The sequence below is a fragment of the Zootoca vivipara genome, chromosome 6, assembly GCF_963506605.1.
Source record: "Zootoca vivipara chromosome 6, rZooViv1.1, whole genome shotgun sequence".
Lineage (NCBI taxonomy): Eukaryota > Metazoa > Chordata > Lepidosauria > Squamata > Lacertidae > Zootoca > Zootoca vivipara.
Genome location: NC_083281.1, coordinates 45,878,713 through 46,167,070, shown reverse-complemented (window position 1 = coordinate 46,167,070; position 288,358 = coordinate 45,878,713). Strand labels below are relative to the sequence as shown.

The window sequence follows — 288,358 nt, the reverse complement described above, 5'->3', positions numbered from 1 at the left end:
GCTGGTGGTATTCTGAAATATCTGGAGGGCACCAGGTTGGTGGAGACTGATCCACAGAGAGGGCCTGGAAGCCTCAACATGTGCATAGGTGATCCACAAATGTGTTGCATCATTGAAACTGTGCTCAGAAGTCCTCTATGAGTTTCTGAGTACATCAAGTTCTCCTTTCTCCCCTTGATCTATAGCAACAGCTTTCATCTGAATAGGTGGACCCTTTTTTGTTTTTCTTAGAAATCCATTCCCGGCATGGTGAGCTGTTCTCCTGTTTCTCAGCGGGAGCTCTGCATTGCTTTAGCAAAAAGTACAAATGCATCTGAACTTCACACAGGGCAACTTTCAGGGCCGGCTCAAGATATTGTGATGCTTGAGGCAAAAGGCAAGATGGTGCCCCTTCCCATTCCACATACAGAAGCCAACTGAGCTATGGCAGTTGAATCTGACTGTAGGCACGGTGGGAGGACTGCAACCTACAGGACAAGCCATCTAAGCATACATAGCACTGCCCTCCTGCAGAGCCAATGTGCCTCTGAAGACCAGCTGCTGGTAATAATAGAAGCATAGACTTGGAAAGTCCAACCCCTTGCAATGCAGGAACTCCAGCTAAAGAATCCTTGTCAGATGGCCATCCAGCCTTTCTCATCCCCTCCCTTTTGGTGGAGGTCTCTCAAGACTTCTTCCTCTAAAGGGGGGGCATTTCTCCCATCCTAGGGACAGGAATGGCTCTGACCCAAGTGGTTACCTACATATAAAACATAAAAGTGTCTGCCAGCACAAGAATGGGGAGCCTGTGACCCTCCAGATGTTGCTGAACTACAATCCCCATCATATCTGAGACCATTGGGCATGATGACAGAGGTGGATGCAAGTTGGAATTTCATCAGCATCTGAACAGCCACAGGTGTCCCATGCCTATGCAAGGATTAGGAAACACTGAGAGACAAAATCATTAAAATGATTTATTTCCTCTGTAAGGGCCAGGAAGATGCTATTTGGTGGTGTCTTCCATACTCTAGTCTAGGGGCAGTTTTTTCTTCATGCATGATCAGAATAAAACTAACCATAACCTCTTTTTTTATGAATGGTGGAGACGTTCGTCTTATCTTGCGTCTTTATTCGCCTTTAGAAAAGAGTGAAGAGAAAAAAGGGGGTGGAACGCATGGTGCCTCCCTTCATCACCTTCACCCACCACATCAGCAACCCACCAATAGCAGGTAAGTGTGACTCTTTATTATAATTGGGGGAAAGACAAAAACCTGGTTGGTTCTTCATTAAATTAATAAATATTAAAATACCCGTCCATCTGACAGAACACTTAATAAAACATTAGGCACTCAGAAATGCACAGAAAAGGGAATGTGTCAAAACAAAATCTGAAACCCGAGAACGCAGTGCTGGAACAGAAAAGGCTTGGATTCCTCTGGATCTGATAACTAAGCTTGAAATATTGATAGGACGCAACCTCCTGCCCACTCCTGTTTAATGCAGGGAAAATGCTCAGACGGAAACTGAGGAGTGGAATGTAATCATTAGTCTCAAGGGCTTCTGTAGCATCCTGCATCTCCTTTTAAGCAGACAGAATTTCATTTAATTCCCTCCTGCTCTTCTGATCCCGCTCATGTTAAAAGTTGCCATTTGGAGCCTCATCCGTGTAAAGCTCCCACGAAGAAAGATATGAAGAAGGGGGAGGGGAACCCTGCAAGGACTTCATCCATCAAGACCAAAAATTAAGAACATGTATCCCAGTTTTTGAAGAGTTAGGCCCAAATGAGAGGTGCTCATTTGTGGTAGCCACCTTTAAGCAGGCAACAAAGTTCTGTAACAAATGACCATGGCTCTGGGGTCAGAAGTGACTGGTTCAGCTGCACTAGACACTGCAGGGGGAGCCACAACAATGCTGTAGAACAGAGCGCAAGAGGTAGGGGCACGCTGAATTTTAGTGTCACATAGGACACCACTGAAATTGGAAAGCCCAAAGTTCACCACCGCTGGGGTCCATGTTGGAACGGCTGTGGCCAAGCAGCTGAGAAAAGCAGTGGTCCATGGGAAGGGGTCACAGGTCCATCTAGCTCAGCATCAACATCTACGCCAGCCTCCACTGACCTGCTACTCTCCAGATGTTCTGGACTCCCATCACCCATCAAGCCCAGTCAGTGCAAGAGTCCCAGGTGGCCTTTTCTGGTGCAGCCACACAGTGCTGACTTCGCTGTCACCTAGTCCACAAGAAGAGCTCTGCTGGATCAGGCCAACAGCCTGTGTAGTCCAACATTGTGTTCTCACAGTGGCCAACCAGATGCTCCAAAAGGAGGCCCACAAGCTATAGCAGAAGGAGACAATAGTCTGAAGGGAGCTGAAGGTGTAGTAGATGGAATAATATTTTTGTCAATGGGGCATTGACCCATTCAGGCATTGACCCATAACCTTTGGATTCCCTTCCAACCCTACAATTATTTGATTCTAGGACTGCTGCCCTAAATTGCATTTTCCACTTTGAAAACATAAAATGCAATACATCTAACTTTGTTAGCAGCTAGCACATACAATCATACTTCTGACGAAGTTAGCAAGTAAACTTTTCAAACAATAATTTCCAACTATACCCAGCATTAGAGATGGAGCTGCAAGCTTTGCACCCTGAGGAACCTAAACATATTTTTTGCCAGTTGGCTGGTGGAGGGAAAAATAAAATAAAATCTGAAAATAGAAACGAAGGTAAACAAAGGGGAAGGTTAATGGGCTTAGAAACAATAGGTTCTTACAAAGCCAGAAAGAGATTAAACTCCACATGCCTGGAGGTGGGCGGGGGGAGCTTGGAAGTGAACAGACTTTGTCCACCTGAAGTCCTGTGCCCATTTCTGGACACCACATCATAGGAAGGATATTAACTGGAATGTTCCCAAAGGAGTGCAACAAAGATGGGGATAACACATCCTATTGATGAAAGATTGTTAGCGCTAAATGTGCTCAGCCTGGAAAAAAGACAAGAGGTGATATGACAGCCATCTTCAAACACTTGAAGGATGGCCACACAGATGATGGGCCAAGCTTATTTTTTGTTTCTCTGGAGGACATGGATTTTTTTGCATCTCTCTTAAAATACAAGGCACATCCCTGTGCATGGACTAACTTTCTCAGGAGGAACTGGGGCAAATCCTAGTGATGAGAGATGAAGTTCTAGGGCTTAGGAAAAAAAACAATAACCAACAAATTGGCAGGGTTCAAGTGTCATCCACCTGAGAGTTCTTAAAGATCTCAAATGTGAAATTTCTGGTCTAGTATCAAAAAGACGTAACTTTCCCCTAAGATCAGCCTAGGTTCTTAAGGACTGTAAAGTGGACAACGTAACACCAGTTATTAAAAGAAGGATCCAGGGGGGCACTTGGGAACTACATCAATTAGTTTAATGTCTGGATAGCTTTAAAAGTGGATTAGACAATTTCACAGAAGATAAAGCTCTCCCACTAGCCAGAGCTGGCCCACCCATGATCATTGGCGAGGCAACACAGGAATATCATATCCCAGTGTTAATTTTTACCCCCCCCCCTCTTCTTGCTGATGTTGATCTTTACTTACCCCTTTTTCCTGGTGAGGATGGAGGTGCTATTTTGTTGTTCACCTCAGGTGCCAAACTGCCTTGAGCTGGCCCTCCTACTCTCCTTGATGGCTATGTTTCACCTCCACTATTCAAACAAGTATGCCGATCAATGAAAATCACAAGTGTGGAGGGTACTACTGAGCTCCGGTCCTTCTTTCAGGCTTGCTATAGACATTAGGATGGTGGACTACATAGATGGGCCAATGGCCTGATTCAGCCACTTCTGCTTATGTTCTCTAATGCTATAGTTCTATTACAAGTGGGAAAATATATATTTCACAACACACTCACACATACACATACACACACCCGATGACACATGTAGAAAGAAATGAATCATGTTGGCGCTGCTATTCATCTTTCCTGGATTGTCACACTGTTTCACTCAGCCACAAAAATAAATGCCAGTTTGGTTTGCTGATTCCCCTGAGTCTGACTAAAAGAAGGCAGGAAAGAAAGATGTTGTCTCTCTGTGCTGCAGGAGTTCAGATTATGAATTCCCATAGTTTGGAAAGCTGATAGTTTGGAATTCCCATAGTTTGGAAATCCTGGTTTAAAGGGTGCTGCAGTTGCAGATCCTGCATGGAACACAAGGCCGGAAGAGTTGACTTCTATGGTCCTTCCCACATCTGTGATTCTGCAGTGATGGAGGAGCAGATTGTCTGGTCCTATGGCAATCCATGTCACTTCGTGTTCATCTCCAGGAACCCTTTATAATATGTGAAAGAAGTCTGATGACACAAATAGCCTCTGTTACAGGCATCTGCTATGTCACTTCCACCTTCCTCTTTCCTTGGAATATTCAGGTTACAAGGACGGTTGGAAGGTGAAGGAGCCTGGTGTTTTTTCTCCCCCACATCTCTACATTATTGCATCAGCAGTTCTGTGTCACTCATAATAATCTGACAGGAAGAAATGTAATGAAATGCGAAGGGTGTGCAAGGTAAAAATAAAAAAGTGCCTTTCAGCAGCATCTCAGGCACAGGCCGTTAATGGCCAGTTGTAGCAGAAACCTTACCAATAAGGGGAGAAGAGCTGTTGTTTTGGCCTGAACCGACCGTTTTTCTGTCCTAAGCACTAGAGCAACTTTCCCTAACATGGTGCCTGGTCTGCTCTTCTGGCACTTGGAGCTCACAGGGGAAGGGGAAGCAAGAAACAGGTCAAGCAGGTCAAGTCTGGTGAGACAAGAAGGCCGAGGCAAGTTTCTCTAAGCAGGTCAGGACCCTGGACAGCTCCCCATGGCCCTGTTGGCTGAGCTTTGAAAAGAGTTGTCTGAGCAAAGAGCTACGGCTGAGGTCACCAGTGTGGTGACCTTGGATGCAATGGCACCCTTGAGAATCCTGAAGCATCCAACACACACACACACACACACACACACACACACACACACACACACATTCCCCATCATCATGAGGTGGCAAGGGTACTTACCTCCCCGCCACCCCCACTTCAAAACAACAGAGCAAAAGGAGAAAGTTGGAAGAGTGACACTCTTTAGAATCAAAGAATTTTAGAGTTGGAAGGGACTATGAGGTTCATCTAGTCCAATGCCCTGCAATGCAGGAATCTTTCAACCAACATGGGGTTCAAACCCATGACTCTGGGATTAAGAGTCTCTTTCCCACTTCCTCTTTCATCTCTCCAGTCTTCCTCTGTTGGGATGCAATTCTCACCATGTCTACTCAAAAGTAAGTGCTATTGCATTCAGTGAGGTTTACTCCCAGGGATTAGGATTGCAGCTTTAGCCTCCTCTCCTTCATCCACCACTATGAACTAACAATTAGAGTTTCATTCTCTATTGAATAAGATCATTTTCTTTTTAAGGCCCCCTTAACTCTTGGAGAAGTCTGCACCCCCGTTGGAGAATATTGGGGGAAATAACAGAATGGCGGGAGGTTTCACAACCTGTGGTGGGGCTTAGCCCTATCTTCAAGTCTACTTATTAGGACGTGCTAGTTTGCATCACCTTCAACCAAGTGTATTTGTTGAGCAAGGTGCCTTGACAGGGGTATCTTTTAATCAGTAGTTCTTTGTATGATAGAGGGCTGCTATTTTCCATTCTGAGGATGAAAATGAGGAGAGTGGAAGCTTCTGCTTCTTGTTTGTTGCAAACTACACTTTGCATGTTCATCACAAATGCTGCAAATCATGGTTTGTAGAAACCATAGTTATGCAGTCAAACCAGGACCCTAAACCAGAACATTCAGACAACAAGGGCAGCTTTCTTTTGCTTCAAATTCGATTTGGAAGCTCGGAGCATAATATGAACCAGAGACTCACCACAAGAACATCCTCATAACAACAAACCACCATTCATTATTACATCTGAATTCAGTCACTGTTAGCAATTTTCTAAATTCATCAAATAATGTTGCTTTTGTTATTTCCCTCCATACTGCTCATGTACCTAGTAAAGTGTCTTTCCCCTCCAAAGGGCAGGTGTATTCAGTTCAGCCACCCTATCCTTATGTCAGCACCAACTTTCCTCAATGGCACACTTTGAAGAAGCACAGGAGCAGGAAGAACCAAAGGGTTGCTCTGTCCAGTTTCCTCTACCAAAGGTGAGCAAGACTCTTTGATCAACTGAGATACAGTGCTAGATAGATGCTTCTGGTTTTGGAACAGTGGCAATTGTCTTTTAGTATAACAAAACAAAACAAAACAGACAAACAAAAAAATCCTTATGGAACTGAACTGGATGTCTCACCCATTTTGCAGTTTAGTGTGCACACACTGAAAGAAAGGCTGGACTGAGACCTTCCCTGCTACCGAGGTTTCCTGAAAATATTCTCTCCCTCCCCCCCCTTTTTAAAGGGTCAGCTCTCTGATACTTTGGGAAGTGGGAGGGGATTTATCTGAAAGGTTCAGAAGAGGGTTACCACTTACTTTACCTGTGTCTGGAGAGAGCTTTGCACAGCTGTGGACAGCAGGGGGCCTTGTTTAAAAGTTAAAAAGCAAGAAGCAAATGGAAAACTCCAGGGTTCTCCAAAAAAAGGTAAAGTAAGCAAGCAACCCACTCCCAAAAGTTCAAGGGGGGATATTCCTCCCTCTTTGTGAACTGCCACTGCCACTCACCCAACCAATGGTTGAAAAGGAAGTGTTTGAAATGTTCGGCACAGCTGAAGATTGTCTTTCCAGTCTGAATAATTATTTCTACTGTGGAACTGTGTTGAATCCCCATGAACAAGATGCCGGGTCTTCCTTTCTTTTTCTCTAAACTAAAAAGTCCCTAATAATGTAACCTTTCCTCGTGTTGGCTGTCTTTTTGTGAACATTTTCCAACTCTACAATATTTTCTTTGAAGTTAAGCAATCGCCCAGACTCTGAGGTTGAGAGACCAGTGGTGCCAGTGAAGGAGGCACTGGGGCTGAGCACCACCATTGAACCAGAAACCCCCAAGCACAAGATGCCAGAGGCCTCCAAGGATGAGAAGCCAGACTTTGGTAATAGGGTGCCCTGAGCGAGGGCATAGTTTGGCACCCCCTTGCCATATTTCTTATTTTCACAATGATTCCTTTTGGTATAGTTTTTTATGGATCTTCTAATTAGGTACCCATCTAAATATAGGTTGTTGTTCTGTTGTTGTTGTTGTTGTTTTGCACTGGGATCCAGTGTGCATAAGAATGCCTATGTTAGTGAAAATGACATACACGATTGCACAATATTAGGGAATATTGCTTTGCAAAAATATGTATATTGGACAAAATTTCATACAGATGTGTATATTAGGATAAATTTGCACTAAAATCCTGATGAATCTGAATGGTACACTAGTAGACGAATAGACAGACAGACAGATATAGATATAGACAAACAGACCTGGAAATGTGGAGAACTGAAATGAAGGTGGGGGGAAATGGGAAACAGAGAAACAAAAAACTGACAGGTTCATCCAGAAAAGGAGTGGGTTGGGATCTCTCACCAGACTTCAGGATGCCTCTTTATGTCAGCCTGGATAGCTCAGTTGGTTAGAGCATGGTGCTGATAATCCCAAGGCTGCAAGTTTGATCCCTGTATGGCGTCAGCTGCATATTCCTGCATTGCAAGGAGTTGGACTAGATGATCCTCAGGGTCCCTTTCAACCCTACGATTCTATGAGTCTATGATTCTTGGCTTTGCTTCCCATGTGAGGCTCCAAAAACAGCATATGCTAAGCATTGGACAGGTCACAGTATAGGGCTGTGAGATGCATTCAGCTTGGTGCATCACAAATTGTGAGGGCCTGATCTGTAGCACCCACTGCTAGTGAACACGAAGTGACAAAAGGGTGGTCTGCCATGCTTGAGGTCACTGAACCTGAAGCTCTGGAACAAGCAGAGATGTGTTGCTGCCCATATCATCTCTCTCAATGCAGCCATCCACTCTCAGAGTGCAGGCCTTTTGCACAGATAACACCATTGCATCAAATATTGATAGGAACCGCATTTCAATAAGAACAGAAGTTTCTGATTCATAGAGGGAGAAATGCCTGCACAGTCACCTTTCACAGAATTGCCAGAACAAAATGAACTGATTTTTTTAAAAAATGTCATAGAAGTCTGTTCTCTCTGGGAAAACTATACTTCATTAGAGAATATCATTCCTCTGAATGGAAGTCAGCACACGAAGCAGAGGCAGGCAACAGATTGTAGGGATTGCAGGGGGGGGGATTATTTTAATTAATCTCACCCAAGCAAGTCAATGGGAGATGTTTTTCTCTCCCTCTCCACCCACCCCACACATCATATTCTTCAATGCTTCTTCACATTTCCCATGGTTCCCGTGCTTTGTGTGCACAAGTTGGCAAAGACTTGCACTCTCAGTTGCTCCATCCCCACCAGAAGCTTCCATATTTCCTTTCATAGGAACAGGAAAGATGCAAGAAGGAAAGTAACGTTAAAAAACACAAAAATCAATAAGTATTAGATATCTGGAAATGCCTTTCCCTGGAAATAATATTGCACAGAGGGAGTACAGTTTTAAAGATTCTCTTACATCTGTGGAAGCATTCCATTTCATCTCCGCATGCTGGTTTCACAAGTAGTAAGGAAATGTCAGGCTCTGGGCATAAAAACAAAATTCTTTGGCAAGGGGCAGAATACTGGCTGCCTTGTGAGAGGGTGGATCATACTTACTTTCTTACTTACTTACTTGTTTTCTATACCACTCTTCATCTGAGGATCACAGGGAAGTTTACAATACAACCCAACCACCATCACCAGTTTAAAAGGCCGTAGATAGTTTCATTAGCCAAAGGATCAACATGGAAAACAGGCTCTCACATCTGTCTACAGGACATTTGGGTCTTCAACTAGTGATTTCATGTTGTGCTCACATGGCCTGCCTAGAAGAACAAGCTTGCTTCCAATCTGTTGCTGTCCATGGTACAGGATAGTTTCTCTGTTGCTGAAACATAGGCACATGCACAGAGCTTGACATACATTGCCTTCGGGTAATCCTTCCAAAAAGCCTGTGGTGTAAGTAGGTTAGCATCATAATTGCCCTACTAGAGGTGAGAGGCAGAGGGAGTGGTTGTCTCTGGCTACCTAGTGAATACATAGCGTAGACTAGGCATCCCCAAACTTCGGCCCTCCAGATTTTTGGACTACAATTCCCATCATCCCTGACCACTGGTCCTGTTAGCTAGGGATCATGGGAGTTGTAGGCCAAAACATCTGGAGGGCCGCAGTTTGGGGATGCCTGACTCTTTTGAACAAGTGACTGCAGTCTTTTAGTCTCTTTGCTAACTGTGGCTACTGTGGTGCCTTCCAGATGTTGCTGGACTTGCAACTTCTACCCATCCCAGCCAGCATGGCTAGTGGTCAGGGATAAGGTGAGCTCCTTGGAGAATGGATGAGATGTTTTTAATTTCAAAAGCCTTGTGATGAATAAATTGAGTCTTCCTGACTTTGCCTGATTAGCAGCTGGACCACCTGTCAGTTTGGTGCTAGCTTGATATGTGAAGGATCCTGAAAATTAACACCACCCCAAAGTGTCACAAATGAAAAGACCCTTAACCTTCCCATTTTTATTCATTTCTTTGATGCCAGGACTCCAAAGACCCATTATTTTTAAATGTAACAATTACTACTACTACTACTTATTATTATTATTTCTACTCCACACTTTTCTTCACTGAGCATTCAGAGCTACTTAGGAGGGAGAAAAACAAAAACAAAAATTAGAATGGAACACACAATATCACAAATAGATTAAAGCCATCAAAAACAAACAGCGGAATAGTAAATTAGCATATGCAAATTTGATGCAAATTCGTGCCCCCCTTTTGGGAGGATGGTGCATTCCCCCTTTTTTATCAGTGTGTGATCTCTGCTGCCATAGGTTTATAATGGTTTTTTTTTAAAAAAAAAACTTTTTTCATTGCAATAGTTCTTTAACTTAATAAATGTTTCTCTGTCGTCTTTTGCTGCTGCTGTGGATGTGTTGCTGGTATGTCTAATTTAAACACATACTGCATTGTCTTGTTGACTGCTGGTGGGGGGGGGGTCCACAAACAAACAAGCACATCTGCACTTCCTGCTCCTGAGGTCCAGAGTTCAGCTTCCTTGAGAAGATGCCAGAGAAGGGAGAGGGAGAGCCAGGTGGATCTCCCCTCCCCACGTGATCTTCAGCAACTTATATTTCTTACACCCTTAAAAAAAAAATCACAGTGAAATATAAATCTGGCCACATGAGGTCACCTTCCAGGAAAAGAAGAACTACAACAGGAGCAGGATGGGTACATCACGCCACACAATCTTGCAAAATGTTATTCTAGAGACTAGATTTGCTCTTTTGCTGCACCCCACCCCTCTTACACCCTTACTTCCTTCTCCTGCTATCTGTTTAGAGACAGAGCCTAGATGCAAGGACAGATTAGTATTTTTTAAAAAAGTATTTCTTTTTATTTATTTAATGAAGACCATATACTTCATTGACATATAAGACAAAAGATACAATTGAATGAGAATTAAACACACATACAAATTAGGATCGTTTCATTCACCACCCCTAGGAAGAAGAAGAAGAAGAAGAAGAAGAAGAAGAAGAAGAAGAAGAAGAAGAAGAAGAAGAAGAAGAAGAAGAATTGTTTTATTTATAAGTATCAGGGTATTGTTCTCAAGGTCTTATGATATTGTTGCACACCACTGCAATCTCCCAGCAGTGCAAGATTCCAGGGGTTCAATGCATTTACCCAGGGTCCATGTTTCCTTTTGGAAATGAGGCATATTGGAGACTGTGGTGTCTTCATGATATATGGTTTACAGTGGTACCTTGGGTTACAAACACCTCAGGTTACAAACACTTCGGGTTACAGACTCCACTAACCCAGAAGTAGTACCTCAGGTTAATAACTTTACCTCAGGGTGAGAACAGAAATCGCATGGCAGTGGCACAGCGGCAGTGGGAGGCCCCCATTAGCTAAAGTGGTACCTCGGGTTAAGAACGGTTTCAGGTTAAGAACGGACCTCTGGAACGAAATAAGTTTGTAACCAGAGGTACCACTGTATTTACACATATATAGAACCTGAGCCTACGATGGAGGTGCTCACAGCATTAACACCCCAAGAGAGTTTTGTTTCTTCCATAGTTTTGGATTCAAACAGAAATCAACCAATATGCTATGACTCTCTCTCCAGCTTGCTGCTTTTACTAGCCTGCAACCTTTTCCCCTCTAGGTCACATCACAGCCCCCCCAAACTCTACTTCAAACTCTGGCTTTGTCTTCTAACTAACTCTGCGTTGAGGGTGGCCCCACCCAACTGCTATCTGACACATAACCCATTCTCCCTGGTTTTCTTAATGGCCCATCACCTTTCCTTTGTTTTCTTAATGGCTCATCTCCCAGGGAATCTCCTGAACATGAGAAGCTCAGCCCAGAGGTTAGGAGTCTGGCATCCTGGTTAACTCTTGATTAACTTCTAACATCTACTGAACCCAAGAATTTAGGGGAGGCTGGCACCCAAGAACTCATAATATTAATCTCACACAGACTTGAAAAGTTACTAAGAATTCCCAATAATAGCATATTTTACTGGAAGCATTTAAACATTTTTATTACCATTAACGTATAAAATTATGTTTTGCCCCTTAGTTGAAAACAAATCTTCTTTTTTGTCCTCTAACATACCTCATTGCTAACTTAATTTTTCGGTGATAGCTATGGACCAGATTTGACTACACCACAAATCCTTCCTGAATCTCTTTAAATATTTCCATGTTCTTGGTAGCTAATAATAAATATAGAATCAATTCTTTATCTAAACCAAGGGCAGATTAGATTAGATTATTATAATGAATTGTCAATCGGGTTTATTTATTCATTTCTTGTCTTCCATATTGCTAGCATCCAATATAAATTCCACTGAAAGGTTTTTGGGCTTCATCAGTCAGAGTTGAGCCAAAAGGCTGACAGCTGGGGGTTGTATCATTTTGGGACTGCAAGAGAATTCCTCATCATCCTCTGGGGATGTTAAATAAATACATAATCTACTTTGCATTTCCCAAAACAATATGTGAACTGAAATGCAGCTGTGTTTTAAAGCCCATACTTCTCTGAATTTTTCAGTGGAGTTCTCCAGTTAACAAATGTGAACAAAAATGTGTGTATATTAGTGAAAATATCAAGGGAAATAGCACACATTATTTTAGGGGCAATTTACACACAAATAATGTGCATATTTGGGGAGAAACTGCATATAAAAATGTATTAATATGCACTAAAGTTTTCTGGAGACCTTTTTTACTTTTTAAATACAAATTGATGGAGAAATGTGGTGAACAGATTTGAAAAATGAGAAATTGTGACTAACATTTGCAGGTGCACCCATCCCTAGTTGACGCATGGCTGAGATAATGGACTAGATCCAAAGTAAGAGGCAACCAACAGGGCAATCCTAAGCATGTCTACTCAGAAGCAGGCATCACTGAGCCCAATGGGACTTACCCCCCAGAAAAGTGTCCGTAGGATTGTAGACTAAGGCTGCAGAACTTTGGAGATGAGGGTGAGGGAAGTGGAACTTGTGTGTCTCAAACAGCTTTTCCTATGTGTGTTCCCAAATGTAGTGCCCAAATGTAGGAATGGCACACTATGGGCTTTGTCACGGACTGTCCCAGATAAAGAAGACACTGATAGGGCCTTCTTGGTAGTGGCGCCCACCCATATCAAGGAGATAAACAATTAGGCATCTGAAAGCAGCCCTGTATATAAGGATGTTTTTAATGTTCAATGTTTTATTATTCTGCTATTATATTTGTTGGAAGCAGTTGAGAGCGGCTGCAGCAGCCCAGTCAGATGGGTGGGATACAAATAATTAAATTACCAGCATTGTTATTGTTATTAGCAAGAGAAACACTTGTACACAGACATGCTTCTAGCCTCTAGACAGCTGTCCACAGATCTGGGCCCTATGAAGCAGTTGCAGTAAGTGGGGGTGGGGCTCCCCTCCTCCAACTTATATGCCCTCCTCTGTCAGGTTGCGTGCCCACAACCTGAGACTTCTCCTGCACTGAAATCATTGCTGCTTTCCCCCTTTCAAGCCCTTCCTGGTTCTAGGTACAGTGGGACAGGAGAAGGTGCGGGATCTACTGACCCGTCCCTCGCTGGTGGGACTGTCCCTCCTTCCATGGCCACATCCTGTGTGCCTTCCTCAGCCTCGGACTGCCCTGACTCTCCCTGCTCTCCTTGCAGGTGGCGTGACAGCCCACAAATCAATGGCCCCCTCTCCTGGGTCTCTCCTCTGGTCCCCTGCCTCTGCCACACACTCTTTGGAGCCCTGCCAGTCCCTAACAGCCTTGCTCCTCCACCACAGAAAGCTCCTCAGAGGAGGCCTAAAGTAGCCTTTTGGATCCTGTCCAGCACCTTCTATATTTAGAGGGCTGTGTTTTCTGGCTCCCTCCTGTATCCCAAGGTTCTTAGCAGCCTGGATGGAGCTCTGCTATGTGTTAATTGATGCCTCCCACACTGGGTGACACTTCACTTTTAAATATTAATTACAATTTATTACATGCTATCTCTTCATTACTCTTATTAGCCCCTCTGAAACTGAAGCTTTTGGAGAAGCCCGGAGCCTGAATAAACTGGTCTTCTAGAGGGGGAACACACACACACTCTCTCTCTCTCTCCTCTTGAATGAGTAATAAGCATCCAAATCAGGTGACCATGCATATGGAGCTAAGCATGGAGGGGTTTGTACCCTATGGTGTTGCCAGGGCAGGACTTTGAGGCAAGAGTCCAGGTCTCCACTCAGCAACATGAGAAGGAGGGCCCCCAAATGCAGCAGGGTTGGAGGAGCACATTTTGAAGCATCATCATAGAGCTGGAAGATGCCTCAGGGGTTATCTAGCCCAACCCCTTTCTAAGGCATTGTGGGTAATACACATGAACATCTGTGGAGATTGCAGCCGTACCTTGGTTGATGAACGCCTTGTGAGTCGAACTTTTTGGCTCCCGAATGCCGCAAACCTGGAAGTGAGTGTTCTGGATTGCGAACGTTCTTTAGAACCCGGACGTCCGATGCAGCTTCCACAACTTCTGATTGGCTGCAGGAGCTTCCTGCAGCCAATCAGAAGCTGTGCCTTGGTTTCTGAACGTTTTGGAAGTCGAACGGATTCCTTTTGACTTCCGAGGTACGATTGTACTCAGTCTCAGAGTGGTTTTACACTCAATCCCTTTTCACAGGCAACTCTGGGAATCACAGGTCTTCTAACAACTCTCAGCACCTTTAGCAAACTACAGCTCCCATAATTCTTTGGGGGAAGCCATAAGTGCTATTATAGCACTGGTGTGGATATGACCACAGAGTCAGAGGCTGCAGCGAAGGACCTGGGCTACATTCATGGTGGTTCTGAGAGTGCTGCTGGAGATGGGGAGACCACAGAGTCTGGAGCTGATAGTCCACAGAACAGCCTCCCTTAGGACCTGGGCCTGTGGAACCATAAGAAGACCCTCCTGGGCATCTTCTCATGAGCCAGAGAAACCGCGTGCCTCCCACAGCAGCTCATTGGCTCAGAAGCACTGCTTGACTGGCCCAGCAAACTCTCACCCTGTCGGAGTAGTCATGGCTTGCCCTAAGAGGCTTGGGAGGCCAGCGATCCTGAGGCATCCCGTTCCAGCTGCTCTGCCTAGCATTTTGGGGTGTGTGTTTTTTACTTCATTTTACAGCAAAAACAGGAAGACAGTATATCTGGAGACATGAAGCATGGCAAACTCAATCTCCTGGTTGTGTTACCTGCCTGCCCGTGTCTCGCTTTGCAACTTAACTGCTCAGACTCTTCGGGAATGCAAGCTGAGCAATTGAAGGCTGGCTTGCCATGATCAAGCCAACTTCAAAGAGCCATTTGGGAGACAGATGAGAATGAGGTCTCAGCACCAGAACTCTAAAATGTGTTGGGCTCAATTATCTCCCCCCCCCCCACAAAAAGGTGACTATTGTCTGATTCCTGGGCACGGAGACAAAGACTCAGATAAAATGATTTCACCCATTGCAGGATTTCTGTCTCTCTTGCTCCACATTTCATTTGCTTGCCATTGTCTTCTTTCAGATGTGGCTCAGCCCTGATTTATTTATGTATTTAATGTTCGAATGCCTTTAAAGGCTGCTCTTAACATTCAAGCCTTTGTCCTCTTTCCTGGCAGCTGATTAGAAGCCAATAGATTCATGGCTGCTCAGCTGAGCTTCCATCCAGCTGGTGTCTCTGAACATCTTTCTAATCCACCACCCTGATATTTGAGTAGACTCTTTTGAAGGTCTTCTTTATTCTGTTCACTTTTTAATCTCATACCAATGAAGAATAGGTAACTGGATGTGCCAGGAGCCCTTGTTAGGAACTGGATTATCTCTAATGAATGTGTTTCAGAGAGATGGGGCAGTGGTGGCAGACAGCTCATTAGAAAGTCTGTAGAGGGCAAAAATGCTAGTTGGATGCTTGTTTCAAGAAGATCACAGGAGTCCGGAGCAGATCCCTGACCAGCAGCGATAAAAAGTGCTCTCAAAAAGTCTCCTTTTGGAAACTTTCATGCCATGTTTTCTCCGGGTTAGTCTTTTTAAACATGGGCACATTTTCCAGCTGTAGTTGATTTCAGGATGTAACCATTTATCAGCATGTGGCAGGGCGCAAGCTGCTTTGGCTGAATCAGGCCCTGTTTCCTAAGCATCGCCTACAACCAGCCTTCCCCAAATTGGTGCTTTTCAGGTGTTTTGGACTACAAACCTCCATCCGCTCCAACCAGGATGGCCATTGTATTCATTTACTTCATTTTTAAAATAAATAAATAAATATAAACCTCTTTAGACTTTTTGAAAAATATCTAAACAGTGTATAACGTAAAAAACAAGCAACGTGATTAAAACAAAAATATAGGTTGAAACTAACAAAGAAGTGGTATAAAAGCATATGAAAATAAATAAAGCAGGAATCCAGGGAATTCAAGCACACACAAAAACAGAGCATGAGTTTTATGGGGTAGTAGCAGCCTTCTGGGATTTCTTCACACAGCACAAAGTTAAGCTATGGAACTCACTCCCACAGGAGGCAGTGATGACCACGAACATGGGTGGCTTTAAAAGATGATGAGACAAATTCATGGAGGAGGAGAGGGCTATTGATGGCTATTAACCACAATGTCTATGCTGCGCTTCCATGGCTGGAGGCAGCAATGTATCAGAATACCAGTTTCTGGAAACCACAGGATAGGGAAGGGTTCTTGTGCTCAAATCCTGCTCGCGGGATTCCCATTGAGGCATCAGGTTGGCCACTGGGAGAACAGGGAACTGGACTAAATGAGCTCCCTTGGGCATGATCCAGCAGGCTCTGCTTATGTTTGCATTGAAACTTGGATCTTTGGAATGCACAGCCTCTCCCTATCGCCAACTATTTGTGGGTCCGTTGTCCATCTTTCTCATGCATGATATGATCACATCAATTCCTTTTCATGAATGCTGCCTTTCAGCTGGCCAGCCCTTCCTCCATGGCTCTGAACCAGTGGAGTCTAACCATTGGCCTGGGGCCACACCCAAAATGACCATTGGATGCCATTATATGAGCCACACATCATGAGCCACATATATGAGCACCACCCATTAGCCATTAGCCACCCTCATACCTACGGGACCGCCTCTCCCAGTATGCCCCGCGGAGGACCTTAACGTCCATAAATAGCAACACCTTAGAGATCCCAGGCCCTAAGGAAGTCAGATTAGCCTCAACCAGAGCCAGGGCCTTTTCAACATTGGCTCCGGCCAGGTGGAACACTCTGCCTCATGAAACCAGGGCCCTGTGGGATTTGATTTCTTTCTGCAGGGCATGTAAGACAGAATTGTTCCGCCTGGCCTTTGGCCTGGAATCAACTTGATCCCCTCCCCCTTTTTCCTTTTTCTGATGAGGCTGCATTTTAATTTTAATGTTGTATTTAATCTTGTTTTTAAGCTGTATTTCAATTAATTGTTTTATACTTGATGTTAGCCACCCTGAGCCCGGTCTTGGCTGGGGAGGGCGGGGTATAAAGAAAAATTATCATTATTATTATGCAGTAAGCTGTTGCGATGAGCAAAAAAAGAAAAATTCTCTGCAGAAAATGCAGCATGCCGAAACTTTGCCTTTTGTCAAGCTGCCAAATGTGCTTACAAACTTGTGAGCATTTCTCTGCTTATTGGAAAGTTCTGTGCGCATATATTCTCCGCTCTATCTCTTGCCATACATTCTTCTTCTCCTTGTGGTTGGTATTGTTAGCAAAATGTCCAGCATCACAAAATGTGTTGTGTACGTGTGTTTTATTGCAAACTTTTATTTCCTATTTCCCCTTGAGAATCAATGCAGCTAACAGTCTGTTCTGGCCATTAATACCAGCATAGGGGTTCATCTTGACTTTGGCTCCATCTGCATGATATGTTTAAAGCAGCATTATATTTGTTTAGACAGGCCTTTACAATATAACCTTTTCTTTCGTCAGTATTTCTTGATATTTCTTAATTTTGGGAGGTATCTGAAGAAGTGTGCATGCACACGAAAGCTCATACCAATGACAAACTTAGTTGGTCTCTAAGGTGCTGCTGGAAGGAATTTTTATTTTAAATTATTATTCTGTGTGCATATTTTGTTGATTTTCTCTTGTGTACTCTGCCTTGCTGTATGTTAATGGAAGTGCAGATTATAAATTCATAAACAAACAAACAACACATTAAACGTCATGGCTTCCACCATAGAATCCTGGGAGCTGTAGTTTGCTAAGGGTACTGAGAGGTGTTAGGAGACCCAAATTCCTCTCACAGTTAGCAGGGTAGTTTAATAGCCAATCCCTCTTCCCATGGAACTCTGGAAATGGTAGCTCTAGGGGGGAATAGGATGTCTCCTAACAACTCTCAGCACTCTTAACAAACTACAGTTCCCAGCATTCCTTGGGGGAAATGATGACTGTTTAAAGTGCTTTAAATGTATAGTGCAGATAGGGCCTTTGTTGCTGCTGCAATTATTGTTTTTATTCTATTTTTTCCCGTTTTATTGTAAACTGCCTTGAGATACTTTTTTATGAAAGATGGTATAAAATTATTAAAATTAAAGAAATATAAAAACTTAATAGGACACAAGATCAAAAGGCAGGTAATCAGAACCTGGTGCCATCCAGATGTTGCCGGATGCTTCCAGCTCCTATCAGCCTCTAGTAAGCATGGTCGCCGATGTTAGTATTTCATGCATCCGATGCTGCAGATGTGATTGGTGTGATTTACATGCCTGTCTGGGAGACCGTGGGAACAGAAGACAGCCTTCTCTCTCTTCCATTCTGGGCAGTGGCAGAGCTTCATGCTCCAGCACCGGGGGGGGGGGGGGGGAGAGAGAGCTGGTGCATGTCCCGGGGTATGATGCCCAGCATGGGCAGGGAGGCAGCCGCAATGGCACCCCACCGGGACCGTGCTGCCGGGGCCGGTGTGCTCCCCCCGCACTCCTCCGCCGCCTCCAGTCATTGTGGGTACTGTTGGACTGTACTTTTGCTTTTACTTCTGTTGTGTTCTCTCCCGGAGCTGATGAGAGAGGACGCCATAATTCTTTGTCTGTACATAGTGTGTAAATAAATACATAGATTAGCTCTACGATGTCTCACGCTTCTTGCTGTGTAATGCTAGAAGATTAGTGTGCATATACCATCTGGTATATGTTGCTGAGCACACTGGAGAAGAAGGGAAATGCCTTTTCCAGAGCTGCGCATACCGGAGGATGCTCGGACAGCAGGGGCTGCAGGAGCACCAAAGGCGGTTTTTCCAGCAGCCAATAGCCCTAGATTATGGGTTTTGTAGTCCAGAAACACCTGGAGGGCCAAAGGTTTCCACCCCTGATTTAAAGTTCAAAGCCACAGAAAAAGATGTACAGACCAATAAGGAAAACACAAATGAACAAAATTAAAAAGCAATACACAAGTGACAACAGATATAAATATTCATTAAAACAAATCCTTGGTAGACAACAAGCAGGGAAAACCTATAATCCCAATCACTGTCCACTGCAGTGAGACGCTGACTTTAAAAAGATTATTTATAGCATTTATATCCCACCTCTTCTTCAAGAAGCTCAAGGTGGCGTACATGGTTTCTCTCCTCCTCATTTAATCCCCACAACAACCCTGTGAGTTAGGTTAGGATGAGAAACAGTGACTGGCCCCTAAAGTCACCCAGTGAGCTTCATGGCTGAATGGGGCTTTGAACCCTGGTCTCCCAGGTCCTTGTATCTCAAACCATGGGCATAGCTGCCAAGTACCCCGTTTTCCCCGGGAAACCCCCGAATTTTCTTACCGTTTCCCGCAGGTGTCCCGAATGGCAAAATACCCCGTAATCCCCCGGATTACGGAGCTCCTGCCGGCGGCCATGTTCTTCTGGTGCCGCGCCGGCACCGGAAGTCACTTCTATGCACTTCCGGTCATGCGTAGAAGCCTTTTCCGATGCCGCTGTGCCCATTTCCAAAATGTCCGCAGCGCCAGAAGTCGCTTCTATGCATGTCCGGAAGTGCGTAGAAGCGACTTCCGGTGCCGCGGCGCTGATGATCCCAGATTTTTCAATCCAGAACTTGGCACCTATGAACACGGGTTCCTAGAGACTGGGACTGCTTTGACTCGAGCCGGCTCCCTGAGTGACGTGGAAACTCAGCCCGAGGACCCCCACAAATACTGGGGTTTCCCTGCTGTAAACAGCTGCCTTCCAATTTGTGGAGATGGATGGGATGGAGTTAGCATACTCAGCCCGCCCACCCACCCATCCCCCACTCCCATGTGCTGTTTCCTGATTGCTCTAATACCCGAATGGAGCTAATTCGTCTTTATGTATGTGCTCCGTTGCAGGTTCTTCAACCCATGGCCTGATCTGCCCTCGCTGAAAATGATTTCATGCACGACCCTTTCCAAAATGATTATTTTTAACATGGGGGGGGTGTTGCTATGGTTCCTCCCCCCTCCCCAAACTCTGCATATTAGAACCCTCTGCTGCTTATTGCAGCAGTTGACAGGAGACCCACAGCAGATTCCACTTTTATTGAATCTGGAAAGGTCAGCTGTGTTGTGCGTCTCCATGGAGAAAATAATAAATTAAACATACATAGGATCTGCTTTGGGGATAGTTGGCCAGTAAGTGGAGAAGAACAGAAAGGAAGATGGGGGGGGATGGGGAGGTGGGATTCTCAAACCAAGTCCCGTACTTGTAAAAATTCAAAGTTGTTTGCTTATTTATTTCAAATATTTTATTTCACTTTGCCCAAACGCAAGGGTGTGCATAAATATGTGATGAAAAAATAAAACTGTAAAGCAGTAAGTGACAATAAACATCAAAAATAAAAAATACCAAAATACAAACCCCCAGAATGCAACAAATTCAGCAGCTCCTCCTAATTGTCAATTTCCAAACTCCATCCCAGATATAAATGGTCTTGCAGCCAATTTCATTCTGTAAATCATATTTTTTTTCATATTTTGAATTATGAATGCTGTTGAAAGGGTGGGATGTTTAGAAAAAGAGCAAGGTCTGCATTTGATAAATTGCTATGCAACATAGTAGATTTAAATATTCACTATCTGGATCTGAGATGAGGAGCAATTGAGAGAGTTGCGTATGTTTAGCTTGGAGAAGAGAAGACTGAGAGGTTATATGATAGCCACCTTCAAATATCACATGATAAATGGAGCAGGCTTGTTTTCTGCTGCTCCAGAGAGGAGGACCCAAACCAGTGGATTCAGATGACAGGAAAGGAGATTCCAGCTAAACAGCAGGAAGAAATTTCTGACTAGAAGAGCTGTTGGACAGTGGAACAGACTCCATCAGAAGGTGGCAGAGTCTCCTTCATTGGATGTTTTTCAACGGAGGTTGGACGGCCATCTGCCAGAATTTCTTGAGCTGTGATTCCTGTATTACAGGAAGGTTGGACTAGATGATTCTTGGAATCCCTTCCAACTCTACAATTGTAGGATTCTATGAAACATGCAGCACAATCCTATGTAAGCCCCATGAGTTCAACATGAGTTCAACGTTGAGTTCAATGTTGAGTTCAACATGCTCCCAGGTAAGTATAGGTAAAAGGAAAAAGCACTGGCAGAGGAAGAGGTGTGCGGGGAGAGAGCACCGCCCCCAGCAGCCAGGCAGCTTGCCATGCCCCCAGGATGTGCGCCACTCCCCTATGGGTGACACACCACGCCCCCGGGATGCGTGCCAGCCACGCCCTCACCTGCTCTCTGCCCCCCCCAGTGCTGGAGCATGAAGTTCCACCACTGGGTAAAAGGTAAAGGACCCCTGGACGGTTAAGTCCAGTCAAAGGCAACTATGGGGTTGCAGGACTCATCTTGTTTTCAGGCCGAGGGAGCCGGCGTTTGTCCACAGACAAGTTTCCTGGTCATGTGGCCAGCATGACTAAACTGCTTCTGGCGCAACAGAACACTGTGACGAAAAACAGAGCGCATGGAAACACTGTTTACCTTCCCTCCGCAGCAATACCTATTTATCTGCTTGCACTGGCGTCCCTTTTGAACTGCTAGGTTGGCAGGAACTGGGACAGAGCGATCGGAGCTCACCCTATCGCAGGGATTTGAACCACCGACCTTCTGACTGGCAATCCCAAGAGGCTCAGGGGTTTAGATCACAGCGCCACCCACATCCCTAGGTAAGTATATGTGATTGCAGCCAAGCCAAAGCAATCCTATAGCCAGGAGCCTGCTGGCCCTGAGCTCCACCACTGGTGTGACTGTGACAGCTCCACCCAATTCAAGTCTTGTTTTGCACTGAGCATGGAGTTCGCAGTGCGGGAGGAAGTGCCCTGCCTAGTTCTTGCTCTCCTCTTGTGTTCAGCAGATGGGAAATAACTTGTGCTTGCCCCAATCCTGGTGTAATTGTGCACCTGCAGTGTGGGGCTGGCAGTGGGTTTAAGATCTGGCATGGGTGGACACATCCATTTGCTGTAGCTCAGTGATAGGGCATCTGCTTTGCATAGGGAAGGTCCCTGATCAAGTCCTCAACATTTCCTGGTTGAACTGGGAGAGATTCCGTCTGAAAGCTCTGGAGAGCTGCAGCCAACCAATGTTGACTGAGCCAGATGAACTCCTGGTCTGACTCAGCAGAACACAGTTTCCTGTGGCACACCCTTTTGGGGGGCTACTCCACAAAACATGTCTCAAAATAATAAAGCCACAGCAGACCTAAATTGCATAGTCTGATGGTCTGACTCATGCAATCGCACCTGACATTGCTGTGGGTAGCAGATTGCAAGATTTGGGTAGGATAAAGTTTTATTATTATGTTGACTCACTTTGCTATATCTTTGTATGTTGTTTTATTTTAATCCTGCCCACTGTCAAGGAGCTGTCAACAAGCCAGGTCAACCACAGGGCAGGCACGCACATGGAAGGCAGGGAATGCAATTAGCTCTTTCTTAACAGAAAATAACAACACAGCAGAGTCCTCTTGTTTGCCTTAATCCAGCTGAGATGTTGCTGAAACGGACCACTAGCTCCGGCATTCCCCCTCTAGCCTTCCATTCTAGATTCCTCCCAAGCAGACAAAGGCTGCAACAAGGGGGCAAGCTCCTCCTCTGGGCATGTCTGCTCAGCAACTTGCACGACTCTCCTCAAGCGGGGTGTCAGAGCAGGAGGCGAGCCAGCAGGACTGAGACTGCCCTGCTGCTGTGTAGCAGGGCCAACCTCTGACTTCTCTCGGTCTGAATCTGTGCTCACACTGTGACTCTCAGCCTCTAACCCTGTCCTGGAAGGTCCTCCTTCTCCTGACCCACTTGATCACTCAACCCCTTTGCTTCTAGCACCTCCCAGCTCGACCCTTCTGCAGACTGCTCCTCAGTGTCCCACCACCAGGATCCGGTATCTAAGTCGTCGTCATCTGTGCCATCTGTGGGGGGCTCTTGGGCGGGCAGCTCCCACCGCTCTTCCTCATCCAGCCAGTCCCTGACACCCGCCCCGAGATTGGTTGCTATGTGGGGAAGGATATACGTTTTAATAAATACAGAAATTTCAATTCGCAAAGCAGAAATTAATCATTTTCACACTTCAGAAAGCCAGTTCTGAAGGCTGCCATTTTGCCACACTCTGGCACCAATGAAGGATGGGAACATGTGGACAAAGAGTCAGGCTCCCATGAACATGTGCCCATCTGGATGGGGAAACATGCATGCAGAGTGGTGCTGCCACATGCTGTTCCCCAGCTTGATCTGGCACTGAAGGTTTTGTAGACACAGCACTTTGTATTGGGTGGCTCAAAATAGAGGTAAAGCATAATTTGACTAAATATGAAAATGGACTTCCTGAAAATTAGAGCTGCGGCAGCAGGACAGACTTCCTTATGAACAGGAAAGCAGAGAGACTTCCCCAAATTCACTGCAGCCTGTTTACATTTCAATTTCTTACTTCGTAATATATTTTGCAATGTTACTATTGGGAAATGATCCATCCTACACACAAGAACACTCTCTCCGCCTGTTGGTTTCCAGCATAGTACCTTCAATTCTACCTCCAATTAATAGGCATTTGGATCCAGTTCAGCAAACAGATTGTAGACATCATGACTTGTGTGTAGCCTTATCCTCCATGAGTAGGCTTAGGGGAGTCTTTGGAAGAAAATATTGGTGGTCCATGATCTAGCTTTTGCAATTATCACTCAACTGGTATAAATGAAACACAATATAAAGTTCTCAGTAGGTGCCACTTTGCCTCACATGCCTTCTTCATCTTTTCCCAAGCTAATAGTCAGTTTTATTGGAAAGGGTGTGGTTGAATTTGTTTGTACTTTCATATTTGCTAACAACCAGCAGTGGAGAAGCGTTGGAACCTGGTTGCTGATTTTTACAGCCAGGTATTTCTGCACATTAGACTACAGCTAATTTCTACACCTTTTTCATAATTTTGAACCTAATGGCCCAGGATCCCTAAATAAAGACCTTCTTAAGCATAGTGTATAAAGGGACAAAGCTGTGTAAAGCTTGTAACGGGAAGTCTCCATGGCAGCCATCTAAACAAGTAAACAACATCCCATGCAAACAGCTCACAGCAGCTATCTATGATTATGTGCAAACCAGGGCCCATCCATGCCTTGGTTTAATGTGGATTTTCTGCCGCTTGTGTACCCATTGATTCAACTGTGTCTGAGAGCTCTTCACCAAGTTCTGCTGCTGTGGGGAATTTCTCCTTGTGAAAATCTGAAATTGCCTGGTTGACAGAAAATCCAAAGACAGATTTGCTCCATTTCATGCATCAGTTTTCAAACTGTTTATGGACAGGTTTCTCGAGATTTTCCATGGATCTGTGGGATCTCCTCCTGCATCTTCCTTGTCTTTCCCTGCCCCCCTGCTAAAAGCCACTAGAGATTCTAGTGGTGGAACAAGCCATTTCTGGCTGGCTGCGGGAATTCCCAACATTTTCAAAAAATACCCTATTTTAGAAATACGTTCTGAAAACCATGACTTTCAAGATAACACAACACCATTATGATATTGCATTGTTATACCACCATTGGATATTTTACTTCTGGCAGGGGTTTTTCCATTGATTTCCCATCCCTCTTTTTGCTTTGAACTCATTCAGCTGTTCTGTTGATGTTGAACTGTGGCCCATGAGGCCATTTCCCCCAAATTCTACTACACATTTGACATTGCATGTGACATCAGGTAGAGTCGTGGCTGTCAATGCACAAGTGGGAACCAGTGTGTCCCTGTTTGTGCATTGGGCAGAGAAAGCAGGCTTTGACTCTACTGCAGATGGGCTACAGAGCCAAAGTCTGCTGAATCCTGAGCTTTTTTAACTTGCTCATCTCTAGAGTTAGGTGTGAGCAATGAGGTGGCCAAGTTTGCTGATGATACCAACAGACCCTCCAAGTGTCCCTATTTTCCAGGGACGTCCCTGATTTAGAGAAACCATCCCAGTTTCTGATTTGATCCCGGAATGTCCTGTTTTTCGGGGGGGGGGCTATTGGGTTGTTGTTTTTATTTTTATTAGGTATTTTGTGGTTTTATACCTTGATTTTATTTTGTGGACCGCCCTGAGACACCCGGGTATAGGGCGATATAATAATAATAATAATAATAATAATAATAATAATAATAATAATAATATTTTCATTGGAGAAATGTTGGTGGGTATGGAGTTATCCAACCCCCAAGCCATCCTGTATAGGGAAGTTTTTTTTAATGTTTTATTATGTTTTTAAATATATGTTTGAAGCTGCCCAGAGTGGCTGGGGCAACCCAGTCAGATGGGTGGGGTATGAATATTAAAATTATCATTATGGAATGGGACGTCCCTATTTTCATCAGAGAAATGTTGGAGGATACGTACTAAAATGTTCCGGGTTGTTAAAACAAAATGAGGTTGCAGAGAGCTTCAAAGGGATCTCTGAAAATGGTAAATGCAATTCAGTGCAAACAAATATAAAGTGATGCATGTCGGGGAGGAGGATCTAAATTCCACATCTATGCTCATTGGGTCTGAAATAGCAGTGTCTGACCAGGAACGAGACCTTACCGTCACAGCAGCTAACTCAATGGAGATGTCGACCCAGTGTGCAGCGATTGTGAAAAAGGCAAATTGCATGCTAGGGATCATTAGGGAAGGAATTAAAAATAAAACTGCAGATATCATAATGCCATTATACAAATCAATGATGCGACCGCATTGGAATGCTGTGTGCAGTTTTGGTTCCCCTCCCCTCCAAAAGGATATTGTAGAGTTGGAAAAGGTACCAATAAGGGCAAGCAAAGTGATCAGGGGGTGCAGGGCACAGACAGACAAATGTTATTTCCCCGCTCATAACACTGTGGAACTCCCTCTCACAGGAGGCAGTGATGGCCTCCAGCTTGAATGACTTTAAAAGAATATTAGACGAATTCATGGCGGATTAGGCTGTCAATGGCTATGTGCCACAATGGCTATGTGCTGCTTCCAGGGTTTCAAGAAGAGGTCTCCCCCAAGCTCTACATGGAGATGTTGGGGAATATACCAGGACCTTCTGCATGCAAAGCAGCTGTTCTGCCACTGAGTTATGGCTCTTCCCTAACAGGTCACACAATCAGCTGCTCACTGCCCCATGCTGAGCAATTGAGTCAAACTGATAAATTTAGTGGTGCCCGCCAGGTGTTTGGGAACTGCCCAAAACACGTGGAGGGAGGGTGCTAGCTTTGGTGAAGGCTGTCACACATAATGATAAGTAAGGAGGGAAAGCCTGCCATGTTTCATGGCTGGAGTGGGCACTGCAAACTCCCACATTTGATTACACTGAACTGCCTTTAAAAAACAAAACCCCAAAACAAAACAGCTTTTGCATTGATAAGATTGACATTTGCAAATGAATCAAGAAACCACGTGAACAATTGGTTGCTATGTCTGCCTCATCATAATCTCCAAGGACGTTCAGTCTTCTTGTCACAGTCTTGATCTGTAAGGTTTGGCTTCCTATAAAAATTCATGGCCATCTGTGAACTAACAAGAAAGAATGGGGACCCAAAGGAAAGGGGTAGAGGCAACCTCAGACCTTAAACCTTTCTCTGCACAAATCCCAGCTATTTGCTCCCTTGCCCCCACTTGGTGCATGTTCATTAGTTGAACATGAAGTTGTGTGTGTGCGCGCGCACACGCAATGTCACTACTGGCTCAAAATGGGGTGGAGCAAGAAGCAACACTAGATTCTCCAAATTGCAGTGGCAGAATCAGGCCACCTTTTCCTCACTGGTAGGAGGCAGGGGTCACATTAACACCTGACATTTAAAACCCTGCAAGAGTTGTTAGGAGATTCTTATCTCCCTCAAAGAACTAGTTACAGGTAGGTAGCCGTGTTGGTCTGACGTAGTCGAAACAAAAAATAAAAAAATTCCTTCCAGTAGCACCTTAGAGACCAACTAAGTTTGTCATTGGTATGAGCTTTTGTTCCTTCAAAGAGTTACATTTCCCAGAGGTCCCTGTGAACAGTGAATAATTGCTAAACCACACTTGGAATTGAGTTCTCTGAAGGGAATAGGGGTGTCTCCTAACAACTCTCAGAGCCCCCTTAACAAACCACAACTCCCAGAATTCTTTGGGGGGGAGCTATGACAAGTTTAAAGTGATATGATACTGTTTTTAATGTATGGTGAGTATGTGGTCTGCATGTGTATGGGAGTGGGCTTCTATGTGTGTGGACCCCTGTGGAACGAGGAAGTGTGTGTGTGTATGTGTGTGTATGTTGGGCTGAAAATCTCCACCCAGCAACCAAGAGTGCATGCGCTCATCCTCAGTTGGTGTAATAAATTGCATTTGCCCCCACACCCAGAATGAAGACTCAGAGATAACTGATTAAAGCCGCCCACGCACCATCCATTTAAAGCACCATGATACCACTTTAAACAGTCGCAGTGGTACTATAGTGCTTTAAATGTATGGCATGGATATGGTTTTGATGTCCCACTGTTTGGTGGTGTGTGCCTTTGCATCCCTTAACTATGCCCCCCTCCCCTCTTGCCATCTTCATGGCGGGTGAAGGAGATTCCAGCCATTTTGCTCTAGTTGATGCTTTTGAAGTTTCACTTATTCAGAGCTCAGCAGATTACAACAACCTTACAGAGCAAATATAAGGCACAGATTCGTGTAACAATTAAGCAGTCACCGAGTCCTACCAGATGAAGTGCTCATAATACCCCCGTTTCTGAAAATCGCAGCTTCAATTCTTTTAGGGCAGCCCATCTTTGCCCTTCTAATACCACCTTTGGTGTAACGCAAACCGTTATGGTTCCATCTTCAAATTATTATTTGCTCACCACCTTGAGAAACAAAGACAAGTCTCCAAGGTGAGTGTGGTTAATAAAGCTATTTTAAAGTAGCTCATCGTAGATCTGCTTGCACAGGGTCACTGTGTTCTGTTGATATTTAAACAGCAGACTCCAATTTCCTGGTCTCTCCTGATATTGTTTTTCTTTCCCAGTTTCTGCAAATGTTTAGTAGCAAGTCGCTTCCAAGGCTGCAATCCCATGCGGTTACTAAGAAGCAGGGCTGGTAGGATCTGTCAGTTTAGGTTCCCCGCAGTTTCTCATTTTTTTTAGTTGCAAATGCAGTTCCCTAAATCTCCACAATAATGTGCAAGTTCTCTCTCTCTTTTGAAATCCTCATGCAAATTACTGCATTCATTATCATGGAAATGTAGAGTTGGAAGGGACTACAAGGGTCATCTAGGCCAACCCCCTGCAATGCAGAAATCTTTGTGTCCAGTGTGGGGGTCACACCCTCGACCCTAAGGTTAACAGTCTCATGCTCTATCAGCTGAACTATCCCAAGCATTTTAGTCCAAATTTCTCACAATAAACACATGTTTGCATGTAATGTTGACTAGGTAAAGGTAAAGGGGCCCCTGACCATCAGGTACAGTCATGTCCGACTCTGGGGTTGCGGCCTCATCTCGCTCTATAGGCCGAGGGTGCCGGTGTTTGTCCGCAGACAGCTTCCGGGTCATGTGGCCAGCATGACAAAGCTGCTTCTGGCGAACCAGAGCTGCGCACGGAAACGCTGTTTACCTTCCCGCCGGAGCGGTCCCTATTTATCTACTTGCACTTTGATGTGCTTTCGAGCTGCCAGGTGGGTAGGAGCTGGGACTGAGCAACGGGAGCTCACCCCGTTGCAGGGATTCGAACCGCCGACCTTCTGATCAGCAAGTCCTAGACTCTGTGGTTTAACCCACAGCGCCACCTGGGTTTTTGCACTTTCCACTAATACAGTGGATTATTGTATGCTATTTTTCACTGTGTGAATTTATGCACTCTTTCCACTAATATATGCTTTTCTGTAAACATCATTGGGCTGAACAACAGCATTGCAAAATTCAGATAAGTGTGAATTTCAAAGGATGGCTATGTTTTGGTTCTCATACTGTTTCAGAAAGTGAAAGTTCAATACATATGAACTGAAATGAATTTCTCCCCCTATCCCTAGTCAGAACCCAGGCTGGTCACAGTGGGAGCCACTGGTTGGAAACTCACCCAAAATAACAGCTATCTCAGTTGCTTGCTGAAACCTTATGAAAAATGACTAGATGCTCCTCAGGGGCCCCTCCAACTCTACAGTTCTATGATTCTGTAGCAGATCTGGACCTCCTGTTAACCCCACCCCCTCGGAGGGGCCACCTGCTTCTTAGAGGCCCGTGGCCTGATTCTGCAGCTGCTGGCTCCTATAGGGTCGATGTGGTGAGAACTGCATGGGAATCAAGTAACGGCCTGAAGAGAGTGCTGGGTTGTAGGGGGGTGATCAGGTCCCCTCAGGAGATGTCTCCTCCCCTCCAGACACTTTCTCTGAGCCAGACTGAGAACATGACCAGCAGCATGCCTCCAGACCTCTACAGGACACACCAGTCCTTGTTGACATATTCAGAAATTTGCAAAAGTGTGTGTGTGGGGGGGGGGTGTAATCAGAAGACATTATGCAAATCAAGTCAATGCATTTGTGTTTGGAGCATAGACATCTGATTTTTGGCACAAAGCACAGCCAGCCTTGCCAACATGCATTTCCCTTTGAAACTAAACGAAAACACTCTTTTATAAAAAGAAAGGGCATTAATATGCATATGATAGAGCATGATGAGAATGTATCTGGGTCGTCAAGTGAGAGGCTCGGCAGATCAGCTTCTTCCTCTTTTCCCAGCTTGTACACTGTTGTTGGAGGTGTTAATTTCTTTAACAAGTGTCTTCCGCACGCGCGCGCACACACACACACACAGTTTTGTTTCCCAAAGGGATATTTGCATATTCATAGCTAAGGGAGTATTCCCCTCCCCCAAAACAACAACAACAACAGCGGGTTTCCAAAAAGTTATTGCAAAACTTTTAGTGGAAGAGGAAACAGTGATCTGTTACATAAGAACTTACATAATTATGATGGATTCAAAATTAATCTCTTGAGCAATGTAAGCTGGCACCTTACAGTAGTAAGGCAGTGACTCCAGAGGCAGGCATGTGCACCACTCCCAATATTTCCCTTGTATCTGTAAATATGGATTTTTTTATATAAAAAAAAACCCAATCCATGCTGTTTCTGATTCACTCTGTGTTCTCTCTGCTTTGACCTCTGCTTCGGGTTCAGAAGAACTTGCGGAACCACGCCAGCTCTTGTGCTCTTCTGACAGTGGCCAACCAGCATACCCTCCAAGTGTCCCGATCTTCTAAGGATAGTCCCAGAATTACCAAAGCTATCCCAGCTTCTGATTTGATCCCAGAATGCCCCTATTTCTCCTGCCAATGCTGCCACTGCCAAGCTCAGGGAGGGGGAGGAGGTGGTGCCTGTCCTGAGCAATGTTGGCAGCAAGGGAGCATCCCGTTGCTTCTCCATGGCCTCTCCATGGCCACTGTTGTTGGCCTCCTCCCCTGGGAAGCTTGTAGTAGCTGTTGGAGAATGGGCAAGGAGGACAAGAGGCTGCCGCTGCAGAGGCCCACCCATGTGTGACGCATTGGCTCTGAGAGGCAGGCAGAGGGCAGGGCTGCCCTGGGAGGGGAAAAGGGGGGAGTAGAGAAGTGTGCAAGAAGTCTTGAGATGATGGATGGATAGATAGATAGATAGATAGATAGATAGATAGATAGATAGATGATAGATAGATAGATAGATAGATAGATAGATAGATAGATAGATAGATGATAGATAGATGATAGATAGATGATAGATAGATGATAGATAGATAGATAGATGATAGACACTTTGTGCATCCACGTCTAATCTTGACCTTTTCTATGGCAGGATTTTAACCACACTTGTAATGTAATGGAAAGTATGGACAATTTAGAAGGATAAAAATCTGGAAAAGTATTGATATGCAGTTGTAAATGTTACCAGGAGAGCTGGGGGGAAGTCAGGAGATTCAGAGTAATCTTGATATTTGGACTCTGATTTGTTTTTGTTGTATGTTTATATTTTTGAAAATCAAATTTAAAAAATTAAAATAATAATAATAATCTTGACGTTTTCTAAAATTTATTGGCGTGTGTTTTTGTTTTTGTAAACCTATCAAAGAATAAAATAAAATAAAATAAAATAAAATAGGGATTAAGTGGTTTTCTCAGGACAGTGGAGGACATGTGTGCCAGGTCCCATGGGTGAAGTGGTGGGGTGGCGGCACTTCCCTTCTTCTGACAGGAAATGTTATGCAGGGGGAGGGGTGCAGACGCAAAAATGGAGTTTCTGCCCTCCAGTATCATGCTTCTGCCCCCTGTGGTGAAATCATCCTTGGCAGCAGCTTCACTGTACCTAATGACAGGGCCGGTCCTGCTGGGATGAGAGTCAGCCAGGCTGGTTCCTGGCAGAGAGGCCTTTTCAAATGCTCACAGTTTGGCTGATTCTAAAGTTTGATTGGGGAGTAATGAAATTCTATTGCCGGGCAATGAGAGACTTCTCGGAGATCAGTTAAGCCTTGCCTAAAGCGTTCTGTGCATATTCAATGTGATGGTCTCTGAGATTGTGTGATTGCTACTCTTCCAGCCCCCTCCCACACTCAACAGGGCCAGAAATTATGGGCTGGCGGATGCATTAACTCTTTCATAGGACCAAGAGCTAAAACCAATTCTCTCCCAAAGGCTCTGCCTAAATACCTGCCTTTAGGAAACATTTGGACCTATCTGCCAAGATCATCCCTGCCACATCTGTCATGCCACCTCCATGCAGAGGACTCTGGAGCACATTTAGGGGTGCACACTCTGGTCACCCAGGGCTCTGTGGCACCTCACTGTTACCTGCTGTGAATGAAGGGTGCTCCCTCAAATGCAGTCCAAGCACTCTCCTGCAAGATGCACATTGTGGAGGGGAAAATTAGCAGTAGAGGTGGAGCTGCCTTTTAGAGAGATTTGTCCACCATAGCTCATCTTGCCATTAAAGAAACATCTAAAGAGCCATGAAACAATGTCTATGGGGCAATTTGTATAATCTCTTCCCCTCTTCTTGCTCTGGCATCCTAGGAGGACCCTAAGGTAAGCGAAATTTGATGAGTGGACAATTTGCTACAGCTGTATCATTGCAGCTTCATCAGCTCTAAAACACCCAGTAGGAACCAATAGGTACCATCATGGTCCAACTTAGAGAATGGCTGTACTCTTCTGGGGGAGACATCTCATTGGGGTACTGAGTTACTGCTCTGCCAGCTTCCAACCTGCGTGCGCCCAACGTTTGAGGGCAGTTACTAGCATTCTGCTTCTGTAACTTGGCTGAGAGGAGCAAGGTATTGACACGAGAGTGACATAAAATTGATTGCAATCTACCCAGATCAGAACACTCCAACTTAATTAGCCAATAAGTCAGATTTAGTTAAAATACTGCACAAAACCTAAAACTTGGCCAAATAAACATATAAAATGCTGGTTTACTAATTTCTAACCCTATCCCTAGCAGTTAAAAGTGGGTTGTATCTTACATAGCTCTATAAGACCCATAGTGTCAGACAGTAGGTTAGAAATAAATCATTCTTTCTTCCTGCCTCCCTTGTAGAAGATGCACTGAAACTCCCCTATGAAGAATATTTACGGTGTTTGGGTCTTTTTAGTTTAGAGAAAAGTTCCAAAACTATTTTTTACGACCAACCAAGACTTCACAAAATAGCGAGCAAGCTGTTGCATCCCCTAGAACTCTTAATCAGGCTAGACTGATGATGTTGAGAAGTCTCTCGCTTGGTATTGAGTCTATAATGTATTTCCTGGTCAAAAATTCATTTTTGTTGTAGAGTCTTAGAAGGGGCGTGGCTATGGGAGTCCTCTTGAAGAGCACTCACATTTCCAAATTCATACATTTCCTAGCACCACTGCCTTTGCAAGGCTTACTTCTTGAAATATGCAGCATGCCACACTGAGTGCCTCCTTGTCCTACATTTATCGCTGCAGCTGGGATAGGGTGGGAAACTATCGTGCTTTTATAATGTCATGCATTTGTCACTAGAGGTCAAAGTGTCATCTGCAGCTAGGGGTGCCTTTTACCAGCTTTGTCTGGTTTGCCAACTATGGCTGTTCCTGGTTAGGGATAGCCTGGCCACTGTAGTCCATGCATTTCTAACCTCGATTACTGAAATGTGCTCTGTGTGCAGCTGCCCTTAGGTCTGGTTTAGAAACTCGAGCTGATGCAAAATGTGGTAACTGCATGGTTGATGGCCTGGGGAGAAATGTTACAGGCAGAGCTGCACTCCAAGTCTACTGCTTCAAGTCTAGCCACTAACTCACACCCCTGCCCTCTGAGTTCTTACTCTCTTGGTGTTTAATGTTTTCCTATTCCTGCACTATAGGCACTTTAGTGTTAGCTACCGACATGATCGCCTACATCTTTCAAAGATTTACACTTTGCTGCTAATATGTGTCAGACACTGGCATCCCCTATCTCAATCTTCCTGACTCCCATTTACTGTAGCTAATCCATGTAATCTATATATATAAAGTCCAAGTTGTCCCTGCGTCCAAGTTGTCCCGTGTGTCCCTGGGGTACTGCGCATGTGCGCCAGGGACACAGGGATTGGACGGAGAGACAAGCAGGGACACAGGGATTGGACGCGCGCGCTCTCCCCCCCCAACCCCTCTGCCTATCTCTGCCTATGGTCAGACAACAGCCAACCGCCGCTCCACCAACCCCCGCTCCGAAGCCCAGTCTCATGCTGGAGGTGCGCGGTGAGGCGGCGGGGGAGAGAAGCGCTCCCCCCCGGCAGCCTTGCCGCACACCGCCGGCATGGGACGGCGCTTCCCGAAGCGGCAGCGGGCGCCGAGGGAAGCCGGCTTTGGCTTGGCGGCGGCGGGAAGAAGGGGAGGAATTCCTCCCCTTTTTCCCGCCGCCGCCAAGCCAGTCCCCGAGTCGAAGTGCGGCGCGGCGGGTGCTTTTCGCCGTTTGCCTCCCCCTGGGGGGAAGGCAAACGGCAAAAAGCCCCTGCTGCGGACTGGCTTGGCGGTGGCGGGAAGACCCGCCACCGCCAAGCCAGTCCTCGAGCCGAATTGCGGCGCGGCGGGGTTTTTCGCCGTTTGCCTCCCCCTCGGGGGAAGGCAAACGGCGAAAAGCCCCCGCTGCGGACTGGCTTGGCGGTGGCGGAAAGTCTTCCCCCCACCGCCAAGCCAGTCCCCGAGCCGAAGTGCGGCGAGGCGGGGTTTTTCGCTGTTTGCCTCCCCCTGGGGGGAAGCCAAACGGCGAAAAGCCCCCCCCCCGCGCCGCAATTCGGCTCAGTCCCCCACGCGCTTTGGTTTGGGGAAGCAGGCAGGGAGACGGCAACAGCCCGGGAAGCTGCCTGCTTCCCCGAGCCGTAGCGCATCGGGGGACAGAGCCGAAGATCGGCGGGCGCTGTTTGCCGGGGTTGACAAGCCCCGGCAAGCAGTGGCCGCCGATCTTCGTGTGACAGGCGGTGGGGAATGCAGGCAGGCAAGAGAGCAAGCGCCTGTCTGCCTGCCTGCCTTCCCCGCCACCAGTCCCCCGGTGCTTCGTGCAGCGCTGCTGGGTGCCGACCCGGCAGGCCGCTTCTTCTAGCGCCCGTTTTTAAACGGGCTGAATTCCACTAGTAGTTGGAATAATTTCCCTTTCCATGTCACTTTCCATTGTGTCTTGACACCTGCCTACCTAGACAGCTACACACATTATTCTGCCGTGCAGCATTCCAATGCAACTTCTGCTTCATTGCAGTTGGAATCATAGAATCATAGAGTTGGAAGAGACCACAAGGGCCATCCAGTCCAACCCCCTGCCGAGCAGGAAACACCATCAAAGCATTCTTGACATATGCCTGTCAAGCCTCTGCTTAAAGACCTCCAAAGAAGGAGACTCCACCACACTCCTTGGTAGCAAATTCCACTGCCAAATAGCTCTTACTGTCAGGAAGTTCTTCCTAATGTTTAGGTGGAATCTTCTTTCTTGTAGTTTGAATCCATTGCTCCGTGTCCGCTTCTCTGGAGCAGCAGAAAACAACTTTTCTCCCTCCTCTATATGACATCCTTTTATATATTTGAACATGGCTATCATATCACCCCTTAACCGTCTCTTCTCTTTTGCACTATTGACTGTGCAAAGTGTCGGCAAAGTGGGCAATGTTGTTCTAGGGCACACCCACCCAGGTCTCAGTGATACAGACCAGATTGACCTCCTCATCCACACGCAGATCATGGCCGAGGGAGGTCTTATTCAGAGCTGACCTAGCATCACCCAGAGACCCAAGGGTTGGCTGATAGAACAACCAGGTAAGATCAGTGTTGAGACCCCCCTGGGGATGCCCCCAATTGATATGGCTCACACGGTAGTGACTTGAAGCTAGGCTTTGTTGTGACAGTGCACCAACTGTGGAATGCCCTCTCCAAGGAAGTGAGTTCACTCCCTGCATTGATGACATTTAGATGCAAACTGGAGGTGCTATTGTAAGGAAATGCATTTGTGATGCTGTATTAAAGCCTACAGGAGGAAGGGCAGGGAAGAAATAATGAATGGTAATAATAATAATTCAAAATGTGAAGTGTGAGTGCTTTAGTCTCGTTGGCATCCCTTGATTGTCCCTGATACCTGCCAAAATTGAAACAAGACCCCATAAGCTGTCAGCTACCAAACGCTAATTGCAGTATAGTCATCAAATGCTGACAGGAGGAAACGCCACTGGCTTTCAATGTGTTTCCTGAGGAATCAGCATGTCATGGAATGTAAGGATTGCAACATGCAAAATTTGAGATAATTTATAAGCCTGTAGTTGAGATTCTTCATTTTGTGTAGGGTCCTGCCATGTTGAAACCAGGGCTTGACCTTGGTTTTAAAGCGGTTCATGTCACTGTATCTATTTCACCAGCCAAGTCATATGACTAGTAGCCATTGATGACCTTCTCCTTCATGAATTTGTCTGATCCTCTTTTAAAGCCATCCAAGTGGATGGCCATCGCTGCCTCCTGTGGGAATGACTTCTGTTGTTTAACTACCTTTCTTTTATCTGCCTTAAATTTTCCAGAGTTCAGCTTCACTGAATGTCCACAAGTTCTAGTGTTATGAGGGAGAAAAACATTTATCAGCTTTCTACATGCCATGCCATAATTATTATACTTCTATCATGTCTTGAACTACTTGACTTTTCTCTAAAGTCCCAAATACGGTGACCTTTCCCTATATATTTTTTCCTCCATCCCCTTCCTTTCTGCAAATTGTGTTAGAATAACTGGACACGAGAAGGGATTAATTTCCTTCATGAGCATAAATCACAGGTACAAAGTCAACCAAGCCAATTGCTATAGTAATGGCCCAGTGCCCCTACTATATCTGTGATTAAGGCATGTCAGTTCTGTGTGTCAGTCTGTGAGTCTGCTGTTTGTCTGTTGGTTACTTTGTTAGCAAGTCAGTGTTATTTATTCAGTGTTACGTCTTGAATTGGTGGACTTTTTTTAAAAGCAACAGAGATACTTTGTACTTGTATGCATCTGTATATATCTGTAACTGCAAAAGCCTACAAGCTGTATATATCTATGTCTAGAACTGTTTTACTGAGAGTTATCTTTTGCTACTGTAAATGATCTGAACCTTTCTCGGCTTCTGTGTGATGAGTGGAACTGGGAGCAACTTCCACTGTGTGGATATCTCACCTGCAATTCCCAACAGATGCAACATATACACCAAACTCTAACAGGTAAAACACACACTTGGCATGTGTCAGGAGCCCAGGTTCCCAGCTTGATAACACAGTAAGCGTAAGTAATTAAAAAGGAGGATTTACTGCAAAAACAAACAGATAGCTCGGGACGGCTCTGACAAAGCCTCTCGCATCATTACTCAAGATAACCCTTATGAAGACTGCTTCCGATGTCGACAGAAGATATTTAACTTTCACCCCTTACGTCTCTTGTTTCACTTCCTATCGAGCAACCCTCCCATTCGTCAACTCCTCGGACTGATTGGATTAGCCCCCGCCTCTTCTTGCTCTGACGAACTGTCTCCTTTCCTATTCGCACCTGTCTGAACTTCCTGAAAGCTTTGGCTGGGTTCCAGCCCACTCTCAGTCATTTCCTCTGCAACTGGCATTCCAAGGACGGGGGAGTTGCACTGTGCTCTGAGCGCTGTTCAGATCTAACTCTCTCTGTTCTGCAGCAGGCTGTCAAGTGACACTAGGAGCTGACTCATTCCTGAAAGCATGCAGAAGCTCCTGGTTTCAATCCCCACTGACATCTCCAGATAGGGCTGGGAGAGCCCCCTGCCTGAAACCTAGGGAGATGCTGCCATTCATTGCAGATGATATTGAGTGAGATGGACCGGTGGTCTGACTTGGCTATAAGGCAGCTTCCTATGCTGCCCTGTAGTGTGTGGAGGGCAATGGGGAAGGGTAGAGAAGGTGCAGATATTGCACTCTTACACACACACACACACACACACACACACACACACACACACACACACACACCATGTGAGGGACATAGAACCTGAAGGCTACAGTCACTAATCAAGCAAGAACAGTGGAGTCTCATTAAGGTGACTCATGGAAAACTTGCACGCTTTATAGGAAAACTTCCTAAGGTGGTGCAGAGGTCCAGAATAATTTCACAAAGACATGCAGACCACAGTTTTCTCCCACTGGCTTCCTCCACCAACTCACTTGGGCTCATTCTGATGTGCAGCATGCAAAAAGAAAATTTTTGATCACTTACATTTTCAGCCTGGATGCCATAAATTGTTTAGCTATGTTTGCATTAAAATGTCTCCATTTTATCTACTGTTTTGCCAGCCTTCAACGAGACACATGTCATTTGTATTGCATTCTATTCCCAAAAGTGTCTGGTTTAATTTATGCCCTTGGCAGATCTTTCAAAAGCAGACAGTTTGCTTAAAATATATAAAACCCACATTCTCTCTCTCTCTCTCTCTCTCTCTCTCTCTCTCTCTCTCTCTCTCTCTCTCACACACACACACACACACACACACACCTTTCTCTGCACTGCAATTTGTTGTAACTGGCTTCTTCTAGCTGTGCCTATTTTTCCCTCATTCTTTTGTTTTTTGCTTAATTCTTAGCGGAGAACTGTAAAAGCTTGTCCTGATGAACCGATGGTTCATTATTAAGGAAAATGGCTTTTCAGAATTCATTTGTATGTTTTGCTGTTGCGTTTCAGGCAGTTCTAGAGAATGCTTGTCTTCCTCTCTAATTTGAAGCCAGACTGTGACTCTTACTTGTCCTGGCTGAATGCAGCGATGGCAACTGACAGCCTCGCCTCACTTTCCCTTCCATTTCAACATTCATGCTGAATACATATGATCAATCATCACAATGGGCAGATCTGGGGGGGGGGGGGTGCATATTGAATGGACCTCCACACCACATGGAGACATCCTCCATCCTCCTGTAAGATCCTTGCCACTGTGGGCCATGCCAAGTTGATTCCAGTGATACACTGGCAGCCAAATTTTGCATGAAACCTCCCTACCTCACATTACTGATTAATGTGAACACCATCATGGCTGAGCTGCAAACTCACAGGAGTCCCTCTTCTATGAGGCAACAAAATCCCCACAAACTGATCTTCCATCCTTTGAGTAACTTTGGTTTGCATTCTGCTGGAATGCTGGAATGGGCTTCACCCCCTCCAGTTTTTACTGCTTTGTCCCGAAATATCTGGATTTCAGACTCTCCTTTTAATCAATGCATTCTGAGCTATGCTCATTCCATAATTTGGCATTATGGATGTGCCAAAACCATTTGGAAGGGGTATTTCTAGCCACCTGTTTCTAGAGAGAGATTTGCAAACATCTCCAGCCCTTTCCTCGAATGTTTACTTGCTATGTGAGAGATGGGGGCGAGGTCTGTGTCTGCCGGCCCCTATCGCCCAGTGCCAAAGCACTCAGCCCCTTGACCTCTGCCTATTTGGAAGAAGGTCTTAACAGGACCCAGGTGGTGCTGCGGGTTAAACCACAGAGTCTAGGGCTTGCTGATCAGAAGGTCGGCAGTTTGAATCCCTGCAACGGGGTGAGCTCCCGTTGCTTGGTCCCAGCTCCTGCCCACCTAGCAGTTCGAAAGCACATCAAGTGCAAGTAGATAAATAGGGACCGCTCCGGCGGAAAGGTAAACGGGGTTTCCGTGTGCTGCTCTGGTTCGCCAGAAGCAGGTTTGTCATGCTGGCCACATGACCCGGAAGCTGTCTGCGGATAAACGCCAGCTCCCTCGACCTATAGAGCGAGATGAGCGCCGCAACCCCAGAGTCGGACATGACTGGACCTGATGGTCAGGGGCCCCTTTACCTTTACCTTAACAGTGAGCTTAGTCACTCATTTTATTTTGTATGCTGCTTTTACACACACACACACACACACACACACACACACACACACACACTGCTCTGAGCAGCTACTGCAAAGAAACAGGGACAAACTTCAAACAAACACTACAAAAGCAATTTCACAATAACAGAACCTGACAGAACCTGACAGAACCATCTTGCCTCTCCTCCCCCACCCCCTGATCTTCTGGGGGTTCTCTCAGTCCTCCAGAGCAGTTTTGGGAGAGGTGCAGGGGAATATGTCAGGGGAAAGACAGGGAAGAACCCTTTGCACTAGTGGGAGTCATTGTGCTGACTTCCACTAGTGGAATGAATGGAGGAAAAGGTTGGTGAAGTCCAGCAGGGCAGCTGGATATCCTGCAAACAAGTTTGCCCTGGTTGCTACACAGAATCTGGAAGAGAAAGACAGGCAGATAGAGTGAGGAATGCTGTGGCAGTGATGAAGAAACCATTCTTCTCCACTAATTTTTCATCTCAAAGTATAACACAGTGAAGTTATTCTGGGCAGTAGATGGCTGAGTCATCCCAGGAACACTGGTTAATTTCCTGCCTATTTTGCAGAGATGTTTGACTTCCTTCAAAGGTTCTGCTACAAAGGTTTTGCTACAAATCCTGAGACATGGAAAACTCCATCTTTTTGTGTGACACTCACATCGAAACAAGGGATCCATCTAGACCAGGCATCCCCAAACTTCATCCCTCCAGATGTTTTGAACTACAATTCCCATCTTCCCCGACCACTGGTCCTGTTAGCTAGGGATCATGGGAGTTGCAGGCCAAAACATTTGGAGGGTGGGGATGCCTGATCTAGACTATCAAGAGTGAACCAGGGGGAAATGGATCCTTCTGCTGGCCGAGATTCATAAGGACAGATGGAGGAAAACCTCTGATCTGTGGTGGTTTGAACCCTGGTTAAAGAAGACACACCACAGATATATCTGCCAAGTGCCTCAGAAAAAAGAGACATCCAATTTTTCTCCACAAGATCACGACAACCACGTTGGCTGCCATGGTCTTGCGTTACCTTGAATTCTTAGTCATGCCTTTGGCAATGTGTGCTATAAATGGATCTGAATCATTGTAAGCCTCAAATAAAGCTGTTTTTCTTACACATAAGAACCTCTGTTGTGTTTTGGGATGGCAGCCAGGACAGTCTCTCTCTGTCTCAGAACTGCATCCAGAGAAGCTGGGGGCAGAGCATGTGAATTTAGCTTTTCATGATTCCCCCCCAACACCACCATGTCCCCCAGGCCCAGTGTTGGGGTACAACATTGGAGTTGTATGACATAACTCTGCTGTGTGTGGGTGCTGGAAGCCTGCTGTGTGTGGGTGCTGGAAGCCACATCACATGCCATCTTCCTGCTGCTAGACAACAATTGCACAGGTAGGATTGGATTGCTAGGTCTATAGCTCTATGGGCTTCCACAACAACTCACACTTTTCCTCTTTCCTTGCTATGAGGACCAGGCACCTTCTTCGTCTCGTTGGATGAGTCTTGTGAGCTGCAATGATTTATTTATAGGACAAATGGAAAGTCACTTTAGCAGATGGGACTGACTATGCAGAGTGATATGGCAAGGTTATCCTTTGTGCTGAAGACCCAGATGCTTTGTCATCCAGCATTTGAAATATCTTTCCATTGTGTGGATATTCTATGCTGCTACTCTCCCCATGCACGCTTACATAAAGAATAACTCCATCCAAATCTCTGTGTAGTTTGTTGTCATGGGCACTTAAACGTATTCAAGAGCACAATTATGGAGGAGCAAACACTTAAAAATCTGAGATATGCATATGGGCAAAGCCCACTCAAGGGCTGTGTTCTACAGCATGAATGAGTAACTGTCCTATTCTACCATCACCTGAACCAGATTTGTCTCCTTTGATTGAGAGCAGCTTCCCAGAATCTCTTGCAACTCTGGTATCTGAGATCTTTGATCGGAGACTGAATCTTCATCCTTCCGCATGAAAAGCAATGCTATTTTTCTAGAAAAAGAGGTGACGGAACTCACCATGAATGTCTCCCTTGTTCTTTTATAATGGCAATGGCACCTACCTGAGAGGTGCAGGAACTGAGTTCTGGCAAGTTCCAGCTGAATAAAAGCCCCATTTACTGCTCAAATAAGGGCAGAATGAATGACACATTAGGAGGCAAACATAAGATCCCCAAGCTAACATGAAGGTGGGAATGTGGCGGAAACAAGTGGGGCATTTTCCTCTGTTCCACAGATTCCTAACTTCTTTTTAAAATAGGGACTAAGGGCTCATCAATACTTTCGTTTGTCCTGTGCCTAGAAAGCACAGGTCCAAGCACTCTTCTCCTTTCCCAGGGAAAACCCACACGCTTTAAGTCAAAACAAATGGTAATCTGTCGGAAACCCAGTTGCCATTTGCTCCGATTGAACGCTAAAGAGCAGTTTCCCCAGGGGGAAAGCAACAGGTCAAGAGGAAACACTGGTAAGTCCTAGGTTTCTAGCATTTGCAGAACTTGAGACATGAGGCAAAATGCACAGGCACTTTTCTTCACATTTTTATAGGACCTGACTATCTCAGTAACCACCTCCCCTACAGGAACCCACTTGGGCATGTTGCTCCATTTCAGAGGCCCTGCTGTCAGAGGTGTGGTAGCTGAGCACTAGCAACGGGGCCTTGATAGCTGTGGCACCCACAACGTCCCCAAAGGGATTTGGCCAGCCCCATTGCTGCTCATTTCCCCGCAAATAGCAAAGTCAATGCCATGGATTTTGCTTGCAACAAGGGATTGTTTGCTGCTGCTTTTACAACTTCCACTGAAGTGCTTCCTTAGGTATCCAGCTATGATTTTACGGTTGTTTTAATGAGTGCACACCACAATGATTATTTTTAGAGAAAGGTGTGATATACGTGCAGGAAATGAATGTTCACATTGCCTCAGCCAATGCAGACCTGGGGACACATGCATATCAAGAGAGAACTTACTTTCTTGCTAAATAAATGCTGCTAATGTGGGCATATGTTCTCTTCCCCGTTTGCAGGAACCCAAAGGGAGATTAGGAGCACCAGAACTGCCTGTGTATAAAACAAATTGTGGGATATTTTCTGTCACATCGCCAGTCCTTGCAGTGTGTGGAGAGGGATTCCATGCTGTTCGCAATGCAAAGCAATCTAAGGGTCAGGATGAAGCCAAATTCCCAAACTCTGGAAACAAGCTCTCATAAAAGTTGATCAATCACGACCTTCTCTTTCAATAAACTTTCATCTTTAAGTGGCTCATGTTGGCCCCAGCCATCCCCAGCCTTCTCTGTTGCCAAGCCTGCTGCTCTCATTCCCAAGCTAAAATTTCAAAGATGGAGGAATGAATGTTGACTTACAAGCCCCTAGTGTGATGCAATGGTTAGAGCATTGGACTAGGACCTGAGAGACCAGGATTCGAATCCCCACTTGGCCATGAAGCTGATTGGATGATCTTGGGCCAGTCACCATCTCTCATCCTAACCTACCTCACAGGGTTGCTGTGAGGATGAAACGGTGAGGAGGAGAACCATGAATACCACTTTAAGCTCCTTGGAGTTAAAGGTGGTGTATATAAATAAACAACTTGGGACCTGGTTACTTGAGGGAGTGCCTTCCGTATCCAAGATCTACAAATCAGATGTACCAAGTCATCCCATCGCCTCCGCTCCTATCATTCTATATTCATGAAGAGTGGTAAAGAAATATTTTAAAATAAATAATAAGATTTTTCCCCTGTTTCGGATGCAAAAGTAGGCTCTAGGTACACTCAACCTTGACTTGACATAGCAAGCAGGCAGGATGGGGAAAGGGGTAGCGTTATTTGCTTTTCTGCCTCTGGCAGCAAAAGGCATTGGGCTGGTCTTGCTGGGATCTCACAAAGAATGCAATCTGTGTGTGCAGAGCCTGGTATTCTGCTGGTTGACAATATATGCAAGCAATGAATGAGGCCAGCCAGTTTCTTCTGGTGATATTGAAAGTCTTCCCCATCCATTTGATTGGCTTAGTAATTACCTCATCACAGCACCTTTCGAAAGACACTGCAGAGATGGCAATACGAATTGGACCAGGCACAGAGCAAGGATACAGAGGGTGCTTTCCCATTTACATTAGTCTGGATAAGACAATGTATGAGTCAATTATGTTCAGCGTGCATATTCCCTGCCTTACTTACCTTCTGCTCTTTGCAAAAATATGAAGTCAATCTTCTGAGATTGCAGCTTGTATTCTGTTGTACAAATGGTATCTCTGAACTTCTTATTAAAGCAATGAAATAATCTTGATATTTTCATAGAAAAGGGAAGTGGCAAAAAAAAGAAAACAGAGGCAAGAAAAATATAACAGATCAAATGACACAGACAAACCAATAAGATGCTGAAGTACATACCTGCCCACAAATAAAAATGTGGCAGCTAACCACCCACATATCTCCACAACCATTCCACCTACAAAAAGAACCCACCTGTTCCCAAATTATATCATCATCACCTCCAAGACCTCCACTCTCCACAGCACCTTTGCAAAACACAGTCTTGCCATCCCTTGCCAGCCCACAGTAGCAAACCTTTTGGGGTCTGGGGGAACATTTAGAATTCTGAGAAAGCACCGAGGGCACCAGTCGCAAAACTACTGCCAGGGGTGTGGCCTACCACAAAATGGCTGCCGCCTCCAGAAGAAGAGAAAAAGAAAAGAGATGGGAACATAACATGGTACAAATATGTAAAATTGATTATTATTAGTAGTAGTTGTTAACAAACAGCAGCTTGTTTAACAGTTGAGAACTTGAAAACAAAATTCTGGCAGCAATGCAACTATATTTATTTTTAATGTTCATTTGTTTGCTGTGTAAGCCCAGAAGCAGCGCATATGCACCAGAGTGCTCTCCCCATTTGTGATTCCCAGCAGAAGCATACCACCTTGGGTACCAGAGATGACATACTGTACAGTCATCCACACTAATAACCATTGAATGGCCTCAACCTCCATGAATTTGTCTAATCACCTTTTGAAACCCTCCAAACTGGTGGCCATCACTGCAAAGGTTTGCAACCTTTAAAACATTCCCCCCTCCCTCCTGTAAATGTGGTTTCTGGTTCCTGCGCGCTCTCTCTCTCTCTCTCTCTCTCTCTCTCTCATGCAGGTAATCGCTGATTCAGATTCCATTTGTGTGTGTTATTTCTTGCTCGGTCAGCTCTTCAGCAAAAACATTTTCACTTTTGTGAGGGAGCAGAGACAAGTCTCAATTAAGGAGGAAATATTTTGATTGCTGCTGTGTTACTGCTTTCAGCTAACATGCACAGCATAATCACCGCTAAAGATAGGAACAGTCTTGGAGAAACCAGGACTTGTGGAAGAGTTCATGGTTTAATGAGAATAACCTTTTTTTGTAAAAGTCATTTGGGTTGTAGTGTCACATTGCCGCTCCAGCATGCATTTCGATTTACTGGAGGAAAAGGGCAATGTCTACAGTACTAAGGTTGTGAGGTGGCCTTGTGTGTACCCCAAATAATGAAGCAGATTGTGCCTGCAATTTGCAACCGGTTCTGGCGGAAAATATAAAAGTCAGAGTGGAGTGTGTTTTTTAATTAAAATAAATAAATGTTAAAAGGTTCCCTGTATGAATCTGCCTGAAATTTGACATGTTCAATCCACTCTGGTGGGGCTCCTTTGCACGTTTCAAGACTTGCCTGAAGGGAGGCATTCCAGAATACTTTCACTCTGTATGTCTTTCAACTCAAAGGGGCTTCTTTATTTCTATATTTACTGTGTTTATATCCCACCTGTCCTCCAAGGAGGTGTATATGTTTCTTGCCCTCTCCAGATTATGCTCCAGATTATAATCCTGTGAGGGAGGTTAGACTGAGAGACTGTGACTGGCCCCAGGTCCTTTAATGAACATCATGGAGAGTTGAGATTTGAAGCCTGGCTTCCCAAATCCAACACTCTAACCACTACACAACACTGTCTTTCTTAAGTTCATTGAGACTTAAGAAAGTAGGTTTTCACCAGATTTTCTGCCATTTTCTTTAATGGGATGGGATTTTTATTTATTTATGAAACCTTTCTGCCTTGCTCAGACTTGCTCCAGCATTAGAGAAAATTATGCCCCCTGCACATGCCGGAGATACATGCACACCCTCAAATTCACTCCAGCCTTCTTCCACTAACACTCACCTTGGGAATATTTTCCTGCAACACACACAACTCTTTAGAGTGTCCGTGACACCCAGCCAGCGGCCTTCAGCAAAATTGCCAGTGTGTTTATCTTTATTTACCATACCCTTTAGCAATCTGATCTTGTTTGAATTTTTCATTTCTGAATGCATGCTAGCGAACCGGCACGATATCCCCATTGTGATTCTCATTCATCTTCCCCGGGAAGAATTGCTGCCACAGCTTTTCATATAATAGCTATTCCTTCTGTTGCTTCCCAGCTCTGAGACTTTAAAGTCTTCATTTATCTGCAATTGCCAACTATTAGTCCCAGAGCATAATAATCAATCTAACACCTCCAGACTGTAAGAGATGGGGGTTGATTTGCTGTAATTTGATCTCATCTGCAAATTTTGAAATGTGGCTTTCAAAGTTGGTATCATTTGTATCTGTTTCATATATACATGTGGCAACCAAGAAATGCAGTTCAAAAGTTCACACATCTAGTTCATAAACACCTGGCAGGTCCCAGAAGCCGTACTTTTCGGCTCTTTGTTTTAAAATATATGGAAGCTTTAGTTCAGGTGCAGCAGATCATGCCTACGTTGCTGTTGCCGGGGTCTGCTCTTAAATATTGGCTTACAAGGGCAACTGGATACCGCCCCCAAATTCCATTCTTTGCTGGTTGTCCTTTGTTTTCTTAAGTAACTTAAGTCCATTCATTTCAGCAGGTCTACTTTGAGTATGATTTGGCTGGCTAATGAAAACAAATCCAATGATAAAATGCTAAAACAGACTTAATCGACAGCTAGCAATAAAGAGAAATACCATCAAAAACTTGATAAGCTTTTTAAAAAGTGTATTTAATCTGTTGCCTAATCATTGGTCTTCAACTGGTAGGTCAGGCTAAGAGTGTCACAAGCCCAAACCACGTGGGTATCAGTAAAGCTGTTTCCAGCATATTGGAGTCCAGCCTAGGCTAACCAGACCTACAGAGCATGGCATGCATGTCTGGACTAAGACACATTCTTCTGATGAAACGTTCACTTAATCAGTTTCCATAAAATCATAGAATTGTGAAGCTGGAAGGGTCCGAAGGATGACCTGGTCCAGTCCTCTGTAATGCAGGACTCACAGCTGAAGAACCCCTGACAGATGGCCTGCCAACCTCTTTTTAAAAACTTCCAGCGAAGGAGAGTCCACCTTCCGAGGTTGTTGATTTCACCGTTGAAGAGCTCTTACCATCAGAAAGTTCTTCATAATGTTTAGTTGGAATCTCTTTTCTTGTCATTTGTCTCATGTCTTACCATCTGGAGCAGCAAAAAAGGAGCTTGCTCCACCTTCCATGTGATGGACATGGAAGGTGGCTACAATATCACCACTTAGTCGTCTCTTCTCCGGGCTAAATATCTCCTACTCGCTCAATTGTTCCTCATAAGGTTTGGTTGCCCTCTCCTGCCCACATTCCAGCTTGTTAATATCCTTCTTCAGCTGTGGTACCCAGAACTGGACATAGGACTTCAGGTGGGGTCTGACCCAGGCAGAATAGAGCAGGGCTATTACTTCCCTTGTTGTCTTTGTCCATGGAGTTTTCTTGGCAGGGATACTGGAGTGGGTTGCCAGTTCCTGCTCCAGGTGGATGACATTTAGTCAAAACTCTCCACTATGGAATAACTGATTGGTTCAAAATTGGGAAAGGAGTACGACAAGGTTGTATATTGTCTCTCTGCCTATTTAACTTATATGCAGAATTGATCATGCGAAAGGCTGGATGAATCCCAAGCCGGAATTAAGATTGCTGGAAGAAATATCAACAACCTCAGATATGCTGATGACACAACCTTGATGGCAGAAAGTGAGGAGGAATTAAAGAAACTTTTAATGAGGGTGAAAGAGGAGAGCGCAAAATATGGCCAGAAGCTCAACATCAAAAAAACCAAGATCATGGCCACTGGTCCCATCAACTCCTGGCAAATAGAAAGGGAAGAAATTGAGACAGTGAGAGATTTTACTTTCTTGGGTTCCATGATCACTGCAGATGGTGACAGCAGCCACGAAATTAAAAGATGCCTGCTTCTTGGGAGAAAAGCAATGGCAAACCTAGACAGCATCTTAAAAAGCAGAGACACTACCTTGCCGACAAAGATCCGTATAGTTAAAGCTATGGTTTTCCCAGTAGTGATGTATGGAAGTGAGAGCTGGACCATAAAGAAGGCTGATTGCCGAAGAATTGATGCTTTTGAATTATGGTGCTGGAGGAGACTCTTGAGAGTCCCATGGACTGCAAGAAGATCAAACCTATCCATTCTGAAGGAAATCAGCCCTGTGTGCTCACTGGAAGGACAGATCGTGAAGCTGAGGCTCCAATACTATGGCCACCTCATGAGAAGAGAAGAATCCTTGGAAAAGACCCTGATGTTGGGAAAGATGGAGGGCACAAGGAGAAGGGGATGACAAAGGACAAGATGCTTGGACAGTGTTCTCAAAGCTACGAACATGAGTCTGACCAAACTGTGTATAATAAGATACATAATTCTGGCCAAACACATGCTCATGCCTCTCTGTTGCCATATTGTAGCACTGGTCTTCATTTAGTAGCAATGCTGAGATAACACTACAGTGGAACCTCGGTTTATGAACACCTCGGTTTATGAATTTTCGGTTTATGAACGCCGCGGACCCATCTGGAACGGATTAATTCATTTTCCATTACTTTCAATGGGAAAGTTTGCTTCAGTTTACGAATGCTTCAGTTTATGAACAGACTTCCAGAACCAATTACACCCATGCTTCAGTTTATGAACGCTTCAGTTTAAGTACTCCGCGGACCCGTCTGGAACGGATTAATCCACTTTCCATTACTTTCAATGGGAAAGTTTGCTTCAGTTTATGAACGCTTACTCCGCGAACCGTCTGGAACGGATTAATTCACTTTCCATTACTTTAAATGGGAAATTTCGCTTCAGTTTATGAACGCTTCAGTTTATGAACAGACTTCCGGAACCAATTGTGTTCATAAACCGAGGTACCACTGTATACATATTGCTCGGTGAATTGCCATTTTAGGATTAAGGCTTTGCACTGTTAGCCCTATTATAAATCAAAAGTGAAAACATGAAAGTGAGCCCCATGTTGCAGCTTGGGAGTAAGAGGTGGCTCTCAGGTCTGGACCAGTTGAATACAACTGATCTAAATACATTGGACATGCCTGCAGCAATTAAGGGTAGGGGCTTCCAGATTACACAAGGTGAGGGAAACATGGACAATGAAAACTTTTTCTCCCTCTAATATCACTAGAACTCAGGGGTATCCAATGAAGTTGAATGCTGGAAGATTAGAGGAGCTCAGGGAATTGCAGCTGGATATTGCTTGAGAGAGTCCTAGTAGGATGGTGGGGGTGTGAATTAGATACCCCAATACATGCCTGAGGAGGAGGCCAATGACAGGGTAGGCAACCTAAGGCCCGTGAGCCAGATGCGGCCCATTCGCCTTCTCAATCCAGCCCACGGATGGTCTGGGAATCAGCTTGTTTTTACGTGAGTAGAACATGTCCTTTTATTTTAAATGCATCTCTGGGTTATTTATGGGGCCTGCCTGGTGTTTTTACATTAGTAGAATGTGTGCTTTTGTTTAAAATGCATCTCTGGGTTATTTGCGGGGCATAGGAAATCATTCATTATTATTTTTCAAAATATAGTTCGGCCCACCACAAGGTCTGAGGGACGGTGGACCGGCCCACGGCTGAAAAAGATTGCTGACTCCTGGGTTAGGGAGTGGAGGCATGGATCCAGGTGAGGGACTAAACCAGTTCATAGCTGCCAAGTTTTCCCTTTTCTCGTGAGGAAGCCTATTCAGCATAAGGGAATTTCCCTTAAAAAAAGGGAGAACTTGGCAGCTATGAACCAGTTGGATGAGAAGAGTTCCACCCCTGTGATCAGACACCCCTGATCAGATACCTTCTGCCTAGGCTATATATGGAAGCATATATATGGCAGTGATGCCCATCAACCTAGAACAGGCATAGGCAACCTCGGCCCTCCAGATGTTTTGAGACTACAATTCCCATAATCCCTGACCACTGGCCCTGTTAGCTAGGGGTCATGGGAGTTGTAGGCCAAAAACATCTGGAGGGCCATGTTTGCCTATGGCTGACCTAGAAGGCTTTTAAAGAGGATTAGACAAATTTGTGGAGGAGAAGACTATCAGTGGCTTCTAGCCATGATGACCATAGCTGCCAAGTTATCCCTTTTTTAAAGGGATTTTCCCTTATGCTGAATAGGCTTCCTCGCGAGAAAAGGGAAAACTTGGCAGCTATGATGATGACTACGTATGCTGTGCCTCTACTGTCAGAGACTTTATGCCTCTGAATACCAGGTGCTGGAAAGGAGGGAAGAATGGTCTTGCGTTTGGGTCCTGCTTGTGGGTTTCCCATATCAGTCATCTGGTTGCCCATAGTAAGAACAGGGTGCTGCACTAGATGAGTCCCCTTTGGTTTGATCCAGCAGACTCTTCTTATGTTCTTATGTTCATGAAATTACTGGTGTGATATTGCCTGTGCAATCCGTGGTGATTCTGCTGGGCCAAGCATGCAAGATGACAAGGGTTCAGGGCAGGCCAGTTTTGTCACTGCCAGTATTTATAGTCAGGGGCTGGCAGTGTTGGTGGGCTTTCTTTGCCTTATCCATACCCACCTGCTGAGTCCTTATGGAACTTGCATGTTCCAAATCTCCTGCCTGTTCTAATTGCCTGCTGGACCACACTGGCTCCTTTGGGTCCCTTGTTGTTGGTTGGTTGGTTGGCATCCACTTCAAATAGACAGCTTTTATCGAGGAAAGCCAGGCCACAGAAGTAAGCATGTCTTCTGCAAATAAACAAATTCACTCTTTTGGGCAAGGGGGGAACGGCATGGAATGGCGCCAGAGAGCAATTCAAGGGATGCTCCTGCTCACACAAAAGTAAACAAACTGCACTTGTTTTGACAAGTGAGGAAATGGCACCCTGGCAGGCATTGCCATATTTGAAAGGCTAGGGGACAGATGGACAACCTTCTTTGAATTATTTTAAATCAACGTGTGCGACAGATGTCACATGAAATGGAAGGTGCTTTGGAATGGCACACACAGAGCGAAAAAGTGAGATTTGAAATGGCAAATGTTGTCTCAGGTTCCCTTCCAAATCTTTCCCCACCCTAATCGAATTAATCCCCCCGATAGGCCTCCACCATGCTGCTCGCCTAGCATCCAAAGCTGGCACAGAACTGATGGCAGGTTATGGCCGGGGTGGGGGGTGGGAGTAGGAGGAAGGTGGTGAAGCTGGGATCAGATGCCTCTCCCAACTTGGATGCCAGGATTTTGAAGCAGTGGGAGAAGCCGTTTCCAAAGTGGAGACTTCCCACATTTTACAATGTGTTGATGCAGACAAGGAAATTTAGCCAGTTAATTAACAACAAACAAACAAACAGCAGCACAACACAGTCACCAAGCAGGCTCCCATACTTCTGTGTTTTAAAGAAATCCAGAGGCATTTCAGAGGAAATACAGGAAATGTGTGCTCAGCCTCTCCAACTTGGGTTGTTGTTGTTTGCCTGTGGTGGGTTGAACATTTGATCAGAGCAAGAGGCGGGTTGATTAACCCTTTCCGCACGGACTGATTTCTCAGTCAAAATGGTTCCCTCCAGAGGCTTTTCCAATTGCAGAGAAAAATAGATTAGGTCCTCATATGTTTTCCCTTGTAGGCATGAAATAGTTAGGGAGTAGCCCTTTCCATCAGGAAGCCAGCTGGTGGGGAAAATGGCTCCGCCTTCCACAGTTCTGAGAGTGGTTCATCACCATTTTGTGATCAGTGGTCACAGCAATTTACAACTGTCCCAAGTGGGCCCTGGGGGTAGTAAGCTTGGGGACCTCTGATTCAGACATTGAAGATGGCCTGAAAATGATTCTGGTGCTTACCTATGAAGCCCTATGAATCTTGGGGCTCCGAGTACCTAAAGGAACACCTGCCCCAATATTGGTCATTTGGTGAAGGTCTCCTTCTGGTGTATCCGCCAGTATAGGTGAGAAGGTTGGCAACCAGAGCAAGGGCATTTATGACACTTGATCCCAGGGTGTGGTTTGAAGGCACACAAAGCCACCACCTGGACTCAACAGGTATCTTGAGTCCTTTGGCACTGATTGGGGATCACCAGAGGAGGAGGATCTCAAAGCTGGAGTGGGGACATCTCAAGCAGTGAAGAGGGTGCTGAAGGGTGTCACAGTAAGGGAGAGGGAGCCTCCAGGCTCCCAACCTGTCTCCAGTGAGAGAAGCTCCAGCAGAAGTCAAGGAGGTAGCTGGAAAACTGAAGAAGAGGTGGGAGGAGAGTCAGAGGCCTGGATTCAGGTCTCTTCATCAAGGACGTGCCACCATGTGCAGTGCCACAAACCGAACAGGTCCCCCCGTGCTTGTCAGCAGTCTTCTTAGCTGGGAGGAGAACTGTGCAAGTGACAGGTCCTGCCCCACTCTTTAAAAGTAGAGCAGGAAGGGCGTGTCAAACATTGGGACAATGTCCTTGTCAATGCCTAGCCATACATCCTAGGACTCAGCTTGTAGACTTCTGAACATGTCTTGTATCATGTATCTTGAGTGGATGCTGAGACCATGTGCTGATTTCTTAGATAAGGCTTTCAGGTTTCCTTGAGTCGAGAGTCCAGGTACTGCATCCAAGGGATGGAGCCAGGGCAGGAGGCCTGGGCCTCAATGGGTTACACCCTGGGATTCCACCCTGGGTTTCATGATGGAAGAAATATGGTGTGTGAATGTAACAAAATAAAGCAAACTCCTGCCCCAAGAGAGTGCATCTAATTTGCTATTGTTCAGGTACTAGGAAAACACTCTTAAAAACAATCCTCAAGTGTTTTTAGGTATGTTTAATGACATATATTTTATTACATTTTGTTGAGTTTCCACACTCTGCTGTTTTAGCGTTTAAGTTTATAGCTTCATGGTGTTGTTCCTGTGGTTCTGGATGTGCCACACATTGCTTTTCTGTTGCTTGAATTATTTTAAACAGTGCTGTGATCAATTGAGGAAAAGCAGTAAAAAAAGGGGGGGGGAAATACACAATAAATAAATAAAAATAAAAGAGTGACTTGATCAGAACCAACATGTGGCCATTGCACAAACCCCATCCCAGGACCTTTTCACTCCCCACTTTGCAACAGAGACCCGCTCAGCTTTTCCTCCCCCACAGTGCAATTTCCATGGTTTAGCTTGGGGAACAGTAAGTTATCTAAGGAAATTTGCTAAGGGGGAAAACAATTGAATTTTCTGATCCAGAAGGATTTTTGTTAGTCACAGCGCCTCGTACCAGATGTTGTACACCGTCCTCTCTGATGCCTTGCAGTCTGCCTCCTCGCATTACCGTTTGTCTCAAGGGACGATTGCAGAGAGATACAGGGAGGCATAATTGCTTTGGACCAAGGTGGAATGGCTGCTCCGGTCAGGAAAATATAAAATATGATTAGACCGTCTTATGGGCAGTTGCTTGCCACTTTGTTTCTAAATTGAAGTTGGGAGGCAGCTGGGTTAAAAAATTTTCCATCAGATGAAAAGGGGATTAGGTGCTCAAGTTACATTAATGAGAAGTTGTGTTCTAATATGTGGCAGTCAGGAGCTGAGAAATGTGCCCCTTGTATTCATCAAGGACCAGGAGCATCCATGGCTTATGGCGAGGCTCAGATGCATGAGAGGGGCTCACATATTGTAGCAATCAAGGATCCATGGCAACCAGGCTCTCACTTCATTGTCGTGCACTGGGGTGGGGAGGGGAGGAACAATGGGAGATAAGGAGAGCAGAAGGCTTGCTTCAGTCACCGGGCTGCTGTTTGTACTTGGTCCCATAATTATACTGTCTTCATTTGGCAGGCTGCCATGAGGACCGGCTTGGTTTTGGAATGGTGCCCTAGAAATCTGTTAAAAACCCCTCCTGCCTGGTTGGCTGGCCACATTGATCTTCTCTTCCTGAAGATTATGGAAGCATCAGACGTCTTCCTCCTCACCTGCCTCTGTGCTGAGGGCCAAGACAAATATGACAAGGGCAATGGGTAGACATTCCACACATGCCCTGCTGGCATGTTGCAGGCACCCCAATCTCTCAGCGGCAAGAGACATGAGGGGTGCCTACCTTTCCCCAGAATTCAAGGTCAACAGAGACTGTGTTGTCTTCAGGATATATGGCATTCTTTACACATATATACAACCTGAGCACAGGATGAGCATTAACACCCCACAGGTCTTGCTTCCCCATTTGGGTTCTAGGGAAGCTCCAAGCCATAGCTCTCACTTGCCTGGACAGAGGACAGGAAAGGGTGTGTGTTAGTGCATGTAGAAACTAGCCCACTGTGCAAAGGTAAGACTTGTGTTTGTTGCTCTCCCTACTTTTCTCTCTGGGCCTGCTGATCCCTGCCTGTGACCCCTGGAAGTTCGCCCAGAATACTATATACCAGGCATCCCCAAACTGCGGCCCTCCAGATGTTTTGGCCTACAACTCCCATGATCCCTAGCTAACAGGACCAGTGGCCAGGGATGATGGGAATTGTAGTCCAAAACATCTGGAGGGCCGAAGTTTGGGGATGCTTGCTATATACAAAGCTTTGGAGATCACTGATGGCAACTGACCATCAAAATCAAGCTGAATCAGTACAGCCAGCTTATGTGGAGGCAGCAGACTTTTGAAGCTTTGAACTCTCACCCATAGAAAAAGCCAGTTCAGCTTCTGAAGAAATTATGGGAAATCGTTGAAGGGTCCCTTTCTACTTCAAGGATATAGTGTATTATAATTTATATACGATTGATTTCCTAAAGCTACCCAGTGGTGCCAGGGAAACATCAGTATAGTCTCCGCAATAGATAATACTCTTTGTACAAAAATCCCAAGCAACTTTGGGAAATAATTTACGAAGCACTCTCCTCTGGAGAGGATCCCTCCTCCTGTGCAGTAAAATATAAATAGAGAGAGTTTCAATAAGAAGAGAAATAAGCATTCATAACAAACAATCAATGCGGTGAGGAGCTGTCTTGGGTGCTCAAATCTTGGATGGAGTGGGCATTTCGATTTTTGAAACTGAAACCAAACTCATCCGGGTGAGTAATAAGACAATGGTTACACTGCTTTATATCCCTTGTCATTTATAATAATTTAGACTTTGGGAGAAGCGTGGTCATATTTCACAATCCCAACAATCAATGCAGCAGAATACATTTAGTGTAAAATTGCTTCATGATTAAGAGGCCAAAGGCAACCGCTTTTGTTCAATCAGTTTGGATGAAAAAGCTTTTTCCTCCCCCATTTTAAATTAAAAGGCTTGACTTGTGGCCACTTGACCAGCTAGATGTAGGACATGTCTCGGTCCTTCAGCAATCATTTATTTCTTTTTTTGATAGCATATTAATATGTGTGCCTTTGCAAAAGTGCCCAAGATTGGAATGTACGACTTTGCTAAACGTGGGTCAAGTTGAAGATTGAGAAGCGATTTGAAAATCCAAGTGTGCTCTTCCAGGTCCACAACAGGCCAGCTTGTGCTTGCTAATCATAGGTGGCTGGTTTCCAGTCTTTCATGTCCCATAATTACAACTTTGAGCTAGAGATGGACCAAAGCAATGATCTATGCAGAGACACATGCACCACTATGTGCCTTTGCCTTTGATCTGAATTAAATCCAGGGCAGTCTCGAGCAGGTCGGCCGCCCTGGCGCTGAGGGACGGAGATCGCTCCGGCGCCCCCGCCCTCGCAGGGCGCAGCATGGTTTCCCTACCGGCCCGGCGCCCTGGCGCACCGTGCCACCGGGGGTCTACCTAGAGCCGGCCCTGATTAAATCTTATCTGATTCAGAGGCAATGCAGGATTCCCTGCTCTCAGTGGAAGCTGACTGGAAGGGGGCAAGGTCAAACCAGTGACTCATGCAGAGAGGCTGTAGGCAGCCTCCTCCTCCTCCTCCTCTGAGGGTGGGTAATAAATTGGCCCTACAGGAGCACACTATCCATCCCCTTGCAGCAAACCTATGTTCTCTTGCACAAGCTTGAGAACTACAGTTAAAAGGATGACAGGTAAGGAAGGGTTTCACTGACTTAGAAAAAGTGGTATATAAATACCGTATATTAAGTCGCTTTATCGTCCCTTGTATTTTCTCGTTGCTCTGATTTATACAGTCCTTCTAGGACTTTTAAAAATTAATTTCCCCCCTCTTGATTGCCAAGCAGCCTCAGAGCTGACAGGACATGAATAACAGTTTAATCTTTGTATGACATCCTCTGGACCTCTTTGCTCCTTAATTGTACAGATGCTGTTCCTCATCACCTGCGGCCTATTCAGAGGAAGCATCTGCCTTGATCTAAGAACTTTGTTGTCAATTACTGGGGGACTCTTGCCAAAGAGAGATTCCTGCCAAATGGTTTCTGAGCCTTGAGATGAACAATTGCAAACACTTGCTGGATCCAGCCTTGCATGATGCACACATGCCTAGAATTGCTTTATCTGGAGCATTCAACGTGCAAACAAGGGATCTCATCCTTAACTGCTTACCAAAATCAATGGCATTTATATGTGCATAACTCTGGGCAGGTTTTACCCGTTGCTGGAAATCGCAGGAGGGGAGAGTGCTCTTGTTCTCAGGTCCTGCTTGTGTGTTTCCCATTGGGCTTTTGGTTGTTGGCCTCTGAGAACAGGATGGATGGATGAGCCACTGGCCTGGATTCAGCAGGGTTCTTCTCCTGTGCTTGTGTTCTCTGAACAGATGGGCATCTCCGGCTAACTTTGCACCTTTGGTAACTGGAGGTGGCATTTACTAGGAGAACCACACTCTGGGCACTAGCATGACTATTAATTCATGGCAGTATTTGGAGAGTTGCTTCTTATGCTATTTATTTTATTTTTACAAAAAAAAAAGATATATACTGTATATATATATTTATACGCCACCAACTCACATAAAATATCAAGGCAGAGTACAATAATATATACAAGGGCAATGAAACATAACATATCATAAAAACAACACAGAATAATCGTAAAACTGAATGGCTCCTATTAGAAAGGCTGACTAGGCTTGTTGGCATAAAAAGGTCTACGAGAGATGTTGGAAAATCAGCAAGCGGCAATGCCTTCCAAATCTCTGGTGAGCAGTATTCTACAGCATGGGATCGGGGACAAATGGTGCTCATATACACTGTCCTTTAATGTGGATAGGGAGCTTTCTGCACCTCCATTAATTCTCCATTGCTCATTTGATGTTCTCCTCTAAATCCCTTTTATACACAAAGCATCAAATGTGGTGACAATAATAATAGTACAACAAAACAAAGCAACATCACCACAAACTGACTAGTCAATATAAAGCCAAATTTACTGGAATAATAGCTAGAATAGAGGTGGTCTAGTAACCATTCAAACAACAAACATATTCAGGTGCCTTGTGCAAGTCAAGACCTGGAAATACTGTGAACATGGAATGGATAAGAGCACAACTGTATCTAAACAAATGCACAGTAAACGTTATATAGACTGGATTAATGAACCGTTCAACAAGTGGCGTGAGTCCAAACACGGAACGGCAACCCTGTGCCGCCACAACTGAGGGGTAGCTCAAAGGAGAATATGAAAAATGTTCAAAGCCGCTTATCAAAGATGAGCTGGATGGAATGTTCTTCAATGGATCTTGAGTTGGAAACACAAAGCCGTGTGCATGGATCAATTGTTGATCAATTAACCCAGTCTATATAACGTTTACGGTGCATTAGTTTAGATACAGTTGTGCTCTTATCCATTCCATGTTCACAGTATTTCCAGGTCTTGACTTGCACACGGCACCTGAATATGTTTGTTGTTTGAATGGTTACTAGCCCATCTCTATTCTAGCTACAGTGGTACCTCGGTTTACAAACACAATTGGTTCCGGAAGTCCGTACTTAACCTGAAGCGTACTTAACCTGAAGCGAACTTTCCCATTGAAAGTAATGGAAAGTGGATTAATCCGTTCCAGGCAGGTCCGCGGAGTACTTAAACTGAAAATACTCAAATCGAGGCGTACTTAAACCGAGGTATGACTGTATTATTCCAGTAAATTTGGTTTTGTATTGACTAGCCAGTTTGTGGTGTTGTTGTTTTGTTTTGTTGCTCCTCTAAATCCCTGCCTTCCCACACTTTCCCCTCCCTCAGTCTGGATTTTTTCACGCCCTCTCCTTTTCAGAACATCCTTAGTATGAGACAATCCGGACCAAGGGAAGGGAAAAGTGTGGGATGCAAGTGATTTGGAGAATACCTGATGCATAATGAAGAACGAATAGGGGTACAGGAAGCACTGGCGAAGCTGCATGCTCTGGCACTGGGTGCGGAGAGCAGGTGTGTGTGTGGCTGGCATGCATCCTGGGGGCGTGGCACCCAGCACGGTGGTGTGTGTGTGCGTGGCACGTGTCCAGGGGGCGGCAGCGATGGTACCCCCGCCCTGATGGTGCCGTCCCCCCCGTTCCTCCACCAGTGACAGGAAGCTCACTGTACACATTGTCAGCCTGGATAGCTCAGTATGTTAGACTGTGATGCTGATAATGGCAATGTTGCAGGGCTGCATATTCCTTGCATTGCAGGCGGTTGGACTAGAACTCTACAATTCTATGATTAAGCAACTATGATTAAGTATGGATGAGCCCCAAAAGCCCAACTTCTAGTTGAAGCCAGTGGGGACTCGGTAACAATTATCAGCACTCCTCTGGATTATCTCAGTGACTGAGCTGGGAAATAAGGGCTCAGGTGGTCCGTAAAGTATTATGGATCGAGGTTGTTTGGGGCTTTGTATATTAAAACAAGAGCCTTGAAGTTGGCCCAGTAGCATATGGGCAGCAAGTGCAGATGTTTTAGCAGAGGTATCACATACTCTCACCCATTTGCCCCCATCAACAGTCTAGCCTCTGCATTCTGCACCAGCTGGAGCAGCCCCCGCCCTCAGTGCATTGCCACAGTCTAGTGTTGAGAATTACGTACCCAAGACCAGACCCTTGTAACTGCATTAATTAATGAGCAACAAATATTTACTTATTCATTCATTCACTTATCTCCCTCCGCACCGTTTTTAATTAAATCCACTCTTCACTCATACATATGAATTGTTGAAAGGTACAATACGAAAAGAATCCTGCAATCAACCTGATTGTTAAAATATGACCACAGCAATGAAATGTGTGCCTATAATGAGCAATCAGGCACAGTATCAGCCTGTGTTATACACTGCGCTGGCTGAGGCTGATGTGAGTTGCAGACCAAAACATCTGGAAGACACCAGGTTGGCAAAAGGCTCTTATAGACTCATTTATGTACAATAAAATTTAACACTTATGCCATGTGAGAAAATGCCCAGGCCAGGTGCCACAAGCCACCAAAAGAAGAGAAGCAGCAAAGAAACACAACATTTGGATTTAAAGTGGGTGTGCTGGGAACAGCAAGTGCTTTGTTTCTGGCTGATGCTGGTGAATCGGAAAATAGATTAACTTTTGCTTAACCAGCAGGACATAAAAGGGAAACGCAGTTCTGTAAATTTGGCAGAGATTAAACCACTTCCTTGTACAAGCTCAGCAAACCACAGCTACTGTTGTTGCTGTCTCTTGGGCAGATAATAGATGGACTTTTAAATAAAAAAAACCCTCCACATTTTCTTTAGAAGGCTACTTTTAAATGGGCATCTCTTCCTTTATGTTGCTGACACAATATTTTCTGAAGTACTGTTTGTTTATTTATTTGATGGTGCAGGAGCTCTAGTACCTTTCTTCGGCCAGGGAGAGCCCAAGACGCTTTGCCATACCCTCCAACTCCTGGATTGAAAAATCCGGGATCAGCAGCGGCGCGGCACCGCTAGTCGCTTCTACGCATGTCCAGACATGGCCGTCGGCAGGAGCTGCATTCCAAATCCGGGGGATTTACGGGATATAAATCCATTTGGGATAACAGCGGGAAACGGTAATAATAATAATAATAATAATAATAATAATAATAATAATAATAATAATAAATTATTATTTATACCCCGCCCATCTGGCTGGGTTTTCCCAGCCACACTGGGCGGCTTCCAACAGAAAAATAAAATAAAATAATCGATTAAACATTAAAAGCCTCCCTAAACAGGGCTGCCTTCAGATGTCCTCTAAAAGTCTGGTAGTTATTTTTCTTTTTGACATCTGGTGGGAGGGTGTTCCACAGGGCGGGTGCCACTACCAAGAAGGCCCTCTGCCTGGTTCCCTGTATCTTGGCTTGTTATGGTCGATGGTGTCAAAAGCAGCTGAGAGATCCAGCAGGACCAGGAAACAGCTCTCACCTTTGTCCCTAGCCCGCCGGAGATCATCAGCCAGTGTGACCAAGGCAGTTTCAGTCCCATGATGAGGCCTGAATCCCGACTGGAAGGGATCCAAATGGTCCACTTCTTCCAGGCATAACAAAATATGGGGGTTTCCCGTGAAAAATGGGAGACTTGGCAACTATGTGCTTTGCTCCCCCAAGTGGCATGCTCCTTGGGGGCCCAGATCTGCTGCCCCACCCCCAAGCTGTCTCCAGCCTGACGCCTGAGGTGACTGCCTCACTGAGTCTCATGGGCTGGTTGGCCCTGCCTGGGACTGCTGGTTAAATCCAGACACCCCCCCCCCAGTTCCCCTATTTTCCAGGGACAGTCCCATATTTACAGAAGCAGTCTTGGTTTCTGATTTGATCCCAGAATATCCCGCTTTTCCTTAGGACATCCCTATTTTCGTTGGAGAGTATGGAATTATGCGACCCCCGAGCCAAGCAGATAAGTAACATACAACCTTTAGAAGACATCTGAACGGAGCCCTGTATAGGGAAGGTTTATTAATGTTTAATGTTTTACTATGTTTTTATATATTTTGGAAGCCGTCCAGATCTGGAATGGGATACAGTGTGCGTGCAGGTAGTAATACTCCCCACCAACAAGCTGTTTTCTTCTGAACTCCCCTCGCCTACACAAGCTGCAATTTGTCCTAATTGGAAAAACATGCAGGTCTCTCCAGATAATAACTGCTACTGAGTGTGTTTGAGTTGCAGCTATTCTTAGACAAATAACCAGATGTTGCAAGGGTGTAAACATTCAATTGAATTATTTTTACTTCTCTTTTGATCTAAAAAGCAGGAACTGTGCGGGATCAATTTGCTCCTCATACCAGCACATGCTCAAACTTGATCTCCATCAAGTTGCCTTGGTGTGTCGGACCACAGGGCCTGGGACTCTTGGGTCGGACATCTGATGTGAGGCGTCAGGCAGGGTGGGCACGGCACACCCGGGCATTGTGTCCCACTTTTCTGCATTGTCGGCATTCTGTGTTGCGGAAAGGCAAGTCCTCCGCTCGTGGCTCTCCCCGCAGCTTGCACAGTTCCCCTCTTCCGGACAAGGCTGTTGTGCTGGGCGTGTGGCTTGTCTGCGCTGCTGCACTCGGTGCATGTCCTCCCGGTCAGATTCTGAGTCGTCGGTGAGGTCCTCGTGCTGGACCCTCGGTTGGGATGACACGTTTGACTGGAATCCTTGTGTTGACCTCTCGGCGGCTTCAGTTGCTAGAGCTTCCTCTAGGGCGACCTGGAACGTCAGCTCCTTCTTGGGGAAGAGGCACCACTGCAGCTTCTCGTCCCTCAGGCTGCCCACGAGGCGGTCGCAGAGCATGTTCTCCAGCTCTATGAAGTTGCAGAGCCGGGCAGCCTGGTGGAGGGAGGTCACATACCCGGTTATGGTTTCTCCGGGGGCCTACCACATTGCGTAGAAGGCGTTGCGACACACTACCACCGAGGGCCGAGGCAAGAAGTCCCCCTTCAGCCATTCCATTATCGTGTCGTAGGGAACGGTCACAATATTTGCTGGAGCGAGGAGGGCTCGGGCGATCTCAAATGTTTCTTCTCTACAGACGCTGAAGAAGGTCACCCTCTTCTTGGCTGCGTCGGTGACATCCTTTGCCTCCAGGAGGAACTGGAAGCAGGTGGCGTATCCTTCCCAGTCTCCTGAGGCTGGGCTGAACGGCATGAAGCTGTTGTCTGTCACCATTCTGAGTCCTTGGGTCCTGGAGCTGTAGCCTGGATGCATGGTGCGATGCTGTGTTGCCTGTGGTGGCTGTGTGCGGCGCGTGGTGGACAGCTCAGCAGGATCCCACCTTCATTGCCAGTGAAATATACTCGGAGTCCTGTAGTGACTCCATGCTCTTTTTTGCAGCTTGTAAAGCAGTGAATGAAATGCCCCCCCGAACCTCAGGCTTTTATATACATTATTTACACAATGAGTCCCGTCTGATTGGCTGATTCTGCTTCCCTCCTGGGGCCTGATTGGTCTTCTCCTGCAAGCCAATCAGTTGTTGAATTCTAGGATCCTACTTGCCTATTGTTCTGGGGTCCAAGCTTAGGACATAACACTGACAATAGCCCTCCAAAATTTTAGGCAGCATTTCCCACAAGCCTTACCTGGAGATGCTGGGGATTGAACCTGGGCCTTTCCCCCCCTGCAAAACAAATGTGGCATTTTGTTTGTGTTGTGCAACTGTATATATTTACGGATTGAGGAAAATGCAGCATGTACATCTTGACAAAGTGACCTCCAGCCCAGAAAACCATTTTTGGTGTTATTTTTAAAAAACAACAACAACATATGTTTTTTATTTTATTTTTTAAGTTCAGCTGTAAAAAGTCAACAGGATGTACAGATAAACAAAAGAAAACTGCAACCATGACTGTGACTGAGTGAAGTACAGACGTTGTTTACATTATCTTCTTCATCTTCAATATTAAGAAAGAAATATGGTGCAATGGAAGGCGACAATTTATATCAGAAAGAAATCAGATCAAAAGCCATGAAAAAAACCAATTCTTGTGCAGGGCGATCCTCTGCATGTCTGCTTGGAAACATATTCTGCTGCAGGGTTTATTCACTCATTCTCAAAGCGGCCGACAACACAGAAAGCAGGAATGCATCTCAAAATCAAACAGCACAAGAACAATTTTATAATAACATAACAAAACAGCAACATAATACCGAATGTAACAACATATAAAAACCACACAATTTCAGCACTATAAATATAACATCACGCCTCCTGGCCATAGCAAAAATGACAACGAAGGGTAACAGTTCCCCCTTGGTTGAGCAGGAGACTCTTAATCTCAGGGTTGCGGGTTTGAGCCCCACGTTGGGCAAAAGATTCTTGCATTGCAGGGGGTTGGACTAGATGACCCTCGTGTTCCCTCTTAGCTCTACAGTTCTATGATCTAGAAAGACCCCACCCATCATCGTATTTGGTACTGAGAACAAGTTGTGGGCAGGCTAAAAGCCCTGGCAAGGTGTGGCACCAGGGCCGTTTCTCTCCTCCCCAGAGAAGAGACAGCCAACTTGCTCCAGAGGGGCTAGAAACATAAAGAGGACGCAGCGCGCCCTCCCCGCTGGCCAAAGAGTTCCCCGTCGCCAGGAGCAACCAAACCCCACCCTTTGCCCCGCCCCTTCCTGGTTTCCCTTTTTTTAGTGGCTGACAAGGGCGCCGGCGGTCACATGACAGACCGAGTCCGACGAAGCAACATGGCTGCGTCCGAGGGGTAAGAAAGAGGCGCTGCTCCTGCTTGGCAGGCTGCGGAGCAAAGCTGGCTGGAGGCAGAGGGTGGCTGGCTTGAAAGATTCCTTGCAGGAGCTGGAGGGAGGAATAAGCAGCACTCTCTTTGCCTCTTGCGGGAGATTCCCTCTTTGGAATGATGCTGCGGAGCGTGAACACGTTTTCTAGATTCCCTCCGGTTTACGCCCCTCTGCGACCTCTCCTACGAATTAGTGGGAATGGGGTGCCTCCTGACGTGCACGTCGCCCGTGGCTGCGGGTGCACGGGCACCCAGTGCCACGGCTCCCCTGGCTTTCTCTGTACTCCCCGCCCCATCTCTCTATCCATATAGGTAGCAAGCGTGGCTGAGTGAGTTTTAGGCTGTGTATATGCCATACGTTTAAAGCACACCCCCAGAACCTTGAGAAATGTAGCTTATCCCTTGGAGAGTTGGATTTTATGCCACCCTTAGCTACAGTTCCCGGGACTCCTGGGTTGTGGGTGAATGTGCTTAAAATGTGTGCTTGCAGCTGGACAAATGGACACAATAGACAAAGCCATTCTGAAGTTTTCAGTATTATATGCAATGCTCTTGTTCTGTTCCCTTTTTCATCTCTGTTTTTAACCTTCCTATGGGCAGGTTTGTACTGACCTTTCATTGCTTTCACTTCAGAAGTTAGTATGAATAATGCACAGGAATGTCAAAAGGGGTGGAGGGGGAGCCAAAGGTCAGTACTGCTTTGTGTGCAAAAGGTCCCACCTTCAATGCCCTGCATTTCCAGGTATGGTTGGGAAAGACCCCTGCCTGAAGTCTTGGAGAGCTGTTGCTGGTTCCTTATGAGGATATGTGGGTGTCCTTATTTTGATGTTAACTGTTTGAACTGGACTTTAGTACTTCCTTTCAGATTCAATGCTTGTATCAAGGGGCATAACCTGCAGTTGTCTTTATTTCTTGGGGAGACGTTGGGTGTGGTTTTTCCAAGTATTTTTGTGTGAAAGAGAGTTCTTTTTTGTGTTTTAACCACCACTCCCAGGCCTAAAAATATGTGTGACCTGCCTGCCCCCAAATGGTAAATGTTGCTAAATGTGTTTGAGTTCCAGCTATTCTGTAACAGCAACAAGATCTCTAGGTTAAATTCAGTGGTAGAAATTTGCCTGCAGAAAATACCATATTCATTCCCTAGCATCTCCAGGTAGGGCTGAGAGAGACCTTGTCTGAAATCCTGGAGCTCCATAGCCAGCCAGTGTAGACAGTACTGAGCTAAATGAACTAATGGTCTGAACTCTGAATAAAGGACCTTCCTATGCTCTTGTTCTAGGGCAGTTTTTTTTAAGGGACTCTCTGGCAGGAGTTGATTAGGGTGATTAAACAAACAGTAGGAAGAGAAGATTGTAACAAAGAGAAACTCTCATCCATGGGATGAGAACTGGTCTCCACATGTGAGGTGCAGTGTGTTCCATATAGCCGTGGAATAGGGATGTATTTTAAAATTAAGGGATCTGCCTGGCCATGGTTTCTGCCAGGCTTGTCTTTGGCCAAGTTTGGCACACCCATTGCCCTTTCTGTTGTACTTTCCCTGAATCCTGCTGACCTGGCGTACATCTGCAAGATTCCTCCTGACCCATCGACTAAAGCAGGGGTGGACTCACAACTCCAGTCAGCCGCAGAGTCCAAGAACATCTGTAGGGCCACAGGTTATCCATCCCTGCCTTGAAGGAAGATATTGGTGACCCAATGCAGCACCTCTTGATTCTAGGATTGGCTCTCTTGTGTTTGCTTGATGCACACACATCCCAGTGTATCAGCACAACTAATACTGTAATGTCCTTCTAGGCTCAGGTGGAACAGCTTCCCCCAATGTGGTGCCCTCCATGTTTCAGATTGCAACTCCCATCAGCCCCAGCCAGCTTGTCTGTGCTAGTTGGGCCTGATAGGAATTATAGTCCAAAATATCTTGAGGGCATCAGGTTGGAGAAGGCTGAGGGAGAGTAAGGCATATGCAGGCATATCTCTTGGGCTGTGAGTGATTTTTGAATTGCAGCAACACAGTGTTTCTGTGTAAACAATTGCCTTCTGCTTCCCTTTCATTTCCCCCATTTGATAAAAAAATTGGTTGCTTTCCTACCACAAACATTTTTTCAAAGCAACTGTTGGACGCTCAAAATCCTATTAAAAATCAGTTGTGCTTTCTTTGTGCTTCATCACGGGTGCCACAGATCTATTCATTACTGCTGTAATGTTAAACCTCATACTGTAAAAAATGACCTCGTCAGTCTGAAGGCTTTTGATTAAGGGAATCTGAGTTTTGTCCATACAAAACTTGGATTCTTGATGAAGACGATCAAAGTCCTGACCTTGTTATTTTTCAGTAGGTTTGCAAAGCAAGTCACTAGAGGAGCACATTAAGTTCACATTGTGGGATTTGTGAAGTGTTTTGCAAAGAGACTTGAGATTGCTGAATAGATCTCTGGCAGAAGAGCTTGCTGCCTCCTGCTGTGCCCCACAGATCTTGGGATGTGAAGCTTGGAGGGAACTGTAACTGTGTTTAATATGCTCATCCATTCATTGTGTAGTTTGAATGAGTGTGTTAAATATTTCCTTTTCTCCATTGCAATTGCAGTGGCATGAAAAGAGGGACTTTTGGTGTGATCAGGACTTGGTTAAAGTTTAAGCATTCCTCTTGGCATTAATACAGCGCCTCCTGAATTGATCAAAGTACTGCACATAATGATCTTAACCCATAAGAGAGGTCAGAATCTTCCTGTTGAGGATGTGGGAGGGGAAAAGGTCAAGGAGAGTGAGACTGCACACAGCTTTGTGTGTGTTTGTTTATTTCATAATATTTATGCACTGCTTGATTGTAAAAACAACTGCAAAGTGGTTTACAAAAAAATGTACAAACTACCTAGTTCCTGTTTCTCATGTACCATGAAATATGTGTTTTTTACCCAAGGATGGAGCACCCCTCTCCTGCAAAAAAGAGAGGAAAAGGGATTTTTCTCTAGGTGTTAGAAACATAATTTATTGAAGGCCCAACATATTTAAGAAAATTCTCATATTTTACATGTTTATTGCAAGTGTTTTGGGTAAATGTGGCTTAGGTCTTACTTACATTATTATTGCTGTAATGGTCAAGAATTGAAAGAAGGAGAGGCAAGATGAGGGTGAAACCCAACAAGTCTATGATGAGTGCAATAAAAACAATGGTGATCACACGAGTAGAGCCCTCTTCAGTTCCCAGTGACTCCTTGAGAGGCCTCCTGCTTTCTTGGCTTTCCCCCAGTGACATTGTCTCAGCGATCCCACTCACATCCCCTTCCATGGTCTGCTGTGGTCTCACACTTGTAGCAGCCGCTGCTCTGAAGTACTCATATCATCTGGTGGTACTGCTTAATGGTTTGGTTTTCTGCCCGGAGAAGCACGGGGACCGGACCCATATTTAAGAAAATTCTCAATTCAGTGATACATTTTAAAGAATCCCAGCCCCAAAGCAAATGAAAGTAACCATGTGGATGGTCAATGCCAAGCAAATAGAGCTGGCAACATAGGGTTTGGGCACCAGCGACTCTCCCTCCAAGTCCACTGCTGCTCAAATGGGAGTGAGATCACTATTAATCTTATTCTGGTTTTCTTTCTGGAAGTTTGTATCAGAAGGTTTGCTTTCCCATAATGCACACTGTGCCCCAGGACACGTCTCCCCTTATACCTTGAAGGGAGTAGAGATCAAAGAACAGGATTATATGCTGGTTGTGTTCACATGTAACACTAACCCATGGTTGGTTTCAACCATGGTTTATTCAACAAATCACAAACCATGTTACAGAGGAGCAAATAAGTTATGACTTGCTTCTCGAAAACTTGTTTTATTTCCCACTTTCTCTTACCTGGTGTCTCTGTAGCATGAGAAGTGTCTAGGGTGGCTCAACAAGGCTGTTGAGTTCAGACATAATGCAGACCTTAGTTAAACCAAGCCATGGTTTGTAAGCCAACAATAAACCATGGTTGCACATAATGGTTACTCTGCTGGGCTGGGATTGGACATTCAGATTAACCACAGTTTAGTGTCGTGCAACTCCAGGATGTTGTAAGAATATGGTTGGTGTGTGAGGTTTCAGGAGCTGCATTGCTTCACGGATGCATTGCACAACCTGCATGTCTTTCTGGCTTACTTCTAGTGCTTTGCCTGTTCTCCTGGTTTACAGTCATAACTGTGAAAGGAGACGTAATTTCCATACAAAGAGAGATCCCCGCTCCACTGTTTAGATCTACTTGGCAGACTCATGAGGCACTTTCAGCCCAATTTTTCACTTCCCGCCCTTTGAAACAGGCTTGCCAACTTTTCCTAATGCCAAGGACTTTCTCAGCGGACCAACACACAGAAAATAAGGAGAGGAATATTTTCTTGCCTCCCTATTTATCATAGGCTTAACCTACACAAAGCTTAAGATCATGCTGGTCTTAAAGGTGAAAGGTCAGGGTTTTTTTTGTGTGTGAAGTTTCTTATTTGCTTCAGGCAGTTGCTGTATCTTTCCGCTGCTGTTTGTTCCCAAGGAGGGTCGGTTGAAATCCTCTTCAGAGTGGAGCCCTCTTCTTCCATCCCTTTACATTTTTATCTTGTGTTTCCTCTGAAATGTTCATGGCTGCAGTTGTAACTGGGGTGAGGGTAGGGGGACGTGAGCCCCTTTTGATGTTGATGGACTCCTGCTCCCAGCACACCAGGCAGTCAGCATGCCCAGTGGTCCAGGGGGTTGATGGGAGCTGTAGTTCATCATTGCTCTCTGTCTCCAACTTGCGCTGCCTTTGATGGATAATGGAGTTCACTTTCCAAGGACTAGGTCAGGTGTTGTTTCTCTTGCACTGCTAATGCAAAGGCCAGACATCATCATCATCATCATCATCATCATCATCATCATCATCATCATTATTTAAAACCCTTCTTTTTATAAGCTGGCTCACCCGTTTGGGGATGAGGGAGAATTGCACATTCAGACTCTTACATTCAACACAAGATTTGAGAGAAATGAAATGAGAGGCCAGCCCCAATGGATTTGCTTGGTTGTCTTTCTGCTGTTGTGTAGCGAAGCCTTGTTCTTGGGGAAGCTTGAATAAAATTGGCCTTCTCTTTTGGTGATTTGAAATCTGTTACTTCAATGAACTTTCCCATGTTGCAATTCATGTATTTCCTGAACAAGAATGCATGCTAACCAGTTGTTCTAAACATTAAAAAAATGTAATTACCGTATGCTGAATTTCTAAAGAAGTTAGGAACACCATCTGAAGCCTGTGGTCATGCAGCCTGCTCCAGAATTATATCTGACTGGAGACCAGAGGCAGATATATTTATGGTCCTTTCTCGATACTGGCCAAGGTACTAAATAGAATAACTTCCTTGGAGAATCACTGATGGAAGAGCTGCCACTTCCAAAGCCCTTCTGGGCTCACACTGGCCAGGGCAAATGGTGGGGAAGTGGCTTTTTACATTCTCTGCCAACCCCTTTTTTTCTCTGGTTCGACTACCTTATTATTAGGAGGGAGGCATATCCAACTCCATGGTTGGCCTAACCCACCTTTACAGCAAAGATTGCTTGCTTAAACACAATTCCTGTACATGCTTCTTTCTGCATTGCAAGCTGTTGGATTAGATGACCCTTTGAGTCCCTTCCAACGCTACAATTCTCTGATTTGAAAGTAATCCCCAGCAAAGGTACTGGAGGACTTCATTGTAAAACATGCACAGAAGGCTGAGCCCTTTCTAGGAGCAAGGCGCTCATGATTACAGGACAATTTATTTAAAATGCATTTTTAAAAGGTATTTACCTTGGGGTGGCAAGCACCCGAGAGGTAAAAAGTCCATGCCTTTTTAGATGGCAGTGAGAGCTATTTTTTGCTTTCAAATTGAACACACTGCAGAGTTCTGGGTGTGGGAAGGGTGTGAGAAAATAAAAGATTGCTCAGTTGAGCTCAGTGAGTTTCTGTGGTGAACCACAGGGTGCCAATTCCTAGACAGACTTGCTAATCCTTGAACAAATATACGTTGATTCCATTTGATATGTTCTTGGGCTTCTTAGGGCAACAAAACTCTGGTATCTTTGCTGCAGTGGTTTGACAGGTCTACCCATGATCCTTGGTCTAGTAGCATGCAACAATCAGCATATACATGACTTGCTGTATTTTTCTGTGTATAACACGCCCCTGTGTTGAATCCTGACAAGACAGAAGTACTGTTTGTGGGGGACAGGAGACGGGCGGGTGTGGAGGATTCCCTGGTCCTGAATGGGGTAACTGTGCCCCTGAAGGACCAGGTGCGCAGTCTGGGAGTCATTTTGGACTCACAGCTGTCCATAGAGGCACAGGTCAATTCTGTGTCCAAGGCAGCTGTTTATCAGCTCCATCTGGTACGCAGGCTGAGACCCTACCTGCCTGCAGACTGTCTCGCCAGAGTGGTGCATGCTCTGGTTATCTCCCACTTGGACTACTGCAATGCGCTCTACGTGGGGCTACCTTTGAAGGTGACCCGGAAACTGCAATTAATCCAGAATGTGGCAGCTAGACTAGTGACTGGGAGTGGCCGCCGGGACCACATAACAACCGGTCCTGAGAGATCTACACTGGCTCCCAGTACGTTTCCGAGCACAATTCAAAGTGTTGGTACTGACCTTTAAAGCCCTAAATGGCCTCGGTCCTGTATACCTGAAGGAGCGTCTCCACCCCCATCATTCAGCCCGGACACTGAGATCCAGTACCGAGGGCCTTCTGGTGGTTCCCTCATTGCGAGAGGTGAGGTTGCAGGGAACCAGACAGAGGGCCTTCTCGGTAGTGGCACTCGCCCTGTGGAACGCCCTCCCAGCAGATGTCGAGACAATAAGCAATTATTTTACTTTTAGAAGACAACTGAAGGCGGCCCTGTTTAGGGAAGTTTTTAATGTTTGATGCTGTACTGTTTTTAATATATATATAAATAATAAATTATTATTATTATTATTATAACACAACCCCTATTTTTGGGGACACAAAACTGAGGAAATGGGAAATTGACAAGTGTTGTTCAGCTTTTGGGCTTGGGGCGGGGGAGCAATTGTCCAGAGTTGTTCAGCTTTTTGTGTGTGCGGGGGGGGGGATTGCCCAGACTTGTTGAATTTTTTTGGGGGGGGGGTATCCACGAAGCCACCAATCATCAGCCCACTCGCCACCAGCAGCCGACAATCACACGCCTGGAGCCAATCGCCTGGAGACATTGTCGCAGCCACCAATCACCCGCCCAAATGCCGATGATAATTTCCTGCGCGTGGCAGCCACCAATTGCCTGTCCCATCTCAGTACTATCTGTGTATAGGTAAAGGTAAAGGGACCCCTGACCATTAGGTCCAGTCGTGACCGACTCTGGGGTTGCGCGCTCATCTCGCATTATTGGCCGAGGGAGCCGGCGTATAGCTTCCAGGTCATGTGGCCAGCATGACAAAGCCGCTTCTGGCAAACCAGAGCAGCGCATGGAAACGCCGTTTACCTTCCCGCTGTAGCGGTTCCTATTTATCTACTTGCATTTTGACGTGCTTTCGAGCTGCTAGGTTGGCAGGAGCTGGACGACACCAAATTTTTAGCACTTTCTTTTAATTAAAAAACCTTGTCTTGTGTATGGGAAAATATGGTAACTGTGGCATTTATCATATTTTATCATGATTAACTTCAAAAGCCAGAGATTTCCCCCATTGCTGCTCCCTTAAATAAAAATGTAGCCTTTAACTCCATGGCCCAGATCAGAGGGAACACTCTGTCTCCAAAACCCCATGTCCTGTTCAAGTGGGATAAGAACTGATAAGAGAATTGTGGTTTAGGAGTTCCATGCAAAGTTGGATCAGCAATCCTGGCTAGAGAAAGCCTTTAACCCACAGTTTCCTGGGTTGGGTGTCATGGGAAAACTTGGTTTAACAAATCAGGATGTCTCTTTTCAAACTGAGGGTGAGGAAAATAAGTTAGCAACGTTTGAGCTCTTCCTTTTTCCTACTCCAACAAGCCACAGTTTATTGGAGCAGCAGCAGTGTTATGTCTGATTTGGGTCAAATGTGTGTGTTATGGCCTTGTGACTTCTTAAAAATTCTGTAAGACACAAGTGGTCCCCCCCCAACATACTTTAACTCTGACTAGGTTGATTTTTTATTAGAAAGAGACGTGATAGAATTGTAGAGTTGGTATGGAATCCCTCAAGGGTCATTTGTCCAACCCAGGCACCCCCAAACTGCGGCCCTCCAGATGTTTTGGCCTACAACTCCCATGATCCCTAGCTAACAGGACCAGTGGTTGGGGAAGATGGGAATTGTATTCCAAAACATCTGGAGGGACGAAGTTTGGGGATGCCTGGTCCAACCCCTCTGCAATGTAGGAATTGCAGCTAAAGAATTTCCAACAAATTCTTAAGCTGCTACTCTTGCATTATAGGGGTTGAACTAGATGATCCTCTGTGTCCCTCCCAACTCTACAGATGTACTATATATAAATAGTAGAGTTTGTCTATGCTGCTACTTAGTGGTTCATATGCAACTAGTCCTGGCAAGACGTTCACTGTCTGGCTCTCCCAGGGATTCTACAGGGGCGATTCTTGCCAGATGACATTTCATTGCTCAACCATGCTTACCTTAACAAGTCATAAATAGATGTGGTTGCTACCTAATCATGGGAAGGGCAGGATCTTTGCTTTCTTAGATTAATTCTTGAGAATTTGCCTTAGGTTTGGGGTGGGCAGCTGGAGCGGAATCTGTCTACCCCTCCTCTCCCTCCACGGCCCCCTGATCCTGATAACCTCCTCTGCAACCTTATGCACCACAGTCACTTCTATGTTCACATGAGCAAAAAACCCTTCCCAGTGTGGATGGCGAGAGGTGTTGGCAGTGCGCTTCCCTGGTTATGTAATGCAGCCATTCACTCCGCAGAAGCTGAGGCAGGGCGGGAAGGTGGCAATGTGTGGAACTTGCTTGCTTGCTTGGAGGAGAGGCTTTGCAAGGGCTTTTGTTGCTGTCCACACCAGGGAGGAAAGAGATGCCACAGAGTCCGTTTGGTTTGAATCTCAGGACAAGTAAGAACCAACGTTGCTGGCCTTTTAGCAAAAATAAGCTGCCAACCAGGGCTTTAGAGCAGGGCAGGGGCTAACCTTCTTACAGTCTGAGGGCCAAATTAGGAGTCAGCCACTCTTCCGAGGGCCACACACTAACAGTGGGTGTGGTGAACACACTTACGTGCGTGTTCGTATACAGGTGTTTATATTCACCACAGTCGCTCAACACATGCAGACACACAGCGCTGTGTGTGTGTGTGTGTCTCAGTGTCTCACTCACACAAACGCAGTCACTCCCTCACACCATTTTTGCGCATTGAAGAAGTTTGACCTTTGGCTTTGCCGAATTGTCTCCAGGTGTTACAGATTAAAAGTTCCTTTATGCTGCGTTGGCTGCAGGAATTGTGCATTTTGGACTTTTGATGCTGAAACCGCGCTGAAGTTTGCTCTTTGCCGGCTACGAGCAAAGGTTACCTTCTTTTGCACATTTTCCGTTTTCTGAGAAAGCCATATAATAATTAATACATGAGGGAACATTTCACTGAGCACGCTCAGGTTAATGCAGGTTGATAGAAAATATATATCTACATCTTAGCAACAGCTGAGCATAGTAACAGCTTGTGGCTGAAGGCATAACCACTATGTTTGTTCCTTATTTTCTACTCTTGAGTTGCTGGAGGGGCCAATTCCATGTAGCTCATCTAAAATAAGTTGAACCTGAGAATGTGGATTATTTGTTGGCTGGTGAAAGTTGATCATTACTGCTCCGTCAGTGGGAGTAGGACCGTGTGGGCAATTGGGAGTTTGCTTTCATGGATCCACCCTTTACTCCTCCACCAAGTGGGCGTAAGGCTTATTCTCCATAGGCCTGCTCTAGGCGTGCACACAGCCAACAGCTAGCAAAAGAAGAATACATTATGCAGAAACGAAAGTGCAAATTCGATTTTTGCCTCTGGGAAGACAGTGGAACAAAAGCACAGAAATAAGGTTCCAGATGTCGAGGGCAGCATCTGTGGAGCACAATCCACCCGTCAATAAGTGAAGAGGCGATGAGATAGAATGGAACTGGAAGTGCAGCTCAAGTCAGATGTAGTACGTAGAATCATAGAGTTGTGGAGTTGGAAGAGACCCAAGGAGTCCTCTAGTCCAGTCCCCTGCCATGCATCAACCACCTGATGTGAGTCCCTTTGAGATGCTTACGGGCCACTTAATTAATCTAACATATTGTTTTAAATAGAGCCACTGGTGGCAATTCAATGCCAGGATGAGATTTTGCCATCTGGGTATAAGGCCAACTTGGGAATTGAAATGACTGTGGTGGGAACTGGGCAGGGCACATGCATTCCTGTTGACTTTCTCGGTGGCTTCCAGTGCCATGGTATCTTTCTGGAGTGACTGACCAGTGTGGGGCTTGGACACCCTGTTTAGCCATGGACTGCTCTATCTGGTTGGACGATCGCAGAAGGTGGTGCAAGATGGGTGGCGAGCCTATTGGGTCCTGTTAAGGTTTCATCTCATTCGCTGTGCTGCTTAGCGTCTGCTGGGGGAGGTCATCAAGGGTTTTGGGATTGGGTGCCATCAGAGTGCTGATGACTCCCGATGGGATTTGTAGTCCAAAACATCTGGAAGGCCCCAGGTTAGGGGAGGGCTGCTCTTTTTGCAGAAGCTAATGTTTCCTTCCTCTTTCCAGGCCGTCTTTTTGGCTGGGGAATGAAACCTTGAAGGTTCCAGCAGCGCTCTTTGCCCTGAACAGAACTCGCTTGTGCGAGCGGCTGAGATCAAACAAGGATGTGCCAAAGAAATCTATTGTCCTCCTGCAAGGCGGGGAGCAGACCAACAGATACTGCACCGACACAGGCCTTCTGTTTCGGCAGGTAAGATTTAGCATGAACAAACAACAGACTTATCTTTTTTAAGGAGGTAGTGGAAGACAGGAGTGCCTTGCATGCTCTGGTCCATGGGGTCACGAAGAGTCGGACACGACTAAACGACTAAACAACAGCAGCCCCTTTTATTAGTTGCTGGCTACTTTCCACCAGTGGAAAAGTACACACATTGGATACCTATAACAGGTGGTTGTATTTATTTATATCTCACCTTTCCCCCAGTCTGGGACTCAAGCTGGCTTACCCAAATAAAATAGAAAAAGCTAAAAACCTAGGAAGGGCAATCATGAAAATGTAATTAAATCTCAAGTAAAAACACAGACAATTATAATAAAAACATCATAGCACCAGCCCTTTCTTCAAAAACAGTCAATTCCCAAAGGCCCTGACTCAGGTTCCCCATAGGGGCATTTGGTTGGCCACCGTAACTGAGAACAGGATGCTGAACTATATGGTCCATTGGCCTGATCCAGCAGGCTCTTCTTATGTTCTTACATTCTTGATAGTTATCTTTCCTGAAACACTGGTATGCTTGCAGTCAGCTAGTGGGCTTCTGATTTCCTTTCTCCTTCCACCCTTTTGAACCGTGCACTGGTTAATACAGCAAATGCTTGATCATTCCAGGCCTCCTTCTGCAGTGTTTACCAAGAATTATTTCACATGGCTCTTGCTGTCCTGGATCAATTAATTCAGTGCATAATTCAGTGCTGCAGAAACACTGTCCCGTCTGGGCTGTCTCATGGTGGGCTCTTTCCCCTCTGCCTCCACCTATTCCCTTTCCAGGAGCTGTTGACACCCAGCTTGGGTAGATCCATGTCTCTGGGAGTCCTTGAGATATCACCACCCTCCGCCTAGGGACTTGCTCCATAGCTGCTTCCTGTCATTGTCTTACCCTACAAGAAAAGACCAGAAAGCTTGCCCCAGCATGCTTGTTCTTGTTAACCCATTTCCTCTGGTCTCTTCTAACACAGTGCAGATGAGATTTCTCAGCCTCTTAGAGGTGGGGATAAGGTTGCAGTTCAGTTTTGCTCCCAGTTTAATCTCTGCTGATGTGTTCCAAGGTGGTTATCTGTTTTACAGTCATGTAGGCAGGGTTGATTGAGGCACAAAATGGGCAAAGGTTGTGCCTCTTAAAGGTTGTTAAACTTAAGTAACTTGTGCAGTTCATGTTTCCTTCTCAGTGGGGTGCAGTCAGGCACGTATTCAAGGTAGCTGACGGAAAGCCCAGATATTATCAACTTGCTCAGAGGCTTAGTGTGGGCATTTGGTCAGATAGGATGCCCCTGTTGCAACTTCTCATTGGTCGTGGGGCTTGATTCTGTATGAGACTGTAATCCTCTTATCCAGTCATCAGCAACTGTCAATAGGTGTTGCCTGAGGAGTCAGGATTTAGGATATAGCAGCAATACCATTAAAGATCCACAATTTTAAACTTGTCCCTTAAGCTGCCAGTCAGCTCCCACTGTGATCAGTAGAAAGGGGACTCCTGCTTTATGTATTCTTGAAGACCCTCTTCAGTTGACGGGAGTCTTACGGTGGAGCAAGAAAGAGAATGGAGAGTTTGCCCTCCCCACCAACAAAAGCAATTTTGTTGGTGCTGGTAGAGTGCAGCGCTCACAGTTAGAAGGAAGGAAGATGTAGAATCCTCAGACTGTCAGTGTACAGCCAAAGGGTTCCTATCATGAAAGGACAAATGAGCCTTCCCCCAATATAGTACCCTCCAGGCGGCTTGGGCTCTACCTTCCGCCGTACCCAGCCAGCACAGCCAATCAACCGCTGGGGCTGATAGGAGTTGCAGGACATCTGGAGGGCATCCATCCTGGTGTGCAATTAAATGTATGGGCATGTTTAAGTGGGGTTGCTCCATTTTGGAGAGGCCAAGCTAGTGCAGACAGGAACTGAGCAGGATCACAGAGGTTTCTCCCTTATTTTGCTGCTAAGAAAATCTGTGTATTATGAACACCCGTATTTTGTTATATCTTTCTTATAATTGTATTTATACAACTGTTTTGATCTTTATATGTATTCTATTACGTGCTGGCATTTGCGTGTGATGTTGTAAACCTCCCTGTGGTTTTCTGACAAAGGGCGCTATATAAATAATCATAACAGTGCTGATTTTGGGACAGTTATTTACTGAGACCTTCTGTGGACATCGAAGGACGTACTCATGGGCACTCGTTCCTGGGAGCGTCACATTAATGAACCTTTGTTATTGTTACTTCTCTGTCCTCTCCAATGGGATCAGAGTTCCATTGAAGCACTACACTTCTGAATAAATGTCTTGAAGTTTAGGGTGCTCAGCATTTTAATTTTTGTTAGCTCCCCCCACTTTTTTGGGGCAAGTACAGTATATCCATGTCATCAGATTGCCTTTTTAAAAGTGATGGTAGAGGTGATTTGGAAGGTGTTTTGTGTTAATGTTCGAAACCTTTCAATTCGGTGGGTCCCTTTGCCACAGGTAGTGCTAATCTGTATTGACCTTGACATGTTTCCCTTTAAAAAAAATTAGGCAAGAGCGGAGAACTGGCATAATGGAATGCTTTTAAATTCCTTGGTTCTAGGAATCCTACTTCCACTGGACTTTTGGAGTGACTGAGGCAGACTGCTATGGAGCAGTTGAAGTTGACAGTGGAAACTCCATCCTCTTCATCCCGAGACTCCCCGAAAGCTACGCAGTTTGGATGGGAAAGTAAGATCTCTCCCTTCTTCCTTCCTTCCTTCATTTGGGGAGAGACCAAAGGAAGGTTTGAACATAATATCTATGTGCGATCTGCACATAGGTCAGATCAAGTTGTTGTCCGGTGGATCCCACCAAGGCCAGTGGGCAAGGCCTCCATGCAGGGGCAGACCTTGCTTGCCTAGTGACTTGATTTCAAATTTTTAAAAGTGCATAAAGCTTCTTTAGAAATGAGTGGCAGAAGCAGCCTTTTCCTGAGGGGTCTGTGGTTGCTTGCTGCATTATTATTTCTGCGCAGGCAGCAACAGGTAGAATAAGGTTTTTTTCAGATGAAACATTAAACTGTGAGATGAACACTAATGGTTTTTATTAACTGTCTTTATTAGATTTATTATTTTGCAAAAATGTCTACGCAGCCAACATTAAAAATATATATAATTGTGGAGCAACATTAAAATCTGCAGTAATGTTACATACCATCAACATCATCGTCAATCATTAGTCTGCCAGTTTGAAAGGTATACTCACTTTTTTATTTGCAAAAACACACCAGGGTTTTTCCATTACGTATCTGTTAGTGTCAACTTTGGAGTTTCGTTTTATTTATATTTATTAAATTTGTATTCCGACCTTCATCCAAAGATCACAGGGCGGTTCACATTTCCCCTCTATTGCCAGCTTCGGTTGCCCTTCTAAGGCATGAGAGGGTAGGGCAAACTGTGATCCTAAATCACTGAGTGGTGAAGGTTGGTGGTTTCTGTTCATTATCTAGGATTGTTAAAACCTGTGCAGAATAAATGGGGTATTTATTAAGTCGGTAGTGCTGGGGTGTATGGGGTGCTAGGGGAGGGGTAAAACCTCTGGTGGGGGACATGGCATGTTCCTTCTGGGGCAGTTTGTCCACTTTTGTTCCCCACCCTGCACTCAGCTCTCACCTGTGGCTACTAGAAGTTGTCAGCATGTGACAGCGGCCACACCCCAGGAACAGCTTCTACAGGTGAGGATAGCCGGTGGGTCTTAAACCCTCAGTGAGTTGAGGACTTCCTCTGCGTGCAAAGGCAGGCTCTGGCAGATTGAGCGGACAAGACCAATAGTGACTCCAGTGGTCTAGAAGGCAGTTCCTGCACGTGCTGTAGAGGGAAGTGAGGGGCAGGCGGGACTCGTGAACCTGGGAAGGTAGCCCTCCTAGAAGAAGGAAAACTGATCCCAAACCTCCACTGCCTTGTGGCTATCCTCATTCATGAGAAAGGCTTGAGCAGACCCTGAGGAACAATCTATACCCTCTGCTTGTGGGACATCTTAGGGAGAAGAAAAGGCTAAGGAATAAAGCCAACACAAATCTGGAGTGCAGTCCCTAAGACGGTTGGATGGCTCATTGTACTCCTCCTTCCCGCAACTCCTGCAGCCAAACTGGTGCCAACAGGGGGAATCTTGTCGTCTGGGCAGCCCAGGACCTCCATACAGATTGCCTAGGCTTGCACCCCAGGGAAGTCACTTCAGAGCTGCTAACACAGCGGTTTGACTTCACCCCTTGCGATGCACTCCGTTGCCTCTCAGACAGAGAGACGCCTGCAAGTGCTAGCTACAGAGATACCCTGAGGCGTCTTTTCTTTCCGAAGTGTGGTCTGCAAGCTGGCCTCTCTTTCTCCTCTCCCTCACCTACACTTGTCAGCCTCCTTGTTCATGCCCACCCCCAAATTCTTGCCTTTCTCTTTGCTTCCTTAGTGAAACTATCAATAGCTCTTTGGGAGCTTGGACTCACATCAATAGTGATGCATTCTCTCTGCATCACAATTATATGCACACTGTGCCTAACAAGTCACATATTTTTTTGGCCTCTGCACTGTTTTTGGAATCTGGGATTGTTTCTAATTTAATACTTTCTCTACCTCTCTTGGCTTGGATAGCTTCTAATTGGAGCAATTACTCTTCTTTAAACACTAATTCCAGACCAAAGATACGCCTGCATGGCAAAGTATGTCGGAGTGACCATATGGCCAGGGAGGGTTTCTGTCTCTGCATGGGAAGCATGATTGTCTTGGCACTATCTTGGCTCCAAGATTGCTTTGTGGTTGCTTTTGTTGTAAGAAGGCCCACCTATGTTAGCAGAGAACCTACCACTCTTCTGACTCCCACTTCTGCCTTTTGTCTTCTCCAAGCGGGAGTGTTGGAGAAATCTCTGGCACGAAAGATTTCTAATAGGAATCTGAGCTGTACTTCTCCAGATGGTGCTTCATGCTAGGCGTGGATTGACTGGCCTCGGTCTGTTTTGGACTGGCACTCAATCACAGCATTTGTTTTGCTACTTATTTAATTTGTTTGATGTGGAATACCAACCCGTCTCTAGGTGCCTTACAACAAAATTGAAAGCAAAACCTTAAAACTGCAGGCAGAAACAATTAACAATTGTAATAAAACAAAAATTGCACCACCTACAAATTGGACAACTTTAGAGGCTAGCCTCTCGGGGCAAATGGGGCACTGCCCCACCACCCTCATTCTGCCCCCTTTCCTACAACCAGTTCAGGGACTGATCCTGCCTGTCTGCCGCCTCCTTAGTCTCAATGTTGCTCTTGTAGAGCTTAGCAGGGAAGAGGATGAGCACTAAACTAGAATGAGATGGCTCTGGCACCACCTACTGTTGATCCCCCTGACTTCTGCCTTACCAGTTTCAATGGGCACTAGCCACTACAGGAAAATAATTTCTATATTAGCAGCAACTTGGGGGCGGCGGGGGGGGGGGGAGAGAGATCCCCAACATGTAGACAATAGCACCCAGCTATCAACTGCCTGAGATAACAGGATGGTTTTAACCTGATGCCAAAAAGAGAGATCTCTTCCATCCAGTCCAAAAGAACACACAAAAATTCACAAAATGCAGCCGTGTGCCACTTCAAGGATATGGCATGTAGAGAACCCATCCAGCTGGACTTGGTCCAATTACATTCACTGTCAAGATGCTTCTGGGCTCCATTTATGCTTAGAAATTGGAGGCCTTGCCCCTAGGGCCAGTCCCAGATGCAAGGCTACAAGAGGAACCCCTGGAACCAGTACCCCTCCAGGCTTGAGGGTGTCACATTGCAACCCGTGACTTGGAGAACTCCACGGTAGAAGCCCTAATACTCCTGAATCTTTACACTGATTGCCTTGGTTGTTGAATGAAGTTCCCTTTGAGATCATGAAGGTTGGAAGAGCACTGTGGCTGGATCAGGTCAAAGGCCCAACTAGCCCAGCACCCTGTTCTCTCTCTGGCTGTGTAGATCCTATGGGAAAACCACAAGCAAGACCTCATTGCAATAGTAGTCTCCTACTCCTGTTTCCCAGCAGCTGATGTTCAGAGGCATTGTACCCCCAATCCTGGAAGTAATATATAGCTATCATGGCTAGGTTTGGTTGGTAACTCTCCTCCCCTATTGTCCTTTTGGAGAGGATGAGAAATAAATATATATTTTTTTAATGCCGCTATGTGGAAAGGCCAGTTAACAAGTGATTTTAATAAATAGTGGTGGGAAAGGGAAGGGCCTCTTGGGGAAGCTTTTTTTGCCATAATGGACCATCTCATTGAATGGCTGATGGTGACAAACGTCTGTGGAACCCTCCAGGGCACAGTGTGAAAAAGCCACTGATGTAGTGGATGCATTCCAGAGTGCTGGATCTCATCAATCTTCCACCCACACTTTAAATATTTCTTTCTCTCCCTCTCCCTCTCCCTCCCTCTCCCTCCCTCCCTCTCCCTCCCTCCCTCTCTCTCTCTCTCTCTCACACACACACACACACTGCTCTGGAGAAGCACACAACAGTAAAAACCCAAAATAGGCATAATATTTAAAGAAAGCCATAATGGAACTTTATGGAAGACCGAAATGATAGCCTACAGTTAAAAATCTGCAATAGAAAGGAAACATCAACCTTGCAGATGCCTTCATAAACATGATGGCTTTCTTTTCTTTTCTTTTGAGAAATTACCAATACAACTCTTGGGATCTTTATAACACGATGGCTTTCTGTTGGTTAAATAAAACATATGGAGTAATAATGATGCTATAACACTTAGAAATCTTCACAGCAACACCTTAAAATGTATTTATTCCCACTTTGTATTGAAAAGACAGCAGCAGAGAGGGGTTGATGCAGGAAGTGGACACCTCCTCTTGGCTGTGCACTCACGGCAACATTTCTCTGGCCTTCATTGCAATGAAACCTTAGAAATTTGTGCTTCAAATTTTGCAGTGCTATTCTTCAACCAAAAAAATATGAGTATTAGGGGGGGAAATGTATACAAAAATAAAAATGTGTGCACATTTTTGTGGGGGCTGTAAAAAAAATCCAAACTGGGGTGAACTTTAGATGGAAAAATTTAGAAACTGAAATGGACATTCTCTGAACAAATCTGTATCAGAGTGTAAGTGTATACATGGGAGTCATATTACTGGTTCCTTGTTCCCCCCAGGCTCACCCCTTGTATGGAAGACACACCCCAGCGGGGTGTGTACATGTAAAGCCCTTTCACACTGACCATGATGTGACCCCCCCCCCCCGGAGGTAATGTCTGCATTAACAAATCATGGTTTGCACCTAGCCACTGAAACCAAGTTTAGAAACCCTGCTGAACTGACAGGCCAAAGTTATGGCTCTCACTCTACCTCCGGAGTCTGCTACACTGCGGAGGTGGGAGCATGTGAAGGAATTGGTAAAAGCGGAAAGGATGAAAAATGAAAAGCAGTCAAGCAGCCCCAACCCAAACAGGGTTTGCCTGTTGTTCAAACCAGGATTTGGGTTCTAAACTAAAGCCTGCTTCGCACAGCATGGCAAGCCCAACTAGGACTTAGCAAGACCATCTTTAGAACTTGTGGACATCCAGTGAAGCTGATTGTTGGAAGATTCAGGGCAGAGAAAATAAAGGACTTCTTCATGCAGCACATAGTTCAAGTATGGAGCGAGCTCCTGCAGGAAGCATTGATGGTCACCAACTTGGATGGCTTTAAGAGAGGATTGGACAAATTCATGGAAGAGAGGGTTATTGATGGCTATGCTGTGCCCCCACCAATGGAGGCATCAATACTTTAGAATACTGCTTGCTGGAAATAACAGGAGGGGATTGTGCTCTTGTGCTCGGGTCCTGCTTGCAGGTTTCCCACAAGCATCTGGTTGATCACTGCAAGAACATAATGCCGGATTAAGTGGGCTTCCTTTGGCATGATCCAGCAGGCTCTTCTTGTTGAACACGTGGACTCCCAAATAGGAGCCCAATGCTTCATTGGTCCTTCTCGGTCCTTTTTGCTCCCACACAGTGCCAAGCTAAGATTTGGCTTAGTGTTCTGTCCCAGCCTGGGCTTGTGATTAAACTCGCTCCTCAAACATGCCTACATTTGGACGATATGCTAAGACAGACCTTGACTTGGCTTAGCTTAGCTTAGCGTGACCTAGGAGCAAAGAAGTCTGTGGCGGAGCAAGGTGGCTCTCAGTTTCTCCCCAGGAGTCAGGATGTCTGTGCAGTTCAGGTAAACCATGGTTTGGCTTACTGTGTAATACGAACCAGGCCTGTGGCTAGCACAAGCCATGGATTGTGACCTAATATCTGAGTTGAGCCATGGCCACTGTACCCTGCCATGGGGAGCATCATGACAGTGCCACAGGAGGTCTGGTCTCAGTGAAAGAGCTCCATAACAGAAGAATCCTCATGAATATTGACTCCTTGTTTATTTTGATAACAGTGTGTTTTTGAGATTTGAAAGCCTTCCTTCAAGGATGCCTTTATGTTCAACTCCTTAACAAATCAGATGCCATAAAAAACTCCCATCTTGCTGTAGACTTTTATGCAGATCGTTCTGGCTGTTCAAATGTTGCTTCATGGACAGCAGGGGTGTTAATCTTCTCTTTCTGTTGCTGCACTCTGTTGCTCTCAAAAAGCAGTGATCTGTATTAAAATAGAACTTGCTTACAGATGGACACAGTGTTAGATTACAGATTTGATTATGGATATTGTAATTATCTTCTCCTCGCCAGCTGCATTACATTTCCCCCACGAAGATAATTTTGTCCCTGTGCCAGTGGGCTTCTGGGAGGCTAATGCAATATAAAATAATTATTGAAATAATAATACCTGGGAAAGGGGCATATAATGTGAGTTGGGCTGAGAGAGGAAAGTGCAGTGTAGAAACTGAAGTGAAACACAAACCTCGCCCTGTAAAAGTGTGTGTGTTTCAGTTAATGCACCCTGCCACCTTGATTCAGAAATTGATGCTGATACTGAAATATGCAGGAAGCTTTCCCAGTAAATTATGTGGGGTGACCTGGCCTATGTACGCAAATGGGTACCTCCTTTCTTTGGGGACTTAACATCAGAATAATAGAATGATAGAATTGTAGAGTTGGAAGGGACCTCATGGGTCATATAGTCCAACCTCCTGCAATGCAAGAATCACAGCTAAAGCATCCATGACAGATGGCCATCCAACCTCTATTTAAAAGCCTCCCAGGAAGGAGAGTCCACAACCTCCCGAGGGACTCCATTCCAATGTCAAATGGCTCTTACTGTCAGAAAGTCCTTCTTCATGTGAAGTTGGAATCACCTTTCTTGACTTTTGAATCCACTGATTTGGGTCCTCCCCTCTGGAGCAGCTGGAAACAAGTTTGTTCCGTCTTCCATTTGATAGCCCATCATATATTTGAAGATGTATTCATACATTTCAGTCTTCTTCAGGCTGAACATACTCTCAGTTCCATTCTTCATAAGGCTTGGTTTCTAGACCTTTGATCATCTTGGTGGCCCTTCTCTGCACACCTTCCAGCTTACCAATAGCCCAGAACACCACATGTTTTGTGCATGAGTTTAAAACTTGGGTGCACAACCTCCCTTTTCTCCTTTGATTCAGCTACAAGGAAAGCTCAACAACTTTGGTCAATACAATGGGTAGATCACTGCCAGTTTTTTGTTTTTGTTTTAGTGGGAGTAGATTGCAGTCTCTTGGAAGTTGGACATGCCTGAAATATAGGAAGAAAAACTTCCAAGCTCCTTTTGCAGCTGTGTTGGAGGGAGGAAGCATGAGTTCAGGCCTGTTGACATAATGGTAAATCATAGTTTACTGTTGCTTCTGGACAATAGTGTGTCACTAGTGGAAATGAATAAGGCAACTGGAATGGTTTGCTAGATTGGAGCACCTGTCTTGTATTACTTGAGTTTGCTGTCACTAACACCAATCTCTTGGAAATTAGGTGGATTATAAATGTGAATCCCTGATGTTAAGGTTTAAGCCAGATCCCTACATCTGGTGCTTGTAGGCTTCCGTTTTGTTGATTAATGTTGCACCTGCCATTTACCTTGCCTTAATTATAACTGACAGAATGAGTTGGTGTATTGATTAAAGCTATTTTCTGAAGCAAAACGTACTGTATAGCAGCTGGTCTGTGTGCCACATATGGCAGAACAATGTAATTGCTTTACAGGGGGATCTCATTGGCCTGGAATGTCCTGGTGTGAATGAATATCGGCATCCAACCTTACATCTGCCTTGAAAGGGAAGGAAAAGAGAATAGAGAGGGAGGCCAGCTCTCAGCAGTGTTTCCCCCCCAAAAAATGTGCTTCTGAAATACTGTATTTTTGTGGCTCACATTTACTCTTGGGTGAAGCATTGAACAAGTGAACAGGAGATGTGGCAACAGCTCAGCACCAATCTCACTCTTGATAATGATGTTACGTCCATTTGTAGCCCACTTAATATCTGGAAGGCCTTGAAGCAGTTTGCAATACAGTGGTACCTCGGGTTAAGTACTGAATTGGTTCCAGAAGTCCGTACTTAAACTGAAGCGTACTTAAACTGAAGTGAACTTTCCCATTGAAAGTAATGGAAGGTGGATTAATCCGTTCCAGACGGGTCCACGGAGTACTCAACCTGAAGCGTACTTAACCCGAGGTATGACTGTACAATAAACGCTATGAGACTATGTCAAATGAGTCACATAGCAAAATACAAAATAAATAGGCGATACCCATGTCCGTAAACATAATGTCAAAATGAATAAAATCGGAGAGCCCTGCAAGGCAGTACAGTGGAACCTTGGTTCTCAAACGGCATAGTTGACAAACAAATTGGCTCCCAAAGGCTGAAAACCTGGAAGTAAGTGTTCTGGTTTTCGAATGTTTTTTTGGAAGCCGAACATCCGATGCGGTTGTCAGCTATTGTTTCCGGGGCGCCTGCGCCAATTGGAAGCCACACCTTGGTTTTCGAATGTTTTGGGAGTCGAATGGACTTCCGGAACGGATTACGTTTGAGAACCAAGGTTCCATTGTATAATGTAAAATTCCAATCAACACACATGCATGCTATCACTCTCTCAATCTCACACACCACTCCTTTCAAACAAACAACTACAACCATTTAGTGTACCACAGACATTACTGTCAACCACTCATAACGTAAAGCATTCACACGGTTACAACTCGCATACCAAGGGCCACTGCCAAGCATACCATTGTCAGATGCACTCCTAATCTTTGAAGCACTGATGAGTTCATCCCCACCCCCCCACCCTGAACTATGTGATACTTCTTTCTCATCTGTCACCTGAGAGGGGCCCAGATCTAGAGGAAACTCTCATCCTGGATGTTGGAACTCAGTATTGAGTTTGGACTGCCCAAGAGATGGATTCTTTCTTTTACCAAAGCATATCCCTTCTTGCTCCTTAGCGTCCAGGGGGGGTCATACTAGGTGGCCCTCGGGGGGGGGGGGGTCCTTCCAGTTCTATGATTCTGTGGAAAAGACACTGAGAAGAATAGTGAGGAAACAAGAAAAATTAAGGTGCCTTGGTAAGAATGGTAGAATGAGGGACCATGCGCTCTTGCTCTCTCTCTCTCTCTCCACCCCCCTTCCCCACAATGACTTTTAATATGTTCAGTTGTTTTAGCGCCACCGTTGGAGAGGAGAGACACACTGGATAATGGATATTTGGTTGCGATGGCAGGGGAGAAGAGTCGGCTGCCAAGACTCCCTCCTTTCGCTGTTCTTGGCTCATGCTTTCGTGACATTCTGCGATGCGGCACATTATACTCATAATCAGATTTCGGCTGCACCACTAAGCCTTGCATTCCTTTTTGGGGGAGCTGTGTGGGGCACAGGTGTGCCATCTGTGCTCACATATAAAGGCACTAAGCTCTCTCTCTCTCTCTGAAGCAACACATTTCATTTTGGTGGAACCCCAGCAGCCTCTCATCTTTGTGCAACAGCTTAAGCTACCCGTTTTTTGACTGTGACTAGATAGGGCGACCCAAATAAGCTTTTTATTGGGCTATTGCAGCCAAGAGCCGCCGCTTTTCGCTGAAGAGCCATTGGCTGCCTGTTTCTGCAAATTGAGGTGCATGTTCAACATGAGAACTGACTCGTGGAACAATACAATTTAGTGGGGGCGTCATTCTTCTGCACATCTTTTCTCTCCCCCCCCCACTCTGGGAATTTTTAAAAAAGTTGCCTTGCTCTGCATGACAGAGGTTGTTTTTAAATATTTGGCACTGTCAGAAACATCTGTTAGTACCTCCTAAAGTCTCCCGCGTTGCGCGTGCTGGATGGGTTTGACACCCTCTTGTTTAGTTAACACTTTGCCATCTGTGCATCTGATGTTAGTGTAACGAGGAGCGAGTGTGTTGGCGAGCATCTTGACAGCTTTTAAACGTCCCTTTCGTCTTGCTCCAATTTTTCATGCCTCGTTGATGGCTTCCAGCTTGGCGCGGCGAATTACCATAACCTTCCCTTACCTTTGCGTTGAAGCTTCTTCCTTGTACATTTTTACTCATGAAAAATTAAGATGTTGATGAGCTGTTTCTAGTGTCTGTGGATTGCTCCCCACCCTGTGTGTGTGTGTGTGTGTGTGCAAAAAATGTTTGCTGTGTGAGAAAATGTATCTAAAGAAAATTAGACAAGACTTATGAAGCTGTGGTGCAGAGTTGTTCACTCACATCAATCAATTTAAAAATGTTGACTGGAAAGAGGCCCCCAAATTTTAATGGGGTAGCAGATTTTTTTCATGTTTTAAAAAATTATTTTTAATACTCTTAATACAGTTTAAAGAAAAAAGAGGCTACTTTTTAAATTTACTGCATTAATATTCCACCTTTTCTCTAAGGAGTTCAAGGGAGTACTTCATCTTCTCCTCCACCTTTTCCTCCCAAAAGGCCTGTCAGTTCCAGTAGCCTGAGACACAGTGCTGGTGGCCAAGGGGGATTGCACTCTGATCTCCCAGGACATCCTCCAAAACTTGAGCCACCGCTCTGTGCAAGCAGGAAGCACCAAGATACATTCTCTCCTATATAAGAGAAGAAGATGCCACTCAGATGATCCCTCCTGTGGCCCATGCCCACGCTGGCTTAAACAGTTTGCACTTCTTCTTCTTCTTCTTCTTCTTCTTCTTCTTCTTCTTCTTCTTCTTCTTCTTCTTCTTCTTCTTCTTCTTCTTCTTCTTCTTCTTCTTCTTCTTTAAATAACTATTTTTCACATACACAGATCTAATCCATTTTGCCTTGAGATTTTAAAAATCAGATCATCTTGCTAGTTGTTATTATTTTTAACAGTGATGGGCTTAGGGCAGGCATAGGCAAACTTCGCCCTCCAGATGTTTTCGGGCTACAACTCCCATCATCCCAAGCTAACAGGACCAGTGGTCAGGGGTGATGGGAATTGTAGTCTCAAAACATCTGGGGGGCCGAGTTTGCCTATGCCTGGCTTAGGGCAACATCTGGAGGGCCACCAGTGACCCAGCCCTGTTCCAAAACATGCAACTTATAGCCCAGAATACAAGCTCCCACCATAATCGAGATCCATAGCTCTTTCCGGACATAGATGGACACCCGGGCTTCCAAACCAGCCTCTGTGAGAGGTGGGGGGAGCAGCAGGATAGACTTGCTCTGCCATGTAGCATTTTCCAAACGAGCCTGCAAAAGTTATACACCCACCTCCCATATGTACCCATGCTTAATAATTCGTGTCCAAGTAACCAACGCTTGTCAGATGCTTCTGCTAGTTTCCTTTGGTGCAAACAAATGGCTTCCTAGTGTTGCATAAATGTTGTTTCTGTAAGGTGCAGTGTGTGCATGTTCACACCAGTTAGATGTATGGAGCGGAGCAGTGGTGCAGGAGCTGTGCTCATGTGGTGCCACAGCGCATTTGCAGCAGCAGACTTGGAGCAGGAGTGGGGAACCACCTCCTCTCTCCCCACACCCCATGGGCCAAGTTTGATGAGTTCATTCACAAGCCCAAATGAATTAAATTTGCATATGAGAAAAGTAGTTGTATAGCAGGGGGGGGGAGGCATAATGTTTAGATGGCACAGGCCTTAGCTGCAGAATCAAGCCCTGTCAATCACCTGACGCCATAATGCTTGTATACAGTCATACATCGGTTTAAGTACGCCTCGGTTTGAGTACTTTCAGTTGTTTTTCCCTAACACAGTTTAAGTACTCTGCGGACCCGTCTGGAACGGATTAATCCACTTTCCATTACTTTCAATGGGAAAGTTCGCTTCAGGTTAAGTACGCTTCAGCTTGAGTACAGACCTCCAGAACCAATTGTGTACTTAAACCGAGGTACCACTGTAGTTTGAAATCCATCCATGTGGGCAAAAGTGCTGCTGTTTCCAAGCTCTGACCATCAGCTGGCCTGGCATCCAGAGCTTTGCAAGTCGCAGCAATCAGCTGATCTGTGCTTGCAAAGCATTATTGCAATCCTGCAGCCCATTTAATAGATGATGTTTGGGTGGGCATGGTTTGGCCCGAATGGGGCGGGGGGCTGAGATTCCCCACTGTTGGTATATGGTTTGTTCCATGGGTTGTTGTTTGTTGTTTAGTCGTTTCCGACTCTTCGTGACCCTATGGACCCAGAGCTCACCAGGCACTCCTGCCTTCCACTGCCTCCTGCAGTTTGGTCAGACTCATGTTCGTAGCTTCGAGAACACTGTCCAAGCATCTCGTCCTCTGTCGTCCCCTTCTCCTTGTGCCCTCCCTCTTTCCCAACATCAGGGTCTTTTCCAGGGAATCTTCTCTTCTCATGAGGTGGCCAAAGTATTGGAGCCTCAGCTTCACGATCTGTCCTTCCAGTGAGCACTCAGGGCTGATTTCCTTCAGAATGGATAGGTTTGATCTTCTTGCAGTCCATGGGACTCTCAAGAGTCTCCTCCAGCACCATAATTCAAAAGCATCAATTCTTTAGCGATCAGCCTTCTTTATGGTCCAGCTCTCACTTCCATACATCACCTACTGGGAAAACCATAGCTTTAACTATATGGACATATTGGATAGGAATTAGCCAGAGCACTACTTAAGAAATGTAATGTGGATGTTAAACACTGATATGATCTAGGTTTCCCCTTGAATAACATGCTAATCGACAGAGCGCCTCAACCGTGTAAATCAGCAAACTATCTTTACATGCTCTCTGTTCAAAGACGTCACAGAGCCTTTACTTTGGGGTGCTCGAATGTTCTCTCATCAGCAGTTCTGGAGGGGGTGGGGTTTCCAAAAGATCCCCTGTGGTCAACTTGTATATCCCTGTGAATCTGGAGAATTAGAATCAATAACTCACTTCCTTACGTATTGTTCTTTTTTATTATATATTGTATTATACCGAAGATTTTTATTGAACCAGTTCTACAGAAAGCCCCAGGATGATCAGATGCATTTTATGCTTTCCTACTCTTTTCAGATCAGAACACACAAAACATTGTTTCGCCGCCTGTAAAACTCTCCAGGGACTAATTTTAGAAAACTTGGAGTTTTGTTTTCTGTGCATGTTCTTCTATAGTAAGATGTAGTTATTAGTCTAATGTTGTTTTTATGGTTCTCTATTTTGCTTTGTCCAGTGTTGTTTTATATAGTTATTCAAAGTTTCTTTTGAATATAGGCCATTGGCCATAATAAAGAGATTGTTGTACCATTCGCCAAATGCCTAGAAATAGACCCTAGTGCAGGAGTAGAGAACTGCCAAGAGGTCCGTTTTTGCCTGCAAGGCCGTTTCCCCAAAACATCACCCAACTTGTCAATCGGCCAATGCCGCTGAGTGGTCAGCTGATGAGCGATCCATTTTGCTTTGGCCACATTACAGAGCATTCCACCAGCACACAGCCAGAGTGGCACGATTTAACCCTCGCTCATCAGCTGATGAGTAGGGGTTAAATCCTGCTCACATCCCATAAATCTCAAGAGTTCAGTCATCCTGGATCCTGGTTTGTCAGCACATTTACTGTGGGGAATGTGCTGGAGAAGCAGGTTGCTGCCCACACCCCTGCGGTGTCAGCTTTGACAGCCTATCAATCACTTGATGGCAAATGATTGGCAGGTGGTTTTCCCCTGATCACTTGAAACAGTTGGCCCATGGGGTGAGGTGGGATATAAAGATCTGGCCTTCCAGACCAGAAAAGTTTCTCACCCCTGCTCCAGTGTGCACCCCTAAACAACATAATCGTGCCCTTTATATTAAAAACCGACAACCTTCGCAGAACTTTCTTAAAGTGTCTGTTCAGCATCAACAGTTCTAAACAGGAGTCTTTATACTTTGTGGGGGGGGGGAGTTGTTGCAGAAACTTTCTCTTGCACATCCCACCAGTTCTTTTCCAGCAGCATTAAATTGTGTTTTAACAATGCTGTGGTTGCCCTGCCACCCCCGACCACCCACCCATTCTTGAAACGCTTGTATTACAGGGCTTTCGTATAGTAAGTAAATGGGACAAAGGATGCATCACCAGTTTTAATTGTCTGTAGCCGCTGAATGTCTTTAGTCCCACTCTATGACATTTTAATGCTACCTTTAGGACGGTTGCTGACATCAAAAGCCATCTCTGCTCATTGCATTTAAGATGTGCTAGGTGTATGACAACATATATTTTTCCCCAGCCAAAGGGATTCAAGATTATAAGTGACGGCTGTAATTTGGCCTTATTACATATTCATTAAAAACATGCAGGTGGTTGGACTCCTTGAAAGGCTTCTGTTTTCAGCCTGCGTGACGGGGCGTTAATTTCGCCTCTCTCTTTTCTGAGCAGTGCATTAGTGGACTCTTTGGTTTGCTGTAATGAAAATTTTATCTGCACCTCTCTTGCTACAGTCCTATATTCAGTTCAGTTTTTACATGGAGGGCCTTCATTGGGCTGTTCGTCACTCTTGCAAAACAGGGCTTCTCTAAAATGTTCAGTGTTCTAAGCAAAATGGCGGCAACCCTCCTTTTTCCTGTGCTGCTGTACAACACTTGTTGCATTTAAATTTACTTATTGATTATTTTTTAAAAAAAACAGCAGTAGTCAGCAACTAGATAGAAATATGCACAACTGCGCAGGATTGCAGATTGTGAAAGTGGGTTAAAATCAGTTTCTTTGAGAACTTGACTTCCTTTTTTCCAAAAAAAAAATAGCAAGTTTCTGGCCCTGGGCCTCTGGAGATGCACTTGAAAAATATACATGGAAATGCATGCTGGAATTTCAGGAGCCAGAGAGGTGGTCTGCGGCAAGAATGCTCTGCCCTTCATGGCTTCTTGCCCAGCTGCAAGGCTAGCAAAACTAGAATAAATTATGCAAAAAAAACCCAAAAACCTGCAGGATAAATTGTACAAAAATAGCACGTGTGCAAACTGTCCTGTTTGCATAATGTGTCTGTGCAGACTTCACTTGTTGCAGGGTATGGATTTCCTGGATGCTGGGCCTTAAACACAGAGATGTGCTTAGTCTCCCTCATATTGTTCTGCTGCCTGTTCTTCTTTCCTTTTAGAATCATGGAACTGGAAGGGACTATGGTAAGGTTACCAGACGCCCCCGTTTCCCGGGGTCAGTTGCCGGATTTACAAATCAGCCCCCTGACAAAATCCATCTATATAGTAGGAAGTTGAAAAGTATCCCGGATTCATTGGAAAAAATCTGGTAACCTTAGATTATGGAGGTCATCTATGCCAATCCCCTGTGCCCTGTGCAGACTCTGCAATGCAGGATGTAACTGTAGCATCCACCATCCCACCTCTGCTTAGATGCCACCAGTAAAGGAGAAAGGCAAGAACTCTGGCCACAAAAGTAAACTTGTGTTGGACTATTAGTTCGAATGTTTCAATTTTTCCACATAGACTCTTATGGATAGATTTATTTCTTGAAGTTTATATGCCAGGTGAAGTTAATGTGCCAGGACAAGGCCCTTCAGCAAATAGTCTTAAAGTCAACGTGTACTTTAAGACTATTTGCTGAAGAAGAATTTTCAAAACAGAGACTATTTGGAAAAATTGAATCATTCGAGCTATTAGTCCAACACAAGTTTACTTTTGTGGCCAGCGTTCTTGCCTTTCTACAATTTTCTATGTAAGCTTCAATCAAGAACTCCAACTTCTTTAGTTACCAGTAAAGGAGAGCCCACCACCTCCGAGTGCAGTCTACCTACTCCACTGTCAAACCCCACTGTTATCCTTAGGAGGTTTCTACTGCTGTTTACACTGCTACCCTGCAATTTCCACCCATTAGTTCTTTCATCATCATCATGACTGCCACCACTCAGCAGGCTCCAGGGCTGGTGACAACAATTTAAAAATCAGATTTAAAAACAGTTAAAACAAATTACAGTCACCGGAAGAAGGTGGGTCCTGAAAAAACACAACTCACAGGTCCAAGGCGAGAGTAAAAAGATGTGTCTCCAGCACTCAGCGCTGCACAGTGAAGGTGCAAAACACACCCCTGTGGGGAGCTCCACAACTCAGGGGCTGCCACAGAGAATGTCGTGAGGGCAGAGGAGAAACCAACAGGGCCCCCTCTGCCCATCTTAGCACACGAGAGGGTCTATAGGGAAGTGGGCAGCCTCTTGGATCTTCTCAGCCTCCCATATGGAGTAACAGGGAGCCTCTTTGGCGTATTTGGAGACACTGGTCATTTCTCCCATGAATTTAACCAGCTTAAACACAGAGAAGTGCTCTCAGTGATTCCCTGTCCCCCAAGTGAAGTGTCTAATCTCCTGGCTGATCTGCTCTGTGCATCCCAAAGAGCAAGTGTCTGTGCCAATACTGAAGGGTGGATTTGATTAAAGGCTATTGATGCCATAAAAGAAACAAGTGTGGATAATGACCTGCTTTCTCTTTTAATGTTTCTTGTAATCGTGCTTGCGTTAAGCAGCTTTTATAGCTGCCTTTTTAAAACAGGTGGCTCCCCTATCATATTTGGTTGACAAGATGACATTTAAATGACTTTTAAAAAATCATAATTGGCCTTTAAAAGAACCCATCCGCTCTTCAACTTTTTATGCTTTCCCCTTTTTTTAAAAGAAAACAACACAGCTCATCATGTCGGGATGGGGATGGGGAATTGAGTGTATTATTACAATTAGGTTGTGTTTGTCAGAATGAAGATACCTGGATGCGATTTTTCTCACTACACATTTCCTCAGCTTTGGGTAGCTATTCCTCTTCAGATATCTTTCCAGTCTGCAATGCTCGCACTTCTGCCACACGGCACGAGGCAGAAGCTGATCTGGAGGCCTTTGGCAAAGGCATTTGTGTATGTTTGAAATTCAGGAATATGTCAGACCTTTGGCCCATCTACTGCATTACTGTCGACACTGACTGGCAGTAACTCCCTGAGTCTCCCCCACTTTTTTTACCGTCTGCATACCGTGTGCTCTACCACTGAACTACAACAACTCCATCTTGTGACTAAAATGAGCCAGCCTTTTTCCTCTTCGCTCACCAGCCTTTTGAAACTGAAAGGTTTGCTCAGAACAAGCTTTTACTATATTGGTGTTGGACCCTTGCTATGTTGTCACATATTCTGAAATACGCCTCGCCACTATGCTGGACACCCTGTGGTGGCAAGGGCACCTTTCTTCATATATGATGAGGATGCAAAAAACTTTCACTTTGTTAGCAGTTTATATTCATGGACCTCTCTCCAGTAGCCCAACCAGCTGCTGATCTTGGACCCAGTATTAGCTTTCCTGGCCACTGCAAGCGACTCACATCCCTTAAATCCCACCCTTGTTCACAAAGAGTTGCTTGCAGTCAGACTCGAAATTGTCAAACATTGGGAGTCTGCATGGGGTCTCTCTAGGGGTGGATGGGAGGGCATGGGGCATTGCCTTGCCTGAGCATGTAACCCACCACAGGGTGGTTCTAAGAGGGGTTTCAAAATGAGAGCATTTTGATGTTGTATGGCTTCTGTTAATATGCTTTATCAAGAACAATAGAATTCTGCATCAACCCTCAGTGACACATACCTCTATGTGCCGAGGCTGCCTTTCTTCCAAATTGTGTAACTCCTGCTTCCAAAAGTTTGTTTTGCAGAATCTTATTATATGTCTGCAAAAGTCTACTGAACCTTCTGTTCATTTTATCCCAGCTGTAATAATGTACTGCACAGAGTTGTTATTTGTTTCCTTACTGTTTATTTTGTTTATATAGTGTTGTTTCTGAAAACTCAATACACACTTTTAAAAAAAAAGTTGGCTCTGCATTTTGAGACATTTTGGTTAGCCCTAATAAATACCATGCCTAACCATGGAATTTAGAAAAATATGGTAACTTAAGACTTCGCTCAAACGTGGATGCCTAGTGTTAATGATCCCTTAAAAAATGTCCTGTGTGTCTTACCCCTGTTTAGATACCATTTCTTAAAAATGGGGTTTAGGGTCCTAGGAACACCTGTACCATATGATAATATACCAAACTGCTGTTGTTGACTAGGCAAAAAAAAAAGTATATATTGTAACCCAAAACTGGTGGTGATGTGTGATTGCTCTTTGGGTTTTCATATCTGTAGCACTCATTGTCCTTCATTTTCTTCCTTTGTGCATTGAATCTGTCTTGTGAAAAGAAAAGGGGGTATAGTAACATAAAGCTGATAATAATACATCAAGCTGTTCTCTTACTGGCAAAATAACCAGTTGTCTCTTTGCATTCTGAAGGATCCAGCCTCCTGAATTCTTCAGGCAGAAGTATGCTGTCAATGAAGTTCGGTATACAGATGAGGTGAGTGTTTTGCCTTTGCCAAGATCTTGTGAAGCTTTTTTGGGGGGGGGGCAAAAATATTGGGTAGATAAGTATTAGCCTTTCCAGTTTGAAGAGAAGCTGTTGGAAAGTGGTATTTGTTGCAGTCACTGTCTGGGATCCCGCTAACTACTTGAGGCAAGTGTGTTAGAATTATTATTTTTTATCTCTCCCCCTTTGACCCTCAAACCCGCCTTGCTATTTCCCTACATGCTTTTGAAAGATTTCTCTTTTGTGGAAATTGTTTGCTTTGCTGGTGAGAGGTTTGCAGTTTGTGCAAAGAGATACCGTACCCAAAACTCTCTTGGTGCACAGGCCTAGTTGGGAAGGGCCAGTGTACCTCTGTGGCAGAGCATCTGTTTTTTATATACAGTGTCCCTAAGTTCAATCCTAAATGGCATCTCCAGGTTGGACTGGAAGAGACTCTGCCTGAAACCCTGGAGAGCTGCTGCCTATTAGTATAGACCAGGGTTTCTCAAACTTGGGTCTGTAGCTGTTTTTGAACTACAATTCCCATCATCCCTGACCAGTGGTTCTGCTAGCCAGGGATGATAGGAGTTGTAGTCCAAAAGCAAACTTGGAGACCCAGGTTTGGGAAACCCTGGTGTAGATAATGGTGGCTTGGGTGGACCAATGACCTGATTTGGTGTATGGCAGCTTCCTCTATTCCATAGGGCTCTGGTTTCTGAGAGTCTGTGTCTCCTCCTGGGTACCCTTATCACCACCACCTACTTTTTTTGGGTTGAGCACCAGTACCCATTGGATGTGGTGTTCACATGGGCTCAACAAACATGTCTTGACACCAGTGTTTTACTGATACTTTTCATACAGTTTCCCCCCTGAAGCTGCCTTAACAGAATCAAACCTCTTGGAGCATCTGAGCTCAGTACTGTCTGCACCAAGCTTTGCCAACCTCCAAGCATATTGGGCTTTTGTTGTTGTTTAGTCGTTTAGTCGTGTCCGACTCTTCGTGACCCCATGGACCATAGCACGCCAGGCACTCCTGTCTTGCACTGCCTCCCGCAGTTTGGTCAAACTCATGTTCGTAGCTTCGAGAACACTGTCCAACCATCTTGTCCTCTGTCGTCCCCTTCTCCTAGTGCCCTCAATCTTTCTCAACATCAGGGTCTTTTCCAAGGATTCTTCTCTTCTCATGAGGTGGCCAAAGTATTGGAGCCTCAGCTTCACGATCTGTCCTTCCAGGGAGCACTCAGGGCTGATTTCCTTAAGAATGGATAGGTTTGATCTTCTTGCAGTCCATGGGACTCTCAAGAGTCTCCTCCAGCACCATAATTCAAAAGCATCAATTCTTCGGCAATCAGCCTTCTTTATGGTCCAGCTCTCACTTCCATACATCACTATACATCACTACAACTCCCATTTACTCTAAACTCCGGCCCAGAATATCTGGAGCAAGGCTGACAGAGCCTGTTATTTATTAAATTGGTATACCGCCCTTTGCGACAGATCCCGTCTACCTAATGCTAAAAAGGTGTGACGGTTGCCCCCCTTACGCTATTATTAAAAGAACACCTAGGGAACCCGCCTTCTCTCTCACTTACTAAAGGAACTCCTAGGGAATCCTGAGGTAAAACCCACCTCCCTATTTCCCTACAGATCATTTATAAACACCTCTTCAATCTTGGGTTTACTAATAAGTGGAGTTTGCTTCCAACACACGTGGCCAGGTATCTTATGAAACTCGAGGCTGTTTGTGCGACTAACCCCTTTGTCCCCAGTGAAGAGATTCCCTCAGCTTGAAATCCCTCACTCTGAAAGCTTGCCTATCTGCTTAGGCAACTTAGTGATACGCTGGGTCATCCACCTTCAGCCTATACCGTGTTACTCAAGGACACAAATTTCTTGAGGGAAGTTTTGTCCTTTAAAGAGCCTCCACCTATACTGTTTTCGATACCGTGCTGGAAATAAGAAAGACGATTTCTCCTTGGCACATAAACGATGAAAGTTTATTAACTTAAATTCATAATGGTTGCTTTATAGATCCATGCGTGTACAAGCTTCGTTACTGTCATAAGTTATTGCTGTCAAACACGTAATATGGAACTTGCTTATTCCTCATCTAAACCCTACACTACCCTGACCCTGCAACCACCCACGCTCCCACTCCCTTGTGCTCTCCAATGGACAAAACGGCTCCTCCCTCCTTTTAAGCTCCAAGCAGACCCGCCTCCATTAGAATGTCCAGTCAATCAGGCTGGATGTGGGTTTAACCCTTGCAATGCCAGGCTCAATTTTTTTATTTTTTTAAACTATGTCAATTCGTTACACCCTTCATCTGTAGATCTCAGAGCGGTTCACAACAAAAGCTCTCATAGTGGCAGTTGGCTCTCCAGGTTTCTGGCAGAGGTCTTTTTCCCAGCCCTATGTGGATATGCCAAGGCTTGAACCTGTAACTTGTAACCTTCAGCATGCAAAGCACTGAGCCCCGCCCTGAGCTATGGTCCTAAATGGGGCACAGCCATAGGTCAGTGGTAGAACATCTATCTTGCAAGATGTTCAGTCCCTGGCATCTCCAGGTAGGGTTGAGAGAGACTGCTGCCTGAAACCCTGGGGAGCTGCTGCCGGTCAATGTAGACAATACTGAGCTAGATGGACCATTGGTCAGTATTGGGCAGCTTCCTATGTGTTCCTATGAAGCTGCTTTTGATGGCAATAGTGCAGGCTTGTTGTGGCAGAGAGTCTGTGAACCAGTAAGTTCAAGTGTTGCGTCTCGATGTGAACTTTCCTTGGGCAGCCTCTTTGGCCTGAAAAAGGAAGATTGTAAAAAAAAACCCTCCATGCACGTGACATGCTTTGAGCACTTTCCTAAAGCCCTGTAAAGATGCTCATTAATATTATGCAGCATACAGTAACTGCCCTTTCCTATCTAACCAGGCAATTGCTGTGTTCTCCTTATGCCCCCTTCGTGTGTTCTGGGTTCTTCCTACCTACTCATTCTGTGTAGGGCACAGAATGAGATTTCAAAACAAACAATTTCTCTTGCTCTTCAGGGCCCCTAACCCTGGTGTGTCCCATTCTACTTTAAAAAAAACATATTTCGGGGGCTGACATTTGAAACGCAGTTTGATTCTTGAGATGAGTATCCCTCTGAAATAGCATTGCGCTAATCTATTCATTCCCTCTGCTGCAGCTACTGAGGAGGTTTGCTGCTTGACATATCTGGATTGGAATCGTGGTTTCTTGTTATCAGGCTTCATGTGTCGAATACAGAAGTGCTAGTTAAGGGCTTCTTATCTGCTAGAGTGGATGACAAGTGATTCCCGGCCAGAAATTTGTGCGTTGTTGCTGAGTATCAGCTATATTGACAATTTGTCAGAGTGTCATCAGCAAACGCTATGCTTACCCTGATTCCGTGCTTAAACTGTTGTGTGGGACCAGGCTGGGGGCGGGTGGAATCAAAGAGATGTGGCTTTCCTTCATGCTTTGGAAATCCAGTGGCTGTTGCCAGAGCTGCAGAAATACTTTCTCGGTGATCTGCTGCCGTGAAGTCCTTTAAACATGTTTCCATTCTACAGATACTGGAATACAGCCTCTACATAGGAATATAGGAAACTGCTTTAAAGTGAGTCTGACCATTGGTCGATCTAACTCAGTATTGTCTACACTGACTGGCAGCTGCTCTCCCAAGATTTCAGGCAGAGAGTCTGTCCCAACACTACCTGGAGATGCTGCCGGGATTTGAACCCGAGGCCTTCTGCTAGCAAGACAGACACTCTTCTGCAGAGCTGTGGCCCTGCCTCTAGTCTTCAGGCTTGCCTTGCTGAGATCCTCCAGATTTATTGACTTTTAAAAATGGGCTCTGAAGACCTGCCAGTCTAGTTAGAAAGGCTTTTGATACTTAATGTGCATAATGGATTCCCCAGCCCCCTTTTTTTGTTGTTGAATTAGGAGTTTGTGTTACACTGCGTTAATGGTTAGTGAATGTTGAATGGTTTGTGTTTGCTTTGCTGGGATGCTGCTGCGTCTTGTGTACGTATAATTATGTGGAGGGAAATGTCATTTGTCTGTTTTAATAACAACTTTGCTGTGAGTGGCTTTGAGCTCAGCTTTGTTGGAAAAATAGCACACAAATAATTTCATTGGGCCTTTTCTTAACTGCAGCCGTTGGTTGGGCATGTGTATGTGTACGTACCTGCTGTTCCTGGTGTGCTGTTTCTTTTGCTGACTGTTTCTGTTTTTAGAATTGTATATAAGTGTGTGTGTGTTTTTCTTTTTATCCTATACACCACCTTGCGTATGCCTGTGTTATAAAAAAGGGCAGGATATAAACCACAAAATAAATATGCAGTGCCTTCCTATCCATGGACCTGTCTGTTGAGATGCTAAGAAATGTTTATGAACGGTCCATCTCCTTAGAAAGTGATCAAAAGGAAAACAGAAAATGGTCGTCTCAGGGATTTGATGGGATCGGTTGCTGAAAGAGTATAATCATGACAGCAGGTGACTAGATGGAATGTGGGAATGGTCTGCAGAAGTAGTATGAGTGTGAATAGGGCACAGAGCTGGTTGGGCATGGGCAGTAGAGCTCTTGCAAGTTGGCACTATTGTGAAGCTTCCTTGTGCTGGTGGGCAATCAACTGTCCATGATTCTTCTTCTTACTTTGCAGATTTCCAGTGTTCTGGCTTCAAAGAACCCTTCAGTTCTTCTTACTCTGGTAAGTGACATCTTGTGTTCTTAGAAAGAATTGACTTTGGAGAAACTTACTTGCAGACTAGAGCAGCCTTTCTCAACTTGGGGTCCCCACCTACTGTTGGACTCCCAAACTCCCATCAGACTCAGCAAGAATTGTTGTCCACTAACATCCGGGGACCTTACAAAATGTGATAATCTAGTCTTCTGTAATAGAAGGAGTGTTGTTGCTGGTTTCAAATAAAAGCGTGTTGATTTTATTATTACTGAAGCAATCTTAAGAGACACAATCTATAAAGAAAATGGGTTTGGGCAGGGAAGAGGACAACAGCCAAGGTCGGGTAGCAACCAACCTCACCTGTAGCCAGGTGGAAATGGCTCCTAATGGCCATTTCTGGCTTGTGTGTTTGGGAACATTATTCAGTGGTAGTTATTGCTCACCGTCAGGCTTGATTTTAGGAGAAGCTCAGGCTGTTGGGTAAGACTGGAGGAAGGGGAGTTTTCCAAGTTAACCCGGTTTGACTGGGAGCCAGTTTCAAATTCCATGTAGGGCAGTCTCACAACCTTCAAAGGGTGGTGATAGTGGCTGAGAATTGTATGCAATCCAGGAATGGAAAGCCCCTTTTACACGGTGCTTTTTGAACATATGAAAACCACTTGTTTCCTGGGTGTTCTGGAAGAGTGACCAAGATACAAGGCTGCTTAATTTACATGGCCTATTCCCACATCTTTGGTTTTCAACCATTCTTACATCTGGGGAATCAATATGGCCTGTACTTGGTTCCTAGTCACTGATTAAGACTTAGGCTTAGGCACCCTTCAGCACATGCCCTGTGTGACCAGAATAGCTTACAATAGCCTACCTATTGAAGGAGTATCTCTACCCCCATCGTTCTGCCCGGACACTGAGGTCCAGCACCAAGGGCCTTCTGGCGGTTCCCTCGCTGTGAGAAGCCAAGTTACAGAGATCTAGGCAGAGGGCCTTCTTGGTAGTGGCCCTCCCACCAGATGTCAGAGAGAAAAACAACTACCAGACTTTTAGAAGATATCTGAAGGCAGCCCTGTTTAGGGAAGCATTTAATGTTTAATAGACTATTGTATTTTAATATTCTGTTGGAAGCCGCCCTACAACCTGATGCCCTTCGGGTGGTTTGAGCTACAGGCAACATCCCACTTGCGCGGGATCAGCACATGCGCTCACTCTGACATGCACGCCGTTTTCAGTGCCGAAAGGGGATGGGCCAGGGGGATGGGAGTTGTAGTCAGAACATCTGACGGGTTTCTTGTTTGGGAAGGCTTCCTTGCAGAGTGGGATGCCTCTTTTGTAATTTCAAGACTGAAGCAGCTGTTCTTTTGTTGATAGCCATAGTTCAAACACTTTTGCCTTTCTTCTCCAGCGAGGAGTTAACACTGACAGTGGAAGTGTCACCAGGGAAGCTTCATTTGAAGGAATCAGCCAGTAAGTTACCTTGCGGGTTTGTGTGTCAAACAAAGTGTTAACCAGCTAATGATTTGAACACCATATAACCAGTCGGGGGAATGATCAAGTGTCCATTAGAAGATGGCCCGGTGTATAGACTGTAAGCCTGTCATGGTGTCTTGATTATATGAACAATGATGTGTGTTTTTTCTGGCTTTATATAATATGGGCGGTATTCAGCTAACATTTACTCAGAGTAGAGTAGCCCACTGAAATGAACACGTCTAAAGAGTCTACTCCGTGTAAAAGTAGTTGAATATTGTGTTTTATATACATAGTTTTTTTTAATTTGTGTTTTATATACATTGTATTTGCAATTGAAAAGTGCTTTGTTGTATATCTTTTAAGTTGTTGCATAGGCACCTAACCACAAGAAATACATGTTTGACCTGACAATATGTCCCAGGATAGTAGTTAGCCAGTTATGTGAAGCACTGACTAATTAGGCTTCAGCCTATGGCTGAATCCGCTCCCCCACTCCTGCTTTTTTATGACCCCCACCCAGGCTCCTCCCAGGCAGTAGTGTGGACTTTGGCCTCAACAAGATTAGGCCCCCCCCCTGCACGGCAACATTATCAAGTATTATGCTCACATCGCGCATAAGAGCATAAGAAGAGTCTTCTGCATCAGGCCAAGAGCCTATCTAGTCCAGCATCCTGTTCTCTGAGTGGCCAGCCAGATGCCTGTGGGGAAACCCCCAAACAAGGGGCATGAGATTGCTCTCCCCTCCTGTGGTTCCCAGCAGCTGGTATTCAGAAGCATTTACGGCCTCAGATTGTGAAGGCAGCACATACAAAACAACACCATCACGGACGGCAGGGCAGAAACTTGTTAATTTTAAAACTAAAGCTGGGGCAAACACCTGAACTATTCAAAAGCTTGTTCTCAAAAAGCTTACAAGTGTGTAACTTTTGCAATTCTGGGCATGAAGTGTGCATATGGGAGGAACTTCCTGGAGTTGTGGCAGCTTTGATGCACTCTTTTGACACACCCAGAACCCCATATTCTGTGGGTCATTCTAGAGATGATGGTGGTAGCTTCCATTTTCCATGTGCTACCTGAGATTCTTCCCTCCAGCCCAAGTGCCTCTTGGAAGAGTGTGACTTTGTCCTTTGATCTTTAGCTTATTGGAAAGAGACTTCCAGCTGTCCGCCGCCTTCCTCTCCATGGGTTTGCAGAGCAGAAAAAAACTGATCTTCTCACTGCTGTTTGACAGCTGTAGATCACTTGTGTCAGGAGCGGGATACCCACTGGTGTAGTACTGAGTGCCCTGCTGCTTTTTGCAGGACAGAATTGATGCCCTTAATCGCTTGTTAGAGTGCTTCTCCTCTCCTCTCGCCGTCCCACTTTATCTCTCCCAGTCTTGGCATTGGCCTCTCAACAGTCTGTCAGCTTTGTCATTTAAGGCATATAATTTCTTTGACTGCCTTGGAGAGAGTTGACACAGAGTACTTTGCAACTAATGAAGCTACAAGGGAGGAAGCTTGGAATCTGCTCTCAACTTTTGCTTCTGGGAGAAAACTTGTTGCTTTGTTTGCTGTGCAAAAGCACTGTGCTCCTGAACTGTCATTTTCTTCTGTAAAAAAGAAAATAGATGCACTGATCTGAATTTTTTTAAAAAAGAAGCAAGAGTTTTTTCTTTCTCCCTTGTTCCTCTTTTATTTAAAGTGCTTCCCAAGGCTTTTGTGAAATGTGAAGGGCAATGAATAATAGAATCATAGAATTGTAGAGTCAGAAGGCACCCAAGGGGGCATCCGGTCTGACCCCCTGCAATGCAGGAATCACAGATAAGGATGCCATCCTTGTTTGCTGAAGGCAGCCAAAAATACAAATTGGTGTAATTATTATTATTATTATTATTATTATTATTATTATTATTATTATTTACACCCTGCCCATCTGGCTGGGTTTCCCCAGCCATTCTGGGCGGCTTCCAACAAAATATTCAAATACAATAGTCTGTCAAACATTAAAAGCTTCCCTAAACATGTGGTGTTAGGGTGAATAACATCACTTTCCATTCTTCTACTCCCAACTTCATCCTCTTGTTAAAAATACTATTCAGCGTTTTGTTCGGTGGGCTACAATTCAACCTTCTGCAACCTGTGCAAATTTTGTACTGCAACTCCCATCAGCCCAAGACAGCACAGCTAAGTGAAGCTGGGGCTGATGGGAGTTGTAGTCCAAATCATCTGGAGGGCACTAAGTTAGCGAAGGCAGCTTTTGTGTTTTTCCTTCTTGGGCTCCCTCTCAGGTGAGGGATTTGTCTTGGATTATTTATTTGACTTTTTGCAAGGTGCTGAGGCTTTGGGCAATTTGGTTCCTGTGGCCACAGTGCCCGGTCCCACTAAAAAGAACAGGATGTGTTCTTCTCTGTTCTTTGTTCCTTCTTAAGGGAATTGAGGGAAGCGGTAGACAGTGCCCCTTCATAGTGCTGCAAAAGACCTATTTTGGCCTTTGCAAACGTTTTATTTCAGCATTGGTCTCAGCAGATCCTTTTGACTACAACTGTCATGGCCGTCCCCATTTTATTTTTTATCCCGCCCTGCGAAGCCTTGCCTTCTTCCATCCTTGCCACGTCTCAGAACGTCTCTCAAGAGCTGAACTTTGTTCTCTGCTTTTCAGGCTCTCGCTCTCTGTCTTCTGTTGAAAACTGTCTCTTCTTGTGCTGCTTGCTATCCTGCCGTTCCCTTTTTCAGCCTCTGGTTGAAGAGCTTCTGGATTGCTGGTGGTCTTTGACCTTTCATTGTTTTCCGCGTGAAGGGTAAGTTGCACACAGAGAGAGGCTCAGGCCAGGCACACACAGGCAGAGGGAAGGAAGAGAGACACAGGCACCTGCGTACATGCACATTCTCTCTCTCACTCACATCCGCACATGCTTCCTCTCTCACACGCAACACTTCTGAATGCCAGTTCCTGGAAACGGCAGGAGGAGAGAGTGCTCTTGTGCTTGAATCCTGCTTGCAGATTTCCCACAGTTATCTTGTCGGGCGCTGTGAGAACAGGATTCTGGACTAGACGGCCCACTGACCTGATCCAGCAGGTTCTTCATATGTTCTTATGGGGGAGAAGATGGCTATCTGAATCTGGCTAGTGTTGTCATAAGCAAGGAAGTTTCTTCTGTCTTGTGGTTTCGTAAATTCAGAACAGTGATCCCTGGTCACAGGAGAGGAGCCAGAGATAGCAGGTCTTTTCCCCTTGGAGTACTGTGAGAATTTTCCCCCAACATGCGCTGTCACCTGAACAATGCCGAGCTCTTCCCTTGAACAGGAGAGCCAGATAGCTGTGAGGTCACCACTGATTTCCCTTTTCCCAGCTCCCAGTTGGGATGCTCTCTCAATGATCTCTTAAATGTTCAATTCTCTGGTATTGATCTGGATGCCAGAATTATACCCTGCTATTCTGTGTGCAGCTCACTTTCCTGCATCTCCTGGTTTCCTTCGTCATTCATTAAGATCATGGTGGGACGCTCCAACTCAAAATGGAATCCAGGCTTTTGTTCACTGAACTTCATAGACCAAATGCACCGTTTTGTTCATCAATGGTTTTTGTATTCGGTTGCCTTTAAGCTTAACTAGCTTTTGCATCCTTCCCCCCCCTTTTTTTCTTCTTCTTCTTTTGTGCTGAACCATAGCAGGAATAATAGTCCCTAAACCCACCTACTGGAAAGGAAAGTGTTTCATTCGTGTTCAAAGCAGGCAAATCTCATTAGCCGAACTGCTTTTTTCCTCCTGGTGCCTGACTGAGTTCTGTAGAGGGCCTGAATTGTGTGGCTTGCTAGCTTCATTTTCTCATGCGGTGAGGTGTTGAGATGGAACACAGGCTAAAACAGAACACCTTTGCAGCAGAGGTGTTGAGCAGTGAGGCTGGAAAAATCCCGCTTGCATCCAGAAATTGGATGCTGGCTTCTAAGAATGTGAAATACCTCTTCAGAACTTTGTGGGGCTGGAATTCAAGCTTGCAATGGTATCTTAGAAATTGTAATATGTTTCTCTAGTCCATGTTGGTGGAGGGAGAGCCTTGGATTTTGAATGCCACCACAAAAAGTCCTGGGTTGCTACATCTCCTGGCAAAGTGGCTACTCTCTCTCTTGTGGGTGCTTATTCATCACCTTTATATCTCTTTCTCTCTCCCTCTTGCTTTGCTGTATGAAAATATATGAATACATCTTCATTTCAGCTGAAATCACGGCTGCCTGCTTTCGCTCCAACTTCCTTTCCCCCTTTATCTCAGAGGCCACCAATGTGATGCCAATATGCCCCACTGATGCTGTACTGTTTTTAATATTCGGTTGGAAGCCGCCCAGAGTGGCTGGGGAAACCCAGCTAGATGGGCAGGGTATAAATAAATTATTATTGTTATTATTATTATTATTATTATTATTACTGAGCCTAGGGCCTGCCGATCAGAAGGTCGGCGGTTCGAATCCCCGTGATGGAGTGAGCTCCCATTGCTTGGTCCCTGCTCCTGCCAACCTAGCAGTTCGAAAGCACATCAAAGTACAAGTAGATAAATAGGTACCACTCTGGCGAGAAGGTAAACAGTGTTTCTGTGCACTGCTCTGGTTCACCAGAAGCGGCTTAGTCATGCTGGTCACATGACCTGGAAGCTGTCTGCGGACAAACGCCAGCTCCCTCGGCCTATAGAGCGAGATGAGCACTGCAATCCCAGAGTTGTTCGTGACTAGACGTAACGGTCAGGGGTACCTTTACCTTTAGCTCCTATGGTGCCCATGAAAAGTCTCAATAAATATTACCTCAGAAATCCACAATGCACTAAAGACTGTTTGCTCCTTTTGCTCAGTTCCTGTTTGCACTGACTTGGACTCTCCTTCATTTAACAGCCTTCTTTAAGCATGCTCACATTTCATTGGATGCCAGAGTTGGACACCCACCCAGTGTCTAGAGTTTCTAGCTAATTTTTGTTATCTCTCTCGTTTTTAGATTTGAGGTTAACAACACAGTTCTTCATCCGGAAATTGCTGAATGGTATGTTGTCTTTTCACCCTCTTTCTCCAAAGCTTGCTCCAACATTCTGTGTGAGACCATGGCTGCAATCACAGAGCATTTTATCCCATTCCCCTGACATTTCCCTAACTGTTAATTTTTGCATTACGTTTGAGCTTCCACACGACGTAAAAGTCACATCTGGACATCTGTTGGAATGGAATGGAAGTTCTGCACTCGTTTCCAAGTTATTTGATTTCATGGGGTTGGGGGGAAATCAGTTTGCAACCACATCAGCCCGGAAAATCATGGGAGTAAAGTCACAAAAATTGGGGCAGTTATACTAGCATACACTTCTTCCCTTCTGTTTTCATGGGGGAACAGAAGGATGCATTTGTGGAAAGGTTGGGATGGAGGAGTGATGTTGTCTATGTTGGTTGTTGTCATGCCACACCACACCCACTGCTGTGAATGAAATTTAGTGTGTCGTGTCAGCATATCAGTGAAAAAGCCACAGTTCCATAACACGACAAGGGCTGTTGTGTGAAAGGGGTGCCAGAAAAAGGGGCAGAAGCGCTAGCTTGATAACCAGGAAGACTAACGCAGTAAATCCCATGTCTGGGATTTGGCTTAGTGTGTTGTCCAAACCTGGGCTTGGGGTTTGCCTCGCTCCAGAGAAGCTGTGAGCTGCAATCAAGGTTTGTCCTTCAGTTTACAGCTCGGGGTTTGTCTGGATTAAGACAAACCACAAGCCTGGGTTCAGATGAGACCGAGAACACCCTCTTCCTGGGTTGCTGCATGCCAACTTTCTGATGCCTGGGGCACTATCAAGGCACAGCCTATGGTGAAGGCCCTGTTACAGCCCCCAACTGGACTGCAGCCATGATGTAATACCAGAAGGAAGAAAAGGATCTAAATGCCACTGAAATAATTCTTGCAAAATTCTTTAGTGTTAGCGGTTGTGTAGGTTCAAATACAAATACATTAATTATGATACTATTGCAGAGACTACCCAAAGAAGAATTAATTGAATGTCTGGCAGAATGGGTAATGTTATATAAATGTCAGGCGATTATTGCCTCCTTTTGGGATTCATTTTAAAAGCATTAATTCTAATGCATTCCGCTGGCAAATTTATGGATGTTCTCTTTAATTACACTTGAATGTCAATGGTGCCTGACATTAGCAGGAGCGAAACTGAGAAGAACCCAAGTCCTAAAGTGTGTTGCGCCACAGTGATGTTTCTTGATTTTAAAACTCATTTTCAATAAGGTGGATGTTACGACTCTTCTCCGCTGTGTGGTTTTTTTTTGGGGGGGGGGTTATAAAAGCCCTCTTGTTGGAAATGGAGATGCCACAAGCCAATTTAGTGAGGCCTGGAGGAGGAATGAGATTGGCCTTTGTCAACCTGGGATCCTCCAGGTGTGTTTGAAAGCAGCTCCCATCATCTCCAGCCAGGACACACACACCCCTGTTCTCAGGTGTAACATATATTTCCATAAGATTAAATGAATCTGTGTGAGGGCTTAGATTGAAGGCGGGGAGTGTGTATGTCTATTCCACTCCTCAGCCATCTCATATTGCCCTGGCAGGTCTGAAGAGCGTTTGAATTACTGCAGTGCTCTCTGTGTGGGGCTCCCCTTGTGTTTGGTCCAGAGGCTGCAACTGGTGGAGAACCTGGCGGTACGGTTGCCAGACTCAATAGTGGACAGGACTTCTGTGCCTTTAATTGCCCTGCTCTCTTTTGAGCCTGGAGACCTTAAAGAGAAACCAGCAGACCCCTTGCTTGGAAATTAAACAAAGGGTCTGCTGGTTTCTCTTTAAGGTTTCCAGACTCAAAAGAGAGCAGGGCAATTAAAGGCACAGAAGTCCTGTCCTCTATTGAGTCTGGCAACCCTACCTGACGGCTAAGTTTATTGTGGGGGGGGGGGAACAACCCCCAGCGTATGCTTGTGGGACTTTCACTGCCGGTCAGTTTGCTACTAGCCCAAGGCTCCCAGTGATGAGGAGACTTGAAACCACATTCAGCTGAACACACTTACAAGCCCCCTTCAGGCCTTCCTGCTCAAAATGGGGTGGTTGGGAATGGAGCAAGCCGCTTCTGGCAGGTGCAGGGGACAGTGGGAGGGGGTCCTGCACATGCCTCCTCCCCAGTTATGCCCTTACACATCCATTTCAACCCATCTGTATGCTATTGTTACACTTTTTTTATATCTTGCCTTTTCCACTGTTCAGGACTCAATGCGGCTTGCACAGATAAAACAGAACAAGCTAAAAACATAGACAAGACAGACATTAAAATGTACTAAAACACTAATAGAATTAATATAATCTAAGAAGATCCATTAAAAACACAGACTGTAACAATGAAAGCAACACAGAACCAGCTGTTCCCTCAGAAACAGGAGTAGTAGTAGTATTTATTTCATTAAAAGTGTTTATAACCTGCCATTCCGTCGGAGGTTCCTGGGTTAAACCATGCACATTCCAAACCAAAAATTAAACAATCGTATTGAAGCAGCGTAAAGCGAAATGCAGCATTCAGTTGCAAGTCAAAGCAGCAGCGACAAAGGAAATTCAGGTGTCCAGCATGCCTTGCTGTTACTTGTAACCCTTCAAAATGATTTGTTTTGAGTCAACTGACCAGTAACACAGAGGAGAAAATAACAGCCTTGGTAAAACTGATTATGACTGTTGGCCTGGAAACGGTCTCATGACAGGATTGACTATACTTCCTATACTTCCTCTAACCCCCTGGTAATAACTATATTGATGAACACTTCCACCTCAATATATATGATTGCAGGGGCAACATCTGCCTGCAAAGGAAACTCTAGCGAATCTGCCAGCAAAAGCTTTGTAGTTAATATATGCCAATAAAATTTCTCTTCTGTATTTAGGTTTTTATAAAATATTTAAGGGAGGCATGGGATGATTAAAGGCAGGCCAAGCCAGAACCTGTGACCAAGGGGTATTCAGTGGCGAACATGATTTATTTATGGCCCACCAGGCACAAATGAAATAAAAAATGTTACAGGATATAAAATGTGTAAGATCATAATAGGAGAGGGATAAAAGAAGCAATCAGATTTAAGTGGGATTGCTACATTTAGGCATTTTGTTGTGAGCTTTGCAATTTGAAAAATTGGAGCCCTCCGTTAAAATGACCAATGGAGATTTTGAAGAGTAGCCAGCCAAATAATGTACAATGGGAGGCAGAGAGTTTCTTTACCTCCCCTGGTGGAAACCGCAATTTTAAAAAAGCATGTAAAGCTAGCATCTGTTATTTGCAGGGACGTATTATATCTGCCCCTTTAAAGATATGAGAATAAGGTGAGCCAAGGAGAAAGCTTTTAGAAAGAGACAGCCACTTCCAAATAAGGCATCCCATCCTTAAGGTTGGGACATGGGAAACCTGGCAAGCAGGGAGACTACAGGGCACATAGCCCAGAAAGTGGATCATGTAAGTTCTGCAAGTCTGCATCTCTGCATTCCCTGTTTCACTAGAAATGCAGCTTCTTCTAAATCCAAGGGTAGTAAATGGAAATGCATGCAGTTGTTATGGACATTTTTGCATCCTTCCATTCCCCTCCCCCCACCCCCAAGCAGGGATTGATAAGAAAGAGGGACGGAGAAATGTGCAGTGTTATTTATATATGTATGTATATATGTATGTGTTAGATTTATATCTTGCCCTTCCTCCCACAGGAGCTCAGGGCAGCAAACACATAAAAGATAAAGCATCTAAAAGCTGTTCCAATACAGATGGAGGCTGGGAAAGATATTTACTTAAAAGGGTTGTTGGAAACCTTTTAACGTTGCATCGAGTGTTTCCATTTTTGCACATTTTAGAGGAGAAGAGGGAGGATGTTATGAGTTCTTGTTTTTGTTTTTTTGGCCAGATCTCCCCCATGTATTCTTCGTGCAGGTACCAAGGGTAGTTAGTTCTTGATTTTGCAGGACAGCTACCCTGGCTCAGGTGGGGCTGAGACGCTACACTTACCCTGGTCTTTTGCGTGATGCTTTATTTGGACCAGATCCGCTGGTTGCTAAGTAAAGTTTGGGCTGATCTTTTCCTCTCACAGAATGTACTTATGGATCTGTTTGGTTCTGATTTTCTTGTGGCACTCTCCTGCTGATATCAACATGGCTGGGGCTTTGTTTGTCGTTCTTGTCTAATTGTCTAAATCGGGGAGTTCTTATGCTAGTTCTTTTGCATTGTTAGTGGATAACCTGTTTCAAAATGGTCTAGTAAACTGAAGCAATCAGAGCCAAGCTGGGATGTAATGGACATCTTTGGATGCATGAATGCTCTGATAGCACTGTGGTCACAGTTTTGAAGTGTGTGTGTGTGTGTGTGTGTGTGTGTGTGTGAGAGAGAGAGAGAGAGAGAGAGAGAGAGAGAGAGAGAGAGAGAGAGAGAGAGAGATGGGGGGGGCAGACAGTGCTAGAAAGTTCGACACAGAACTGTAATGATAGGTGGTGCCCACATTGGCTACCCTGTAGAAGAGCATCTGTAGAAGAGTGTTGGGCTCCACCTCCTGGTCAACATGGCCAATCACCCGTGGTGATGAGAGTCCAACAGCATGTGGAGAGCACAACATTTTGGAAGGCTGCAGTTCAGACTCTGTTAAAACATTCAACTCAGATTAGAGTACCATAAGAACTCTGGTATGTTCAAAATGGCAGAATCCATTTCCATATTAGGAAAGGTTTGCAGCATTTGGGGACCTTATAAAATTATACATGGCACGGAGGATGTGGATAGAGAAAAGACTTCCCGTCTTTTTCATGATGCTAGAACTCTTAAGATATTTCTCTTAATATACAGAAGGTTTCGTTATAGAATTTCTGCATTCTATTTTGACTAATATATGCATTTAAAACTGTGGAACTTGCTCCCACAGGAGGCAGTGATGACCACCAATTTGGATGGCTTTAATAGAGCATTGGGCAAATTTCTGGGGGATAAGGCTATTTTCTACCTCCACAGTTGGAGGCAGAAATGCTTCTGAATACCAGTTGCAGGAAAGCACAGGAAGGGAGAATTGCTGTTGTGCTCAGGTCCTGCTTGCAAGTTTCCTACGGGTCTCTGCTTGGCCACTGTGAGAACAGGATGCTGAACTAGATGGGCCATTGGCCTGATTCCTCAGGCTCTTACGTTCTTTATCTTGGGTGCTATTTATGGCAAGTTGACTATAAAAGTAGCTGCTCCAAACTTTGGTGAAAGAACTGCTTCTGCCTTCTAGGGGATGAATGAAATGTTCTTGTTAGCCCCAAAGCACCTCTCTAGTGCAGAGACGGTCTTTGTGTGTCTGCAGGATTTATGGCTTTGAACTTGCCTCCCTCTGGTCAAGAGACATGCTCCGGACAGTGACCCATATGTCAGCACAGGAAGCAAGTCTCTCGGAAGCAACTTGTAGTGTCCTGGTTACTGAAAATGGGAGATGCAATTTCAAGTCCTATCATGGGAGGTGATTAGATTAAGGCTCTGCTTGCCTGCTCCTTAAAAAAGGAAGGGCAAGTTTTGGTGAGCACAACACTTGTCCTTGCATAATGTCCCAGGTTCGGTCCCAGGTTCATCTCCAATAAGAACTGGGAAAGACTCCAGTCTGAAAAGCTGGGAAATCCTCTGCCATATCATGGTTTCACTGTGGATGCAAACCATGGTTTTGTGATAAATCAGCAAGTGAATGGTTTCAAACAGGTTTGCAAACCTGGATCTTGAGCAGCCTTCCCCCACCCTGGCACCCTCCAGATGCTTTAGACCAGGCATCCCCAAACTGCGGCCCTCCAGATGTTTTGGCCTACAACTCCCATGATCCCTACCTAAGAGGACCAGTGGTCAGGGATGATGGGAATTGTAGTCCAAAACATCTGGAGGGCCGAAGTTTGGGGATGTCTGCTTTAGACTGCAACTCCCACCAGCCCCACCCAGTATTGACTGTTCAGAACAACTGGAGGGCTTCCAATTCATAAAGGCTGACCTAGCCAAGCACTCCAGAGGCTGCCACTAAACGGCATTTTGGGTGGCCACCAGGTGAGTTCATGGCAGAGGTGCGATCTGCGCTAGGCCTCCTTGATCCCAAGCACCATTTCCTTGGCTTTTATGCTGCACCCCAGCTCCTGCCTGAAGACGTGCAAGCTTTCGATTTTTGCTAAACTCTTCATCCAGGGGTTCATAAATTTAATACAGCTCTGAGCCAAAACAGTGTGCAGGGATATTTTCTCTCCCCACCCCCCGCCCGCCTTCTCTGCCTGCTACCTTTGCGAAACAAGCTTCAGCAACCCAAAGGACTTGGTAGCTTTAGGCAAGGATTCATTCATATTCTGCTACTGTGCCTCGGACTCCCATTTCTATAGCTTGAGAAATGGCAGGAAGCTTGTGACTTGTGCTTGGTAAAGAGTGCAGGGTTGGCTAAATAAAACATGCATATCTTCGTAGGACTGTCTGACCCCACAATTGTGTACCCTGTTTAGTAAATGCAGGCAGAGGGATTGCCTATTCATGGCAGGTCGAGGCAAAGCAAGGTCAATAAAGCATGTCTGGCCTGGGACAAGATGTTTTTGCTGCTTGTCTGTCCTGAATCTCCAACTTGCAGCTTCACTGGATGCTCATGAGTTCTAGTGTTATGAGAGTGGGGAGGGGGAGCTTTTTCCCATCGACTTTCTCAGGGTGTCTAATAGGGGTGGGGGGTGGGCCTGGTAGATGTGAACAGGAAGGTCTAGAATAAACCAACCTGCTTTGCACTTTACAGAGTGAGGGAATTCTGTGCACTGTTAAGTATGCCTTGAAAGCAGCCAGCTGTCTCTGACTTGACATGGGAGACAGTATAGAAGTGTTATTAACAAATAAATAGGTAGCATCTTGTGAAAGGTTTTTTACTTCCCAGGACTAAGGTTTTTCAAGCTTGAAATGTGTTTGAGTTCTTCAATACAATTCCGTTAGTTCATTATCCGGCTCCTTCATCCTTAACTTATACTGACACTGTAAGCTGAACTAGACAGAGCGTGGGAGATCCATGGTCATTTTTTATTTGATTATTTAATTTCTAACCTCTTGATATATTAAATATATATCTTAAGTGGTGTACAGAAAAATGAAGCAACAGCAGACAACTTAAACAGAATATTACAAAAATGCACAGTTACATATAAAAATGTCACATTAATACAAAATTACTAATATATATAGATCAATATTGATTCATTTTCTTTCCTCCCTCCCTCTCAGCCCCAAGGTCCAACAAACTCTCAGTTCACCCACAAAAGTCTCACAATGAGAAGAGAGTTTCTGGAAACAGTGAACAGCACCCTCATCTAAGTTGTGTCTGACCCTGTCTTGCATGGCCTGTTTTAAAAACCAAACTGAAGTAGAATTCCCACAGTGTACTGATGTGATAAATGTACAAATCAAGAGTATAAACTCAGGATTTATTCACACTCAGAGCCCAATGATTCTGTTAAATGGTCCTGAGAAAGTGCTTCAGGTTTCTCTGATATAATTTTAACAATGGCAGGCACTAGCCTGACTGGTCACCTGCCTTCAGCCATGGCCAAGTCCACTGGGCAGCCTTCCTCAGCCTGGTGCCTTCCAGGTGTTTTGGCCTGCATCTCCCATCAGTTTAAGCCAGCTGGGCTTTGCTGTCCTGCGGGCTGGCTGATGGGAGTTGTAGTCCAAAACATCTGGAAGGCATCAGGTTGGGGAAGGCTGCCCTAGATCTTCTCCTTCCTATCCACAAACTCTAGCTGCTTGCACCCCACATACGGTCTAGGGGTTGCAGTTAGGGTGATCAAACTCGATATCTTATACCAGCCTTGCAGGTGCTTTTTCAGCTCATCCTACTTTGAGTAAATTGAATGCCACACATACCTTTTATTTCCTGATGTCCTTTATTTGCTGCAATCTCGTAATAGCCTCTTGCTTTTGAAACGCATCTGGTCGGCGGTAGGTTTGCCAATTAGGTTACCTGGTTATTCTTTGTGCTCTCAACTTAATCACTGCTGAGCTGTAGGGGGAATTACTAACCTGATTCTCCTCTTCTCCTTTCCTTTTGAAGCCGTGTGATTAAGACGGACATGGAGTTGGAAGTCCTGCGTTATACCAATAAAATTTCCAGTGAAGCTCATAAAGAGGTAATGGATCTCTTACAGATAATAATTTTTTCTGCTCTTTGTGTAACGGTGGCTTTTCAGAAAATGTTCCCAGCTACTTGAATTGCTTAGTAATAAACTAATGGAAGAGCTGGGACAGAATTAGGTGGATAATGTTCCTTCTAATAGAATCCTAATAATACACATTGCTTTGCCCTTGAACTGGCTGTTGATGCCCAGGGAACAAAATGTCTTCACTTATCATGCTGGAACACATAGGAACATAAGCGCCCTGTTGGATCAGGCCAGTAGCCCCTCTTGTCCACCAACCTGTTTTTACAGTGTGCAGTCAGATGCCTATAGGTAACCTGCAAGCAAGACTTGAGCACAGCAGCAATCTGCCCACTTGCAATTCCCAGCAACTGGTATTCAGAGGTGTATTGCCTCTGACAGTGGAAGGAGAACATAGTCATGATGATTAGTGGTTGGCCTCCATAAACTTGTCCAACACAATTTTAAAGCCAGCAGAATTGGTGGCCATCACTGCCTCCTGTGGGAGTGAGATCCATAGGTTAACTCTGCACTGCATGAAGAAGTCCTTCCTTTTATCTGTCCTGAATCTACCAATATTCAGCTCCATGGGGTGCCCACGAGTTCTAGTGTTATGAGAGAGGGATAAATAAATATACAGTGGTACCATGGTTCTCGAACTCAATCCGTTCTGGAAGTCCGTTCAACTTCCAAAACGTTCGCAAACCAAAACACGGCTTCTGATTGGCCCCAGAAACAATGCCAACAGCCGAAACGGACGTCCGGCTTCCAAAAAACATTTGCAAACTGGAACACTTACTTCCAAGTTGGCGACATTTGGGAGCCGATTTGTTCGGGAGCCAAGGTACCACGGTATATATATTGCCACTTTCTCCATGCGATTCATAATTTTATAAACCATGATACCTCTTTAGAGAAAAGGCAAGTAAAAGTCCAAAACTCTGCAGCCTTTCCTCAATGGAGCTTTGCTTCATCCCCTTGATCATTATGGCCCTTTTTTCTCGAGAGAAGACCTCCTTGTAGGCTCAGGCTTACTCAGCATGCTGTAAATGTGCTCCTGTGTTCTGCAATATCCTTCGACACATTTCCTAAGGCATCTGGGTGGCCTTCTCACATGGAGGGATAGGTTCACATATCCAGATCATCAATTGAACCCTCATCAGACATTTATTGCCCTGGGGGGGGGGGCATGGATAGGGAAACGCTGCGGGGATTTGCATTCAGCTCCACCCTGGGGACATAATTTTTTGGATCCAGGATGTGATCATCACACATTTCTAGTACATTCATATTCTTTGCTATGTCCAGGGGGTGCTATTTAAGTGCATTATACATCAAATCATGGTAGCTCCCAAGATAAACACAAAATTGTCAAGTGTTTAAGGTTCTTCTGTTCCAAATTTCTTAGGGTGTGTCCTATGTTTGTGACAACAGGTAATGAAGGCCATCAAAATAGGCATGAAAGAATATGAGCTGGAGAGGTGAGTACCTTTTCAACGTGACAACACTATGGAAAAGCATCTCTGTTAGCAGGAAATGCCCCCAGATAACTCTGAGCGACACTGATTTAATGGCAATTGCACGTGCTCATTTCGAGGCTGGGGCTAGACATATTTTATTATATAGAAGGCATTCCCCACATTTCCTCCGTGCTATTAGATGACAATTGCTTTTAGGTATGGTTTTAAAGCAGTATAATTCTCTTTGCAGACTTTTATGTAATTTACAGAAACTATACCTAATAGCCATTATTATTGCTTGATAGCATCCAATAAAGCAGCTTTTATGTGTGTGAATATCACAGTTATGCCTCCTACGTACATGAGTGTTTATGGGGGCCATAAAATGTCCTGGAGTGTTTGGTGAAATGTCTCTGCTGCAGCTGGAGCAAATATTGGTGTTTTGTTTATGCATTTCGATTTCCATCTGTTTGTGTTGCTTTCCCTAATGAGTCTTTAGATCCCTCCACCCCTTCCTTTGCCCATATGGCTTTGTATCCTGAGAGAAGCATGTGTCCAGCAGGGGATGTCCAGCCAGGCTTCACGGTGATTGGAGTTTGAACTTCCTCTTTGCTACATGCTGATCAAAGAATCATAGACTATTTACTCCTAATGCTCTGCCATTTACACGTGGCTCTAACTGGTAGATCTTGGGGCTCTACTATAAAGCAAAGTGGAGCTGATTAGCATGAAGTTTGCCCACCTCTGCTGATCTCTGTGGGATTGGCGCCAGCCACTTGGGTCTAACACTATACCTTCCAAATACTGAATTCAGTACTAGTATTTTAGGGTCATTTCGTAATAGATGTCCAGTCCTTTCTGAAATAAGATTTCAAATAGTAGTCCAATATATTTGCATTACCAAGCAGCTGCAAAACACTTTTACAGTCATACCTCATGTTGTGTCCGGTTCAGGTTACGTCTTTTCAATTTGCGTCCCACGGCAACCCGGAAGTACCAGAACGGTTACTTCCAGGTTTCGCTGCTCGCACATGTGCAGAAGCACTAAATCGCGCCATGCGCAGGCGCGGAGCTTCTGGATGCAAACCGCTTCGAGTTGCGGACGTGCCTCTGGGATGGATTATGTCTGCAACTCGAGGTTCCACTGTATCCTGTGTTGTTGAATATATCCTATTAAGTCTACCTGGGGTCAAATACTGTTGATATTGAATCTTATTTTTAAACTCCTTTTATATACTTGGTGGTGGTAATTTAACCCTCTTCTGCTCTCCTCTTATAGATCTCTGGCCCATTTCCTCATAAATGTTCCAACTTTATTATCCAATTTTATAATTATGGAGTAAATGCCACCAATTAAGCCTCTTTTTGCACCCTGGTGTTAATAGGGTTTCATATGCATGCAGTGTCTTTCCTTAAAACTCCATGTTTTCTTATTAAGCAAACTAAGGCATCTACTTCTATTTTACTTTTTATTTAATTCTGCAAGAGGATGTCCTTGTATGAATGGTGTTACAGAACTGCGGGGGGGGGGGGGGCTAAACACAAAAAGTAATAAATGCTAGGATTTTGGGTTAAGTGAAGAAAGAATACAAGCTGCAAAGGAATTCCGGGGCTGCCTTATGCAAACCAGCCTGGCTGGCTGAGGGACAAGCAGAGCTGCTAGCATTGCAATAGAGAACTATTGAGGGTTGTCAACAACTCCTTGCTCCAGGTGTGACCAGAGACTGGAAATTTGGAAGTTTACCAGGGTAACTGCTCTGGTGGGGGACAAGGGGCTTCTGGGATGAAGAAGAGGAGAGATCCATCCAGGGGCAGAGGAAGGGGGTGCGGTGGGGATAGACCCCCCTGGGTGTCTTCGCTGAGGGGGGTGACATTTGGCATGCACCCAAGTGGCTATCCCACACCTGGGAGGGCACCCTCCATGCCCCGCCCCTCTCAGGAGTACGCCCCGCCCCCTCGGGAGTGTGCCTGCCATGGGCAGCGCAGGCATATGCTCCGCCACTGGATCCATCTTGGTGAGGGAGAAGGAAGGACTGCCTGCAATGCTTTGGGCCATTATCTTGAGATCTGGAGCCCCTCCATGCAGACTGAGGGTGTAAATAGGTGAATTGACTGTATTTCTTAAAGCACGGCAGCCTCCACCACATCTTCTATTCTCCAAAGGGACACAGACCCTGTGTGGGTACCTGAGATCCCATGCACTCTTGCCACGGCTTGGCAGAGAAAGGGACCGGCACTGGGCTTTTGTAACAATATATTCTCACTCTGGGACTTTTCTTAAAGCGGTCTGTGTTAATGGGGGGTCTCCACAAGATGTTGCAGGTGTGCAGATCTTCAGGGTGATAGCCAGCCAGGTGTCTCGTGCTCCAGGATAGCCTCCCATTTTTCTTTTCCAACTGACATTCAGCATTCTGTTTCTACTTGAGCATTCTCAGTGCACATGTGGCTGTGAGTTGGATTTTACATCCCTCCTCCCTTTTTGTACATCTGTGAACCTTGGGGTTCCGCCAAGGATGCTGACTGATACCTCCCTTGTGTTTCTCTGTGGCCCCTGATTTGGCTACAAAGCCATTGGATGTCACCACCTGAGTTCGCTTTTAGAAGCTGCATCAACGTTATTTAAGCATCAGTTTGATCCCTTGCAGCTAAACGTAGCCTCCTTGTTTTGAAGGGAGATTAAATTTGCCTGGCATTCACATTTGTCATTAGGCTCCTTCTATTCTAATCTCACTTTCCCCATCATGCCATAAAATATGTTGCCTTTTTAATGAGGTAATTAACACTTGATTCATAATTTCAATCAAGTGGCATTGGCATAGGAGTCAGTGTCCCATTAAAATGAATTAAAAGGTCCCATTGGGGCATTTTTTAGTATCATCAAGTGTACTTGACATGTGTTTGGCTGTGCAAGGCAAAATAGGTCAGTTTGGTGCGCATCCCATGACATATTTGCTTTCGGGGTGGTGAAGAAGAAAGATGGGGAGGATGGTGCAGAACCAACATTTGGTTAATGGGCCTCAGTCACTTTTTCTTTAAGTAGAAAGAGAAATGCAATATTTAGAGGAGGTGGATTAGCATTGCAAAGCCTCTTGGAAGCTATTGTTGCATTCTTTTAAAGCCCCAAATGGTTCTTGCCAACCTTGTAAAGGTTAGTACTGAAAACTTTAAAGCAGCATCAACAGAAGCTGAGAATATGACTTCCTCGTAAGTTGCTTGTGACGTTTCCTTCTTTGCTTGTGGGAACATGGAATAGCTTGGGAAATCCATTGGAGATAATTATGGGACAGAAAACCTGATACGGGTGCTCATCTAGTCCAGCCCACTGTAATGTAGGAATCGCTGCTTAAGAATCCCTGACAGGTCCAACCTATCCAACCTCTGTTGAAAAACATCCAATGAACGAGTAGCTATCAGGCCTTTGGTGTTGTGGCCTCAACCCTTTGGAATTCCCTCTGCTTGAAAATTAGGCAGTCCTCATCTCTGTTTTCTTTTGGGTGCCTACTGAAGACTTTCCTCTTTCAACGAGCCTTTGCAGTAGAGACCTTTCCCAGTCTGCTCCTTTGGGAGGAGGGGAGGGATATAAATATAAGAAATAATAACTAATAAAGGAAGGGTGCTCTTAACACTGGCTCACGGGTTCAGGTCATGTGCTCATTTCCCGAGTCCTTCAGATTAGCTCAGGAAATCAAATTTATCTCCAGTTATTCTGGGGAAACAAATTAGTTCATTTCCGGGGTGTTCTGAGAAGACCCTGGAGGAATCCAGCCATCTCTGCCTGTGACACAGCTGAATTCAAGAAGAGCCTCATCCTCCTTATTGCTGTCTCCGAAAACTCAATTTGGGAAGAGGCTGATGATATTCTGCCCAGTAAAGTTGTCATAAATAATGTCAGATCAATAGAGTGGAGGAATATCATAAGGCTTAACTGTGCGTGCATCCAGCCTTCGTGCTTTTTACAGCTTTTTATTACTACTATTATCCCCCTTTAATAAAAGGTTTGTTTGACTCTTAAGGGACGGCAAATTGTTTTTGTGGAAAAGCGGATGCTGCGCAAGGCTGTGGCTCCTACCCAGCGATGCTTGGCTACAAATTGGGGTACTTTCACACTAGCCAGGCAGCTGAAACTTCATGATGGTAGTCCAAGAGAACTGGTGCTTGAGAAAGACAGGCTGGCTGGAGGAGCCTTGGGTGTGGAGCTGGAGGGTTTTCTGTGACCACCAGTAACCTGTGAGATCAGTGGCCAAGACTGCGTCAATTCCTTCTTGATAGAAGCCAGCACAGAGCCGGCAAAGTCCGCTCGTTGAGGCAGAGTATTGGGAAGTTAGAGCTCCCCTGCTCCCTTTACTCTGCTGTATTGAAGTAGATTTATAATAATATAATAATAATAATTTAGTATTTATACCCCGCCCATCTGGCTGGGCCTCCCCTGCCACTCTGGGCGGCTTCCAACAAACATTAAAATACATCAAATATCACAGATTAGAAACTTCCCTAAACAAGGCTGCCTTTAGGTATTTTCTAAATGTCAGGTAGTTGTTTATCTCTCTGACCTCTGATGGGAGGGTGTTCCACAGGGCGGGTGCCACTACCAAGAAGGCCCTCTGCCTGGTTCCCTGTAGCTTTGCTTCTCGCAGTGAGGGAACCGCCAGAAGGCCCTCGACGCTGGACCTCAGTGTCCGGGCAGAACGATGGGGGTGGAGACGCTCCTTCAGGTATACTGGACCGAGGCCGTTTAGGGCTTTAAAGGTCAGCACCAACACTTTGAATTGTGCTCGGAAACGTACTGGGAGCCAATGCAGGTCTTTCAAGACCAGTGTTATGTGGTCTCTGCAGCTGCTCCCAATCACCAGTCTAGCTGCCGCATTCTGGATTAGTTGTAGTTTCCGGGTCACCTTCAAAGGTAGCCCCACATAGAGCGCATTGCAGTAATCCAAGCGGGAGATAACCATAGCATGCACCACTCTGGCGAGGCAGTCCACAGGCAGGTAGGGACTCAGCCTGCGTACCAGATGGAGCTGATAGACAGCTGCCCTGGACACAGAATTGACCTGCGCCTCCATGGACAGCTGTGAATCCAAAATGACTCCCAGGCTGCGCACCTGGTCCTTCAGGGGCACAGTGACCCCATTCAGGACCAGGGAGCCCTCCACACCTGCCCGCTTCCTGTCCCCCACAAACAGTACTTCTGTCTTGTCAGGATTCAATCTCAATCTGTTAGCCGCCATCCATCCTCCAACCGCCTCCAGGCACTCACACAGGACCTTCACTGCCTTCACTGGTTCTGATTTGAAAGAGAGGTAGAGCTGGGTATCATCCGCATACTGATGAACACCCAGCCCAAACCCCCTGATGATCTCTCCCAGCGGCCACATATAGATGTTAAAAAGCATGGGGGAGAGGACCGAACCCTGAGGCACCCCACAAGGGATTTCCCATGGATCTGGGCAGAAGTGCTAGAGATTATGTTCTCTGGGGTCCAATGCACAAAGTAAGCTCCTCTCTCCTTTTGCATCTTGTTTTGGATCAAGGCCCTCCTTCACTGAGGAATGAGAGCGATGTTCAGTAGCCCCCAACAGATGCAAGCCCCTTTGGAGATGCCCTGGGGAATCTCCTCTCTGATTCATAGAACACAAGTGGCCTTCCCAAAGTGTTCAGTGTTTATCCTTCTTTGTTGCTGTTTCATTTGCCTGGTCTTACTTCCTCTAATGCTCCAGGGTCATGGAAACCTCGGAAAGGCAGGTGGGAAATCTCCCTTCATTCCTGAGTGTATTATTGATATCCCTATCTGTGTCTGGAAAGTCCCCCCTCTCTCTCTTAATCTTCCAACAGTTTCCCCTCTCTACCCTCCCTTCCCAGAATTTAATTCCTTTGGGTTCATCTGTCCCCCCTTTTCTCGCCTTAATCTGATTCCAGGGCAGCCATCTATCCCAGCCTTTTGAAAATCAATAGTGTAAGTGGGATAAAAGAATTCCGAAGCCAGAAGGACTTAGCTGTGACTTACTTAGAGTGGCAGTGATGTTAATGCAGAGCCCCACTAACACCGCCGCCCTTCTTTAGCTTTTGATATTTGTTGCATGGCTCAGTCCCCCGCCCCACTGGCTGCATCTTCACCGCTGGAGAGGTCAGATTTGGCTCTTTATTCGGTATTCAGTTCATTGTCCTCTCCCTGATTTCTGAAGCAGGGCTTAGGCTATCAGATGAGTCTCTGTCATATCTGTCAGTGTTAAATTTCCGTATCTGTGGAGCTCTCATGGATTACAGCTCACACCTTTTCATTTATCCCTTTTTTCAAGGGCACAAAAATAAAATGAAGATTGTGCACATCCAAGAGTGAATAGCTAAAGCCAATCTCTTTCTCCCCCACCTTCCTGATTATGTTCTGGATTTATGACTTCCTATCTCATAGCAGATATTGCTATTTAAGTTATTCAAATATTTATTTCCATGTTTTAAGCTAGAGGGCAAAAAAATCCATCTTCGGGATAGTCTTCTGATTTTCAAATGCTATGAAACCCAGTCAAAATCAGAAATAACCTTTTCATGTTCAGAAGTGAATGGGAGGGGGCAGAAATAGACTCTGTTTTTTGCTATAGTGAGCAGCAACGGACATTCTTTTTATAATAGTTCCTGATGTGGCCAAAGATGTCCCATTGTACCTTCGCAGGGACGGTGTGTGTTGAGTTGGGATTTAGCTAGACTGAATGTCCTTGATTCGGCGGTTTTGAGGGGAAGATTTGGAGGAGTCCCATACGGTCAGAGAATGTGCCATTGTGCCTTGGGTGAGGTAGAATCCACAGAACACATTTTACTGAGTTGTCCCTTTTATAATGATTTAAGGCAATATCTTATAACCCCATATTTATATCAGTTTAGTTTCTGACTAAGAGAACGGCAGGCAACATATTTGCTAAACAAGCCCACTGGGAAAATAACCTTCTTGGTGGCTAAATTCCTCTTCCTGGCGCTCAAGTGTCGGAAACGTATAATCGAATGTCTTGATGTGGGTTACCTGTAGGAGGCTTAGTAGCGCGGTCATACCCCATTTATGTATCCCTCTGGTGCCTTTAGTTTTATATTTTTATATTTTTATGTATCCCTCTGATGCCTTCAGTTTTATATTTTTATATTTGTATTGAGAAATTTTTTTTTCTTTCTGACTATCGGTCGAATAAAGTATATTGAAATTGAAATTGAAGTTGGGATTTAATTTGTAATCAACAGCCTGAGGAAAATTAGAGATTTAAATATGGCTGTGGTCTTAAATGGCCAGTGCTTCTATTTTCCCCACTTCTATTTTCCCCACTTCTATTTCGAAATGGGTTCCATGCATGATTTACATTTAGGAGACTGAAAGTGGCTGACAGCAATGATAGGCAAAAATGATCAACACACCATCAAAACAATGTAAGAACTGATGTGGGGCGAGGTCCACTCTTCCAAAAAGGCTGGATCTAGTCCTTTATGTTCCTCCTTTTTTTGCCTTCTGTGTTTCATAATGCTGACAATGCCAGCTTGGATATTTTCTGATTGCTCCAAGTTTTAGTTTTGATAAGAAGAGGAGGAGGAGGAGTTTGGATTTGATATCCCGCTTTATCACTACCCGAAGGGGTCTCAAAGCGACTGGAGCGGAGATGCGAACCCGGTTCACCAGATTACGAGACTACCGCTCTTAACCACTTCACCACACTGGCTCCCAACATGTACCATAGCTTAGCTGATCAATGACTCTGGGGATCCATGCTACTAAATGGTATATTCTTTCTTTAGGCTCAAGGAGGATATACTTATTTCCTGCCACTCAGTGCCCTTAATCTGTTGGTGGCAGAAAGTTTCAGATGCACTTTTCACAACCCCTCCACTTTCTAAGTGCCTTTCCCCTTCTTCTGGGGCTGCTGAAACCTCCCTCACCCTCCAGTTCTCGGCATTCTCCTCTGAGGCAGAGAAGTGAAAATTTATTTTCAAGGGCGTCACTGGTGGGAGCCTTCTGATAGCCTCGTAGATTTCAGGAAAGGTGCAAGTTGACTTTGCGTCCCCTGCCATTTGTGCAAGAAAGCGAACTTCACAAAACCGGTGGGGGGCAGAAGCAGGATATAGACAACAAGCGTCTGGATTCCCATTCCTCCACCTGAACTCTGACATTCCGACTATCCGAGAGAGAGAGAGCCCAGCCTTCCATTTAAACTGGGTTGAAGAAGAGGCCTTTATACAGGGTGTGAATATTCTATGTTACTGCTTATTGGGAAAACGAAATCCTTTAAGAAAAACAAGAATAATGGAGGAAATGAAGAAAAGGTGGTTTATTTATTTACATCTTTCCTCCATGGAGCACAAGGCAGTGTAAGTGGTTTCTGCTGCCCCCGCCCCCATCTCCCAATTTTATCCATGCAAACAACCCTGTGAGTTTGGTTAGTTCATGAGCTCTGTGGCTGTTTTCATAGGCCTTTTGAGTATCATTGTCTCAGAAATGCTAGAAGGGTGTGGGCTTATCTTTTGTAATCTTGCAATTACTTTGTGAAACCCCTTAGGTTCCACCCACCCACCCCCATTTTTGGGTTGTAACAGCAAAAACAACATATCGTATTTATGCAAATCTAGTGCACCATGTACACCCTAATTTTTGTGACGTAATTTGTCCAAAAAAGGTGTGCATTACAATTGAGTAAATATGGTATACCCCTCCCATCTGTCTGTGTTGCTCCATGTTCCCAGGTTACTTATAAGGTGCTGGGATCCTACAATGAACCTCACCGCCACCTCCATTGCCCTGTTTTGTGTGTGTGTGTTTGCGTACAGAGTTTTTAAAGAGGGAAGCATCTTTGATATTCCATGTTGGAACTATTCTCTCTGTGCTTGTTTAGGATGTTCCAGAGGTTGCCAGCAGCACAAGGCTCTCTGAACTTCAGCCGAGAACATATTGATTTTAGTTTGAAATGGCTGCCTTGCCTCTTAGCCCACCTGGGGGGGTGTCATGGTGGCTTACAAACCAACAAACAGATAAAACGCCATGCCCAAATGGTTAAAGCCAATCTTGAAAATAAACAAGTGCAGCCAGCAGAACCTAAAGGAATTGCCTCTGCCTTTTTATATCCTCTACTATTGCCTTTTCTTCACCTCGGGGAAATTGGTCTCAGCTAAAGCATTAATTGGAAATGGTAAACTTTAACTTGGAGCGTATTACAATACTAAAGATATAATAATAATTTTCTAATGCATACCCCACCGACTCTGCGCATCCCACAGAATCGGCATCAAAGGCCTCTAAGTAGCCATTGGGGCTGTATTTGTGTCCTGCCCTCCAGGCATTGAGCTGCAACGAGTCCAGGTTTCCCCATTCACTTTTTTCCTCCACTTTTCCTTGGTCAATACATGAAATTGCAACATACAGTAAACATTAGGATGAACCTTCGGGCGGTAAGAACAGTTGGGACAAACTACCTCAGAAGGTGATGGACTCTCCTCCCTTGGAAGGTTTTAGACAGAGGTTGGATGGCCATCTGCTGGTGAGTCTTTAGTTGGAGTTCCTGCACTGTATGGAGTTGGATTAGATGACCCTTGGGGTCCCTTCCAACTCCACAGTTCTATATTTATAGGCCTGGTTTTGTTTTACTAACAAAAATGCATATATATTTTTTTGTTGGCTGAGTGGCTCTTTCTTGGGAAAGACAACCAGCTGTGTAGCCTTCTTGCTGGCGGTGTGTTCTTTCCCACCTCCTGTCCCTTCAGACAAGTGAAAGCCAAGATGTGCCCTGGATGAGCCTTCGTTGACATTGTGCTCTACCTGCACAGCAGCTGGGGAATTCAACAGTTTCCACACGTCGACCTCCTTCTTCCCGCAACCACAGATGCTGCATAATGGAGCTCTGTGGGCACGAATGTCGACAGCTCCCGAGTGGGATGTCTAGAATATTAATTTTGTCCATTAATAACAAGCTGTCAGATGTTGCAACCTTAACTTCCAATCTTTGCTGGAAAGTGATAAAAGAAACTGAAGCAAGGTTCCTTTTCTTACTCACTGACCCTTTCCCTTCTTGCTGAAAAACTTGTGGTCCGTACAGTTTATCGGGTAACCCTATCAACATTTTCCTACCACACTTTGACTCTTTTAACTGTAGCTTTGAATTATCCATATAAGTCATTCTAGCCTTGCCCATTCACCAAGTATAGCGATGTAAACACATTTGTTCCGTGGCAAGGCGATGGCTTCATAAGCCACAAGTGGATACCACAGCAAAATATTGCAAGCTGGGATGTCCTCCTTCAAGGTGCCAGCTAGGCAGAAATGACCACCTCCAAAATTCTCCATACTGTGACGACAAGAACCTGATGGCTCCCAGAGAAGAGGAGCTTTCTCTCTTTTTTGTCCGGGGAACATGCTAAGTTACCTCCTCACTAACCATGAGTTAACAGCTGTAGTATGGCTTAGCATGCTGTGCAAACCAGGTCCACCTATATGACAGTTGCCTAAAAGGAGTTACAGTACAATAATAATAATTAATAATATTTATTTATTTATTTATACCCCGCCCACCTGACTGGGTTTCCCCAGCCCCTCTGGGCGGCTTCTATCAGAATATTAAAATACAATGATTCATCAAATATTAAAAGCTTCCCTAAACAGGGCTGCCTTCAGATGTCTTCTAAAAGTCAGGTAGTTGTTTATTTCTTTGACATCTGATGGAAGGGCGTTCCCCACATGGCGGGTGCCACTACCGAGAAGGCCCTCTGCCTGGTACCCTGTAACTTCGTTTCTCGTAGTGAGGGAACCACCAGAAGGCCCTCGGAGGTGGACCTCAGTGTCCAGGCTGAACGATGGGGGTGGAGATGTTCCTTCAGGTATTTAGGGGAGTAGGCTGTGACATGCTGTGGGGAATTCAAATGCCCATTTAAAACATAGAAATTATCACCTTTTTTTGAAAGCAAGAAATGTATCACAATTGAACATAAGCACCTTATTAATACTTTTGAACATACCGTGTTTCTCATATTATAAGACATGTCTTATATTTATTTTTTCCTCAAAAAAACACACTATGGCTTATTTTCAGGGGATGTCTTATATTTTTCCTCCTCCTCCTCCTGCCATGGCCGGTATTGCTGCTGTGCCTATCACTATGTCTTATTTTCGGGGTATGGCTTATATTCCTTGAATGCTTAAAAATCCTGCTATGGCTTATTTTATGGGTATGTCTTAAAATATGAGAAACAGGGTATGTAGAGCCCTGTTGGATCAGGCCAGTGACCTGTCCAGTTCAACATCCTATTCTCACAGTGGCCAAGCAGATGCCTTTGGGAAACCCACCAGCAGGACCCAGACACAATAGCAACTGCTATTCAGAAACATTACTGAATAGCAGTGGAGACAGAGCACAGCCATTGTGGCTAGTAGCCATCGATAGCCCCCTCCTTCATGTATGTGTCTTATCCCGTAGCTGTCAAGTTTTCCCTTTTCTCGCGAGGAAGCCTATTCAGCATAAGGGAATTTCCCTTTTAAAAAGGGAGAACCTGACAGCTATGGTCTTATCCTCTTTCAAAACTATCCAGGCTGTTGGCCATGGCTGACTCCTGTGGGAGTGAGTCCCATAGTTCAACTCTGCACTGTTTAAAGAGGTGCTTTCTTTTATGTGTTCTGAATCTTCCACCAAAGCTGTTAAAGGGGGCAGAAGATTAAATATTCAGTCTGGAGTAGATACATTGGGTGTGACCCTTCAACCACTACCCCGTCCTCTCCCTGCTAATTTCGGTAGGAAATGGCTTATGGAAGAGCTCCAGTGGGGTGGGGGGAATGGCAGTCGGCAGAGCCGAGCTTGCAGCCTGGCGACTGCAGTTTCGTCGTCTTTGTCTTCTGTGCAGCGTAAGTCTCTGTGTTAAACTTCTGAGTTTACTAATAAGCGTAACTAATGAAATTTCAGGTAATTAATTATTTCTCGGGGCAAAGCCCTCCCCTTTTGTGCCTCCAAGCTCTGCATGACAAGAATGAAAATTAGTTCCACTTTATTCTTTTTTTAAAAAATAGTTGAATTAAAAATCCATTTATTTTCATTCTGTTCTCCCGCCCCACTTCCCTGGAATAGACAGACTTCCCTCTCGCTTGTGGGGACAGCTGTTCCAAGCTACTGGAGTAGCACTTTTTCCTTCAGCTGTGCACACGAGGGCAAACCTTAATTATGCTGCAAGCTGAAGTTCAGGTTTTACTGAAAATCTCCGTCAAGACTGTTGCAGTCAAGTGCAAAAAAGCCCCCCTTTGACCTGTGGATTGGTCCCTGTGGGAGCAATTATTCTTTTCGGTGAGGTTCTTATTTTTTCCTTCATTCTTTCTTCCCTTTTTTTTTTAAACACTGAATATTATAAATGTCAGGAACAAATTTTAACCCAGTATCTCTAACCGTCTGCTTCCATACCTGCTGGCACGAATACCAATTTTAATCCTTGCATGTACAAGTGCTTTGTGATTAAGCTGGTTCTTTTTATTATTATTCATTATATCTGTCTATATTTCCATATCTCTATCTACCTACTTACACTAGTGGGGAGAGCTCAGCACTATCCAGCAAATTCTAGAAACCTGAAACCCAAAAGATGTCATGATTTTTAAATGGATAGTGTAATATTTGTGTCTAGACCCATCACAGCAAAAATCAGGGGAAGTCATTCCAAAGTCACATTTTGTTCTGCCATCTTGATTCAAGATGGCAATCAATCAAAACCTTTATTGGCATCATCCAGAAACATTCAAAACAAATTGGCCAGTACAATCACGTCACCATATAGTCAAGATGGCGCCCGGCATCCAAACGTCAATGAAGACCGCTGCCTCCATCTCAGGAACCCATGTGCTGAATGTAGTGAGATCTCAAGAAGTGGCTGAACCTATGCTGAGAAATGGTCAAAGTCATGCCAAAATCACATTTCAGTACACCAATTTGAATAAAAATGTCACCCAGCATGCAAACAGAAGCACAGTCTACCACCCCACATTGGGGTCCCTCATGCCAAGTTCAGCAAAGAAACCTCAAGAGGCAGATGAACCTATGTCAAAAAAACAGATGAAGTCACTCGGAAGTAGGGTTGCCAGACTCAATAGAGGACAGGACTTCTGTGCCTTTAATTGCCCTGCTCTCTTTTGAGTCTGGAAACCTTAAAGAGAAACCAGCAGACCCTTTGTTTAATTTCCAAGCAAAAGGTCTGCTGGTTTCTCTTTAAGGTTTCCAGACTCAAAAGAGAACAGGGCAATTAAAGGCACAGAAGTCCTGTCCTCTGTTGAGTCTGGCAACCCTACTCGGAAGTCACATTCTGGTCTGCCCTCTTGATTCAAAATGGTTCCCGGCATATAAACGTCAGTGAAGACTGCCACCTCACCTCAGGAATCCTTGTGCCAATTTTTGGCAGTGATATCCCAAGAGGCATCTAACAGGAACAAACAAATGGAAAACAATTTTCCAAAATATATTATGTACACCCACCCTCTGCCTTGTCCCATTCTCTGCTGAAGAACATGTGAGTAGCCAATGGGTTCTGCCTCATCCACTTAGGCAGTCTTGGTTTGAAGAGCTTTGCACTCCCTTGGGGACATCTGGAACACCTGGTCCTAGAAGGCATTTAAAGGTTGATTGGGTCACCAGCTATGAGTTGACTTCAAAGGAGGAAACACCAAAGAGGGTAAACTCCTTGGCATTGATGCTATGGCATTGCATATTTCATCCCCCCATGCTTTTTAACACCTGTAGTTAGCATCTGTTTGAAACCACTAAGTAAGTTCATTTGGGACGAGGTGCCATCAATATGCAGAGGAGGTCCAGTTCTTTCTCCTTTTCATTAAACTGAAGTTGAAATGGTGTGCTAAAGCTGAAACCAGACAAGAGTCAGTGGTTCATCTGCCTGAGGAAGCACTGTTCATCCTGTGCTAGACAGGATGCTCTCCCAATAAAGGAACAGGTTTGGGGGTGCTCCTTGATCTATCTTGGTATTCTGAGTGCCTTTTACCAGCTTGGGCAGATATGCCAGGTGCAGCCCTACCTGGACAGAAGCATCCTGGTCTTGGTTATCCAGGGTAGGCTACTGTAATTCACACTATATGGGGCTGACCTTGTAGACTGTTCAGAAACTGCTGTTCGTGCGGAATGTGCATTCCCAAATGGGCATTATGATCTTGTTATGTCTTTGCTAGGAGATTTCCAGTCTGAGCTGGTGTTGATATACAAAGCCCTTCACACCTTAGGACCAGTGTACTTGAACGCCTTCTTGTCTCCATACACCCCTGTGTGAGCCCTGAAATCTTCAGTGGAGGCCTTTCTTTGTGTGATGAGGCAAGGTACAGGGCCTTCTCATTGGGATGCCCCAGCTCTGGAAAGCTCTTCCCAGAACAGTGAGGCAGGGCTTGGCTACTGCTTTTGTCTCAGCCAGATACCATTTTATTTTCCTCAAGCTTCTTAGATATATTTCTAATCCCGCTGACTGTTTTATGTTGCTTTTATATTTTTGTCGCTTTTATCTCACTAAACACTTTCTGTATGTGCATTTTAATTGGTCGATTTATTTGCTTTATAAAGCACTCTGGGAATATATTTGAAGGGCAGAATAAAAATGCTTGTAAATGAATTGGTCTTTAACGCACGCCAGTGGGGTTCCGCAGCCTCTGGGCTGCCCCTGAGCAAGCATAGTTGTGCTCTCTGGTGCGTAGGGCAGAGCTTTGCACGCATGACATGTGGGCAGGGCGGTCAGAGTAGCAGTGTAGGCTGATATCCTAGCCACAGTGCCAGGAAAACAATTTAAGAACATAAGAATAGCCTGCCGGATCAGGAAAACAGCCCATCTAGTCCAGCATCCTGTTCTCTCAGTGGTCAACCAGATGCCTCTGGGAAACCCGCAAGCAGGACCCAAGCACAAGAGCCCCCTCCCCTCTCATGGTTTCCAGCCACTGCTGTTCAGAAGCATTGCTGGCTCCAGTTGTGGAAGTAGAGCATAGCCATCATGGCTAGTCATCAATAGCACCCCCACTCCATGAATTTCTCTAAATCGTCTTTAAAGGCCGTCCAAGTTGGTGGCCATCCCTGCCTCCTGGGGGAGAGAGATCTGCAGTTTGACTATGCGCTGTGTGAAGTCCTTTCTTTTATCTGTCCTGCATCTTCCAATATTCAGCTTCATTAGTGAGTTGTAGCGTTTATGATTGAGGGAGTAAAACAGCCATTCCCAAACTTCGGCCCTCCAGATGTTTTGGACTACAACTCCCATCTTCCCCAACCACTGGTCCTGTTAGCTAGGGATCATAGGAGTTGTAGGCCAAAACATCTGGAGGGCCACAGTTTGGGGATGCCTGGAGTAAAACACTTCTCGGTCCACTTTCTCCACGGCATGCATGATTTTATAAACTTCCATCATGTCATCTGTTGCTCGCCTCTTTAAAACTATAAAGTCCCAAACTCTGCAACATTTCCTCGTAGGGCAGTTGCTCCATCCCCCTGATTGCTTCAGTTGCCCCTTTCCAACTTTACCATATTCTTTTGGAGGAGAGGCGACCAGAACTGTACTCGGTACTCCACATGTGGTACTTCCAGAGTTAATGCTGAATACATTACTCCTGGTAAATTAGTCACCATAGGTATTATATTATATTATATTATATTATATTATATTATATTATATTATATTATATTATATTATATTAGACCTTCAGGTATATTAGACCTTCATGAGACCTGCCAGCATGCACAGACCAATAACCTCTAACAGGCCAAACCCTACGCCAAAGGATAAATGGACATAAATCTGACATCAGGAACCACAAGACAGAGAAACCAGTAGGAGAACACTTCAATCTCCCAGGACATTCTATACAAGATCTCAAAGCAGCTGTTTTATTACAGAAAAATTTCAGAAACAGACAGGAAAGAGAAATTGCTGAATTGGGACTCATTGCCAAGCTTAAAACCACAGAGCCACCTGGGATGAATAAAGACATTGGATTCTTATCTCATTATGCATGATCAAGCTTTCTTTAGCCTCAGCCCTTGCTTTCCCCCCCAGGACCTATTGCAGTCATCATCAGTCGTTAACAGCTATCAACAGGTTTACCACTCCTACAACCCATCACCCATTCACATCACCTCCCCCCCCCCCACCCTCTGAATATATATAAGGGTCTGGTTGCTTCTGTTTCAAGTGTATCTGATGAAGTGTGCATGCACACGAAAGCTCATACCAAAATAAAAACTTAGTTGGTCTTTAATGTGCTACTGAAGGAATTTTTTTATTTTCTATCTCGACTGTTACCTTCTTTTTCTCTCCCAGTACGACTTGAGAAATTCCTAGTGGATTTCTCTTCCATTTGTGTGTCTTCGTGTTGTTCCTTGAGCTGATCGTACATTTCCTACATTTTAACAAAACTCGATAAAGGTCATTACGATCCCTTGAGGGGGCTCTGGGTGTGTGGGGCGTGTGGGTGATGCTGTTGTGGCAGAGCTTCAAATAACTCTCCCTCTGTTTTTCTTTGTTGTGGCACTGTCTGTGTCACGTTGTCCTACATCTCTCTGTCCTCTTAGCTTGTAGCAGGGAATAGAAAGCCACCTGTTTGCATTAGCGGTCCGATGACAATGCCGGCTGGGGTGGTAAAGCAATCTCTTCTGAATCTGACAGCTTCTTGAGAGAAAAGCTCCTTTTGTAGTGGTTGGGTTTGATCCAATTCAGTTGCGCTGCCGAGTGAACTTCCTTGCTTGGTTCACGATCAACGTCTTAATTTTCTCTCTCGCACACTTCATCCTACAGCTTTTCTCAAACAAAAGATAAGCTGTTTCAGATGGAACTGAGCCTGTTGGCCTTGTAAATTTTTTTTAAAAAAAATAAAGAAATAAAGTGTGGAAGATTAAAGGGGGGGGGAGGGCTACTCTTTGCTTTCATTCTCGGTAGCAGCAGACAAAGCACTTTGTCTTCTACAAGAGATAGGTGGAGTAAAGCACTTAGGGCCAGTCACGCAGCATTCACTCTCCAGGGCAACCTTGAAAGCCTACCCTGAATTTGGAGGTCAGTGCTATCTTCAGCATTTATTACTATTTTTTATTATTTTATTGTCAAACCAAGTTTTTCCGTATGGCTTTGGAAATGGAACGGGGGGAGATCACCCAGCTTTCTCAGTCACCATTATAACAATTTGCCAGTGATGACTATGTACTACCGCCACTGTCAGTGAAAGTATATTTCTGAATACCAGTTGCTGGGGAACAGAGGGAGATGCTGTTATGCTGCCCTGCTTGCAGGCTTCTCTTCCTGGCATCTAGTTGGCCACTGTGAGGACAGGATGCTGGACTTGGTGGGCCAGAGGTCTGATCCATCTGCAGGGCTCTTTTCATGTTGTCAGTTGGCCTTTTAAATCTCATTTTGCAAAAGAGGCTGTGCTGTTACTAAATCACATTCTCCATTCCCAAATTATGCCATTCATTGATAGCTCAGTTAGTTAGAGCGTGTTGCTGATGACACCAAGGTTGCAGGTTTGATCCCCGTATGGAACAGTTGCATATTCCTGCATTGCAGGGGATTGGACTAGATGATCCTTGGGGTCCCTTCCAACTCTACGGTTCTATGATTCTATCCCTCGCCCTCCCTTCTCCAAAATATCAAAACCTTTTGGCTCCTGACATTGTTAGGCTCCTTTCATTACCATATTGCAGGGGCGACCAACTCCCAAGAGACTGCGATCTACTCACAGAGTTAAAAACTGACAGTGATCTACCCCCTTTTTTGGGGGTTCAGGTCAAAGTTGTTGAGTTTTTTCAGGGAGGAGGTAAAATGTTGTGCCACAGTTGTTCAGCTTCTTTGGGGGGAGCCAATGATCTGCCAGTGATCTACTGCAGACAACCAGTGATCTACCAGTAGATCATGATCTACCTGTTGGACATGCCTGCCATATTGCAATTAGAGGTTGCTTGAGGAACTTAGTGATTGCAAAATGCTGTACAAATTGACCCGATCTCTAGATCCTAACCTAGTAATCTATCGGATTTCATACTTCTTGAATTTTACATAGCAGTTAAACAAAAACTGTATCAGAATACCTTTAAAGCTTGCGCATTTTCAAAGAGAATGTAATGAGCTCTGCAGCTCTGTTGGAGTTGGGGTCAGTTTGGCAGGCCCCAACACAGGAGGAGGAGGAGGAGGAGGAGGAGGAGGAGGAGGAGGAGGAGGAGGAGGAGGAGGAGGAGGAGGAGGAGGAGGAGGAAGAAGAAGAAGAAGAAGAAGAAGAAGAAGAAGAAGAAGAAGAAGAAGAAGAAGAAGAAGAAGAAGAAGAAGAAGAAGAAGAAGAAGAAGAAGAAATGGGGTGAGGGCAGAATAGTGGGAAATAGGGTTTGTGGGGGGCTGGGGCTTTCCCTCGTGTGCCTCAACTTCAGCAACTTTGGGAGCAGGGATACCAGCTTTCCTCTCTATCTCCCAGCAGAGCAGAGAGTCTCAGTGGTTGCTGAGGATGCAGAGGGCAGGGAGGAAGATAACTTAAGAGGAGGAGGCTGATCGGAAGGGTGCAGAACTAGTCGCCACCTCACAGATGGGAAAAGAGCCACCCGCCCCAGAGGAATGTGTGTTTGCAATCCCAACATGTGCACCCTGCCTGTCTTTTTAAAAGCTTGGTGGGCGGGGTGTGGAAGCTGTTGGGACATCTTAGTTGCTTCCATCCAGTCCCAAACATATTTCTCGATTTCTGAACTTCTGAATCATAACTCCTGAATTCCATGTCCTTTGCCAAACCTGCACCGTTACTTGTCCGAATCAGGATCCCTTTCCTACGTACCTGTAACAGCCTCTATCTACTGTACATGTGTTGGTGTGTGAGGCAGGGCAGGGAAGAAGTATTTAAATAGACGCTGTAAACACACACATATTATTACCCTGCATTTCATGCTGGGATCAAGTAGCAGCTTCCCCCGTCCTGTTGTTGTTGTTGTTTTTAACTCTGGGGTTGTGTCAAGCTGGCTTTGCATATTCTCTCTCTCTCATTTGAACCTGGGACATTTCCCGAGTTGATTAATTGCCTTTTTTTGGCAGTGCCCCCTTACTCCCCCCAGTTATTATTACTATTTCAAATGGGCTGAAGATGTAAATTCATCTGGCTTTAGGAGCTAGAAAGAAAATGAGCCTTAGCTGTTGTGCTACGTCGCGTGTGCCTGAAGACATTGCTGGTGGCTTTTGAGATCAAGCGGCAGTGAAATAGCTTCTCTGCTGTGAGAACCGGAGAAATTCTTAAGCCGATAATGAGGAGTGACTTCCTTTTGATTTTCAGCGCTGGCTTTGCAATCTGTCTGTCTGCTTTTGAAGAGAACGGATTCCTCCCAGGGGAACAGGGATGGCTCCCCAATTAGCTGTTGCGCTCTGCTGGGGTGGCGTCTTGGATTTAAGGACTGGCTTTTGAAAGCGAGCAATAGGTCCTGCTGATGTAGAGCTTGAGAACCTTGGTGCCCCAGATGCAAGTGCAGCTGGAGACGATTGAAATGCTTGTATCATACATGTTAGTGTTTGCTGGATGGAGGACGTTCATAAAGACTGCATATTTGCTCCACATGGTGGGGAGAGAGCATGCAAGCAAATAGAGGAAACAGGATTTTGCCTTTTGCTCAGTCAGAATACGGAGTCTCCAACTGGACACTCTGAGCATATCCTCCCAAGTTGCCTAGCACATTATTTATATTGGCCAGACAATCCAACATCATTATCTGGTCATGGTGCAATACATGCACACATGCTTTGGCTTTCTGATGTGTGGCCCTGTGGCTGAATAGTTATCTGCTTTTCCCATTCAATGCAGATTAACCCCAACGCTCACAGAGCTCTGTGCATTCAGGAATTTCTCACAATAATCTCACAGTTGCAGAAGCACAGGTGTTCAGTGTGCTTTCAGTGACTTGAGAACATTTGCATGTGTATAATTATTGAAGAACATCTTACTCGCTCTTATAATCTGAAAGTGTGTGGATGGTGAAATCTCCAAAGCCAGACAGCAAACAAGTAAGATTTCTGGAGCTTCAGCTCTGCTGTAGCACTCTGGCCCAAAAGATGATTGGCAGAAGAAGCAAACTGAATGTGCAAAACAATTGCATTTTGTAAATGTGCTTTAATGTGAAAACAAAATTTAAAAAATCCTTCCAGTAGCACCTTAGAGACCAACTAAGTTTGTCATAGGTATGAGCTTTCGTGTGCATGCACACTTCTCCAGATACACTGAAACAGAAGTCACCAGACCCTTATGTATAGTCAGAGAGTGGGGAGGGGTATTACTCAGAAGGGTGGTGGGAATGGGTGATTGACTGATAGGAGTGGTAAACCTGTTGATGACTGTTAATGACTGTTAACGACTGCAATTGGTCATACCCCTCCCCACCCTCTGACTATACATAGGGTCTGGTGACTTCTGTTTCAGTGTATCTGAAGAAGTGTGCATGCACACAAAAGCTCATACCTATGACAAACTTAGTTGGTCTCTAAGATGCTACTGGGAGGATTTTCTTTATTTTGTTTTGACTACGTCAGACCAACATGGCTACCTACCTGTAACTAGTGCTTTAATGTGGTTGCAGAATTCCAGAGGTTGCAGATCTCAGCATTTCTACATGCAGAATGTTTTCAGCACAGAGCATGCCCAGCCCTCCTCCTTTGCTCAGGCTGCTTTTGAATTGTCGTCTGCTTATCTCAAGGCTTTGAGTATCTTCTAGTATGGACCCCTTTCTTCTTGGAACAGAGGAGGATGCTACAACAACCCCTAGTTAAAGTCCTGCTGGTAGGAAGAGCCTGATCTCCAAGCCTCCCTCCTGACAGTCGTTGCCTCTCTCTGGATATAATATAACCCCTGATTATCAATTTATATTAGTGATAGCCCAGCAACATGCTGGGTGGCCAATGAATGAACCATGGGATGGGCTGAAGCTACCTTGAGATATTACACCATCGTGTCAGATGCAGCCGCCACTCCATGCCCCTGTGGAGCTGTGAGCTGCAGCAGTGATCTGCCCTGCTCCCCATCTCTCTTTTTGCCCAGCACCTTGTCAATATGATTCTAAGGGAAATCCTTAAAGCAGGATTTCCCAAACTTGGGTCTCCAGCTGTTTTTGGACTACAACTCCCATCATCCCTAGCTTAGGGACCCAAGTTTGGGAAACCCTGCCCTAAAGCATCACGGATTGGCCAGAAAGCACAGTCCTGGATGCCGGAAAAGGTCAAAAGGTGGCTGCAAAGAGATTGAACATGTGCACTCCCAATTGTTCCTTTGCAGCTAAGGCTTAACCTTTTGAATGTGGTTTTGATGTGGTGCCTTTCCTTGTTGCGTTGCTTTCATCAGGGATCAGGAGCTCCCCAGCGTATCCTCTCCCTGATGAAAGCAGCCTGTCAGGTTATGCTGCTAAATTTGAATAGCCTCAAAGGTAAAGCTGCAGCTGCCGCAAGGGGGTGTTGGCGGCTCAAATCGGGTGCTATTTGCCGCTGCAGCTTTCCCTGCCCCACACCTGACTTCATAGGGCAGGCATAGGCAACTTGGCCCTCCAGATGTTTTGGGACTACAACTCCCATCATCCCTAGCTAACAGGACTAGTGGTCAGGGATGATGGGAATTGTAGTCCCAAAACATCTGGAGGGCCAAGTTTGCCTATGCCTGTCATAGGGCATCAGGCGATGGGCAGATGGGTGTGGCTTCGGGCCAGCAGTCCTCCACTGCTGTTTTCATGTGTCGTGTACATGGGTTTGCCCTGTCTTGCCTCAGCTGCTCAGTGAGCTTCATGGCTGAGTGGGAGTTTGAACCCTGGTCTCGCTATCCGTTGCCCAACACTGGCGCTCTGGTCAGCATCCGTAAAAGATGACCCCAAATCACAATACAGCGGGTTAGAGGAATAGGTAACCGTCTCGCTTTGTGGCATATAGAGATGTTCTATAGTTGAAAGCTACTTCCTGTTCCATATAAGAGGGCTGGATGGTGCAATCTGTACCTTTAGTCATCGTCGTCCATGGGAAATGATTGCCAGTTTTTGTCTAAAGAGCACTTGTTCAGGAGTAAGCATGGTCCATTTTTGTCAAGCATTGTTCTTAAGTGATTGGTTTTTCAGGAACGTGTACATGATACCTTCAGTTTTCCAGTCCAAAGAAATAGGTTTTTCAGCAAATAGCTGAAGAGGTGTTTAACAGACTCACACACACAAACACGCACTCGCCCTAGCCTGTCCTTGCTTTTCACGTGAGTCATTGGCCCTCTCAAATACCTCGCAATGCCTCAAACATTATTTTTCCTTGCATTTTTTTATTTTTATTTTTTGCATTCATGCGCTGCAATAATTAATTATGCTTGAGGTAGAACTGATTTTGTTGTGGGCAACAAAGGGGTTCTGTATGTACTGAGTGAATTTGTGTGAATATCATGAATGCTGAAGAGGTGGCATTAGCATAATGCATCTTTATTCTCGCAAACGGACTTTTGTGAGAGAGCCTTTGACTGTGTTTCTGTGGCTTCTTCTGTCCTTCCCTCTCTGATTTTCTTTCCAAGGAAAATGCTGGGCTTCTGTTAGTTTCCGGGATCCCTGTCATTATTTTGCAATTTGGAATATTTCATTCATGGGCTATAAAGCCTTGAAATGCTGGGTGTTCTGATGTTTACTCTGTTAATAGCCAATTCAGATCCCTAAAGTGAAAATAATGTTCAGAATGTTAGAGTGTTTACATGGAGAAAGCAATGATGGAACATCTTTGTTACCAGGAAAAATGCACAAGAATCAACTTATTTCTTTTCCCTTCCCTGGGCAATAGTGCCTTTATAAAGAGAGAGGGGGGAATGTTAGATGATTTAGAAATAGATGGTGGCAAGGCACAAACTTTGGCAGGGGTAATATATAAACCTATGTGTTCAGGGGAACAGCTCTGCAAATAAGTCAGCAACTTACTAGTCTGCAGACATTTTTACCAAACTTCCCTTCCCCACCCTTTCCTATGTTTTAAAGAAAGCTCCCTCTTTTCTTTTCAAGCCTGGAATGGCTAATGCAGGGGTCAGCAAACTTTTGCGGCCGGGGGCCGGTCCACTGTCCCTCAGACCTTATGGGGGGCCGGACTATATTTTGGAAAAAAATATGAACAAATTCCTATGCCCCACAAATAACCCAGAGATGCATTTTAAATAAAAGGACACATTCTACTCATGTAAAAACACCAGGCAAGCCCCACAAAAAACCCAGAGATGCATTGTAAATAAAAGGACACATTCTACTCATGTAAAAACATGCTGATTTCCAGACTGTCCGCAGGCCGGATTTAGAAGGCGATTGGGCCGCATCCGGCCCCCGGGCCTTAGTTTGGAGACCCCTGGGCTAATGTAATAAGGACCATCCAACTAGAAAAAGGCCAATAAATTTTCCGCATGCATTTGGAAGGGGCTCCTTGGAAGAGCCAAGAAACATGTGTAATGATATCAGGGTGCGGGGCAAGTGATAACATGCCAAGGGGGAGAGGGCAGCTTGCCATGGGTGCCTTGGAGGGCAAACCCCTTTTTCATAACACCTATTGCCTTTGGATATTCCTCCGATTTGCCCGAGCAAATGCCACCAAGTGACTAGGGCTGAGATGATCTTCTCATCTTGGAGTCTCTGAATGCCAAATAAGTGCAGAGACAGAATGAACACTAAGCCAGGGACTTCGCAATGCAGGTGAGTTTGGATCTTGGGTTTGTAAAATTAAGGTTGCAGTCTGAACCCAGATGATGTGGGATTCGCTTCCTACTTCTTCTTTTTAATCAAGGAAGCATTTAAAGATTAGCTGTGAGTCATACGGAGGTCAGGCAATATCTTGCAACTTCACATAATAAAAAGGGCAGTCATCGCTTTATTACATTTTATTAAACTTTATAGCCTGCCAGTCAGTCCAAACAAGACTCTCAATACAGTTTATCCAAAGCTCTACCTGGGGTGGGGGTGGGGGTTCTTTAGATAGTAATGTGTGTTGTTTCAAAATGTTGCACATTTTGGGCACCTCCTGCTCATCTGTCTCCGTGAGGCTCTAGAGTTCTGCCGTAGTGTCCTGCTCTGATGAAGGGAATTCAGCTCCCGTATTCAACTGAAAGTTTGTGAATTTTGATTGGTACATCTTCAGCTCAAAACCAACCACTTCTGTGAAAATTATGACTTAACCCCTTGGAGTCTTCACCCCAAGCGACGCTAAGCTTCTGTGGGCAATCTTGCTTGTAATCATCCATGCCATTTCCTCTCTCCAACCCTGCTCTACTTTCATGCTATGCATCATTACTTGCTATTTCTTACTTTCCCTCTGGCAGGCTTTATCTGTTCTTTGGGTTCTCTAATGTGAGAGAGGATGCCTCAGGCCTAGGGGCCAACCAAATGCAGCTGCCCTTGGGACTCCTTCCACACCACCTCCCAGGGCCGTCTCTAGGCCCGGGTCCAGTGGCGCGGGGCACCAGGCCACCAGGGGTGCCGCTGCGCTCGCTGAGAGGTGCAGCGGAGGCCGCCCCAGGCGCGCCTCTCAGCTGTTCAGCGGCTTCAGGCCGCTCTCCGCAGGGGCGTCGCAACAGGGGCGGGCAGCGCCCCCTGGCCCAGGGCCGGCCCTACAGCCAGGCTGGGTGGCGCTGGGCACCGGCCCTCCAGGCGGCAGCCGCGTTGTACCCGCCCACCCGCCGCGCTGGGAAACGGGGCAGGGGGGCGCCGTAGGGATCCGTTGCACCACGGCGCCAGGTATGCTTAAGATGGCCCTGCCACCTCCCCACCACCACTAGCCCTGCTTTGCACCTACCTTGAGTGTTTTTGACTGGCTGGGATGTGTCCTTGAATCCTGATAATGCCGTTTGCTTTCTTGTCTGGATGGGTGGTATGTGTGTAGGAACTAGCTTACTGTACAAAGGTAAAACAAACAAAAAAACCCTCTGGCTTCACCCATCACTGGCATTTGCCCCTTGCCAGGTTGGCCAGAAGGGGATGTGTCCCGCAGGTTGAAAAAGATTCCCCACTCCTGCTATAATGTGCATTGATGTGACAGGTATTAAATTTCTCAAAGCTTGTTCCTAGTAAAAATGCTATTTTGTAGTCAGTTATAGCAAGTGAGAAAGTTTGTAAGGGAGAAAGAGACTACAGGATGTGGCACATTAATATACATTGTGGATTTTAGCATTTTGTTTGTTTGTGACCTCTTATGTTGTTGTTGTTTAGTCATTTAGTCGTGTCCGACTCTTCGTGACCCCATGGACCAGAGCACACCAGGCACTCCTGTCTTATGGTTGTTGTTTTTTAATCTGTTGCAATCTCTAATCACTCCTTTTAAGAGTGTCTTGCTAGTGATTATATTGCAAATAGCAAAATTGACCTATTTCTCCCTGCGCAGAGCTATATGTCTGTGTTACATATACATTTAGCAAAATATGTCATTTTGCAGCAAACAGTCTTGTGATTGTGCCTAACCAGTTGTGACAGCAAAAGAAGCTCGCCTTCAGAATTGAATTTTAAAAAGTTATTGGAAGGTCTCTCTGCTAGTTTTCATGTAATCTAGTCTAAATCAAGGACGACCACCCCACCCCCACCCCCCCCCGGTTGCTGCCGTGGTACTGTAGCAGTTATTAATAATAGCCACTCTATACAGTTGCTGACTGAAAATCCATTTGCACTCTTTGCATCTAATCAAAGCTAGGGCTGAGCCAAAGAGCCAGAGGGTAGGGGGAGATTTTTATGAATGCATTTGTGGCAGTAGCAACAATCCCTTTTGCCTCTTTTGAGAATTGCATTGAAAGATGATGTCTGCCGATTAAGAGTTAGGGCAGCAGTGGATCAGTTTGGCTAGGAACATTGCACAAACATAACCAGTCCAGGAAGCATTGCCTTCACTCTGCACTGGCCATCTTTAATGGCATTGACATATTGTGGTGTCCCTGGTTAAGACACATAATCCCTGAATGTCTGGAATCGGCATAGAAAGGGTGAGTATCCCAAGTAGGAAAAGGAAAATGGGAATCAGCAGAAGGAACACAATGGTTCCTTCTTCCCTGCTTCCCACCCACCACTCAAACTGTTGAATGTCACATTAAGGAAAACATTTAAAAAGCCCTTGGGGAGAATTCTTCCTCTGTATCATCCCAGCATGGAGGATTCCTGTCTATTCCTATCCTACCAACACTACCACCAATTGTGCAGTTGTTTTGCTTTGTGTGAAAAAACTCTACTGTTATTTACTTACCCTTTCCACCATCTACCGGTATTTATATTACCAGTTGGTCTTAAAGCTCAGCCCCCCACCAGAAGCCTGTAATTTCAGCATGCAAAAAATGCATTTCAAAATGAACAAAGCAAAGCAAAGGGTATGTTATTTTGAAATATCAATTTAATAAAACTAGGTTACCTCAGGTTACATACGCTTCAGGTTACAGACTCCAATAATCCAGAAATAGTACCCTTGGTTAAGAACTTTGCTTCAGGATAAGAACAGAAATTGCGGGGTGGCGGCAGCGGGAGGCCCCATTAGCTAAAGTGGTACCTCAGGTTAAGAACAGTTTCAGGTTAAGAGCGGACCTCCAGAATGAATTAAGTTCATAACCAGGTACCACTGTAGTTGTGCTAGCTTTAAAGGATACTGTAGATTAGGCTGCTATTAATATAAATCAGGGTGTTTAATAAACTAGGTGGCTGGCTTTCAAAAGGGCAGTTTTGAGAGGTTCAGTTCTTCCCTCTATCTAAAACCAATTGCTGATTACTCTGTGACTCTGCATCCTGGTTACAGTGGTACCTCAGTTTGCGAACACAATCCGTTCTGCAGAGGTGTTCTCGCGCCGAGTCATTCGCTCGCCGAAGGCATGCTTCTGCGCACACACACGCTGCGCAGATCACTTCTGTGCATGCGTGAGCTGCGCAGATCGCGTCTGCGCATCCAACGCCGCGGAACCCGGATGTAAACACTTCCGAATCCGTGGCGTTCACAAACGGAGGTTTTCGTAAACAGAGGTAGTCGTAAACCGAGGTTCCACTGTAATTCTCTCCAAGGCCAAACAAGGAGTCCTATACATGGAGCCATCCAGTTCTCCACTTGCCTCTGGAGGCACTTGGGTTTCTATTCAGGACCCCTGCTGAAGCTCTCCCTCTGGTCCAGCATTTCACAGCTGCTTCAGGAATCCACTGCAACTATATATTCAAAACCTATTGCCCAGGACTCTACATGAAATCTTTGAGCTGTCTGCTTGCCATTAGAGACACCCAGGCTTTTATTCAGGGCCCTTACCAAAGTTCTCTCTCTGGTCCAGCAGTTCCATCGCTCCCTCGGGAACTCCCCACTGAGTTTTGGCTTACAAGGTCCCACCAAGGCTGTCTCCTGAGAGTTCTTCTCTTCACCACAGTTGCTCTTCTCTAGCCAGTGATTTCAGTTCTTTGGCTTTTTTTACTTCACAATCCCCAATGCCTCTTAAAGTCACATTGTCCCACCCCTGGCCAAAAGACAATTTGCTAAAGCTGTCACCTACGCATGCATTACGGCTGTCCAAACTGTACACACTGCGTACTTCCATGTACCTGACTGCGGCTTCGGTTTTCAAATTGGATGGAAGCTGGTTTGAGGGAAAGTGCATCAAACAGAACCTGCAGGATAAAGATGGAATGTGGCTAATGGCTTCATTGTCCTCTGTTTCAAACACCAGCAGTGGGAGCACACTGGAGCCAAAGTAAATGGTGGTGTGTGCATAATCTGGTCTGGGCTAGTTTCCCCCTTCTCTCCCTTCCCTGGGAAGCTATAGGTCAGCCTTCCCCACAGGTGGTGCCCTCCAGATGATTGGGGCTCTGTCTCACATCATTCCCCTGAGTGTTGGCTGTGCTGGCTTCAACTGATGGAATGAGCCCATCAACATTTGGAAGAAGGCTGGCTGGGTTAGCAGAATGTGCAAACTAATCATTGTTGCTTTTTCCCCCACCCCAAAATTCTGTTTTCCTAATTTTGTTTCCATAACTTCTCAGGGACAAATTGCCACTTGAGCTATTGCACAGGAAACTCGATTAGCAAACATTATAATTACTGTTTACTTAAAATAGACAGTGTGATGTTAAGCTCATTTTGAAATATTAATTATAATATTTTTCTCTGAGCACGAAGATATGCAATTCTGATCAGATCATAAGATCTAGTGAGGGTAAGTGGATTTTCCTAGCTGGTGTGACAGGCATTTATAAATATGTATATTCACATCTCCTGGCAGTCTTTGTGTAACTCTTTGGCTTGATGAAAGAACATATTTATTTTTAATTATTCAGAATCCAAACAAACTTAATGCATGTAAAGAATGCTTAAAACTACATCCACTGGTTGAGTGGGGAAGAAGAGAAGTTATGTGCAAACCCACCCCCACCCTTAACTGTTGGAAACTTTGTGGCACAGTCTCTGAGAAGAATATATAGGGCCCTGAACAAAAATCCTACTGGCTGTCTTTCAACTGTCTTTTCTGCTTTCTGTTCCTGGCTAAACTCTCTCGGCTTTCTGAGAGTAAATATTCTTATTTCATAGAATTCAGGCTTATAGTACTATTTTACTTTCCATATCAGCAGGTAAAACTTTTGAAATTTATTTTAAGTATTAGGAACGACAGCAAATAACCTTTAAGTAGCTTGAAAGTCATGCCTTCTGAATTTGCAAGTCTGAGATGGCTCTGTGCATACCTACATCTAGTTAGCTCTTGTTGACTGAATATATTATCCCAGCAACTAAGAAATGTGTTAGAAATCTAAGAATCCCAACAGCAACACCCAAGTTTGTAGCATGTTTAGACACTAGCAGTAAGGCTTACTTCTGAATAGGCAACCTGCATAGGATTTCATGGAGAATTATGTTGGGATAGTCATACAAACAGAAAATTGAGAGATTGTGTTTTCCATTTGGACCTGTTGCATTGTAAGGTTCATAGGTGTACTTGAAAAATATTTTGGAAGTCATCACTCATATGTCTCTCCCCTCCCCCAATGATTTGAGTAGTTAGCTAGGTATCCATGTGGGTTCCAGTCAAAACTGCTAAAGAAGAAAGTGCTAAAATCAGAAAGCCAATACAGTAGCTCTAACTTCCATAATGTACTTGTTTGCTTCTGTTGTACATTCATTGGCTTTGAGTTTCTGCTAAGTGTTCAAAGATGAATTGTGAATTCAGGCCGTCCAGATGTCATTCTGAGCTGCCTGGTGTTAATGACTGATTGCATCTTTTCCATTGCCAAACTTTTTCCCTATGATGCATGGGCTCTCCGTAGGTGATGGTCTTAATGGCTGACAGTTCCCTCGGCCTGTCTGTGAGCTCTCCAGAGTCATCCGTCTTGGGTCTGGCTTTCCAAAGAGTAATTCCATTGTATTGAAGCACCAAGTGTTTGAGATTCAGAAGACTATAAAATTGATTCTTCCATAAAGAGGTAATTTGTGGCAAATGGTGTAATCCTCTGGGCAGCCTTTCACTCATTCTGTATGTCCAGGGCTCCTAAGATGTAGGCAGAGAGAGATTGGAGGACCTCGCAGTCCAGTTGTGTTCTTGAAGTGCTTTCTTTTCTCCCACTCCTGGAACAGTAATTTATTATTTACCCAGAAGTGCACAGCTCCTTTTTCTTACTTAAAGGCAGCAGTGAAACAGATCCTCACAACACCCAATGCCCATTGGCCACATTGCTCTGCCTTCCCAAACTCCCCAAGCATTGGCACAAGGGAGCCCCTTTTTCCATTTTATCCATTTAACAAAATTTGTGTACTTAATCGTAAAAATCCTCTAAGATGTTGACGTAAAATATACATTATAGCTGCCACATTTGAAGGTTGGACCTCCGGGGAAAGGGAAGGAGGACAGATAAAAGAGAGTACTTCTTCATGCAGTGCATAGTTGAACGTGCTCCCACAGGAGGGAGCCACCAGCCATGATGGCTGTGTTATGCCACCACAGTTGGTGGCAGCGATGCTTCTGAGTATCTGCTGCTGGAGGCCACGGGAGTGGAGACTGGTCTTGTGCTCGGGTCCTGCTTGCGGGTTTCCCGCAAGCATCTGGTCGGCCACGGTGAGAACAGGATGCTGGACTAGATGGGTCCCTAGCCTGATTCAGCAGACTATTCTTGTGTTCTTAAGGACAAAGTGGCAAGTTCTTACTGGGAGAGACAAAAGCAGAGTGAGGGAGAAAAGGGAGATGAGACGTGGGTGGGTGGACATGTGTTTGTGTAAGATGGGAACAGAGTCGTTTGGCTCCATCCTCTTCTATTCATAGCCTCCTCCACCTTTACTCACAGCCCTCCAAGGGAATCCATCCCTCAATGGGGAAAAGGTTACCCACTGCTAAACACCATAGTTGAAGTATATCCTTAAGTGAGTTGAAGTATATCTGCTTTTCTTCATGACGGGAGAGAACTGGGAGGGGACATTCTTAGTGACATCAGAGCTAGCTGGACCCTACCTTAGTCTTGTTGGTGTTAGGTCCTTTCTAGGTAGTTCCTCTTCTCCCATGATACACTAAACCTTGACAGGATGTGGATTATTGTCTCCTTTTCAAATGATGGAAACATCTCTCCATTAGAATTTGCTACTTTCTTTTTTGGAAACGTTGACACCCAAATGATCAAACTGCTAAGGGGACCCCTTTTTCAGGCTGAACATGAAGACGCTGTCCTGGAAACGTACTCATTAGACCTGCTCAGTGGATGCTTTTCAGTACTTGAGAACGATACTCAAGTACCAAATAGGTCTCGCTTGAACTCTGTATGTCTCTATTTTTAGGTATTTGTTTAAAATACATGTCAGTAGAAAGAAACCCCCACTGTTTCCGGAACATCTCCTATGGTCTGCTGGGGATGAAGGCCTGATTAGGATATTTGGCAGATACCTTAACATAGAGACTTCTTGGGTCTGGAGGTGCAACATCAACTTTGAGAACTGGAAGAGTCCAGAATGATTTAAATGGCCGTAGTTGGCCAACCCTTCTGTACTAGTGGTGGAAGCTTTCTTTTCCCCCAAATGCATTGAAACAACTGAAGGATAGTTACAGGTAAGTAGCCGTGTTGGTCTGAGTCGAAACAAAATAAAAAAATTCCTTCAGTAGCACCTTAAAGACCAACTAAGTTTTTATTTTGGTATGAGCCTTCGTGTACATGCACACTTCATCAGATAGTGATGAAGGTATCTGATGAAGTGTGCATGCACACGAAAGCTCATACCAAAATAAAAACTTAGTTGGTCTTTAAGGTGCTACTTACTGGAGGGATTTTTTTAACTGAAGGATAGTAAGGCAACCTACGAAAATCTCTTCTGACACTGTATCAAGTACAGTGCAAGGGATGACTCGTACAATTTTATGCTATAGGCATACAAGTTCCAGTTTCATCTTGTCAAGTCTCAAATCACTGAATGCAGTAAAATCTTGACACTGGAACTGCAGTGCAATATAAGTAACCATGCTGGTGCTGGCAGCATTTGGAAATACATTTAATAACTATAATTTATCAAGTGTGTTGGGCTGTCCCAGGAAACCAAAAATACCCATCGTAGTAATGTATAATATTTAAAGGATGGATTATACATTAGCAGAACTGTGCGGGCCCTTGTGTTCATGCATTTGGAAATGTGTATTGTTGTGAGAAAATAAAACAAAAACAAAAAGTGAGTCTTTAAAGAGAGACTATTGTCCAGATTCTTTAAAAAAAACAAAACAGATCCCTAATGTTTAGTACCAGCGCTCTTGGAAATTCTGACTATCTCTGGTATTTGTGTTTTTTTTAGTATTCAACTGTTTTGTTGTATTGATTTTATCTGTGCTATTTTAATGAATGGTGGTCTATGAATGTTTTAATAAACAAATGAGGTTGAGCCACAGGTTCAAACTGGGAAGAAAATAAACAATTTGACTTGCTTAAATTGTATACTTTACCTGCAAATTCACCATCATCCTTGATATAGCCTTAGGTGATTGCTTAGGGTGTCATTTGCAAAACCTGTGCAAATTGATCATTGGAAATTAGAGTAATTTCATATTTGAAATTTTCACTCAGACATACCAACATTTTAATACACTCAATCAAATATGTATATAAAAATCCTACCTACAGTTCAGTATTTTGAACTGATGGCTGAAGGCAGACCTCGCCTGCCTCCCAAAAATTCCTTGATTGCATCCCACCCTTCTTTCAAGGCACTATGTGGGGGATAATGTTCTCTTTTCCTCTATGCACAACAACCCTACGAAGTCGGTCATTCAACGAACTCCATTCCTGAACAGAGATATGAAAACCCTTCCCCTCTCTTCCACACTGTACTGTATCTCTTGAGCTCTGTAGCGTTTGCTTCTTAACTGTTTCTCTCACCTCAGAAGGCCCATTTCTGTCCCTACTTCACTATGCAACTTTTTCTGCCCTCATAATCTCAGAATCCCATATCTCCACTCTTGTCGAGAATGACATTATAAAATTATTATTAGGACTGTGCTCATGAAATGCTGATTTTTGATTGTGACCCGGAGGTTGCAGAGGGACCATGTTGGCCTGGGATTTATAGTGAGAATGTGAAATTAAACCAGTATAATTTCCTGAAGGAAAAATACCATCTATATAGTCTATTAATGCTGACTTCTGAATCTGAATATATTAGAAGCAATTACACAGTGGATAGCTCTGCGCATTATTAATTTGATTGAAAGGTTTTAAACACAGTGCATTACTCACTTGAAATCCCTAGCAGCCTATTGTCTGTCTTTACATAATTCCTAGTGGCCCAAACCTATCCAAACAGGAGAAAAGGAGATGTAAAATTAATGTATGGTTATTACTGAAATTACCTCATAAATTAGTTAAGTCCCCCATCAAGGTTAAAATGAACATTATTACTCTGGGAAGAAGGAAAAAAGAAGTCTCAGAGGCTCCCATTCTGGGCATTACTTTTATTGGGGAAGAGTTCTGTTTTGGAAACGGAATGGATAAGTTAAATATTCCATCAATAATTCTGATAGCGGCAGAGATGACAGAATGGGGGGGGGGAGCAGAGAAGTGTTTTGTTCCATCGGACAGATGGTGCAGCGCCAGATGATTCTTTTGTTTCTCCACATTGTATTGCCATCTCATTGATGCCTCTCAAGGCTCCTTCGTTCATCTTGTTTTATTTAGAGCATTTTCGCCCCACTCTTTAGCCGAAAAGATTCCCAGAGCAGCTGTAAGTCAGTCCCCGCCCGCAGGCTTGCAGTCTATAAGACACAACACAAAAGTAAAAGAGGAGTTAGAGGGGAAAGCAAAGTTGAGGGCGGGGTGGGGGGGATGTTTGATAATGGCCAGCTGGGATGGAGGCAGCCCAGGTAGCCTGGTGCAACAGCTGCCTCCAGGTGACAGGTGAGGGATGTGCAAAGGCAGTCAATGGAACAGCCCTGCTTACCTTTTCTCTCTCTCGCACTCTGTCTTCTTCCGCTTTCTATTTCTCTCTCTTTCCCACTGTTGAAGGAGTCCAGGGATCATCAGTGTTTTGAGGACTAGCGGGTACGTTTGGAGTTTTGAGAAAGCCCTGTGAGCACCATCAGTCACTAAATGTCACCTCTGGGGTGCGTGGCATAAATGCCTGCTGTGGGGTGGATATAACACGAAATGGTGGCACGTCTGAAAAAGTAGAAAAGGTGACAGGAGCCCCAAATGGGTGGGCATGCTCCCTCCAGTCTTGTTTATTTTTGAGGGGATATTTACTGAGACCTTTTTGCAAGCACCATAGGAGGTACTGCTGGGCTCCAAGTTGGCAATCCTTGAAATAGTCTTGGTGGTGGTGGTGGTAAGGATTTATGTGAGTGGTGGTGGGAAGTTGGTTCCTGTGTTCTTAATGTTCTTAATACATTTTGTAAAAATACAGTACAGCCAGAAGCCACAAACCATACACAGCCTTTAAGGAAACAAGGGCAAAAGCCTGCAAGAATAATTCAGTTTTATTGTGTGTACGCTGCCTACAGGCCAATTACCCAAAGTCTATAGAGTTAACCAGAGTAACATGCTTGCATCAGATAACTTGCCATTGACACAGACTGATGTGAAATATATACAGTATAAATCTTACGCTGTCAGTTTGCTATGCATTTTAATATGTGCATCCAGAAGTTTTTGCTCTACCCCCGCCTTGTGCCAGAATAAAAATGTCTTCACTAGTCAGCGAAAGATAGCCAGAGGAAGAAGGGAGGGAGGGAGGGGGAGCCTGACTTCATGGGGTACATGACCTTGTTGGGGGAGCCAGTGAAAAAACATTGAATAGTATCCAACTAAGTCAGTACTAAGAACAGGCCTATTGAAATGGCCACTTCCAGCTGCTCCTGCTCCTGCTCCTGAATCTTCCCAGGAGCAGGAGGACAGATAGATTTGGAACAGTGGTTTGCAGAGGGGCATAGTTCAGAAGGCAGAAGCTGGGAAATACTGTATGGGGAACAGCTAGAAGAAGAAACACTGGAAGAGAGAGGGTTAACAGATTCACAGTTTCTGGACCTCATTCCTCCACCCAGCCCAAGGTCGAGAAGAGCTCAGAAAGTCTCAGAACAGAAAGCTCAGAGGGCACAAGCTCAGATTACAAGAGTAGGAGTGATGTAGATTAATAGGGACGGAGGGGGTGTGAGCCTTAATTAGGAGCACCGCCATTCTGGCCTCCTTATTTCAATGGATGTGCTCCAACATAACTGGATATGCCACTCTGTCACCGTGGGTCGTGCCTCCACCCTGGGTGGGACATCCCACTGATCTTAACAAAGGGCAAGTTGGTACATATACATGCAACCTCGAGATATTCTGGGGGTGCCCATTTCCTAGGTGTTGTTAGAAACCGGATGCTGGACTAGATGGTGCCCTGGACTGATCTGGCAATGTAGGTGACTAGGAAAAGGATGTACCCATACCTGTTTGGCATTTCACTCAAGGCAGATGGTCTCAGGTGTCCAGACAGGCTCAGTCCTTAAGCAGCGGAATTCTGGGGTCCCCTGATTTTGAGATAGCCCTAACCGTAAGGACAGTGGTGATGTGGCACTTCCGCACAGTGTTCACCTCAGCATGGGACTGTCACATGGCATGAATACGCATCATATTATGTGCAGGAGGTCAAAAGAGAGAGAGATTTAAGTCTGGGGGGGTTCTGTTTGGCAAACTAAACTGCCCTCTCCAAGTGCTGTTTTTAACTGTGGCAGCACCTTGCAAAAAAAAAAAAAGGTTTGCACTTTCTGCCCTTTTTCCCTAGCCTAATGCAGACATCAAGATTTCCCAGTCTCCCAGGTGTGGTTTAGAAAGTGGGCGTACCACATGGCTCATGCAAGGCTACATGCTCTTTCATGTTCCTGTCTCCTGTGCATGCACACACTCCCAAATCTGCTCCGTTTGCAGCATTCACTATACTATTAGAGTGTTGCATTAGAGATGGACCTGTAGCTAGAGGCAACTCCTTTGCATGCATCTCCATGCAGGGCTGGGAAAGATCGCTATCTGAAACCATGGAGAGCTGCTGCTGGACAGCATAACAGGGGTAGCCAATGTGGTGCCATCCAGATGGTGTTGGACTACAGCTCCCATCAGCCCCAGCCAGTGTGGCCAATGGTCAAATATGATGGGAGTTGTAGTCCAACAGTGGCTACCTATCTACTGAGCTAGATAAGCCAGGTGTCTTTGAGGGTTGTTTTTTTCCTACAATCAAGAAACATATGAATCTTTGTGAAATAAATATGCCAATGTCTGACTTGGGACAAGGCAGCTTCCTATCTCCACTGAACCTTGCCATGGTTAACCAGAGCTTAAAAACAGGATTTCAAGCAGGTTTGCAAACTGTTCCTCCACTTTGGAGTGAATCTCATAATTTAACTATGTGCTGCATAAAGAAAAGTGCTTTATTTTGTTTTTCCTGCATTTTCAAACATTCAGCTCCAATGAATGGCTCTGGGTTCTAGTGCTGTGAGAAGGCTTGCTTTGAGAAGCAGCTTGGTTTGAGGATTAAGTATCTTTTATCCATTGCAGCGGGCGAAGCTGACAAGATTCACTGCTTTTGTCTGTATCAGTGCATATGTGTATTGAAATGCCTTTATTTGGATCACAGCCCAAAAGGAATTACTAGTGATTCATAAAGGGAGAGTATGTATTAGGCTACAACTATTAAGGCATGTTTTATGTGTAACAGTAATTAAAATATAATTGAAATCACTATTTCTTCTAATTATTGGCTTAACATACTGCTTATTTAAAGAATGGGTGCCTATAAATGTCTCCTTTTTATATATATATATCCACGAATGGGTTCCTGGCAGCATCGTAATTAAAAGAGGGATTAGTTAACATACAATTTAATCATTCTGTCATCAAAGGATTTAGACCTCATTAATTACACGTTAATAAATAGTTATGAATAAACAAAAAAATCAGTATAAAATATGCCAATTGAGATCCAAAATTACAGTATTTAAAAACTAATAATGAAGCAGAGCTGTGAGTCTTAAGTCCTTTTGGTGTCGTCTCACTCTTATTTCATATTAAATTGAGTGTGAAATTGTGGCGTTGTGCTAGTAGCTACTTGTGGTTCTGTGTCATCGCTATATAACAAGCAGAAACCTATGGAAAAAATGTCTTGAAGGGGTGGGGGAAGGGACTCAGATGAACCATGTCCTCAGAGAGCCGATTCTCCCTCGCAACTTAAAGGATCATAGGTCTTCCTCCTCAGAAGAAGATTTCTGACTCTCCCATTGATCGTTCAAGCCACAGTTAGCCAGCATGATTCTCCTCCTCATTTAATCCTCACAACAACCCTGTGAGGTACCGGGTAGGTTAAGCTGAGAGACAGTGATTGGCCAAGGTCACCCAGAGAGCAGCTTCATGGCTAAGTAGAGATTCAAACCCTGGTCTCTCAGGTCTTAGTCTGACACACTCACCATTATGAAACCCGTAGGCTACCCCTGCTCAGTGGCGAAGCTGCATGCTCCGGCACCGAGGGGCGGAGAGCAGGCGGGGGCGTGGCTGACGTGGGTCCCGGGGGCGTGGCATGCCGCCCGCGGGGGTGTGGTATGTGTTCTGGAGGTGTGGCACCCAGCACAGTGTGTGGATGTGTGGCGCGTGTCTGGGGGTGGTGGTCACGAGGGTACCCCCCTCCCCGATGGTGCCAGGGGCGGTGCGCTCCCCCCCGCCCCCCCCGTTCCTCCGCCAGTGCCCCTGCTTAAACCAAGACAGGAGATTCTTCCTTGCAGCTTAAATTGGCTGTGCATTTGGAGCATACAGTGGTGCCTCGACTTACGAATTTAATCCGTTCCGAAGGCACCTTCTAGGAGTCTTGGAAACACAATTTCCCATAGGAATGCATTGGAAACGGAAAAATCCCTAAGTCGAAGCAACCCCATCTAAAAATTCATAAGTCGAAAAAACCCTATCTAAAACCGCCACGGTTTCCGTTCGGATGTCGAGAAATTCGTAAGCGTGCGGCCATTTGCCCCATTCGTAAGTAAAAAAATTCGGTTGTCAAGTCGTTAGTAAGTCGAGGTACCACTGTACAGCCAAGACCAATTTCCACCCACGGTTTCCCTTTTTGGTACCCGGATAAATGATGTCAAGTAGCAAGGATTCCAGCTTCCCTTCTGCTTAAAGGCCAACCTGTTTTATACTGTCTTCTGCTCATGTTCCATCCCAGTATGTAGGCAATGCACTTGTTTACCCACCCATCTGGGGTTTTGGGGGGAAGGGGGGGAATGGATGCCCGCTAAACCCAGTTTTTCATGCAAGCCAACAAGATGACCATTATATTTGGAGACACACTCCTGCTGCGGTTCATTTTAGCACCCCACACATTGGCAGACAGTACACCCACTTTACTAAACACTCTAGTTTGGAATATACCCACCTGGATGGACGAGAGAAATTGTCACTGCAGCCTTTGGCAACCTAAGTGACCTCCAGCTGTATTGGACTAGAGCCCCCATCAGCCAAAACATATGGAGGGAACCAAGTTGGCAAAGGCTGATCTGATGGGAGGATCCATCAAGTGATGCTATCTGTGGTGTTGGGGGATCTTGCTGTTCGACTAGGGAAGATGATTTACAATCCTCTATTATACAATTAAAATGCCAATTATGCCTCACCCACCTCTCCCCTCTCTTAAGCTTAAACGATCAGTTGGTTTTGTTGTCCGTAAATCACCCTTGATAGATGTCCCTGGGATGTGTTTTCCTTTTTGTTTTCCTTTTAATTTATTAACTCTGAGCTGCCGTTCCACCCCCACCCCCACCCTGTGGCACCTGTCCGTTTTCCAATTAAGCTTTGTCTCTCAGAGGACGTCTCTCCAGTTTCTGTGTGTTTTGTAGAAAAGAAGGGGAAATTGCATTGGTTTCTACTGCTTGGGTTTGAAGGTTTATGTACCATCGCTGCTTTAACTACAGTTTCCCTGTAATTGCTAACCATCTTTCATGTAGGCCAGTACAGACATAAAATTGTGGATGGGACATTGGCTAAGCCGTGGTTTGTAGTTTGTGGTTTGTCTCCCAGCCACTCAGGCCTCCTTGGCTTGGGGAGTGCTTGGGCTGGTCAAACAAACCATGGTTAAGCAAGGCTGTTGGGTTTGGACATAATGCCAAACCATAGTTAAAGCAAGCCATGGTTTACAGGCTAACAAGAAATCATGGTTAGTCTGCTTGGCTGGGTCCAAAAGTTAAGAAAAGCCACACTTAGGCAAAACAAACCATGGCTTAGTGTTACACATGAACTGGGCTATGCGGAACATGTTGCTGAGTCCTGCATTTCACCCTCTCATATTTTTCTGTCCTGTGTGTAAATCCCCCTCTCTTCCTCTTTTAGAGCTGCCTTAAATCTGCATCCAGCTTGTTCTAGCCATTGTTGGATTCATGCTCAAGCTTGTAGTTGAGGTTGGGCACTGTCATGTAAGCCCTGGATATATCAGAACAGTGGCTGCTGTTAACATCAGTGCAGGACCAATGCTGCAATGTGAGCCCTACTGGAATGTGGAAATTGCATGCCTGAGGGGTGCTTACTGAGATGACTGTGCTGGCCTCATGCTTCACAAGTTGGAGGGTAACTGTGTGACATGAGGAGCCAACCTCTGCTCTTGCAAGCTCCCTCGCTGCTCCTCATTTTTTCATGGTTTGACATCACAGAAGGGCAAGAGATTTCTCTGCTCCAGGCAGTTGCATTTCAGCTCCCAGAGGGTGATGGTGATGGAGATGAACAGCCAGCATGCTCATCTCCACGCCCCACTCCTCACAACTGGAACTCCTACGCTTCTATAACACCCGAATAAAGGCCATGGTGAGCTCCGAGGGTGTAAGAGGGACAGGATTTTCACATGAGATGGGAGAACGACCATCAAACAAATATTCTGACCATCCAAGGACATTAGATTTCCACTGGGCCACAAAGGAGGGTGCTTGTAAGTGTGCTGTTCAGAAGCAAATACCGGTACATTAAGTCTCCTCATCATACTATAGCTTGTGTCTTCAGAGCTGGTTCAACATGAGAATACCAGGAAAAATCATTCGGATTTTAATATTTTTAAGTTCAAGGTTGCCAAATGTTCCTTGTGCTGTAAGATGCCCTTAATTTTAACATGCTTCTAAAATACTTCAGAACACCCCAGTCCCTCAGAACATTGTGGATGATGCACCAAAGCTTTGTGGCGCCTCGCACTTTTGAAGCATTGCACTGTCAACCCAAATGCTTGTTAAGAGCTTAACTTGTTGACACGCTTGCTCCAAATTGATCTCCTGAGTTTTCTTAAGATCCGGGCTCTAAATTTAGCTAGCTGTTTCCACTTGTAGCACATTATCCGAGCCAGGCTCCTCACCGTGATAACTTCCTTTGATTTATTATTATTACTATTATTTTTGGAATCCATATCTCCGGTAGACTGATGAAATGCTTTCATTTTCCTAACTCCTGCCTCTCCCAAGGAAATGATTAGGAATCGTAGGCAGAGCCTGTATAAAAACCGGACCCTCCTTCTTTAAAGTTAATCAGTATAACCTTCAAGTACTAAGGGGTGTCGCCCTCAGCACACATTGGCTATTGATCAGATATAGCCAGGGTGAACTTTTCTTCCATTGTGTTGCTAAGGAGACGTATCTGAAGCGCTTCTACTTTTTAATTATGGATGTTATTAATATTAATAAGGTATCTAGTAGTTTCCGGTTCCTGCTTTCATGCTGGTGGCGTTTCCATTTTCTTTCCATTCCTATTGCAGAGTTTTGTTGATTAATGATATCTTAGCAGTGCTCCTTTTGGACCTGGCTGTTCAAGGCTATGATCCTGTAACAGAAGCACAGCATGCTTTGCCTATAACATCCTGGGCGGATGCCTGTCAAGTTTCCCCCGAAAACGTTTGTGAGGTTCAGCAACCTGTGAAATGTGGCACATTCATCGCCTAGATATGTGCATAATAGTGTTGGGACTGTCCATCCTAATGTCTCATTAAGCGGTTAGATAAATCTAGCCGGGTGTGTAGCTGAAGCAATATCTTAAATGTCCGTCTAATAGCTTGCATTTGTCGCAGCAGCTGCCAAAGGCTTGCAAACGTCTCTGAAATCTGAATGGGTTCCATTATCACTCCTTGTTAATGAAATGATTTTAATATTACAACAAATGAGGTCTTCCCCCCCTCCCCCCCCAATCCTTTCAGTATTAAAAGGGAATTGGATTGTAATTAGAGTATATTTCACCAAGACTGAAAGGGGCTCTAATATGTGCTTGACTCTTAAAGCAGTTAATCCTATATTAATTGTACTTTGGGTGCATCTGTCCTTGCCTGATGGCAGAGCATCCATCACATCGTACGTAGGGGATGCTGGAGCTCTTGGGGAGGCGGAAGAGCTCCTCCTGCTGGTTGCCTTGCCTTTATCGTCACGTGAAGAGCAACTGTGGTGGAGAAACGGGCAGTTCTTTGCTTCGGGAAGTCTTTTGAGAGAGAGAGATTTCTTCCTGCAATGGACTCCTGCAACTTCCCCTTTCCTCCCACTCCCACCTGTGGTCAAAGAAACCTCCAGGGTTTTGGAACAAAAAGAGGGAGAAGGAGGGAGCTTCTTACAGTGGTGCCTCGCTTAACGAATGCCCTGTAAGATGAAATTTTCGCTTAAAGAAAGGATTTTTCTAGCAGAGGTTGCCTCGCTAGACGAATTCGTTTTATGAAAAATTCGTCTAGCGAATTGCGGTTTCCCATAGGAATGCATTGAAATTCAATTAATGCGTTCCTATGGGCAATTTTTTTTAAAAAAAAATTCAATGCATTCCTATGGGATTCGCTAGGCGAATTTTTCGTTATAAGAATAGACCCGTGGAATGAATTAAATTCGTCTAGCTTCCAAAGCAAAGCAACAACCGGCAAGGTGGGGGGGGGGTCGGCTTTTGGTCATCTCTTGAATTGTTAATTGTTTAGCTTCAGTGACAAGGAAACTTTGAAGGTTAGGGAATGGATTTGCTCCCGCTGGAGCTTAAATAGACTTTCTTTGCAATTCCTCTTCTAGTTGTTTCTCTACTATTTTCTGCAGGCACATAGCGAGCTCAAAATGGAGATGGGATGATGGGTTGATGTCTGAGCTGGGTAGCAGAGAACAAATAAGTCCTGATTCTTTCAATGTTGCATTGTTTGTTGCTTTTTTTGTTTGGTCCTCAACAATTGATTAACTTCTGTCTCCTTTGTTTTGCAGCCTGTTTCAGCACTACTGCTACAAACGCGGCGGCATGCGACACACTTCCTACACCTGCATCTGTGGCAGGTAAGTCGCCGCAGGCTTCATTGTCCATTTCCCATTGAGTTGTATCAGTATCAATGTCAAGCTCAAGTCACTTCAGAAAGACATTGAGAAGCATTCAATAAACTCTGCCTTATTTAACCACAGATATTTTAGGAAGAAAGCCCCATGGCTAAGCTGGCATGCATCTTGAGGGGTGAAGTAAGGCCCATAGCATCAAATGTGGGTCTTCTCGGTGGATGCATTTGATTTGGCTTCGACTGTGTATACACATAACCTTAACCGTGGTTTAGTTCAACAAGCAACGTGTCATCTCACAGGCAAGCAAACAAGCCATGGCTTTTTATTTTTATTTTTGCCTATGCTTTCCAGCAACTGCTACTCGGAGGCATAATGCCTCTGACAGTGGAGTCAGCATAGCCATTATGGCTATGAATTTGCCTAATCCTCTTTTAAGGCCATCTAGGTTGGTGGCCATCGCTGCCTCCTGTGGAGGTGACTTCCATAGTTTAACCATGTATACTGCACAGAGAACTTTCTTTTATCCGTCTTGAATCTTCCGGTGTTCATCTTCATTGGATGCCCCCAAGTTATAGCATTATGAGACAGGGAGAAAAACATTTCTCTATTCACGTGTAATTTTGTAAACTTCTATCATGTCGCCTCTTATTCACCTTTTCTCTAAACTAAAGGTAAAGGGACCCCTGACCATTAGGTCCAGTCATGACCGACTCTGGGGTTGCGCGCTCATCTCGCATTATTGGCCGAGGGAGCCGGTGTACAGCTTCCAGGTCATGTAGCCAGCATGACAAAGCCGCTTCTGGCAAACCAGAGCAGCACATGGAAACACCGTTTACCTTCCCGCTGTAGCGGTTCCTATTTATCTACTTGCATTTTGGTGTGCTTTCGAACTGCTAGGTTGGCAGGAGCTGGGACCAAGCAACGGGAGCTCACCCTGTCACAGGGATTCGAACCGCCAACCTTCTGATCAGCAAGCCCTAGGCTTAGTGGTTTAACCCACAGCGCCACCTGGGTCCCTTTTCTCTAAACTAAAACGCCTCAAATGCTGCAATCTTTTCTCATGGGGGAGGTGATTCATCCCCTGGGCCATTTTGGTTGCCCTTTGGCTGCAGACCATCCTTACTCTAATTTAATAAAGTTCACTCTTCACTGAAAGGGGTCAGGTGCTAACAGGACACACAAAATTATACTTCCCCACAACCACTTTCTCCTCATTTTGACTGCGCTCCCTCTCTCTCTCACATGCAAAGGTGTGGGAGAGGACCGTTTTGGACAAAGCCTATTCTCTCTCCGAGTCACACTTGAAGTGGTTTGTTCTGCTTCATGGTGCCTTAATGTTCACTGTAGGATTTTCCTCCTGCTGTAAGCCTATTTGTTACAGCTTCATCTTGCCCACTAATGTAGCGTTTTTCACTCTTTCTCTCAGAGTTCACAGCTCTGCTGGTGTCGCTTCTTCCTTGCTAATATTTAATCAGAAGCATGAACCTGACCTTTTGAAAAAGAGACTTGTGGGGTGGCGAAAGGGGGGGGGGAGGAACAGAACACCTCAGGTTAGAAGCCATGTCCAGATAAGAGATGCCCCTGGATAAGTGAAATTTGCTCTGCGTGGCTTTCGCCCTTTTACTCTAAAACTTCTGGCTGTGTTCCCATGTTGTTGTTATTTTCTGCTTGTGGAATGCTCTCCCCAAGGAGGTTCATCTGGCGCCTTCGTTACATATCTTTAGGCGCCAGGCAAAAAATTCCTCTTCTCCCAGGCTTATTAAACAATCTGTGGCCTTTTAAGCTGTGAGGATATCGGGGGGGGGGGGTCGCTTCCATGTTGCTAACTGGCTAGACTTGGTGGATGTGGAAAGCCAAGACAATTGGAGGGCACCAGGTTGGGGTTGGCTGACATCTTGTGCACCTTGGCTCTTGACAGGCCGCCTTTTTCATGGTTTTCCAACTTCCTGGCAAAAAGCTCGGCGGAACTCTGCACTGCCATCATTAAACCGCCAAGTTGGTTCAATAAAAATAACGTCTTGCTGATCAATATTTCTGGAAAGAAGGAAATGGAAGTTCGATATGATTTTCAGAAGACTCTCTTGACAGCCCAGCAGAATAAAGAGACCTGCATGGATGGTTGGATGGTGCCATCAGCACTTAAGTTCCTTCATACATATTTAAACTGTGATTAATTGATTAACTTATTATATATATATATAATGCATCCTCTTAGTGTAGATGAGTGACGGGCAGGTTCTCCCCACTCCACCCAGCTCACATTGGATTTGCTGGTGCTAAAATAAGCCAAGTTATTCCATTTGAGGGAGTCAAGTGGGCTCCACAAAGGGGGAGTGGGCACTCTAGGGCGATCGTATCAATGATCCGAGCCATTCAAATGTTCCAGAGGTCGGCCAAGGCTTTGACAGGAGCACTGGTCATATCAGCCAGAGAATCCCCCAGAGCTGTCTGGGAACTCATTGAAGCCATCAGCCTCTCAGGGGAGACCATGCTAATAGGTCCTCCACCTCTGCAGAGGAGGAAAGGTGCTGAAAGCCTAAATCCCAGCAGGAAGCAATCTGACCACGACAAGGGACTGATGTCAATATCCCCCTCGTTCAGAGCACTTTCTTCCTGCCCAGTTGAGAAAACAAGGTCCAGTGATGACGTGTTGGGACAGCCCCATGGTTTTCATGGCAGCCATGAAGTTCTGAGCCAGCCAACCCAGAGCCAGCCAACACCTAGGCAGGGGTGTTGAATTCCCCATAACCAGCAGCCTGGGTGTCCTCAACACCACCTCTGAGACCAGCTCTGTCAGCTCAGTCAGGGAGACTGTGAGGCAGGCAGTAAACCAGCAGAATCCCTCATCTGTCCTGTTTGCCCCGTGCCAGAAACACACGCCTTAGATGTCCCCACTACCAAATGGACAGAGAGCTGATAGAGAGAGCATTTCTATAGACCATCACTTTGTAGTAAGACTATCTGGGTTCCATTTGTTGGTCTTAATCCCAGGCAGTGGAGGGAAAGTCAGGCTTCCATGTCATTGGTCCAGAGTTCTTTAGGTCTTCAGTCCAACAATTGTAGTTTAACATTCACGTGGAGGACTACAGGTAACACAGGTGACACCGCCACCACCTGGCTGTCCACCTTTGGAGTGCGAGACTGTGCATCTCTGTCTATAGATCTTTACAAAATTGCCCTTTTTTGCATCTGAGGCTTTTGCAATTGCTTTTAGAATTCCATACCTTTTTAACTGTCGAGAAAACCAGCGCATGGGGGGGGGGAGAGCACAGCGTGCCCAAAGGACAGTTGAGTAAAAACAAAGATCATTTATTTTTTATTTTGCTTGATGTAATCAGTTCGAAAATATTTGATATTGTGATAATTGTGCAATTAAAACTCTAGCTGAACTGCGTTACAGCCCTGCTTTGTATGCAGCCAGGCGGGATCGCCAGCCATCCATTCCATTTACACCACTCTCCCCCTGGAAATCTGCTTGTAATGCAGGCTGACATTTTTAATTTTCTCTTCATTTCCTAATCCTTGATTAGTAATTGTCTAAGTGATGTCCACACCAGGGCAAAAAGCATGAGCATTAGTGCAGCAAGCAGCACATCAGTATTATAACCCAGAGGTCATTAGAAAACTATTGTGGCATAGTGGTTAGAGTGTTGGACTATGACTTGGGAGACCAGGGTTCAATCTCACCTTCAGCCAGTCACTCCTTCTTAAGCTAAGATCCCTCAAAGGGTGATGGTGAGGATAAAAATAGAGAGGGAGACAATCATGTCCAGCACCGTGAGTTTCTTGGAGAAAAGGTGGGATGCAAATGCAATAATAAATATAATTAATTTGATCCTCACATGGAGCAATAAAATTAATTTGCTTCATGATCATGAAGTTGTTGGTTTTTTTTGCCAGGGTGAGGCTGATCCACTGCTGACTTCTGCTATTGAGAAAGAGAGACAGTGGGTTTTTTCTGGGGGGGGGGGATGCAGGGGTATGCATACCCCTAAACATTTTGTGAATCTTTGTACTTTGGTCCATTTACTGTATTTATTTTTCCCAATTTGAACTATAAAATGGTGGTTTTCTGGAGTAAAAATGAGAGTACCCCTAAACATTTTTTTAGGGGAAAAAGCACTGTATAGATATAGATATACAGTGGTGCCTCGCAAGACGAATTTAATTCGTTCTGTGAGTCAATTTGTTTTGCGAAAAATTTGTCTAGCGAATCCCATAGGAATGCATTGAATTATTTTTTTCCCCATAGGAACGCATTAATTGAATTTCAATGCATTCCTATGGGAAACCGCGATTCGCTAGACGAATTTTTCACAAAACGAATTGTCTTGCGAGGCAACCTCCGATCGCAAAACCCATTCGTCTAGTGAAAAATTAGTCTAGCAGGGCATTCGTCTAGCGAGGTACCACTGTAGATATAGATATAGATGTATATGAAAGAAAGATTGATCTTCATACAAGATGAAGATCAGCATTTTGTTTGAATAATTATTATTTTATTATTTGTACCCCGCCCATCTAAGCGGGTTGCTCCAACCACTCTAGGCAGTTTAAAACATATATAAAAACACAATAAAGCACTACACAGCCAGGTTTTGTCAAATAAGCTGCACATCATCTCACATACAAGCAAAACAAACCATGGTGCTTGTTCCTCGTGAGCTTGGTTTGTTTCCCAACTGATCTTGCGTTGTCCCTGTAGCCTGATAAGTGTCTGGGGATACACAGACCGTGGTTAAGCAAGCAATAGCACCAAAGCATCACCAAAGCAATCCATAGTTTGTGAGTCAAGAACAGGCATAGGCAAACTCGGCCCTCCAGAAGTTTTGGGACTACAACTCCCATCATCCCTAGCTAACAGGACCAGTGGTCAGGGGTGATTGGAGTTGTAGTACCAAAACATCTGGAGGGCTGAGTTTGCCTATGCTTGGGCCAAGAACTTCATGCCAGTTTTTGTTTCCAGAAAAGAAACGCTGGTTAGTCTGCTGGATTGGCTTTGGACAGTCAAACAAACCACACTTTTACCAAACAAACCATGGCTTGGCCTGTGTTATGTTTGAACCAAACCAGTGTGCCACAGTTGAATTCAGAGAGATGACCTGGCCAAGCATTAGGGTCTTAACCAGCAATGCAATTATTATGTCCTTAAGGTTAATCTTGCTCTTGATTTAATTCCAAACATACTTAATTTATTTTGCTACTTATAGATGTTTCTCCCTTCCTTTAACAAGAACACAGGGTGGATTACAATTGTTTCTTACCTTCGTCTTGCTTCTACCTTATGAGTCAAGCGAAACTGAGGCTGCTTTCACGAGCAAGGCTTTCTTTTTGAATTCCATGCATCTCCAAGGAAACATCACTGACACCCCCCCCACACACACACACACTTTGTGATCTTTCACCAAAGAATATTTTCCACTCTCCTCGTCCCCCCCTCCCATCTCACTTTAATTTGTGAGAGGTCTCTCCGGCAAGAGGAGAGCCCTGAACTTTCATACTAAGTAATAACTCATACTAGCTCAGCAACGTGAGTGTGTCGGCTCATTTCAAATTATAAATCCAGATAGGTAGAGATGTGATTTGCATTAATTATTTGGGGGGGGGGGTTGGTTCGTTTTTGCATTAGACCCACCACAACAGAATTATTCAAAAGATCAAATCAGGCACATTAGCGAGAGAATTACATTCGCTGTGTTGATTGCAAAAACTCCCTAAGAGAGGGTGGTGCGTCCAGGAGCTCCAAACGAGCTTCCTGGTTCTCCTGCATCCAAGTCCTGTATCACTCACCTGCTTTGCTTGCAGAAGCTCCAGTCCCCGGCTTCTTCAGAAAAGACCCCCCCCCAACCTTAAACTGTGGGAAGTTCCTTCTGATCAGGGTAGATGCCGACTCAATATGAGGGAGGCTGTTTCCTGTGACTCTCAAGCTTTGTTTTGTGCACTTTCTAAATTATTTATTTATTTATTTGTAAATCTGCCATATTGGTTACACTATCCTAAGCCCAGCAGGCATCCCTAATCAAGATAAGACGCCTAGTATCATATTCAGTAAGAAGTCATTATTCTCCTTTTTAATAAATAAGATGCATTTTAAAACCCAATAGGTAGATGCTAAAGGTCAATTGCAGTACTTTTAATGAGCTGTAAAAGAGATAAGCAGGACTCTCTTCACACAAAAAGAACATAATTCAGTCTATGCCTCTAGTTCAGACTGTTGTTTGTGTACTGCCTTACTAGTGTATATTTATTGCATGCTTTATTTAAAATACGTTTCTACCTCCCTCCATCAGAAAGATGTCAAGGTGACACACAACGTACGTGTATGAGCACAAAACAGCACATTGAACCAAATGCCATTTCGTTTATTTTCTATCTAGGATTTATATCCTGCCCCTCCTCGCCAGTGGTCTCAAGGCAGGTCGCAACTGCTGGATTCACTAAGCTGAGCCCACCCCATTCATTTATATAGGATTGCAAGGGGTGTGTCAGTGTTGGGTCAGTTGTCCAAGTTGGGTCAGTTGTCCAAGCTTTGAGTAATTGGATCACCTGCCTCTGTGTATCCATGGATTAACTGTGTGCATTGCCTGCTGTTCTTCGGGCCAGCTATTTGCATACATATCGCACCAGTCTGAATATTAAAGCCATTGGAAAGAATCCTACTTTCTCTGGTTCTTCCACAAATGGAAGCCGAGAGAGTAGGCACAGGGGCAATTGATTCCAAAGCCCTGGTAGAAGAAGAAAGACAGACAAAATAGACTCCAGCCGGATCTCAGCAGTAAGGGAGAATGTTTACAACCAGGCTGTCATTCCTTAAAAGGGTGTGTGTGTGTGTGTGTGTGTGTGTGTGTGTGTGTGTGTGTAAAAAGAGGGGCTGCCACCCTCACATCTCTGAGCAGTTTGAGCCCACAAATTTTTTTGAATGACTGAAGAGGACTCCTCTCCTACACCTCCAGATTGCAACTTCTCTTTTTTTCAGCATATGCAAACTAAGTATTGTTCCTGGCTGTTTTCTTCTGTGATAAGTACCCAGAGCTAACATCTTCATATAAATCTATGCTTGAAAGTGGGAAGGGGTGTGGGGGGGTGCAATGTTTTCTCAATCCCACATCTTTCGTGGCTCATTCTCTCATTTTGCACACACTCTAATCACTTTGAAGTAAGACGCATTTTGTCGGGAGGTTTCAAGAGCCAGCACCCACTCTTTCAAATCAGCTGGCGAAGTTGAATCTGGCCCACAAAACGTTCACGCCGCACGGTTTGCATGCAATTGCATGCCAGAGGGTCCTCCATTCTGCCGGAATAGAACCACCCCTCTGGGTTTTGTCCAAATTGCTGAAGTTTCCTTCTTGAACCGAGTAGCAAATTGGATTCTAGGTTCAAAAGGTTGGATGTGACCTGACGGCTGAGGTTGAGAGGCCAGGTGGGCGCTGTGAGAAATCTTGAGGTGTGCGGTTTGGGGCTTTGAATGAGCCTTTTTACATCATTTGAGCATTTCTTTAAAAGGACAGAGAGCTTATAGCTGAGAATAGCAACAAGAAAATCTGCAGAGCCGAGTGAGTTTTTGTTCCCTCCTTTTAACTTAACGTTTGGACCTCAAGGAATATCAATAGACGAAGTAAAAGGAGCCAGAAGAACCAAAACTAGGTCACTGTGTGGATCACAGGAACCTTCATAAGTGAGGGGCAAACACCCAGGTCCCTCTTCCTGCCTTCCGTCTGATTCAGCACTTTTGCATGGGTTGTAAGAACAAAAGTACTTTTCTGACTCCTTTGGTCAAAGCCAGCCTTATTGTATGCTTCACAAAAAAGGTAAAGAGAGAGAGAGACCAAATATGACAATGTATTTGACTTGTACTGCTGCTGGTGACACTTTGTGCTGCAAAGAGAATTCCCAACACAGCAGGAAACTCTCTCTCTCTCTCTCTCTCTGGAAGGGCAGATGTTCCACAGGTAGTAGCCAAGTTCCTTGCAATGTTGGAATGTTTTCCAAGCAGAGGAGGAGGTGCTGGAGAGCCCATTCCATAGGCAGCTCAGTTTTTCATTTCCCTTCCCCCTTCGCATCAAATTTAACCCCATTGCAAAAAAAGAACACCCAGGGAGCAGGCCTATGCACAGGAAAGTGGTGTAAAGGCATGCAGTGCCGGATTTACGTATAAGCTAAGCAAGCTATAGCTTAGGGCCCCACTCTCTTGGGGGCCCCCCAAAAAAAATTAAAGGAAAAAAACCTGGATGTACATTTCCAAAATACAGTGGTACCTCTACTTATGAATTTAATGCGTTCAGAACGCACATTTGTAAGTCGAAAAAAATTGTAAGTCGAATCCCATAGGAATGCATTGGGAGGAAAAATTCGTAAGTAGAAGCAACCCTATCTAAAAATTCGTAAGTAGAAAAAATCCTATCTAAACCACATCCAAGATGGTGGACGGAGCTCCATTCGTAAGTAGAAACATTTGTAAGTAGAGTTATTCGTAAGTAGACGTACCACTATATAAGATAAAAAAACCAATAAAATGGCTTTAGATACCTATTAGATTCATACATGACCATATAGCATGGATAGGCAAACAAACTGGCCCAATCGCCTTCTCAGTCCGGCCCGCGGATGGTCCGGGAATCAGCATGTTTTTACGTGAGTAGTATGGGGAAGACTGAGCTACTCTATATGCAGAAATGCTTGCTATTGGATTATGTTTCCTTTCTCTGTGTTTAAGACTATTGATTCATATATGTGTCATTATTTTTGCTGTTTCAGTGGGCATAATAGCTCAATTCTGCACTATGGACATGCTGGCGCTCCAAATGAGAAAACCATTGAAGAAGGAGACTTGTGGTGAGTAAAATATTCCTCTATGATAGAACTATGTCTACCATGCTTAATAATAATGATGATGATGATGATGCCTGTCCTGGCACCAAAGAGTCCAGGTACCTAATTCTTTTTCCTTCTACTTCTTTTTTTATTTTTTATTTATTTAATAAGGGACATACACTTCAGTAACATACAAGAACAAAGAAATTGGGGTGGTGAAGTCATCTTAATTATTTCTTAAGCCAAGTTGGTAAAGAACCTGGATCCTCAGCAATCTATAAGCTTAGGGGCGGGGAGAGAGACTCTCTTAGTATTCAACCTCCTTTGCATTCATTTTACTTTCTTCTGTCTGCCCCCACCTCCACCTGTAGCCAGGTAGTTTATTATTATTATTATTATTCATACTGATATATATATATATATATATATATATATATATATATATATATATATATATCAAAGTGGTTTACAGTCTACATTAGAACATCAAATACGATAATCCAGAATAAAACATCACTGAAGAAAGTCAGGTATAAAGTATACATTCAAAGCAACATAATTAACAGGAGACTAAAATACTATCTTAAAGGTTTCAAAATAAAACTTTACGAGAGATGTCAACTACAGAGTGCACATTTAACGCAGCAAAGTTAACAAAAATAATACATTAAACATTTTGAAAGAAGACATTACTAAAGGAAGGCAAATATAAAATGCACATTTAACACAGCATAATTAAGAAGAGAAGAAGATATCCTAATAATAGAACGTATCTGCTGCTGTTGCTGCCAGTCCTGCCAATGGTGGTTCATGGCGGGTGGTGGCTGTGGAAGCTCAGGCGTCATGACCCGGGTCTGCGATAAGAGACGGCCAAGAGGGTCTCTGGCTTCTTCTGCAGCCTCAGTTTTTGTAGCTGGACTTCGGAGCTGCAGTCAGTCGGGGCTCTGTCCTCCCAGACCAGGTGGGTAAAAGCCTGCAAGGCAGGGAGCAGGTCTTCCAGGACTCACAGCCAAGATGGCTTACACAACAAAAACACAACAAACCCCCAGTTTTGGAACTGTTTAGTGTTTAAACCCAAAGCCAATAATTTAAAAGAAAGTAGCAGCATAATTGTTAGTTATTGGACCATTTTCTTTGGGCAGAAGATGGATTTTGTTTATATGTGGATGGGATTTGCAGTGGATGCTTGGAAATTTCTAGCTAGAAGATCGATCCATTTTGGGTCCAGATCTCATTAGTGATTGGAGGATGTTTTTGCCACATTATCATATGAGCATGAGTCCAGGCTTGGTTTCTGATCTCTAGTCTGTTTGTTTGGGGTTGAATTGCATGTTGACTTCCATCACTGTTGGCCCAAGACGATTTGCTGACTGAAGCAGAGCATCAAATGCCCTCGCACGTGCACACACCCGGGCCAACACTTTTTAAAAAACCTAACTGCACCATTCAGACATCAGTTGCTGGTTTCATCTACCCTTCCTCCTCCTCCCCCCCCCCCACCCACCCACCAGCCAGATGTTTTCACCTGGCTGCAGAGTCAGCCCTCACTTCTAGGAAGTCTCCTTTCTCCACCGATGCAGCTTTGAAGTCTAACTTAGCTGCATGCAAAAGATTCCCAGTTCTCTTTACATTTCCAAGTTGCCTCTCAGAATACTACGGTAACTTCCATGTTGGTATGTTAAGACTCTCATTTAATAGTTGCCTTGCTTGTAAGGCTAGTTTGTTAGTCCAGGTAGCTGTATCTCCCAGCAGTAATCATGTCATTTCCACATCTGCACCCGTAAAGCTGTAACAAAGTTAGTGTCTGCTGAATATACCTCATTTGGAATTTTGCTCCAGCCTTTTTGTTGTATAGCTCAGGGGAGCCCTCTGGCGGAAAACCCCGAGAAGTGCTGGCTTGCAACACAATCTTGGCGTAATGTAAAGCCACGCTTCCCTGGTAAAGTCCAAGGGGAAAGAAGTGTGTGCTGGCTGCCCAAATGAGCGTTCCCCAGTTGTCATTGAGATCACCCACTGCATATTTCTGTGACGTATTACTCGGGTTCTGCCCTCCTGCCCTCCCCAGAAATCATTTCTCTTTCTTGCACTGTCATAAGTGGGGCATGCTGTGCCTGTTGCAAAAAAATTGTTCCTGTGGTTTTTCAGTTTCCATGCACAGATCTTCTAAGAGCCTAGCAAAGAAAAGGGCAATGGTAGAACTACTGCAATACAAAAGGAGTCACGTAGGAAATGTTTTCCTTGTACTCTTTCTGATCCTCTTTGAACATCGCGTTCCTCAGGCATGCTACATAGATGTACCTGGCGCCGTTGTAAGAACCCCCTAAGCAAAACCTTGTTACTTTTTGAAATATGAGTTGCAGAGCTCCTGGTTTGCTTGGGGGGTTTTTTGTCTTCCTTTCTAAAAGAGTCTGCCCCCATATATCTCGGGTTGCAGTATGCCAGAGGAATCTGTAAGGTTGAATTTGATCCTTCTGTTCCCTCTCACCAGTGCGCAGGTTGTATTTCTGAATAGAGTCATAAGATAGATCTCTTTCCACCAGCACAAATGCCACCCACCTGTTCTGCTTTATAAGGCTCCCCAGCACCATATATTCCTCCAAAAGGAACGCTCCACAACACTGAGAGAAGAGGGTGCAGCAACTCTCTGCCTGATTCCACCAAAGCAATCCAGTGGCCAGGGAAGAAGGTGGGGATGCAGCTGTAGGTCAGGTAATTCAAGGGACCAGCCAGTTTCACTGAGTCCTAGGAAGCACTAGTGCAGGCATCCCCAAACTTGGCCCTCCAAATGTTTTGGGACTACAATTCCCATCATCCCTGATGACTGGTCCTGTTAGCTAGGGATGATGGGAGTTGTAGTCCCAAAACATCTGGAGAGCCAAGTTTGGGGATGCCTGCACTAGAGAGAGGAGAGAGAGGTAGTAAACGATTTCACTAACTGCAGATGAAATAGGGGCTTTGTTCTCCCCTCCCCTTTTTTTTGCACAGTACAAAATCCAGAGTGAGATGAAAAGATGGATTGCCCAAAGGGAAGGAGAGCAGCTCTTTTTTTTTTAGATGTTGCTTCTTTGCCTTTTTTTTATCAGATGTTGTTCATTCTTTTGATAAATACCTTGTAGATAAAATGCAACATTGTGTTAGCTAAACCTGGCAATTTTTCTAGCCCCAAGCAGATAATCTTGAAATAATAACTGTATATACAGGCATACCTTAGAGATATAACAGTTTCGGTTCCAGACCACTGCAAGAAAGGAATATACCAATAAAGCGAGTTGCAATTTTTATTTTATTTTTGCTTTCCTAGTATGTAAAAGGTAAAGGGACCCCTGACAATTAAGTCCAGTCACAAACGACTCTGGGGTTGTGCGCTCATCTTGCTTTATTGGCCGAGGGAGACGGCGTTTGTCCGCAGTTTTTCCGGGTCATGTGGCCAGCATGACTAAGCCACTTCTGGCGAAACCAGAGCAGTGCATGGAAACTCAGTTTACCTTCCTGCCGGAGCGGTACCTATTTATCTACTTGCACTTGACGTGCTTTTGGACTGCTAGGTTGGCAGGAGCTGGGACCGAGCAACAGGAGCTCACCCTGTCGCAGGAATTCGAACCGCCAACCTTCTGATCGGCAAGCCCTAGGCTCTGTGGTTTAGACCACAGCGCCACCCACGTCCCTTCCTAGTACAGTATGTATAAAAGTATAAAAGTTTTATCTACACTATACAGGGGCAGGAGGGGGAAATCCCAGCTCCAGCCCATGCTTGCTCCACTCCTGCGGTCAGAAAGGGGGGTGAGTGGTGGCTTCCTTTCCCTGGAAATGGCAGGGCTGCCTGTAGCTGCACTCAGATCCTCATAAAGAGCAATATGCCACATTTCCCCACTTAAGTGGGGTGTCTTTTAATGGACATGAATGTTTCACTGGGCACAGTTACTCCACCATAGATCATCAGTGGTCATGTGTATGCTGATGATTCAAAGGGCTTTACAGGTGATCATATCCTGGCCAGTGGATGTCACTAGTGAATAGGATCCCTCTGCAGCAAATTTGCACTTGCTAAACTCCAGGATGTTTTTAATAACTATAGAACCTTTCCCCTTTTCAAAAGTAGTTGCCTCTGTTGCCAAGGAAATGTCCTTTTGGTCCAGTGTTTCGGGCATGGTCACACATGGTGCCTAAGCACACTGGGGAGCAGAAAAGTGCCTGGAAACAAGACATATTACTGGCAGATCTTGAGACATGCACACCATACGTTCAGGGGAACGGTTTGAAAACATTTGGTGCTAGGATCTGTTGGTCCAGATGGTGGCGACGTTGCATTAAAAAGTGAGAATTTCAATTTCGTCATGTAATAGGATCTGAGGTGTTCTCTCCAACCTCCCACAAAACTGCCTCAGATGATATTCAGACATTGAAGCATCAGGTATACTTGCTCATGTTAAAAGCCTTTTAAAAAAGGCGTAGTTCTGGTTTATATCATTGTACTCACTGCTTGGTTTTGCATTTTCCTGGGAGAAGTTGGAGGTTATTCTTGCTTACTTCCAAGCACCCTTGCAAAATAATAATTATTATTATTATTATATATACCCAGTTGATACCCACCCCTTATATACCCAGTTGATCACAGCATTCTGCAGGCACCATCTTTTTGGGAGGTCCGTTCTGCACAATGTAGGAATCAAGCCTTTGCTATAGTGGCCCAACTCTCTTCTGTTCCTTCCCCATGAATATTAGACAGGCACCCTCTCTGTTGCCTTTCCAGCTTCCTCTTTCAACAATACCTTTAAGTTGAGAACTTTATCCCAGTTTGCATCTGTATTGGAACTCTTTGCAATACATTTTTATTGTTTTATCACTTCTTGTTTTCCACCCTGGGCTCTTTTGAAGGAAAAGCAGGATATAAACGAAATAAATAAATAAAATCTTTTTTTACTCCACCTTTCTGTTGCAAAAGACATCAGGGGCAGCTAATAGTAACCATAGCTGCAATACAAAGCAGTTAGCTTTCAAGTAAATTAAAAGATACCTGCAGATTCTGGTTGTATTGATTAAAATGTCTCTGCATATGGATTTTTTCATGCCTGCGAAATTTCAAATTGATCAGGAAAAACATTAAAATGTGCTCAATAAACTGGATAAAAATCCGATTTTCTACTTGTACCAGATTAGCTGCATTCCATTAGGAATTTAAGCTCTTCTTACCTCCAGCAAAGGCTACACATTTAAAGTGCAAAGGTTTCCATTTCAATATCTCATACTCCCATTTCTAAAATATCCTTTCAGTCTTTATTTTCCTGTTTCTCTCAAGCCGTTTTTGTTATGAGGCTCAGAGGATCTTGCAAACTGATTGTGCAGAACACTTTAAAATTCATAAAATGGTTCATAAAATGGTTTGCTAAAACTGAAAAATTATATGTATATTCAGGGCTTTTTTAAGTGGGGGGGGGAGCTTCCCTTCTTCGCCTGCTCACCCTCCGCTTCCGCCCAGCCGCACCACTCGCCTCTGGCGCACACCCTTAGGGGACGTGTTACCGTGTCGCGACTACGGGGGTGCCAGAACTCACCAAAGAGGTGGCGAAACTCAATTCCAGTGAGTTCCAGCCCGGGGGGGGGGGGAGAGCCCTGAGTAAAACCCTGGGTCCATGCAGTCTGTTAGATTGCCTCCAAAAATAGAGGAAACTTTGAAATTCTTGGGTTGTGGTTGGTTTGCAAAGACGAAAGCTAGATAAGCCTTCTGCAGTTGCAGGTGTTGAACAACTCATCTGTCCCATCCAGCACAGTCCATGGTCAGGAATGATGGGAGCTGTAGTCCAACAAGATCTGGAGGGTACCACATTTGAGACAGGACAAAAAAAAAAGGATGTTCCTCCCGTGAGTCTTTGGTTGTCTTCCTTTTGTTACAAATGGTAGTGTGCTGTTGTTACACAGACATCCTACCTTTTTCTCCAAGGAGCCCAAGGGGGTGTACATAGTTCCTCCCCCCTGCTTATTTAACTCCTCCCCGCAACAACCCTGTGAGGTTAGGCTGAGACGCAGTCACTTGCCCAAGGCCACCCAGTGAGCTTCATGGCTGAGTGGGGGATTTGAACCCTAGTCTGTCCCAGGTCCTAGTCGCACCTAAGCGCCCTCTGCGACCCCGCCGAAACCAGGCCCCTTGGTTTACCGAGGAGCTTCGGAAAATGAAGCGGGACCTTAGACCTTAGATTGGTACCAGCGCCTTCTGTCAAGAGTTTGGGTGTAACCTTTGACGCCTCCCTTTCCATGGAGGCGCAGGTTGCATCCACAGCAAAGGTGGCATTTTTCCATCTCCGCCGCATCAAGCAGTTGGTCCCTTACCTCTCTCGCCCCGATCTGGCCACAGTGATCCATGCGATGATCACCTCCAGGCTTGACTATTGTAACTCGCTCTACGCAGGGTTGCCCTTAAAGCTGACCCAGAAACTCCAGCGGGTGCAGAATGCCGCGGTGAGGCTCCTTACAGGGTCTCGGCTGCGGGATCACATTCATCCAGTGCTTTACCAGCTGCACTGGCTCCCGGTGGAGTACAGGATCAGGTTTAAGGTGCTGGTTTTGACCTTTAAAGCCCTATGCGACTTGGGACCCTCGTACCTACGGGACCGCCTCTCCTGGTATGCCCCGCGGAGGACCTTAAGGTCCACAAATAATAATATTCTGGAGATCCCGAGTCATAAGATGGCTAGATTGGCCTCTACTAGAGCCAGGGCCTTTTCAGTACTGGCCCCAACCTGGTGGAACGCTCTTTCCCAGGAGACCAGGGCCCTGCGGGATTTGTCATCTTTCCGCAGGGCCTGCAAGACAGAGCTGTTCCGCCTGGCCTTTGGGTTAGACTCAGCCTGACCCCTGTGTTTTTCTCCCTCATGGCTTGGATTTATGGCCTACTTGAAATGAGGCTGCACTTAAATTTTAATACTGTATTTTAATCTGTATTTTAATTAATTGTTTTTATGTTTAAAATTTATTACAATTTAGCATCCAGAGCATCACTGCGGTCCTTGTTTTAATGGCAGCTGCCTATAAAAATTGCAGTCTTTGCTGTCACTGACGTGTCTTGATCTGCAAAGAGAAAAGGGCTTCTGAGTTCTCTGTATCCATATATGAAAATTCAGTCACTCGCAAGAAATTTGCCAAGTCTTTCTAGTTAATAGTGCCATCTTGTGATGAAAGATGCAGAGACACCTTCCATTAAAAACACACAAATTGTTTCTAAAGTGAATTTCTGTCACGGTTTCTTTGCTAGCAAAAATGAAATAAAATCAACTTCTCTCCTTTTCCTCCACCTTTTGAATTTCCATCTGTTTAAAATAGCAAATTCCTGTTATCTGTTAATTAGAGGGCCATTTAAAAAAAACCACCTTGTAGAATGATATTTGTCTGTTCCCTGAATTGGAAAAAAGCTAATTATTTCATACTTGTAAGGTATTATTTAAAGCACCCTTTGCCAAGCTGGTGCCCTCCAGATGTTTTGTGTGACACCTCCCAATAACCCTCTGCAGCCAGATGTAGTCCACAACATCTGGAGGGCACCAGCCTGGCAAAGGGCTGATCTAAAGGCATTGAAATCAAAGCACCATTGACTTAGGTCGCTTGAGCTGTTATAGATAGCAGTGAGATACTGTCTGTTGTACAGCTGCCAGCTGGAAGAAAAACCCTAGACATGCCCCTGGGTTGCAGTGAGAGGGTGCTCCTGGCTAATGTGTGGGTTGTCGGGAAAGTTTTAAGTAGTGCTGCACATGCCCTGCAACTAGAAGAGTGCTTCATTCAGAACCTAAGAGTGCTTCATTCAGAACATGGCCCATCTAGTCCAGCATCCTGTTCTCACAGTGGCCAACCAGATGCATCAATGGGAGACCTGCAAACAAGACCTGATCAGAAAGCACTCTCCCCTCCTGCACTTTCAGCAACTGGCCTTCAGAAGCATTGCTACCTCCCACTATGGAGGCAGAGCATAGCTCTCATGTCTATTAGCCGTCTAGTAGCCTTTTCCTCCAGGAATTTCTCCAATTCTCTTTTAAGGCCATCCAAGTTGGTGGCCCTCACAGCCTCCTGTGGAAGTGAGTTCCGTGGTTCAACAATGCACCGTAGGAAGGAAGTGCTTTCTTTTATCTGTCCCGAATTCCCCCACATCTCAGCTTCGTTGGATGCCCGCCCGTTCTAGTGTTATGAGAGAGGGAGGAAAAATAAACCTCTCTCCTGTTGCCTCTCACTGGCCTTACTACTAAAATGTCCTCTACCCGCTTTGTCCATGCCAGGCATAACTTTATAAACTTCTAACGCAGTTCCCTGGGATGGCTCTCGTGTGGATGAAAGGGAAAAGGTAGATTGCCGAGCAAAGATCATGACTGTCTCCCGAGACCTTGGAGAGGGGCTGTGAGTCAGAGGCGGCCGTACAGCACAGGGTGCTCTGATGGCCTGACTCAGACTTCAGCATTGCCTGTCTCCCTGGGTCAGTTAAACGGCTTCCCAGAGCTTTGCCTACTTCCCTGGTATTAAAAATTAACTACCAGTGGCCTTGGAGCAGCAAAAGAATGCAGACAGGGAACAGAATTTTGACTGTGCCTGCAGGGCCTGATTCTGCAAACTGGCCAGAGGACAGTCAGAGAGCCCCCAGCCCACCCCACCCCTCTCTCACACACACAGCCAGTGTCTGTGCTATTTCCATACCAGTGGACATTGTAAGAAGTACTGCTTAACTTTAGGAACTTTAGGTGCTAGAGTTGGCTTATTGTCTTCTCCCTCCCCATCTATTTTTCCTTTTATGTCATGACTTTTCCCCTCTGGGAACCATTTCTGCTGATTAGTGGGGTAAAAGAATACTGCAGCTGTGTGAGTCAGTGCAGTTAGTTGCTCGACATTGGTGACTTGAATGTATGAAATCCAGACAAAAATGTGATATTGTCTCACCTTTCCCCTGGATCTAGTTCTTGGAGTCATAAGAGCTGGAAGGTCGTCTAATTCAACCCATTCACAACCCACTCTTACTGCATAGCTGATAGGTGATCATCCACCCTCTGTTCAAAAACCAGGGATAGTCTATCGGTTTCCAAGTGAGAACAGCTCTTGGAAGTCCTTCCTAATTTCACTTCTTGTGGTTTAAAAATACTGGTTCTGGCCCTACACCTTGGAGAAGCAGATAATAAATTTGTTCCATCAGGGATGGGAGCAACCACCCTTTGAGGAAAGGTTGCAAAGTGGTTGGGGAAAAGTTTTCCTCCCTCTTTCGTAACATGGGGACTCAGGGAACATTAAAGCTGAATGCTAGAAGATTCAGAACAAATAAAGGAAAGCCCTTCTTTGTGCAGCGCATAGTTAAACTGTGGAACTCCCTTCCACAGGAGGAGTGATGGCTACCAGCCTAGATGGCTTCAAAAGAGGATTGCACAGATTCATAGAGGGGGAGGAGGCTTTCAGTGGCTACTAGCCATGATGGCTAAACTCTGCCTCCAGAATGGGAGGCAGCAATGCTTCTGAGTGCCAGCTGCTGCAAACCACAGGAGGGGAGAGTGCCCTTCTGCTCGGGTCCTGCCTGCCAGTTTCCCAGAGGGATCTGGTTGGCCACTATAAGAACAGAGGATGCTGGACCAGATGGGCCATTGGCCTGATCCAGCAGGCTCTTCTTATGTTCTTATGTTCCTTCATGTTCTGGCACTCCAAGTCTCTGAGCCTGGGCTCTCTGTCAGAGACGGTGGCAGCTGGAATGCGGTAGGGCCTGACAATGCAGGCTCGGCCTTGCCTGACCTCCCATGGTTCCCTTGAGGGAGATCCAGGTCCTCCTCCGATCAGGACTCCTGCAGCAGAGGCTTGGTATCACCAGCTGTGTCTCCGCCAGAGTTCGGTAACGTGGGTGTGCCTTCTCCCTGGAAGGAGCAGGCACCAAGGCAACCTCCTCTGAGAGCAGGAAACCTCTCTGTGCCTCTGCACTGGGAGCAATTGCAGAGGCCATGCCCAGAGTGATCTACCCCCCCCCCCTCCGACTGAACTGAAGTGGGTTCAGAACTGTCTCGTGCAGAGATGCAGCATTCAGACTCCTCCCATCACGCATCCTTTGGCTTTGCAGGCACTTGTAATTACTTCCCAGTTCGGGAGTGGCTGATCCTGGGGGCTGGCTGACTTGGTCAGCACCCAAGGAGCTAGAACCATGGAAGCACTGGATTGTAGTTGGAAGGGACTCAAAGGGACATCAAGTCCAGCCCCCTGCAATGCAGGAAACACAGCTGCCTCTGCACATCAGCCAGGCCTCTCAGGGGTTGGCTGCAAGCTGTTGGAAAGCTGGCTCATACTAAGGTGCTTGTGTTAAAAAGCCAGTACAACTTCCCCAACTGGCAGGAAGTATCCTTGGCTTGTGGGGACTGCATCCCCCAGCATCTGAGTCGCATTTTGGACCGTCTGTGGAAAAGGTGGGCCATTGTGAGTCCAGTCTTGTCATTGCTCCCCAAGGGCCTGGGCCATGCGGATCCTTCCTTAGCTGGCAAAGTTAAGCAACAGCATTGAAGTCGTCCTCTGCGGGCAAAGAGAGCTTGTGCACTGTTTTAAGAAAATGCAATCAGCTGCTCCATGTGCTGCCCAATGCCGGCTGCCTTACTCACCGAGACAAAACGGGAGGCACACTGACCTTTCCTGTACATGCGGCGGGCGTGATGCTATTTACAGTAAAAGTCCATACTCCAAAGGCTGGCTTTTGCCCTACTTATTTTAATCACCACTTGTTTGATCAGCACACTGGGAACGACGTGTCCCCCACCTGGTGCCGGGAGTCAGGCACGAGAGACCCAGGGAGGAAGGAGGATGGGCCTGGCCAGTACTGGAAGTCTTAAGAAATCTGCTTGATACAAGATCACCAGCTGGCATCATAGAATCATAGAACCATAGAGTTGGATGGCATCCCCAAGGGTCATCTAGCCCTTGCAATGCAGGAATCAAAGCTCAGGGATCCCTGGTAGATGGCCATCCAGCCTCTGCTAGGGTGAAGGTAGCTCACCACCTTCTCAGAGAGTCCATTCCACTGTTGCAACAGCTCTCTTCCCATGAGAGGAGAAGAGAATAAGTCACTGTTCTCGTCAGAAGTCGCTGATAGCCCTACTGTTGTTCAAACAAATTTAACTCCTGAAGAATAATAGGAAGGGTACCCTGTTTGCGATTAAGTCTGGATTTAAGAGACTCTAAACTGTCAACAGAGTCCACTTGAGCCATTCTCCCGAAGGCCAGCACACTTTAAGATGCCAGATTTTTGTCCATTCAGACTGGTCTGTTGGTTGCAGGCAGGCAACTGGTGGTGGCAGATCTCACCTTGGGGGATGAGCAGGCGAATGTTGTTGGGGGCCTGTAATAGTGGATATGGGGACAGAGCTGGCATCCGGGTGCATTGCAGGGTCTGCTACGGGGAATATGGGAAACTGTCTTATGCTGAATCCAACGGCTGGTCCACCTACCTCAGTATTGTCTACACCAGGCACCCCCAAACTGTGGCCCTCCAGATGTTTTGGCCTAAAGCTCCCATGATCCCTATCTAACAAGACCAGTGGTCTACACTGACTGGCAGCAACTTTCTGGGATTTCAAACTGGGGTCATTCCCATCTGTTCCTGAAGATGCCGGGAATTGAACCTGTGACCACCTTCTGCATGTAAAGCAGATTCTCTGCCACTGAGCTGCAATCGGACCTTTCACGTCATGGGCCCAGCCCTTTGTTTTATGTTGCTGTTGGGTATCAGCTTGTTTTTATTCCTTCGATTTCTGCAGCAGGTTCCTCCAAGGAGTTCAGGGTGACTTGACCAGGCTCCTGCTCCCATTCTTACAACCTTCCTGGGAAGTCGGTTAGGCTGAGGGATGAGTAAAACTGGCAGAACTGGCACTATTACAGGTGTCACATAGTCCTCGTTCTGCATTTGCAAGAACCTGATTGTTCAGTGTGGCAGCCCCTACACTTTGGAACTCCCTGCCTATTGATATCAGGCAGGTGCCTTCAATGTAACTTTTTTGGCGCCTGGTCAAAACATTCTTGTGCCTTTCTTATTGATCATTTTATAAATTTTGTCTTTTTTGCAAACTACTTTGAGAAGGTTTTTTTTTTTAACAATCAAGCGATGTAGCAATCTTATTTAAAAAATAAATAATTTTGAGGATGGGGCAGATTGCCTAGTACCTGGAGATTAACTTTCAGGTGCTGCTGAACCTTGAATCCAGGTCCAAGTTGAGCTTAGGGGGGAGAGAATCTTCCTGTCCTTAATGCCCTTTCCTCCCAGGTGCTAAACTTCTCTCTTCCCTACAGCCTCTTTGACATGGGAGGCGAGTACTATTGCTATGCCTCAGACATCACCTGCACATTTCCAGCAAATGGGAAGTTCACCCCCGACCAGCGGGCGATCTATGAAGCTGTGCTGAAGTCAAACCGGGCTGTGCTAAGCGCCATCAAGCCAGGTAAGAAGAAGGGGGGGGGAATACATCAACAGAACAGAAGGAGCCTCTGTGGAAGTCGCCCTGCCAGAGGCTGCTGTGTGTACGATGCACCCTAGACTCGCTGGGGGTGATGCTTAGCCCTCGTGGTTTGGAGTGGGCTGGCCATGCTTCACACTGTGTGGCCCCAGATTGAGGAGATGGGCTGCCCGCTTTGTGCCACTGCTAGCAGACAGACAGCCCCCTCTGCATACCCCCTGTCTTCCATTAATCAGGACTCTTTTCAACTCTTCCCTCCACTGCTTAAAATCTGCAGCAGATTTGCTTAGCTCTGCTCGGACTGAATGGTACATGGAGTAATGCTGCTTTAAACAGTCACACCTTCCCCCAAATAATTCTGGGAGCTGTAGTTTGATAAGGGTGCTGAGAATTGTTAGGAGACCCTTATTCCCCTCCGCAGGTCTACATTCCCAGAATGGTTTAACAGTAATAGAATTGGAGAATTGGAGAATTGGAATTGGAAGGGGCCCAAGAGTCCACCACAGGCTTTCTCAAACTCGGCCCTCCAGATGTTTTTGGCCTACAACTCCCATGATCCCTCGCTAGCAGGACCAGTGATCAGGAATGATGGGAATTGTAGTCTCAAAACATCTGGAGGGCTGAGGTTCTACCGCCTTCCAAGGCAGTCGGTTCCACTGTCAAACAGCTCTTGCTGCCAGAATGTTCTTCTTGATGTCTAGTGTGGAACTCCTTTCCTTTAACTTGAATCCATCGATTTGCAAGCTGCCCTCTGGAGCAGCAGAGAACAAGCTTGCTCCACCTTCCAGGTGAGAGCCCTTTAGATATTTGAAGATGGCTCTCATGTCTCCTCTCAGTCTCCTTCTTTTCCAGGATAAACATACCCAGCTCCCTCCCTAGCATCAATTGCTCTTCCTAGGGAAATCTGGGGAATAGTAACTCTGGGGAGCGGAATAACAACTCCTAACAACTTTTTGACATTCCACCTAGAGGTCAGCCTGTTGGTGTCAGGCTGAGGAACCCTGGCCTGTGGTAAAGGATTCTGAGACACATTTTTACCTCTGCTACTGGAGGCAGTATGCCTCTTAATTCTGGTTGGTGGGAATGGTAAATTGGGAGAGGATCCTTGCAGTCGGAACCTGCTTGCAGGCTTCCTATAGGGGCCATCTGGTCTGCTGCTCTCAGAACAGGATGCTGGACTAGATAGGCCATTGGCCTGATCCACCAAGGCAGTTCTCTGTGATCTTAATCCAGGTTACAGGCCAGGCCTCCTTGTGGCTCTTCAACAAACAGCCTCCCCCCCCCACCTGGTTCTTCCCAGATGTTTTAGACTACAACTGCCACCAGCCAGGCTAGCCACATGGGAGTTGTAGTGATCTTCCGGCTACTCTGCTAGCCTTTGTTTAATTAATTTTTTTAATCCGACAAGCAGGATAAAAACGTGTCAAAAAATTAGGAATGAAGTACTTGGCGGAAGGTGGGTTTGCATTTCATCCTCGCCCTTCCCCACCCATATGTACCATTTTTTAATGAACATCATAATCCCATTCTTCTTGCTTTGCGGTTTCCTATTGTATCAAACCAGATCTCCCGGTATGAGAGCATTGACACCCCTCCCCACACACACACACCCCGCCCACGTTCCAATTAAAAGCTATTTTGTCTCGCAAACGCCTCCTGAGGAAAGGAGCAAGCAGAGCCAACTTGGCAACAGGTCGCCTCTCCCTATCTCTCCTCCGCTTATTTATAGCCTCGTGTGCCCCCAAGTCCCAGCTGAACTGACATGGCACTTGGACGCTCGCTGGGCAAAAGGCGGCTGTTGCGCTGATGGATGCTGTTTGCTTCCACAAAGTATGAAAAAATGTGAAAGGGCTTCCAAATATGCTCAGATGTCATTGCTGTTTTTCCACCCAGCCAGCATTTATTTATTTTTAAATTATGTTACTGGCAGCTGCGCATCTAGAGAACCAGATTGTCAAAAAGAGTTTCATGGCCAGGTTTGCGCATGATGCTCAGTGCATCGCCTGGAAGCAGTACACTGGCATGGGAGAGTGGCGGGGTTTCATAAGGCCACAGTGGGTGGTGGTGGTGGTGGTGGTAGGGAATTCCCACCTTTCCCTCTCCAGCCCCAGTTCCAATTAGAATTGCGATTCCTCCTTCCATGTGCTGATAACAGGACTGGACAAATCCATGGAGGAGGGAATGCGATCAGTGGTGCTCGGTTAATGCTTGCTAGTTTTCCCATTCAAGCATCCAGTTGGGTCATTGGCATGGGGAGAGTCTTGGGGGGGGCATATCGAGAGGCCTGGGGTTCCCCATCCCTATCCTGGTGGTTTGTGCTGCATGAATTGGGTCTGTTAGTCTCCTCGATGCTGCTGTTAAGCAGGGTAAGGTGTCTCCAAGTCTTTGGGATGAAACAGCCTCCTCTGTTCGCTTGCTTTCAGAGCCCTTTTCTAAGGTGTTCCTTTGTTTATAGCATTTTTTATCTCCCTCTTTAGCAGGAAAAAAAAAAGTTTACAAATTGTTTGTGAGAAGGCAGTCCCTGCTCTTGGGCTTGCAATATGAAAGACACAACACGAAAGGGGCGGGGAGGTTTAGGAGGGAGGAGGAAAGCAAGTAAACTCTGCACTATTTCGTAGCACAGAGTTGCTGGCCAGCTGGATTGGAAAGATTCCAAGGAGACGAGGAGTCAGACGTTGCAGAGTTGATGGAGAGGCTCTGCAGTCCTTTCTTCCTCTTCTTGTACTCTGACAGAAAGGATGACAGTTGAGGGAGGAGCCTTCTGGAGTTGGTATTTTAGCAGAGTCAGTGCCAGGGCCCCTGCAGGACCACCTTTCTCCTCCTGCAGCCTGAAAGTCACCTTGAAATCTGCCTTCACTGTGCTAGCCCTCTGTAACGCCTAAATGGCTTCTGAGGCCGTAATCTCTTTGCTAACTAATCCATATTCCAGTGTCAAACACAGTTACTTTGTTTGCCCAAGGCTACGGTCAATGTTGTGGCAGTCAAGCAGCCCTTGCTATAGCTGGAGAGGGAGAGAGAGAGAGAGAGAACTGGGTGGGGAGACGGTAGAAGGTGTGTCATGTCCAGGCTCATCGTGCTTCCACCGATGCTCAGGAAGAAGCAGTGGAACCATAGTGAGCCATGCTCATTGGGTGAGAAGGTCATCCATTGGTTCACTGACCTACATCGGACGGTATCCTATTTGGTGGTGAATTAAGAATGAAGCAGACGCCTCATCAGCAGATTTCCCCTTAGGACAGACGTCTCATGCGACAGCAGTCCAAAGTCCAAGGGTTCTCCAATCAGGCTATGTAAACCTGGCCCTCCAGTGGCTGACAGCTGGCTGGCAGGCTGGCTGGTTGGCTGATGAACTTCCCAGTATTGGGGAGCATTTTACAAGGTTCCAGGTGGGTCGGGGGGATGGATCTATAAGCAGCCCAGTGGAGAGCAATTCACTAAAACCTGGGGAGCGTTTCACCAATGTGAGACAGGGTGGTGTAGTGGTTAGAGCAGCCTTTGCCAACCGGACACCTGAAAGAAGTGTGTAGTATGGAGACTTGCCTCTGCTTCCTCTGACCATCTCAGGTGCCCTGTGCAAAGTGGGGAATTGGGGGGGGCAGCAAACGCCTGACCACACCACCCTCAGGAGCTTGTCCTGTTTCAAATGAGTATCTGCGGATGATTCCTTTAGTCATCGGGAATGCAGGCAGCTAAGAAGATTTTTTTTTCCTTGTGAGAGTATCCTGTGCCTTGGGAGAGGGGGATTAGTCTTATAAGGGGCCTAAAATTGCTTCTCTAATTAAAGCTGAATATTCCTGAGCTGCATGCAAAAATAATGAAGAGTCCTCTATGACTTTAGGACCCTGAGCCTTTTAATTTAGAGGGGCGGGTGGGTTTGGTGGGAAGGATGAAAAATCTGACATCTCTCAGAGCATAATATATTAATGCGTCTCTGAGAACCTCCTTAATGAAAACGGGTAGCCAGTAAAAGGAAAGGAGATGTGCAACTTTTGCAAAGTCTTTTTGGCCTCAGCCTAACTTTTAATGTGGCATCAGGGCCTCTCATGTAAAAAAGCTGGTGTTAATTAGATCCTCTTCTGAATTCTTCTCAAGTTCTGGTCTGCAAAGTTTTTTTTTGGGGGGGGGGGACGACTCTCAAGGAACTCTGCTTTTCCAGGGTGATGCCAGCTCTAGTCACTGGGATTCTTTGATCATACTATCAATTTCAGCACCAAAGTGCAACCTCATTTTGTCAAGATCAAAGCAAACTGAGCCAGTCTTGGGCCAGCTTCCTCATTTCTTAGCATTGTGTGATATATGGAAGCGTAAAGAGATTAAAAAAAAAAAAACCCTTCCTCTGATTTCCACACTTTTAGCCAAATTATTAGTACATGTGAAAAGGATCTAGGGGTCTTAGTAGACCACAAGCTTAGCATGAGTCAACAGTGTGATACAGTAGCAAAAAAAAAAGTTATTGCAGTTCTCGGCTGCATCAATGGAGCTCTAGTGTCCAGTTCCAGGGAAGTAATAGTGCCACTCTATTCTGCCTTGGTCAGGCCAGACCTGGAGTCCTGTGTCCATTTTCTGGGCACCACAGTTTAAGATGGATATTGACAAGCTGGAACATGTGCACAGGAGGGTGGCCAAGATGATAAAGGGCCTGGAAACCAAGCCTTATGAGGAACAGTCGAGGGAATTTGGGCATGTTTAGCCTGGTAAAGAGGAGAATGGGGTTTTTTGAACAGAGGTTGGGTTGTCAAATATTATTTAGCTGTGATTCCATCATTCTGCCTGGACACTGAGGTCCAGCACCGAGGGCCTTCTGGCGGTTCCCTCGTTGCAAGAAGCCAAGTTGCAGGGAACTAGGCAGAGGGCCTTCTCGGTGGTGGCGCCTGCCCTGTGGAACGCCCTCCCAACAGATGTCAGAGAGGAAAACAACTACCAGACTTTTAGAAGACATCTGAAGGCAGCCCTGTTCAGGGAGGCTTTTAATGTTTAATAGATTACTGTGTTTTATTTTTCTGATGGAAGCAGCCCAGAGTGGCTGGGGAAACCCAGCCAGATGGGCGGGGTATAAATAAATTATTATTATTATTATTATTATTATTATTATTATTATTATTATTATTATTCCTGCTTTGCCGGGGGTTGGACTAGATGACCCTTGGGTGCATCCCAACTCTACAAGTCTATGATTCTGCAATTCCCAAAGGTATGTGGCTGAGGGTCCTCTGCCTCTCTGCATAATACCGTAGGAGCAGACAGAGCCTCCCATCTCAGATGAAGTCATTGCCCCACAGTCTTTATTCTCAGGTGCTGCCTTTTGTTGTTGTTGTTTAGTTGTTTAGTCGTGTCCGACTCTTCGTGACCCCATGGACCAGAGCACGCCAGGCACTCCTGTCTTCCACTGCCTCCTGCAGTTTGCTCAGACTCATGTTCGTAGCTTCAAGAACACTGTCCAACCATCTCGTCCTTTGTCATCCCCTCCTCCTTGTTCCCTCCATCTTTCCCAACATCAGGGTCTTTCCGAGTGAGTTTTCTCATCTCATGAGGTAGCCAAAGTATTGGAACCTCAGCTTCAGGATCTGTCCTTCCAGTGAGCACTCAGGGCTGATTTCCTTAAGAATGGATAGGTTTGATCTTCTTGCAGTCCATGGGACTCTCAAGAGTCTCCTCCAGCATCATAATTCAAAAGCATCAATTCTTCAGCGATCAGCCTTCTTTATGGTGCAGCTCTCACTTCCATACATCACTACTGGGAAAACCATAGCTTTAACTATATGGACCTTTGTCGGCAAGGTGATGTCTCTGCTTTTTAAGATGCTGTCTAGGTTTGACATTGCTTTCCTCCCAAGAAGCAGGCGTCTTTTAATTTTGTGACTGCTGTCACCATCTGCAGTGATCATGGAACCCAAGAAAGTAAAATCTCTCTCTGCCTCCATTTCTTCCCCTTCTATTTACCAGGAGGTGATGGGACCAGTGGCCATGATCTTAGTTTTTTTGATGTTGAGCTTCAGACCATATTTTGCGCTCTCCTCTTTCACCCTCATTCAAAGGTGCTCCCTTTATATATGTATAAAAGTATTGATTCCAAAATAGCTAACATCCTGGAACCCTTCCATACGGACACCGACATACTGTTTTCAGTAATTTCTATTGTGTCTATGTAATGAGGTTTTTCTTGCATTCATTTATTCATTTGATAAAACTATTTATAGATTCCTGTTCTTAAAAAAAAAAATCAGAGCAGTTTACAACAGCTGCACATTAAACCACACAACAAAACAAATGTGAAAATCAGAAATCGGCTAACTTTAAACAGTTTAAAGGACTACCTTGGAAGACGGGGAACTCTCCTTCCTTTGAGGTTTTAAAACAGAGGTTGGATGGCCATCTGTCAAGGATTCTTTAGCTGCAATTCCTGCATTGCAGAGGGTTGGGCTAGATGACCCTTGTGGACCTTTCAGCTCTGTGATTCTGTGAATGTTGAACAGCTGTGTTGCCCACACCACGCACCGGGTAAAAAAAGGATGATCTGTTACTGGCCTTTATTCCAGAGAGGTAGGACAAGGGTAATTTTTTATTGGTGCTGAGCTAGGGGAGTGTTCCTCCCTTCTGATTATTTTCAGCACAGTGTGTGTGTGTGTTTCTTTTTTAAAAAAGTTAACATAATTCAGACAAGATATGCCCCCACCCCCCAAAGCTGCCTCCCCCACTGAGCGGGGTAAAGCAAATGTAAACTGGGAGGGCCTCTTGGATGCAAAAACTGCTGACTCGTACACGAGTGTGCCAAATCCGAACAAGGAAAGCGTTAGCTGCTAAACCTTCACCCCAGTTACCTTAGTTTGGAAACGGTCCTGTTGGGAGTGACTCAACCCCCCCACAGTGGGGGGGGGGAAAGGGAGCAGCGTGACGGCAGCCAGTGCGAAAAAGATGCCTCCGTGTGCGCAAGGCCGTGCAGTGCCCGTCACCAAGGGAACAATGTGCTCTGTGTCACCACAGCTTATTCAAAAGTAGTCCACCAGCAGATTTCGGAGTGCCTTTGTAGGATAAGTATCACTGTTCTTGAGGTTTTGGTTAAACACTCAGTCAGCCAAATGAAGTTTGCTCAGGATAGGGGGAAGGGTGTCGGCTGCTGGAGGGGCTTTAGTCAAGAGGGAAAGAGATGGGCAGGCAGCTCAAACTGCAGGTATTCCAAGCTGCTCACTGCAGAGAAAGGAAGCTTGCAGGTATGGATATTTTGGCACAGATCTGCACTGCATGCCAGTCAAAAGTCTTCCTGCCACTTGGCAGGATGATGTTCTGGGTGAAAGACCTCAACCCAGGGACATTTGGGGGAATCTGAATGGCCTTAGGGAGATGGAGAGCGAACAGGGAGGGATGGAAGGTGGACCCATTAGTGTTGATAGACTTTGCCAACCTAGTAGACTCCATATATTTTGGACTAGAGCTCCCATCAGCCTCACCTAGCATTGCTGTGCTCCCATTAGCCCCAGCATCATACATAGAGCTCTGCTAGCTGGGGCTGATGGGAGTTGCAATCCAAAACATCTGGAGGGTGCCAGATTGGGGATGGCTGGCCTGGACATTCACAAAACGGGCTGTGTTCATTCAAATGACACGAGAGGAAAGAAGTGGGTGAGTGGGTGATCTATTTGAATCTTAAATAAGATCAGTCTTCCAAATACAATATAAAACACATAACAGAAGTGATGGTAGCTTTGTGGATTTGCTAGTGTTTATGGGTCGGGGTTGGGTAGGGAAATATTTCCCGCTGGACAGTGAGAATTTGGGTGGGGGAGGGAATTGTTCTCCACAATGCTGGGCTGGGTAAGCAGGAAGACCTGTTGGCTGGAGAGAGAGGATGTGAGATTTCTGTGCTCCCTCAAATGAGGGGTTGGCAGAGTTGTGGAGGCGAGAGTGGTTGAGGGAAAGACTTCATTAAATTGTGAGCCTTCTGGGGAAATTAGCAGGAAGGTGGACACAGAGAGAAACTCAATTATTCATTCTTAGGATGAGGAATAAGACACGTACAGGTGGCATTAATTTGCTTAGTCATCTGATTTATTGCTTTGGTATCCTTGCATCCTTTCTTGGAGGCAGTATTTGTGACATGTCCCTCATGTTGCCCTTCCTGGAACCACGTGGGTCACGTTTAACTGAAAGGATCGTCTCTGGCCCAAGTACTCCTAGTGAGCTTTAGGGTTAAGTTTATGCCCTGGTCTCCCAATCCCAAGTCCAATGTAGAAATGGACCCAAGTGATGTGTGGAGCACATTAACACCCCACGAAGACTGCGAAGGTGCTGTTGCATTAGTTAGCTGTCTGCGTGGGTCGTCTTAAAGCATTAGTGAGGAACCCTTGGCCCTCTTGGGACCCCAACTCCCATAAGCCCCAGCCAGCAGGGATGATAGGAGTTGTAGTTCAGCAACATCTGGGGGGCCCAAAGATTCCCCACCTTTGCTCTAAAAGCAAAGGCATCTGGTATCTCTTTTACTTTAAAGGAAAAAATGTTATATGTCTTTATTTCCCATTTTTTATTTTGTTTGTTTGCTGAGTAACATTTCTTTATTCTTTAAAGCATCATTTGTATTAAAAACTCTGCCCTTGGGTGGGTGCACTTCTGCTGCTGTGTCCCCCCCCCAAATTTCCTCTTTAAAAGAGGGGGAGAAACATTTAAATAATAGTTAATGGCAGCCGTTTTTCTCTGCTCCCCTGAAGGAGTCTCCTGGCCTGATATGCACCGTCTGGCGGACCGAATCCATCTGGAAGAGCTCACAAAAATTGGCATCCTCCGAGGCAACATTGATGACATGGTGAAGGTTCATCTGGGTGCGTTATTTATGCCCCACGGGCTTGGACACCTCCTTGGGATCGACGTGCATGATGTGGGAGGCTACCCAGAGGTCAGTATCGGAGTGTCTCCAAGGGTGCCAGTTAAATCACCAGGATTGCAAAAGGGGAATCAAAATATCTGGAAACGCTCAAGTCGGCATGCCTCTGTCCCCCTTCTTCCACGTGCCCCGCCACCTCCAAACAGCTGCGTGTGTTTACTTGTTTATGCAAACACGCATAGTGCTTTGCCAGCCTGCTATCGGGCTTTCAAATCCTATTGTAGAAGCCGCAAACTAAAGCATGAGCAACAACAAACAAATTAATTGCAGAACCTGCCAGAAGGCAACCCAAGCAAGGCAGGAAAGTCAGATCACTATTTCTCCAGGGATGGAGAATAGTCTTTCAGCTCAAGAGCCCCACACCACCTTCTGGGCAGCCTCCCCAGAGCCAGAGGCAAAAGTGGACAGAGCAACAAATGTCAATTCTGCCTTTGTAGAGCAAGCTAGTTTCTGCACAATGTGTCCTCCACCCAGGCAAGCAAAAGCAAGGGCTCAAGGATACAGCCAGGCAAAAAAGCACACGGGGGGGGGGGTGAAAATGGGTGCAGGAGATGCTCCAAAGGTCAGGTGGAGAGGCCTGGAGGGCCACACTTACCCCTCAAGGGCCTGCGGTTTTTACAATCCCTGTTCTGAAGCCCTGCTAGGAAAGGTCAGATTCTCTCAAGTGTTTTGAAGGGGGAGAGTCAGACAGATGGGCTTCCCAGAGGAGGGATTCCCAAAGACATAAACTACCTGCTTCCACGTACCAAGGCATATGTGAGATTGCAGACTTTAGAGCTGAAGAAGCGGCCTTTTCCATGCACCTGGACACCTTCCTAGGTCCTCTCTTCAAGGGTTTTGCCAGTTGCCTCCCTTCGTTTTACACACACACACACACACACACACACACACACACACACACACACCAATTCTGCCCTGCTTTCTTAAGAGAATGAAGTCAGTGGAAGGCAGGCCAACTGATTCTGGGGCAGGGGGAGCAGTAATTGCATTCCCTCCTCCTGGGCCCTTCTGGGGATCCTGCCTGTGCATTGGCCCGGCCCGGCCATCATATCCAGTTAGTAGAAATTGATCATTCATCACTGGGGGGGGGGGGTGCTTCGAGCGATGGACTCAAGAGAACCTGGATGTGTTTGGTTTTGTGTTCCAAGCATCTTCAGCTTTATTTTTCAGATTAAAAAAGGCTGGTGGCCCAGGGGTCCAGCCGCTAATTTAATTCTTTCCAGATCATGGACTTCATTAATCCACGAGATTAGGCACTCTTAGCTCTTCAGTGTATTCCTGGGTGGGATGGGGCTGGGAGCCCAAGGGGCAGCGAGGAAATTACATGGTCCTTCTCATTCTCGCTGGGCATTTCCCACCACCTCTGTCCATCCGAACAGTTCAGGCCTCGAATGTGTGGGTGTCAGCTGGTCGCAGCTAGCTTTTCTTCCTGTTAAATTTTAGGAACATTTTAAGTGGGGAAAGAAATGCTATTCCGCCCAGTAAAGAAATTTGAGAAGCACGACAGACTGTGTCTGAACACAGTGGTCCAATTTAACCATATCAGGGGGAATGTGTATTTATTTCATTTATATCCCACCTTTTCCTCCAAGTTGCTCAGGGTGGAGTAACTAGTTCTCCGTTCCTTGTTTCGTCCTCACAAGAACCCTGTGAGGGAGGTTAGCCTAAGAGACAGCGACTGGCCCAAGGTCACCCAATGAGCATCATGGCGGAGTTGGGATTCGAACCCTGCTCTCCCAGGTTCTGCTCAAACACTCTAACCATTATGCCGCACTTTCCTAGGGTGTGGAACGCATTGACCTTCCGGGGCTGCGGAGCCTGCGCACTGCCCGCCTCCTTGTCCAAGGCATGGTGCTGACGGTGGAGCCTGGCATCTACTTCATCGACCACCTCTTGGACCAGGCCCTGGCTAACCCTGCCCAGGCTTGCTTCATCAATAACGAAGTTCTGTCGCGCTTCCGGGGTTTTGGCGGGGTGAGTCACTTGCTTTTAGCGCCTCTTAGGGCAGAGATATCTGCCATTGGGTGTCTTGCCTCGCGTGGAGCTTGCAGCCTTAGGTACTGTGTAAAGTTTACAGCAGCCCTTCAAGCTAATCCTTCGGCTGCCATTGCGCTCCACATCACAGACAGAAAACCTGAGACAGAAAGTGGGTTTTCAAAAAATTATGTCCGAGGTGCGATTTGAACCATCGGTGTCTGGATTCACAGCTCAGCTTCTTAGCTGCTGGGCTTTGCTGGGCATCTGAATGGATCAGTTACTCAGTGTGTTTTCCTCCTGACACAAGCAACTGTTGTAGCAGAATCTCTCATTCCTAGGCCTCCCATAGCAGGAGATTTCAAGATCACGGGCACCAGTTTCATGGATAAAGTGCCTTTGGCCCATTGTGTCCTGCCAAATAGCAGAGTTTCTTCTGCAATTAAGGTTCACAGTCAATTTTACTTTAATTGCATGGTTTGCAACCATGGAAGGGGAGTGGACAAAGAAAACATGTCAGTATGAGGGGGGAGTCATCCAGACCACAACCCATCCCCCCTTGGTGGCAATCCTGGTGGGGGGGGATGAATGTGGGAGTCTCACATTCGTCCCCCTCCCCACCAACCAGTTAGCCACCCCTTAGGTTACAGGGTCAGCCAAAGGAGACCCCCCCCCCATTGTGAAAAACTTAATATACGTACAGGGAGGCCCATGTGGGGATGGATGGACCTTCAAGTTGCCCATGATCCTAAGCAATGAAGGACTTTAAAGGTACTGTGACTGGTACTTTGAACTGGACCCCCGTTTTCTGAAGGAATTCAGCAATTTCTGCCAAAATGTGGGAAACATCCAACAGTTGGTTATATTCAGAATGGAAGAGCCCTTTCCTCATTTTGTGCAGCCTTGATACTTTCTGGGAGCAGAATGTAGTGCTGCGGGAATGGGGTGGACCTGCAAGAAATGAGCCCACAGAGAAGGAAAGTGTCCCCCCTGCCTGAAATCCCCCCCAATGATTTCACCCCGTCAAAGGGAATGGGGAATTCAGGCCCCTTTGCTGAAGCCGAGTTCCTCTCGCTACCTTTATACACCGAAGCTCCCTTGTTCCCTTAACAGCCAGCTCTCTGAGTCACTCGGTCCTGGCTTTGGCCTCAGCGCTTTGTAAGCCCTGTGTGCAGAGCATACAATCTTATCAAGCCGTGTGGGACTTTACCTTCTGCTGCTGGATTCTCTCCCCCCCGCTGGGTTGGAGAGGTCATCTTTGCTTTGCACTGTTCTTTCTTTATCAGCGCATGCAGGCCAGCCAGGATCCGAGGGGCTGACACCCTCCTCTTTTTAAAAAATGCAACTTTTGACGTACCAGCTGATTCTGCAGCGTCAGCCTGAAGGGTGCACCTCTTGGGCTGTGCATAGCTGCATCACTGCGGTTGACAGGAGCGAGTGTGGTTTGATTGCATCTTCCACAGCTTTAACTTGAGCAGCTGAAGGCCAGCTGGCTGAAATTGCACACAAGGTTTCCCCAGCACAAAACCTCTCTTACTTGCTCACCAGGCAAGGTCCTCTTGGCACACTAGCTCTGGAAGGGTGAGGATGCTCACACAGGGACAGTTCCAAGGGTTTGAGCATGCACATTTTTGTGTGCATGCATAACTCTTGGAACCGAAGGCCCGTGTAAGATGCGATTGTACTGTAATCTCTGGCTTCTCCCTGAGGCTGCTTAGGTCATTGGGCTCGTGAGCAGAGGCAGCCAGGAGTTGTTTGAGGGATGTGCCTTAAAAATAAGAGGCAAGATACAATATAACCCATGACAGGGCCTGTGACCTGTGCCTTTATAGTTTTCTGGGGGATTCATTTGTGTTAAAATGCTTGCAATAAATTGCAGCTAAAAGAGTTTATTTTTTTTTATAAAAAAAAAGTCAGCCCCACCAACTCTTGCTTCTATGTAAATTTCTACAATTTTGAAACTGCATTTGTGCAATTTTGCAGGTGTGAGACATTTTTCACAGGTGCAAATCTGTCCACAGTGCTTGTTGTCTAAGAGGATTGCAGTCAACCCCAAGTTTTGTGTCTTCCATGGGACCTAGCAGTTTACATCAGCTGAAACAGCCGCATTAAATATGGTTACTTTTGTGGCTTGCCTGTTGCCACTGTGATTTCAGAAGAAGCAAGCCTTGAGAAATTGCCTTCTCTTTGGGGCAATGAATATCTCTCAGGAAGGTTTTGAGCAGGAAACGTAGAGGGTTTGCTGGTGGAACCAGACAGCTGTCACCCTCCTGGGTGTGAATTCTGGAAAGTTTATTTAATTCAGTTCTGTAATACACTTAAATTAATGTCAAATAAAGAAGATAATCTGGCAAATACCTCTTTGAACGCTTTAATAGGGCTCGATGACTCGCTCTGTTTGAACAAATGGACTATTTTGCAAGCAGAAGGACAAATGTTAAACTAGCATTATTTTTAGATTAAAATGCCCAGAGGTCAGAAACAATTAAAGCGCTTGTATGGTGGGAGTCACGGGGGTTTGTGTTCCTTTGGATTTGACACCTAGCTAAAATTGCTTTTATTGCAGCTTGGAGACTTACCTTTCTTTCTGATAAGATAAGGGATAATGACTTGAGTCTGCATATTTAACTGGCAGAGAAGATTAGAGCAGAACAGAAAATGGTCCGGCCTTTTCATGCGCACCCAGTGAAAATGGGAAAGGTTTCAAAGTTCTTGGTAACACTATCAGCTGTAAGCATCCGCTGTCATGGTTCTTTTTTTTTTTTAAAGAGAGAGAGAGAGAGCATTAAATTGGTGAACAGAGCTTCACGAATCTGCAGTGAAGCAGAGCAAGATGAAGATCAGGATTCTTGAGTAATGGTCTGCAAAGAGGGAGTGTGCTGGATGGTGTGAGGAGGATGTGCCCGTGTTGAGCAGTTTATGGAGGCAAGGTGGGCGGGGTTCTCTGTCCTGCGTAGGTTTTGCCTGAGCCGCAGCAAGTCTTCCCTCATTCGGCTCTCAGGGGTTTTGGTTCAGCGTTGCACCTCCATGCCGGCACATTAGATAAGCCATTCTGCCACACCCCTTTCCTTCCTGGCTGATGTAGGTGAGAGGCACAAAATGCTTGTGCCATGACCCATTTGGAAGAACCAGGTGCGCAAGTGAGAGGGAGCAAAGGACTGCGAGCTCACATATCCAATTGATTTCATTGTGGCAGCTGGGGGAACTGAATACAGCTCTCCCTCCCCAGATGATCAACAGTACTGGACTACCCGAGTAGGGGGCATAGGCCCCAGTTCCTCAGTGTGGGCTCTTACCCTGGAAAGAAAAGCGTATCCAGATTGTTACATGCATTTTATGGTGGCTTAGGAAGGGAAGGGGGGATCTATAGCTCTGTAGTTAGTTTTGAGCTCCCAAAGTCATCCTCTTCAACTGGGTGGGCCTCATGCAAGCCAGGCCATTGCTCTCTTCTTTCTGAGTGCTCAACCAGATGCTTGTTTTCCCCAGGTACGAATTGAGGATGACATTGCCGTGACAGCTAATGGGATGGAGCTGCTGACCTGCGTCCCCCGGACTGTGGAGGAGATTGAATCATTTATGGCTGAAGCTCAAGGGGTCACCAAATCCTTTGCTTCTATCTCCGTGTAACCGCTAGGATATTGGTTCCCCTCTTGCTGGCACTGCAGCATCTAAGGAAATGTGTCCAGTTTTGCAGGTGCTCCAGTGGGGTAAAGCAGCCACTTTATGGCAAAGGGGGAAATCCTTCATCACATGCCAGATGAAAAAATATTGTAAGCGACAATGCCTTAAGCTGATCATAGCCTTAGCCCTAACCATTTATTGCTTCTCTGCAAGCAGTCCAACCCTACTGATTCAAAGGATCTTTTTGAATTACAGTATGGACATATCCCCCATTTGGGAGACTTTGTAATTTTAAAGCTAATTTTTAAACAGATGACAAATTTCTCTTCTGATTTACGGCAGATTATATTGGCCTAATATAATGTAAAAAGGTAAAGGGACCCCTGGCCATTGGGTCCAATCGTGACCGACTCTAGGGTTGCGGCGCTCATCTCGCGTTATGTACTATTGGGCTAATAAATGCAGAAATAAAAACTTTGCCTTAAAACCACTACTTCCATTTCTTTCTCTGGAATTCTCTTTCCAGTATTGTGGAAGGCTGGGCTGCAAACTGTTTTTGTTTTTTAGTTATCAATCAATATTTACTGTTCTGGGGCAAGTTAATCTGTGGTCCCCTAACACTGAAGCAAATATAGACCTATTGACAGCAATCTCTGTAGACCTCTTCTTTGGAGGGTCCAAGGTGGGTCAGTCTTTAAATTTTGGGGAACACTTCCTCTGGTAATTCGGGAAATTATGCCAATGGGAAAGGGACTTCCTCTCACCCCCCCAAAAGGCTAGCCCTTCATGGTTAGCAGGAAGCAAGACTTAAGCAGAGGTCATCTCCAAGTTATTGGCACCAATATCCACCTCCAAAAAACACATCTTTTCCTCTCCTTAGCCAACAGGGAATTGCAGGTAGAAAACCACTTTATCTGCCAAATTGCTCTCCCACCCATCATCCTACAAGAGAAAAAGAGCAGGACATCAGTCAGGGATGTTGGAACACGCCTCATTTTTTTGTTCTGCTGCAGTTGGTTCATTTTGCACAAGTTTCTTCAGCCTTTCCTCCACTGATGCAGAAATATACAGTATTTCATGGTGCACAACAGACATACATATCTCTGCCATCAACAGACGTTTACACATCCATTACCTTCCCAGTGTGTTCCCTTTCAAAGTTAAATTAATTCCCTGCTGGACTTTAGTAGCAAAAGCAGAGTCATGTCACAGCTTAAAGATAAAGTTAATGAAGTGGCTGCTAACCCATTGCAAGCCATCCATGGCAGCAAGTCTCACCATATGTACTGTACTCAGAAGTTAAGTCCTGCTGAATTTAATGAGGCTTACTCCCAGGTACATGAAGTCATGAGTGCAGCCTCTAGCTAGCCTGATTTCACAGTTCAGCATGAACATACATCATTCTGTTCCATCAGCCCAAGCATTAGAGAGGGAGAGTTTAGCACCCTGTCAACACTTTGGTTTATAGGAATTACTCCTTCACTCAGTTGTAATGTTATTTAATCACAGGTGTTCTTTTTATTGCAGCATTTTATTTCATAAACATGTATTTGATTCAGAATATGGTTATATGTATATGTCTCCTGAAACATAATGCTTAAGATAATTTATCTTCCCATATATAGTGGTACCTCTGGTTAAGAACTGAATTCATTCCAGAGGTCCATTCTTAACCTGAAACTGTTCTTAACCTGAAACACCACTTTATCTAATGGGGCCTCCTGCTGCCACCACGCCGCCGGAGCACAATTTCTGTTCTCATCCTGAAGCAAAGTTCTTAACCTGAGGTAATATTTCTGGGTTAGCGGAGTCTGTAACTGTACATAAAAATGTACATAAAAATGTAAAGCCATCAATATGCATCCCCTATTGGAGGATATGTAGTGCCCCATTACAATCCTGGATTTGCATGAAGGGAGGAGAGGAAAGAGAAGACAGGTTGCAGGACAGCAAAGGAAAATTGTAGTTTAAAATTACAATTTTTACACAGAAATTTGAATAAAGCAGGGATGGAGTAAAAACAGAGGGGGAAAGTGGTGGTTTTTTTTAATGGCAGAGAAGTGTGTAGGGGAAGTGGTAGATTAAAGCAAGGTTAGAGTACAGCTGGAGGGGTGTTAGGAAAGGCTTTTTGGTGATAGCTTCTGTGTATGGGGGAGTTAACAAAAGGAGAGGAAGGAAACTTGGAGTCAAGGTGAAAACAGGGTACAAAGCAAGGCTACAGAAGACAAGGGGCATCAGAAAATTTGGTGGAAGGTGAAAAGCATGTTTAGTAGTTGTATGGGCTGGGAAGGGGAATCTCTAGGGTGGGGTTAGTGTGAGGGGAATGGGAGGAGGGATGGCGAGTGGAGTGTGGCACAACCCTTAGTAATAAGCTAAGCAACAACTTGCTCGCAGCCACCCAATCAGCTTCCAAACAGGAATCCAACCCATGTACACATGCAGCATTCTGTCCATTTGCACTACACAGTGGTACCTCTACTTACAAATAACTCTACTTACAAATTTTTCTACTTACAAATGGAGCTCCGTCCGCCATCTTGGATGCGGTTTAGATAGGATTTTTTCTACTTACGAATTTTTAGATAGGGTTGCTTCGACTTACGAATTTTTTCTCCCAATGCATTCCTATGGGATTCGACTTACAAATTTTTTCGACTTACAAATGTGTGTTTGGAACGCATTAAATTCGTAAGTAGAGGTACCACTGTACTGACTTCCAAAGTGAGAGCTCCTTTCTATGTTACAATGTCACATGTATGTGAAGAAAAAGATGAGGCATGGACCTGCTCTGTTTGCTTCTAGACAGATACTGTTTCCCCAAGCTTTTGATCTTTTAAGTAGCGGTTCATGTGTACTGAACAAGATTTCTAGTATGACCAAGAAAGTAACCTGCTAACCTCGCTCCATCAAGCACTGAATCTTCCCCACCAGATACTTTACTTGGCCTTCTATGACTAGACCTTTCAAGAGACATTTCCACAAGTGCACACGAGCATGATTTTGTCAAGTTTTTTTTAATTATTCTTGTCTATCATCACTGAGTTCTTGACTCAGTCTTTCTAAATACATGTACAACACAATGACTGCAAAGGAAGGGGAGGTATAAAAGTATTTTTTGCTAATCCAATATGCAAACGTACTATGAATGAAAATAGTTGAGGGAAAATAAATTAAAGGTTATATCAACTTCCCTGCTCTTTTTAATGTGTTAAGTTTCCTATACACCACAAAGATAAAATAAGGGAGCTTATCACCAGCACTGGAAAAGTATATATAAAAAACTAAGGTTCTCCACCCACCCACCCTCAAAGGAATGCCAATAAGCAAGGAATTAATTTTGTGGACCCTGTTACAAGGCTTGTTTTTTGAAAAAGTTCTGGCTGCAGAATAACCAACTAATTTGGGTCACAGGGCAGTGAACAGCCAGGTCAACTAACCTTGTATCAAAGGCCAGTGCTTCATGTTTCTTTCAGCCCCAGTTAATTAGTATGAAGCTCCCTTGCATCTTGACAGCAGTGCAGTTCTAGTATTAGGATATAGAAGTCCCTGGATGAAGCAGGTCAGGTGGTTTGAAATGCCCATCTCCTTTAGTTTTTGAATGGCCCTCATTCTGTGTAACTCTTTATCACAAACCACTCTCCTGCACTTACCATTCATTGTTATTTGTCACAAAAGGGGCTGCAAGCCACAACACTACTTGTCAGGCCCCATGCTCCTACACTGTAAACAGCTGCTAACCTCAGTCAGGGCAATCCATATTTAAATATACACCATTTCCCTGTGAAGTCATTCCCTTCTACACACAGTGATGGGAACTGAAGAGAGTGATCTTGAAACCCACTCCTAGGGCTGACATTAGAACTCTTCAAGCCCACTGGCACTTTCAGGTACTTTGGCCTCATCAATGCTGACAACTGCTCTGGTCCTCTCAGCCAAAGACTTATATGGAGGGACAAGATTTCTCACAATGCCAGAAAGGCTGACAGTGTCAGGGCATTGTAGGCAATTAAAATGGTGATCAGCTTGCAGCTAGGCAATGCTAATTCACTCCCACTGTTGGTGGCAATGTTAGGGAGAGGCTTGGACCTGCATTCAGACCATAGACTAATAATGGCTGACAAGCCTACAAAATGTGGTCGTCATCTGAGCCTTAGCAAGCCTTACTGTTTCTGAGGCACTGTTACTGAACATAACCCATAAGACTATGGGAGCTGTATCCAGCAAGGTTTTATGCTACATGTTTGGACCATCCCACCCTGACAATCAAAAACAGGTTGCTTCAGTGAACCTCACACTACAAAAAATAAGCAATGAAGAAATAAATATGCTTTAAACCAGCTTTTGCACCAATCATTTTAAAATAGTCAATCTCGACACCGTGTATTTGTTTCAGTGACCCTGCTGGAAAAAACCCTGTGTTGATTTAATCACAAATCACAACAGTTGTAAATCTGCATGATTCTGCATATCAACACTCTTTAGATTGTCCATACTTTAGATTATGACTGTTAAGGGGTGTAGCAGGCACCACCTCAGAAAGAGGCTTCCTTCCTGCAAAAGTGGGGTGCAGGAGAAGGGATGACTCTTAGGTGTCCCCTGCCATTTCAAACAAGATTTCTGAAAGTTGTTTTACTAAAAACATTTAAGAACTGCAGCCCAATTAATCAGCACAATTTAAACCACTCAGAATACATTAAACAACTAATCATTTATAGTTGCTCAAGTACTGCAGCCCTATTTTTACTGATGTAAATTTTTTAGGTGTTTGTTCATTTTTATGATTTCAATTAGTCAAAAATGCCAGAGCAGAAAATACATTAACACTTAATGAAAAACAAATACTTAGTAATAAACAGTTTGCAGTTTACTTGAATCAACCTTTCAGTGTTAAGCCTACTATTTAGAAAAACAGAAGAAGCCACAAAATGACAGATGTTACAAAGTTTAGAGAAGTTTCTCTGCTGCTGCACCTGACTTGTGTAGGGAGGGCTGTGTCCAAACTGTTCTGCCCATGAGCTGAGAAAGGGCACCTATTGTCCAGAGCCATCTGAATTTGTGGCAGTGCTTTCTGTGCCAAGAGGTTGCACACTGTCTGTGAAGTTGTGAGCGTGTTCAAGAAACAAGTCTTTGAGTACACTCAGTTCCTTTGTCAGGAGCTTGATTTTAGCCTCCAAGCGTTCATTCTCCTCTTTGAGCTGGTTGACCCTCTGCAGAGTATCCTGGGCCTTCTGCTTGCTTTTCAAACGACTCTTTTTCACCGCCATGTTATTGCGCTCCCTGCGCTGGCGGTACTCATCACTGTTTCTATCAATTGTGGAATTCTTCTTGCCCTGCTTACTGGGAGGTGTAGCTTTGCCTCCACCTCCAGGACTAATAGGCACCAACTGAGGAACCTGTTGCAACCCACTCGCTTGTGCTTGGGTGTAGATGACACTTACTCCGTTGGTTTCTGCAGTTGTGTTCTGCTGTGATGTCTTGCTCATTTGGACAGGCTCTTCTTTAAACCCACAGTATGATTTATTAGAGAAAGTAAGGTGTTCTAGATTGCCAGGATGTTTCTTAAATCTTCACGTGGATCAATCACAAGTTAAACCTAGAATGAAAAAGAAAATGTTGGAAAGTCTCCAATGGCACACCCATAGAATTGTCTTTTGTCATCTGCATTAGAAGACTGCATAGAAAAAACACATAGGGGATTCTTCATGCAATTAAGTTGCATCCTTTCCCAACTCTAGTATGCCAATCACCAACCATGGGCCAACCTCAACACCTTGATCTTGATTTATTTATTTTACAAAAATCACAGGGTTCCAGGGTGGCATCACATATCCCTAGGTTATCATCAAATTTCACCTTAAATGAAGCAAATTGGGGGGTTATTCTGATAAAAAAATAATGAGTTTTCTGAAGTGGGTCCTGAACAGCCCTGTTTCTTGTGTAGGAAAGTTGCACAGGCTACACCCTCTACCCAAAATCTTCAACTTTATGTTAGACTTGTGACCCAAGTTCAACATGCAGTAGCTCAAGCACTTTACAGTGGTACCTCGGTTTACAAACACAATTGGTTCCAAAAGTCTGTACTTAACCTGAAGCGTACTTAACCTGAAGTGAACTTTCCTATTGAAAGTAATGGAAAGTGGATTAATCCATTCCAGACGGGTCCGCGGAGTACTTAAACTGAAAATACTCAAACCGAGGCGTACTTAAACCGAGGTATGACTGTAATGTTTATCAAATACATGCCACTGTTTGAACTGTAGTCCAGTTGTGAATTCCAATGTACATCCTGTAGACCAGTGTTATAAAAAATTCTGGCATCACAGGCAAAACTGCCAGCCACATTACTTTGGCGACTAGCTTAGATGGCTTTAAAAGGAGATCTGACAAATGAAACAGAGGCCAAGCCTATCAATGGCTACTAGACCAGCTGCTTCAAAGGCACTGTGTTTTTGAATACTAATTGCTAGGGGGTAAGAATGCAGAAGGGCTACTGTCCTGCTTCCCAGAATCAAGATGCTGAACTAGATGGACTTGCAGCCTGATCCAGCCAGACAACTCTTCTAGGGAATGTGGTTGTGCAAGTGTGGCAGGCAATGATGGTGTGTTGTATTTTTAAAATTCTTCAGTCTGAGCAGTCCTGCACTATGCCACACAAAGGTGTCAAATAGTCATGCAGCCTTTTAAAAACAGAACACAGTCCAGGATGATAACAACCTTCCAGCACAGCAAGTGTTCTACTATTTTAAGTTTTTAAAATTATTTGAAAACTTAAGTCTCCCTGATTTATTTAAAACAACAACAACAGGGAATCAAATAGTAAAAAAGTAGCCATCTTCTGTACCTTGTACAGGAATATTGTACGAGTAGGTCCCACTATCTGCATGCTTGCTATCTGAAAATTCACTTATCCACACATAAAGAATTACACCCAAACTTTGCTATTCATTTTGCAGATTCACATATCCAAACAGCCCACTTTCTTGTTTATTTCTGCTTTGCTGGTCAGCAGCAGTCATTTTCAGGCAAAAACGATAGAGGGAGGGAGGGGGAGCAAGACAAGACAAATCAGAGAGCAGGAGAAATAGGAAAGATCAGGGGTTGTTTTGTTTTTACCTTTTTCTTTTGCTGGTTGGCTGTAGCCATTTCAGAAAGAAACCATGGAAAGAGGGAGTGAAAAGATATCAGACCAATCCCACATTAGAAATATTTCCATAAGAAATAATGGAAATTGTGGACTTCTTAATGCAAACACTCACCTAACTAACGATTTCCAGGAATGCATTGTGTTTGGTAAGCCAGATCTACGTGTGCTGTGTACTCAGCAGCAAAAGTTGCACTACTGAGGGAAGGAGTGCCCGATACCACAGCCTACAAAAGATCACAGCAGTACAGGGATACTATATTCTTTGTTCCCAATGTATTTCGAGACTAGGGTTCTGTACTCACTTTTCAGATATTGCAACAAATATTGTTTTGCACAGCCCTGTTGGGCATCATCATCTCTCCTTTTCCAATACTTTAGAATTCTTAATTTAACAGATCACTGTGACTATTCATATTCATCTATATATGTATGTGTCAGCACACATACACAGACAATTAGATGACCATCTAGTAACTAATTTAGCAGAAAAAGCAAAAAATGATGTGCAATCCATCAAACACTTGAATGAGAAAACTATTTTACTCAATGGACCTTACTTCTGAATAGATATGCAGAAGATTATGTTTCAAGACAGTCTTGAAGTCTTTGGATATTAGCAAATGTGCATTTGAATTACTGTATTCTGCTTTAAGGGCACACATTGGTGTTCTTGACAGGCATGAAGATGTATGTATATGCACCCGCACCCAATGAATATTGTGTTCCTATGGACTGGTAGTTTAGTTTCAGAATTACAGTTGTCAAAACAGGTCTGGACTCTGGAATAAATGCAGTTTTTATTTCTATGCCTTTTGCTAAGGGCCTTTACGGCTATTTGACTTGCCTTATTGCCTCACCCTTAGGCAACCTCCCGGCAACATGCCTGGATGTATTGAGCTATCATAAAGACATCCCTAGTGGACAAATGTCTAGCCAGGTCTTAAATGCTTCCAATTTCACAACCCTGTCTTGGCAACTGGTCTTACTGTCTAACATTTGTTCTACATTTGCTGTACTTTTAGACACACTTTGCACAAATCTTTCCAGGTTGAAATGAATACAGGAGTCATGCAAACAAGTATATTTACTCACTTGTAAGTGAGTACAGAGGCTTTTCTTTTCTATCTCCATAATGTCTCCATATAAACCTAGTGCAGCTCCTGGACCACCACTTCCCAGGGGCTATTATAAAAGGATAGCAGGGGCTCGTCTTGTTCAGTGCTATGCTGCTAAGGAATTCATAATGCTTTGGCAATGTAATAGCCAAGTAGGCCCCCATCCTCCTCCCAACCATGGACTATTCCCACACTAATGTGTGGATTCTCACCGCCATTCTGCTAGTCCAGGTTTGGGCAGACGTCCAGGGCTCATGACACTCACCAGAGGGCAAGAGCATGCCCTCAGTGGCAAGTGAAAGTCGCGAAGCCTGTGCATAATGCAAGCTTAAAGTGCACAAATTTATATTCCAAGCAATGTAGGGGCAGCTGCATATGTGATTAACCTTCACAAGTGCAGATAAGCCAACAATGAACTTTTTATTTTCAAAATTCTGCCTAATGTTTGAATTTTATGTATGTTTAATGCTTGAACCTTTAATTATGCTGGCCACATGACCTGGAAGCTGTACGCCGGCTCCCTCGGCCAATAACGCGAGATGAGCGCCGCAACTCCAGAGTCGGTCATGACTGGACCTAATGGTCAGGTGTCCCTTTACCCTTTACCTTTACCATACTGAAATGTGCACTTTCATAACAGGAAGTAAGTGAGGAATTGCATCCCTAAATATATAGATTCATGGAATTGTAGAATTGCAAAGGACCCCAAGAATAATCTGGTCCAACCCCCTGCAATGCAAGAATCACAACTTAACATGACATATGGCCATCCAACCAATGCTTAAAAACCTCCAAGGAAGGACAGTCCACTACCGTCCAAGGGAATCTTTTCCACTGTCAAGCAGCTCTTCCTGTCAGAAATTCCTTCCTAAAGTTTAGTATCTCATCCAAATACTGCTTTTCCTAATTACCGGTATTCCTCTCTAATACATAGAATGAATGATTTGCATCCTGGGCTGCCAAACACCCTTCTTACATTCACTCTTTGCTTCTTAGCCAAATATAGCTCTATAAAACACATACTAAATACAACAATTGGCTTCAATATCACACTTAATTCATAAAGGTGTCATTAAAAAGGAAATTTACCAGCTTTCTAAATGCAATGAGGGAGGTAGCAGGCCAAGACTTTTTTGGGAGGGTGTCACCCACAGAGGTTGCCATTGCAAAAGGCCCACAACTTCCACTGGTTCCAGTCTGGAATCTCTCAGTGTAGCACATGCCCAGCCCTTCCAGAAGCCTAGAAAGTGTTTTCCTCTTTTCAGATACACTGCTTTGAGCAGGGGCCCTAGACCTTGGGAGATAAAATTAACCGTGTGTGTGTGTGTGTATATATATATGTGTGTGTGTGTGTGTGTGATGCCAGAGCAGGATACAATCATAAAATGTAAAAGCAAAAACTACAGCAAGTCAAGAGAGATAAAAACAGCCAGTCAGCTACAGCACAAATATCCAAAACTTGTCCAGGTAATTAAATCTCAAAAAGGCCTGCTGGAAATTGTAAGCTGGAAATAGCATGCAAACATTTTCCCATTATTCTGTTATACATTTGATATTTTTAATCTGTAATACAGTATAGGGATAAAATATTGGAAACCTAGAGAAATTTGGCTACAGGGGAATCTAGCCAAAGCAATTTAAACATAGGAAGGTCGATACCAACAGCATATGGACCCCTTTGAAGGCTTAACAGACCAACACCAAGACTGAAATCCTACACACACCTACCTAGGAGTTCAAAGGCTCTACTGTTGAGTAGACATGCATAGAACTGCAACTTAAAAAACACAACCGAGGAGTGACCAATTCCCAAAATAATTTGTCAGGATGGACAAACAGAAGAGCCTCTTTCCTTCGGCTTAAGTGAAGAAACCTCTTGGGTATAAAGTTTAATGACAGAGCCAAGATGTTTAAGTACAGTGGTACCTCGGGTTACAAACGCTTCAGGTTACAGACTCCGCTAACCCAGAAATAGAACCTCAGGTTAAGAACTTTGCTTCAGGATGAGAACAGAAATTGTGCTCTGGCTGCACAGCATCAGCAGGAGGCCTCATTAGCTAAAGTGGTACCTCAGGTTAAGAACAGTTTCAGGTTAAGAACGAACCTCCAGAATGAATTAAGTTCTTAACCAGAGGTACCACTGTACATCAGCAAGAGACAATACTGCCATCACCCAATACCCAAAGCCAGATAAGGTATTTTCAGAATAGAACAGTGAGCCTTGCTGCAATTGTAAAGAAAAGAATAGGATGCACCCAAAAGGTGTGGTCATATTATGCTGGAAGTTTTCCCCACAGCCTGTCCCCATGGAAACTGAAGGCTGAACAGAGTAATGAGGAAGACACATAAAAAGAGATGCCATTTCTTTCTTATAAAATGAATGCTGCTGTGAGGAGATCTGGACCTTATACTCTGGAAAAAGCTCTTCAAGAGCATGATCCAAATGCACAGGTTTCCAGCTACCTTGTTAACTCACAGTTGCAACACTTCTTTCCTCTTGCTCAAGTTAGCCTCTTAGAAAGGTATAAACAGGCACAAGCATTTGTTATAAGGAAGTAGCCAAAGCAGATTTCAAGTTCAGTTCCTCGTTACAGCAGCATTGTTTTTAAAAATCCAACTTATACTTCAATGGTGTGTCATTTACAGTTTACTTTAGCATAATTTTCTGACCAAGCTGCTACGGTAGTTATTTTGTTTGAAAAATTAAAGAAGAAAATACTGAAGCTAAAGATGGGAAGAAGGGAGGCGGGGAGAGACAGAATCAGGAAAACTGGATAAAGGAGAAATGCTGAGTGTCTTAAACAATCTTCTAATGAGAAAACCCCCTGGGATGGCCACACAAGAGGATAAAGCAATTTTCTGATATTGTCTACAAGAAAAACACACTAGCATAACTGGTCCTACATCAATATCATAAGAACAGATTGAAGATAAACATTAACACCAAAAGGTATGCAAGCAGTTATAGTAAGCCTTCTTTTGCCACTCAGCATGGTAGGCTTAATAGTGTACTGGAGCATCAGATAATGCAGACGCATCTATTTCTTTTACAAAGTCTGTAAAGTGTAGGCTATGCACTGGACATAAGGTTTGCAAGTGATCAAGATAGTTTTCACAGAGGGAAATATGCTCTAGATACTAGTTGTGGCCCAAGAAGTCTACCAATAACAACAAATATTACAGAAATACACAATAAAACCATCAATACAAATAAATATATACAGAAAGCCAGGACTCCAACCATCCACCCTATCTCTCAATAGCTATGGTTGCAGCAGTTATCTACAGTGATGATGTTGTGAGGGTGATGAAGAACAGCATATGGCACTTGAGATAAACTGTACATGCTGAAGATAGGAAATGAGCTAATTCCCAGCAAATGACACAAGTGCAGTAGAAGTCCTAAGCCTCAGGTCTGCCATAGAGCATCCCATGCCTACTGCCACCTTTTGTTTTAATCTTACTGAAGTCTAGTAATAGAAAAGAGGGGTATACATTTTTTTAAAAATGATCAAAACATAATAAAATGCAAGAAAGAGAAATCTCCACAGCAGCAGATGATCTCAAGTCAGCCTCCCCACAAAAAAAAACATGTTTTCCCCAAGATAGCAGGACTTCTATAGCCAGACCTGTTTCCCTGGGGTATCATACCCTGTCATACTCAGCTACTCTAGTTGGCAGGAGAATCTTGAGAAATGATAATATTGATTAGGATACATGGCAGAAAGGATATGGGAGTCAGGTAAAGGTCTTGCTCCTTTAGCATCTATACCAGTTGCTAAAAGCTCCGTCCCACCAAGCCTAGTTGGCTAATACCATGGCTGCCTCACTGGAACAGCGCTCTCCAGTTTTTTGTGAGAACTGAATATTGCTCTCTAAGCCCTTGAAACAGGACCAGTAACTAACGAAAGAGGGAAGCAATACTATTCAATGCTCAACAAAGTCTAGAAAGTCAAATATCAAGTTTCTAGGCCTCTACAATAACACACACCCCAGACACATTTAAAAGGCCACAGAATGTTAATCAGCCAAAAAAACTGGAGAGAAACATTTTCACCTGGCGCCTAAATATTTCAATGGATTTACTCCTAAAACTTAGTTGCACACAATCCAAGAACTATGAACACTGCACTGAGCATCTTGGAGTAAAAGCAGGATATAAATGTAGCAAATAAAACTGCAGTGGTAACCACTTGGTGAGCCCAGAAAAAACTGACTGGCAGCCCACAAACTAGCGCTGCCCACCCCCCAGTACCTTGGTAGCTCTAACAAATTTGAGTCAAGGGATGGTAAAATATTTGGCTACAGTTTCAAGTTACAAAAAAGCACTTAAATGTGACACTGAAATTCCAAAAAGAGGTGGACCCATATGGGTGCACTTTATTTACATGTAAACTATGCCAAAGCACAGATGCTCCATACTTGCAAATCCGTACATACTTGTACACAGCAGCAACTTTTCTATCATGAGGGTATGGTTGGTAGTGAGAATAGGAAAAGTGGCAATCCCTCTTAAAGACAATGTGTCCTTTAATGTGTTCACACTACCTGCTAATTGTCCCCATTTTAATAGTAGTATCTTAGGCAAAGTAATGTGGTATCCTAAGTGGCAGATCTTAATACATTTAAAAGCACATTGCGGGATTTCACAGAGGTTTCCAAAAGTGTAAGACCTGAGACATATACAGGGGGAAGTCACAACTTCCCTCAGAATCTATAAGACTTGTATACACAACATGGATTTTATTTTACAGCGCAGACTTCCCCAGCCTGTTCTCCCCAGATGTCCTGGATTACAACTCCCATCATCCCCAGCTAGCACTGCCATGCTGGCTGGAGCTAATGAAATCGTAATCCAAAATGTCTGGAGGATATCAGATTGGGGACAGTATTTTAGCAATGCATTAGGTCGGGCATAGAATTTTAGCAATATGAGTTATTTCAAAGATCACTGGCTGCAGACTCCCTGGCAGAAAAAGCAGCTAGTTTTGAAACCAACAGTACATGTCAAATTTAATTAATTTTTTTACGTTTCCCCTAACTTTCACTTTTGCCTTCATCTAACCACAGATAGGAGCCCTAGCCTCAATGCTGAGTGTCCTTACATGTTGAACAACTCTCTATCAACATAACAATTACCATTTCCTGAAAGTTCTGAGAGCACAGAGGAGGTGCACAGGCTGACCTTCGAACAGCAAAACTCAGACTTGTGCCAATGTGTACGGAAACTGAAACGTGGAGAAGAGAGAATTGTGGGAAACGCCTGTGATCACTCTTCTGTTAAGTTCGCCCTGAGCTGGATTTGTTTCTTGTGGGTTTTAAAAAAGAAGAAGGCTCGCCTCAACACAAGTAGGGGCAAGGAACGAGCGGCCCAAAGCAGCTGCATTCAGAATCAAATGACCTGGGAGCTTCTCTAAAAAAAATAAAACAGGTTATTAAGGGAAGCCTGCAGCCTTGCAACTCAGAGCCTGGAAAGAAGGTGCAGCCTAAGAAAGACCCTTCAGGCAGGCTAAGAAGGGTGGACTCAGGCGCTCTCTCGCTCTCTCCCCCGCTCCCTCCCTCCCCTGGGGGATTTCCCATGTGCCAAGACATGACCTCATCTCAGCAGGGACGAAGGCAGAGTTGCTCGAAGGTTGCATCATACTTCAGAGAGAGAGAGAGAGAGACGCGCTCCAGACACGCGCTCCTCGGCACGGCCGGCGGGTCCCCCTCCGTGGGGAAGCCACGCGCCTCTCGGCACGGCTGTGGGGCACAGATGCTCCTACCGCCTACCCTCCAGCCCCCGCTCCCCACCCCCTCCTGCCCCATACAGAAAAACATGGGAAACTCTCCCCCCTCCACACCATGAACCCCCCCCTTCTCTTTACCCCACATCATTACTACCACCAGCACCACCCCACACGTTTCTGGGCCTTCGCGAGCGGACGTGAGAACTCCCTGCTCTGCGGTCGGCCCTATATCGGTGAAGTAAATATACACATATAAACAAACAAACACATTCCTTGTGAGGGGAGCTCTTACCCCTCTATCCGCGTTTGGCACCGCCCCCAAACTGCCCCATAGACGCCTCCCCAAACCCTTTCCCGCCCCGTTTATAAATCCCCACAACAAGTGGGGGGGAGGGTGATAGAAACCTTCCTCGGGGGAGCGGGGGCCCTCTCGCGTCTCCTTCTCCCCGCCATGCCTGCCCACCCTCCATGCCCCCTTTTCCTCCTGCCCCATAGGGAAGGAAAACGTTCTCCCCGGCCCCGCCCAGTCTCGTGCCGTACCTGACCCAGGTATCGATCCGGGGGGTTGCGCGGGGAGGGGGGAGGCGCGAGCCCGGCCAGGCCCGACTCGCTTTTTCTCTTTCTCTCTCTCGATTCTTTCCAAACGCGGGGAGGGAGGGGGGGCAAGAGAGGGAGAGAGGCGATTGCGAAACAGTACCCAACCAATCAGGCTTCGGGCTACCTCAGAGTTGAAGCGGCCCCTTTAATCGGATTGGCAGCTACCATGACCAATAGGAGATTGCGTTCCCAGGGACTGCCATCCCCAGGCGTCAATCCGAGACCTAGGTGCTTGGAGTGGCAGGTTCTGAAGCCAATCATATACATTGCCTCGCTTTTTTTTCTTGTGTAAAAGAAGTAGGCGGGATGGTTGGAAGTGTTCGGGATTCTTTTACATTTTTTTATCCTTGCCTGTACCCCACACCCCTTCAAAGGCAACATTTGAAGTAACTTTCAATATAAAAGTGTTCCTGGATGTCTCCTATAGGCCCCCAGTCGTACTTCCTAAGGGGACTTAACTATTGGCATTAGGAGGTCTAGATTCAGGTAGAACAATCTAGAGTTCGCGGTGGACAGAGGAGATGGCCAAGTTTGCTGATGGTGGTTAAACCAGGGTGGTTAAGACAAAAAAAAGGTTGCGAAGAGCTCCGAAAGCACCTCTCCAAGCAGGCTGAATGGACAGAAATTTAGCAAATGCAATTCAGTGTAAAAAATAAATCGCGTAAACTGATGAACATTTGGGGCAAAAAAATCATAATAATCTCAATTTCACATCTACTGTTCGCTCATGGGCCTGATCAGGAATGATTCATTGGGGTCGTAATAGATACATTGATTAAGATGGTGATCCAGCGTGTGGCAGCCCCGCCTTAGTACTGGACTAAGACCTGGGAGACCAGGGTTCAAATTCCCACTCAGACATGAAGCTCAGAGGATGTCCTTTGGCCAGTTACTGCCTCTCTACCTACCTAATGTATCACACTGGGATGCTATGGAGATTAAATGAGGGACAGAACCATGTACACCACCTTCCTGAGCTCCTGGGGGGGGGAGGTGAGATATACATGTAAATGCAATAAATCCATTAAATAAAATAGGCTAGGGAACATAAGGAAAGGAATGGGGGGGGGCAGGAACTACTGATATAATGCTGCTATACAAATCTATGGTGCAACAACATTTGGAATGCATTGTACCGTTCTGGTCACTTCACTTCAAAAAAGCATGTTGCAGAGTTGTGAAAGGTTCAGATGAGGGAAACCAGAATGATCATGGGGATGAAGCAATTCCCTTTTAACAGTGGTGTCCAAAATATTTTCAAAGAGGGGCCGGATTAAACTGACCGACGAGCCGGATTAGGCCCCCAAAACGGACTTTCGACATGCCTGCCTTATGAGGAAAAAGTTGCAGCGTTTGGGACTTTTTCTCTTGGGGAGAAAAGGCCAGTAAGAGGCAGCATGACAAAAGTTTATAAAATTATGCAGGGTGTGGAAAAAATGGGTAGTGAACAGTTTTTTCTCCCTTTTTCATAAAATAAGAATTTGTCAACATCTAACGAAGTTGGACCAGGGGTGCCAACTTAAATAAAATAATCACAAGACACAGCACACACACCCCATTTGAATGGCAATGTCCATCAACTGGGGGGGTGGAACCCCTCAAATATTTTATGGGGGGGAGGGATCTCGGTCCTTAGGAGTTGGCTCCTATGAGCTGGACTTTGGAGGATTCTAGACAGATAAAAGAAATGACTTTTAAATGCAGCACGTAGTTAAGCTATGGAACTCTCTCCCACAAGAGGCTCGGATGGCTTTAAAAGACACATTCATTACAAAAAGGCTATCATGGAGGAAAGGGCTATCAATGGCAGTTTAGCACACAAGGTGGAGAAATTTTCCAGACCATCCAGAGGAAGACATTTTGCAACTTTAATATATCTTAAATCTGCATTTGACTATCTGTAAGAGAAGACTTTGGCATAAAGTGTCTCATTTCTTATCACAAGTAGGTAGCCGTGTTGGTCTGCCGTAGTCGAAACAAAATAAAAAAAATTCCTTCCAGTAGCACCTTAGAGACCAACTAAGTTTGTCGTTGGTATGAGCTTTCGTGTGCATGCACACTTCTTCAGATACACCATGCACACGAAAGCTCATACCAATGACAAACTTAGTTGGTCTCTAAGGTGCTACTGGAAGGAATTTTTTTATTTCATTTTTTAAAAGTGTGCTTCAAAAATTACACCTTGAATATACTATGGCTCAAGGCATGACACCTAATCCTGTATCAATCACCGAAAGGGTTCAGAAAGGGTGTATTTGTGATTAATTGTATTTAAATAATTTAGCCCCCTGTTGCATAATTTATGAACTGCATCCACCTATATTGGCAGGTGTTAAGATAGTAAATTCTTATTTATTGAGACAACGCAGTACTACTGTCTGTCAGTAACTAATGTAGGGCTGAGGCATGCCCTTAAAATATGTTTGTCTTACTGCCAAAAACCACTATTAAATATCTATTACAATAAAAGTGGTAAAATACATGTGGTTCTTCTATTTGTCTGGACTGGAAAACGGGGCAAGAGTGAAAGGAAAAAGCAAACAGCACAGGATGGGAACAGTCTTTTTTCTGGAATCACCAGATACATATATGATTTTCACGTGTTACAAGTTAGTTCAAGGAGAACAGCCCTATGAGTTGAGATTTTTCCAGAGAGTAAAATATTATTTGGGTGCTAGCTAAAATGAACTGATATTGAATCAATTGTCTCCTATTAGGCACAAAGTTTTGGAATGCTTTCTCCGATGGCACTCATCTTGCAGACATTTTTTGGGGAGGGGAGCTCTTTTGTAGTTACAGAGTTGAATGGTTCTCATTAAGTGTCTTCATTATTAACAAAATTTAAATTGCTTTATTATATATAGGTTTTAATGTTGTAGGTATTGTTTCGTTTTATATTTTGATTTTACATGATATTGAAAGTCAAGAACATCTGGAGGGCAGCAGGGTCCCTCAACCCTGGAAGCTCATGGGCTCCTGACATCAGGACACTTCGCGGGGAGGATATTTCTTTTAATTTAAAATCTGCTATTCTTCTGCATACCTAGGAGATTCCCCAAGTATGTAAGACCCACACCCTTATTTTTGGGGAGAGGAGGAAGACTGTGGCACTTCCAAACTAATTGGCACTCAATCATCTGAGTTCACTCTAAGAAGGAATGATGGATGCCGTTGTTAAGATTGCTACAGGATTTTCAAAGCCTCCAAGCAAGTCTGAATTAGAAAAAGTAGCATCCATTTGGAAATGAGTGATGCTTTTTTCTCATGCCTGGGCTTTACTGAGTGCCACGCCTGTTCTTTACTCCAAAAGCTGTGAGGGTTTTTGACAGCTTGGTGGAGGCTGGAGCACATTTCCAAGGAGTTCATTAACCGCAGGACAAAAACCCACACCCATAATTATTAGGGTATTTATAAAACATTCTCCATAATACACATAATAGTAAGGAAAGGTACCCTGTGATTCATAGTAAACAAATCTAGCTATTAAGCAAGATTCTTAGACTGAGGCAGGGCTGGAGGGTGGGGGGAGAGAAAGCTTCAACTGTTTCCAGAAGGCTGCTTGATAGATCAGAACTTGCCAGCAGGGAAACCAAGCCAAGCACGTGGAATAATACAGTAGAGAGCATATTGTTTTTTTGCAAGTTCAGTTTTGCAGTCAGAATGGGGTGAAGATTGTGACCGTATATACCCTGCAAGTTTTGAGTTACACTTCATGCATCTGATAAATGTTGGCCTCAGAGGACTTTATCACCTGCACTGTAGCAAGCCACTTTGGTGAATGATGCCCACTGGAGCTGGTAGGGCAGAAGGCAGGGAGTTCAACAGTAGGGGGAGCCAGAGGCATTGACAGGCAGTGCAACTAATTCTAGTTGTGTCCCCATCCTCCTCCTCATTGCTGAGTACCACAAGGGCAACCTCAGGTCTACAGAGGAGGAGGCTAATAGGTAGTGCCATCCCATGGATTAGTTTGTAAGTAAGAAGATAGGCAGGTGGAGGCTGCACGAGGTGATGCAGTTACTGGGACAGTGCCCCATTTGCCCCAATAGACCAGCTTTCACTGATAAACAATATCCCCAAATTCCAGTCCTCCAAACTTTTTTTCTTTCTGGGGGAAAACCCCCCACCCAGAAAGATCTTAAGAAATTAGTTGAATTGTGCCACATTGGTCTAAATGGAGGGCATGTTTTTAGCCTAGGGGACTAAAAACTAGGCAACCTTCCAAGGGCTGCATGCCTGCAGTGGGTGGGTTCAGAGGCAAAGGTGGGTGGAACAACAAATTTAAATTTTACCTTTGTACAGTGGGCTAGTTTCTATGCACCATCTGCCTCTATTCTCTATCCGGACAAGCAAGAGGCAACAGCAGAGCTCAAGGGCACAGTCCAGCCAGGGTGCAAAGAAGGGTGAGCATAGAGTTTCAAGGACCGGATACAGAGGACTGGAGTGCCACATTTGGAACCTGGACCTGAGGTTCTCCACCTTTGGTCTGGGACCCCTTCAGGTTATTTGATCAAGTTACAGAACCATTCTCTCCTTCCTACCTTCCTTTAGAATAGATGGGGACTGTGCAACTCAGTTCATGGAACTGACCCCTGATGAGCTGCAGGGAGGCTGCTCTTCTGGCTCCTCTGGTTGGTTTACTGGGTGCTGTCACTTTTGCTCATCATCTTGACTGCATCTCTTTGGTGGTCCTCTATGAGGTCTCTTTTGTATTTATTAATCACGATGGCAGTAACACCAGCATTAGCAGATGGAACATCTGGGAGGGTGGTGAGGAGGGATCACCCTCATGGCACTTCCAGCAATTCCCTCTTTTTGCCGCCAGGCTCCTATGGCTGAGTGATGAGGGAGCCAGCTGTGAAATATCTCTCCTGGTGAGAAGACTTCACACCCTCTGAACTGCACTTAAGCTTACTTGCTGTGGCCCACTTGGAGAACAGTACATAAGAACATAAGAAAATAACAAAAGAGGAGCCTGCTGGATCAAGCCAATAGCTCATCTTGTTGAGCACCCTGGTCTTACGTTGGCCACCCAGATGCCTGTGGAAATCCAAGGGTACTCTCCCCTCCTGCAGTTTCCAGCGACTGATATTCAGAAGCATTACTTCTTCTGACAGTGGAGGCAGAGCATAGCCACTGTGGCTAGTAGCCATTGATAGCCTTGTCCTCCATGAATTTGTCCAATCCGCCTTTAAAGCCATCCAAGTTGGTGGCCGTCACTGCCTCCTGAGGGAGCGAGTTCCATAGTTTAACCATGTGCTGCATGAAGCATTACTGTCTTTTGTCTACATCTTCCAATTCAGCTGCACTGGTTGTCTCTAGTGTCATGAGAGAGGGAAAGAGATGCTTTCTCTATCCACTTTCTCCAAGCCATGGTTACACTAGCCATGATCTTGAGCCAGTCTCACTCTCTCAGTCTAACCTACCTCACAGGACTGTTGTGAGGATTAAATGGGAGGAGGAGAACTATGTATGACACCTTGAGCTCCTTGAAGGAAAGGTGAGATAAAAATATATTAAATAATATATTGGAGGCAGAAGAGCTGAAATACAAGCAAGGGGGGGTCTCCCAAGCACCTGGGTGAAGAATTAAGTTCAGAGGCACCTATAATGCCCACAAAACCTTCCTTTAGAGGCAGCCACTTTATTAATGCATTCCATGACTCCTTTCTAGACTATAGACCAAGGTGGCTCACCTGGGGTCTGGGGCCTGATCCAGGGCACCAAGCACATTTTCCTGGACCAGCAGTGGTGGTGGCTACAAAAAGAAAACCGTGTTAAAGCAAACACTGTGCAGGGGTGGATCAAGAGGTTTTAAACTGTCTGAACCCAGGACCCTGAATGGGTTGTCCTGGATATGCATGTAACAGTGCAGGGGGGCTGCACCCACTGCTGGCATACTGTCCCCAGAGGGTTGGCCAAGAGTGGTTGTGACTCCTTTGGCCGAAAACGGCTAGCCACCCCCATTTCAGATGCTCTCAGGTACCCCTTCACCCACAGCTAGGCAGGAGCATGTACATCTTAAATGTAACTTCTGTATGGAATAATGGATTAACTTGAGGTAGTATAACCTCTCAGCTGTCATTCCAGTGACCTCTTCAAAAAAAACCTCTCCCCATCCATGCAAGTGGCAGTTTGGGAAGAGAAGTGCATTTTGCAAGAATTCCTGTTGCACATTTTCCAGTTGGAATCGATAAACATGTAGAGAATTTTGTTTCTCCTTCCTTATTAAACCTAGAGTTCCAACTTGTATATAACTGTCTTGAGAGCGCTGGGAGGGTGGAACCAAACACATTTTTATGGTGACACTTACCTTGTGGAATGATCAGGCGAGCTCCAATGATAATGATTCCTGCCAATAACTGAAAATGTACCTGTTTACCAAAGCATTTCCCTGTGCATTAACACCAGTTCCCGCTATTCCTGATAGTTTGATGTTGTTTTATTGTGGTTGATATGTTAACTTGGTTTTATTGAATTAGTTTTATTGTGGTGTTTCGTTTGTGAACCACCTTGGTATTTCTTCTCAAAATGAAAGATGGTGTATATAATTATTTATACATACATACCGTACATACATACACACACACACTCTGGGCGGCTTACAAACAAAAGATTAAAAATGCATTCTGATAAGAACCACCACCATTATCTTCTAAACCCAACCACTTTCCTGCTCTGTTTTGCACCTGACCCCTGACAGACCATTTTGTTCCTTTAAGGGTGATGGGCCTGATGCTGGAGTGAGGTTGCTGATACCTTGCAAATTGCCGTATTTTTCCATGTATAAGACTAGGTTTTTTCCCTTAAAAATAATGTCAAAAATTAGGGGGTGTCTTATACATGGATACATCTTTCCCCATTTCCTTAAATCTGGGTCCCCAAAAATAGGGGGCGTCTAATACATGGGGAGTGTCTTATAGACGAAAAAATATGATATGTTTTTTTAGGTAAAATATTCTAGTCGGTTGCATCCCTGGGGATAGAAGAACGGCATGTTACAAGTTCACTTTGAGGCTCTCAATCTCTGATGCTGCACCAGAATGCCAATGTGTACTTTTGACCGTGAAGCCAGATGCCTTTGTGAAAGCTAAACATGGTGTTATATTGGCTGTCATTTGATGTTTGTAACCAGACCAGGAATTGGCATGAACAGCAGAGGACTGGTAATTGCACCCCACCACTCCTCCTCCTTTTCTGACCCTCTCTAGCAAGTTATTGTATGACAGGAACCTTGATGATTCAAACACTGAAACGATGATAATGGCAACAAAAAGGTCCCTGGATGCAGAGTTCCCAACATAAGACCTTAACTTCCCAAAACAGGCTTCCTGGGTCAAATATAGATATGTAAATGTGTGATGAGTTTGAACAATAGCATCTCATTCCAGGTGTCCTGGCAGGCCAGGAGATCCCATGCAGAATATTTGCTGCCTAGTAGGAAAATCTGTTCAAGAGGTTATCTTGGAGAGATACTCACACACCCTGCCTTGTGTACACCCAGAGCAGGCCCAATACATTTTGGCTCCTGAGCTGCACCTCAAAATGACATCCCCTCTCCCTGCCAGGGAAGAAGGGGTCAAGGAAGATCTACACCAGGAACAAGGGGGAGGGCAAGAAAGAGCAACATCAGGATCTGCTGCTCCTATGGACTCTGCCACCTGAGGTGGTCACTTCACCTTGCCTCATGGGTGGGCTGGCCCTGTGCACACCCACCTACATATCAGCAAAACCCTCATTGTCCCTCACTTGCGCATGCCCAACTAGAGATTTCCAGACTTCAACTTTCCATGCAACTCCACATCGATGTCAGTGCTGGATCAAGAAGTCTGGTTAGGATTCCATTGGCTGGTGGCATGAAAGTTCAGAGAGATTTCCCAAAAAACTGAAATCTCAAAGGCACCAAATTCCTGATCCTGCTTCTAGTCTTGGTCTCTCAAATCCTTGCACCCAGATAGCTGCAGGAATAGTTCATCTTAGACTGGATAGGTAATGTTTTGAAAACTATGGAATCCTGTAAGGCCTCCACTTTATTTTCCTCTTAAAATGTAGGAACTCTTATTTCCTTTAGACTAGGAGTTTAAATGAGTTGCGATATTAGTTAAATGCTCCTGTGCTTTTTAATATAAATGCTGCACCACACTATTTTATTATCAATTCCTTTGTTATTTCTTTAAAATAACTACTCCTCCATGGAATAGTTCTGGGTAAGAATACATTTCTGGGTACAGGATACTTTAGGTATGTTCTCAGAGCAATAGACTCCAGCAAGGATCTGACCTTCCATACAAGGTGCTGTGTGTAAATGCATGCAGACATGGGTTCTTAGACACACATGTAGCAAATGGTTGTGAAGATACTTGTGGTGGCAGCAAAGCAAATTGGGGTGTCATGTGTTATCCTTACAAATTAAGGGTGTCCATTTAAAACCATGGCCACACAGTTTTCTCATGCACACTAGTTGTATGGGATGGAAATCTGACAACATCATGGCAGATGGTGTTCATCTTCTTGCCTTGGGTGGAAATAAGCCACAGAGAAAATAAATGTACACAGCTCTTCAGACAGAGTTTGGAGCAAATGGAATAACAAACCCAGACTCAGGGCTTGTATGTGCCTCTTCTGGGAATGAGGCATAACTTACTCAATGGTGTGAGCCACATATCTGTTGCTTGCCAATTTTTTTTAAACTGCCAGGTTTAAATAGATGGAGCATTTAGTTAACACGCTTCCAAATAAAGCCTGTTAAATTATTATTCATTTGACCCTCTCCTAGCCTAATAAGTAATAATATTCATATTTATTATACACCTCATAGTATAGATTTTCTAAGTGATGTACAATTAAAGTTAAGTTTTTTAAAAAACTTTTAAATAGGCATATAACCTTTTACCTTGTCATCTATTCTTGCTGGTGCAAGCATTCTTGTGGAACATACACACAATTCTATGTATTAATGCTTTCCACTCCAGAAGGTTAGGTCCCTCTCCCACTGCCCCAAATTTTGGCCATAGGGTCTTATTAGGTTTTGTATTTTGCATTGATTATAGTATTATTTTGTCTTGTGCATGTGTGTGTAAAGTCTTGTGAGCTGTACATTGTACTCACTGTCTAGCACGGTGTGCAAAGTCAGTGTACACAATGAAAGAAGCAAAATTTTAAGGTGACTAGCACAGAAACCCATGGATCTACCTTTCTGAAATTTGGTAGGGTTAATCCCTTCTTGGCTGGCTATGATACCCGTGTGGGGAAGAAAAAAAAGGTGTTGCTATTTTACTTTCCCAAGCTTAGGTCAGTTCAGTGGGAGGACTTAAACTTCAGTTTTACAAATATTGCTTCTGATTCAGGGTCTGAGGTGAGGCTATGACCTGGGAGACCAGAGTTCAAATCCCCACTTGGCCATGAAGCTCACTGGGCCAATCACAGTCTCTGAGCCTAACCTACCTCAAAGGGTTGTTGTGAGGATAAAATGAAGAGGAAGAGAACCATGTAGGCCACCTTGAGCTCCTTGGAGAAAAGGTGGGCTATAAATGCAATAAATGAATAAAAATTAATAGACACCGGGGTGGGGGATGACGACCCAGCAGTACAGGGACACAAACAGCTGCAAATTCACATGAAACTCCAGTGTGGATGAGCTGAGGCCCTCATCACATTTGACGGATGAGTCCGATCATGTTTGGAGCCTTTTAGGTAGGTGGGGCAGCTAAAACATACACCCATTCCATTTTGGCAAGGGTAGGCAACCCCAGAATTATCTGCTCTGACTAGCAGCAACCCTCCAGGATCTTGGGTCGAGGTCTTTTACACATTGCCTGCTACCTGGTTATTTTAAGAGGAGATTGAAACCAAGACTATGTTTGGTGAAAGCATGTGTTCTGTTACCCTTTTTTGTTGTTGCTGGACGTGTCCAGAAAGTATTGCATTGGGTACCAAAATCTGACAAGTGCACTTTCTCAGGAACTACTGACTGCTGCCCCAGGTGGTGAGCCAAGTCACTGCAACTCCTCAGCTACGGTAAGAACCTTCAGAACTGAATCCATCCAACTCTCCCCTCCTCCTTGGCATATGAATGATCATGAAAGGGTTTCTAGTGAATTCTGCTTGAGCCACAAGGTCTACCTGTGTTATTCCTCTCTTCTGATCCTCATGAGAATGTAAGACAAGCTGCTGGATCTGGCCAGTGGCCCATCTAATTCCGCATCCTTTACTCAAAGTGGCCCACCAGGTGCCTGTGGGAAACGCACAAGCAGGAAATGACCACAAGAGCACTCTTCCCACCTGTCGTTTCCAGCAACTGAAATTCAGAAGCATTATTGCCTGCAACCATGGAGGTGGAGCATATCCACCATTGCTGGTTGATAGACCTCACCCCATGACTTTAATCTTTTAAAGTTGGGGCCCATCACTGCCTCCTGTGGGACTGAGTTCCTTGTTACTCTTTGATCTGGACCTGCTTCAGGCTGCCTTCTACAGCTCAGCCCTGACACCAGCATGAAGAAAAGAATAGAGGGAAGTTTTGAAGTTGTCTGGAAGTACAATCTGGGGGGGGGGGGAGGCTTTGCGGGTGAGGGGGGGGGTCTGTCTATCCCAGTTGTTAATTTGCAATTCCAAAAGGGAGGCATTCTGTTTAGGAACGTACATCTCACAAATAGACTGTTGTACTAGGCATGAGATTACAGAATGCTTTGCTTTTCATGATTAGAGGTAGCCAACACGGTGCCCCCCTCCTCATTTCCATTAGTCCTAATCGATGGCTGGGGGTGATGCGGCTTGGAATCCAACAGACCTGGAGGGCACCATGCCAAGAGAGGTCCAAAAGCTCTCATTGTGCTGTTGCAAAAAGACTCAAAGTGTAGGGCAGTTTGTTAGCATGTGGGACTAGTACCTGGGAGACCAGGATTTATGTCCCCACTCAGCCATGAAGCTCCCTGGGTGACCCTGGACCAGTCACTGTCTCTCAACCTAAGCTACATCACCGAGTTTTGTGAGGATAAAATGAGGAAGAACTACATATGCCACCTTGAGCTGTTTGGATATAAACATAAATGCAACAAACTAACAAATAATAAACTCCATAGGACTTACTTCAAAGTAAACAAGCAAAATTTAGTTGCAAAATGACTGCAATTCTAAGCATGCTTCTTTGGGAGTAACAGTGCAACCCTACTCAGAAAAAAACCCTACTGAATTCCATTGGGCTTATCCCAGGTGTGAGGGGTTAGGACTGCAGTCTCAGTAAATGCATTTAGGTTCAGGCTGCAACTGATTCAAAGGTAGAAAGGGTGATCCAAAGTGATAAATCATTTTATTTTAGATCTATCACATTTCTACTTGTTCCTTCCTCCTAGGAGCTCATGAAAGTGAATATGGTCCTTCCTCCTGTCCTTCAAAGGACCCTGTAAGGTAGGCTAGGCAAGCTTCATCCCTAAGTGTATGGGGGGAACTGAAGCCCCATCTCCTCAATCCTTGTCTTGAGTCTTCCCTAACCTAATCCAAATCCAAAGTCTCTGAATGGCACCAGGTTGGGGGGGGGGGGTGTTCCTCTACTATACCTCAGTTATTATTTGTTGTTGATGGTGATGTTTGCAACTGTAAAGGCTGAAACTTCAAGGAAAGTGTTTCTGAAAAGGGCAGAAGCTTGCTCTCTCTCTCTCTCTCTCTCTCTCTCTCTCTAGGCAGGTGTGCACAGGCGCGCACACATAGCCATCATACACACACCTCTCTTGGAATGCACACTGAAAGTACCTTGGACTTCCTTGGGCACTTCAGAGAGCTCCTTATCTGAGTTTCCAGGTTGTTAAAGCCTTTGGACAGTATTAATCTGCCTGGCAATTTAGAATATAAAAAGGCATTTTGGCCGCGACCCAAGCTGCATGGTTATACTTGCACTGTGGAATGGATTCGGTGCCTGGGTTGCCTTTCCTCCGCTTTTCAAATCAGAACAGAAGCAAATGCATGTCTGTATAAAGTGGGGCAAGGTGAGGTGGGGTGGGGAGATCTCAGTGATGCCCGAAGAATCGTGACAACAGGAGCACTTTTTTTTGAAACGGTGGGGGGGGGGTGTAGTTGGAGCCAGGAGAAAGTTAATCGCGCCCGCGGTCTCCCAGCACACGCACACTGTTTCTCTTATTTAAATTCCTTCTCCTCAAAGGTGCTTCTCAGAATGAACTGATATACAGAGAACGTGCTGGGGGCGGCGCTTAGTTAACACGCGTTTAGTGTACCGGTAGTAGCTAGACTCCAAAAATCCATTTCCCGCAGTGAGAGTGCTGCAGCGTACAACTGACACGAAAGGGACAGGAACCGTGTTGCGATTAACGTGCGTATGTGTGTTACGCGGGGTGGGAGGAAGCAAACGATCCGGCTCCGATATGCATTATGAAGCCGCTCCTGGGTCCTCAGAGGCAGGCAGGTGCGCGTCCCTCTGCAGGGCGCTGGCGTTCAGCCCGTCCAGGCAGGCAGCCCGGAGGAGGAGGCGGTGGGCGGGCAAGGAGGCAGGCAGGCAGGGCAGCCGGGGAGGCCCCGTCGAGGCTCCAAGCTCCACCGAAAGGAGGCGAGGCCGGTCAAAGTTCCCAGGAGGTTGGACACTAGAGGGCGATGCCCAGCTCTGCCTGCGAAGCAGGAGGTATAAATAGGAGGCCGAGGGCTGGAGGAGGCAGCCCGGGAGCAAGCCGAGAGCCGAAGGGAGTAGGAAAGACTCATTAGTGCAAGCAAGCGGCAGAGCCGGGTGCAGCCTCAGCCTGGAGCCAGCGGGTCCCCCACCATGCGCCGCAGCGGCCCGCTTTAGCTACTCCATGGAGTCGGGCAACTTCTACGAGGCGGACTCGCGGCCCCCCCAGAGCAGCGCCCTCCAGCCGCACGCCCTGCAGCCAGCGCAGCAGCAGCAGCAGCGCCACCAGCCCGCTTCTCCCGCCGGGGCGCACCCGCACCTGCCCTCCGCCGGCGCCTACGGCTACCTGGCCTCGGAGCTGCCTGACATCTGCGAGCACGAGAACTCCATCGACCTGAGCGCCTACATCGACCCGAGCGCCTTCAACGACGAGTTCCTGGCCGACCTCTTCCAGCACAACAAGCAGGAACGCGCCGCTAAGACCGGCCTGGAGTACGGCGTCGGATCCGGGATGCCGGGCGTCGGCTTCCCGCAAGGCGGCCCGCTCTACGGCTACGCGGACAAGCTGGAGGCCGGCGCGGCCTACGAGCGCCTGGCCGGTGGACCGCCGCTGCCCGGCCTGCGCCCGCTGCTCATCAAGCAGGAACCCCACGAGGACGACGAGGCGGCGGCCCTGGCCGCCCTCTACCCGCCGCCGGCCGGGCCCAACTGCAGCCACCTCCAGTACCAGGTCGCGCACTGCGCTCAGACGACGGTGCATCTGCAGCCCGGCGGGCAGCCCACACCGCCCCCCACGCCTGCGCCGAGCCCCCACGGCGGAGCCCACCACCCTCACCACGCGCAGCACCCGCACCACGCGCACCGGCTCCACGCGGCGGGCGGCGGGGCCGCGTCGTCGGGCAAGTCCAAGAAGCTGCTGGACAAGAGCAGCAGCGAATACCGCGTGCGCCGCGAGCGCAACAACATTGCCGTGCGCAAGAGCCGCGACAAAGCCAAGCAGCGCAACGCTGAGACGCAGCAGAAGGTGCTGGAGCTGAGCAACGATAACGAGCGGCTCCGCAAGCGCGTCGAGCAGCTCAGCCGAGAGCTGGAGACCCTGCGCGGCATCTTCCGACAGCTGCCCGAGAGCTCGCTCGTCAAAGCCATGGGCAGCTGCGCCTGAGCGCGCGCCCCAACAGAGCCGGACTCCGACCCGCGCCGCCGCCGAGAAGGGCTGCTCGCTAGTGCGCTCTCCACTCTTCTCTCTCTCTCTGTTTCTTGCCAGCAGCAAGGGCTCTGAAGCGCTCGCCCGGGGAAGCTGCGGCGCGCAGACTATGGTGGGAGCCCTTCTTGCCCGCAAGTAGGTGCCGGGGCGCACATCGGGGGCGCGTGAGAAAATCAACCCCTTGCCTACGTTGGGGCTAAAATAAAAAAAAAATCCTCAGTCTGGCCCCATTTGCAGGGTGCAGAGCCAAATGCGCAGGACTTTTGTGCCTTAGACGGGGAGGCGGCCCCCAACAACAGCCTGGTAGGGTCTTTCTCCTGAAATCTGAACTCTTCCCAGGACTTGCCAGGTGGTATTTTGAAATCGGGTGCGCCCCCCCCCCCGCCCCGGAATGTCAGTGCCTGGCAGATCCTGGGCTGCCTGGTTCGAACTCTGCGATCTCTCAAGCTTCCAGAAATCGGACTGGAGCGAGTTTGTGGCGGAATGGAAGGAGCAGAGACGTTTTCCTGATGCGCCTGTTGATGCTTTGGGGGTTGGGGAGTCTCTAGGGGTGAGGAGGAAAGCAGTGTGCAATGGGGGATTCTGCTGCTACTTTTCAAAAAGAATTCCCCCTCCACCTCTACCTTAACAAGGCTGAGAGGCAGGTTGGGGAAAGGAGAGGGGGGCATGATTTCTCTCCATTACCACGTTGTTCAACCCCACCCTGGACTGAAATTCGGGACTCAAAGGGAAACGGTCACCCCAGAAGGCAGCTTTGGGATGGGAGGGGTCTTTCCTACCCAAGCGAAGAGCAGCATTTTTGGCCTGCGCTGTATGCTAATGGTGGCAAAACCCCAAACTGAAGGACCTCTGGATGCGGGTATTGACTGATCTAACCCTCCAAGTTCTCTCCCTCCTTTCCTTTATCCCGCCTGTGCCTTCTGTACTGTGAAAGCCAAGAAGGGGTCCCCTTGGTGTCTGCTGACCCTTCTTTTTATTAATGTTATTATTATTATTTTGTATTTTATTGCTTTGATCCTTGCCATCTCACCAGCTGGAACTAGTGGTGTCCTGTCTCTTAGAAAAGAAAAAGTAATAATCCTGCTGGCTTCCTTGACGGTGAAAGCCAACTTTGGAGTTGCTTCTGTAATTCCAGCAAGTGTGACCTGCCTGGGATTCCCACCTGAAGGCAGGCAGAGAGAGAGAGTCTCATAGGCTTGTTGTTGACTTGGAGGTGCAGAGGTGGGGCTCTGGGGTCCCAGCTGCACCGAATTCTGTCTGTGCCAAGTTTCCATTCTTTGGAGAGTGAAGGGGAGGCAGTTCTGTTTTGTCTGTGCCCCCCACTTAGGACCCCAAGTCCCAGCAAGCACTTTTGGCCAGCTGGTGCTTCTCCTCCAAAGAAACAGCACTGAATTTTTACCTAAGTGCCAATTCTGAATCCTCTTACGGTAGTACCAGGTAGTAAAAATGTTAAAGAGTTTGTCTTCTTTTAAGTGTGAATACCTGGAAATCAATGTGTTTTTATATATGGTGTATTTTTGGAGCTAAACAAAGATCCAGGACTTTAAATATCCTGGTTTTAAAAGTCATAAATAAAATGTAAAATATTCTGCCATAACCCTTTTTGTCTGCGTGGCTTCTATTATTTTGGGACTGCATGTGAGCAAAGGGGTTTCACATGACTGTTTCTTAACTGACTGTCAAAAGCATGTAATACCATATTATTTTATCTGTATGCTATATTAGGGAGGGGATGGGATTGGACAAAAAAAATGCTCTTGGACAAAATCTTGTGTATTCTTACTTCAGAATAAATCCCATGGCACTCAGTGTAGCTTACTCCTAAGTAGGCATGCCTAGGGTTGTACTGTTAAGGATCCATGCCCCTGCATGCTTGCATGGGAGTAAGCTTTACTGAACATAGTTGGACTTTCTGAATGCGCTTTGGTTTTGGGCTGCAGATGTGCTGGTAGAAGAGGCTTGCACCTGTTCAACAGGATCCAGCTTTGATTAGAAGGTGCCTTTTTAAATGAGATTTTAACTTGCATCTAATGAATTGAGCCAAATAGTGTTTCAGGCCGCAGAGGCAGGGATGCAGGTAATCCAGTGATAATGCTTTGTAGAAGGTAACACAGACATGGTAAACTTTCTTTTTAACCATTTCACCATACATTTTGAACACACTTTAAATGTAAAATATTAAATTATATTTTACAGAATTATTTCTCCCCAACACCACCTCTGTTTTGGCTGTCACTCTTATGGGAAATTTTTTACTTTAGTCGTGTAAATGAAGTTGAGGGTGGGTGCTCCCCCCTTTTTTTACTGCATCTGGCAGTATGATAAGGTCAGCCTATTTATTTTAAAAATAATATTTTGAGGGAGGGGAGGAGGATGGTTAGAACCAGATTTCTTTTGCTCAGTTGTTTAGCATGGCACCCATTTCTTCTGAGTAAGCATGCTAGTACTGGAACTTTAACCTGGGCTGTTGGTGTTTCTCAAAAGGTTTATTATCAAAAGGGGAGAGACTGCACAGGTACAACATCATCGTCGTCATCATCATGGTGATAATGATGTTGGGAATCAGAGCAGACTTGCAAACAGCCACTTGGCTGTGGTGGGGATTCCCTCCAGGAGACCAAGAAAGGACCCCCAGCAAGTGTCATTTCTCCGAGGCTACACAGAGTTGTGTGGGCAGGGCTCCCTCAGCAAAAATAATTTGTGCGCTCATAACTTTCTATGATAGAGACTGGAGCCATAGCAGCCAAGATCTGTGGCCAGGTTATTATGTGGGAGGCTTTGAGTTTGCTTGGAGGAGTGGCACTGGGGAGGCAGTGCTGGATTTAGGGCAGTGCGGGCGGTTCCCTCACACAGGGCACAGAACCGAGGGGGGTGCAAAATTTTAAAATCAACTTATACCAAAAGGAGTTATTGTGAAAATAAGAAATATTTAGGGGGTGTGTGTGCCAATTTTTGACCTTGCTCGGGTCGCCATATTGCCAAAGTCCATCATGGTGGAGGGGAGGGAGAGTCTTTTTGCCACGTGTCCTTTCCCTGCTCTAAATCAACCCTCCATGATGCCTAAAAAAGCTGTTATCGGCACCGTAGCAAAAGCTTACTTGGGCCTTTGGGACAGGGTGTGTTTGATGAGTGCTACAAGCTCTTTCTTAGTGCTGCTTATCCAATTGTGCTCTGAGCCCACTGCAGCTTTTAGGTAAAAATGAAAAATTTCTCGAGACCTGAATGCACTGTATCTCTTTTTCTGTTCTCTTTTGCAAGGTGGGAGTTAAATGCAGAGAAGTGAGTTTAGCTACCTTTACTGGGATCTGCACCCAAAATCTTTCAGATTACCCGTCACTGTTCCTTCCTGGTTTAGTGGCTTATTTGAGCAACTCTGTCCGTTTCCTGCATCATTAGGCTGCGTTCTCCTAACCACTGGCTCCTCAGCAAAAAGAGAGAGCAAAAAATGCCACTAGCAGAGAGATCAGCCTCTGTCCCTAAACTGTCTTTCTCCTTATATTCCTGAATCTCTCTGCTGTTCTCCCCAGCATAAGGCAGTACTGTACTCTGAAGCTGATCACATTTCGCTGCCTTTTGGTGGCTCAGATCTCTGTGCTTCACTTGCCCACTGCAAAGAGAGAGCTGGGCCTGCAAACGAGCTGCAAATAAATTCATTTGTGAAGCTCTGTGGCACTTCTAGATTGCCAGGAGGGTTTGCTTAGTCATGCAGTTCCCAAGCAGTGTATTTTGGGACGGGGGACGGGGGCACCAAAGTCAACACCACCACCATCATATTGAGAAGGTCATTATGTTGCACTGACCCCTCCCTCTTTACCAGTATAGGGGGAGCAGCTACAAGAGAAGGGATAGCAAATGGCACTGGAACTTGCTCATACTGCACATGATATAGCTCCATCCCTGACTTGGCTATCCTACAACTGATGGGGGTGGGTGGGGGTGATGGCCCAGTGTCCTGGGAGCTGCTTGAGAAGATCTGGCATAAACTAATGGCAAATCAAATCTCTGGGTACTGGTCCTTATGAAGCTGGAATGGCACCATCCAGGCAACAGAGGGGAGGTCTCAGTAGGTTCCCAAGGTTTGAAAAAGTACAACAAAAATGGAGGAGAAAGAAACTAAGAGGGCTGAGACTCTCCAAAATAGGATTGGTTGTGCACGACAACCACAAAATGCTCAGTGTCTATTGGGAGCAAAAACCGAGTGGGTGGTGGAGGGAATGGAATGGAGTCCTCTTAGGAAGGGCCTGGTGGCTGGCTGGTAAGCAGCCTGCACATGAGCACCCCACCCTGCAAGCGTATTGTTGTGGGTCCCATCTGTACACATCTCATTGAGTACAGAGTGCAATGTACCTTGAGGTTTAATATAGGAACAAGGGTTGCTCCTGGGCAATCAAAAGTTTGGAAAACATTCCTTGAGATGTTTGTGGCTGCTGTTAATGGTTTGACTTCGCTGGCTGCTTTGGAAAGGGCAGAGAGGAGAGAGTGAAAGGAGTCATGTGAAGAGTCTTGCTATCTACCTTGAAGGAAGGACAAGTGTGCTCTCTCTCTCCCCCCCCCCATCCTCATCTGGGCAACCTGAAAATGCCCTTTAATGAGGAAGAGCAGAAGTCAGAAAGGGCAGCTTTGCTACGGTAGCTGATCCTTGGGTTCTGTGTGTGCAGAGCAGCATTTGGAGAACAAAGGACTTAATCCCTGGCTCTGGCCAGGGCTGATGGGAGTTGTAGTCCATAACACCTGGAGGCACCAGGCTGAACAAGACTGAATTTGAGCTAAACACTTAAAAAATATACATTTTTAAAACTATGTCTATAATAAAAGAACATGAGCTCAAGTAGTACAAGTGTACATGATCTTTACATAAGAGGGAATAATGTATAATGCTGAACACTGTTCTGGCAGTCTAGTATTTTAAAGGACTATAAATGAAATACATATTTCAGTAATCTGTTTGGCTATGAATTGTCCCTCCTCGATGCCTGATGAATATGCCACTTTGGTTCAGAAGGCCACTTTCTAAATACTTTCACACAATCATCTACTGGCAGAGTTAATGGAGATTCCCAGTACAAAACAATTACGGTAATTATTTTGTAGCTAATAAATCTAAGCACCTATGGATCATCACACGCAGTAGTCAATAAATCTTTCCCAAAATATTTTTTGATTGAGTGGGATTATGTAGTTTGTAGTTTCTTCTAGTATTCCTACATTTTGCATCTAATAAGGACAAGGACACAGGTAACAACCTTAGCCAGACCAATTACTTCACTTGCCTCAGTATTGTCCATATCAGTCTTCCCAAGTGTGTGCTTTCCAGGTGTATTTAGGGCTACATTGTAGTGCAGAAATCTTAAAAGGCACCAGGTTAAGGAAAGCTAGTCTATGCTCGCAGGCAGAAGCTTCTCCAGACTTTCAGACTGGGGACTTTAAAAGTGCTTGATTTTTGCTAGATTATGTGCTGGATTTCCTAGTTGATGTCTGTACACACAATTTTTAACCCCCCCCCCCCAAATCAGCATTCAGTTTGTTAAATACAAGTGGGTTTATAATATGTTTTGGGTGTAAATGTTCCTTTTCTGCAACATGTGAAATAGAGGGGAATGTGCCTCATCTCACACAGAGAAGTATTTTCCTGTGATGCTGAGTGACCACATCCAACCCACGGGAACATCCGGGACTAGTGCAAAGGGATCAGAGGGCCTCACTGCATGACTTCCAGGCAGAAGTTCCATTATTTCACATTTCCAGAAAACTGAGAGCAGGCTGCAAGAACAGGCTCCCTTTGCAACCCCCATTGCAGTGAACTGGCCATAGTTCCTTGCAGGATCAGGTCATACAACTGATCCATCCAGCTCAGTACTGCCTACACTGATTGGCAGTGGTTCTCCAAGATATCAGAACTGGGGCCTTTCCCAGCTCTAGCTAAATAACAAAACATCTAGATCTGGTGCCAGCTGACATATTTCACCTGCAGCTGAAATGCTCAGTTATTTCTCTTGCTCCCTTCACCCCTCCCATTAATTCATGGTACTGCTGCCACAATCAAGTTCAAAGTGAGCCCCCCCCCCAATTTTTCTTTTAAAAAAGCACACATTGGGAGACTGAATGACAACACTGCAGGGTTGTTGTACATGGCTATAAGTCCCCCTCCTAGCAAAATTGGTATAACACTAGGGCACTTTGCAAGGCTGGTGTAATGCAGGCTTTCTCAGCCACAATCTCACCCCCTGTGGAATGGATTATGGTAATGGTGGAGTTTATTTGCACTGGCATTGGCAGGAATAATAAAAAAAAAGTTTTCAAACTCAGAGAGGGGGCTGTTTTTGTTGTTCTTGCATGAAATATGACCCAAGTTGGAAAGATCATGAATTACATCCAGATACAATTTTGTCTTAAGTATACAGATGGATACATTTGCACTAGTTTATTATAGTAAAACATGCACAATGTATTTTTTTCTGTTATGTAACATTGTAAATAAAATTTAAGAATGCTGGCTTTACTCCTCTGGTGCATAATTCTCCATCAGAGAACATCAGAAAGCACACACACACACACCCCCCAGGGAGCACAGAGGGGCTTGTGCCAACCTGGGATCCACTGGATCCAACCTTGGCTTCACTGCCATTGCTTGATGGCATTGGGCACAATGTGTGCCAACTCCAGGCTGGCACAGAAGTCAGACCCTCTGCTGCTTGTCTAGGGCTAGGATTTCTCCATGTGACTAGGGTTCCAAGCAAAGGGTCTGCTGGTTTCTCTTTAAGGTTTCCAGATTCAAAAGAGAGCAGGGCAATTAAAGGCACAGAAGTCCTGTCCTTTATTGAGTCTGGCAACCCTGGCTCTGTTTTCAAAAATGCTATATAAAACAGAGGGGAGATAGTGATTTCTATGAGAGTTGATGCTTGCAAATCAGATGTGTTTTTTCTTACAAAATTTGTTGAAATCAAACTGAAAATTGAAAAAATAAATACCACAATCAGCTTCTACCTTTCCTTTGTTGCTACATTTTGCTTTATGGTGAGAAACAGCACTAAACAAGCACAGCTGCACTAAACTCATGGCTTAATTTCTGAATTAGGTTTTTTTGGGGGGTGGTGGTGGTCAGCAGTCACTTCTCCAGCAGGGAACGAACCAGGAATGTCATCCTGGACTAAGGAAGGACAGAGCTTCCCAAGCCAAATCCCCACCTGTTGTTGGGGGTGGAGTCCTCTGCCTTTAAGACTGCCTTTGCTAACCTGTGCTCCCTGATATCATTGGCCTTACAATGGCATTGTTAGTTCAAAGGATCTGGAGGGCATCAGGTTAGGGAAGGTGGCCTTAAGAGTTGCTTAAAAGGGAGAGACCCTCACCTGTAGCTTCCCCTCTTAGTGGTAGAACATCTACCTAGCATAGTTTGAAGGTCCTAGGTTCAGTCCCCACTGACATCTCCAGGTAGGGCTAGGAGAGACTCTCTGCCTGTAACCCTGGAAAGCTGCTGCCAGCCTGTGTAGACAAGACTGAGGTAGATGGACAATTGTCTGAATCAGTAGAAGGCAGCTTCCTATTGTCCTTACCACCACCATCCGGAGGGCACCAGGTTGAGGAGACCTGCATTAAGAGTTACTTAAAGGGGAGAAACCCTCCCCCACCCCAATTCTGGTAGCTTCAACCACTAGGGTCAGCTATCCGGTGAGGTGGGGCGGCAAGGAAAATCTCACATAGATGCAGATGTCAAGGGCTTCCTAGGAGAAGTGGGTTTTGCAGAAGGAGTAGCAAGTGATGTCAAAGCGTCTGTGGAGGGAGTTTTAGGGAGTTGGTCGGGGCACACTGAAGGCTAGGGCCGAGGCAGGCTCTGGTGGCAGCTGACAGTTGCCTGATGATCTTTGCTCACTGCTTCTTCTAGGGGGTGTGCAACACAACTTCCGCCATTGCATCAAACAGCCAAGAGTGTGGAGAGAGGGGGGGGGGAGAGAGAGAGAGAGAGAAGGAAGCTGCCCAGACAAAAACCCAGTTCCTGGAGCCCTGTGTGGGGTTGCCGAGGAACAAAACTGCCCAGGAAGTTCTGCAAAAAACAAAACAAAATAAACCCTCAAACAGCTCAAGCAGAAGTTCCAGCCTGCCCCATATAAGGGCAACTCCAGCTGCTACCCCTGCTGCCCCCTTTACACAGCAGCACTCTGTGGCCTGAGGCCTAGGCTGTTTTAATCTGGCCAATAGTGTTGCAGGGCCTTCAATTCAATTCAATTCAATTCTTTCTTTCTTTTTAAACAAAGAGTTGCTGAGTTGCCAGCTGTCTTAGTGGCAGTTTTTGGTCTTCTTTCCGTTGCAGGGTTATTGGCAGGTCCATGCACATGACTGCCAGGATGACCACAAGGCACATAAATGCTGCAAATGCTAATTTACATGCATAGATGCAAATTTGGAAAGAACTACTGTAAGTTCCTGAGAAACATAGTTCATCATCTCACCCTGGTGGGGAAGATTGTTCTCAGGTGACCTGCTCAGTCTGCTGTCCAGGTGTATGGTCAACGTTAAGGTCCCCACTAGGGACGAGAAAGAAATCACATTGGCATTTAAAGGTCAACCGACCTAATCCACACTTTCTGAAACACTATGCATGCCGAAACATAGCCCTCCTTTGAAATTTGCACTTCTCTGAATTTTGTCATGCAGTTCTCCAGCCAAGGAATGTGTGAAAAAATGCATACACAAGAATGCATATATTAGTAAAATTAACAGACCAATGTCCATCATATTGATGGGGAAATATCAATATTTAGGAGAAATGTGCTGTGCAAAAATGTGTACGCTAGGGGAAAAGCTGCATACAAAAATGTGGGCATTAAGAGATATTTGCACTAAAATGCTGGTGAATTTTCATTATGACTTATAAAAAAAAGAAAAACCCACAACCCTACATTTTAATGCTAGTGAAGTTTCATTATGACTTTTTTTTAAAAAAACCACAACCCTACATTCTAAACTGGTGTAATAGTACCACTGTATTCCGCTCTGGTTAGACCTCACCTGGAATACTGTGTCCAGTTCTGGGCACCACAGTTCAAGAAGGATACTGACAAGCTGGAACGTGTCCAGAGGAGGACAACCAAAATGGTCAAAGGCCTGGAAACAATGTCTTATGAGGAATGGCTTAGGGAGCTGGGTATGTTTAGCCTGGAGAAGAGAAGGTTAAGGGGTGATATGATAGCCATGTTCAAATATATAAAAGGATGTCATATAGAAGAAGGTGAAAGGTTGTTTTCTGCTGCTCCAGAGAAGTGGACATGGAGCAATAGATTCAAACTACAAGAAAGAAGATTCCACCTAAACATTAGGAAGAACTTCCTGACAGTAAGAGCTGTTCGACAGTGGAACTTGCTGCCAAGGAGGGTGGTGGAGTCTCCTTCTTTGGGGTTCTTTAAGCGGAGGCTTGACAGCCATCTGTCAGGAATGCTTTGATGGTGTTTCCTGCTTGGCAGGGGGTTGGACTGGATGGCTCTTGTGGTCTCTTCCAACTCTATGATTCTATGGTGTGGATATGTGGGTGACCGAGAAAAACAAGAATGTGAGAGAAACCAGAACTGACTGATTGGCTCCTCTTTTCAACCACTTTTCAACCACTTTGGAAGCCTGTTGGAATACACAATGCAGATGTATCTGAAGCAGGGAGACTTCTAAGCTCCTGCAAGGATATCCTTTCTGATTTCAGAACATCTTGGGAGAGTTGAATGAGAACGTGTCTCCTAAACCAGCAGCCCATGGCTTTTGGATTTGGAGCCAAGTAAGAATCAATCCTCCAGGGTTGCTGTTTGCTCTTCTTCTGTGGCCCCTAAATGACTCCCACAGGCAAGTAAGGATTCTTGTGGGCTGATGAAGTGGACGTCAAGGCCCTGACACACAGTCAAACTAGAAAGTGCTGTTGCATCACTTGCATCTTCCGCTGTGGGTTTTTTTTCACTGGGGGCGGGAACGACTCACTTTATTCAGTATGAGCAGAAAGCAGCATTTCATGAACCATCACATGCTTTCTCAATGGTCCTCAGCATTCTGCTCATGGCAGAGAAAGTGGGCAAGGACAACCCATTCTTAAGGGAAGAGGAAAACCAAAGCAAGGCCCTCTTGGTGAACGGTATGGCTAGGGTGGCCATTTGCCCTGATTTATAGAGGATGCTCCTCTTTCTGAAGGGCTGAATGGTCTAAGTCCAGTGCAAATATAAAAGAGGGAGGGAGAACTGTAGGGACCAGGGATGAAGGAGAAATTCTAAGAATTCACCTTTTGATGCAAACCTACATAATTAGCGTTTCCCAAAACAACACATGAACTGAAACCCAGCTATCCTTGAAAGCCTGCCCTTCTCTTCTCTTGTGATGCAGTTCTACCACTAAAAAATAATAATAATAGGGGAATACATTAGGGTGCATTAAAGCATTTGTGAAAATGCCATACAAAAATGCATTATAACAGGGGGAGTTGCTTGCTAAAATGTGTATATTAGACAAAACAACATACAAAAATGTGTATATTGGCAGCTATCCTTTGATATTGAAAACAATCTATCCACCACTTTGAAGTTCCAGTTGCAATTTGGTGGTGCGCACACCCTGGTTTTTTTTTAATTATTAAAGACTTTCTTGATTTACAGAAATATATGCAATGTCTCTCGTAACATTTTTACAAATTTGTTGAGACATTGGGAAGAAAGAGGGGGATAGAAGTCAGGTGACGATGTTTCTATTTTACTTAATATGGGGGGGGGTTGTCAGCGTCGCTTGTGCAGGTTCTCTGTTGTTCCCTTGTGTTCCTTTGGTGGTGAGAGAGGTTGGGGTTGGCCTAGGATATGGTTGTTCATTTGTGGTTGGCTGTAGTGGTTTTTGTTTCGTGTGTGAGTGGGGTGGGCGGGCGTTTTGGATCAGGTTAGCCATATTGATTTGTACGCTGTTGGTGGATTTTTGTCATTGTCATGTTGGGCTGTGTATGTGATAAAGGGGAACCATACCGGGGTGAAATCGTCTTCTTCTATTTGTCGTGTGCACACCCTGTTGATGGTTTTTTTTTAAAAAAATTAATTTTTATTAAACATTTTCTTAGTTTGCAGAAGTTTGTGCATTGTTTCCTTTTCGGGTTGTGTTTTCTACAGATCTATTACATTTGTTGTGAGACATTAGTGTTATATGCAATATAAGGTTGGGAAGAAAAAGAGGGGGGAGAGGGGGCGGTGTGGTAAAGCTTATATTCTTTTACTTAGTGCATGTGTGGGGTATAGTGTCAGTGCCAGTTGGGTAGGTTCTCTTTCTATTCACTTGTTATATTTCCTTGGTAGTGAGAGAGGTTAGAGTGGCTTAGGGCATGGTTGGTTGTCTTTGGTTGACTGCAGTGAGATTTGTTCATGTTGGGGAGGGGGGGGAGGTCAAGTTAGCCATATTGATTCCTATGCTGTCGGTGGGATTCTTGTTGTCTTTTTGGGCTGTGCATGTGATAAAGGGGAGCCATACTAGAGTGAAGGTGTCCCCTTCTATTTGTCCCTGTGTCAGTTTCAGTCTTTCTTTCTCTCTTTCTTTTAAATAACTTTTATTGCAATTTATACCATCAATACATTCAATACAATTCCATTGCAGTCTATTGGTTAGTTTTTCTAGTAAGGCTGTTTCCCAAACAATTTGATACCAGTGGTCCATGTTTACTCCTGTCAGGTTTCACCCTGTTAAATCAATCAATCAATCAATGTTAGGATAAATGTGCACTATCATGCCGGCAAATCGTGGCGAGGACCTTTTTTTCATGGCAAATTGTTGTGGAAATGTGAACTGAAAAATAAGAAACTGACAGGTTTGCTCATCTCTGGTTGCCTGTCAGAGTTAGTGGGGAAATGAAGCCAGGTCCCAGGCTCCTGAGGCTTATAGAAACATAGAATGATAGAGTTGGAAGGGGCCCCAAGGGTCATCTAGTCCACCCCCCTACAATGCAGGAATCACAACTAATTATTCATTGCTAGGCTGTCGTTTGTTGCTGAACCAGGAGCCTGGCTGAGAACAGCCTTGGAGAGTCAACTTGCCCCCTCCCAGGAAGTAGGAGAAGTCTTGTCACCCCTCCCTCCAGATCTGGCATTATCAGGGAAGGGAGGGAAAAGCCACCCAGGGCTGCTGCTTGCATGCCCCCTTTCCGAAGCACCCAGGGCTCCGGCTTCCTGATCTGACCTGGGTCCTCCCTCCCAGCCCTCTCTCTCTTTTGGGTGATGCTCATGGCTTGCCACGGCTTGCCTGCCTCTTCCTACTCGCACCCCCCACCTCCTCCACTGTGCAGCCCGGATTCCAGTTTTTCTCGTTTTTCCTATTTATGACTACAGATACTGGTCTTTCTCGGCTTCCCTCGGTGGCTGGGTGATGCCACCTTCCCAGACGGGGCCTATGCCCAGGTGCGAGGCTGAGCCCAGTGATTAGCACAGAGCTGGAAAAGCCAGAGTGATGGTGATGGTGGGGGTGGGGGTGGGGAGTCCAAGCATGGATGTCTCCTGTTTGCAGCAGAAAAAAAAACCCAACCACCCCAAAACAAGCCCTTTGCCTCACAAGGGGTGGATGCTGGGGGAGTAGCTGGTGCCTGCTTTGCATTTTCAGCCAGCGTCATCCTTATCTTATTTGGCTTGCATGTTAGCCAGCTGGTCTCCCTGAGGATCCAGGCTGCCAACTTAAAAATAAAATAAAAAATCCAAGGCAAGAGGATTGGAGGGAGACTGGCTGGTTTAGGCTCCTCCCCACTAACCTTGACACTCCCTCTGCACTCTTTGGCCCAGGGTAAAATTCTTGCCAATAAAACGAGACAAGAGGTCACCGGAGAGTCAGCCCCTTGCCAGCTTGACTCGTTCAAGTGGAGGAGGGTGGGGATGAGGGTGAAGGGAGGAGGTGTCTAAACCAGTGACTATCTGAAAGGCTGCCCCATGGAAGATGGAGCAAGCTTGAGGACCCAAACCAGTGGATTCAAATGACCAGAAAGGAGATTCTGATGAAAACCTCAGGAAGGACTTTCTGACAGTAAGAGCTGTTCAACAGGGGAGCAGACTATCTTGCGACTCTTCTTTGTTGGAGGTTTTTAAGCAGAGGTTAGAGGGCCATCTGTCAAGGAATCTTTTGTTTCTCACCCTGGTCCATTTCAGGCATTTTTCTGAGCACATCATTTTTTTAAAAAGGAGGGGGAGGCACCCGTATCCAACATTCCCCTACACACCCATCTTTCTGTGCATCAGACCGACTGTCCTTTGCTGAGTAGGAAGCCCTGCAGAGGTTTGTTGTTGTTTTTAGCCCCATGCTTTTGGACATGGGTAGAAACCCCTACTTGGGACCCTGTTTTATCAATGGGGGAAGGTTGGGAACTGAACAAGCAGGGCTAAGCATTATGTGAATGCCACTGCCCCACCCCAGCTCTAAAACATTACTTATTTAGGCGAACCCCTGAACATATAACCTTTTAATGCCAGCCATCAATCATTGTTGGGGGGGGTGTGTCCTCAGAGAAATGAGAGCCAGGGCAGTATTTATCCTGTGGTCCTCCAGATGTTCTATTTAACCTGTGGCCCTCCAGCCAATTAGGGATGATGGGAGCTAGAGTGTTTCCCCACCATCACCACATTTAATCTGGATCTAATGTTTCCACACATTTTTTTTTAATTTGCTGGATTTTCTGCAGAAATGGTAAATCAGGATAAAATAGGGAAATCAAAAGGGATGGTACCACACAAAAATTGCCTGCCTGAGCTGTGCCGAGTCTGCTGTCTGGAAGCACCCTCAGTTATACAAAGAATCACAGAATCATAGAATTTTAGAGCTGGAAGGGATCTAGGGGTCATCTAATCCAAACCCTCCACAGTGCAGGAATCACAGCTCAATAATCCCTGACAGCTGACCATCCAACCTCTGCTTAAAAGCCTTCAATGAAGGAGACTCCACCACCTTCTGAGGTTGTCCATTCCACTGTCAAATAGTTCTCGCCATCAGAATGTTTATGTTTATTCTGCGCATTTTTGCTAATATTGCTGCCTTTTGAGGAAAGAGTTCTGGTGGATGCCCCCCCCCCCCCCAGCCAGCTTGTGGCTTTGCAATTATCTGAGCAGGGTAAGTCAGAGGGTGAAGCCAGAGAGCTTTTGCCAGGTCAGGGGAAGAAGGAGCTGATTCCAAGCTTGAGGCAAAAACAGATATCAAATGGACAAATGGACTACCTCATGGCTAGTAGCCAGCCTTCACCAACCTGGTGCTCTCCAGATGTTTTGGACTGCTGCTCCCATGGGCCCTTCCTAGCAAATAGACACACAAGTACATACCATGTATATCTTCTGTACCTCCTGGAGTTTGATAAGAGCATGAAATTGTTTCTTTGACAGACAGAATTTCATTAATGAAAGCTTGAGAATGAACAGAACCCTCTTTTTTCTGTTTTCTGCTGCTCTGGAGGGTAGGACCAAACCAACAAATTTAAATAACAAAAAAGGAGATTCCAGCTCAACATTAGGAAGAACTTTTTCTGGGGTAAGAGCTGTTTGACAGTGGAACAGACTACCTCCTGGTTTTTCTCCCTCTCATGCTTGAATTATTCACTCCACTTTTCACTCCATGCTTGAATTATTCACTCCTAGCTCCATAGGAGAGATGACTGATTAGTAATCCCCCAAGGAAGAGAAAGTTGTCTTATTGCTCTTAGTGTGCATGCATGTCTATCTATCTATCTATCTATCTATCTATCTATCTATCTATCTATCTATCTATCTATATCTATCATCTATCTATCATAAAAACTTGGGACTGGTGTACCTGCAAGATTGCCTTACCCCATATATGCCCCCTCAACTGCTTCAATCTGTGGGATTGGCACTGTTACAGGTAGCACATAATATCCACACTGCATTTATAAGAAATCAAACTGTTTGTGTGGCAGCACCTACACTCTGAAACTCCCTGCCAATTGATATCAGGCAGGTGTCTTCATGGTACTCTTTTTGAAGCCTGCTAGAATCTTTTTTTTTACAAGCCTACCCAGATGTGTAGAATGCTGATGAGCTTTTAGTTTATTGCTGGTTTTTAATATCTTTGAATGTTAATCTTGCTCTTTTACTCTTTTTGTAAACCGCTCTGAGGTTTTCTACAATCAAGCGGTATATAATTTTTTTTACAACATAAATAAAATATCTTTCCACCTACCAATTTATATTATGAGGAGTGGGGTGGTTACAAACAAAGAGTGGGAAAAGGATGGTGTCAACAAGTTCAGCCCACAGAGTCAGAGTGACTCCCTCTGCTGCTCTTGCTCTGCATCCAGCGGTTTCACTGTGTTCCATTTCCTCCTCGCTTCTTCCTTTCTCACTGGGCACAAAAAAATTGTGTTTGCATGCATTTTGCAAGCCACCCATGCAAGCAGCTGCTGCTGCGCTTGCTGCCCTTTCCTGTTTTATGCACATGTGCATGGCAAAGGGGGTGGGGGAGGACAAAGCAAGGCCAACGGATGCAGCCTTTGCCAAGCTTAGTTTAGCAGGTGTGGCCAACTTCCAAGAGATAGCGATCTACTCACAGAGTTAAAAACTGGCAGTGATCTACCCCCTTTTTTTGGGGGGGGGGGTTTCAGGTCAAAGTTGTTGAGCTTTTTTTGCTTTTTTTAGGAAGGAGGAAGGCCCATTCTTGGGGGGGGGGGTTTCAGGTTGAAATTGTTGAACTTTTTATAGGGAGGGAGGGGAAAGCCACATTTTTAGGGGTCCAGGGCAAAAATGTTGAGCTTTTTGTGGGGGGAGCCAAACTTGTTGAGCTTCTTGGGGTCCCCCAGTGATCTACCACAGATGTCCAGTGATCTACCTGTTGGACGTGCCTGGTTTAGAGAAAAGACATGTGAGAGGTGACATAACAGAAGCTGATAAAAAAAATAATGCATTAGAGAAATATTTTCATCCTTCTCTTAACATTAGAACTCACAGAAATCCAATGGAGCTGAATGCTGGAAGATTCAGGACAGATTTTTTTAAAAAAGCCCTTCTTCACTCCACATATATTTAAACTGTGGAACTTATTCCCACAGGAGACAGCAATGGCTATCAACTTGAGTGGCTATCCTACAAGCCATGATGGCTATGCTCTGGCTCCATGGTCAGAGGCAGCAATGCTTCTGAATACCAGTTTCTGGAAGGCACAGGAGGAGAGAGGGCTCGTGCGCTCGGGTCCTGCTTTTGGGATTCCCATTCAGGCATCTTTGTGAAACAAGGATAGGGGACTGGATGGGCCACTGGTCTTGGTCCAGCAGGACTCATGCTCATTTAGCACCCTCCAATTGTTTCCCACTATAACTATCAGCTCCAGCCAACAGCCATTGCTGGCAGGGGATCAAGGGAGTTATTGTCTACATCATATTGAGGGTGCCAACACCCTCTGCAATAGCGTTCACAAGTGGAGAACGTTGCTTGTCTCCAAAGGAACAGGTGGCAGTAGGCCAGTCTCTGCCTCTCAGCCTACTGTATTGGTTTGTTGTTGGGGTATGCAATATTGAGCACCTTGGAGAAAATATATATAAATGCACTAACTAACTAACTAACTAACTAAGCAAGCAAACAAACAAACAAAGCTTTTGTGCAGCAGACCAGGCTCTCTCACGCCGTCTTAGATACGGGGTCCACTACTTACTTCTGATTCCTGTCCAATAGTACTAATGACTAATTAGTACTCCCCCAAGGAAGAGAAAGTTGTCTTATTGCTCTTAGTGTGCATGCACACCTACCTACCTACCTACCGTATCTATCTATCTACCTACCCACCTACCTATCTACCATATCTACCTACCTACCTACCTACCGTATCTATCTCTATCTATTATCATCTATCTATCTATCGTATCTATCTATCTATCATCTATCTCTATCTATCTATCTATCTATCTATCTATCTATCTATCTATCTATCATCTATCTATCATCTATATCTATCTATCTACATACCTACCATATCTATCTACAGTATCTACCTACCATATCTATCTACAGTATCTATCTATCTATCTATCTATTTATCTATCTATCTATCATCTATATCTATCTATCTACATACCTACCGTATCTATCTACAGTATCTACCTACCGTATCTATCTACAGTATCTATCTATCTATCTATCTATCTATCTATCTATCTATCTATCTATCTATCATCTATCTATCATCTATCTATCATCTATATCTATCTATCTGCATACCTACCGTATCTATCTACAGTATCTACCTACCGTATCTATCTATCTATCTATCTATCTATCTATCTATCTATCTATCATCTATCTATCTATCTATCTATCGTCTATATCTATCTATCTATCTATCTATCTATCTATCTATCTATCTATCTATCTATCTATCTATCTATCTATCATCTATATCTATCTATCTACATACCTACCGTATCTATCTACAGTATCTACCTACCTACCGTATCTATCTACAGTATCTATCTATCTATCTATCTATCTATCTATCTATCTATCATCATCTATCATCTATATCTATCTATCTATCAACAGTATCTACCTATCTACAGTATCTATCTATCTATCTATCTATCTATCTATCTATCTATCTATCTATCATCATCTATCATCTATATCTATCTATCTATCTATCTATCTATCTATCTATCTATCTATCATCTATCTATCTATCTATCTATCAACAGTATCTACCTACCTACTGTATCTATCTAAAGTATCTAATCTATCTATCTATCTATCTATCTATCTATCTATCTATCTGGATTTGGATTATTGCTAAGCATGCAGATGTCCTGGTTACAACAAACAGCGGAAGGGGTGTGGGCTTGGAAGAAGTCACTGCAGATGGGTGGAATAGAGAGCAACTCTGCTCAGAGGTGGCACTGGATTTAGACATGCCATTCTAGATTCTGGCAGGGGATGGCTGCTTCTCCGTCCCTCCTTCTTCAGTGGTTCTGGGCAAGAAGCAGGAATTAGAGACAGGAAAGGGAAGGGAAGGGAAGATAAAAGGAAGACCAGTTTCCTCCTCTTCCCCCTGCCATATAGAATGGAACAAAAAAGTAGCAAAATACACAAACCGCAAGCACATCTTTTGCAGCTCTACATGTGTAATTTCAATGCTTTATACCTAATATGCATTGCCATTATGGGCTTTATTGCTGTTATAGTAGGTTTTATGGTAATACTATATTGTTTACTGTTAGTTGCCAAGAAAATGTGTGCTTAGGGTGATTTGGTGGGTTATAAATTGCTACATAAGTACAGGTAAGCAAACAAGGCAGCTGACTCCACTTCGCCCAGGTGAGACGTCATTTGCAACACTCCATCCAGGATTGTGCATCAATTCACATGACTTCTGCCCACTGTGGATGCTGCAGCAGGTTTAAAGCAGCACTTTCTGCACCAAAATGCCTAGAAAGAAGGGCCGTGAAGTATTGTTCCTTTGCTGTTATCGGCTTCTATGGACTCTCAGGAGAAACCTGGTGGTTTAAATGGATGTACACCCTGGTTAATTTCTGAGACGCAAGGGGTTTGGGGTTAGGGAGTAGTGAGTAGCCTGATGATCAGCCTTCGCCAGCCTGGTGCCCTCCAGATGTTTTCAGCTACAGCTCCCAGTGATTGTGCTGGCTGGGGGGCTGGTGAGATCTGGAGGCCACCAGATTGGCGAAGGCTGGCCGAGGTTTCTTGGATCGCCCCATTGCTACGCCCCTGTCCCATTCAGCACTAGGAAGTCCCCCACACCCACCCACCCCCTGTCCCCCCCCCAAAGCAGTACTTCTGTCTTGTCAGGATTCAACCTCAATATGTTTCTCACCATCCATCCTGTGCTCTGACTCCAGAATTTCAAACAGGGTAAGTGTGGGTGAACTTTAAGTGGCAGAATAGGAGGGGAGAAAGGGTTAAAGTCCCTTAGGGTAGTGCCATGAACCAAAATCTCACACAAACACCCAGCTGCTGTGGGTGCTTTAGCTACTCACATTTTTTAAATATAAAAAATTAAAATCAAATGAGACACCCTATTTGCAGATCTCTCATCCAGTTTGACCTTCAGTGGAGAGAGGAAGACCCTCTGACATAGTCAGAGGTATTGCTGTCTTGTTTAGAGCATTGTTTCGGGATCCCTGGCCTCCAGTGAATCCTGAGTGAAAGCAAGCCCTGGAGTAGAGGATTTGATCTAGGCTCTGGGGGTTACTGGAGAGAGTTTCCTTTCCCTTTGGTTATGTGTGTGCAGTTTCCCTGTGATTAACATCTGAGCCAGTTCCTTTAATTTGCCTTGATCTTCATAACTGGTTAGCAGACGCGCTTCCATGGCCCCAGACAGTCTGCAAGAAAGAGCTCCCCAGAAACTGCATTGCTGGCCTGTAGAGTGAAAGCTGGATCTTAACAAGAATCTATTTATAAGGCAAACTGGAGATGTCTGCAGGCAAGCGTCGATGGTGGCAATCTGGAGAGGAGAGGGCTCAAGAGCAGAGGGCTTCTCTCTACCAAGAGACACCCCCCCCCCCTGACCGGTGCAGAATTATTAAGGGAACCACTTATGCATCATCTTAAAAAAGAGGGCAAAGGGTGACCCAGGTCTGCATGACATTTGCATATGCTAATTTACACTTATAACTACAAAGTTAGGAATAATGACTTGGATCTCAATAGAAATACATGTCACTATAGCAGGGAAGAAACATCTGCTCCATCTGCTGTCCAGTCATAGGAGTTGGAACCCCCTGCAATGCAGGAATCACAACTAAAGTGCTTCAAGGCTGTACCTACTCTCCCAGTTAGAATCTTAGAATTGTAGACTTGGAAGGGACCCTGAGGGATCATCTAGTCCAACCCCCTGCAATGCAGGAATATGCAGCTGTCCTGTACAGAGATCAAACCTGCAACCTTGGCATTATCAGCACCATGCTCTAACCAGCTGAGCTATCCAGCTTAATTAATTAATTAATATTCTACCTTTTCTCCAAGGAGTTCAAGGTGACAACCATAGTTCTGCCTCTCCTCACTTAATCCCCACAACAACCCTGTGAGGTAGGTTAAGCTTAGAGGCAGTAACCCAGTGAGCTTCATGGCCAAGTGGGATAGGATTTCCCAGGTTTCTCAGGTCCTAGTTTGACACTTGAACCACTACACCACACTGGGTTTTTAGGGTTCTTTATATTTAAATCAGACTTGGACTGGATAGCCTCTCAAATAAGAGAGGATACCCTCAAAAAGAGAACTGTCCTCTACCTATAAAGAGAGGATCGTTCTATGTTAGGTAGAATACTAGGCTACCCTAGAAGGGAAATGACTGGCTAAATTTTCTCTGCTTGCCAGACCATGGTAGACTAAGGTTACACAGGTGTATGGTTCCCTTTCCACCAGGAGATCTCCCCAGCAGCAGAAGTAGGGGAAAGTTTAGAGAAAAGCGAGTAAGCAGTGACAGAATAGAAGTTTGTAAATGATACATGGAAAAGTTTTTCTCCTTCCTTTATAACACTAGAACTTGCAGACTTTAATAAAGCTGAAAGTTGGGGCATTTGGGACAGACAAAAGAAAGTCCTTTCTGACACAGTGCATAGTTAAACTGTGGAACTCCCTCCCACAGGAGGCAATAATGGCCACCAACCTGGATGGCTTTAAAAGAGGACTGGACAAATCCATGGAGGAGAAGGCTATCAACAGCTACTAGCCATGATGGCTATGCTCTGCCTGCACAGCCAGAGGCAGCAATGCTTCTGAATACCAGTTGCTGGGAACCACAGGAGGGGAGTGTGGTCTGGTGCTCTGGTTTCCTACAGATCTGGTTGGTCCTACTGTGAGAACAGGGTGCTGGGCTAGATGGGCCATTGGCCTTATCCAGAAGGCTCTTCATATGTTCTTAAGAGGTGGCCATGGGCCTGCTAGTGTTAGCTCAGAAAGCCACACTTAATCTTTGCATCCATTACTCCACACTACCAAGGCACCATGGTAGAAACCATGATCTCATTCATTCTCTATAGTGGTTGCATTTCCTTTCACGTTTGTGCCACCAGCAGACTTGAAGAGCTTTCGTTCTCTTGCAGCCAACTAACCTTTGCCTTGGGGAAGGGGATAGACTTTAGCATTCAGGTACTCTGGGAACTACAACCCACCTGGGGAAGATCTTGCCCAACATCTAGCGATACTGTTGGTTTCCAAACTATGGTGCTTGAGAAGAAATGTCCAGGACAAAGAGGAGTAAGTCGGTAGAATGGGCCGCAAAGGAGGAGGAGGCTACTCTTGCTGTTTTCCATACTGTGTCATAATAGCAAAAGGAGTTCATTATATTCAATCTGGCACTTTCAGTTAAAGTCACACATGTGCAAAACGAGGTCAACCCTCAAGAGAAAAAGATGGCATTGTGAGCTTAATTCCTACTCACAATTTTTTAATATGACCTGGTGGCAGCAGAAATAGTGGGACTGAAGCCATACATGACCCAATGGCCTTTTACCCATCATGGAGCTGAATCTATCTTAACGGCTCAGCTGTTTCTGCAAAGTCCCCCCCCTTTTCTGTTGAATATTCCCCCCCCCTTACGTGACAGCTTTCCCACCCACATGTTGCAAATGTGGCCAGAAGCCACGAAGAGATAATTTGAGCAATTTGGTTTAGAAAAGGGCTGCTCGCAAAGGGGTGTATTTGGGCCCCTGGAAAATGGATTCTCTGATTGGTAGGCTAGGTGGGAACACCCTGATGTTTTAAAGGGGAAGATTTATTTCACTTTCCACTGCATCTTGTTTAATTTCCCTAGGGCCCAGTTCATAACGTATCTTGGCTACATGTCAGCCATGGAGATATAGCTGTGCTGCAGGCACGTTCCCCGAAAGGTTTCAACATTCATTTTATTTATTGAAAACTGTAGGTTGCTGTTGTTTTTAAAAATCATTTACCTAGATAACACCCACTATGTCATGATCCTTATTATACTTGTTGTACAGTATGTCAACTCATGTCCACAAGAGAGTCAAGAGTAGGGAGGTGGTGCTCATGGAGGAATCAGCACAGCTGCTCTGGGAACGTTGATGAAGGGCGGGATGCAGGTTTGAGAAGGAATAAGATAAAAGTAATAACTTTTTTACAGCTGATTCTGGGAACAGGGAACCACTGAGGCGAACAGCAGTGGCCAGCCAGTTTGGATCAGATCCTAACAAATGCAAGACTTTCTCGAGAGGCTACCCACAATGCAATGCAGAAAACTTCTGACACCCTGTCAGGTGCAACTGGGACGAGGACTGAGGGTTGTGCAGAGCTTAATTTGTGGAACCCATGAAGTCAGAAAAGATTAATGCGCCCCAAGCAGGTGCAAAGTGCATTCCTTCACCATGCCTCACACCACAAGTTGTGAGAGCTTCCAGCTCCTGAGTGTTAACCTGTGGAGCCTAGCTTCAAATCCCCCACTTAGCTATGATTCTCAACCTTGCACCAACCACTATCTCTCAACCTAACCTACCTGAAAGGGTTGTTGTGAAGATAAGTTGGTGTGTGAAAACACCCCATCTATGTTGCCTCAGGCTGGTTGGAGTAACGGCCAGATACAAGCGTAGTAATAAACAAACAATGTGATTTTTCTTATGTTTTATGTCTCACCTCTCTTCCATTAAGGCAACCTACAGGTGCTTTCCTGGTAGTCCCCCATTTACCCACTGATCAGACCTGGACCTGCTTAGTTTTGACAAGGTGGGGGCCCACTCTGCCTTGAGGCCACACCTTGGCCATGTTTCCAAATAGATCGGAGCCTTGTTACCTCTTGCTTCTACAAATTAGGGGGCCTCCAGACCAGAAACATTCTCCCCTTCTAGTGAGGCCCTTGGAGTGGAGGAAGAGGCTGAAAATGCAGGTCCCAGCATTTGCACCCACAGAAGTAGTGTGCCAAAGAGTGTGGGGTCACAGAGTGCCACTGTGTGGACAAGGCCACCTGCTCTGTGCCTGCCTTCCTGTTGCTGGTCACATGGAGAAGTGCCGGTCTGTGTGCATTCCTGAGTCACCAGTAAAGAGGTCTGAGTCATTGTGCACAAATAGGGAACAGAGGCAAGGGGAAATAGTGTGTGAGAGAGATATCTGAATCTATCTGTCTTTCTGGAAGGACTGGAGTGCTCACTGGAAGGACAGGTCGTGAAGCTGAGGCTCCAATACTTTGGCCACCTCATGAGAAGAGAAGACTCCCTGGAAAAGACCCTGATGTTGGGAAAGATTGAGGGCACTAGGAGAAGGGGACGACAGAGGATGAGATGGTTGGACAGTGTTCTCGAAGCTACGAACATGAGTTTGACCAAACTGCAGGAGGCAGTGGAAGACAGGAGTGCCTGGCGTGCTATGGTCCATGGGGTCACGAAGAGTCTGACACGACTAAACGACTAAACAACAACAACAATCTGTCTTTCAATCTTTTCGTCTGTCTATCTACATCCTCTTAAGGCCATCCAGTTCATGGCTCAAATGAAAGACAAACACAAACTCAACACTTCTTTCTCTGCTAGGACCGTATTTTACAGGCATACCTACCTCCAGTGAACCCTTTCAAGGATCACATTCACACCTTATGCTTAAAGCGCTATTTCATCACTTTTAACTGGATTGTGGAAGCTATAGTTTGTTAAGGGTGCTGAGAGTTGTTCAGAGACCCCTATTCAACCCACAGAACAACAATTTCCAGATTTTCCTGGGAAGTGGGTTTAATTCTTAAACTGCTTGGAGGGGAACGGGGGGGGTGTCCTCCTAACTATTCCCAGCACCTTTAACAAATTATATCTCCTAGAATTCTCATGGTGCTTTAAAAGTATGGAGTTCATGTGGCAACAGTCGACTCATTTGCCCAGGATGAGTGCACAGAATGGGTGGGTGTTCTAGTGCAGGGATGGGCAAAAGTAGATTAATATCTCTTAGTGGATCCCTGGCTGATTTGCAGAAGACTGACAAGAAAACAACTATCTTCACCTAAATCAGGTGGCTGAAAGCTATCGAGAGGGAGTGGGCTCTTGTGCAAAAGGACCATGTGAATTCAGTTCCTGTCTGGAAAAGAAATTCCTCTGCTTAGTATATGCTCAGAGGCACTCTGCTCTTTAAATCTAAGTATTTGTCTTTTGCCCCTGCCTCTGGTTAGTGGATCTTGGAATCAGGGGTGCCATCTCTCATGGATTGTGGGTGCCCATCACATGCGTGATGTGCAAGCATGTGCGTGTGACATCTCACATCTGTGTTGCAGTGATGGTGGCTCCTCTTCCTCCTCATCTCCACAGCCAGCGAGGCACCCTTTTCCATGGGGAGGATGCCTCGCTGGCTGGCTGCAGAGGGTGGAGCTGAACTGTTTTTCTCTTGGAGGCAGTGCCGTTGCCGCCTGCTGGCTTTTCTCATTGACTTTGCAGGTGCCTGACCCAAGCACCCACGGCCCCCTGGAGTTGGCTCTGATGCTTGGAATTCTGGTACAAAAAGCAAATTCTTCCAACAAGCAGTGCCTGCCCACTAATATTCAAGCACACTCTCTGTCCATAAAGGATGCTATGCACAGCCAGCCCTTTTAGGCTTCTTCATTGCTCTGCGTAAACTGCCAGTGAACCCTAGAATGCAGCCAATGCTCTCCTGTGGCTGGGCTGGGCAGTCGAAGTCTCACTTCCTCCTTATGCTAGTTCCTCATAGCCTGGAAAGCACAGACCAGTCTTCTTCAACCTGCTGGCTTTCAGATGTTTTGGACTACAATTCCCATCAGCCCCCACCAGCACTGCTGATCATTCAGGGCACCTCCAGGCATCCATGTGCATTTGTGATGACTGGAGCTCATGATGGTATTGGGGCCGGTAGACACAATCACAGTTTCAATACAGTTTGTGTTTGCAAAGGTCTCAGGGCAGACATATTGCTTCATGTCCAGTTGGTGTACACTCCGTAACTCTCTGTGGAAATCCTGTAACTTTTTAATAGCACAAAGCTTCCGGTTCATTTATGTTATTATTTTATCCCACTTTAGTTGTGCTATAATTCAGGAATGCCTGTGCCTGGCAATAGTAAGACAACAAGGGGGAAGCATTGCAGAACAACTAATAAAGTGAAATGAGGTGTGGGTGGTTTAGTATAAATGTACCACAATGTACTATTATTGCAGCAATGTTGTGTTGCAGAATCCAACACCTACAAACCTGCCCTCCAGGTACTAGTCCAGAATAGGGATGGTCGATAAATTTGATTCAGCCTGCATTTAAAGTCCAGTCTATCAAAATTGCACCTTCCTAAGCAGCCATCCTTAGCAGCATCCTAAGCATGCCTAAGCAGCATCCAGGATGCGGGTGGTGCTGGGGGTTAAACCACAGAGCCTAGGGCTTGCCGATCAGAAGGTTGGCGGTTCGAATCCCCGCGACGGGGTGAGCTCCTGTTGTTTGGTCCCAGCTCCTGCCAACCTAGCAGTTCAAAAGCACATCAAAGTGCAAGTAGATAAATAGTTACCGCTACAGCAGGAAGGTAAACAGCATTTCGGTGCGCTGCTCTGGTTCGCCAGAAGCGACTTTGTCATGCTGGCCACATGACCTGGAAGCTGTACACCAGCTCCCTTGGCCAATAACGCGAAATGAGCACCGCAACCCCAGAGTCAGTCATGACTGGACCTAATGGTCAGGGGTCCCTTTACCTTTTAAGGAGCCATCCTTAGTAGCCACCTGGGTAGGCTTGTCTAAACAAAAAAAACTTTTAGCAGGCACTGAAACGAGTACAGTGAAGGCACCTGCCTGATATCAACAGGCAGGGAGTTCCAAAGTGTAAGTGCTGTCACACTAAGAGACTGAGTTCTTACAAATGTGGAATGGGTATTATGTGACACCTATAACAGTGCGAATAAAATAAACTGTGAAACAAATTTCTCCCTCATTGCTCTTCCAGGGCTCTAGACTCAGGTATACCTGCTCATCTCTCTATGAAAATGAGGCACACATTTACCAAGATTTAGAATCATAGAATCATAGAGTTGGAAGAGACCACAAGGGCCATCCAGTCCAACCCCCTGCCGAGCAGGAAACACCATCAAAGCATTCTTGACATATGCCTGTCAAGCCTCTGCTTAAAGAGCTCCAAAGAAGGAGACTCCACCACACTCCTTGGTAGCAAATTCCACTGCCGAACAGCTCTTACTGTCAGGAAGTTCTTCCTAATGTTTAGGTGGAATCTTCTTTCTTGTAGTTTGAATCCATTGCTCCGTGTCCGCTTCTCTGGAGCAGCAGAAAACAACCTTTCTCCCTCCTCTATATGACATCCTTTTACATATTTGAACATGGCTATCATATCACCCCTTAACCTTCTCTTCTCCAGGCTAAACATACCCAGCTCCCTAAGCCGTTCCTCATAAGGCATCGTTTCCAGGCCTTTGACTATTTGGGTTGCCCTCTTCTGGACACGTTCCAGCTTGTCAGTATCCTTCTTGAACCATAGCTGCCAAGTTTTCCCTTTTCTCGCGAGGAAGCCTATTCAGCGTAAGGGAAAATCCCTTTAAAAAAGGGATAACTTGGCAGCTATGCTTGAACTGTGGTGCCCAGATCAAGAAGGATACTGATAAGCTGGAACGTGCTGTCCAGCTTGATATCAGAGCTTTGAGCTTGTGTGAAACCAGTGCACCAGTACTTGTTGGGTAAACCTTCTGGCCAAGTTTTGTCCCTGATCTACTTATAGAGCTGGAAGGGGCCAAATGGACATCTAACCAACGTCCTGCAACGCAGCCTGGCTGTCCCTGCCCTGCCCTCTTAGGGCAGCAAACCTTAGCATGTAGGCCAGAGCTTTGGGATGCAGTCAAGGTGAAACTCAGATGGGTGTGAAACTCAGGGAAGGAAAACATGTAGGAGGTTTCACATGATTCCCCTCTGAGCTGGAGCTGGTAGTGTCAGAGCAAAAAGACAGTGCGTCTCCAGGAAAGGAGAAGATCCTCCTCTGTCTGAGTGTTTGCTGGGTATTTCCATATGCCTCCTCCTGATTCACTTGTATGCAATTCCCTGCCAGGCATCCCAGCCGGCAGACACTTCTTGTGGTTGCTCCAGGGCAAGGGAGAGGGAGATTTCATGCTTAAGCCACCCTCCCAGTGACGCCTGCCTTCATCCTGGTGAGGCGTTCAGGTTCCCTCAGTTTTGCCTCGGCAACAGAAATTGCTGGGCCTTGTTGGGCAACAGTTTCCAATCCTGGTGCCAAAGAGAGCGGGGGGGGGGGGGGGAGAAGAAGAAGAAGAAGAAGAGGAAGAGGAAGAAGGAGGAGGAGGAGGAGGAGGAGGAGGAGGAGGAGGAGGAGGAAGAAGAAGAAGAAGAAGAAGAAGAAGAAGAAGAAGAAGAAGAAGAAGAAGAAGAAGAAGAAGAAGAAGAAGAAGAAGAAATATACAGCAGTCTTTTGCTGGTATCCCAAGCAGAAGTGGCTCAAGGGGGTATATAAATGAATCAGAGGGTGGACCTGCTTGCATGGGGCCAACTGTCAGGCAATGACTATGGTCCATCTCAATCTGCCCCACCACCAAAGAGCTTCTGAAGATCGTTGGAAGCCTGGCATGGAGACACATCAGTTGCACTGCCCTCGTCAAGGTCCTTGTATTCATTTACAAAGCCCTGAAGAACTTAGTTCCAGGGTAGCCGCGAACCCTTCAATAAAAGCAATAAAACTCAGGTATTAAAACCAAATCAAAATAGAAGGAGGAGGTAGCCAACACCAGAAGAGCACAAAAGGGGTCGGGGCAGATTCATCACAGAAGTAGGTTAGTCACAGAATTTGAGGCAGGCTCATCGCTGAGGTTTTGCCCCACTGAACTGTCGTTTCCAAGAGCAGCACTCCACACAAACACCCATAGACGTAAAAGGCAGGCATTCTCTAATGTGCTGGAAGAAATCAAACAGGAGTAAGGACCAAATCTGCCTGATGGCCCTGATGGTCTAGAACAGCCCAGGAGCCCTCCTTATAATTGCCATTTCCATTTGGGCAGTGATGGTGCCTCTTGCTCCCCTGGATGGAGATATGGATGTCTTGGTTTGCGAAATATGGCTTTTACTTGTCTGGACTCACGTGGCCTCCTGCACAAAGGAGGTTTTGGTTGTTCTTGCCTCTTGCCCCACCTCCTATGTGGCCCCTGAGAAGTTGCCCAGAAAGGAATGCGGCCCTCTAGCTGAGAAAGGTTCCTCAACCCTTGTATGAGGGGCTGCTCAGCAGACAAGGTGATGGAGGGCATGGGTTCCCTAAAAGCCTGAAAGCCACCACTCTGGCATTGTAAAAGCTCTCATTTTGGGGAAGATTTCATGCCTCGCTCTTTCTGCTTTCCTCTTTGCGGCTTGTTGCTTGACTTGTGTCCACCCTGACAAACCCACATTTCTTCTGCGCAATCCAAACTTGGCCCAAGTGGGAAAACAGAAACTTTGCTGTTGGCAGCAAAGCCGTTTCTTGCCTCCGTTTCTTCATCGACCAGCCTGAGGTTGCCGTCAGCTACCTTAGCTGGTTGATATACACAAAAAAGGGAAGGAAAAGGGTCAGAGGGTATATCTCCACTGCAGAATAAAAAAAACAAACAAACCAGGTTTAACGGTAATTCCTTCTTCAAAGGGAAGGCAAACAGAACATTCTCACCCAACTACTACTCCAAGATTCGTGGCACTAAAAATGGCGTAAATTGATGATCATTTTGTAGCATTGATAGGCTGTTGTGGTAATGGAGGGGTGCAATGTGATGTCAGCCTGGATGCAATCAGGGCAAAGAAGGGCCAGGAGGGGATGCAAAGCTCATTGTGCAGCAATCACAAGGATGAACTCAAATAGCAAAAGTCAGCCTTTGCAAGACTGGTGCCCTTTGGACTGCAGCTCCCATCTTTCTAAGCCAGAGCTATCCACACACATTTTTATTAATATGTCCGCAGCCTGAACCTATGGATGGTCACTCAAACATTTAAGTGAAACTAGGAATCCCTGCGACGGGCTGAGCTCCTGTTGCTCGGTCCCGGCTCCTGCCAACCTAGCTGTTCGAAAGCACGTCAAAGTGCAAGTAGATAAATAGGGACCGCTCCGGTGGGAAGGTAAACGGCGTTTCCGTGTGCTGCTCTGGTTCGCCAGAAGTGGCTTAGTCATGCTGGCCACATGACCTGGAAGCTGTACACTGGCTCCCTTGGCCAATAACGCGAGATGAGCACCGCAACCTCAGAGTCGGTCACGACTGGACCTAATGGTCAGGGGTCCCTATACCTTTACCTTTATAGGTGAAGGACAGTGCAACAGAACTAGTGAACAATAAATTGGAGAAGGCTGCTCTCAACAGATATAGTGTAAAACTTTGGAACTCCCAGTGTATTGACATCAGGCAGGAGCTTTCACAGGAAGGTGGTACCTCGGGTTACAAACACTTCAGGTTACAAACACTTCGGGTTACAGGCTCCACTAACCCAGAACTAGTACCTCAGGTTAAGAACTTTACCTCAGGATGAGAACAGAAATTGTGTGGTAGTGGCACGGCAGCAGTGGGTGGCCCCATTAACTAAAGTGGTACCTCAGGTTAAGAATGGTTTCAGGTTTAGAACAGACCTCTGGAACAAATAAAGTTCGTAACCAGAGGTACCACTGTACTCTTTTTGGTACCTACTTAAAATATTTTTGCTTAGGCAAGCCTGTCCAACTCATGTAGAAGTTACATGTGACATGCAAGCTTGTTAGTTATTGCTAATTTTAACCATCTTTGAATATTTTAAAATATGTGTCTTTACTGGTAAGTTCAAGGTCTGATTTCATGTTTTTGTAAACCCCTTTGAGCTTTGTCTGCAATCAAGTGGTGTATAAACTTGGTTAAAGAAAATAAATTTAAAATAAATGAATTTGTTTGAGCCTTCTGTGGTTTTGCCTCACAGCCCATCATCCAGTACCAACAAACTGTGCCTCTTGGAAGAGCTGGGAGAATTTTTCCTCTTAAATGTATTTTACAGCTTTGTAACAGCAATTGAAATATTTTGCCTTGCAAGTAAGAAAAGGTTCTGGCAAATAGTTATCCCACATTACACCATTATATACAAAAATACCATATATGAAAACATGCAGATTTTGGTATGAAGACAGTAAAGTATTTAAAGATGCAGCAATGTTTTCCTGGGCCAAATGTTAGAGGAATAGCGACAAGAAGTGTGTGTTTGGGGGACTTCTTGCAGGTGATTCCCAGGAAGTCGCTTTCAAAGGCATATATGGCTTCTGATGCTAGAGACAGATTATAGCCATCATGGCTAGTAGCCATCAATAGGCTTCTCCTCCATGAACTTATCTAATCCCCTTTTAAAACCATTCATATTGTGCTGATATAGTATAAAACTTTGACCGTGCCATGTGAGGGCAGTTTGTGTGTACAGATATTTTGTGTGTCCAGACAAATTTCAAGAAAGGAGATCAAATAACAAGAAAGGAGATTCTGACTGAATCTTAGGAAGAACTTTCTGAGGGTAAGAGCAATTCACCACTGGGATGGACTGCCTCAGAAGGTGGTAGAGTCTCCTTTATTGGAAGTTTCCAAACAGAGGTTTGATGACCAAGGGGGGTTGGACTAGTTGACCTTTGGGGGTCCTTTCCAACTCTGCAATTCTATGATTCTATGACATAATCCCATGGGCACTTCTACAGAATAAACATAACTCAGAGGAAATGGAATCATGCATAGGACATTCCCACTGGGTGTATTACTAGGGGTTGGGTTCCTGCCACCCACCTGGGCTGTGCTTTTCATATCAGCTCACCCACCTGATCATGCTAAGTCAGTGCATTTGTTCTATGTCAGGATTTACTTCCTTATAGGACAGATCAACGCCCAAGTGACTAGTGGGGGATCAGCCTGCAAAGTGAGTGAGATTTGGCAACCTGCCCCATGAGTTATGCTCAGAAACTATTGAGAAATGAAGTCAGGCAGAATATCTTCTATGGAGTCAGGAGTATGGATGAATCATGGAGAGGGGAGAGAGTAATTTCACTAAAGCACCTTTGCCATGAGAACTGTCATCAAAGCTGGCAGGCTCCTTTTCCTATTAATTAGTGCAAAGTGATTGAAAGTGATTGCAAAACATTCTCATTATGCCTATGGCAGCATCGGGCTTGATCTCAGAAGGTGCCAAGGCAATGGTCCCTGGATCATCGGTGGCAATTGAAGAAGCTCAATACCTCTGAAGTATGATCATTAATCTCCGAAGGGAGATTAAGCTGGTTAAGAGGCTTTGCAGTGATGTGTAAATCAAGCCTTGGTATCATGAGAGTGGAGAGCTGACCACCTCCACCCTCACTGATCTACAGCTGGTTCACACATCATCTGTAATAAACAGTGAATGGTGGCTGCAAATTCAGTTGTTGATACACCCATCCAAATGCACAAAAAGGGCCACATTACTCAGTTCCACCAATACTTTCCAATGGAGAGTCAGTTCACACATTCAGCCTTCCAAGCACTGACAGATGAGATACAAACATGCATGAGGACCAGGCCAATAAGAGGTGTCCCCTGATGCAGAGTTTCCCAAAATGTGGTCTGTGGACCACCAGTGGTTTGTGGCCACTCCGTTCAAGTGGTCCATAGTGTGTCTGTGAAGAATGGCATGTGGTCATTCTTTAGAACCCAGCAATCTATGCAGAAGGTGAGCAGGATGGACACCACAGGTGCATCAATTACATAAAATAGATTTTCAATTGTAGTTTTATTGCTTCTTTCGTTTCTTATTAGTGGGGGGTGCCTGGCACTGCCTGGGTCTTTTTAGAAACCCAAAAATGCAGTGTTATTGAAATCATAGAAATGTAAAGTTGGGAGGGAGCTCGAGCATCATCTAGTCCAACTCCCTGCAACGCAGAAATCTTATACTGTGGTACCTTGGGTTACGAACAGCCTAGTTAATGAACATTTTGGATTATGACCACTTCAAACCCAGAAATGAGTGTTCCGGGTTGCAGGGGTTTTCTTGGTATACGAACAGACGTTCGGCCGTACCGCCATGTTTTCCCATCCTCTGAAGCTTCTCTCTCCTTTCTCCATGAGCCTGGGCAGCCCCGAGAGTTGCTGGTTCTTTGGCGGTGGGGGGAAAGCGGTGCACGGTGGGTCAGGCATGGAAGGCAAAGAAGAAGGGATCCCTGCCCCCTCCTGCTTGCACCCAAGTAGGAGTTGGGATCGGGGCTGCTCTGATAGGCAGCATGAAGCCTCCCTTCACAACTGAGAGATCCCCGCCATGCTCCTGCTTGCACACAGCCAGGCTGAATTGTTGCTGGGGTCAGGGAAGGTGGAGGCAGCCTAGAGCTGCATCTTAGAGCCCCTGCACCGCCAGAAGACAGCCAGGCGCTCCCCAGCAAACCAACTGGAAATGAATCAAAATCACAAGAAAACATTAAACAACACTGACCCTGACCCTGACCCTGACCCAGTTCTGAAATTAACCCTAACCCTAACCCAGAAATGGTCTTGTTAGATAGTAAAATTCACGTGAATTTGCTGTTTTAAGGGTTGCTTTTCATCGTCTGGAATGGATTAATCCATTTTCCATTACTTTCTATGGGAAAGCATGCCTTGGTTTAAGACAGCTTTGGTTTAAGACTGGACGTCCGGAACAGATTAAGTTCATAAACCAAGGTACCACTGTATAAAGGTAAAGGGACCCCTGACCATTAGGTCCAGTCGTGACCATAGCTGCCAAGTTATCCCTTTTTAAAAGGGAAATTCCCTTATGCTGAATAGGCTTCCTCGTGAGAAAAGGGAAAACTTGGCAGCTATGGTCGTGACCGACTCTGGGGTTGCGCGCTCATCTCGCATTATTGGCCAAGGGAGCCGGCGTATAGCTTCTAGGTCATGTGGCCAGCATGACAAAGCCGCTTCTGGCAAACCAGAGCAGCACATGGAAACACCGTTTACCTTCCCGCTGTAGCGGTTCCTATTTATCTACTTGCACTTTGACGTGCTTTCTAACTGCTAGGTTGGCAGGAGCTGGGACCAAGCAGCGGGAGCTCACCCCGTCACAGGGATTCGAACCGCCCACCTTCTGATCAGCAAGCCCTAGGCTCAGTGGTTTAACCATAGCGCCACCTGGGTCCCTTCCTGCACCCCAGGAGCCCTCATTTTGAGTTTGGTGAAGATATCTGGAGAGGTGGCTGAATCCATACCCCTCAACTGCCATGATTAAATCGGGACGACCTGTTTTGGGGTGCCATGTACAGCTCCCCAAAATATGCAAGATTGTGACCTCATGAGAGAGCATGGAGCCCCAAAACACACAATATTGGGCTCCTTGTTCTCATGCTGGTAATGTGACTTGCACAGGAGTGCAGCTGGGAAGACGCGCATCCCAGTTTGGGGGCTCAACATGTTGGAGGGTATGCTGAATAATAATAATAATAATAATAATAATAATAATAATAATAATAATAATAATAATATATTGTTTATTATTTATACCCTGCCCATCTGGCTGGGTTTCCCCAGCCACTCTGGGCGGCTTCCAACAGAAGTATTAAAATACAAAAAATTATTAAACATTAAAAGCTTCCCTAAACAGGGCTGCCTTCAGATGTCCTCTAAAAGTCTGGTAGTTGTTTTTCTCTTTGACATCTGGTGGGAGGGCATTCCACAGGGCGGGTGCCACTACCGAGAAAGCCCTCTGCCTGGTTCCCTGTAACTTGGCTTCTCGCAGCGAGGGAACTGCCAGAAGGCCCTCGGCACTGGACCTCAGTGTCTGGGCAGAACGATGGGGGTGGAGACGCTCCTTCAGGTATGTACATAAAAAATGTACGTAATGTACATAAAAATATATACATAAAAGTGATGTTTTGGTCGACTGTCTTGGTTCAAAATGGTGGCCAGCATCCAAATAGTGATGAAATCACCATCACCACCACACACACACATCTCAGGAACTCTCATGCGAATCTTGAGAGGAAGCCAAGCTTATGTCAAAAATGTGTGCCAAAGTGATGCTTTGGTCCACCATCATCTTGATTAAAAATGGCATCTGGCATCTTAATGTTGACACAGTTCACCTCCCTCACCTCCCTCACCCTTGTGTCAGGTTTGGTGATGATATTGCAAGAGGCAGCCAAACCTATAGAGAAAAGGAGACAGACAAACCGCATTCCATAATCTATAGGAGATAGAACTTGTAATGCAATAAGTAACGCAATGCATCTTGAATTCTATGGCATTCAAATTGCAACACAATAAAATGAAATGAAACATAAAAGAAATAAAAGAAGCAATAAAAATATAATTTAAAATCATACAACATCTAGCACCGTGCATTGTGATTGCTCCAACAGTCACACACAAAAAACCCATTAAATGGTCCGCCAAGGCCCTCAGCAATTTTCAGGTGGTCTGGGGGTGGAGGAGTTTTGGAAGCACTCTGCACTTTTTCCTCTTGCCAGGGCCGGCTCTAGGGGTAGGCTGGGTGGCGCGGGCTGCCAGGGCGCAGGGCTGGCAGGAGGGCGCCGCGCGCTGCGCCCCCCCACCAGGGCGAGGGCGCTGGAGCGAACTCCGTACCACGGCGCCCGGGCGCCCAACATGCTTGAGAAGGCCCTGCCTCTTGCTTGATGACAAAGGAACCCTGCAAATGAGAGGGCAACTTCCATAGCCTAGCCTTGGCTGACACACCAGTGGAAATGTCTGCCATAAAAATTAGTTGATCTCTGATTTCATATGGTTTCAATTGTACGTTTTTTAATGTATAAGTGTTGTAATCTGCTCTTATTTTTTTAAAATGAAAAGCAGAATAGAAGTAAACACAACCTGGGATCTTTATAGATATTTTGTCTGGTGATGATGCTGAGTTCGAAATCCACTGAATCCCAAAATTTGCTTACATACACACAATCCCACAACATATGGAAGCAAGAACCTTTCATATTGCAAACCCGGCCAACAAAAGGAGCATGCATAAAGCATGTGATTTAGATTTACTGGGGTTAAAAACCATTTAGGTATTATTTTTAATGAATTTTCCCTAACCAGGCCGAAATAAAGAATTTAGATGGTTTTGTTGTTGTTTAGTCGTGTCCGACTCTTTGTGACCCCATGGACCAGAGCACGCCAGGCACTCCAGTCTCCCACTGTCTCCCGCAGTTTGGTCAGACTCATGTTCATAGCTTCGAGAACACTGTCCAACCAACCATCTCATCCTCTGTCATCCCCTTCTCCTAGTGCCCTCCAACTTTCCCAACATCAGGGTCTTTTCCAGGGAGTCTTCTTTTCTCATGGGGTGGCCAAAGTATTGGAGCCAAAGTATTAGATGGTTTAGTAGCCATTAATAGCCTTGTCCCCCATGAATTTGTCTAGTCCTATTTTTAAGCCATCCAAGTTGGCGATGGGTATTTCACCAAATATTCTCCAGGAGGAAGCTGACGTTCCCCAGCAGTTCAGAGGACAGATGGAGGGGCATATCTTAGGAAAAAACATCAGAAAATTATTCTCATGAGACAATTTGGCTCAAGCATAATGTCATATGTGAATCTGCCTTTGGACACGTAGTCTCCAAGAGGAGGACCATTCACAGCTGCCGAGAAGCCACTGCAAACGCATCTTCTCGTGTCCTCATGGGACCTCTTTTATCACTCGCACATATGGCTCACTCTGTCTGTGTCTCAATATCACACAGAGCACTATCTGCCCTGTTTAATGGCCCCGTGGGTGGGACTGGTTAGTTCAGTTGTGACATCCTCGGGTGACTGTGGCCCTCCAGGGTGCTTACAACAGGGTCAGCCTGAGGTTCATGGACCCTCCAGAGGCAAGTGTTGTGTCATTTGTCTTGCTAGCTTTGCTGACTTTGGGCTCGGCAGGTTTGGTTTTGTTAATATCAGTGATGGTAAATGATTATAGGTGTACCAGGCTAAGTCCCAAGTTTTCCATAAATGCAGGAAGACGTTTTGCAGAACTTTTGTGTTTATGTTTTTAATTGAAACACACCATGCACAGGTCCAAAAGAGGCAAATCAGACAAGTAAAGACAGGACATCTCAAAGACATCTCGTCTTCAATCATATCAGCTAGTTTAATCAATATGACATACCCTCCCACATTCTGCATGAATAGAATGGCCCTGTTTTCACGAAGAATGTTGGAGGGCATGGTACATACCTGCCAAGTTGCTGTCAGAGAAATAAGGGACCGGGCCGGAAATAGCAGACCGAAAGTAGCACTGCCGCCATTTTGGAACTGGGCGGAGCATGCTCAGAAGCGACTTTTGATGCTGCTTTGCCCAGTTCCAAAATGGCCACTGCGCCAGAAGTCGCACTGCAGCCATTTTGGAACTGGGCAGAGCAGCATCAAAAGTCGCTTCTGAGCATGCTCCACCCAGTTCCAAAATGGCCGCCGCGCCAGAATAAACTGGGGAAAAACAAAAAAATCCGTTTTTTCAGCTAGGAACAGCTGGAAAAACGGGGATTTCCCAGGGAAAACGGGAGACTTGGCAGCTATGGCATGGCATTATTAATGGTCATTAGCACTGCTACTACTGGCAACTATACTTCAGCAGAAGAACTCCTAGCTTGAATGTTGCTGCTCAGCACCACCGCTCAGATAATGGTCAAGGAGGGTATTGTGGCTCATCTACCCAGCAGTGCTAGGTGATCTGGAGAGCCAATAGGGGGTTGGGCAGCCCTTTATAAAAATGCTGCTTCAAGGTTGTCTTTGCAATTTTGTGCAACTTGTCCAAGAGTCCTACACCTCACCTCTTTGGGGATCTAGGCATCTGCCTGACACAACGGTGTGCAGCTCTCTGACCCCTTCCATCTTTGTTCACTGCTTTGAGCCCTGACGTCAGCCTGACCTGGACTACAAACTTGCCATTGGCTCTTCCAGATGGCCGCTGGCAGTCTCAGAAATCTACTGAGGTTATATAGCCATTAAGCTTGTCAAAGGCTGGCATATACTGACCAGCAGTGGCTCTTAGGCAGGATTTCAGGCAGGGATCTCTCCCAGCCCTACCTAGAGATACTAGGGATTGAAACTCAGTGGTTCAGTAGTCCAGGGTAATGGGGAATTACTTTTTCTGCAGCAGGATTCCCTGTACCTGTCCCCAATGTCCTACACACTCCCAATCAGCATGAAAGGAGCTTTTTAGCCATTGTATGCTCAAAAGCAAAGCATAGTTAACACTGAAAATGCAAGGGGCGTCAGTTTCAAGAGAATGGTGTGCAAAGTCTGTTACGTGCAATGGAACTTCAGGGAAACACAACTTAAGTCACTCTAAAAGAAGATATTGGAGCAATCCAAATCACTTGCCCATGTTCATGCACAGAAAATAGTAGATCTAGTTGAAAGGCAACACACGGAGAGCTGCACTGATTATTTAAAAAAATAAATAAATTTATATACTGACCTTCATCTGAGGATCAAATGGCAGTTTACAGTATAAAAACACAAAAAGACATAACATGATAACAAACAAAGCAATTCCTCACATCCCAGTTTAAAAGGCCATAGACGGTTTAATTAGCCAAAGTCCTGGGAGAAGATAAATGTTTTCCCCTAGTGCCTAAAGAGATGTAATGAAGACACCAGGTGAGCCTCCCTGGGGAGAGCATCCCACAAACAATGCATTGCATCTAATCATAGAAGGGGTGTGGCTGTGGAGCTTGTACTTCTGAATTTAATACTACACTACTGTTGAGCCTAGGGATGCGGGTGGCGCTGTGGTCTAAACCACTGAGTCTCTTGGGCTTGCCAATCAGAAGGTTGGTGGTTTGAATCCCCGCGACGGGTTTGAAAGCACGTCAAGTGCAAGTAGATAAATAGGTACCACTCCGGCGGGAAGGTAAACGGCGTTTCTGTGCACTGCTCTGATTTGCCAGAAGTGGCTTAGTCATGCTGGCCACATGACCCGGAAAAACTGTCTGCGGACAAACGCCGGCTCCCTCAGCCTGTAAAGCGAGATGAGCACCGCAACCCCAGAGTCGTCTGCAACTGGACTTAACTGTCAGGGGTCCTTTACCTTTACCATTTTACTGTTGAGCCTGGGATGCAAAGAATATGCTCTCCCATTGAGTTACATTCCCCTCTTCAGAGGTTCTTTGCACTTTGATGTGCCAACAAATCAATACCTTTGTGTATGTCATTGTTCACTGGTTCCCATCATTGCAACACCCTGCAAAAAAGACAGCCTTATATACAATAACAACATTTGTTTTCTTTCTTTCTGTCCTATCAATGCACACAAGCACACAGGCATTAGCAAAACTCTGTAAGAAAAATAATATAAATCATATGTATGATCACACCATTACTGCTTCTTCCTCTTGTTGCATTGTTTAAATGATGCACACTTGCATCATGGGTAATGGAAAAACACACACATTAGCTGAAGAAAACAAAAGTGACAACAAATTGTGCAGACAGAACTACACCTAGAAATTAAAAAAGGAACAATGCATCACTTCCTCTTAGGATCACTGAGTTAGTTGGCAACTCAGAGGTCATCAAGTGCAACGCTTGTGTTATTGATGCAGGAAATCCACCCACAAAATCCCTGATATGTAAGCATTCAGTCCATGCTTAGTCAGTAAGGGGACTATCCACATAAACAAACATCAGCTGCTGACCCATAAACACAAAGACACTGGGTGGAATAGCAGCTGTCCATCTTCATTTGGGTGACCTGGATCCATTTGAAATATATTTTCCCCAGCTGCTGAAAAGACCAGGAGTGGGTGAACACCAGGCTGTGCATGGAGCCAAATTCAGCGCATCCCTAATCCAACCCCTGATGATGAAGGGTTGACATGGATACAGGTCCCAGATTGATTCAGGGCTTTAAACCCTAATTAAATATGTGGTGGGGCACAGAGGGAGGCTACCTGCATGTCTCCTTCTATCCCCCCAGCCAATAGACCATGTTCCTTCTGAGAGCTCTAGTGGATCTGATCTGACCTGCGGCAGTGCGGCAATCCAGGGCTGCCTCAGCCCACTCTGGCTGAATCCTTTTGCTTGATTCACAGGGCATTACATTACATCCTAATGTGGTTTGTGATCTACTAAACTGTAGATCCTTTTCACATGTATTGTTGTCAAAGCAGGCGTAACCCATCCTACATACTTCGGAAAAGACCAGCTGATTCAGAACTTCAAGATAAGTGGAGAAGTTCAAATGTGACTTTTAAAAGGATCTCCAACCTTTGCCTAGGCCATATTTCCAATGGGACTAGGTCTTAATGTAGCCCCATGTGCATAAAAATGTGCCTGCAAGACCCTGAAAATAAACAAGATCTGAGTTGGACTGGAAGGAACAATGAAGTCATTCAGATTCTAACCTGTCAATTTGAACAGATTTTCACTGGAGCAAAAAGTAAGCAAATCTTAACAGTAAATTAGATGCAAAGCACTATATTCAAGTTCAGCTATATTCAAGTTCAAGAGAATTGTGTGGAAGGATTGCTGGCTAAATGAGATGCAGGTTTGGTTTGGCTCAGTTTGTGTCGGCAAATGCTAAGGCTTTTTTTTAACAAGCCAGGAAACAAGAAAAGCCAGAGTCTCTCCCCCCCTTCCTCTGCATTCCAAATGCTTCCATGTATGCAGAGACATAATGTACCCTAAAGGAGTCTGTAATTAATCCAAATAATTACCACTCACAGTAAAGGATCACAGCATTGACTGGCAAAGGCACTAGCTAATATTTTCACCTTGTTTATACAGCACCTGACATTTTCCTGATTCAGAGTGATAACTGGATTCAGCTGATAGTTCATCTGCAAGAAAATAATAAACCTTTAGCCCAGATTAGCAGTATGACCCCATTGATACCGTTAGTTCCCTGCCTGCCAAGTTGAAAAGTTTTAAAGACTTCTTTCCCTAGGGTCTACATCTGTATAATAATGGCACATTTAACTTAAGGTGCATCTATAGACACACTTACCCAGAGAGAAATCCCATTGAACTCAATAGTGTTTACTTCTGAGTACTGCTGTGTGAAGCACCACCACCCTCCTTTAAAATGGTGGGTGAGTGGTGAGCTGTGAGGGGAGAGGCTTGGAGTGAGCGGGTGGGAATAGGTGAGGTGCGACTGGTGAAATGAAGGGATTTTTTTTAGGTATGTGGGGAGAGGGCTGTTGGCAATGGGGTAGGTGTGCTGAGCGAGCAGAGGGAGCATGGGTAGCAGCCTCTAGTATATGGTGTTTGTTTGTTTTTTTTTTTTTAAGTACAAAAACTTGCCTCAAAGCACAGTTTACAGTCACAGAAAAATAAAATATAGATTCTAAAGAAGGTACTGGTGGGGCAGACATGAAACAAGACGTCCTGGGGGTGGAGGATGGATGGCGGCTAACAGATTGAGGCTGAATCCTGACAAGACAGAAATACTGTTTGTGGGGGACAGCAGGAGGGCAGGTGTGGAGGACTCCCTGGTCCTGAATGGGGTAACTGTGCCCCAGAAGGACCTGGGAGTCATTTTGGACTCACAGCTGTCCATGGAGGCACAGGTCAACTCTGTGTCCAGGGCAGCTGTCTATCAGCTCCACCTGGTACGCAGGCTGAGACCCTACCTGCCTGCAGACTGTCTCGCCAGAGTGGTGCATGCTCTAGTTATCTCCCACTTGGACTACTGCAATGCACTCTACATGGGGCTACCTTTGAAGGTGACCCAGAAACTCAGGGCCGGCCCTAAGGCAAGGCTGGGTGGCGCAAGGCGGCAGGGCGCCGGGCCACCGGGGGGCCGCCGCGCTGCTCCGCCCGCACGGCAGCCGCGCTCGGAAACGGGAGGGGGCGCACTGGAGGGATAGTTCGTGCCACGGCGCCAGCTATGCTTAAGACAGCCCTGCAGAAACTACAACTAATCCAGAATGTGGCAGCTAGACTGGTGACTGGGAGCGGCCGCCGAGACCACATAACACCGGTCTTGAAAGATCTACATTGGCTCCCAGTACGTTTCCGAGCACAATTCAAAGTGTTGGTGCTGACCTTTAAAGCCCTAAATGGCCTCAGTCCAGTATACCTGAAGGAGCGTCTCCACCCCATCGTTCTGTCCGGACACTGAGGTCCAGTGCCAAGGGCCTTCTGGCGGTTCCCTCATTGCGAGAAGCCAAGTTGCAGGGAACCAGGCAGAGGGCCTTCTCGGTAGTGGCGCCCGCCCTGTGGAACGCCCTCCCACCAGATGTCAAAGAGAAAAACAGCTTCCAGATTTTTAGAAGACATCTGAAGGCAGCCCTGTTTAGAGAGGCTTTTAATCTTTAATCAGTTATTTTATTCTTCTGTTGGAAACCGCCCAGAGTGGCTGGGGAAACCCAGCCAGATGGGCGGGGTGTAAATATATTATTATTATTATTATTATTATTATTATTATTATTATTATTATTATATAAGCCTTTCTGCCTGACTCTCAGGAGTCATCGTCGCTGCCCCCCCCCCCCGGCCAGGCCAATCCCCCTCTCCTGTTGCAGCCACCACAAATGTTTTTGCCTGCCTGGAATGTGTCCTTGAACTCTGATCATGTCTTTCAGTTGCCTGGATGGAGGATAGAGGGGTGTGTGGGTGTGTAGAACTTCTTATCAGATTCCCAGAGACTGCTAAAAAGCAGTCAGCCTCCTGATCTCTACATTTCAAATTCCCCCCACAAAGCGCTCACTTCCGCACATGCTCTCACATCTGTGCAGCATGAGTATTTGGGACTCTCCCTTCAGATGCCCATTCCCTGCATTCCTAGACGTCACAGAGAAGTTGCACTCTTTTTGTTTTGCTTTTGCAATGTGGCATTATTTACATCTCAGGTATGAATTATGAATGAGGTTTGTGCAAGAGATTGTTCGGAGGGAGAATGATCTATAGTGGGTGAAGAGGAACTGGGAGGCGTGGGCTGGATCCTTGCTCCTAACGAATGTTTAAAGTGCGTTCCAAATATCTTTTGATCAGAGCGAGAGGGAAAGCTTCACCTCTGCAGTCAGTGCCGGATTTACGTATAAGCTAAACAAGCTATGGCTTAGGGCTCCACTCTCTTGGGGACCTCCAAACAATTTAAAGAAGAAAAAAACTGTATGTACGTTTCCAAAATATAAGATAAAAAAACACCAAATAAAATAAAACCTACATACAGCAACAGTGTTTTGTTCTATGATGTAAGTAATGGGCCCCGTCTGCTAGCCTAAAATATTCAACACAGAAAACAGCGACAATTTGTTGTTGACAAAGGACAGTTGGACATATAAAGGGCCCCATTACCTTCAGTAGCTTAGGGCCTCATCAAACCTAAATCTGGCCCTGTCTGCAGTGCAAAGAGTATGTAACTTGGGCAGTTAACAAATGTCAGGAAAAGTCTTGTTTGCTCAAATGAAAATAAAGGTCAAGGTAGAAGCCCAGTTGCTCTTTGTTAATCAGTAACTGGAACTTCACTCTAGTGCTTCTTTATAGGCTCTGTCCTGCCCATCACCAGCATCCCTAAATGAAAGTGCCTGGCTCATCTCCCCTCGGTGGATGATGCAACTGAAATGCTCAGAGGGAGAGCAAAGTAAAAAAGTGAGGGCAGAGATATGCCGACAGGTTTATTTGTGAACCCAGCAGGTAGTACTGCAGCAAAAATGTACAGAACAAGACATTGGTGGTCTCCTCTCTAAAATATTTGTTTTGCAGGAAATAGTTGTCAGTTTTACCATCCTTGGCTCGTGAATAGTTCTCTCTCTCTTTCTTTCTTTCTCACGGTCTCTTCTCATCAAAAGTATTTGGATTAGACAGTGCGATCTTTAGCCATGCCTGCTCAGAAGTAAGCTCTATTGAATTCAATGGTGATTACTCCCAGGTAAGTGTGGTTAGGGCTGTCAAAACCAGGTGCCTACTGAACATAAGAGCCTGCTGGATCAGGCCAATGGCCCATATATCCCAGCATCCTGTTCTCTCAGTGGTCAACCAGATTCCTGTGGGAAACCAGCAAGGTAGGATTCTAGCCCAAGAGCCCTCTCCCCTCCTGTGCTTTCCAGCAACTGGTATTCAGAGGCCTTGCTGCCTCCAGCCATGGAGGCAGATCATAGCTTTCCTGGTTAGTAGCCTTATCCTCCTCCGTGAATTTGTCTAATCCTCTTCCAAAGCCATCCAAATTAATGACCATCACTTCTTCCTGAGTTCCATATCTTATCTCTGTGCTGTGGGAAGAAGTCCCCCCCTTTTTTTATCTGTCCCGATTCTTCCAGCATTCAGCTTCATTGGATGCCCATGAGTTCTAGTGTTAAGAGAGAGGGACAAAAACTTTTCTCTAGCCACTTTCTTCAAACCATACATCATTTTATAAATTTCTGTCATGTCACCTCTTACTCGCCTTTTGTCTAAACTAAAATCTCCCGAATGCTGCAACCTTTCCTCATAGGGGGAAGGCCCAACAGGATGTGATGGAGTCAGCCATGATAGTTTAGTCCAGGGCTCCCCAAACTTACCGCGCTTTGGGCCGGTGCCTTAAGCGCCAATTGCGCAGCAGGCTGGAGGGCAGGGGAGCGCGTGGGAGTGCACGCCCATATGTGTGCGCACATGCTATTTACGGCGCACTTCCAGGTCGCAGGAGCACAGGAAATAGCTTGTGTGCATGCGCACATGCTTCCCTTTTTTTTTTTAAATAGATATTTATTGATTTTCACAGTAGAAAAGGGATTTACAGAGGTTTAGAAAGGATGGGGGAGATACAAAAAAGCAAAAATACAAAAATCAGGAAAAACAGAAAAAACCAGAAAAAAAAAGAAAAAATAGAAAACTATATAACTTATCTTTATCACAGTGTATATTGGGACCTCCTCGGGTTCCCGTCCCTGTGTTTCTCAAACACACTTCCAATTTAGCAAATTCTACCCCTAAGTATTCACTTTTAATACTAAGTTCTTATTTTCTATTCTAGAATAACCTCTTTTACCTAATCCACAGATTTATTTACCACTTAATTTCTATTCTTAAAATATTACTTTAGCGTACTTTTTTAAATACAATTTAAAATCTTTCCACTCTTCTTCAATTGCTTGTTCTCCCTGGTTGCGGATTCGTCCGGTCATCTCTGCCAATTCCATAAATTCCATCATCTTCATCTGCCATTCATCAATCGTTGGTAACGTTTGCTGCTTCCAGTATTTAGCGATCAACAGTCTCGCAGCTGCAGTGGCATACATGAAAAAGGATACCTTTCTCTTGGGAATCTCCTTCCCTACAATGCCCACTAGGAATGCCTCTGGTCTCTTCACCAATGTGCCTTTTAGCACTTTCTTAAGTTCATTATAAATCTTATTCCAGAAGTCATTCACCAGTGGACATGTCCACCACATGTGGTAAAATGAACCTATTTCTTTCTTACATTTCCAACATTTATTGTCATTGTTGTGGTAAATCTTTGCTAGCTTTTCTGGTGTAAGGTACCATCTATACATCATTTTCATTATATTCTCCTTTAATAAACTACACGCAGTAAATCTAATATTTTCCTTCCACAACTTTTCCCAATCCTCTATCATAATATTATGTCCCACATCCTTTGCCCACAAAATCATAGCATTTTTAGTTTGTTCATCTTTTGTATGCCATTCTAGCAGCAATTTATACATTCTCGAAAGTATTTTCGTCTTAGGTTCTAACAATTCTGTTTCCACCTTTGACCTCTCAATTTGAAAGCCAATTACTCTGTCCATTTTAAACGCTTCATTTATCTGATGGTATTGGAGCCAATCATCCAATTTACCTTTCAACTCCTCATATGTTTTTAATTTAAATTGGTCTCCATCTTGAATCAACAAATCTCTATATTTCAACCAACCGGTCTCCATATTTAATCTTTTGCGAACCTTGGCCTCCAAAGGCGAGAGCCAATTTGGCGTTTTTCTTTCTAATAAATCTTTATATCTGGACTAAACCTTGAACAGTGAATTTCTAACAATGTGCCTTTTAAAACTTCCATGGGCCTTAACCTTATCGTACCACACATATGCATGCCAACCATGAACATTATCATAACCTTCTAAGTCCAAAATATCAGCGTTTTCCAATGTAAACCACTCTTTCAACCAGCAAAAGGCAGCTGCTTCATAGTAAATTTTAAAATCAGGTAGAGAGAAGCCTCCTCTTTGCTTCCTCTGACCTGGAAGTGCGCCGGAAATGACCCTTGCGCATGCACACAAGCTATTTCCGGTGCTCTGGCAACCTGGAAGTGGGCAGCCACGCCATGCCATGCCACGCCGGTAAGAGCGGGTGGTGGCAGTCAGCGGTGGGGATCACCGCGGGCCAGAGAAATCGGTCCTTCAGGCCATATCTGGCCTGCGGGCCATAGTCTGGGGATGCCTGGTTTAGTCATATAACTGTAGCTCAGTAGCAGAGCACTGTTTGCACCCAGATATTCCCAGCATCTCTAAGCTGGGGGGAGAGGAATCTCTCTGAATCCCTGGAGAGCTGTAGCTAGTTACTGTAGGCCAGACTTCACCAGCTTTGTGCCTTCCAGATGTTCTGAATTACAACTCTAACCATCGCTAGCCATTATGGCTACACTAGATGAGGCTTCTGGGAGGGTACCATCTTGGGGTGGGCTGCTATAGGCAGTTCTGAGCTAAATGCAGTGATAGTCTCTAAGGTTGCATTCACATGTAAGTTTATTCTAGTTTCATTTCATTTCCCTTACTGTTTATTTCTGCCTTATATTTGAGCTTTCACTCAGCGCAAAAGCCATTTCCAGGATTGTAGCTGAATCTACAGTAGTGCAAGTACTGTATAATGCTCATTTCTGTGTTATTTGCAGGTGGATTTTCCCCGAAGGCAAATAACATAGGAAACAAATAACTAAACTTGCATGATATTCTACTATACATTGTGTGGAAGCTCACATATAATGTGGAAATGAACAGTTAGGGGAAAACCCTGAAAAGTGAATAATGTGCCGAGTGCATGCAGCCCTAGAATTAGATAGGTCCCAATATTTTTATGTGTTTGCCCTGCTCACATGTAAAATGGGGGTGGGTCTGATTTTAACACTGAAATGGGTTCTGGGGTGTGGGGGGCTGAACTCTCCCCTGCAGGGCTGGCCCAAGACATGTTGGTGCCTGAGGCAAAGGACAAGATGGTGGCCCTCCCGTTCCTAACATAGGATCCAACTGGACTGGCATTGTGATTTCAACGCTGGTGATGGGATAGCATCCTCCACCACCCCTGGGGCAGCAGGCTATCTTAGGACAGGGGTTCCCAAAGTGTGATCTGCAAGTCACCAGTGGCCCACGAGCTTCATTCGGGTGCTCCACAGTGTGTCTGTGGATTTGTGGTTGAAGACAGGAGATGGCCGATCAAATATTCATGTTGATTTTTAATTGTAGTTGGATTACTTCTTGTGTTTCTTATGGTGCATTTTATTGCATTGCAATTTGAATTACGCGGAATGCAAATTGTAATATAATCTAAGATTACAATTTGCATTCCACGTCATTCAAATTGCAATGCAATAAAATGCATCATAAGAAACACAAGAAGTAATCCAACTACAATTAAAAATCAACATGAGTCTGACCAAACTGCGGGAGGCAGTGGAAGACAGGAGTGCCTGGCGTGCAGTGGTCCATGGGGTCACGAAGAGTCGGACACGACTAAACAACTAAACAACAACAACATAATACAATGTAAAAGGAATAGGTAAAGGTAAAGGGACCCCTGACCATTAGGTCCAGTCGTGACCGACTCTGGGGTTGCACGCTCATCTCTCATTATTGGCCGAGGGAGCCGGCGTATAGCTTCCAGGTCATGTGGCCAGCATGACAAAGCCGCTTCTGGCAAACCAGAGCAGCACATGGAAACGCCATTTACCTTCCCGCTGTAGCGGTTCCTATTTATCTACTTGCATTTTGACGTGCTTTCGAACTGCTAGGTTGGCAGGAGCTGGGACCAAGCAACGGGAGCTCACCCCGTCACAGGGATTCGAACCGCCGACCTTCTGATCAGCAAGCCTTAGGCTCAGTGGTTTAACCACAGCGCCACCTGGGTCCCTAAAAGGAATAGAAGAAGCAATAAAAAGACAATTTTAAAAATAGCGCGGAGCAATACAATTGCAGCAGAAAAATAGTCAAGTGGTCAGAGAAGACCTCTAGCAATCTGGTCAAGGGGGAGTTAGAGAACCACTGTTTTAGGAGACTCAGGGACAGAGGCGGGGAAGGCTGCCCGGCCCACCAGAACCTGCCTCATTCTGCCTAACAGTAGGACTGGGCCTGCTCTCCTGCCTTCACTGGCTCCCCATTTCACAACTTTATCCCACTGGGCTCCCACTGGAAATGAATCAGGCTAGGATAAAAGTATTTGAGGTAATGGGGCATGGAGAGTTCATACAGGGAAAGGCTAGATTCCTCTCAGTCACACTCCCCTCCTGTTGTAAAACTTATGATTGGAGAGGGAGAGGGAGAGGTTTTAACTATGAAGAGAGGCCATTAAACAAACATGGCCACCACCGTCACAGCTGCTTTGACCCTGAGCTGGGCTGACTGGCAGCCAAGTTCACTGACGTCGTGGCCAAGAGTTGACCCAGGCGCCTGTGTTTCTGACCCCGCCACTTCTTGTAGTTAACGTTCAAACTGCTTCTCCCTCTCTTTTTATATGTACTTGTCGAGATGGAGGAGAAATCCAGATTGGTTCATTGTAATATGACTTGACCCAATGCACATTCCTGAAAAAGAACATCCTTCAAAATTCACACTTCTCCAAATTTTGCAAAGCAGCTCTCCAGCCAAATAATGAGTATAAGACAAATGCTGGTGCAGAATTCAGAGGGAAGGCCACTCATTAGGACAAGATGGTTTGGGCATATGATGCCAATCCTGGCCTGAATACCCTGGCCGACAATCAGTTTCAAGGCCCAATTCAAAGTGCTGGTTTTGACCTATTAAGTCTTTTTTTTTTTTTTAAATGTATTTATTAAAGATTTTTCCAAACAACAAAAACATAAAAAAATACAAAACACAAAAAATACAAAAATACAAAAACAAAAATTCTAATGTATAACCCTTATTTCTAATCTATTGACTTCCTCATTCCACCTCCTTCTGTGGTTCTTTACATATCATCCTTAGTAAACTCTAAATCTTATATAAACTTGAATTAATACTTTAATATTACCTTATTTCTCTATCTTTTACATCTTATCCTTTTACTATCTATATCTTACTTCTTAATTAAATTATCATTATCTTCTAACAATACTTATTTCACACCATTGTATTATCTACAACCTCTTTGTATCTCCCTCACTTCCACTGATTCTAATCTATTATACGCTTATTCTTTAAATAAATTTTAAATTGCTTCCAATCTTCTTCCACTGCTGCTTCACTCCGATCCCGGAGTCTCCTGGTCAACTCAGGCAGTTCCATGAATTCTATCAGCTTCTTCTGCCATTCATCCACTGTTGGTAATTCTTCATTCTTCCAATTCTTTGCAAGTAGAATTCTTGCAGCTGTTGTGGCATACAAAAAAAGTAACATCCTTCCTAGATATCCTAGACTTCCTAGACTTATTTATTAAGTCTTAAATGGCTCAGGACTGCAATACCTCAAGGACTGGTTCTCCCCATATGAACCAATCTGGACATCATCATCTGGGGAGCCTCTTTGTGTGTCTCCGCCGCAAGAGGTCCAGAGGGCAGCAATATAGTAGTCAAATGATCATGACTTTTCTAGGAAAGAGCACAAGCCGCACCCTAGCTCAATCTTGTGAGAGGGGCCACTAGTTCTCATCATTTAAAGGTTCTGCAAACCTGATTTTTTAAAAATAGGAATTCTCCTTTTATTTTACCATGTCTAGTATTTATTATTTTAACCAAACCAAAAAACCAACATGTATTACCTGGGTTATGCTTCTATTCTTCTGCATTCCTCACAACCAAACCTTTGTCTCGCACCAAAGTGTTCCAACTCTACCCTTTATTGTTTTGTGAATTGCACATGCATCATGCCACCATATGTATCTGCTTGCACAAAATGGCACCTACTTGGCACAATGATAGAATTGAGAGTCTCCCCTGTGAAGCTGCTTCAAAGGCACCATTTGTGGAGAACAAGCGAAGGAGCCACATTTCCACACTCACCATATTTCAGACCCCATGTTGATTGCTCCTCAGGGAATCTCTTACATCACTAGCCAACTTACTGGATCTGCACTTTGAGTATTGTTATTGGGTTGTATCCAGTTCACTTTTACTCAAAGTGGACCCACTAAAATGTGTGAACCTGAGTGAGTCTTGCCCATTACTTTCAGTGGGTCTCCTCTTCTTGAGCATGGCCAACAATGGGCACAATCCACTGAAATCAAAGGATGCAAACCCCTTTTTAAAGAAAGGGGTGACTTTCTGATCCATGTTATAACAACATAATTGTATTTTTAAAAGGTTAAGCCAGGCACCCCCAAACTTTGGCCCTCCAGATGTTTTGGACTACAATTCCCATCTTCCCTGACCACTGGTCCTGTTAGCTAGGGATCATGGGAGTTGTAGGCCAAAACATCTGGAGGGCCGCAGTTTGGGGATGCCTGGGTTAGGCAGTCAAAACTAATATTCAAAACTTCACCTTTGTACCACTTAATATTCAATCCAGCGGTACCTCGAGTTACAGACGCTTCAGGTTACAGATGCTTCAGGTTACAGACTCCGCTAACCCAGAAATAGTACCTCAGGTTAAGAACTTTGCTTCAGGATGAGAGCAGAAATCGTGTGGCGGCGGCACAACGGCAGCAGGAGGCCCCATTAGCTAAAGTGGTACCTCAGGTTAAGAACAGTTTCAGGTTAAGAACGGACCTCCGGAATGAATTAAGTTCCTAACCCGAGGTACCATTGTATATGGAACAGCAGGCTGCTGTATTGTGTGCTTACTAAAACAACTCCACTTTGTCAATAGCATTGTCTACTGCTGTAATCATGATCCTTAACTGTGAAAAGAATCTCTTGTGAGACTATTCTGCCATTCTGAATTTTATTTTATTTTATTTTAATCTGCAGGGCCTGTGTGTGTGTGTGTGTGTGTGTGTGATTAATCAAGTTTAAAATGGCCACAGTTCAGACTCTTCATTACTTCAAGGGGTTCAGAGATGCATACATTTGCAGCGGGAGGGGGGGGGGCTTGACTTTTGTGGAGAAATAGCAGGCAAGGAAAGGGTTAAGGAGGAAAGGGTCTTCCACTTAGTAAGGTTCTTTTAACTGAAAGAAAGAAAGGGGAAAGGGAAAGGAGCCAGGAGATCCCATGTCACATCCTGTTTGTTCCTGAGACCTACGAGAGAAGGTGACGTTCTACGTTCAGCAAAATTCATTTGCAAGATTGCTTTAAGAACTGTGCAAGCAACAGGCCGCCATGCCTGCTCAACTCAATTGCTGAGGATTATCCTGTCTTTGTGCTAATCTGTTGTGTCGTGTTGATTGTGCTGGACTGTTGTGCGAAGGACGGCTCAGCCTGGCTCCCTGCCAATTGCTGCAGCAGCAGAATCAAGAGCAACCTGCTTTTCCAAAGTGCCTCTGGCAATCTCTGCTACCTCACCTAACCTCTTTCCTTGCCAACTTTTCCATAGTTTGTTTTCCCTATGAGATGTGTCCTGTTTCAAACCAGGGCGTTGCTTTGCCTGGACCTGACAGCACCACCTATTCCTGGGATGTTCAACCTTCCCCCTGCCTCATGTTACACTTCTGCGTCAGCAGGGTTTGCTGAGTTTATTCTTATACATTGCATGCCCCCTTAATATAGCTTTATGGGAACGTGTGGATTAGAAATATTGTTACAAGTTTGAGTGGGGTCAGTTTAGAGTCCCTTCCAGCTCTTGGAATCCTGTACTTCTGGGGGTAGAATGTATAAGTGGAAGCTTCCCAAAGCAGCCCCTAATGGTTTCGGCTGACTATGATTAGCATAACCCAAGAAGTTGCTCTGTGCCATAGGGCAAATGGGTAGAAGAACAATAGCCAGAGTAGTGTTTGAGGAAGCCCAGAGCAGACTGGAAGTTAAAGACACAGTGACATGCTTGCTCTGTGCTGGATCCAAAGCTGTGACTAATAGAATCATAGAGTTGGAAGAGACCACAAGGGCCATCCAGTTCAACCCCCTGCCAAGCAGGAAACACCATCAAAGCATTCTTGACATATGCCTGTCAAGCCTCTGCTTAAAGACCTCCAAAGAAGGAGACTGCACCACACTCCTTGGTAGCAAATTCCACTGCCGAACAGCTCTTACTGTCAGGAAGTTCTTCCTAATGTTTAGGTGGAATCTTCTTTCTTGTAGTTTGAATCCATTGCTCCGTGTCCGCTTCTCTGGAGCAGCAGAAAACAACCTCCCTCCCTCCTCTATATGATATCCTTTCATATATTTGAACATGGCTATCATATCACCCCTTAACCTTCTCTTCTCCAGGCTAAACATACCCAGCTCCCTAAGCCATTCCTCATAAGGCATCGTTTCCAGGCCTTTGACCATTTTGGTTGCCCTCCTCTGGACACATTCCAGTTCTTGAACTGTGGTGCCCAGAACTGGACACAGTATTTCAGGTGAGGTTTGACCAGAGCGGAATACAGTGGTACTATTACTTCCCTTGATGCTATTGATGCAGCCCAGAATTGCATTGGCTTTCTTAGCTGCTGCATCACACTGTTGACTCATGGAGAAGCAAGAACTTACTGGGAATTAATGCTGCAAGCCTCTCCACCCTATGCTCAAGTTGTATATATGTGTAAATAAAACCATTCATCCTAAAAACATAGTCTCCACTTCATTCCAAGGAAACCAAACTCTGAGAAGGTGCTGGAACCCATGGAATACATAATATTTGAAGAATCCTCCAGTTGCAGAAAGTTTGAGAACTGCAAGTCCAGAGGCTTTTGGGGTGACCAGTTTAATAATAATAGTTATGGAAATGATAATTGCTGCACACTTCTTGCAGTGAACATAGAGCAGAGATCTGCCCTACCCTCAAGAAAAACACTCGTGCAGTGCCACAGGGTTCTGTCTCGAGTCCAACTCTTTATAAATGACTTAGATGAAGGAAATGAGGGGATGATCACCAAAATGACAGGTGACTCCAAACTGGGAGACGTAGTTCTTACTGCAGAAGACAGAGTCACGATTCAAGATTACCATAACAGGTTGGAGAAATGGGCCCAAATGAACAAAATGGATTTCAGTTAGTTTCTACACTTAGGCAGGAATAATGAGATGCACAAATATAGGACGGGGGACCCCTGGCTTGGCAGCCATACATGTACAAAGGATCTGGGGTCTCAGTAGACCACAAGCCTAACATGAGTCAACAGTGTGATGCAGCAGTAAAGAAAGCTAATGCAATTCTAGGCTACATCAACAGAAGTAGAGTGTCCAGATCAAGGGAAGCTATAGTACTGCTCTCTTCTGCCCTGCTCAGACGCCACCTGGAGTACCGTGTCCAGTTCTGGGTGCTACAACAATATCTCAGCTCTTTTTGACCTCCTGCAGTGCTCCGTTAGCATTTCCTTCATAGTCGGATGAGCAGCTGGAGCTAGGAAGGGGCAAGAGAGGGTTGTGTTTATCTTTTTTATATAGCAAATGTATGGGTAATAGTTCTAAAATGCACCCAGAGTAACTTATGGCACCAGAACAACAATGGTAGCAAAGCAAGATGAGCAGTGCAGTAAACAACCAGCAACTAACATTTCTAAATTAAAAAGAAACACAGTTATGGAAACAATCACAGTAAATGTGCCTCTGAAGGTATCTGAAGAAGTGTGCATGCACACAAAAGCTCATACTGTAACTGGCTTACTGACCGAACCCAAAGGGTGCTCATCAATGGCTCCTCCTCATCCTGGAGAGTAGTGACTAGTGGGGTGCCACAGGGCTCTGTCTTGGGCCCAGTCTTATTCAACATCTTTATCAATGACTTGGATGATGGGCTTGAGGGCATCCTGAGCAAGTTTGCAGACGACACCAAATTGGGAGGGGTGGCTAAGACCCGAGAGGACAGGATCACACTTCAAAATGACCTTAACAGATTAGACAATTGGGCCAAAGCAAACAAGATGAATTTTAACAAAGAGAAATGTAAAGTACTACACTTGGGCAAAAAAATTGAAAAGCACAAATACAGGGTGGGTGACACCTGGCTTGAGAGCAGTACATGTGAAAAGGACCTGGGAGTCTTGGTAGACCACAAACTTGACATGAGTCAGCAGTGTGATGCAGCAGCTAAAAAAGCCAATGCAATTCTGGGATGCATCAATAGGAGTATAGCATCTAGATCTAGGGAAGTAATAGTACCACTGTATTCTGCTCTGGTCAGACCTCACCTGGAGTACTGTGTCCAGTTCTGGGCACCACAGTTCAAGAAGGATACTGACAAGCTGGAACGTGTCCAGAAGAGGGCAACCAAAATGGTCAAAGGCCTGGAAACGATGCCTTATGAGGAACGGCTTAGGGAGCTGGGTATGTTTAGCTTGGAGAAGAGAAGGTTAAGGGATGATATGATAGCCATGTTCAAATATATAAAAGGATGTCATATGGAGGAGGGAGAAAGGTTGTTTTCTGCTGCACCAGAGAAGCAGACACGGAGCAATGGATTCAAACTTCAAGAAAGAAGATTCCACCTAAACATTAGGAAGAACTTCCTGACAGTAAGAGCTGTTCGGCAGTGGAATTTGCTACCAAGGAGTGTGGTGGAGTCTCCTTTTTTGGAGGTCTTTAAGCAGAGGCTTGACAGCCATATGTCAAGAATGCTTTGATGGTGTTTCCTGCTTGGCAGGGGGTTGGACTGGATGGCCCTTGTGGTCTCTTCCAACTCTATGATTCTATGATTCATACCAATGACAAACTTAGTTGGTCTCTAAGGTGATACTGGAAGGAATTTATTTTATTTTTTGTTTCAACTACATCAGACCAACACGGCTACCTACCTTAACTAGTAAATGTGCAATCATCATATAAAACAGCAAGGGATTCATCTTCTCCAAAAACCTTTTAAGATATAGAACCCTAGTCTGCATTTGACACCCAAAAGAATGAAGGTTGTGTAGCTTGGTGAGGCATCTGCTCACTGCGGTACGGTAGTTTTGGTGCTATTGACCACCTCCTTGAAAGAAGGTGCAGCAGCAGATAAAAAGAAAGGACAGAAAAAAGAAAGTACTTCTTCCTGCAGTGCAGAGTTAAACTATGGAGGCTGCTCCCACAGGAGGCAGTGATGACCACTAACCTAGATAGCTTCGAAAGAGGGTTAGACAAATTCACGGAGGAGAAGACTATCAATAGCTTCTAGCCATGGTGGCAATGCTCTGAGGGCACCTTCTCTCTCCCACTGGTGAACAACTGGTATTCAGAGGCAAGCTGCCTTGGATCCTGGAGATCCTATTGTCATAATATCCAGTAACCTCTCTTGCCCTCCACCAACTCCTCTAATCCTCTTTTATAGTCACCTAAAGCTGGTGATCGTTACCATGTCTTGTGACAGTGAGTGCCATAGTTTTAACTATGCATTGTGCTAATGCGTAGTTGTTTATGTCCGGAATCTTTTAACATTCCTGTCAATCAGCCTCATTGAATGATCCTAGGTTCTGCATTATAAGAGTTGGAAAGAAACGTCTCTCTCTACTGGATGCTGGTTCGTTAGGGCAAATAGGGCACTTCTCCAAGCTCAGCCAGCCCCCACCCACCTGCTTTCTTACTTAGAACCAGTCCTGACTGTCTGCTTCCTCCTCCTGTCTCCTTGGTCTGTTTTTTTCCCCCTATCATCCTTCCCCCCCTACTGAATTCTACAAAGGCATCAGAGGTCTCTCTGCCCAACTCCTAAGACTCACCCATGGCCACGCCCCTTGGACCAGGCCACACCTCCTCTGCCTTTTCTTCTTCCATCTACATCCACTTTTGCCTCTTGCTCTGCCCATCACTGTCACATGGTCCCTGGAAGACTGCCAACAGAGGAATATAGTCTTCAGGCTCAACTTGGTTCCCCATGCCTGTTCTAAATGCATATCAAGAAAGCTCATCAGTATTGATCCAATCGCTCTGAACTGATCTGCAGGGAGTGGCTCCCATCACTATTTTTTAAGAATGTGAACGACATGTAAACCAACACCCACTCATCCCCATGTTACACAACCTGGTATTTATGCTTTGTAACCATTAAATACTGAATGGCTATTGCCAGTGCTCTTTAAAAAAAAGGTGCAGGTACTTACCCTGAAGTTGTTACAGTAAGTGCCACACTTTTAACATCTGGGCAAAGAAAGATGCCTGTACTGCGTACCCTTAAGTACCCCCGGGATGGGGGAAGCACGACTGTACTATTTTATCATGGACAAAATGTGGTAGTGCTGTGCTCTGATTGATCATGCAGAAAAACTCAATGCACATAATTACAGTTTTTAAAGGGGGACTGAAAGAACAGGAGACTGTTATTTTGGGGGGGAGGGGGCATTGTAAGGAAGCCAGAACTCCTGAACACAGCACTCAAAGATGTGTAAACCCCATGGAATAAGTTTATGGGATTTGCAGGGGCTTTCTAAGCAGGGACATAGCTTGGCAGAAAGGCACATCCCCTATAACTCCAGCTGAAGCTTGTAATGATGTTTGAGGAAGCGGGGGAAGTCAGGATGCTTGCACCGACTAAGTTAACTATGCATCTGGACTTTGGCAAAACTGCTGAGAGAGAGAGAGAGAGAGAGAGAGAGAGAGAGAGAGAGAGAGAGAGAGAGTTTCTTCATCGCCTTTCATAGCAACTCCTTTCTGACTTGACTCTACACCTGTCTTTCCCAACCTGGTGCCCTCCAGATGCTTTGGACTACAACTCCCAGCCGTAGACAGTTGCAGAGCCAGGCTTTGTTTTTAGATATTTAGCATTTCTGTTCCCACCCCCAGCACCATTGCATGCTTTACAGCTGCTTTTATAGGCTTATGTTAGAATGACAGTCAAATAAGAACAGTTTGCCCAGCCACCCTTTTCCCTTTTTCTTTTTAAAGGCAAAAAAAAAAAAATTCCTTCAGTAGCACCTTAAAGACCAACTAAGTTTTTATTTTGGTATGAGCTTTCGTGTGCATGCACACTTCTTCAGATACAGTGAAATGGAATTCTTCAGATACAGTGAAATGGAATTCCATTTCACTGTATCTGAAGAAGTGTGCATGCACACGAAAGCTCATACCAAAATAAAAACTTAGTTGGTCTTTAAGGTGCTACTGAAGGAAATTTTTATTTATTTATTTTACTTCGATCCAGACCAACACGGCTACCTACCTGTAACCTCTTTTAAAGGCAGTTTGTCTTGGGAAATGATAATATACGTTTGGAGGAGGGGGGAGAGGTAACCATGCATATGCTTGACTGGCTGCCCCCAACTATAAAATATTTTTTAAACAAGAACAAAGTATTCTGTGGCAACCAGCATCAGCCTTGGTGGACCTCATCATGTCTCCACTTTTCTTTTCTTTTTAAATAGAGGTTGGGTGGCCACGTGTGAGGGATTCTTTAGCTGTGAATCCTGCATTGTAGGGGGTTGGACTAGATGACCCTTGGTGGTCCCTTCCAGCTCTACAATTCTATGGTTCCATGTCAGCCCAGGTGCTGATACTGGGCCTATATGTCTCTTCCCCCATCAACTGCTGCAATCAGTCTAGATAGTTATTTGGGGGCTCTCTGGGCTGGAGGGGGCTTCAAATTCATCCCTAACTGCACCACTGCTGGGCATCCTCTTGTTGTAAACAGTTGAATTTGACTGCTTTTGATTCCTTTCCAGCTCTCTGTGAGATGTGATCTCCTGGTTATCCTGCACAAACGCTTTGGAATTAGTTAATTGCATGTATTGTTTTAACCATTGGTTTTTATGGGCCGGTTTAGAGATAAGCAGGTGCTAAATTAGATCCTTGTTAAACTTGTTTTGAAGCAGCAAGGAGGTACTGGAAGTGTGAATGGCTGAACCTGGCATATTTACCACCACCACCTGCCCCCTGGGCACCTCTGGGGGGACCCTCACCACCACCATTGCCACTTTGGGGTTTTGCAAATGGTTTTGTGTGGGTATTTGTTTTAATGGAAATATTTCAGTGTGCACAGCGGGCCACAGATGTTCCACAGCAACATGGCATGTTTGTTCAGTGCTCCTTTGGTTTGGTGGCATTATGATGTACTGTATCTTTTTCTCACAACAATGCAGATGCAATCACTAGGCGTGGCAGCCCCTCCGGAATCCATCAGGAAATTAAAACACTCATCCCTCCAGTGGGTGCTGAAAAGGTCTCTTTTTAGTCTCTTTTGCTCAAAAAGCATCTGACTCACATACTGCTGCAGGCAACCGAGTGGTTATTATGGGCTGCAGATTCCCATGATGGAGGCTGGTGTGGAATGAATCCTTGCAGTGATTAATGGCAGGGTAAATGAATCATTTTCTCAGGATCTTCCTGGCTTAAGCTCATTGTGTTGGTGTTTACTCTGCCCCTTTGCAGTTTTAAAGCGTTGATTCTTTTTCTGGCAATTAAGCTTTCAACCTCGATTGCTTTGACTGCCTTGATCCTACCCACTTCGAACTCTCAACTGTAATATATTTATTTACTACTTTCATGGCTGCAGGCTGGAAAGTAACCTCTGGCATAACAACAAACATTGTGCACATGGGGTTTGCATCCTACACTCTGTCCTGGTTTTCACTGGCAGATGGAGTATGTGGACCATAGCTGCCAAGTTATCCATTTTTTTCAGGGATTTTCCATTATGCTGAATAGGCTTCCTCGCGAGAAAAGGGAAAACTTGGCAGCTATGATGTGGACTCTCGACTCTGTTTTTGCCAAAGGCTTTAATGCATAGGCCAGTACAGTGCATATGTCAGGCTGTAAGACATTCACATCGCAGGAGTAGTAGTGGTCTAAGTGCATGGCTAGGCATAATAATAATAACAATAATAATTTATTATTTATACCCCGCCCATCTGGCTGGGTTTCCCATGTTGTCCCAGCACTTGACATGTCTGCAAAGCTCTGATTTGGAAAAGCAGGGTGGGCGCATTCATTCATATGGTTGGTGTGGACAAGCACTCCTTGGTTGGGTTTGCTGGGTCTCTTCACACCACTGCAGTCATCTCCACATCCTTGGTGTTGAAGGCGGAGCCAACTGATCAGCTCACTGTCTGATCTAGTCCCAGGTCCCTCCTCAGAGAGGGAAGACTTTGCTAGCAGGAAGCAGTGCTGGGGTGACACCAGTCTGTTGTGACATGGTGCTTGGGGTGTCTGGTGACATTGAGGTGGGCTGTTCCCTGGAAAGTCCACTCAGTCCTTTCTCAGGGTATGAACCAGGGGCCTCCAGCCTGGACCCTGCAATCATCAATCTGAGGCCCTGCTTTGTGTGCCCTCTCCATGGGAGGTCTGGACGGTGGCAACATGAGAACGGGCCTTTTCAGTGGTGGCTCCCTATTTGTGGAATGCTCTCCCTGGGGAAGTTCAACAGGCACCATTGTTACATATCTTCAGGTGCCAGGCAAAATCATTCTTTTAAACCAGCCCTTTGGCTTTTAAACATCTATGGCCTTTCAGACTGGGTGGGATGCTTTCACGTAACACACACACACACACACACACACACACACACACACACGTTTTAATGTAGGTAGGTGTGTTTTTGTAAGTTGTTGTGAGTTGCCTTCGCAAAAAAAAAACCAAGATAACTAATAATTTTAAACAAACAAACAAAATGTTGTGCAAGGTCTAAATCTTGCAAATTTTCAGGGTTGTTGAGTTTTCAGCATTTGTGTTAAATGAATATAGCCACACATTTGGAATATGATGGATAAACATTAATTTCAGTGGGGCTTGTTCATGCCTTATTTTTGTTCGTTTGAAGCCTGGGTTTTGCAAGTTCCTTTAGCCCTTTTTACCTGCACCTGTGAAAAGCCAAACTTAGTTCTTAGCAGGACAATCAGAACTGTTACAATAGCCACATCAAGGTGTTGTTGGCACCTCTTGGCTAGGATGCTTTCTCTTAACTTCCTTTGTAGTGCAGTAAAGGACACGCTAGCCAAAGAAGTGTCTCTGGCATCCGTGGTGTCTGCCCATGCTCGGTCTGCCCATGCTCCCTTGCATGTGTGCAGCTCCCAGGCTGGATCAGGGCTAGAGCCACAGCAGTGCTAAGGGCAGGGCTGCAAGTCACGTGAGCCACCAGGCAGGGCCAGCCCAGCTCAACAAAAATGTTGCTGAAGTTCATAAGTTCATAATGACTTGGCTCACATTATGCATGTACACAGCTTGTTATGTTCTGCTATATTATTATTGTTCTGTTCTGGACTCATGGAGATGTCCGTGGGATAAGGGAACACCATGGAGAGCTCCCGATGAGCAACTTGCTTGAGCAAAGGTTGGAGGGGAACTGAGGCCTTTTGAGTCTCTGCCTCCAGTCTGCATCTCCTAGGGCTCTGCCCCTCTTGGAGAATTGGAGTCTCTTAAAGAGCCAGTGCTCTGGCCTGAAGACAGACATCCTGCCCGGAAGGCACTTGGTTGCCCAAGCTCAGGGGAAGGCACCCTGGCTCCAGTTTCGCAGGCCCTTGTGCTATAGCATCAGGTTCAATGGGCCCCTGCCTGCCAATACCCAGGTCAGTGGTCCCCTGACTGCCATCATGAGGCTCAGAGTGGCTCCTTTGTGACACTGCAGCCTCTGACTCAGTGTTCTGGTCACTTCTGGACTCTAGGGTTCCCTGATATATTGCTCTGTGGCTTGGAATGTAAACGGAGATTAATATTCTGCACATGCATTGCCATTGTGCAGCAGATCAGGCACCCCAAACCAACGGTCTTGTAAGCACATGCCCCAAAGTCATTCCATCCCTTGCTCTCACTGAAATGTTCCTAGACTGCTGAGAGATGTGACCAGAAGACCACACACCCAAGCAGACTTTTGATTTGTTTGCTCTTGTTTCTTGTAAATAGTTTATGTGGTTTCCCCCCTGCATTCAGATCAAAAGCCCTCATTTGCCCTCTGGTGTTTTCATAGAAGATGGTGCTTGAATTTGCAAACAGTGCTCTCCTTGGGATAAAGGTTGCCTCTATCTTAGATGGCAATTCCCAGCCAGCATTTTGAAAGGGTTGTAGCTCAGTGCATGTGAAACATCCCAGGTTCAATCCCCAGTATCTCCAAACAGGACTGGGAAAGGTTCCTTGTCTAAAACCCTAGAGAGTTGTTGCCAACTGGTGTAGACATTATTGAGCTAGGTTGACGGATAGTCTGTCTTGGAATAGGACAGCTTCCTAAGTGCCTATATTCACTGCAAAAATGCCCATAAATCACAATGTTGTGTATTATGAGCCATTTTAGAACTTCAGGGGATAGCAGAACCACAAGCTAAGCTTTTGGGTTTTTCTTAACATCCTTCAATTACGTTCAAAATGTGCCAACCCAATTCCCAGTTGATCTGAGCACAATTCAAAAATCACCCATTTGCCTAGAACGGCGAAGGATGAGGGTGCTCTGGTCTAACTTGGAAATCCCAGCCCAATTTTACACCCCAGATCTTTAGAAAACATGGTCCATGGTATGGCAGCAATTGCCTCATTGTTTATTTGAGCCCCTTTCTCCCCTGTCCACACAAGTGGATGAAACAACAGTAAGGCAATATGAACAGGGGAGCCCTTTCCATTCATTGCCTCTTTGCCAAGTGACATAAGTGGGCTGCTGTTAATTCCAGCAGGGTTTTCTGAGACCAGAGACACTATCAGCTGAGTGAGCTGAAAATGCTCCATTTATTGATCAAACATCTGCCACAGGTTTAGTGTGTTGCAAAATTGCAAGCTTGAAATTGATTTTACATTAGAATTAGGATGTCAGAGCAATACCAGAAATCTTAAATCACAATTCTGGTAGGATGGTCTTTGGGGTCTCTCCTGCTCCTAAGAAAGGATACAGCTGTTTTGCACTGCCCACCTCTCTCTCTCTCTCTCTCTCTCTCTCTCTCTCTCTCTCTCTCTCTCTCTCTGTCACACACACACACACACACACACACACACACACACACACACACACCTATGAGGTGAAAGAGGTTGAGTATATGCATCCAGGCTTGCAATTATTATGCAGGAATTGTTCAGGCAAAGCACCTGCTGTTGCAATACCACCAAGCGATATGAGGGCAATCCTTCTTTCACAATAGAGTAATAAAGATGAAAGAGATACTGCTGAAAATCAGTGATAAAGCATGCAGCAATATGACTTCTACATGGGTGCTTAGCTCTAGAGATTTGTGTCTTTATGGTAATGACAACATGGAAACTTACATGTTGTTGTTGTTTAGTCGTTTAGTCGTGTCCGACTCTTCGTGACCCCATGGACCAGAGCACGCCAGGCACTCCTGTCTTCTACTGCCTCCCGCAGTTTGGTCAGACTCATGTTGGTAGCTTCGAGAACATAGAAGCTTTCATAGCACCTATCTTATTTGTCCGTCCATTCAAAGGTGCTGAATAAGGTCACTGCAGAGCCCTTGGTCAAGACACCCAGCATGGTGCTCTCTCCTTCTCTCAGTGTGTCTACCTACGTGCTGCAGCCAGTCCAGGGGGTCTCTTGTCAGTGAGCCCCTTGTGGGCCCTGGGCAGATGCCAAGCCTTGATGCCACCTCTGAGTCCAGTGCTGCCCACTTTGACTGGCAGCAGGATTTCAGGCAGAGAAAAATCTTTCCTGAATGTAGCACCTTCTGACTACAAAGCACATTGACTAGTTAGTTCCCAGGAGTGATTAATGCTTAATTGGACAGTGGGAAGGTACCTTTTGCTTTGAAGGAGGTGGAGGTGCACCCCGTCCTTAAGAAAAGCTCCCTGGACACCCAGAAGTGTTAAACAACTGTTATCCAGTGGCAACTATCCCATTTCTGGGCAAGGTGCTTAAGAAGGTGGTGGCATGCTTGGATTACTTGGATCGCTTTGAGTTGCCATGGCAAAAAGGAAGGTGGCTAATAAATTTAATAAATGAAACAAATAAATAAAAAGTGAAACGATTTTTGGTTGATTACTTGGATCCATTCAGTCTGGCTTCAGGCCTGGTCATGGCACTGAAACTGCCTTGGTCCCCCTTGTTTATGACATTTCTCAGGAGAGATGAAGTGTGACCCAGCTCATGCTCCTTGATCTCTTGGTGGCTTTTGATACTTTTTACCACAGTATCCTTCCAGGGCATCTCAGGGAGGTGGGGGTTGGAGGCGCTGTGCTTCCTATCTCCAGGGCCATTTCCAGAATGTAGTCAAGGAAGGCTACTCCGCCAAGCTAAGCAGTTGGCCCCTTACCTCTCTCGCCCTGGGAGTTGTCCTGTGGTGCCCCACGGGGTTCCATTTTGTCCCCCATGCTACTTAACATGTATGATGCCTCTGAGAGTTGCCATCAAGACATGTGGGGATGAAGTGTCATCGATATGGGGAGAGGCAGTTGAGGCATTGGATTAGCGCTTGGTGGCTCAGTAAACTGAATTTGAATTCTGAAAAGAAGAGGTGTGATGGGTTCCAGGTTCTCATGTCCAGGAGGTGGCCTGCCCTGGACAGGATTGCACTCCCCTGGAAGGAGCAGGTTTGCAGTTTGGGGGGATGCTCCCGAGTTTAGCACTGACACTGGAGGCTCCGGTGGCCTGAGTAGCTAGGAATGCCTTTTCCCAGCTCTGGGAAGTTCACCAGCTATGACCCCTTTTGGACAGAGATGACTTGGCCATCGTACTCCATGCTCTCCTAACTATATTGGATTTCTTTAATAACCACATGATTGTGATGTTTGAGTCAGCTTTATTTTGGCAAGTGCAGCAGCTGCTGGGGAACCCACAGAAGAGGACTCCCCAGGTCTATAAATTACACAGGCTTATGCAGAATCATTCCACCACCTTAGCTTTATGCATGCATAGAAATCAAGTCACATTTTCAGGGGAAATGTATGCCTGCATTATTAGAGCTGGATGCTTGATTTAGTGAGAAGACTATGATGCCTACTCTCTATTTCTTGCTTTTATTATGTATTATCTATTTGTTATCTTGTATTTTTATGTTGTGAACCACCTTGAGATCTAAGGATAAAGGGCAGAGTATAAATTTAATAATAATAATAATAATAATAATAATAATAATATCAGGCTAGCTCAGCACATTTTTTCCTACACAAACATTATTGACATATTCTTAATACAGTTTGAGTAAGAAGATTATCCTAACAGTATCCTTTCACGCTCTCTTTTGCTGTGAAATGTAAAGGACTGACCTTAAGATTGGAGAATTGAGAAACTCAGAGAACTAAAATTGACAAGTCCTTAGATCCCATGAGAAGTATTGCATTTCTATTTAAATTATAGCAATTATAAATTTTCATACATATAAATTAGCTTATGGAAATGTCATCAGAACTAAAAAGATTATCATCAATTAGAAATCTATACCATGTCAAAAAAATGACTTACTCAAAGAGATTTTGTGTCATATTAGAAGGAACCTGGTGAGCATTCATGACTAATTCACATAACCATATTGGCATGCCTGGAAGGCAGCTTGTTACATTCAGCATCTGTCACAATTTTTCACATGCAAGTCCACTGAGATTTATTTAGTATTATTTAGCACCACATAATATGCTTATAATACGATTTTCACAAAAGTGAAAATGACTAACAAAACAGAAATTTTAGATTCTTAAAACAAAACATTTCAGCATCTGCCTTCAGCAAGAACGAAAAAAAAGTGATGCTGTTTCCAAGGTGGCGGTTATAGAACTTTGAGGATGAACCTCAAAGAAGAGCTTCATTCACTGGAACTGAGAGATGCTGGGACTATCCTTCCAGTTGAGGCCACGTGACACTAATGTGCTCAGTGTGCACACCCAGAAGGTCATCCTTTTGGGTAGCACTGTTGGATCATTTGGCATCTCAACAGCAATTGTTGGCAGGTCCAATAGTTCTGTGGTTCTCAGAAGTGTTTATTAACAGAAAGTGCTCCACTTTCTTTTGTCAAAACCACCCATTTGTGGTTTCTAAAAACGTGTACATAGGTCGGTTGTAGTTTTACCTATATATGACAATGGTGTCCACCTAATGAGAATTAGGTAGGTTCTCATTGAATGCCTTTCCCATCCCTCCTTCTCACCATAGTGGAGCAGATGGTGAGCCAGTGACCTACCTGTCTGCTCCATCTGCTGTCCTGGTTGATGGGCAGTTTCAAGGCCTCTTCTGCTCTCCCTACTTAGAGTTCTTTTTACCTTTAAACTGGACTTAGACCAAACATTTCTTTAAATAGAGGGCTGTCCTCTGCAAAGGAGGGCATGTGGCCACTCTGGAGCGATAGCAAGGCTAATTAGTGTGGATAAAAAGGAGGGGGATTCTCGCAAGCAGGCAGTAGACTACTTTAACCTATAACAGGCATGTCCAACAGGTAGATCGTGATCTACCGGTAGATCACTGGACATCTGTGGTAGATCACCGGTAGATCAGTGGCTCCCCCCAAAGAAGCTAAAAAACTTTGGCTCCCCTAAAAAAAGCTCAACATCTTTGCCCTGCACCCCTAAAATGACCTGAACCACAGGGCTTTCCTTCCTAAAAAAAAGTTCAATGTTGCTTTCCTCTTCCCTAAAGAAGCTCAACAACATTTACATGAACCCCCCTCCAACATGGGCCTTCCTCCTTCCTAAAAAAAGCGCAACAACTTTGACCTGAAACCCCCCCCCCCAAAAGGGGGTAGATCACTCCCGGTTTTTAACTCTGTGAGTAGATCGCAGTCTCTTGGAAGTTGGCCACCCCTGACCTATAACCAAGGGTTCAGAATTGTGTGCATCGTTACTAAGTTTTTTGGAGATATTCAATGGACAGCAGAGCACTATTCAGACAGACATGATTTTTGCAGAACAATGCATTTTTCCACCTCATTCCTAGCAGTCAGCAAAAAACAAAACCAAAGTCCCACGGGATAAAAAAAAAATTAAGGACACACAATCCAGGCAAAGATAATCACTTTATTTCAATAGAAAAGTTAAATGTGCTTTGCTACAGCAAAGTCATGCATTTCAAAAATGTAAATGCTATGCCCAGGAAATCCAAATTATGTGCCAGGAAGAGTGAATTCTGTAGCCTGTACATATGGAGTGAATTTCTTTAATTTCTCTGATTTTACATAGTTTATTCTGGTTTTGCTTTTTGTGGTGTGTAGCAAGGAGCTTGTTGGAGCCCTGTTGGAAACTGATTTACTCCACTCTCTGATGTGCAAGGTGTTGGCAGGCATTGCCCACCGATTCTCAAAAGCACCTTCGCTGTTGTGGAGAGTGGAGGCCAGAAAGAAACTGGGATTCATCTGAAGCTGCACTTTGCAACACCTATGTATGTCAGTCATTCTTGCAGAAATGCTGTATGTACACAACCCTGACTCTGCCGCTGCATTCCCCACCATTAAGAGTTCAATAAATTGTGGGTAGAAAGCTAGAAAGTCATGGTGATGAACTTATAGGGGAGCACATGCCTCACTTTGTGACTGGGACTCCAAAGTAAACAACAGCCTGTGAAGAAACACTGACCCGATTTGTTGCTAATCACATGCTGCGGCATGAAAGTTCATAAAGCCTCTGTACCAGGTGCAATCATTACTCAGTAAATTAATCATACATAATTACCTACTTTGAATCTAATTCACTTGGCTTCCAATTTCCCACCAGTAGTAGCTCAGTGAAACTCGCTGCTGCTTCTCTGACGCTCTCTCTCCCCTCCCCCTCCTTCTCTCTCAGATACACAAACGCACACATGGATTTGCACCCTTTAGAGAGGAGCAATGATGTTTGACTCATGGCTCAAACTCCTTGAGTGCAATGATGCTGCTCTTTGCCAGCCAGGAAGCAAAGAGGACAACTTCACTGCCAAGAATGGGAGTTTGTTCATAACAGTGTTAAGAGCATAGCCAGCCAGGGAGGGAGGCAGAATCCTGGGAAGGACAGGAGCAGAAAATGAGGACGAAGAAGAAGGGAACTTCAAGGAGACACATATCAGGGGATCAGTGGCCTCTCCTGCTACCACAGCTCAAGCATACTGTGGGTGTCAAAAACTGGGGACCTGAAGCTTGCTAGGCAATGGCCTGCCACAGCCCTACAATGGCTTAAGGAGACAGCTGCCACACCAGCTGTGGGGCCTTCCTTCCACCAATAGGCCAGGTGATGCTTCTACCCTGACCCACAATAAAAACTCCTGGGTCTGAGCAGCTGGGATATTGGTGGCCACAGGCCCTCTTTGCCCCATTTTGCTTGCTATTAAGCAGGGAGGCAACATTCTGCACAATGGGCCTGCTGCTTATGTGAGGGTTCTGTTCCAGGGATCCACATGCAAAATCACTAAAAGTCAAGAAACCCCAGAACTCCCATGAGGTGGAGGGCTACTTACTGGGCTCTGGGAAGGTCACAGGATACCTCGCACCTCCTTCCCAAAGCCCAGTAAGCAAGATGGTTGGCTTGCTCTCGAGAATTAGGGCTTTGAAATAAAGTATATCTTGATGTCACCTGACTGACAACAGTCACCTTTGTCAACAGTCATCAGGGTGGGAGAGAGAGCACTGAAAAGGTTCCCCACCCGTGAAATAAACCAACCCTAGTCACCAGTGCCTGGCCTCTCAAAGTGAAACAAACCTGAGAAACCCCCAATTCAATATTGTGCAAAGACTTCTTCGAATTCTAATTTGTCCTGCTACCCCTGCACCAATCACTCCAATTATCCCTCTCTGTGTCCCTGCTGTGATTTGCTCTCCTCCAACTCCTTCTTGTCTATCTCAGGAGATTCTGGACTTCACTTGGGACTTTGTCCAGCAGGGCATGAGGCCACCCAGGTAAGAGATGCCCCAAAGAAGATGCCCAAATTGCTCCCGCTTCTTTCCCCCCAGTGCTCTCACATAACCAGAAGCTGGTTCTATATACTGTTAGAAGGTGTTGAGGAACTTCAGAGTCTTCTCGGTGAAGGCCCCATTTGCCCTTGCCTAGCAATGGCAGAGGGGTTGCTTCCCATGACGACTTCCAGCACTGCCCAGGGACCATCAGGGCACAGCAGGTCTCCATAAATCAAAGGCAGCCCACCAGCAGGTGCTTGGTGGCTCAGTAACCCTTCTTGTCTTCTGCTAGCTCTCTGGACCTGCAAAATTAGGAAAGACTGTGAAGTACCTATAAACCACAGACATTTGGTTGGTCTCTGTGAGGACAGGATGCTGGACTAGTGGGCCATTGGCCTCATCTAGCCAGGCTCCTTTAATGTACCTTGCAGACCCCATACTTGGCTGGCAGGCTGCCATCAGCTTGCTGTGGAGAGTTTGGCCTGGAGGTTGTAACTCTTTCACCACTGCACAATAAGTCTGGACCATTGAGCAGCCTTTGCCAACCCGGCACTCTCCAGATGTTTTGGACTACAACTCAGCCATGCTGGCTGGGGCTAATGAGAGTTTTAATTTAAAACGTCTGGAGGGTGCCAAGCTGGTGAAGGCTTGCGCAGAGTGCTGGAACGGGACTGGG

General features: G+C 45.2%; 3 protein-coding genes across 5 annotated transcripts; 2 read left to right on the top strand and 1 right to left on the bottom strand.

The window, feature by feature from the left end:
* Nucleotides 1-62,956: 62,956 nt before the first annotated feature.
* PEPD (peptidase D) lies at nt 62,957-193,143 on the top strand. The gene is made up of 15 exons (XM_035120425.2): nt 62,957-63,004; nt 73,735-73,918; nt 76,495-76,622; nt 94,510-94,573; nt 99,220-99,267; nt 100,640-100,701; nt 105,666-105,710; nt 113,729-113,804; nt 115,248-115,294; nt 156,876-156,944; nt 165,696-165,773; nt 178,026-178,174; nt 186,889-187,073; nt 188,844-189,035; nt 192,522-193,143. Exons 1-15 carry the CDS (start codon nt 62,961-62,963, stop codon nt 192,660-192,662), a joined length of 1,512 nt encoding a protein of 503 aa, XP_034976316.1. The 5' UTR covers nt 62,957-62,960; the 3' UTR covers nt 192,663-193,143.
* A 4,355-nt stretch (nt 193,144-197,498) lies between these two features.
* On the bottom strand, nt 197,499-207,296 carry CEBPG (CCAAT enhancer binding protein gamma). Of its 3 annotated transcripts, none has more exons than XM_035120420.2 (2): nt 207,185-207,296; nt 197,499-198,249 (listed from the first exon to the last, which is right to left on the bottom strand). In XM_035120420.2, the coding sequence occupies exon 2, from the start codon at nt 198,137-198,139 to the stop codon at nt 197,687-197,689; it is 453 nt and encodes a 150-aa protein (XP_034976311.1). In that variant the 5' UTR covers nt 198,140-198,249; nt 207,185-207,296; the 3' UTR covers nt 197,499-197,686. The 3 variants fall into 3 exon arrangements, with proteins under 3 accessions (XP_034976311.1, XP_034976314.1, XP_034976313.1); XM_035120423.2 differs by lacking the exon at nt 207,185-207,296 and adding an exon at nt 207,050-207,080; XM_035120422.2 differs by lacking the exon at nt 207,185-207,296 and adding an exon at nt 206,055-206,695.
* Nucleotides 207,297-219,837: 12,541 nt separating this feature from the next.
* CEBPA (CCAAT enhancer binding protein alpha) lies at nt 219,838-226,549 on the top strand. The gene has a single exon (XM_035120325.2). The coding sequence runs from the start codon at nt 220,036-220,038 to the stop codon at nt 221,011-221,013; it is 978 nt and encodes a 325-aa protein (XP_034976216.1). The 5' UTR covers nt 219,838-220,035; the 3' UTR covers nt 221,014-226,549.
* The last annotated feature ends 61,809 nt before the right edge of the window (nt 226,550-288,358 follow it).

Bases quoted from the DNA above. Each gene is read 5' to 3' on its own strand.
- PEPD (XM_035120425.2), top strand. From the start codon at position 62,961: ATGACAGACCGAGTCCGACGAAGCAACATGGCTGCGTCCGAGGG. The intron at 76,623-94,509 runs GTAAGATCTCTC...TGCATTCTGAAG, and splicing joins TACGCAGTTTGGATGGGAAA to GATCCAGCCTCCTGAATTCT. The intron at 187,074-188,843 runs GTCAGTATCGGA...GCACTTTCCTAG, and splicing joins ATGTGGGAGGCTACCCAGAG to GGTGTGGAACGCATTGACCT.
- CEBPG (XM_035120420.2), bottom strand. From the start codon at position 198,139: ATGAGCAAGACATCACAGCAGAACACAACTGCAGAAACCAACGGAGTA.
- CEBPA (XM_035120325.2), top strand. From the start codon at position 220,036: ATGGAGTCGGGCAACTTCTACGAGGCGGACTCGCGGCCCCCCCAGAGC.